The 246,835-nt window shown below is 42.4% G+C and overlaps 3 protein-coding genes and 1 long non-coding RNA gene across 20 annotated transcripts; 1 reads left to right on the top strand and 3 right to left on the bottom strand.

Annotated features, from left to right (window-relative positions):
- Positions 1-5,112: 5,112 nt before the first annotated feature.
- MICAL2 (microtubule associated monooxygenase, calponin and LIM domain containing 2) lies at positions 5,113-224,176 on the bottom strand. Of its 8 annotated transcripts, none has more exons than XM_064715723.1 (35): positions 224,122-224,176; positions 96,468-96,819; positions 79,513-79,720; positions 78,762-78,878; positions 77,713-77,814; positions 75,729-75,884; positions 74,427-74,527; positions 72,015-72,272; positions 70,984-71,099; positions 69,815-69,941; positions 69,536-69,626; positions 69,296-69,443; positions 67,079-67,278; positions 66,098-66,210; positions 62,996-63,067; positions 62,270-62,419; positions 61,054-61,158; positions 59,623-59,841; positions 59,319-59,420; positions 58,591-58,719; positions 53,379-53,477; positions 51,347-51,533; positions 50,194-50,282; positions 49,772-49,871; positions 32,720-32,912; positions 28,566-28,741; positions 26,781-26,855; positions 23,732-23,829; positions 20,792-22,094; positions 16,577-16,671; positions 14,648-14,740; positions 13,161-13,254; positions 9,587-9,686; positions 9,068-9,141; positions 5,113-8,332 (listed from the first exon to the last, which is right to left on the bottom strand). In XM_064715723.1, the coding sequence occupies exons 2-35, from the start codon at positions 96,729-96,731 to the stop codon at positions 8,148-8,150; spliced, it is 5,739 nt and encodes a 1,912-aa protein (XP_064571793.1). In that variant the 5' UTR covers positions 96,732-96,819; positions 224,122-224,176; the 3' UTR covers positions 5,113-8,147. The 8 variants fall into 8 exon arrangements, with proteins under 8 accessions (XP_064571793.1, XP_064571790.1, XP_064571785.1 ...); XM_064715720.1 differs by lacking the exons at positions 53,379-53,477; positions 224,122-224,176 and adding exons at positions 120,159-120,376; positions 121,219-121,256; XM_064715715.1 differs by lacking the exon at positions 53,379-53,477.
- Positions 125,709-141,716, bottom strand: LOC135449122 (uncharacterized). 3 transcript variants are annotated; one of them, XR_010440649.1, is made up of 4 exons: positions 141,645-141,716; positions 139,695-139,781; positions 137,841-137,966; positions 125,709-126,160 (listed from the first exon to the last, which is right to left on the bottom strand). It is a non-coding gene; the product is annotated as an uncharacterized LOC135449122 (long non-coding RNA). The 3 variants fall into 3 exon arrangements; XR_010440650.1 differs by lacking the exon at positions 125,709-126,160 and adding an exon at positions 127,941-128,207; XR_010440648.1 differs by lacking the exon at positions 125,709-126,160 and adding an exon at positions 134,676-134,898.
- On the top strand, positions 156,399-178,284 carry DKK3 (dickkopf WNT signaling pathway inhibitor 3). Its single transcript, XM_064715714.1, has 7 exons — positions 156,399-156,673; positions 158,192-158,329; positions 158,839-158,922; positions 171,934-172,026; positions 173,737-173,881; positions 176,445-176,601; positions 177,730-178,284. The coding sequence occupies exons 1-7, from the start codon at positions 156,515-156,517 to the stop codon at positions 177,971-177,973; spliced, it is 1,020 nt and encodes a 339-aa protein (XP_064571784.1). The 5' UTR covers positions 156,399-156,514; the 3' UTR covers positions 177,974-178,284.
- On the bottom strand, positions 180,330-231,584 carry USP47 (ubiquitin specific peptidase 47). 8 transcript variants are annotated; one of them, XM_064715728.1, is made up of 29 exons: positions 216,453-216,658; positions 216,222-216,338; positions 214,312-214,515; positions 212,004-212,120; positions 210,740-210,878; positions 209,488-209,584; positions 208,849-208,994; positions 207,974-208,053; positions 207,020-207,169; positions 200,929-201,024; positions 200,686-200,838; positions 199,159-199,326; positions 197,318-197,449; positions 196,543-196,619; positions 196,176-196,231; positions 195,551-195,663; positions 194,606-194,710; positions 193,370-193,577; positions 192,843-192,958; positions 191,809-191,928; positions 189,807-190,590; positions 188,027-188,202; positions 187,784-187,864; positions 186,657-186,772; positions 185,835-185,953; positions 184,241-184,371; positions 182,908-182,955; positions 182,686-182,816; positions 180,330-181,729 (listed from the first exon to the last, which is right to left on the bottom strand). In XM_064715728.1, the coding sequence occupies exons 2-29, from the start codon at positions 216,333-216,335 to the stop codon at positions 181,555-181,557; spliced, it is 4,152 nt and encodes a 1,383-aa protein (XP_064571798.1). In that variant the 5' UTR covers positions 216,336-216,338; positions 216,453-216,658; the 3' UTR covers positions 180,330-181,554. The 8 variants fall into 8 exon arrangements, with proteins under 8 accessions (XP_064571798.1, XP_064571799.1, XP_064571802.1 ...); XM_064715729.1 differs by lacking the exons at positions 216,222-216,338; positions 216,453-216,658 and adding an exon at positions 231,346-231,584; XM_064715732.1 differs by lacking the exons at positions 216,222-216,338; positions 216,453-216,658 and adding an exon at positions 230,583-230,603.
- Between the last annotated feature and the right edge of the window lie 15,251 nt (positions 231,585-246,835).

Below are 246,835 nucleotides of genomic sequence, written 5' to 3'. Positions count from 1 at the left end.
AACCTTGCCTTGAACACTTCCATGGATGGAGTGTCCAGAGCTGCTCTGGAGAGCTTGTTCCAGAGCCTCACCACCCTCCCAATTGTGGGGGCCTGAATATATGTTGTATTGTAAGATCTGTATGGGTCCGAGTTGCTCCAAACGAGCTACAGCTGCAAAGTCCTTAGTTGGGCAGCAGCTGTAGCTCGTGAAGGTAACTGAGATAAATAGGGGTGGGTCGAGAGCCCAGGATGAGCCCCTGAGAAGACAGGAAGGACTGTGCTGCAGAGAATGGAGAAGAGCCCCAGCAGAGAGGCAAGAACAACACTGCAGTGAAGATTACAACACCCAATAAAGAGTTTCTTCCTAATATCTTGTCTAAACCTACACTTCTTCAAGCCTAAGGCTATTTCCCCTTCTCCTGTCGCTACCTGCCCTCGCAGGAAGTCCCCCTGAGGTGTCCTGTAACCCCCCTTTAGGTTCTGGCAGGCTGCTAGCTCTCCCTGAAGCATTCTCCAGGCTGAACAACCCCAACTTTCTCAACCTGTATTCATGGGAGAGGTGCTCCAGCCCTCTGAGCACCTTGGTGGCCTCCTCGGGACGTGCTCCATCAAGTTCATCTCTCTTGTGTTGGAGGCCCCACATCTGGGCACACAAAAGAACTTATGAAGCAATAAAGTCTCACTAAATAGTTTCCTGCAAGTTAAAGTTCAAGCTTACTGCAGACATTTCAGTCTGGATAACATTTTGCAAAGCTCTTCTGCCTGCTCGTCCTCTGTGTCTGTGGTGAGAAGCAGCGGGCATCGTCATATCCACTGCTACAAAACAAAACAACTGTTGTAGGCAGACCAGTATAAAAAGGCTGTGGAAGGAAAGGTGACTTAACATGATAGATTGCCTATACCAACCCTGCTTTGATTTGCAGATGAGCAGCTTAAGGAAGGTTTAAAACAGATAATTTGCTGTGACTGGTTCAGGAGGCATCCAGGAGTGGAACAGCATTAATGTCATCTGGATGCACTACTTTCACTTACCACTTAATCACTTGATTAACAATTCAGGCAAAAAGCCACACACACTTCATGCAAATATCTAGCTATCCATTAGGCATAATAAGTGAAATGAAATTACCATGAGGATATTTCTAAATCAGCTAATAATTGTTGTGTTTTTACAAGCTGGTAACGTTGGTTAGCTGATGAGGGGTAGACATCAATGTCTATTTGTTGCATGCAGTTCGTGTGTGCCCTGGAAAAAAACTCTCCATCCATCCTGCTATCAGTTATAAACAGGAATGAGCCAAAGGCTGAGCACAATCCTTTCCTTACATTTGCTCTCTGGTTCTAGCACCAGTTACTGTCTCAGGCCTTTTGTCTTTGGATTTCAGCCTGAATTTCACACACTATTCTCTTTTTGCAGACCATGAGAGCTGCTTATACAGTGTATGTATCATTTTAAATAATATATTAAAAGCTTCAAAAGGAGAAATACACACATCATGCACTTTTAAAAATATGCCTGTAAATCTGTGCTATTTACAAACAGAACAGTGACGCAGCTGAATCTCCATTTGGAGCCAAATGACTATGCATGGATGCCAATATAGGATTTTGTGGGCACAGCAGAAGAGAGAACATTTTTGTAAGCACAAGTGCACTTGCCTTTGTACCCCTGTGTTTGTGGTAAATACAGAAGGAACAAGCCAGATGCCTCACAAAGAGCAGTGGGTACTGAGCTGTGGTCAGAAATCAACAAACATTTGTCAATTCCCTCACAAAACTCTTAAAAAGACACAGAATCGTTCCTATTCCTCAACACTAAGTATATGTAAATTAATGATAAATACAGTGTTACCTATTTGACAGCCTTGTGAACTATGGGAGTTTGACATCACAAGGTGAAAAAAATGAAATGAAACAAAGTGTTTAAGATGAAATTTATCACATCCGGAAACTCACATTCTGTGTGCTTTAAGTAATGATGCTAAACCAACAGCCAGATCCTAAGTTGAAAGTTTTGATTTTGGGATTTCTTTCAGGATCTTTGTGCGGTTTTTTGTGTGTAACATTACTGCAGTGTTTTTCCACTTGTGATGGACAGTTACAACATTTTCCCCCTGTATCTCAAATTTAGAATTATATATGGTACCTGACCATGCACAGCTGGTTTTTATTTCTTTTCATATGAGATTAAGATTGGGCATACTCATATGCTGGAATTTAAAGCACAGCTATGATTTCTACTCTAACTTCTTTGATAAAAGAATATTCTGTTTAAACAATATAACAAAATAACATCGTTTTATAAAAGTAAGAGAGTATTTCCAAACAGATTCTAAAAACATACAATGAGCAAAACAGATAGATTAAGATGTGATGAGGAGAAATGTACATGAAAGATAAAAGATAACATGTTGTATACAGGCACAGAAATTAATAATATGAAAGCTTCAGAGGAAAGAAAGTGGGTTTAAAACTTTTTGGCAAAATGGAAACTTTTGGTAAAACTTTTTGGTAAAGTGGTATTCACTACTTTTGGTAACATGTTGTTACATCAATTAGTCATTTATAAAAACTGGGCCAAGTTTACCTGCCTTTACAACTGTCCTTCTTGAGATAGTTTCAGGAAAAAAAAAATCAGTATTATGACTTTTTTTTTCTTAAGAAGTTTCAGTTGTAGCCTTTGTTTGGGCCTGTAGTTATGTTCAGGTGCGTTACACAAATGTTCTAGCAAGCACAATACTGGCATGCAGTGACACCATGATATTCCCTGAAAAATCCCTTCACCAGGATTTTTCTCCTGAGAAGCTGAAAGCCTCAGAAAAGAAATGTAAACAATAATTATCTGATTGCTTGGAATGTGGTCTGCAGGTTGCTCACCAACAGGTGCATCTTTGATTGGTGCCATGTGAATTGTTTTTAATTAATGAACAATCCCAGTCCAGCTGTGTCAGACTCTCTGGTCAGTCACAGGTTTTTATTATTCATTCTTGTCCAGCCTTCTGATGTCTCCTTTCTCTTTCTTTAGTACAGTTTTAGTATATAATTTCTTTTAATATAATATCATATCATAATAATAAATCAGCATTCTGAAAACAAGGAGTCAAATTCTCATCTCTCACCTCATCCTGTGGGTTTCTTCTGTTGCTCATGAGAAGCAACAGAAGAAATCACAATTTTTCTCATAAATATCAGGCAAAGAGATCTGTGTGAAGTCCAGCAAATACCTTGCCCATTTGAAGGAACAGCATTTGCATGCTGCCATGGCAAACCCATTGTGCTAAACAATGCCAAAATGTGTGGTCAATGAAAGCCCAGCAGGGACAGCTTAAAAACAAAAATCTTAACAGCAGCAAAGTCACAAAAGCTACACAGAGTCTCCAATCTGCTATGCCACATCCTGTTACTTGCTCAAGCAAGGAAGAAAACAGTGTAGCTCTCTGGAAAATAACTACTAAACTAATGCAAAAATCTTAGTTGAAATCAGAATGCATTAGTTTACAAAACAGAAGTTTCAAGGCACAAGACCTCTAAATTTGTTTCCTATGGTCAAACACACTGAAAATCAGTGAGGTGTCCCTTTACCTTGGAGGCAAATGGATTGGTCTTGGTTCAAACAGTGATTTACAAAATTGTTTTCCCCAAGCTTTTTACAGAATCACAGAATTGTTTAAGTTTGAACAGACCTGTAAGATCAAGTGCAGCCATTAACCCAGTGCTGCCAAATCCACACTAAACCACATCCCTAAACACCAACTGAGTTTCTTTAGGCCTGTGATGAGGGGAATAAGGAGGGTGTATGCATGCACTGTGATTAGAAGAGCCCCAGTAAATTCCTGTGGTGGCATTTCTATTCTGCTCCTGGGACAGAAAAGTCCACAAGATGGAAGGGAAAGGACATGACAGTGAAAGGAAAATCTCAGTTCAAAGATGCCAGAAATGACACTGACCTCTGAAGGGAAGCAGCTGTCTGTCAGAACCCAGGAAATTCCTCTGGCTGTCCTGGATGGCTCAAGACCCTGCCCAGGGGGCTCAGAGACCTTGGCACAGAGCCCAAGACTCCTGTGCCTTTGATTTAGCCCTTGGAGCAAATCACCACCTTTATATGAAGAATTACAAGTCAAAATAATAGTTTGTCACAGGGTGAAAAAATAGATTTTTGGGTTTTTTAGAATGGGGGCTTGGGGTCCCAAGATTCCCTAGGGAGGAATTTGGGTGTACCCTGTCCTTCTTCTTTCTTCTTCTTGGCCTCCATCTTCTGGGTGATGTTGGCACTTTTAGATGGGTTTAGGGTAGAAGCTCACTGTCTAACATAGGTGATTGGTATTGGGAAGTTATGGTAAACATTGTATATGTAGTTTTTAGTATAAAAAGATAACACTGCCGAGGGTGCGTGCCTCTGTCCTGCTGGACAGACCTCAGCTGGCCAGAGAAAGAATTTCATAGATAAGAAACAATAAACAACCTTGAGAATGAGAACTGAAGAGCTCTGACTCCCTTGAGCGCCGGGCTGGGAAAAGAGACTTTCTAACCCACCTCGGGGTCAGTGTGAGCAGCAGAGATTCTGAGAGCTGTCCGTCTGTCCTGTGAGGAGGAGAGACCCATCCATCAGTCCAGAGTCACTGAGCAGGGCACAATCATGCTGGCTTATCCTCTTCTCTCCTCTGGGCACCACATGGTCTGGGTCAGTGAGACTCTCCCACTGCTGGAAAGCAACAAAACAAGGTGACCTGATAGAGGGAAAGTTAGTGCCATTTGAAAATTGACAATTAATTGGCAATTATGATTTTGATCACCATTTTGTCAACACTTTTCCTTTGAGTCTTGAAGGAGCTGCTATGATTTGTGTGTCAAGCCCAAGGAAAGCAGCGGGTGAATTCCTGTGTAAGCATGTGTGGAAGTTGTTGGTCTCCTGGGGTTTGTAATCTCTTCTGTTAGAGATGCTCCCTAACCTCAGTGTCATTATTTCTGAGCCACAAAAGGAATCTGTGCATGGCAAGATGCTGTGATTTACTTACCAGTACATGAGTTCAGAAGATGATTTAATTTCTTTAGCTAAAGATCTGTCCTCATCACACATTATTGTGCTGCAGGTGTCCGTAGAAAGAAATTTCTATGGAAATTATCTGGGGACTTCAAGAGTGAGCCAGAATTTTATTCTTTCAAATAGATAATTTCTCACAACCAGCCCATTTAGACACACTCAGTACATTCCAGCACATCACATTATACCCCAAAATGACAGTGCTATACCCCAAAATGACAGTGCCATCAACTTAAAAATGAACAAATCTATTATAAATTAGGGAGCCAAGTTACAGAAAAGATTGAGCAGCAAGAAAACTGATAACCAAACCAGTGTTTAAATACATTTCTAGTAGAAGCCAGCCATAACAAATGGACCTGGCAACAGTGCACATAGCTTCTCCTTTTTTTAACCCCCTTCTCTACTCTCACAATACACAAAGACCTGCTTTAAACGACTTAGGAGTTTATGATTTTCTAAATCACTTGCACAGTTTATTTTTGGGTCTGATCTTGTGAGGTACTCAATATCAGGCAGGGCAGCAGTAGCCTGACAGGTTTTTCCACCCAAGAGCAGACAGTTTTGGGTGGAACACGTGTAACCACCACAGGGCATGTAGAAAAGTGCTTCTTTAGCAAAGAATGTTTTTGATGTCCATAAAGTTCTGATGGCCCTCAGCTCCTGCAGACTCTGAGTGCAAATCTTTGAAGCTCAAGGGAAAGCACCCTTTGGAGTTTGGTTTTATAGCTGAACAGGTATCTATCTATCTGCTGTAAACTGAAATCTCAGGGCATGTTTGCAGCAGCAAGACTAATGTGAATGGGACTACTTAATTGTAAAAGTGAGGTGAGAAAACCAATCTTTGATATAACTGGAGATTTCTGCAGAATTCTCCTCCTTTGCAAAGCTCTAAGAATTTTGCTTTCTAACTTTTGAAAAATACCTTGAAATCATTATGATTTTCACAGAAAACTGTGACATTTCCTAGACTGTCTTTTTCTACAGGACTGCATGAGGGAGGATTGGGGACAGTGATAAAACCCAGAAATTTTCTCCCCCAAACTGGAAATACCAGCAGATCTCAACAGAGAAAATGAAAATATTTGTTGCTGCTCTGCCTCTCCTACTTTGTGTCAGTCTTAAGTAATAGAGTTAGTTTAAAGAATCAATCACTGCAATCCATCTCAGTAAAAATGTCATCTGAAGATCAGGTATGCTTAGCCTATGAATGAGAGGGGGAAAAAGTCTGGTGGTAAATTTTGGAAAACATTTAAGTATTTCTTCCATATATTTTCACTGTGGTGGAAGACAAATTGTATGTTAAAGCCCTGAATGTTACATTTTAAGGGTATCCCTTCAAGTTACAGTCACTGAGAACACTGTTTAAAATCTTAATTCATATTTTAATGCTAATTATGTACCAAACCTATAAAGCTGTCTACTCTACAAGGCACAGTTTTGCTGTACACAGCTGTTAGAAATACACATTTTTCAATCAAAATCAGAGACAACATCCAAACTGTAAGATGCAACCAGACACTCTTACCCTCTCCAAACAGTCTAATAAATAGATATAAATAAATATTGCAGAGCAATAGCATAAAGCTTGCACCAACAGAGGTATATTATTTATCTGTGACCAATAGCAAAAACTTGCTTTTACCTTTAGAAAGGATATTTCAAATTTCTTGCAATAAAGAAGGAAAAACAAAAACAAAACCAAACCAACCCTAAAGACAACTCTGAAATTATTGTGACAGGATCCAGTGTGTTTGTTACTTTACCAGTACCCACCAAGAGGTTTTTCAGTTTAAAGCTTTTTTAATGGGAATGCTTCTATCTTTGGCTGTACCACAGGAAGATGCTGCAAATTAGCACCATTCACAAAATAATGAGAACATCAAATCTTCTCAAAGCATGAGGTAAAATGATATTCAAAAAACAGTCTTTCAGTTTCCTCTTGTTTTTTCCAGTTTGAAAATCTACTGTATCACACATACAGCTGGGAATATTACCAATCTTAAATTGGCAGAATTATCTCAGATTTAAGAAGTTACTTAAATTAGGAGAATATCTGCATGCCTTTTTACCAATATCTACAAATGCATGTACAAAAAAGATAGGAGATGGTCCCTTTAAGCAAAAAATATATATTCTCAAGCAGCAGGATAAATGTAATTGAAATACACTCACAATATTTTCTATCAAATGTTGATACTAAAAACTCAACATTTTTTGTAGTCCTTTTATGGGATGGTTGTCAGGGAAGGCTTTAACTACTATAACATTTATTACACCCAACAATACAATTTGTGATGTGTTTTGTGAAGAAATTTTAAAGTATGCCCTACTAAAGTCTGCCCTGTAGTCCAATTGGGACTGAATTACTATTTTTAAATTATCCTTTTTTCTGATTTTAAAGACCTTAGTCTCTGATATACAGAAACTTTTTTGTGCATGTAACAGCTGTAAGGATAGTCACCCCTTTGATAATCCCTTAGCCTTTTACAAAACGCAGGCATTTAATAATGCTTTAATTTCTTGTTCAAAAATACACAGTGCAATAAAACTTATAAATACCTGAAAAATTAATTTCTGGCATTGCATTTACAGTAGTTTCAGCAAGTGCTCATATGTAGTTATTAGTCAAATGACTCTTCCTCCACCAGAAATAAAGACTAACCCTATTTTTATGAGATGCTTGTTTTCTGACTTTTCTCTAGTTGACCACGGCTTGGCTGTGCCAAAATATTAACAAAGCCACACAGAGATTCAGACTAACAGATGGAGAGTAAGGCTGTCTCAGAAATACTAAATGATGTCATCATGTTCCTCAGAAACTCTACTCTCAGCATTAAAATAAAATTCCAAGAGCATAATGGAGCTCTGATTTCCCTTTCACTGGCCCTGGTGCCTGTCAGACAGACACATTCAGTCCAAACCTGGATCCCAGTGGTCCTTTGAGCTCACAGTGAAATGACTGTCTCTGGTCTAAGCAAAAGACCTGCCTTGAAGCTTTTGATAACAAAATGACGTGCTTCCCAAATAAGTTGATTTAAAATTTGAATTCCTTCATTTTCCAGAAGAGCGGATCTCCGTGACAGGAAATACTGCTGAAAGGATGTTTGTTTGCACGTGGCTGTTTAAATCCTGCTCAGCTGATAACCTGTAGATAAAATAAGGCTTTCAAAGTGCTGGTCTTCTGCTCTTTCTTTCACTCTCTGCTCTTCTAAGGCACATACGAGTCTGTCCCTTTCTTCAACCACTTTCATCATCTCAGTAAAAATTTCATCCTCCTCGTTCAGATCCATCTCATCTTTAAGGCTGTCTAAAAGGCCACAAAAAAAGAAGTTTAGAACCAGATCACTGTTTGCATTTTAACTGTTGGTGCACAGCTTGAATTAACATTATCATCAATGACAAATGTAGTCAATAGCAGTTAGTATTGTTAAAGTTACAGCTCAGGAGAATTTTCTCCTGGATTTGGGCCACTTGAAGTTGATCATTAGGGTTCCTAGAGTCTATAGTAGATCTGGTACAAAATTTAGACTGGAAGTGATAGGAAAAGCACTACTTAATTATAGAAGCAATTAAGCTGTAGTTTAAATTTAGCTCACAAGGTAAAAATCCCTACATGAAATGTAGTACCTGTAAGGAAATGGAAAGCATTTTTCAGAAAATGTACTGAAACCTGCCATCACTTGCAATCCACATGCCTAGAGCAAATCAGGATATTTTGGGGTACTCAGTGCTATGGAAGCACTCTTCTCCCTGCATTTTTTTTTTTTCAAAATAAATTGCTTCTTTTCAAATCCCAAATGAAAGGACAAGCCCAAGCTGTAATCCCAAGTACTTCACAGCAGTCCCAAAACACTGTGGTGCCCAGCAATGCTGCATAAGAGCAGAAAATCTCTTCTCTTAGGTGACAGAAGAAGTCACTTTCCATTGGTGTCCACCATCAGCTGGCCTGGAGAGCTGCCTGAAGGAGCACAGGAGCCTCAGCCACCCTTTTTTGGAGCAAGCAGGGTTGGCACAGTCTGTCCCACTGTCCCCTCTGACTTACCATCAATGGCCATTTTCTCTCTCAGCTTTTGCTCCAGCCTGCTTTGGTGGTCCTCCAATTCTAGCTCTTGGGCTCTGGGTGCAGCAAAAAGTATGTTAAAGAAGCAGCTTTTTTTCAATGAAGACATATATGTTAACATGATTTCAATTCTGGGATTCTGTGTTGTGTTTATCTGGTATTTTCTCCTCATGGGCTGCCAAAGCTGAAAGGTTTGCCTGTGCCAACATCTCCAGAACAGCTCCAGGAGTACCACTGCCACCTTTTACATTAGGTATGGGGTTAAACTCCCCCAGGCACAGCAATGCTTAAGGCTTTGAATCGTCTGTGCTTTGCTGGTGGCACCCACATTGTAATTCTGCATAGGGCTGAACCCACACATGAAGGGCCTCCAGAGCTACTCTGGATTTTATTCCTCAGCTGTCTCAAATGCAGCACACAGCAAGGTGATCAGGTGTATTGTGAGTTGTGAGTACATTTTTCCCTCTCCCCTCCCATCTTTAATACTTTGTTCTTACTTACATAATCAGGAGCTCAGACTCATAACGCATTAATTTATTCTTCTCCATGACCAGCTCAAACCATTCATGTAGCATCTGATTTTCATCCTTTGTGCCTGAATCTGTGGGAAATAGGAGACTTCAGTGTGCTTTCTTTCCAATGCTTTTGCCAACTAAGTTCTCCTGTGTAAGCCTACATGACTCCAAAAATGGAGCTGGTTTTGGTGTGACTTACCCCAGTAATGGCTGAGTACAACAGGTAGGACATTTTTATCTCTTTTTGGTTGACAGTTGTGGCTTATTGCAGCTAAAGATGCATGGGATTTTAAAAAACTTGTGTCCTAAAGTTTTTCCTTTCAAATTATCACATATTGGGCACTATTTCTGTCTCTTAGCTCAGTGTCTCCTTTGACACTGGGCTTCAGAGCTGAACTGTGTCTTGGTGGATATTCCATTAACACCATCAGCCTTCAGGATGTGCACAGTGGCAGCTTAATCCCTGCTTCTTTAAATACATAAAGAAATATGTATTTCTTTTCCTTGCTGTCCTTTTTAACATCCTCATGGCTTCACATTTTCCATTCATTTTTTCACAAAAGAAAGCCACCCCATCTCCCTTTGATGCAGTTACAGCAACACTGGTGGCACTGCCAGCACACCTCCCACATCTGTTCTGCCTGTTCCTGCCTGCTGCCACACTTCAGAAACTCTGTCTCTCTAATAAAAGATTGTAGCTTGATTGAGGTAAGCAAAGATAATGCAGTTTGCAAAAAAACATTCATTTTCATAAAATCCACAAAAAGATGCAATAAAAGTAGCCCTTGTTTTGCCTCCTCCTCCATCCCACAGAATCCCCTTAAGTGTTCCCAGCGGCATTTTTCCCCTGAGCTTTTCAAATGTTTGTTACCAGCAATTTAAATACTTATTTAAGTCTGATGGAGCTCTTGATGCCTTCCAAGAGCAGAACAAACCAAAGAAGCATTTTGGATGATGCAGTTTGACAGATTTTTTTTAATAAGTTAGAGGGAACACAGTTTGCGAGTTTGTTTTGTGAGCCATGTTGGTTTTTCCCTACAGCATTGCTAAAGCAAACCTGTCCTGGTTTACCCAAGTCTCCTGACTGAGATCCATTTGAAAGTCAGCCATTCTTCTTATTACATCAGAGGCATTTCTATTTTCATCAATTTTGAGGGAATTGTACATAGGCTGTGGAGGAGTATTTACTGAACGCTCCTCTCAAAACCTGAACCTTCTCAGGTTGATGCTTCACTGTCCCTTCTTACAGTCATCACACAGTAAAGGGATCTTGGCCAGTTTGCACCTTTTTAGGTACAGTTAAACCTCATATTCCTTATTTCTACAGGCTTGCAACTGATTTCTTTTGACTCTGTTGAAAATTCTGAGACACCTCAGATATGTTTTTTGTGAAATCAAAAACTAGCTCCAACATGTGCAGATATTTATTCACCTTCCAAATCATGGAGACATTTCCTAACGTTCTCTCAACACTGGTTTTCTTCTTTACTATCATTGTTCATGACTTGATTAGTCAACTGAGCCCTTATGCTAATTTCAGTGGAAAACGTGTTTTGAGATTTTTATTTCTGTATTTTCTTGTAGGCAGAAGCTCTCCATAAGCCTTCACAAATGTCAGTGGAAAACAAAGCAATGGTACATCAGTGAGTTATTATTTGGTATTTTGAAGCAGAATAAAGGAAATAACGAACATGAAAAATTATTCATAGGACTGATATTATTTCTTCTCATTTTTGGGGGGTGGGGTTTTTTTTGGGTTTGTGGTTTTTTCCCTAATGCATGAATTATTGTCACTACAATTACAAGATCATCAAAACCTCATTTTGCTCATCAGTCTTCATGGCAGTTGTTTCGCACCCACGCATGTTCTCTTCTAATTCAGTTGAGGAGCTAATGAATAACTCCCCCTAACAAAGAGGCCATTCATCCCAGGCTTGCAGAATTATTAGAGGAGAGTTGCGTAAATGTCACTGCAAACTGCTGTTTGCAGGCCTGCCTCTAAATTTGGTTATTCACAACCTTTGCAGCTCAATATTATTGCTGAACTGTGATCGTTTTCTAATTACCTTAATAATACCTATTAAATCACTTGAATTGCATAAGCACAGACCTGCTTAAATACAACTTAACCTAATAAACACTGGTCATTCATTAAAAAGTAATGCTCATTATTTTTAGGAAGCTTGAACAGAATATTAAACTCAGCAGTTCCTGCATCATTACACACAAGTTATTGTGAGCAACAAAGCACTCACATTTTGTCTGGGGAGCTCATGGCTTCTGCACCAGAAGAGTTATTGAGAGACAGTAACATCCTACCTTTCAGTATCTGCCCTATTTGTAACTGGCCACCTACACACAAACAATCAACAGGGAGAAAAAAAACCAGTACTTTCACCTTAATGAGGGCAATCCAATTACCAGGGATGGTAAGAGAATGAGAAGCATCGATCTCTTGGCAGGCAGCCTTCTTTAGGAAATGTGATTGTCAAAACAGCAACAACAAGAAGTGGCTCTAGGCCATTTATCCTGGCATTCTGTGTCTATCCCAAGAGCTAGAAGCTTCTCGTCCCTCTATATTTTTGAGGCTTACAAAAAACAACCACCTTCATAAAAATCAGAAGAAAAAAGCTAACTCTGTAATTCTCACAGCCTTTCTAGCAGACTTTCTCACAGGCAGTGAGTGGGGTGCTGTTTGATAAAGGGTTATGATTTCATTTAAGAAAAAATAGATTATAAATTTTTAAATAAAATTTAGAATAGGCTGACACAGTCAATTCTAGGAAATTAGTTAATAAATATGAAAGGTTGGGTGAATGCTCTCTTGCTGAACTTAGTGTTCAGAACAGGGGTGAGAGCTGCTGTGAAATGTGGCATTCAAAAGACCAGCATGGAGGGGTTGGACTGGATTGCCTGGTTAAGACAACAACAAGATCAAGTGCCAAAACATATCTGGGTTTTGCATGTTGTGCAAGTGCCTGTCAGGAGAACACAAGGCTGCCATCCCCTGCCATCCTCTGGGGGAAGAGCTGTGCTGGTGGGGTCTGTGTGTGTGCCTGCAGGCTGCTGTTGCTATAGCATGGCCACTGGCTCTAATCATATTAATGGCATTTCACACTCCAGGAAAGTCATTAAAGACTCTGTTACTAGGCACGGGCTGCTGCTGGCTTGGTAACTGAGATACAGCTCCTGGAAACCTCACTGGTTCCCTCCACAAGATGAAATTTAGCTCAGGATGGGACTTAAATTAAAAAAAAAAAGTGTGGGGGAGGTGGTGTTGGGGGAAATGTAAATTCACATTTAATAGCATTGTCATTAATTCCAAATCTATGATAACCAACAGAAAATTTAAAGCATTCAATGTAAAGGTGCTTGAGCTAACAGAGAGTTTGAGAAAAAGGTTTATCAATCATTTTGGTCGTGCCAGTTATTGTTCCTTTTGGGATTTTGCACCAAACTATTTCCATGACAACCATTAAAACCCTGTGTTTTGAAACAGGTTAAAAATCCCACCACAGGTTAAAAATCCCACCACTAAACAAGCAAACTTCTTTGTGTACCTGCTTCTCCTCTCAGTTCTCTCTCCAGTTCGACTCCAAAAATCTCCAAAGTTCTTTGTCTTTCCTCCAGCTCTTCTAGCTGGCGCTGGATTGCCTGCAATTACAAAAATGTAATGATAGAAAAGCTACAGACACAGCTTCAAAATTCAGAGCCAAAAGATGGCCTCAGTTCTCAGAGAAACAGCTTGGAAAGGTCTCAGAGCAGTCATGGCTCCTGCCAACTCATTGAGTGTCCCAGGCACCTAAGCAATTCAAATATGTCACCAGGTGTCTGTCACAACTTTATGTAAGTATCACAGGCACCAAAAGAACCTCAGCTTTTTCTGAGTTTTAGCTCTCCCATTGTAAAAAAAGAGATCACAACATTTCTGTGTCTCACAAGGTGCAAAAAGTCAACACTTTCATATTCAGAGACATATATTGTGAGATACTACATTAGTAAAGCTCATATAAATAGAGAAGGTTTACAGCTGGAAAGCTCTGCTTGCTATTCTATTGTCCATGGGAATTTTGTTTGGTTTGCTTTCATATTTCACCAGCTTTTGACCCAGAAAGAAAAGGATCTAATAGCTGTGACAATTCAGTGGCACTTCAGGAAGGATTTCTACATCCATTGTCCATTCCCTTTGAAATAAGACTTTTAGAGGTGTGGTGGGGATAAAAAGCATGAAACACCTTAAAAGGTTGAAATGTCAAAGAGAGATGCTCAGCAGTTCCCATTTCAGGCTGTGTTAGGGCATTCCAAGCCAAGCCCTCAGCAACAGCCTAACAAATACAAAAGATCATTCAAAAAGTTTGGACTTCATTGTCTCCACAAAGCATTGAAACAAGAGTAGTCACATATGCATCTAATGTCACCTGGAGATCATTTACAATTCTCAGATAAAAAACTGAAACACAGCTTCTCTTCCCATGCATTGAGCAGGATACATCTGAGATCAAATTGTGCAGAAGTGCATGTACAAATCTTAAACTGTAATTGGAAATAATCACACATCAGTAGAGTGCAGAGCTTTCCTAGCATTCTCTGAATAGCAGGGCCTGTGTAAAATGAAGTGGCTCTCTGTCATTAAGGGGAAAAATGATTCACTTTCGTTGTTGTAGCAGGGAGAGAACAAAAGCCATAACTGCATTTTTGTATCTTCCTGTCATGCACAGAGGTAATGGCTGAGTTTCTTACATTCTACAGGGCTGATATTACTTCCCCTTTCTATCTCTCTCCCTCTTCAGTCCCCTTCTCTTATTTCCAGCCACTATTCCCTCTTGTTCTTCATGCACATATACAAAATCATGACGCCAATTATGAAGATCTCCAGGGACTGACATGAGTTTGGCACAGGCCCCTTCCTGCTGCTGCTGCTGCATTTCAGCACAGAGGGCAGAGAGCCATGCTGAGGAGTGAGGGGAGCTGCAGAGCCCCTTTGGGTCCCCCCGTCCTCACCAGGCACTCCTGGGGACAAAGGGACATCTGTGAGCTGCATTCTCACCTGTGCTTTGTGAAGCCTCTTCAGCTCCTCTTGTTTAATCAACTGCTTTGTCTCCTTCTCCAGCTTCCTTCTCTTTCTGAGAGCCTTTTTTGCCTATAAGAGACACAGAGGGAAAGAGAAAGGCAATCAAAGCACGAGTCTGCCATTGCAGCTTTCCTCCAAGCCCCCCCAGAACCAGGGAGCCATCGAGGGTGGGACTGACCCTGGGGACAGTCTGAGCCCATCCCCTGCCCAGAGCAGGCTCAGCTGCTGCAGGCAGAAGGGAAACAGCCATGTAGGAGCATTCACAGGCATTTGCTATGCTGCCTTTAAAGCTTTACAAGCTCCCAAGGCAGCCCTCAGCGGGTGTCAATAGAACATTTCCAAATCACAAAGCTGGCTGTATACAACATCCCACTATAAACAGGCATATAGAGGCTGGGGAAAGCACCAGTTTAAGGAAATGCAACCCATTTCCATTGCTGGAGCTATCAAGTGGTGAATTCACATCATGGGACACTACTTGAAGCCCTGTGAAACCTTCCCTAAGGCCATTGCTGTGCTGCATTACAGAGACTTTTGCTTTTCCCCAGGGCACTTGTTGCTGCTGTTGGGAGATCAGGACAGCACAGGGAATCACCTGCCAGGGAATCACCTGCCATTTCTCCATCTTGCCTTTGACCCAAGCTGTCCTGAAGTGCTTCAAGGCTGTGGTGTTCCCATTTTTGAGGAGGCAGGAGCACCACAGATGGGACAAAATTAAAAACTTACCCAGCCAGGAAGTCACTAAAATTATTCCCACCAAGTTTTGCCAGGTACAAATGGTGGCACAAAATAGCAGCCAGAAGTGGCATGAAAAGGGATGGTAGGAGGAGCTGAGAGAAGCACACCGAGTGGGGAATGTGCATCCAAACTGAACTGCTGGTAATGCCCACGTGCAACAGCTGCTCCTTCTTCCCCTTTCTGGCAGCTTTCCTGGAGCTCTGCCTTCTCCCTGCCCTGCTCCTGCCCTGCCTGAACTGCTGGGGTCACTCCTATCCAGCTTGCTCCCATGTCTCCCTTCTTTTCTCTATTTTATTTAAACCTGCTTTAATTCCCCATGACATTATTGTACTGCAGATTGCCTTTCCTGTAACAGGCAAGATGAATGAAGAATTCCTGCCATCCCAGCACACCCTGACACAGAGCCACTGGGGACAAGTGCTGCCACACATTGCTCTGCTCTGGCTCCACTTTTTCCATTCAAAGTCCCACTTGGCACTGATATTTTTCAGTCTTTTTCAGTACTTTGCTTTCCTTCCTCTTGCCCCCACCCCCAAATTAAAAGGTCCCCTCATACTATAAATTACATTTACTGATATCCTGCACAGGAAAGGGATATAACACCTTTCTGGTGAGCCATTCAGACAACAAAAGCTGTGTTTCCTCACCTCAGGGCTGGGTTGGAGGGTTCAGGGGGCTGTAGCCCCCAGCCCCTGCTGTCAGCCCTTTTGGGGTACAGGGCCTGGGGGGGATTTATCCTAATCAGCACAAGTGGGTGAGCCACAAACTGAGTGTTTTCCAGGCAACCTGCCTGCAGCTCTTCTCCAATGAATCTGCATTTCCCCAAAGGAAATCTGCATCTGTTTGGTTTGTTTTTTTCAATAGCTTGCTTGTTGGGCTACTTATTTAAGGCCACTTAAGGATCAGCTTCAAAGCAGCTTCAGTGAAACATTTCTGTTTGTCAGATGAAGACCTCCTCTGTCAGTGCTGGTATAACCAGGGGAAATTGAAGGTCCAAAGAGGCAAAGGAATTGTTGATGTTCATCAGTCTTAATGTAATGACATGTAACCTCCAATGTTCCAATCCCCACTTTGAGGAACCTCTGTGTGGCTTAGATCAAAATCATATGATGAATTTTAAATGCAGCCCAACTAGGGAAATACCTTTCTGTTTCCAACTCAAATTACCTTGTGTGTTAATGAAGGCTTGGATTCAAACTCCTCATCAGAGGATGAAGTAGAATAGTCAGCAGCTTGTTTTCTGACAGGTATGTGTTTATATCCTAAAACACAATAATAAAACGATCAGTGAAGCAAAAAATACTGTTCTTTAACTTAAACAGACACTTTGCACCTGCCCTGAGTTCCAATCAGCAGCACCTAGAGCAATTTGGACATTCAGCTGACAACACTAATTAAATTTTTTATCCCTGTCAAAAACTGTCTGGCCATATATTTTATTTTTTTCTAGGTACTCCAAACAAATAAATTAATTCCTTGAGCACCCTGCATGTAGCACGCTGTTCTGAATGCACTCAACATTCATTAAAATGTATATCTGAAGTTAGCCATATTACCCAAATGATTGTATAAGGCTCACTATACGGTGTAATTGAATGCACAAAGTCTGAGCCAGCTCTTAAACAAATTACCCTTATGTGGCTTGTAGCATCTGGCACCCATTTTTACTACATGACATCTGCTCAGTGTAAAATAGTTGGCGTCAGAATGTCTGGTCATATAAAAAAATCACAAATGTAATCAGAAGCAAATGGACTAAGAGAACAGGGCTTTATCACACAGCCTCATGCAACATAAATATTTCATTAATTATGTCTAAACAAATGTCACTTATTTTTCTGCTTTAGGAATATTATCACATCATTGGGCTGTTGATTAAAATGCCATAAGAAGTCAGGAAAATCTGTACATCACAACAATGCACTCCATAAGGAAAACTCAAAGTCTGCCTTTGGAAGAAACATGCTTTCAGAATTATAAATTAAATTACATTTAATTGCAGCAATTTTATCTTGCCTGTTTTTCCAGCATCTTGTTTCAACTGGGTGTAAATATTTGAATTTCTTCTTAATTTGTCTAATGCGTAGCTTCATTCTCTTTAATTCAGAAAATAAAACCTCTTTTGGAACATCTGTCTCTATGCTTCAACCTGCTGCAGGGTTAATGATTAACAGCTGGCCATCTTGGAAATGTACATAATTCAAAGCAAACACTGTTAGTTTTTCTTTGTGTCTACAAGGCAACAGTTGGCTTTCTAGGTGTGTTCAGATTGAAATCTCCTCCCCTTCTCCCAGTGTAGATATTTCTTCTTTGCCTTGCTCTGGGTCCCAGGGCTGAATTAGGACTTTTGCCTCCAGCCCTAATTTAAACTCAGGATCCATGAAACGTGTTCATCCCATTGTCCTCCCCTTTGGGTGATATCAATAATTTAGGAAGCATTACAAGGTCTGGAGGAGAAGCATCCTGCTCCATACAATAAGACAAACAAACAACAAAAATCCCCAAACCAAAACCCAAAAAAACCCCTCCAACCAAACAGGGTGAGACAGGCAGAACTTAGCCAACAGCTGTGAGAATTTGGACAAAACAAACATAACAATCTTCAAACTTAGGGACTTTACTGAGTCATTAAGATCTGACATTTAGAACTGCAGTGCTAAAGTTAGATGATAACAATTTGCCTCCAAATATGACAAGCCTAAAGCTTGAGCTGCTGCAGAACTGATCTCAAACATGTAGGTTCTTTTCCAAATATTAATTCAAGTCCTCTAGACTTGGGCTTTCACTTCCCAGGCATCTCATTCCTTCAGACTGGGAGTTATTTATTGCATATTTCTTATTTCCTGAGTACTCTAGCATCTCCCTCATTTCCAAATTAGCATATGTTGAACAAGCCCTCAGATGGAAGTGCAATGCTTTTGAGAACCTCTCCCTTAACATGAGCAAGGTACTCATGTTCCCAGGAAGCCTGAGGTCCCCTGGAAAACAAGGGAGCTGTGATGTGAAGAGCTCCTGAGGTGATGCCCTGTGTTAGATGTGGGAGCATTTCTGATTGTCCTGCAGATTCGCAGGGAAATCCAGCCCTGGAAAACAAGGGAGCTGTGATGTGAAGAGCTCCTGAGGTGATGCCCTGAGTTAGATGTGGGAGCATTTCTGATTGTCCTGGAGATTCCCAGGGAACTCCAGCCCTGGTGTCCATCTGCCTGCCACAGCTCACTGCCCTTTGCTCCCTGGGCTGTTTTTGTGCCATGCAGCCTGAACACACAGAATGTCTTGGAGCAGGAACTGTTCTGACAACATGATGCTGTATCCATCTCTTGGCTTCCTCCACAACTGCCCAAGACTGCATATTTTTGTAAAGTCATGGGATTAATCCTGACCACTGTAAGAACTTCGGTGTTTTACAAGAGAGAGAGATAAAGTTACACACATCTCCTGGGGCACTGGTGTGCAAAATGAGATGGAAACTGGTAGGAAATGGAAGGAATGGCCAGTAGGAATCCAGAAGAATGAGCAGCAGAAAGAGAGGACTTGGTTTCACATCTCTGCTTCTCCACAGATTTCTCATGTGGTCTTATGCATGTCATGAATTTCCTGGTGCTTCAGCTCCCCTTCTAAAATACAAAACCAGTGCAAAAGCAGTGTCCTCACTGAGCAGACACTGCAAACACACAGAGCTTCTGGGGCACAACAATGCAGTCATGGGAACCTGAAACATTTGCAAGCAATCCCTTGCCAGCCTGAGGGCGCACAAAACCAGCAAAGAGAGCTCACAGCACGTTAAATTTCCTCATCAGCTGAACTGGCTATCCTGCCTAAAGTATCAGTAATTAACATGGCACTTTGGCATTATTTTGAATTTCAAAAGGTCAAGTAGGCTTAGGAGAGAACCAGTTAGCCATCTGATTGAACAATTTTATTGATCAGTTTTTTGGGGGCAGTTTTACTGCACGTTGGAACACAAAGGAAGCATCAGAGGACAAAAGCCTTAAAGATATTTATGCAGTAAATAAAAAATCTGAAATAGGTGCTGGGAGTACTTTTATCCCTTAAAGAAATTTTCTGAAATTTGTAGTAAATTTCAAGAGAGGAAAATAATAACAAGAAGTGTGTGCTAAAGCTTGTCATCCATCACTTCATGGCTAAAGTTTGCCAAGCCTGGGCCTCTGACAAGGGCCTGTATGAGACAGAAATGCCATTTCTGAGAGTCAAACAGGACTCAGCTCTTTACTAGTTTTACTATATACAGATTTACTCAAATATGAATGTTTTAAAAACTTCAGAGAGCTACAATGTTGAAACATTGAAGATAACATTACTGGGCAAATGACTAGATTAGAGCTTCATTTGCTTTTTTTTCTAAACAGACCTTGCATTGCCTATATTCAATAATTGTAATAATTTAACAATTTCTCTTCTGGCTTGGACAGCAGAGGAATCCAACACGTTACATCAGCATGGTATTTCAAAATATTTTCAGCATAAATCAAGTATAGCATTATTCAAACCTGCAAGAACTTTTCCCATTTCAGTATGAGCCAACATACCAATTACTGCAAAAATATTTCACACCTGAATCTGTGCTGCACTTAATTCTTTCTGAGCCTCTGCTCACATCACTCAGACTGCTCTTGGTCTGGCATCAATATTTCTTGGACTTGTCTGCAGTTTTAATACTAACCTTGCTCTAACAAGCAAACAAGAAAATTGATACCTTTTAATCACTGCCCACATAGACTCACAAATAGGTCAGAGGAGGTCAATAAGGTGCTCTCTCGTCTCAGATTGAACAACAGGGGGATATTAATGACACTGCAAAGCTCCCAAAAGTATGTCCACAGTGGTCACTGACAGCAGGGCTGAGGAGACACGTGCTGAGGAAGCACAAACACAGAGCAAAGCTTCTTGCTGCTGCAACCCTATTGCTTCAGCCTCTGGTTCCTCATGCAGGGAAAACAAATGTACTCTGCACTGCCAAAACTGGAGCTTTTGGTGCTTGTCCTTCTGCTTGCCTGCTCCAGTCCCCCTTCCACAGCCCAGTGTCACTGCAGGAGCCGCTGTGCCCAGTGTGCCACTCTGCCTTGCCACCCCTGACCCAAACATGTCCCAGCAGCAGGGAGCAGCAAACCAAACTCTGGTCCAGCAAGCTGCTTCTGCCTCCAAGTCCACTCCACTCCTTTAAATCTGTAGCAACACCTAAACTTTAGCCACAAAATTGTAGGAAATACCTAGAAATGAAACATAGCACACCTCAGGTGTGTGCCTGCATGGGCATGCACAGGTCTTTCAAAGGTTAAGTGCTATTATGCAATAATAATAACAATGATGATGATGATAACAGTAATAATAATAGTAATAAAGTAATTCCTCTGGTGTCCTCACCTGTGAAAGGATAGCACAACCTCTCTGGAGAATGGTCCTTAAGGACAGGCAGAGATGACACCAAGGAATTCCGTTCCCTCTCATGAGCTTTGCTTCTCAGTCTGTTGAAGAGTGACCCTTTCTGTGCACAGTCACCCAGACTGTCCTTGGGCTCTGCAGATGAAAGGGGAGTGGACTTTTCCTTACAGACACATATTTCATCCATGGGAGTCCCCAGAGGACTGTCCTCAAAGGTGAACTTTTCTAGGAGTCCTGGGACCTCCTCCATCCTAGTGCAAGCTGGTTTCTGAGGTATATGGGCTGTCCTGGAGGGCCTGTGGGGTGTGAAGGATACCTCCTCCCTGGAGTCCCTTAGAGATATCCCTTCTGAACCCACAGAAGAATGAGACTGATTTGAGTAAGGGCTCCCATCTCCTACATATTTTCCTGCCCACTCCCTTGTTTTAGGATGCTGTGACTGAGTGTTATTGTTGTTCCTGTTCCTTTGGCTCAGGGAATACCCAGGAGCGCTGGGGAAGCTGAAGAAGGCTTGTTCTGAGGAGGCTTTGACTTTGCTGTCCAAGTCCTGCTTTAATCCTTCTGGAGCTGAGGTCAGAGGCTCCCAAATGGACCTTCTGATGGCATTGGCTATGAGCCTCAGTGGGGACTTTGGCTGGGTGGCTGCATGCTCCCTGGACACCACATCTGGAGCCCTCAGAGCACCCTTGGTGTGCACTGATGAAGCTGGTGGAGAACCATCTGCAAATAGGGGCAGCTGTCCAGGGCAGCCAGGGCGTTTGAACACTTCTTTTGTCCAGGCAGGATCCCTTTTGTCCAGAGCCATGGGGGCTCTGTCCTTTGCCCAGCCTGCACTGCTCCCTCCTGGCTCTGGCCTGTCTGAGCCACACAGGGGCTGCTGCTGCTGCTGCTGCCTCTGTTTTGCCTCCTTAAATTCTCGCTCAAACTCCTCTTCTGGGTGCCTGCTGGCTTTGCCATCTTTCTCTTTCAAGTCCAGAGATGACAGTGTGTTTGTCTCCCTGTTAAGGTGCTCTGGTTCAAAGGTGTATTTCCATGTTTTTTCCTTCCAGTCCCAGGCTGAGCTGTCACTGTCTGTGTCTTCAGGCTCAGGAAAATCAGCAGCCAGTGTCTGATTCCCAGCAGGGCTCTGTGGAGAGCCCGTGGTGCTGCTCTGAAAGGGACAGTGGGGAACACAGCAATGGGTGTCTTCAGGCATCTCCCTGGCTTTTTCTTTTCTTTGAAACACCGGGCTGCAGGGTTTGAAATGTCCTCTTGGAATTTCTGGTGATTTCTTGTAAGAAGCCAACTGTGAAGTGCATTAAAAAAAATTATTTTAGGGATATAAAAACATTGATCTGTGTAGCCTCTATTTTAAAAAATATTTTATTCCATTTTAATCTCAGCATAATAGTAAAGAACATAATGTTTAATTTATACACAAATACATGTGTAGATGATAATGTGAGAAAAGCTTCTCTCCCTAAAGGGCTAATATTTCTCTAGGAGTAGCAATCTAATAATAGTGGAAATTTTAATAGTCTAAAAATAATGCTATTCATCTTTAAGAATTACCTTTAATATTTTCTTTAGAAAGAAACAATCCTATCTCCAGGAAAGCAGACAAGAGCAGATCTGCTCTATTCCCCTGTGCACTCCAGTTGCATCACCTTAGAGTTTTGAGCAAGCAAAAGAGACCATTATCCATCCTCTCCAAATTTCTAACAAACACTACCTGTTTATGTAGTGCAGGTAGGAATGGAAGAAGTGACCCAGGAAAGATTATAAAATGTAAAATGGTAATTTTATACAATTAAATTAGTTCCCTCTCGTGGTAATTTTTCCTTTGGTAAAGGCTTAAATTCATTACTCCAGCCACCAAAATCTTCTGCTAAAGATAGTAACAGGGATAAATACCCACTTTATGTAGCCAGCAGAACAAAACTAGAGTTCTTCCTTCCTTCTTAAAAGGGAGGCATTTTATCATCAGTGCTATGTGATAATGGATGCTGTGAAGATTGAATTCCTGCTTCCACTTCTGTGCCAGATACCCAAATTCACATGGGTGAAGCCATTAATCTGTCTGACTTTTCACTTCCCAGAAGCAGCAGAAGCAAGGCAATAATGATTGCACTTTGTTTCACGCTTCTGTTTGATGACTGAAGTTGTTACTGGCCAGGATTTTGGAATTAAAAAAAAAAAACAAAACGTAAGAAACAATAAATAAATAAACACCCTGTTAATCATTGCTTTCCAGAGTAAGGAAAAGGGCTGGGAGCAGTGCTGGTAGGAGCTGAATGGGGTCAGGCAGTGCTGTGCAGCTCTGCTCCCCTGGGACCTTCCCTTCCTGGCCCCATTGTCCTGCACCGGATCTCAGCCACCACCATGGACGTGGAAGAGTTCATTTCTTTCCTAGCACAGAGGTCAAGTAATTTCAGTCCTGTTTAACCCAAGGGTGAGGACAAGTGTCCAGGGCATGGAGGATGTGGGCTGGTCCCTGCTCCACCTGGCTCCAGGGACTCTTTGCTCAGGATGGGCAGCCAGGACTCCTGCTCTGCTGCACTCACGGCAGGCCCACCCTTCCTCATTCTTAAAAAAACTAAAAACAAAAGGCCTTCAGAAAACACCATGGAAATCTGAGATCCTGAAGGACACAGAAGATGCTCGTGAGCAGTGGGAGATGTGAGGTCCTTTTCCAGCCTAAACTATTCTGTGACTTTATGACTGATGCGACAGATTAGTGGCTAACTCCTTGTGTGACTGAGGCCTGAGTCTCGCAGACACCTGATTTGGGAATGATCACATCAAATCCAAGTCTCTTCCCTCTGTACAGCACAAGTCTGGTTCCACCCTCAGTGGTCACTGTGAGGACCAAAGCTCTTTAAAGGAGCAGGGACAGCTTGCTGAGAGTCCCAGCCATCCTGCTGTGCACAATTCCCTTTGTACCTGTGTCTGGCAGTGCTCCTCTGCAGCACCACCCTGGCAGCTCCCTGAGCTCTCCTTCCCGTGTGGCCCAGGTTTCTTGCTTGACAGCAGAGGAAAGCCTGCAAAAGACACAACTTTTACCTTCCCATTGGTATTGGCTTTGTCTAAAATGAAGCATGCAATTGAAAAAGAAGAGCAGAAGATTAAACAGCCTCCTGGGTAGAGTTAAACCTGAAGAACTGACCTGCAGCATTGAAGTTTATGGCCTCACTCACATATGTGTGTGCCTGCTGTGCCAAACACATGTTGATATTTTCAGTTCAGGACCTGAACTGCTTCCACTTCTGGGCTGGATGTAGTGAAGCAGCTTTGGAGCTCCAGGAAACTTCTGGAAAGCCAGTCCTCTTTAGAGGGCCTTCAGGCTTCAGAAGCAGTCAAAGCAACCTGTGATTTTTGAACTTTGGGTAATTCCAAGAAATGAAGGAAATGGATGACTCCTGAGAGGGCTTTTGTCCATCAGAATGGGGACAAAATAGGAAATACATCCACCTGCAGGCAGCAGGGACAGAAAAAAGTCTCCCAAGTCAGGACAACAGGCAACACGATCTGCTGGGATCAGGCAGGGTAATTAATTACTAAAGGAGGCAACACCCACCTGAAGGGAGGCAGGAGAACTTTCCCTACTTGTGCCTATGGGAATTTTACATAACAAATAATCTTTGGACAAACAAAAGTATCCCTGATCCAAGATATTATTGTGTCCAGCTATAACATGACAAGTACATTCACAGCTCAGTCATTAACTCCCAAAGCCAAGCATTAGTCTATGGGGAGAATTCCTGCCCACCCCAGCTCTCATGGGCACACCTGAGAACATTGCTCCACACAAAGCCACAGCCCCCACCTGTCACAGGGAAAACAGCTTCGTTCCCACCAAGATGCTGAACCTGTATTTTCAGCTTTGCTTTCAAAACAGGATTTAAAATTTAAAAAAAAAAAGTTCCCTAGGGCACTATCATGATCTTGTTGGCCCCAAATCCCAAGATAAATTAGGAGCACGGCGTTCCCTGTGGCCGTGCATGGGGATTAAAGGTTTTGAAAGGTAATATCCTGCTCTGAGCCTTTCAGCCAATATAGCCATGACACTGATTTCCTCTCCTTGGCTGCCTACCCTGTGCTGTTTATGAAACATATGTGTTTGGGGAAATATGCCTGAAAAGGAGACTGAGGTTTTTTTCATGTGACTGATGATCACATGAATTCCTTTAATCAAATTGGATTAAATATAGAAACTATGACTTACAGTCTTCCTCCAGAGAGTAAAAAAAGCTTTTATTCTTCTCCCAGTGTATGCTGACTGTGCTTTACACCTCATTTTAACAGCGTACTTGAGCTGCAGGCAGACTCATGCTGCACATTGCTTCCCTCTCAAAGGCTTTTAGCTCCCTCTACAGCCCTTGAGGCACACGGAAGATTTTAACAGAATGATGGAAAAATTAATTGGCAAACCTGTAAGTAATGCCCTTGCTGAGAACAAGCTGAAAATCAGTCAGAATTAAGAGTGACACCCCCTCCAGTCTTCTCTGCTTTCCTCTCTAACAATCTTTCTTACCCCACACACAAACCTGGATCAAGAATCATCATTGATTGATCTTCTGAAAACTGAGATCAATTCAGGCGAGACTTCAAACCCAAGCCTGTGGTGGAGCCACACTCTGCTGTCTGTGCCAATTCCCATGTGCTTTACAGCGCTCCAGAGGCAGAGCCAAGGCTGGCAGGGATGCCAGGAGACCTTGGGGACACCCTGTCCCACCTGCTCGTGCCAGGCATGGGGCAGCCTCCCTGAGTGGGACACCCCAGGAGCCTCTCAGAGCACGGCACAGCCTCCTGGCACAGGCAATCCCAGGGCATGCAGCCCTGTCTGTCTGTCTGTCTGGCACAGCTGCTCTGCAGGGACAGACCTTCATAGAGCTTGTGGGAGCCTCCTCTCAGGGGCATGGAATGGCTCTGTGTGTGCCCTGCTGAGATTTACTGAGTTATCCTGAGGCACCCAGGCCTCCGGGGCACTGTGGGTGGGCAGTGACAGTGCTCATGTGCGCCTGATTGAAGGCAAGGCTGATGCCAAGCAGAGGAAATGCATCTTATCTCATCATTTGAGATATAAAAATTCATCCCACAGCACAGGGACTTGACAATAATCTCAAAGCTTTGTTGTGCATTCAAAGCAAGCTGAAATCTTTTCAGCCTTCTGTAAGTATCCTTTCTGTATCTTTAGTATAGCATTCTTTAATATAATGTAGTATCATAAAATAATAAATTAGCCTTCTGAGAATATGGAGTCAGATTCATCATTCCTGCCTCCTTCTGGGGGGAACCCAAATACAACAGAGCCCAGCCCAGGAGGAAGGTTACCTCTGGGAGGGGTGACCACACTGTGTATCAGAAATTAATAGAGCACAATCTCTATCAAAATCACTGCATTCCTGTGTGACTCCCACAGGGAAAGGCAGGTCAGCCCAAACCAAGGAAAACTGCTAGAGGACAAGAACCACTAACATTTATTTTCACCATCTCACCTCTTGGGGTTGGCTTTGTCCCTTTCACCAACGCAGAAATATCACCTGGGTTTATTTCCCAGCAGAAAAGAGGTGACAGCACCAGTGGGAGTGTGCCAACAGGCACCTCCAGGAGCTCTTCCAGTGAGTGACACCAGGTCAGCCCCAGAGCCACACCTGGTCAAACGCAATCAGTGCAGGCAGGCTAGAGACAAAACCTGCACCTCTGGGACAGGACTGTGTGCTCCCACCTGGAGAATGAAGTGGACACCACCTGCTGATGGGTGCAGTCACACAGAAAGGGAGTTTGATCTTTTGAGGGTAAGAAAATGGAAAGAAACTTTTGGTGCGTTTTAGATCTCTGTTTTCTCAACTAGTGACTCAAAATACAAAACTAGTAGTGACTAGCGACTCAAAACCACAGAAATTCTAAAGGAGAGGAGGGAATACAGACAGCTAAAGGACAGGAAAACAGCATGAATAGAAGATACAATCACTTCTCAGGTTCTACTCACTCGTTTGGATTTTTCTCCTCCAATTCTGATACTTATTTAACGCCGTGGACTGGAAACTGTTGGCTCTCTGGAGCGCTGGGCAGAAGCAGAGGGGACACATTAGGGTCAGCTAATGCAGCACAAGCCGGAGAGCAAACGTGGAGCTGGGGAGAACAGGAGGGTGGAGGAGCAGAACCCCAAATTCCCGGGGCAGGGGCTCCGTTCTCCGAGCAGCTGCAGCCGGGAGAGGGCAGCGCGCATCCACAGGGATGCAGGAGCAGCTCCGAGCCCTGCCTGACCCCGAACCCAACAGGGATGGGGCAGGAAAACAGCCCAGCAAACAGGGATGGGGCAGGAAAACATCTCAGCAAACAGGGATGGGAGCAGGAAAACAGCCCAGCAAACAGGGATGGGGCAGGAAAAACACCTCAACAAATATGGATGAGAGCAGGAAAAACACCTTAGCAAACAGGGATGGGGCAGGAAAAACACCCCAGGATGGAGCAGGAAAAACACCCCAGAAACAGGGATGGGGCAGAAAAAACACCTCAGCAAATGGATGGGGGCAGGAAAAACATCCCAGCAAACAGGGATGGGGCAAGAAAAACATCTCAGGAAATGGATGGAGCAGAAAAACACCTCAACAAACAGGGATGGGGCAGGAAAAAGACCCAGCAAACAGGGATGGGGCAGGAAAATAGTCCAGCAAATGGATGGGGGCAGGAAAAACACCTCAACAAACCGGGATGGGGAAGGAAAAACATCCAGAAACAGGGATGGGGCAGAAGAAACACCTCAGCAAATGGATGGGGCAGGAAAAACATCCCAGCAAACAGGGATGGGGCAGAAAACATCTCAGCAAACAGGGATGGGAGCAGGAAAAACCCCCAGCAAACAGGGATGGGAGCAGGAAAACAGCCCAGAAAACAGGGATGGGGCAGGAAAAACACCTCAACAAATATGGATGAGAGCAGGAAAAACACCTTAGCAAACAGGGATGGGGCAGGAAAAACACCTCAACAAACAGGGATGGGGCAGGAAAAAGACCCAGCAAACAGGGATGGGGCCAGTGGGAAACTGGGGATGAAGAGGGACAAAATCCTTTGGTGGTTACATGGAGCCACACGCTGCTGGGCACCTTTTGGGTCTGCTGCTGTCCTTTTGCCTCAAACAAGGGCTCCTTATTCAAGAGGGGATTGAAATTGCTGTGTAAAATCCCCTCTTTTCTGCTAGGATTAAAAATGCATGTATGGACGTGGGAGTGGTGGGAGATGGGAAGAAACAAACACTGGCAGCCTTTTATTTTCTGCAGAACCATGTCTTTGGCTGTTTTGAGCACATCTTTTAGTTGTGACCAGCTCCAGAGAAGAGTTTCTTTCCATTTGAAGGCAGATTGCTCCCGAACCTCTCCCCACCTCCCTGCTAGCTATGTCCTTTCCTGCCTGTGCTTTCACTGCATACAAAACCATGCAGCAGCTACCTGTAGAAACCCAGATTGTTGCAAGCAGAGCTCTCCAGTGATTCCCAGCCTCACCCTAGCCCAGGCAATGCTGCAGATTGCCTAACACCACCCTAACATTTTACTGGTGGGAAAACATCCATCCCACCCCTGCAAACCAAGCACGAGGCACAGCTCCTCCAGGCTACCCTGCACTGTGGGAATGGTGCACCAAAAAGGCAGAAACCCCCCAAAAGACAACCTGGCCACACTGCAGGGAACGGCCTCCACTTTGAAAAGTCTCCCCCAGTCCTGTCTGCACCCCCAGAGAGGCTGCTGGAGAACCCCCACGCCAGGGTACTGCTTACCATCAGCCACTTTGGATGTTTTGGAGCTTTCCTGGGGCACCGTGGGGCTCCTGATGAGCGATGCCCACCTCGGGATGGGGCTGGAGCAGGCGGGGGGCGAGGCTGGCACCGAGGGATGGGCTTCACCCACCTCCGAGCTCGAGGAGCCCCCGGGCACATCCAGCTCCAGCTCAGAGCTACAGGGAAAAGGAGAGAAAAACGCGTGGTTTGTGATTGGCTTTTGGCAAATATTGAAATGAGTATTAAATGGGTTGTGTTAGAAAGTGATGCTGCATTAATTCTCTTAAGTATGTGGTAAATATAGTTTTAGGTTATAATGTGAAAATAGAAACTGTGCTATGTAAGATACTTTTTTTTAAAGGGAGGATTCGCAGTGAGATAGCAGCCACAGGACACCTGAATCTTTCAGAGAAAGATAAAAAGAATTTATCGCCCCATTATCAGAAGAAATTAACAACTTCCCACCTCACTCTGACGCTGTCAGGATTCAGAGGAAGAAGCTGACACTGCCCAGACAGAATCCTGTGTTTGAATGGAATTTATGCATCATGTATAAGGTGTATGAATATGCAACAGGCTGTTGCTTTTAAGGGTTAATCCTTTGTTAACGTGGGGCCTTTTTTGGGCTTGTGCTGCCCAGAAAGAGGCACCCAGACTGTCCATAACTCTTTGTCTCTATTGTCTCATATTGTCCTAATCCAAATTGTCCAAATTTTTATCACTCTAATTGTATTACTATTTTTATAACCATTTTATTACTATTAAACGTTTAAAACTTTAAAAACAAGTGATTGGCGATTTTCACAAGGGCAAGATGGAAGTGGGGCATTTCAGGGGGTGCAACCAGCACCAGCATGAGCCCTGACAGCAGTGTGGGTGTTTCAGAGGAAGAGCTGCCTGGCAGCCAAAGCTGATGGCCTCATTTTCCTCCTTTCATCACCACGATGCCAGGACTGTGATTTGCTGTGGGTGGTACCCAGCTGAGCATCCCCATTGCCATCAGAGCCTGGATTTGCACCCACAGCCACAAGGTTCAGCACCTGGGATCAATGCCCTCAGTGAAACCCCTCAGTGCTCAGGCAGCAAGGCCAGGCACTTCTGCCTGCAAGCATGAACTGAGGGAAACTGCATTTGCAGCGCTGGGATTGTCCTGGAAACAATGCACCCTGCCCTGCTCACATTTTTCCTGCAGATTTGTGAAAATATGAGGAGAAAGGAGCCTGGAGGAGAGGCGTGAGGACAGCCACAGGCCCAGCAAGCAAGGCTGAGTCAAGAAGCTGGAGAAAATTGTGAGCATGAGTCTAGAGAGAGAGGATTGAGTGAAGCTACTTAAGCAGCCTTCAAATGTGCAAAAGGTGTGTGTAGGAAAGAAGGAAACAAACTCTGCTCATTCCTGGGAACCACTGAGTCAGCCCATGGAACAGTGAGCAGCACAGGGAGGCACCTGAGCTGATCAGAGGCAGATTATGGCATCCCTTTGAGTAAATGTAATTAAAAATGCACCACACAAACACACCGTGCACATCCTGACCTTGCCTCAGGGCACAACAACCTTTTGAGGTGATTATTAGCCCTTTTTCTAGTAACCAGGCCATTTCTTTCATCTCTGAAATCCAGGCTGTAGGGAACAGACACCATCAGCCCTTCTGATGTGACCACATTGCCATTGCAGCCACACGAGTGCACTGCAGCAGGATCCCTCCCAGCCTCTTTTGCATGCCAACAATATTGCCAACCTAATCTATTCCCACCTAAATCTATTCCTGTGATGATTAATAGCTGTGCCTCAAGAGAAGAGGAGCTCACACCGTGAGCAGTCCTGCTGGCATGGCAGGAGAACGCTGCTCTGTGTTTATACAGAAGAAAGCAGGGTTTTGTTGTCACAGCCCAGCAGGAAGAAGAGGAAGAGGAGAGGCTGCAGGCCTGTATAGAGGCACACATTTGGGTTGCACCCACCAGTGCTGGCCCCCAGCTGCACCCAGATCCAGCCAGCAGTGCAGGGAGGCCAGGGCAGGCAGGACAGCAGGGAAGTGAGCACCTCTCCATGTGCACTGCTCTCTGAACAGCAGGCTGAACCACAGTGTCCTTGAATGTCATGCTAAAACACACTTTTTAAGCTGACTTTCAAGCAAAGTCAACCATACAGATAGATACAGACATATATATGTAGAAGTATAAATATATGAAGGCTTTGACCCTGTGTGAGACCCGGTGTGGATGGAGAGACACCACACTGAGATTGGGCAGAACGCCACACCAAAGGAAAGGAAAAAGCCCTGCCATGAACATTGATTGATATCTTTCTGTTTTAAAGAGCAAAACATGTATTTTCCTTGGCCAGCAAGGAGGTAAGTGCTTTAGTATGAGGTTTCTCCTCTTGTCTCTGCTGGAAAGGGGGGTCATTATTCACATTATTCAAAGCCTGAACTGCACAGCTGTCACTGCTCATTTTCCCAGTCCCACCGAGTTCCCTGCAGCCAGCCCAGCAGTGCCATGTGTCACTTGCTGTTTCTCTTGTCCCCCCCTTTCAGGCAGGGACTGTCCTGCTGGAGCAGAGGGGGCAGTGGGACATTCACCCTGTGCCACTGGCACCCTCTGCGCTGTCATCCCTGTGCAGGTCCTGCTGTCCAGCCCCAGGGGAAGGAGCTGATCCCTCAGATCAGGGCATTAGCTGGCTCCCATCACTGCCTGGACACCAGGAGCTGCAGGGTGCTAGCAGGGGATGCAGCACCTGCTCTGCAGGGGAGCTGTCAAACAGGCAGGAAACCCTTCCCTGTGTTCTCCATTTCCTCATGGACAGGCTCATCCTTCCCTGTAAGAGCACCCAGCACTGACAGGGCACAAACCCCATTTACAGCCACCTCAGGGAACAGCAGAAGGTTGCATTTCTCAGAGCCAGGCTGCTCCCCAAAAGCTGAACACAGCACCACAAGTGGGTGTTTGGAGGGTGTCAGGAATCTGAATGAGCTTCCCAGCAGAGCAGCAGTGTTTGCAACAGTTGGTCTCTTGGGTTTGCCTTTTCTCCTTTTTGTTTTTCACTTCCCCTCTTACTGTTTAGTTCTCAGTAAGGAAAAGTGCTTTACTCAGGGGAAACCAATCTAATCTTCAGATGGAATGAACTGCCACAGAACCCTGCCCAAAAGCAAATATATTCTCAAGAGTATGTAGAAATTGGGCTTCCTCTGACAGCTCCCCCCAAGGTTCATCAGATTTCAGATTTCTTAGGGATGGGCAGGCTCTCAAAACCCAGGAGAGGCCCAAGGTGGGAGGTGGCCACGTCACAGGATGCACCTTTTGCCATAACACACCCATTGCCCAAATCCCAAATCCCTGTGTAACAAAAACTGTCCATTCCAAGAGCTGAACCCAAGCTGATCACAGCAATGTTTTACCCTCTGATCCAGGCCCCTGTGTGGGATGGGAATGTTTGAACATTTCCTGCAAAGTGATTCATGTGCCTTGTGGGGATTTATGGCTGCGGTTAAGAACAACAGTTATTCTGAGCATTTGTGGGGTTTTTTTTGTTTGGTTCTTTTCTCCCACCCTCCTTTGTTGTACATACATCCAGTACTATATTATGCTATGATTTTCGTTAGCATTCCACAGAACCTGAAAGGCAAATTATCTCATGTAGCTGTAGTTGGCTTTTGAGGTCCAGTTCATAGCCTCAGACTGGTGACCAGATTTGAAACCAGAGCCAGGGTGTGGAGTGCAGGATGCCCCAGGTGGGAGTGGCACCCACAGGATGCATGATAACAACCCTTGCAGATTCAATCCTGTGTATCAAACGTCCTGCCAAGCAGCTGCCCGTGATCCAGCATGACCCTGACAGGCCCTGGGGTGTGTTGCTTTCCTGCATGATTCTTCCTCTGGGATTATGGCGCGGAAGAACAACAGTACGGGCTTTGTAGGTTTAGTTTTGTTTAGGTTACCTTTTCCCACAACTGCTTGTGCTCAGCTTATAGTTGCTTTTAGGTTCCTAAAAGCAAACTGTTCTTGTAGGTTTAGTTGTGTTTTAGGTACCTGCTAGCATCACTGGTGACCATGATTTGAACAGCCAGGAGGTTGTGCTCAGCCATCTCCTCCTTGGGGATGACCCAAGGAGAAAAAGGAAAAGCAAACTGCTCTTGTAGGTTTAGTTGTGTTTTAGGTACCTGCTAGCATCGCTGGTGACCATGACTCGAACAGCCAGGAGGTTGTGCTCAGCCATCTCCTCCTCGGGGATGACCCTCACGATGGCCCACTCGGGGGAAGGGGGGCACAACCAGGGCTCCAGCTCCTGCTCTTCAGGGATGCTCCTCGCCTTCTTGGGGGAGCTGGGCTCATCAGCCATGGGCAGGCAGCAGCCTGGAAGGCACAAAGGGGACAGCAGGCTGTTAGGGGAGGAGGGAGTCCATGGGGCACCTTGCCCCTGCACTTGAGTGGTCCTTGGCTGGTGGTTTCTGCCTGGGGTCCCCAAAGGCACAGGCAAAGTTCTGGCATGGCAGAAACACCCCTCCAGCCCAGGACAGCCCTGTCAGGGCTCCTCAGCTTGGATCCAGAGAGAAGAAACCTTCAGGGGCAGCCTCAGCTTCTGCAGCTGCGGGTCCGTCTTGTTGGGACCCCCGTGGCAGGGAGGGATGATGGATCTGACTCCATGTCCTCAGAAGGCTAATTTATTATTTTATGATACTATATTATATTAAAGAACACTATACTAAACTATACTACAGAATAGAGAAAGGATACTTACAGAAGGCTAAAAAGATAATAATGAAAACTTGTGACACTTTCCAGAGCCCCGACACAGCTTGGCCCTGATTGGCCAAAGAGTGAAAACAACTCACAGCAAAATCCAATGAAACAATCACCTGTGGGTAAACAATCTCCAAACACATTCCACATGTGAGCACAACACAGGAGAAGCAAATGAGGTAATAATTGTTTTCCTTTTTCTCTAAGGCTTCTCAGCTTCCCAGGAGAAAAATCCTGGATGAAGGGATTTTTCAGAGAATGTGAATGTGACAGGTCCTGTGACATCAGCCTGGTGGCAGCAGTGCCACACGTGCCAGCCACACAAGTAGGGATTTATGGGCTTTTTTCCAGCCTCTTATGGACCTGTGTGCATGGCAGGAGGCAGATGAACCAACCTTGCTTGGATGGCTGAACCTTCAGCCTCACCCTGCAAGTTTAGGTCAGTTTAGGACAGCGGGAATGAAGAAAATAAACACAGCCCCCCCTCAGGTTATTTTTGATTGTGTACAGCAAATACAGAGCCTGGTTTGTGAAAAGCAGCAGCATCCCAGCAGCTGAACAGTGCTGTCCCTAAACTTCACATTCAGGCAGGGGAAATAAAGAATAAAGCCATGTTTCCCTCGCTCACCCCAAGTGGTTAAGACAGTAGATCATTTCTCTTTGTGAAATCCTTCACTTCTGAGCAACCTTATCTACCCACAATCTCCAACCCAAGCAGATACAAACATATCAGCTACAAAGTTCCCTGGGGCTGGCTGCAGAAGGGACAAATGACAAGCTCCAGGAGAGTGGCTGTGCCCATGTGTGGTGCTTTACCTGCATCCAATTCAACACTGGTGCTTCTAATTTACATCTGTAAGACTGGGGGAAAAATATCAAACTCGGGACATGGTTTATTTTCCAATCTCCTGGAGCAAACCGTCTAGTTAACATCAATTAAACTCCTATTTAACTTGCAGTGCCTCCATTTATTGCAGGAGTGCACTCACTCCATCCTTCTCTTTGCAGGAGTTTTTAGCTTGAACACGCTCAGGCCCTACATCCAGCTCAATAGCACCACAGCAGCCACGTGTTTCTTGACTGCAGAGGTTTCATTTCCTCTGGGAGATGGGAGGAAATTCATACCTCTCTGATTTTTATGTCTGACTTCTAGTTCGGCCCAACCAGGCCACCCACCCAAGGATGCTGTGGGTTCCAGCAGCTAAGGAAAATTCAGTGTTCTGAGCCAATTTGTAAACCCCAAATCCTCCAACTCAACTTTCTCCTTAAAAGATGGTGCATTTTACATGAAAATCAGAGCAAGCAAATGCAAATAATATTTTACCAGCTCTTTCTATATGTTCTGCACCCATGCTGGCAATAAACACTGCCCAAGGTCACTTCAAGGGGCTGCCAAAGAAAGTCAGTTTTGCCATTGGCTCGCAAACTCAGTGCGTTCCTTCCCACCCCACTCACTATGCTTTCCCTGCCACACTACCAGGGAAAGAGGAGAAAACATGTTTATGACTAACAGACACACAGCTGGAGACCATCAAAACCCACAGGCAGACAGACAGACAGACAGACAACCTACAGTGATTGCTAGCACGGTTCCTGAATGTGAACACATTTCCAGTCAACATGTCCCTCTGCAATGCCTTGCTGTACATCCAGTTTCCAACCATAAGGGACACGTAACAGGGCTGGTGAAGGACCTCAGGGTGCCACCATCAGGACACCAGATGACAGTGATGGATGGCACCATTACCTCTCTGAAGAGGCAAATTTCTGTGCTTGCTTTTTTCTATTGCATTCTTCTTTTTTTTTGTAAATTTCTTTCTGGCATTACAACCTCTCCATTCCTTGAACTCTGCACCCAGGAGCTGTTAAAGCCTCCCAGAAGGCTGTTAAAACAGCGGAGTCCTTTCTGAGCAAATTAAGTTTACATCCACAGTGATGCCAAGCAGGTTCAAGACCAGCACCCCTGCCCATGGCAGATCTCTGTAGATCCCTTCCCACTCAAACCACTCAAGGATTTGAAAGCAAACCCACTCCTTACTAACATATTTTATCAGTATTTGTAGTGAGACAAATAAATTGAATAAATTACGTTGCACTCAGCTCCATCAAAGCAGAGACTGGACCACCTTGGTGTTCCTGTGTGTGGGACACCCACATGGGCACGTGAACTCCAACACTGGCTTACACATTCTGCAGGGACTTCTTTACAGCTCTTATTTTGCACAGCTAGAGAAGAAGGGCTATATAATTTCTGCTGAATCAGCCCAGAGGCTGAGTACTCACACAAAGGTGAGGCACATATTTATGCTGCTGGACAGATGTCAGGCTAAATTAGAAGCAGGTCATTCAGAAATTTCCAGCCTGACAGCTCTCCCTGAATCCTGAACAGCCAGCCATCCTTGGTCCTCAGTGAGATGTCAGCACAGCAAGGCTGAGCAGGAGGACCCTGATTTTCTGGAATTCTGACTTCAGGGTGGAAAGCAAGCTGTAAACCTCAGTGCCCATCATAGTGCAGATTGACACTGCCAGGACCTCAGATTGACAGTGAAGGACTTCAGGCTGCTGCTGCTTGAGTCCTTTGCTAACTCTGTGCCTGGCTCTCCAGCAAGGGACACTCCACACCCTCCCTGGCAACCTGCACAGCCACTGCACAGCACAGAAGCTCTTCCTCATGCTCAGGTGGAATCTCCCGTGTACCAATTTCTGTCCATTGCCTCTTGTCCTGGTGCTCAGCGCCACTGAGCAGAGCCTGGCTCTGCCCTCTTTGCATCCTCCCTTCAGATACTGATGGACTTTGATTAAGTCCCCCTCAGTCATCTGTTCTCAAGGCTCAAATCTCTCAGCCTGTCCTCATGAGAGAGATGCTCCAGCAGCCTAATCATTTCCTCCCCAGGACAGGAGGTTTTTGACTAGAAGCCAAGAGGCTGAGTCAGAGGAACTGAGTTTATCTAAATTAAAGCTGCAGAGGCATGGTGTGTGCAGGATGGAGCAGGCACAGCCCTGTTCCTGCTGTGCAGAGGGTGCCATGCCATGACCTCTGTGGGGCCTCACCAGAGGAAGCCCCACTCCTCAGGAAACAGGCCCTCAAAATAGCATTTGTGTGAGGAATTACTTCATTTCCACCGTGCTCACTCCACACTCCCTGTGCCTCAGCATCCTACAGGCTTCCAGCAGGGAATTTGCCTGCTCCACAGCACACTTTGGCCTGCAGGCCCTGCTAATCCTTGGCCTAAACACCCAATTGACCCAGGGAAGGGGGCTTGTCATAGATGCTACGTATAAATTCATGCTGAGGCTATAGTAATCTCACCTGATGAAAATCCTGGCATGCCAAAGGAGGATCCCGGGGAAATTCCCTCTGATGAGATTACAGCGATGTGCACCAAGATCCTAGCCTGAATATTCATCTCCAGAAATGTTGATTCCAGAGGATTATTCATCTGACCAAACCCCAGCAATATGCATTGGATATGCATCATCAATAAGATAAATCTGTGTCTCCTAGAATGTATAGTGCAGGAGATTTTCCTCTAACAAGGTGAATTATTTACCAGTTTGGGAAACTCTCAGCAGGAGCGACCGCAAGGAAGGAAAAACTACATGAATATGCCAAGAGGATAAGATCAACATAAGAAAGCAAGAAACCCTTCCCAGCAACCCTCAGAGCTTGGAAATGTATAAAAAAGAGTTAGTGAGAGCTGTCTCTGGGTGATGCACAGAGGAGAGGAGCCAGAGTGGCCCCCCATCTCACCCAACGCTGTCAGCCTGGTTCAGCACTGATCTGAGCTTTGCTTGTGGCCTTTTTACCTTTGTATTTTAATTATGGAATAAATTCTCCTTATTAACCCAACTGCCTAATTCCTTTATAACAGGCTGGAGGAGCAGGACAAGGCACTGTGGGAAGGTGTGAGCACTGTGTCACCCACATATGATGATCCTTCTCATCCATAACCCTGCCCCAGTCTTTGGCTGACTTGCATTTAGAGCAAAGAACATGGCTTTAGAGTTTGTGGGGTTTTTCTCTGTGTTTGCTTGTTTGGTGGTTGGGGTTTTAAATTTTTTTTTTTATGCAAGCAGTGAAGCTTAGCTGCCTTCAGCTGCTTAAGAGCAGCAACACAACCAGTGATTTGAACAGAACAATCACATATTCATCTGGCCTTCCCACTCAAACACGATGAAAAATGTGGATAAAAACAATTTCTCCTTTGTCTGCATTTCAAAACTCACCTCGCCCTCCTCACATGGGCAGAGAAACGACTGTTTTCCTTACAGGGCAAGGATTTAGCTAAGCCCTGTGGTAACTGAGAAGTATTCTCAAGGCTTCAGCTTGCAGGGTTTGTACCTGGGTTGGCTCTCACCCAGAGGTCAGGGCTGGTCAAAACTGACTCCTATCCATGGGCTTGGCCAAAGAGCCCCTGCAGACCCCAAGGACAGATACAGATACAAACCCCTTCCCTTTAAAACATAATTTTTCTCTCCATTAAGCGTCATGCCAAGTGTTTTAATTCAATGTTATGCCAGCTCAGACAGAAATGTCTGCACCAGGCCTTGAATTAGTTAGAGATGCAGCAGTGAGGGACAAGGACATTATAAAAGACCTTTCCCCCCATCTCTCTGGAGATGCCTTCCCTGGCTGAGCCCTTCAGGAAGCTCATGGGCTCAAGGCCTTGTCTTGCTAACCAAAAGCAGGCAAACTCAGCACAGCTCTTCTGCTTGCGCAAAGTTCAGTGCAACCCTGAATTCGCAAGCCTCTCTCAATGACAGGATTGTAAAATTCACATTGCTTACAGAGTGATTATCCACCATAACCTAAAAAGCATTTCTACCTTTTCTCTTTTTTAAAATAACTTTTTGTAATGGCAGCCTCAGTCTGGATGGATTTTAGCATCTAACAGGGCCTTCATGAAGCAGCACTGTCCTGCAAAGGCTCGGTGCCTGTCACAGACATCCTTTTCACTAAAAATCCTTTCTTTAGGATTTTCCCTTCTGGGAAGCTGAAGCCCCAGAAAAAGAATGTAAACAATGGTTATCTGCTGCAGTGGAATGCAACAGGTGCACCTGTGATTGGCCCATGTTGGATGTGTATAATTAATGGCCAATCAAGGATCGAGCTCCCTCTGGGACAGAGTGAGAGAGAGCTCCTTTGTTATTCATTCCTTTTCTATTCTTAGCTTAGCTAGCCTTCTGAGAACTTTTCCTTCTCTTTCTTTTTAGTATACTCATAATGTAGTATATATATCATAAAATAATAACTCAAGCTTTCTGAACATAGAATCAACATTCTCGTCTCTCTCTTCACCTGCAAATCCTTGTGACCACAGTCACAAGTGCCCAAGGCAGGAACATGGCAGTGAAACCTGATGTCCCCACAGTTGCTGCTTTTTCTAATGGAAATTCTTCCAAAACCGTGCCTTGGATCAACCCATTTGGAGAGCCAAAGTGATCCCAAGGTCCAGAAACAAGAATGGAGAAATCTCCTGGGATGTGGGGTCAGGACCTCTGGCATCTCAAGAGGTTTTGCTGATACTTTGGGTTGCCTTTATTCTCTGGGTACGAGGGCAAAGCTGACAGTGCAGCTCAGCAGTGGAGAGACCTGCATTGTCTGTATTGTGCTGCCTGTTACAGACACGAGCCACATGGATATTCTTACAGCCTGAAAGCTTGCAGTGACACCCTGCTCGGAGGTGAGATTACAATGGGCTTTGCTGAGCTGGTGAAAACACCCCGGGAGTCCCTGGCACGGGTCCCCTTCAGAAACGTGCCCAGCAGCAGTGTGCCACTGCAGCTGTGCCAAAGAAGCTGCCCTTGCCAAAGGGGCTTAGCTCTACCCACCCAGGACACCCTCTCTGATTCCCAAGGCAAGGCATTGATCACTGCAGCATCCCAGTGTCCCCAGCCCTAGGGCCAGGCAGGAGATGCTGGGTGTGCTGCCAGTCCTGCCCCACAAGGCAGCCTGACCCTGCCCCTGTTGGGGAAGATGAAACAGGAAAGCCTTGTAAATATGATTGTCTGGCAAAAGATTTTGAGAATATGGAAAGTATAAGTGAGACTGAAATGAAAGCAAGCTTTGAGATACCTTAGCTACTGAACAACTGGAAAACAATGGTGTGGCCAGCTGAAGGTAATCCCCTTTTGGTGAAACAACACCCACCCTCTGCCTGCAGACAGGCCCAAGGGTCAGAGCAGACCCTACAGCTCGGCAGAAGGGGCCCAAAGAGGAGTTTTCAGGGTTTAAAATGTAGCACAGTATGGTGATGTCATGATTCTTACAGGCTGTATGTAAATGCTATAGAATTTGTATATTGTACTAGATTGGTTAGTGAGAATTAGAATATTCAGCACAGAAATTATTTATGGTATTGTAAAGGGGACCTCGCTCTCTTAACCCTTTTACTGTCTTATCCTCTCATCCTCTCTACCCCTCTCTTCTCTGGGCCCTGCTCTGAGCTGTGTTTGGCAGCTCCCAAAGGGCCCCTGCACCCAGGCCCTTGGCAATAAACCCCAAATCCCAGCAGGGCCCTGCACCCAGGACCTTTGCAATGAACCCCAAATCCCAGCAGGCCCCTGCACCCCAGGCCCTTTGCAATAAACCCCAAATCCCAGCAGGGGCCTGCACCCAGGCCCTTGGCCATAAACCCCAATTCCACAACCTGGCTTCAGAGATCACTGCTCTCCGTCTGTCCTAACCATCCTACCCCCCAAAGCTCCTACACAGCCCGGCTGCTGCTGCTGCTCCTGACTCATGTGCCAAGGCAGATGACACTGCTGTGACCTGGCACGGAGGTGACACGGCCCTGGGAACCTGCCAGCTTCAGGCAGAGCCAAGCTCCTGCTGGGGCAGCTGGACTGGGTCAGCCGCCTCCTCCCCTGCCCACAGTGGCACAAAGCCTGGGCTCTGCCAAAAACCATTCCCCTCCCTGCCAGCAGCCAAGCAGCTCGGACACCAGCTGGCCCAGGGCAGCTGCCTTTGATCAGCTCCTCCAGGAGTGGCTGCTCCCCACGTGCCTCTCTCCAGCACGGACAAAAATGGTCAAAGATGCTGCAGTGAAAATCCCAACCAAGGCAGCTGCAGCCAACTCTCCATCAATTGGATGCTGCTGGGCCACAAACAGCAGGAAGTGTTCCCATTTCTCCTCCCTCCTCCTCTTTAGCTGGTTTTAAGTTATGTGAGGGGAATTAATTTTTAAGAAAATCCTGTGGGATTTCTTGGCCAAAGTGAGTCAGACCAAACGGGAGCCCCACATAAGAGGAAAGGGGGAGTGAACCTCACCAAGACAACGAAAGTATGAAAGCTCACACAAACCCAGAGAACATCCCTGAAGGCAGATGAAAAGCATGAACAGAGGCAGGAAACAACAAATTTTAAAATTATATCTACCTTTCTTCTTTGGCCTACAACACACTCAAGGTACTGGTGGTCAGGAGCAAAGTATTTATGGGGAGGGTGGTACAGAAAACAACAGCAAGAACTGATCTGCCCAGGCTGGGGTCCCACACACCAAACACAAGGTCTGGGGGCTGACCAGGTGGAGATGCCCCAGCAGGACCCTCAGAGGGAACAAGAAATTATCCCTCCCTGCTGCTGGCAGTGAAAGGGGACCCTGCCACAGCTGCCCTGCCACCCCTGCTCCTCAACTATGGAAAAGCAGACAAGAAACAATTCCTTGTGAGCCTTGTTTGGAGGATAGGGAGGAAGAAGGAAACCTCCTGAATTACTGGTCCCAGCCTGCAGTGGGGATGTGATGTTCTGTGGCACACCTGAGGGCTGTGAAGCAGGAACAGTACAACAGTACTTACCCAAAGAGCCCCAGCCACTCAGCACTGGCACGGGGCTTTCTGGTCCTCAGCTGAAAGGCACCACCAAACACAGAGCAGGGTGTGGGTGCCTGGCACCCAGGGCTGGCAGAGGGCTCACCCTCCCTGCCCCATTCCAGGCTCCAGCCTCACTGGCACCCTGCATCCCCGCTGCCAACCCCGAGGCTCCTGGCCTGCCACTGCACTGTGTCACCTCATCACTCATCCACAGGGCAAGGGCACCCTGCCTGGCCTTGTATGGAGCTGCTGACTCAGGCACTGAGAGCACTGGGCAGCTCTGAGGTGGAGTTACTCACAAACGTGGGCAGCTCTGATGGTGAAAGCGAACACCAGCTGGCATCACACAGCGGCATTAGGAAACTCAGTCAGCAGACCACAAATTGATCTGTAGCACACCCAGCCCGCTTTACTGCCTGACTCCTCACTGCGCAATAAACCAAAAAAGCAATCTGAGTTCAGCTTACAAAACAGCAGTGCTTCAGGAGAGCTGTGGGGACAGCAGGGAGGTGTGCCAACAGCAGAGCTGTGCAAGCACCGCTGAAATGAACCCGGTGAGCTCAGGGGCAAGATCCCGAGCAGAAAGCACTGTCCAGGAAAGCACAGCCCACGTGGGACTGGCAGAGGGAATAGGAAAACACCTCCAGCTTGGTTAGACCTTGGTGTTGGTGAAATACAGGGCTCAGCAGCCCACACAAGTGAAACCCAAGCTCAGAGCTGTCAGAGCTTCAGTTGCATCCTGCAGTCTGAGCTCAAAACACACAAGGCTGCATGGGAGCACTGCCTGTGTCACAGCTGGAAACTCAGAAGGAAGACATCCCACTGAGGTATATCCCACAGATCTGCCTTAGGAGGCTATCAGGCTTCCAGCAGCATTCCCAAACTGATGTCCTGTCCCAACTTCGACCTTTCATCTCACCTGAGATACCACCAGGTAGCTTTTTGCCCTTGGAAAAGGATTCGTACAAAAGGCATGGTGGCTGACATTTCAGATTTCAGTTCTTACCACATCTCCTCTTCTTCCTCCTCGCACTTCCAACAGAAGCAATTTCCACTTTGTTGTGGCCAGCACATGGCAAAGAGTGAAGGGCACTGCTGCTCCCATTATCCATGGCGTGGCACTGAGCACCGGATCAGCTGCCTGCCTTCCAACCACGGCTGCCTACAGAGGCTTTCCTGCCACCTCTTCCCACCCCTGGCACAGGGATGAGCCCCCTCCTACTGTCCCCATGCCAGGACACCATCTCCTCACTCTCCTGTGAGCCCATGCCAGCACCTACACAAGTTCCTCAGCAGCAAAACACTTTCTCCATCAAGTCTCCATCACCTACTTCGTAAACAAACGCTTCTGAATTCTGGCACAAAATAAAATCATGGAATTTGGAGCTCTCAGAGCCAGCCAGAGACTCCCATGATTTTTTAATGCATCTGAGGGCACAGTGCACATATATGTGCTAAGACAAACTGAGCAAAAATTAACAAAGGAGAAAAAAAACAACTTAGAGGAAACCTATTAGATATACTGAATATGTGTCTTTAGGAAAAATTGATTCTCAAACAAAACCTGCTATGATAGCACACTACTTCTATCATTTTAGAGTAAATATATATTTAATTAGAGCAATCTGTGTTAGTCTGGTATATTAAGGCATGGATTAGTTATGAATTTGGAGTGCAGCAACACCACTTTCAGTTTCCAGTGTCCTTCAAAATAGTATTTTTGGACACAGATTCAAAGCACTAAAAACCTTAAAACAAAGACATGAATGAATAGAATACCTGCAGAACAAATGCTGAAAGGGCAAATTCAATACTATAGCAACACAGAAATTTCATCATTTCACATTTCAAAAAAACAGTTCAGAAATTCCATCCATTTCAAACAAGTTTGGAGCCCACCACCTGATGAGATTAAAGCCTCACTTCTTTTATGTGAACACAGCTCATGAAGTAAAGGAAAGAGACTTGGGGAAATATTTACATGACTAATATGTATACCTGCATCAAGCATTGATACATAACATCTTCTTATCTTCAGTGACATGATCTTTCAGGCAAAAAAAAAAATCAAGTCATCTGCAACCATGTCATGTCTTTGAAAACATAAATATTAATGCAGAACTCAGTGCATTTCAAAACTCAATGTTTTGATTGGAATGTGAGGAATGAGTGAGCCAGAAGTGAATTAAAGCCAATTACAGTAACTAATTGCCATAATGCTGTGGAAAAATGCAGATCATAGTCTTTGCTTGAGGTTGGAAGACACACAGAAGCAACTTTCACTGGCATTTTACAGCTGTAGTAATTTAGAAGAAACTCAGAGAAGCAGAAATTACTCTTCTTGGTAATGAAAGGCTGGCGTTTGAATTTGAGCAATTTTGAGAAGTTTCGTCTGTATTCTTCTATTCAAATCAAGAATGTTTAAAACCTGCAAGATCTTTTTAATTTTAAAGGCTTAGCACAATTATAATAAAGGTGGGTTACCTTTAGTGGATGCTGACATGTTTGATTTTCATTAACAGACACCTAGGCAGTTCATGCTGCTTGGCTTTGAGGATGAAAGGTTAGCCTGGCTTTTCAAAAAAAGGAAAGGCTCTGCAGAGAACTCCAGGGCACAGCAGGAGGAAGATCCAGGTCTCCTGCTCACACAGCAAGAGAAGGAGTCCCAAACCAGCTTGTTACACTCACACAGCCCTTAACCCACCAGGCTCTCCCTTCAGCAGCACCACCAGCAGCAAAACAGGCAATGTGTGGTTTTATTGTGTAATAATTTGGACCAACAGCGAGGGAACCAAGACAAACATCCTCCTCTCACGCTGATCACTTGGTCTGTTTTATCTCTTATCCATACACTGTGTCCTGCCTTGCCCACGAGTGCATGGGCTGTCTCCTGCAGGGTAATGCCCCTGCTGGCAGGATTGCCTGTGATGAGACCGCCTGGGCCTCCTGCACCTCTGGGAGAATAAACCCAGGCTCTAATGTCACCCCAGTTCCAAGTTATTGCACCGATATTTTAGCAGCAATGAGCCAAACTTTATGAGAACAGCATGAACAGCTGATGCCTCTCAAGGCTTCAGTGCCACACAAATCATCACCTTCTGCAGGCAAAAATGCTCTTCTGATGTTTCCCTGTCACTGCCTCGGCCTAAAACTGCAAACTTGCCAAGAGCAAATTCAGTTTTACCCCAATTGCTTTGTCTGATACAATCAAGTGCCAAGGATTGTCCTCAGTGCCATTTGTTGCCCCATGTTTTCATAATGGATATCATCTTCCCCTCAGACAGCAAACTTTTAACTGAGCCTGGTGGCTTTTCCTTTGGCAGGGGAGATGGAAGAGTTCATTGAGAATAACATTTGCTCTTCTTTGGCAATGATGTTGTCTTTAGCAACAATTTAAAAAAAAATCATTTCTGTCATTCAAACAACCCCAGTGAGGTTCAGTTTTAATTCATTAAAAAAAATAAAACCACACAATCTTTCCATTAAACTCTTGGGACTATTCTTTCTGGGATTTGTTTGTTTCTTTTTTTTCTTGAAATGCAAAGGAAGAGATTATAGCTTAAGAATTGCAGAGTAAGCAAAAGAAAGAAAATGAAGGGGAGGAAGACTTAGGAAAGTTCTTTTGGAGAACCTGTTGTTTAAAAAGAATTCCACCACCGGCTTAAAATACAAAAATTAAAATAAAATTTTAAAAGAGTAATTAAATAAAGCAAGGCAACAGGTCACCACCAGCTTCAGCTTCCAGGGTCCAGCAGGTAGAGGGAAGAGCACTCCAGAGCGAGCAGCAAACATAAAGATTTATCCTGGGTTATTGCCTGCTTTTCCTGAACACAACAAAAAACCCAAACACATTACCTTATTACCCTTATGACATATGTTAATATGTAAAATAGCAGTGTAAGGAAAGGTAGCAGAGGCCAAAGAAGGAGGACAGCGCTGTTTGTGTGTGCCCCACGCCCACCAACACCAGCTCCTCATCCCCAGAAGGGTGAACCCCAGCACCAGTCACCCTGGCCAACTCCTCAGGGACCTTGATGTGCATCACAAGGGACACACATGCAATGACACCACCACAGGGAAACTCTGGGGCCTCTGCTCGGCCCACAAGCAGGGTAACACCACAGCATCCACCACAAGAGGAAGGTGCAAACCCAGCGTGAAGTCGCTACTAAGTCTCTGAACCCAGGAAATCTTTATAAAAGGAAGAGATGAAACAAGGAGACTTATAAAGAACTACATTTATTTTTGTTTACAGCAGATATCATAAATAAAGCTAAAACAATTTTCACCATGTGCAAAATACAGAATTTCCATGTGAAAATTTAAATACAGAGTTAAAAACTATTTAATAAAAATATTCAGTTAAGATTATAAAGTAAAATGAAGACAGAAGATTTAGGAGGAGAAGGACAGAATCCTCACTGAGCAGGAAGAGCAAGGAAGACTCTGCAACAGAGAGTAAAAAACACAGCAATAGGAAGGGTTTGAAATGGCAGACCTTTATGTCATGACCTTCATATTAAAGCATGCTGAGCTTTGTAACAACACACTGCAGCCCTGAAATACACTGGGAGTCACATCCCAGCCATTTGTGCAGGAAATGACGTTTGAAACACTGAGAGATTCTGTGTGGGCACAGCATGGCCCTTTCAGAGCCATCAGGTCATTTTAGGATACCCACACAAATAAATACAAGTGGCTGAGTCGTGCAAATGTACAGACCAGCAAGATAAGAGCTCTGGCCCTGCTGCCTTCCACATTCCTGGCTGAGGTGTGTGAAATGGAGTAGATGGCGAGGATGTTTGCCCCCTCCTAAAACTGCTCCTAAGATCAATTCCCAAAGGCCCTTCCTTCCCTTTGAGAGGGGTCCTTGGCAGGGACAGCTGGGTTACGACATCAGCCAGACCCTCAGTGTACTTGCTGGTCACCCTGAGCCCTTGGGTCTTGCTGGGATTCATTTCCCCTTCTAGACTGTCACCTAGCGATTATACAAACTGAACCTTATGTAAAAAATTCATACAAAACAATGGTGGGAGTTGGTCATGGAGAGGGGAGCAGCAAGAGAAACCCAATCATCAGAGTGCCAGGCAAGGCCCAGGCAATAAAACCACCCAAGCAAAGCACTCTGGCATGTTGGTAGTTCAGCATGAAAACTACATGCACTTTTAACTTATTACCTTTATGACATACGTTAATATGTAAAATAACAGTCAATTTTAGGCCTGTCTACAATGTCACTTGGGGTGGAAGACTAGAACTTGCATAGTTTAGGCTACTTTGCCTACAGAACCTTTTACACCACACTTTTCCAGTAGGAAAGCAGGGAAGTGCTCAGACACTGCTTGCTCATTGGGTGTGTGAGCTCAGTGCAAATAGGTGCTCATGTTAACCCGGAGAATCAGCTGGGCAATCACACCCTGACCTTATTACAGATCTTTCCTTCAGTTCTTTGAAAGAAATAAGGCTTTAACAAGTTCTTTCAAGAAACCCTCTACTGCCTAACTTACCTTAAAGGCACAGGGAAGCGCACATGCACAGACACAGAGAGAAAAACATTACTTTTTCTAGAACTGTGAACTCAGCAACAGGTTAAATAATCATGCCAAAGCTCTATTAATATACCAGACACACAGATTGCTTCAACAGTTAAAAAAAAAAAAAAAAAAAAGAACACACAATGAAATGCTTTCAAACAACAGGGTTAGTCATGTAATTTTGGAACTGGAAAAAAAATCACCTGAGAGCAGAAAGGCTTCAGCCAGTGAGCGGGTGCAGCACCGGAATGTTGAATTGGACTAAAAGCAATGAGGGAGATTGGCAGAGAAGACAGCAGGGAAGAAAACACAGAACTTCACTTGGTTATGTAGGAAAGCATCAGGAAGATTACATCGGTACAAAGAATAACTGGCCAAAATGGAACTGCCTTTTTTTCATTTAATTATCAATGAGGACAAGCAGGTATGAGTATTACTAGCAGAACAGTAAGATGAAGAAGTCAAAAAATTGAGCAATTGGAGTAATACCAATAAAATAACCCTCCCAACAGAATAATCTGCAAAATCCAGTGGAATATGCATGGCAATTAAGATTCCTCAGGAAAACATTTTCATTACACAAGTTCCTGAACTCTGTTGTGGAAATGTAGGGATTTATGCCCCATTATACAAATCTATATAAAATCAATACCATATTTTAGTTTTTTTTAATCTTGTTTTTACACTTTCTACTAGTAAGATTCATTTGGTTTAAGTTCATTGGCCAGAAATTTCCAAGTTTCTTGGAAATCTTCTACATCTTCTACAAAAACTTTTGTACATCACCATTTTCCCTACGTTTGCCATTATGCTCTCTCTGCCATGGTAAACAGCAGGAGAAAACTTTAGGAAGAAGTGTTCCTAAAGACTCTCCTATTGACAAACTGAAACCAAAATTGATGGCAGCCCAAATTTGGAAACTCGACTGCCCAGCAGTTTGCTGTGTTGCAGGAGTAACTACACTGCCTCCTTTTTAGGGTGAAACAGTTTCTATTATTAGAAAATAATTAAAGATAGTACAGTGTTTCCAGGTCAGGTTTTTTAAATACTGTAAGAAAGGTACAGATACATTACATATATACAGATGGCCACCATGTAACTGTAATTATTGCTGCGTCCACTCAATGTCATAGCAAAGTTTGGCTGAATACATGTTTGAGCATTAAAGGCAATTTTTGTCAAAGGAATGCCACCTTTTATCTAATAATTTTCTTCAAGCACTTTTTCAAGTTCTGTGCATAAAAATAACATTTTTTACCCCAAATTACATAACCACTCTAAAAATGTGAAAAGCTCATCCTCATAGTTTAAAGAAAGTCAAACTATCTAGAAGGAAGATCCAGTTTGTCATTTATTTTAAACAGCAGACACATTTCCTTTTCATACCTAAGAGGCAAAACAATTCAAATCATCTTTTCCCACATTATAGCAAATCAAATCAAAACAAAACAACAAACCCCAAGGCCTGCCAGCCCATAGGCAGCACTGTCATTTGGGACCACTGGCAGATGATCCTCAGTTTTGGTACTCACTGAATGCAACAGTATTTCCTATTGTTTATGCCACATTCTTCTGGCTACAAATAAATGCTACAGATGCTTTTCATTTTAGGCTACACATATTAGATTTACCTATTTCCTGGTAAACTTCTGAATATAAAGAAGTACTTGAAAGGCAGGGAGCATGCTTACCTCGCTGGCTAACTAGGCTGAAAGTAATGAGCATTGGGATGTCACTGTGTCCTTGCTGCTTAACAGATTAAGGCAGACCTTCTGATTAAGGTTGAGGGACATCTGAAAGAAATTTACTTATCTGCTGCTCCAGATAATAGAATTTCACCTTTCTGCCACTAGGTGCACACGTTGAAATGAATTACCCAAGTAAGAAGTTATCACCTAAGAATACATTTTTTGGCTTTTGATGTTTGTTCTAAACCTTTTTTTAAAAAAAGGTTTTTAAAAATTTTTAAAAAATTCCAAAAGAGACTGGGAGCAGTGCCTGCACAGAGGCACAACAGGAGTGACTTCACTTACAGAGGAGTGCTCCATAAATTGATATGCCTCATATCAGCCACCAAATGAGGAAGCCTTGACTTGAGGAATGTTCAGTCTACTTCTTTCTACCAGCTTCTTTGACTTAAAATTTCAATCAAGTCTTCACTCAACTATCATTTGCTCTTCAAATTTATTGAAAAACTTCAAATAAATTAGTAGAACAGATAGTAGCCACTATCAACAAAAGGTATCCATCACATATAAAGCAATGTAAAAGGCATTTGACTTGGAGCAATGTGAATTATGTACACTATTTTTTTGAAACATATTAACGCAAGTAAAAATCTCATAGCCTAGAGCAAAGATGAAAGCAAGAAGAAAAAAAAGCTACGTGCTTTACTCAGGTTTCAAATCCCAGCCATTTGTCAGAAATATTCCTGAAAGAACACACATTTTTTCATGGTCTAACTGAAAAAAGAAAAAAATAAGCTGGGGAGAATAGGAGGAAAAATGGTTTCAAAATGTACCATCTTCTCCAACAGTCTGATCACAGAAAATAACAGGGAGGAAAATAATCTAGAAAATATCCTTCATATGACTCCATGTTCTGGAAATGTGTTTGGACACTGTCCTTCATGCTCTAACATACAGTACATTTTGTGTTGAAAATTTCAATTGTACCTCGCTTCTATCAGAAGAAATCCACCATTCAATGAAGTCACGCGTCACATTGCACGAAGAGCAAAACCAAAGCCCTCCAAACCAAAAATTCCCCTCGAGAAAATAGCCAGGCTGTTAATTTTGAAAATTTGAAAGGCACAACTGAGCAAGACACGCGGAAAGATTCAAACCCTACAGAATCTTTTCACCCATTCAAGCATGTTTTCAAGTGATAGCTCTGCTTCCCGGTACATGTGAGTGAGTACCTCTAGGAGAGCGCAGAGGAGTGGCACCCCAAGGCTCAGGAGTTCGTACAGGTAGGTATAGTTATATGCATTGTCCCTGAAATGGAGGTGGGTAGCGTGCAGGACACCATGCATCCAGTTAGACAGGCGGCTGGGAATGTCAAGCAGATCCCTGGTCACCCGCAGGGGCCAGCTTAGCGTGCCCCCTAAGAAGGAAGTCAGGATACCTGGGGACCTGTCCTCTGGACTGCTAGCAGTGGACAAACTGCTTTCTGTGGTGATCTCTGTGGGTTTGGCTTCCGCTTTCTTCCACGCGTCTATCGCCTCCTTAGGAAAAGCGTTGAAAAATAAAAAGTGTTAAATATGTTTCTAAAGTATCTAAGTCCAGTTTCTGCTACTGTCTTCAAGTCTTTACATACATGTTCATTTCCAGTTGCTCCAAAGTTCAACTTTACTTTGCATAGAAAAGCTAAATTCCATTGAGAACCAGATTATTATTAGATATGCCAAGCTCACAGAAGGAGGAGGTTTGTATTTTAGCACTGATTTTCCTGCACATGAGGTAGAAAACATGCACACACACACGTATTTCACCCTGCCCCAGATAAAGGTGCCTCAGCATTGCATTGACAATAAAATCTCTCCATACCTTTCCATGGATCTGTATTGTTGCCCTTCTCTTTCTGTGTTTCGTACTCATTTTGCAGTGCGTAAAATGAGGTTTACAGTAAAATTTACCTACAAGAGGGAGAAATCATCAGTTACAGGATATGTTATCTATACATATATGGAGTGAAAATCACTGTTGCATCTATTAAAAAAATGAAACCAGGATAATGAACAGTTGGGCTGCAAAAGGAAAGGGAAACCCGTCACTGATTCTGACTAACAGCTCTGAATAGGTTTCTTTTACAGATTTGCACATTAGTTCAGTAACACAAGGTCATTTATCTACCTCTCAGGTATAACATTAATAAACAGCAAAAAAAACAACATCCCATAAATACAAACCAACACAAGACATCAAGCAGAAAAAAAAAGTCAATAATCTGCTCAAAAGACATCTTTTCAGAATCTCCACACTGAAAAAGAAAAAGAACCACTTTGACCTTGCATCTTTGGTATTTCTGCAGAGGGAGATCAGGTTAATACTCTGATCTACTCAAGTACTTTGGAAGGGACAAGGGAATTTCAAGTCAGTTTGATAACTCCATTCCAAACTTTAAAAGAAAAAAAAAAAAAAGAAAAAAGAAGGAAACCCCCAGGATTTAGGTGGGATGAAGCACCCAAGATCTGAACCTCTTGTTCTACAGCAGCCTGGAGCCTGGAATAAATCACACTGTGCTTGGTCAGTCCTACTGCTTTCAACTCCTGACCATAACACTGTAACAGAAATAACCTACATTCCCTGCATCCATGTAAATCTGCCACTGTTATGGCTTGTCCTTATAGATCATGTTATTTAATGGCCAGCTTTAAACGGAGATAAGAATAACTTTATATTATTGGAGAAACCTCACCCCTTTTTTCCCCCCTTACTGTGATTTGACAAATTGCATTGTGGTTACTCAACTTATTTTCCACTGAGGATTTCTTCATTTACAGCTCAGATCTGTCATAACTCAACACTTCTGAAAAACTAGGACTGCACGTACAAGGACTCAAAGATCAGCAGGGACACAAACAGCACACTTGGCAGACCTCCTCCTGACCGTGCTACCGGGACAGACTTTTCTCCTTAGTTCCAGCAAGAGCACCAACCTCAGACATTTCAAAATATTCCTAAATAGCTCCTCCATTACCTTCTTCAACATCAAAGGCATAAATTCCTAAGCGGAGTGTTGTAGAACAGATTTCACACTTGAAGCACTCCCTGTGAAAGAAGTGGCCCTCTGCACTCAGCCTCTCCATGACATAGACCCGTTTCTTGCAGAAATAGCAGATGTCACTGCCCCCGATGGACTTGGGGAATTCTTTTCGCAGAGAACCCTGTTCAGAGATAAAAACAGAACATAAAGCTGTGGCTCCACACCCAGATATAAATCCTTATGAAGGGGGCAGCTGCTTTAGCTTCTTGAAGGATTGTACAGCACCCTCCAAGCAAAATTACAGTACGCATCAGTCAGCTTTTTAATTACTCATTATTGAAATTCTGTAGGTTTATGCAAAAATTAATAAACCAGACATCACAAGGACTTTAAAGGGGTGACTGTGATGCTGGACTTGCATCCAGTGTCCCTCTGGGAGTCCACCAACATTTTGATTACTCAGGTCCAAGAGCAGCATCATCCCTGGGTGCTCCCTCATCACCCTGCACCGTCCTGGCTCCAGGGCTCGTGTCTCTCTCAGAAGGTGAAGACACCTCACCAGCCTCAAACAGCAGACTTGCATCTGCAGCCAAGCAAAAGAACACCCTGAACTCAGTTCAGACACAATCTGGAGGAAAATGCAGGCTTGTGCTTTAAGTTCCAGGAGGAAAAGCAGTCTTCAAACACTCCATCCTTCCCATGGCCACAGTCATGCCTCCCCTCTCAGCCGTGCTCCTCCTGAGACCACAGCCCAACCTGGGGCTTGGTTAGCTTTAAAAATCACTTGGTTTCCTACCATACACATTCAGAACACTTTTAATGCATTCAAAATACAATCCATATTAACCACATGAAACTATTTTGAAAGTTTGCTGCAATTAGGCTGGTAATGAACATTCTTTAATTGCCACAAATTTCATCCCCTCTTACATACACATGCAAAAGGTACAGAAAAGTGAACTAGAAATTGATTAGATGCCACTGGACTTCCCTTTTCTTATTAGAGGCAGGTATGAGGGTGTTACTTTGCATTACTGTATTATAGTTGGTACAGGTGAGCGTGCTGTGCCTGCCACATCCATCACCACCTCCCTCCCCTTCCAATATCCCTGCTGCCACAGGAGAGCTACCACACGTGGCATGGAGGAGGAAAGGTCCAAGGCACATTCAGACAGTAGCACACAGTCCACACAACTCATCTTCCATCTGTGAGCAAAAGGCAGCCTTGGAACAATTTTTTAATGTTACGTAGAACTCACAAATGTCATTGTCACATAGTCTTGTGCTTAAAAGTTGAGAATTCTATTCCAGATCTGCCATTAGTAATCCATTTTGCTCTGATGGATCATTTTAGAGCATGAATCTTTCCAAACAAACAACCATGCAAGTGGAAAACCACACAGATGTGCTTTTAAAACCATGGTGTTAATAGATCAGATAGTTACAGTGAAGCTGAAACAACTGAGTTTAGTGCTGGCTGGTAAGTAAAGTGTCATCAGCACAACACAACACCTTACTTGGCTTCCCAGTACCTGACAGCCCTGAGTGGTGGAGGCAGCAGATGGAAAATGAGGAATGGGGCAAGAACCTGCAGCTCTGTCCAGAGACCGCTTCTGAATTCAAATTCAACACAGAAGAGTGTCAGAGTTGAGAAACAGCCCTCTTCAAAAGGAGGCACAGTGATTCAGCACTCAAGTGTTAAAAATAACTGCATAAGCATGTACTGCACAAAACTTTCTTTAGAAGCCACCCTGAGTAATAATTGTCTTCTGTTACTAATTCTGCAGTAATTACATTTAATAAAAGCCTCCTGAAGTTTTAATTCAGTAACAGAAACAGAAATAGAAGACGTGGAGAGCAACATTTCCATCAGCACATTGTGCTGACGTGCACTTGATTCTTTCATTAAGTGTTAGACCTTTCATAAGGCTTCAAGTGCTCCACATCTGGGGTCTTAAGTCAGGATGGCATTCTGGGAACATCACTCTTAAGTCAAGTTACTGTTTCTTTGTGGGTTTAGTCTTACCAGTTCAAGCTGTGGCTTGGGTCTGTGATCATTCACATACAGATTTACAAGAACTTCAGCCACAGCTCCAATTGCACGTGAGACCTTTCCTACAGTCATCTAACCAGGAAAGGGAGGAAGATGAAGAACAGAAGGAAGAGCTTTAGTTACCCTTGAAAGAGAATTTAAAGACAAAAAAGGACAAGAATGATTTGGGCACATGCAAACATCAATACAGGAAGGCAGGAGGAAGAGCAGAGGGGAAGCCCAGCAGAGCACAAGCATGTCCATGCGTGACCAGCGTGGGGCCACAGAAGGCTTCTGTGCAGCCCACAGACTTTTCCCTGAGGATGATCCTGATGGGAACAAATGCTTCTCCTCAAGGCTTCCTGCTGTGTCCATGAAAGGCTGAGCTGGGAGCCACTGCATGGCTATCTGAGCTGGACGTTCTGACATTAAAAAAACCCCTATTGTTCACTTCAACTTCTCTGGGACTTGGTTCTAACATTTCAGAACAGGGGGTGGGATTGAACTCCATATTAACACTCCCCAAACTGTGACATTCTGGGGAACATTCTATGAAAATGTATGAGCCAAGTCCCACACAGAAATGTTTTGTTGGTGCTCACAGAGCAACCATTTGCCCTCTCCCGAGTGACTCATGGCAATGCCAGGGAGAACTGGAGAAACCACGCTCATGAGAGGGAAACTTCTTTAATCTGCTTCATCACACTGCAGCAGCCATGAAAATGAAACACTCCTTTTGCCTCTCACAGAGCCCAGATCTCAAGGAAGTCACCCTCTTCTCAGTGAAATAATTTGTCTACTGCCACCACACCAAGTCCTGCTAATTGAAGGTTTTAAAATACCAGAGAGTTACCATGAAGAAAGGAAAAAATATAAATGCAACGGTATTTGGAATACTTTAAAACAATTTTAAAGCACTTTTGATCAAGTTTAAGAACACTTGTAATGCACTGTGGGTGTGTTTTCAAAAATTATTATGGATTAAAAAATTCAAGGGAGTATGTCCAACCCTTTACAGCTCGCCTTATCTTTTGAGAGTTATCTCATAATTAACTTGATATCCAGGCAGGTACAAAATATACACATTAAGACTACAAAGGCCATTGAAGGAAGAAATTTCTTTCCTGTTTGGTTTCAGTTAGTATAAAAAGACTTTAAAACATTATTCAGTATCTGGACAAACTTGTGGGTAATAACTGCAAAGTGAACTGCTAATTACATACCATAACACTGTCCCAAGTGGCACATCAATTTATAAACCCCTACAAGAAGTGCTACTTGCTACCACAGGAAAACTATGTTCCTTTGATTTCTTTTAAGAACATGGAACAAAAAAAAAAATTCCTTCCCAAATTCTGCACCTCTGAATATCCAGAGCCATTTCCAGGCCATGTTGCACATGTACAAGTAATGTACATGTAAATGTACAAGTTCTTGTCCACAAGATCCAAGGTAAAAGAAAGTGTTCAAAGTCAGTTGAAGCAGAAAGTTTTCCTTGAACTAGATAAATACTGGAGCAATCAGTTAAATAACAAGGTTGTACTTAAAGTGCAAGTAGTTGAATTTCAGGAAAAGTATCCTTGAGCCTGAACTACACCCTGAAATTCTTCAGGTTGGCTGATTTCTGTTCTCCATCCATTGGAACAACCTATGTCAACATTAAAGCAGTCAATACAAAAAAAATGCATGTTTATACACACTTTAAAAATGCTATTAAAAGGAAATGTTCCTATAACAAATGCGAATTCACATTCCAAGTAAAAGCAAGTGAGATCTCACTTTAATTTAGCAACAATGCCCTTAAAACCATGCTTTAACTTTTGGTCAGCCCTGACTTGGTCGGGGCACGAGATGTTTGCTGTACATCCCTTCCAACAGAACTACTCTGTTCTGCTCCAGTGCCCCTCAGTCACCAAACAGAAGCATCAGGGCAGGATGAGGATCCACCAGGGCAGCCCCAAGAGCACCTGCCACCCTCAGAGACACCAGAGAATGTCCCCAGTGCCCCTGCGGCTGCTGCTCTACTGAAGGCACACACAGCTTTGTAATGTTTGTAATGTTCCATGCCCTGTCTGCATGGAACAGGCTCCTGCTCACAGCTCAGGCAGCTTTAAAGCCCTGGCTGAACAGCAATCCTAAGGAGTTACCTCACATGGTGAATTTCAGGCAACAAGCAGAAAACACTTAAAAATCCCAAGAGTTTGTGATTTCCTCAGACCGTTGAGCTGTCAGTGGCACACTGCTTTTCAGCAGGTTGACCAGGGTGGTTATTGCCATGGGAAGAGAAAGCTGCCTTCTGTATTTCCCTGTGTTATTATTCAGAACTGCACAGCCAGCCAAGTAAGCCTCAGTAGCATTCTCATAAAACAAAGGAGCTATGCTCTCTGCCTCCAACAGCATACAATGCTTTCCCTTTGTTCTTTCATATCCTTAATGATTTTCCTGGTCTTATTTTGCTTTGAGGGTGATTTATTTACTTTGTGTACAAGCTGCTACGTGTATTTTCCCTCTGAGATAAACAACATTTGAGTAATAAGTTACTGTGTGTAGGAAACACCCCAGCCCTGCTTGCTGCTGGCAATTAGAGTCACGTCACTGAAGGGAAGTTGTTGGTCCAAGCTCTGCAGGGAGCAAATTGATTGCAAAAACTTCCCAGTTCTTACGACACACGGTGTGGACTCACTCATGCAAAGCTCAGATGAACAGAGTTTTCTGAAGGTCAATCCAACCTTGAGCAGAAAACAGGAATAACCAAAGTCCAGCCTGTAATGTAATGCTAACTCATTATTCTAGCCACGTGAATTTTGACAGCTGATTGAAGCTAGAAGGTACTTTTGATTATTATTGACATATTGCACACAGAAGGTAATTCTTACTAAGTTGTAATCACTGCATGTCTTGAAAGAAACAATACAGTCCCACAGTCTTCTTTTCAAGTGCTCCTTGCAAGACTTAGACTTAATAACAAGTTTCTGTAATTAGAGAGTATGATTTCATAGCCACCCTTTTCAATAACTGTGTCCCCATAACTAACACTGTTCCAAGCAAAACTGAACAGGTGCAATGGTTTGTCATGTCTGGTAACAATCTCAGAACTCACCTGAAATTTAAATGACAGCACTAGCTATTTAAAACCATGGGAGGGTGCTGATATTTATAGGTCATACATCATGAAGCCTTACAGAACTCTAAACACTTCTATTACCTTCTGTCTGTCTGCCGGGGAAAAAAACAGAAACACTGACAGCAACACACAGCAGATCTTCCTGTTGGTTTATCAATCCCAAAACACTTTCTGATACTGAAGTCTACACTCAGCTAATGACACTTCTCAAAACAGAGAGCAGAAATTCACATTTTGAGACCCATCATCCCCCTCCTCAAGATAATGGAGAAATAGGCAGTTCCTGGCATATTCACAGCAGAGGTCCAAACATATTGTTGAACAGCACTTGAAAATGCACACTGTGCATCTGAAATACTGTTGAATTTTTATTTATACAGCACTGCATATTTAGCCAGTGTTTTATAGAGCAGGATAAAATTTTCACATTCTGAAAAGTGTGCAATCTGTAAGGATAAAACACAGGGACAACTATTTGACCGTGAAAGGGCAGGGACAGATTCTATTACCACCTGTGCCCCTGAAAGGAGGAGCAAAGATCACCTGGTCATTACTAGACCTGCTGTTTAAAAATTCTCCAAAATGCCACACAAAATGCAGCACATTTACACCCATGAAATGCATAGTGTACAAGAGGCTGGCAGCCTGTACAACACATGGAGCTGGGTATGCAGGCATCAAAATGCTCATGCATGTAGATCCGCCAAAGTGTAAATGTAGTCCTACTTAACCAGCCAAATATTTACCCAGTGAGATGAACGTGTATTTACTGTGCTGGTGACAGAACTCGATTTTCTTGCTTCAGCTGAGCTGCATTCTACCAGTATCTCTAGGGAGAGCACTTTCCAGCTGAAGTAAGCCCAGCCTGAGTGAAACCAAGTTAACAACAAGCTATTGCCACACCATTTAAATACAAAGGCAAACTAATCGAGGCAGGCAGTGCACTTTAAACAAAATCCAGTTTTTAAAATATCCAGAAAAAAAGATTGGTCGGGACAAAGGTTCTCCAAGAAGTGATGTTAAAATCCTAATGAAATTATTTCTCACAGAGTTCCCATATGATTAAAAGCCTAGTTCTCATATTCTAAAGGGTTTTTCAGATAGCTGGGGTTTGGGTTTTGGGGTTTTTTTTACTCTCTTTGCAGAGTCACAATAGTCCTCCAAATCAAATGAACATCAGCTCCCAATCTTTTGGAAACCATGACTTAGCTTAAAACCCATCACATGCTACACCTCTTAGCTCATAAAAAGTAAGAGGTAAATCCAGGCCAAGGAATTACTTTGAAGCTGAATGAAGGGAATTAGGGGATTACTGCAGCAAGGCACCTGCTGAGCTTGCAGTGTCCTTGAAGGGCCATGTCCCCTGGATTTCCCTGGGGACTGGGAGCCAGGCAGTCACTGCAACGCAGCCCATGAGCATCAGCCTCTGTAGGAAGAACTGACTATCTCTGACCCAAGTGTCACCTCCTTCTTTCCAAGCATGGATATTTCCAGAAGTTCTGCTGCTACAAAGAAGTGTATTCTACCTATTCACGTGCAGAAGCAAGTTTAAAGTACTAATAATTAAACAAACAATAATTAAATGTCTGTATTGGTAAATGCTCGTACAATTCTAAGACATGTCCAGTCTAAGATGGGGTTAAAATAACCATCATTGTGCAGGTTTTCCCCTGCAGAGCAGATGGATATTCTTATGAAAAGAAACATAAATGCCACCCAAGAAAACTAACCAACCCTACAGCACACAGTTTGCTTTATAATGTGCAGCTTTCCTCAGCATGCCTGTGGTATCATCCTACAGCAGATCATTTAAAATAAGCAGCAACACAAAATTTTCAGAATTGAAGTAAAAAAATGTTAACCATTTGCTTTGTTCTTCAGCTTTTACCTAAGCCATATCTGATGACAACATTTCTCTTACAAACATGCAGAACTAACAACAGCAAAAAAAGGAAAGCTTGATTTAAATATGAATTACAACCCATACAACAGGTTTGCTGGCAGCTCCTTCCATCCAAGCCATTTCTCAAGCAGCTTGAGTACAAGTTTGGGTTTTACATGAAAAATCTCTTAATAGAGTACCTGTTGAGAAGAAACAGCAGAGGAAGCTGAACCAACAGATGATGAAGCAGCAACAGCTGAATGATGAGGTGGAGGGCAAGAGGGAGTTGGGGGCTGAGAATGGGGTAAGCCTTTAGTAGGTAGCTTATTCTGTGTAGAGCAGAAACAGGAGAGTTATCCAAGAGACAGTGACATCAACACAGGTTAAGTTCACAGTCATGCATCAAAAAAACCAGAAACATAACAATGACAGATCTACTCTTCTTGCTACCTCTGCACAGTAAGGGCCCATGGAAATCATCATGGCATCTTCATGGTAAATGGTATTATTGTACTATTTCTTTAACAGAAATATTCACAGTGGGCACTAAGGTAAGATAGTACTGGGAGAGAGCATAATGAAATCCAGCAAAAACCAGAGTGCACCAAGTACCACTGCTCAGCAACTGATCAGAAACTGTGAGCCAGCAGTGTGTGCTTAAGCACAAGACATAGCTTATTTGAACACATTTCTCTCCTGCTAAAGCACTCTGATTAGCTTTAGGATTCAGATTGTTTCACCTCAATTGAACTATACAGTAATACTTAAACAACACTTTTTACTGGTTTCAGTGGAACCCACACTACTTTTCAGATCCACACAGAATGAAAGGAAGTTAAAACCAAAACTACTTCAATTTCTTTCCCTTCATGAATTCTTATACATCTTCCAAATCAGCAGTTCTTCAGGTGCAAAACTTAAAATTCACCTTTGGAAACTCCATGTATCCAAACATTGAGGCGAGATGTGCTGCTTTCTCTTTAATGTTCTTTTTATGGAATTCCCTATTTGCTATGGTCTGAGCTCTTTTCTGCAGTGACAGCCAGGGAAGGACAGCCAAGAAAAGAAAGAGAGAGATTTCAGTTAAAACCACATCCATCAACAAAACACAGAAGTTTGTAGAAAGACTTCTTATTGTCTTAATACAACCAACAGTCAACAGAGAACGAGCCAGCAAAACCACAGTACACAGATTATCACAGAGACAGAAAGGAAAAGAAGTTGCTTGTCACCTGTTTCATTTTTTCCTCCAGGTGCTGAAGACGCTCAAGCACTCCAGAAAGTACAAATGCAGCAGAACAGGCAGAGGCGAGATTTTCAGAGGTTTCTGACAGACTGGGCTGGGGATCTGTTTTGTGCACAGTCTTTGCTCTCCTGGCCATATGATCAGAACCATTTAAAGACTGTTTGGGTTCCCTGACCTCGTGTTCACTCCTAGCTACCACCTGAAACTGGGAAACACTTGAAGTGAACAAAACTCTGCTTTCTGCACTACCATGCAGGATATGCAGCTTTTAAGGATGCTTCCGAAAGAACGGCACAGTCATGCACATAACTAGAAATAAAATATTCTCACATCACTCTTTGCACACTGTCTACTGCACTTGTGGTGCTTGTGCACATGCACTGAAATAAATCAGTCCTGCACAACTTGTGCAGGCTTTGACATCCTTCTGTACATTTGTGAGTTTTTGTGAGTAACCTCTGAGAGCAGCAGTGCAGAAGAACATCTTCCTCTAGGGTTTATAGCAAAGGTTTTGGGTTGGGGTTTTTTAGCAGCACATCTGCCTAAAACTAAGCTTGCAATTATATTTATGAGGATTTCAACAGTCATTCTTGTCATAGTTCTAGATCTAGTCTGACCTAAATCAGCATATAATGTATTTCAGATTTAAGGCATTTTTTGAGGAGTTCAGAATGCATCTCTGAATTTGAGTTTTCATATAAAATATGTTCTGATCTTCTGATTTCCATATGCAACACGGATCTCATTTCACTGCAGACTGCTCTTGAAGTGCCATTACAGGATGTTTACTTCAATTTAAAACTCTGATGAAAAGTGAGTATCAATACTGTTTGAGATGAGATTGCTTTCAGTCAAAGTACTAAGAGAAAAATTTAGACTACATTTTTCCCCATATATGTGATGCTGCAAAAGAGCTTTCAGCAGAAATTCTTATCACAAGTTCTACTTATAGAAATAAAATACCTGGGCACCAATATCAACTTTTCCATGCTCAAGCCTTTATCTTAGATATTTTTGCCAGGTTTCTCTCTTAGCCTTATCATTACAATAACCCAAAGCATTGGGTATATGCACAAATTTTCAGGTACTGCTGTAGTTTTCTCATATGTTAAAAGCAGCTGTGTAATTACATTCGTACAATACAGAGTCTAGATACGGTAACACAGAAATCAACACTTATGTTTTCAGGGTATTTCCACACTTTCAGAGAGTTTTCTCATCTGGCAAAGCAGGTGTAAAATAGCCTTTAATTTCTACTGGCGTTTTTACAATTCTCAGCTAAACGCATCTGTGAACTCTGCAGTTTCCATCCAAATATTGCTTTGTATCTTATGTAGCTCTGCAATAGCAGTGAGTTCCCAGCAGTGAGAGAAATGCTGTGCTTGCCAGGTGTTTGTTACCCATAGGAGCTTCCTACCTGCCTTTTTGGTTGAGGTGGAAGAAGGCTTGGATCCATAGGTTTAGCAAAGCGAGGATTAACAGGAGGGTCAGAGGAGAGCAGGGCTGGTCTATCTGTTAGCTCCTTGTAAAGCATTTTTAAAATTGCAAAGACAGAATGAAGGAGAAGAAAAAAAAAAAAAGGAAGACAGTAAATAGGATTCAAAGAATTTCTGAGGCAGAAAGAAAGAAAAGCTTATTTTAAAGATGCATTACTATGAAGCTTAACAACACGTTTTGCATATTTTTGCCACCTACCCGTTTTATTAGCAACTTCTACCATCAAAGATATACTTCGAGATGAACACATTCAGTACTTTTTAACAGAGTTTATGATCAAAATAACTCCCTTCAGCATGGCCAAGGAAATCTCTGGCCACTTACCACACACTGAAAGCTCAGGGCATTGACAAGTAGCCAGGCAGTGTGCAAACAACTTTGGTTCAAGGATAGACAAAGTCACTGGACATCTATAAAGCCTACACTACTGGAGGACCTCAATATTTAAATAAACAAACGGATACAAGGATGAAGAATTAACAAAGTCACCATCTTTGTCAAAACATCCACACTTTGCTCATCCTTCCTTCAGGTCTTTCAGATGACAGATCTAAACTCTGCTAATTCCAACTATTTCTGACTGAAATGTGATTTTGAGCTTCTCCCCTCTACCTTGGCAGCATGGGATTGTTTTTAAAATACCTCTAGTCACACTAACAACAAACCATGAAAACGCTGTACAATGCACAAATGTATTCCACTCTGCCTAGTTTTGGAATGGAAATGGCAGCCAGACATATCTTGCAAGAGATTAGGTTTCCTTTTAACACTTCCTACGTTTTCCATAAAGACAGACTCCACAGGATATGCAGTGTCCTTTATTTGAAAAACACAGGCCCCAACAGGCCTTCTGCAATACTGTATGCAGCCACCTTAGACTTCCAAATAACACAAATTCCACAGGCTGGCTTCCATGAGATTCCTAGACACTACAACACAGCAATATGTTATTGTTAGATGCATTAGTCAATCTATATGACTTGTATTGAGAGAAATACTTTTAATTTGCATAAAGTATTAAAAAAGACAACCCACTCCAAACACCTAAGAGACTCCTGTCTTCCTGGGAAATTACCTTCACAAGGAGGGACTACAGCTCAATTTCAGAGATGCTTTCATGTTCATCTCTGACCTACCTGTCTCCTCAGAACTGTATTTGAAGCATTCTCTTCAAACTTTGCCAGCAGCTGAGTAGCCATAGATTTGACTTTGTTCTGGTTCACTCCTTCTCTGCATTCACTCTGTTCTTTCCCACTGTTTGTCCCCTGGCTTGGAAAGCCTGAAGTCTGCAAGGAAACAACAAACTGTGTTTTTCTTATGTTTCCTACAACACTCATGAAGGGAGAGGAGGAAAGAGATAACATCCTTTTCAGCAAAGGGTGAAAGGAAATACAGTCTGCAGTATACTAAAATGACATGTTTAGCATGCAAAAGTCACCCCAAAAATATTTTCTTGGGTGCCAGAGTACAGTAAAAGGGAACATTAATCAGTGCTGCTAATCATAAAGCAGAGTCACAAAGGTGACTAATCGGAGAAGGGCTAGAAACCAAGCTGCAATGTAAACTCTTCAAATAAAAAATTGTCTAAATGGACAATTAGGAAAAGGAAAAACAAACCAAAACCTTAAATGTTCCTGTGTCAGAACAAAAAACTAGTGCAATTTAGTTAATGCTCTACTCTCTCTCAAATGATTAAAATTAATTTAGCTCTTCTTTAATGCACACCACAGTAAATTCAACATTTCAAGGGAGAGGATTTTTCTGTGCCATGCTCCAAAGGCCAAACCTTGCCCCCCCATCTCCCACTGCTTTCCCAGCTCTGGTGCCCGTGTGGACACGGGTGGGCACCACTGAACACCAACCTGCTCAAAGACACCAAAGAGGCCTTTCCGACGCCTCTTGTTCGTCTCATTCTCTTCTGTTTTCCCTTCAGCCTGAAAGGGCAAAGCCAAAACAAGTACCATGCGTTACTGCAGCAATTCCCAAGTTTACCCCAGCAGCTCCTCCCAGGAAAAGCTCCATCCCCAGGCAGGTGAGGGGTGGGCTGTGCTCAGCCAGGCACACACGGTGAGCAGTGCCAGCACCAGGGGTCTCAGTGCCCCCCTGTCAGACCCCCCAGCTCATAGCACTGCTCCCCATGCAGGCGTCAGGGCAGTAAAGCCATCACACAGCCCCTGGCTGGGAGCTCTCACTGCACTCCAGGGCATGAGAGCACATGCTTGTACACTGTGCTCAACAGGCCCCACAACTTGGTGTTTGTCTTTCCCTCTTTCAGTGCTGAGGAGTTTAGAATTCATAAAGTATTAACACATCCTTGAAGAAAAAGGTTTTACAGCATGAGTTATTCTCTGAATTTTCAGCTAGACTGCACTGTTTTCCAGAGAAGTAACAAAATCCAGAAATCCCTCAGTCTTTCACTGTAACCCCCAAATCTCTCTTGAACCATCTGTCTGCATGCAGATCATGAATTCATAGCACGGTCATACTTTCATTTTTGGCTGCATTAAAGGTCTGTCTCCCTCATAAGGTTCACCTCCCTGAGTATGGCTGAACATTACAACACTTAAGCAAACAAATTGCTTATTTTATGCTTGAGCCATGAACATATTTCACTATTTTACTCAACCAGAGATTACACAAATCAGTAATACTTCATACTCAGTCTGCACAAACTTGAAAAGCAGTCAATGCTGGCAAATTTTTATCACTTCTTATAACATTCAGTCGTGATGATTTGATACGGTGATAATTTATGAACAATAAACTATATTCCACTTATTGGCATTTGCCCACGTTGTAACTTAGTGTCTGCTCAGCCAACTTAAAAAACAAATAAAAGGAGTAAAAGGAATTCCTTAAAAAGAAATAAAGAAAGATCAAAGAATTGAGGCTTCCTTTTTACATATAGACTGTTTGTAATAAATCATTATGCAATGAAGACGAGTAATCCCAAACAACCTGTGGGCAAACACCAAAGGATTTAGATGACAATATTTCAATTACTTTGCTTTACTACGTTGTCTTTCAAGCAGCAGCTCAGTAAAACCCAGCTTTGCACTACCTACAGTCATCAGTCCACCCAGAAAGGGTGAACACAGAGCAGCACAATGTATTCTGCATAATAGCCTGGGCCACATAAAAGCAGATTTTGCTTGAGTGAGTGGAGCAAAGCAAGATGCTGCCTTTCAGAGATGGGGCAGAAAGGACTCTCATTAACACGCTGACAAAGAAGCAATTTAATTGCCGAGCAGGACTCCAAAAGGGCAGCGCCCTGCATTGTGTAAACACCTCCATTCATTTATTAGTCTGGAGCACAGGAAATCTCAGTTCCTCTCCAGCCGGGCTGACACTCCGAGGAGAATGGAAAACATGATCCAGCCCAGCACAGGCTGCCAGAACAGCCACAGCCAGCCCAGCTCCAGCCCCGCTTCCTGGTCTCCCACAGCCCAGATAAGGATCCCTCCTCCAGCCCAATCCAAGGACAAGCTGCATGCCATGGAAGTTCAGAGAGCAACACTCTCTGCTCTGTTAAAGCCTGGACAGAACATTTGATATACATACACCTTGATAATGCTCAGCACCACTTTCTGCAGGGGAAAGAACCCTAAAACTGAAGCCACAGCCAGACCCTGAACTCCAGCAATTGCTTTCCAAGGAGTTTAATTTCCCAACTAGTTTCAGCTGGTTATGGCACTCCCAAGTCTGTCCTAATCCAAGAACCCTAACCCACCTTGCTTGGTTTCACAGCCCATCCGTGACAGAGCTGCAAAACCTCGCACACACTGCCTTGTTTCCCAAGCTGATTTGGGAAGCAACACTTCCACTTCTCATTTCCAAGGGGCTCCCCTGGTGTGAAACCAGAGGGGCCCTTCAAGCAAATCACCTCGTGCTTTCATGTACTGCCAAGAACTGCAGCTCCTGCTATGACAGAAGGCTTATTTCATGACAAGAGGTTAATCAGAGGCTCTATGGCTCAGGAATGGAAAGCTCTCCCCACTGCTAAAAGTCTGTTTACTTCTGCAAACAACTCATTGAAAAACAACACTGTGGTCATGATAAAGGTTTTCCTTCTAAAGAAGTCACCCACAAGAAAAAGCAAAGTTTATTCTGCCTGTTTGGTTTCTCACAGCTTGGCTATCTGGGAACCATGTCACTTAGTTTTGTATATATGTGGGTGGCAGGAAAAAAATATTTCCTAACAAGGATATTTTAAGTTACTGGACAATTGTCTGTCCATAGGTTTTTAAAAAGAGTTTGCAGGATGGAAAATATTCAAGACAAAAGTCAGTGTAGGAAGTATCTGGAAATTCTGGAGTAATTCTTCAGGTGAAAAAAATAGAAATCACATTTCTACAAGAGAGAGCAACAAATTTAAAAAGCAGTATATTAAAATACTGAGAAATGCAGTAGATGTGTACATGTGTTAACTCAGGCCTCTGCAAAGCTTCAAGGCTCTGTAGTCCTTAATCACAGCATGTATGGGCATGGATTATTTTATAATACAGGGATATAACAGGGCCTGTCAGTAAGTTTTCATTAATAAGTAACCAAGAGAGAAAAGTACACGGGCATGACTAAGAGATTGTTATCCCAAAGTTGCAGATCAACCTGCCCACTGTTTGTCACCACTGCAGTTTTCCTCTGCAGGAGCTGGAAAGCTTCTCTTCAGAACCCTGACAGCATCCACAAACTCTGCAAATCACTGCTTTTTTCAACAAGCAGCACTCCCTCCCAATCAATAAACAGTCTAGCATAGCACTGATTATTTGAACTGGTATATAATTAAATGGCTGTATATTTAACTCCAGGAATACAGAGCTACAGGACTCTTTTTCTTACAGGTAGAAATAGCTCAGAAAATTATAGCAGTGTATATATAAACCCCTTATTTCTGAGCCTGAAAGCTTATTTTCATCTTTTCAGAAAAAAAATATTCATAGGGCAAGTCTTGCTTCACAACTCACCTTTGGTACTCGTTTTCTTGGTAAAGTTAAATTGATATAATTATTAAAGATGAAATTTGATGATTTTAGTGAACCAGGATCATTATTTTCTCCATTTTGCTTCTCAGCAGCATCTGTTGAAAAAAACAACTGCTTAGGATATTTACTTAGATTTGTTTTTAAATTATTCTAAGCCAAAGCTTTCCAGTTGAGTGCTGGTAGCAATTATATACAAGAAACACAGACAAATAAAAGTAAATACATACAATGTAGGGTGGCTTTTTAAAAAAAGGAGGAGAGAAACACAAGCATCAATGTGCTACCAGGGAATCACACCAACAACTTGATAGATGCCCTCCATGATGTCAAGCAGCAGTTATCCAGCTGCTCCTACTCCTGAAATCACCAAGGACCCACAAAACCTTGGTCTTCAATCAAATTCTCCCCCATTTCCTGTGTTAAGCCCCAGGTAACTCTTGCAGGCCAGAAGGGCTCTGCTGGTGATTTGTGGGAGCAAACAAACTCCACAGCTTTTGTGGACGTTGTAAAGCCGGTATGTTTATTACAGTGCTGGATGTGGGGATCATTCCCCTAACATGACATGCGTGCCTCTGGGAACCCCAGATCCTTTTTTATCTCCCTCTCAAACGCATATGCATGCAATGTCACAATAAGTTCATTTTACTGATTTCATGTGACATTTGCCACTAATTCTTCTTTATCAGAAAGAACTCCTGGCTCATTTTGACCCTGCTCTGTCTGTCTGCCCCCTCCTTATCTCTGTCCTTCAGCTGAAGCTGTTTCTCTGAGCATAGGTTTTTGCGAGAACAGGCAGTCAGACTAAACAGCCATGTTTGCAAACTACAGATTCAAAGATGCACATTTCGCCTAAATCAAAACAGTTTGATTTCAGCAAAATAGGATTTCTATTGTGGAAAATTCCAGCTGTGCCTCAGTGGGAAAAGCCTGCTGGCTGGAGAGCAGTGCCCATCGGGCGCTCACCGACTGCGCGCAGCGGCGTGCCGCGGAACAGCTCGTAGAACTTGGACAGGTAGAGCACCATGCTGAGCTTGTCGGGCTCCCCGGCCGAGCCCAGCTCCTGGCCCGTGGTCACCGGCGGGATGCCGAACTCCCGCTCGGCCACGTCGAAGGCCAGCTGGTTGTTCCTCACCGCGTCCTCTTCGTTCAGCGCCTCGAAGTCACTGCGGGGACAGACAGACAGACACACAGTGGCATCGCTCGGTCCTGCTCCCCTCGGGGACGCGCCGCGCTCCCGCGGCACAGCAGCACCAGCATCTCACCGGGTCAAAGCTACAAGAGCCTCCCACAAATCCCCTATTGCAAATACTGACTCTGCCAGAAATGGAATTTAAAAGCTTTTTGACTGAACTGGACCTTGATGTGGTCCCACAAAAAAAAAAAAAAAATCTTTATTTATTGGAGAGATGCAATTCTTCCTCAGAAGTGCTAACAAACCTTTTCCTTCTCCAAATACAGCTGAACTACTACAGACTTCATCCATTAGCAAGAGATTACTTAAGTTCAAATAGTTTTATAAATCATCAAAGCCAGCAGGAAGAAATTTAGGACAGCATTCTATGGAAGTAGTGTATTATGTGTGTGCACACACATGCACAGACAATACCTTTCCTTTTTTAATGTGTTACGCACACGGTTTAGCAGGGACCTCCTGCCCAGGTCATAACTGAATTTAGCAGTGCACTAAATAAGCGCATCACACATCTGGAACTCTGTTATCCACTCTCTAATCCATTTTCTATGAGACCTATTCTAAGACTCTGATCTTTTGAACAGCTTCCAAAACTCATGACTAAAATAAACATGTAAATAAATTACAAAGCTCCAGGCAGGGTAGTTTCTTTCTCCTCACAGTGGAATGTGAGTTTTTGAATTCCCAAAGAATTTCTCCTTTTCTCTCACCCACCCACTGCCCATTTCTGGAGCTGGGAGCTGTCACTGGCAGCCACCTCTCCTGCCTGCCTGGCTTTCATCCAGCCAAGTCCTTCTGCAGGCTCACTGAATGCAAGAAGCCAACAAGATCCAAACACAACATTAATTGAACAGCAGGAGGTCTGTTAGCTCAAGATAAATTTATCGACCTTGTAGAGAGCACTGTAGAGAACATGTTTTCCACAGTCAGCAAAGATTACTCTGCTTTCTGTATCCTCTCTCCCAAAAACATCCACAATTCTAATTCTTTTAAACCAACCCAAGGCCAAAAAAAAATTCCTGTTCTTAAAATCTCAGCTCTTCCTCTGGCAAAACTGTACAAACAAGCACTCTAGGTACCACTCCTATTCTTTTCCAATTTATCACACCTCATTAAAAAGTTCAGTTATTCCTTTCATTTATCCACAATAAAGGGAGGTTAACAGTAATTCATGTGTGACTCCTAAGGCTCTGCAGGAAGACAAGAGAATGCATCCACTGCATTTTGGAGACTGGTGAGAAGAGAGAGTCACCCCACTGACTGCACCCAGCGGTGCCAGCAATTGCTATTTCCTGACACCTGTTACACACTGACCTTCTTGTATGTAACTATGGGACATTACAAAATACTCAGATGCATGGAGTTGGGGCATGCAGCACTAGGACCCCAGAAACTGCCAGAAGGGGAATGCTGGCTTACACTCAAGCCCTAGGGCAGTGAATTTTCAAGGCCCAGCCCTTGCTTTGCCCATATGAAAGGACTCTGTGCTCTCCTGGACAGAGTTGTGCAAAATCTCCATCTCCACAGACCAACATTTCCCTCTTTGACTGTCACAGCAACCAGTACAACACATGGAGGATGGCTCATTCAGGTTCACCCAGCATTTCTGCAGCAGAGGATTGTGCTTCACGGCTCTAGTTTCAAACAGACACCAAAACCTGTCTCCAGGGATCTGGGAACACAGCTCTACCCATTCCCCCAAAACTGCAAATTTTGTTTTAAACAGACACATGACTCCCACAAACACGATAAATCATAGGGTTCAAAACCCTCCTAGCTCTTTGAAAGCACATCTGTTTCATTCTAAACAGCATGCAAGGACATCTAGAAGAAACACAGCAAACCCAACGCCTCCCTTCCCCCTCCACACCTGGCCATGGCGTGCAGTTCCTTGCAGAAAGCAGCCACACAAGGGGACTGCAGAGTGCCAGGTCTTATCCTGCCCTTTGCAAATGCCTCAGCCAAGGAGTTCCCCTGCTGTCACTTACATGAGGTCAGGCCTGAAGCGATGGATGATGGCACACAGGGCAAGGCCACTTTTCCAGGAGCTGGTCAGGTCAGTGACATTGACGTTTCGGTATCCCTCCGTCTGCTTCTGGCACCACGTCAGAAGCTTGTTAGGTCGAATATCTGACTCTGCAGAAAGGGGAAAGCAAATCTTTCAGTCAGCTTCTCATGCTCAGAAGGGCACAAATGTTAAGCCACAGCAAACAAGAGATGCCACTTACCCTGTCTTGTGAGGTTCACTGATCTTCTAATGGAGCTCACTCTCTCAAGAGGACACTGCTGTAGCTCATTGGTAACATATAATTGTCTCACCTACAAGGAAAAGCAATCACCAGCATAACATCAGACAAAAAACCAGTTCTGTTTCCAGGTTCACTTTATCAGCAGCTGGTTCTAAATTAAGAAGTCTCCTGAAGATTTTGTTTACACACCCCTTGCAGCCCTATTTACTCTTGATAAAAAAAGAACTGATTTCACAAACAAGTCTTTTAAGTACTGACCTGGTGAGGTCGAACACAGCTCGAGTTCAAGTTTGGGTATCTTGTTCCCGGGTCAATGGTGTACTGGTCAAAGTTCTTATTAATGTTTTCAGGGGTCGTCTGAGGCAAGAGTCGATAAATGCTCTCTCTTGGAGAGGAAAAAGATGCAAGATTTATGTATTAAAATAAATATTTATTTATAAGAGATCGGGGGTTTTTTTGCAGCTGCCTCAACTTCATTTTGGTTCTGCCAGGACAAATGTTAGGGACCAAATGCATAATGTATCCATCCCATTCCTTATCCCCACTCAGCAGAAGAATGCCGGACAGAAAAAGGACAAGATGGACACTTAGAGCTTATGCCCACATTTTCCTGAGGCAGGAAGTGAGCAAGAAAAAGGAGGAAAAAAAAAGGAGGTTACATCATCTAGTCATCTGGTTTTGCTTTAACATCTACTCAAGAAGTAACTTTTTTACCACATAATAGCACTAAATCCTGTCATCCTGCAATTCCTATAACCACCACAGCTTTTTTTACTATGCTGTTCGATTTTCCATTTGGGATTAGGCCGTGTTTGAGTCATCCCACAGGCTTCTACCTTAAAAATTCCCCAAGTGCAGTAGTTAGTAAAGCTCCTGCTTGCATTCCCACAACCATGACTCTTCCCATTACGTATGTACCCCAAAACAGCCTGGGCAGCTGTAGGAGAGCAGGGTGGCTGCCAGCAGGACCTAAGTCAGCAAATTCAACCATCAGACCATGATGACGCCAAGACTGCTGCTGTACTTAGCAACAGATTTTCTTGCTCCAGTCAAAAAAAGTTTCTGGTGCAGCATTATAATAATTCTCCACATATTTATCAGCCTAAAGAGAGCACCACTATGCCAAAATGCAGAGTTAAAATCACAGAGACCAACTCTGAAAGCTGTTACTGTTGAAGAATTTATTTAGACTCCTTTCAGGATTTTTTTTTTTTATTTTGATGATAAACAGGTGTTGAGATGGCTGGAGGTTCAGGGTTTTTTTGACACAAGGTCTCTTTGCTCTATTTCCTTACGGATCACACTTTAGTGCCATAAATCAGTGATTTAAACCCTAACACCATTTCTCCTGATAGCACTCTGAAACCCCCAGCCTTGCAGTGGCTCTTTAAAAGGCTGGGAATGGCGGGGGGCAGAGCAGCACTCACCGTTCAGCCAGGATCTCCAGCGGGGGCTTCCCCTGCGCCCAGCCCCGCACCATCCACGCCGTGTCAAAGGCAGCCAGGAAGCCTCTTGCACAGCCAGTGCCCATCGGCCAGAAGGGCTGCAAGGAGCAGCGACACTTTAGTTCTCTGCACTTACCACAACACTAAATTTCAATGTCAATTTGGAGTCCAGGGTTTCGTACTGTCTTGGAAAAATAGGCCAGAAGGGCTGCAAGGAGCAGCGACACTTTAGTTCTCTGCACTTCCTAACTTCTTACCACAACACTAACTTTCAATGTCAATTTGGAGTCCAGGGTTTCGTACTGTCTTGGAAAAATAGCCCAGAAAGAGTCAAAATGCAACACAGGCAACACTTGCAGGTTTTAAGTGTGCCTCTCCTTTAAGTCTTAGGCAGGGGAAGAAGATGACTTTTTTCACTTTTTCCTTTGTTTTAACTTCTATATATAAAAACAAATTTCTTAGCCCTAAAAGGTATAGGTTGAGGATAAAAAGAAGACTCAAGAATTATTAAAGGAAAAAAAAAGATGCCCTTTTCACCTCCTAAATTTGCTTTGGACTGCTCTTTTCAAATGCCTCAGGCTGTCAGCATGAATTAAAAAAAAAGGTTGCAGCATACACTTTTCACTTCAGAAAGAAAAAAAGAGGAACATACTAAGACAAAGAGACTGCAATAATAATTTGGATCAAGTTTTTGTCTATGATGGAATTCAGTAAAATTATGCCATGCACCCAAGCTGAGGACACGGAGCTCACAGTTTTCAGACAGAAACACAACTTGCATAAAGCAAAATGGGATCTCAGCCACAGGCTGCCAGCCAAGCATTAGCTATGACAAACTATGGCATAATAAAGGAGAAAAGAAAAAAGGGGGAAAATCTTTTCCAAAGAAGGCACCACTGTTTCAAGACATGTAAAAGAGGACATTTTATACAGGAGGCTAGATTGAATGGTTGGATTAAGGAAGTAAAGTAAAAAACCTGAAAATACTACTTGGAAGGCATTCCAAGATATACCTCAAGCAAACTATCTCCAACAAGAGCCACCAGGAGCTGATGTCTGTGCCTCTCTCTCACCAGCGCAGCATTTTCAGATGCATACATGGAGGTAAAATCAAACATTGCTACATCTGGCTGGCCATAATGATTAATTGCAAAATCCAAGGAAGGCAGCTGGTAGTTGGTTGCAAAGTCAGCAGCTTCTCTGGCGTAGGACAGCAAATTGCTCTGGTTCACATTTTCCCCACAGAGCAGCAGCTCGGTGTCAACAGAGTCCTGCAAGGAGAGAAGGATGTGGGATGAGAGACTCCAATGTCCTCTCTCAACTGGAACACTGCAGTCTCACAGCAGGACTGGGAGCCACACATCTCACAGCAACAGAAACAAGTGACACTTGCCATCTCCAAAAAGCCAATGCACAAGCACAGGTACTGCCCCAAACAGAAAATTTCCTTGCCCACACTGAATGAGCAGCTTTGTCTGCAATAGCAAACTACAGCTCCTCCCGGTTCCTTGGTGATGTGATCTTTTCAGAACATTACTTCCCTCACATCAGAAGATGTCATCCACATCACTGCAATGCTTTTCTGCACCCCCCATCTGAAACCACAGGAGAGCAGAAGCACTGATGCTGTGACATGGAGGCTCAGCCTCAAGGTTTGACTCGACATCTCAGTAACAACTCCACACTCAGTCCACAACCTGGACTGTAGCAGCTTTTCTGTTCATTTTTGGGCCAGGTTTTTCCTTGGGGAGAGTGGTAAAGGACCCTGCCTTTATAGGTCATCCTACTTAAAGGCAGTGATTATTAATGAGGCAGGTTCTATTTCCAGCCTAATCATGGATGAGACCCCTAATCACAGATGATACCACAGAACTGCTATTAGCCCAGTTGCACCAGACACACTGGGGTGGTTGATTTGTTTTCCATTCAGAGCTGAGTAGGTCATGAAAACAGCTCTGATGAGCCACAGCTGCTGCTCCTCTGCTCCTAAGTCCCCACAGATCCCCTGGGACTGCCCTCACCTACAAACACGAGCCCCACAATCTCAGGGCCTACACATATCAGCAGTGATGAATCATCTCGAAAGCATCATCTTAAACTGACACCTATTTATGGAAACAGACACACAATCACTGAAAGTAAAGAGGATTTCAGAAAATTGCTTGAAATGAAAAATACACAATTGATATTAGTCCCTCCATTTCCAAGTTGTTATAACTTCAAGTGGGGTTCAAGTAATCTAGTGAGCCTGGAAGAAACTGAACTCAATGTCATAGGTCATCTTTTACAGTACCACAAGTATGTGACAAATGCCATGGAGCTTTTGTTTATTTACTTTATTTTATTTATTTTATTTTGTGTTACTTGGTGCATTTACTGTACAGTTGAAGTTACTTGCACTTAGTAGAAAAGAAAAAGAAAAAAAAGAATAAAGAGGGAAAAAAATTGCCTATGTTTGAACAAAGCTTGAGGCCAATGAACTCCAGGAGGTAGAAGATGGTGGGTTTGATTTACCAAAGCCCATTAACAGTTTAAGTTAGCATGCACAAAAACTTGATATAATATTCCCTGAACACCATCCCTTGCAAACTCTAGTGGCATTGCATTTAGACCAAGGGGTTTGACCCTTCCTCTCTCCTGCCCTGGTTGGTCATGGACAGCAGCTCTGCCCTGGGAGCCCAGGCCTCCCAAAGGGCAGGGAATCATGGCCCTGAGCTGAGTGGTCCTATCAGAAAGCCAAAAGCCCTCTTAACAGCTCCCCACAAGTACTTCCTTCAGGAAATTACACTTGGCTGTTTTGGCACTGCTTTGCTTTCCAAGAAAAATTGAACTCTATTGGGTTTCCAGAAAGGGAAATTTAAGTGGTGCCATAACACTTCCTAAAAACAAAAGAAAATAAACGCTATATTTTACAGAAGAAGGAAAAAAAAGAAAGAAAAAAATACCTCGAAATCACACATACCCCTGAAAGGTCAGGCCATCATGTTTATAGCCTTCTTCTATTATGTTTCACCCACTTTAAAGAATTTGCAATTTATCCTAGGGTAGGTTTTTACACTTCCTTACTTGCCTGATAAAATTGAACATAGCTGTGCTAAGTTCACCCTTAAATAACTGAGGTTTTTATTTTCTGCTGTGACGATCCCACTACGAATTTCCAAGGTGAGTCAAGATCCCATTTGGGCCAGTTTCAAAACTGATTAATTTAGGAAGTATTGTTTTCAGTTCTCTATTGAAACTTTGAGCTGACTGAAGGGAAAAAGCAAATCCTAAAAATGCCAGAGTAAGATCCAAGTGGCCTGAGCTTGAATGAAGTGATTAAGTCTATAAACACCCTGTCTAACATCCAGCAACATTTATGCAGATGTTCACACTTACTCTGTGCCAAGTAAATAAAACAGGGTTTAAGCAGCATTTTTACATACGTTAATAATCACTCCTTTGTCCAGAAGACTCTGCTTTTTTGCTGTCATCACAAAATAATGCGTGCTGTCTTTATAGTAAACAATATTCTCCAGGTCAATCCCTGAAAAGAGAGACAGACACATTTGTCACTGAAGGCAGAGCTCTGCCCGTGTCATTCACCAACAGCACAGGACTGATCCCAGCAGGTGCCTTTCCTTCTTGGGCTGCATCCCCTCTCCCAGCTGGGATGAAGGATTAGAGGGCAGGATGCTGTCAAACAAAACAAGGGAGGACAGTGGTCTCACCCTGTCACTGTAGGACAAAAAATAACACAATGCAGACATGCAGCTTTTCCAAGGCCAAAAGAGAATTTTTAATTTCTGACTCCAACATTTATAGATTTCCAAAAGTGACAGTGGATTGGAGGGTGACAGTGCCACCTCTCCAATGACACTGGACAAACCAACAGTCCATCAAATTTCTCCTCTTCCATAAAAGAATGCAAAACAGTAAGTTATTGACATAAAGTGTGTGAGAAAGTTTGTTACAAGAATCAGGAGGCTCAGAAAAACTTAAAAAATCAGGGTGACATCACCCAACAGCAGTTTTTCTCAGCACAGTTTAAAGTTATTCAGCATTCTTTCAGGGAACATCTAGTTAACTACAGCATTAACAGTTCCTGAGGTAGAACTGGGTGCCAAGAGAGCAAAGTGTTTTTCAGGTTGCTAGGGCTCTGGCATTGGGTCTAACTAGGGGGTTTGGTTTCAATTACAATAGTAATTTTTTTTTTTTAAACAGTGAATGCAACTATTCTGAAACCCCTTTCCATTAAGATGTGTTTCACAGTTTATATTTTTAGTATTTACGGCAGATTCTAGGTCTTCTCAGTTTATCAGCTCCACACATCAAAAAGCAAGAATGAACTCCTCCCACAAGAGCAGAGATTTTATCAAAGGGTTTAAGCTGTTCAGCATGTGAACGGATAGAAACAAAACAAATCATGTCTTAAGGGAAAATCTCTGGGCCCTGAAAATGCTCTTCCAAATTTGTTCAACATAGCAGACATTTTTGCAGTTGAGAAAAATTTAAACACTAAAACAAGCCATGATGTGGCAACACCCAAGCTAAAAAAATATCCCACTGTACCATAAATGGACACCTCCGTCTGCAAGCTTCTGACATCAACAATATTTTATCACTTGGAAATATTTTATACAGATTATTCAAAACTGATGTTACCAGTAATAAGAGGGTGGCCTGGCACATAGAGTTCCCCTGCTGCCTCTTGTATTTGGTAGTGGAAAAAATGAGGATGCACTCACCCGTTTCCTCTTTCAGGTCCTGGAAGAACTTCTGATTGAAGATGAAAGCAACCCCACTGATTTCTTCTACCTTGGCTTCTGCAGTTGTATTTCTGTTTATAAAATTGGCAGTGATTGCTATAGCCAGCTTTCCACGAAATTCCTTCCTCCTGAAGCCTGCGGAGCAAAGACAGGAATTAAAACCACTGCAAGCTTCAGACTGGACTTTCAGGGAGGTCAGCTCAAGGCAGCTCAATGTCCTTCCTACACTTCAAACAACATGCCATCAGGAGATTCCACCTCCAAAATTCCTTTGAATGGAAAGAGTCTTTTCTCCCCATTTTCAGCTGCAAAGCTAGAGCTGCACTGCATTCAAGGTAAAGTCCCATTGAAAAATGGTTGGATGGGGAACTAAGGGAAGAACTTCAGGAAAAACTATGACTAAAGAAAAACGTGGAAATTTTCTTTTTACATGTCTGGGAATACAACAGGTCAATTTCAGTGGAGGGAGACATTTTTAACATGCTAAATGGCAAGTTTGGTATTTCTAATATAGGCAGTAAACAGCTCTTGAAAAAATATGCAAGAGATCAGCAGTCAAAAAGCAGCAGAGAATGATGTGAAAAATAGAAACCTCTGTAGCAGTGCTTAGGTGCACACACCACCAGCTAATGAGATTTTCCACAGGTATTTGGAATTGAAAAATATTTAGTGGGTTTAACTGTTTATTACCAAGGTGAGACCAACTGAGAAGCTCCTTGCTCCATCCCTGCTTTCACTTTTCACTGAAAAAAGCCCCCTGAGCCACAATCCTGCAATCACACATTGAAGTTTTTCTGTCTGTATGTTCTCCTCATCTGTTACTAAATTATGAAGTAAAACTGAGGATCCTTCGTGTATTTTTGGCTCACTGCAGATGACATCATATGAATATGTTATTTTATAGCAAGAAATAAATTGGTTATGGATTTTGGTCTCTGTGCTTCTTGATATGCTCTTGTTACTTCATTGAGATAGATTTGATAAGACAACACCAGCTTCTGTACATATCTTCAGTGCACCAATCACTCCCCTAGATCCTGGTATGATGATAAACATTAACCTCTTGACAGAGTCTGCAGGTGAGGTAAGAATAATTAGGTTTTGATGGTACCTGACTATTTAAACAGTGTTTTATGGGGGACAGCCAGATAACAGTGTAGGGAAATTTCCAGTATAGCATTATAAGGAATTAACTGTAAGCACATTGTAGTTGGCAGATAAAAGAATAAACAGACAAACCCTGAAGCCAATAAAAAAACGGAAAAAGTGTACTCAGAGAATGGAAACCGGCTTGGATATAATTAGAGTTAAAAGGGAAATGCATAATTAAGTAAAAGGTTTGTTCCTGTGATGCAGGAACAGCTTAGCCAGTGTCTCTCTAAGAAACACAGCTCAGGTGCTCTGAATTCTCAGCAGTGATTCAAGTTCAGGAAACATTTACACCCTCTACTCCCACAAACCTTAGAGGTATTTATTACCTTTTACCATTGTTTCTAAAGGAGCTGCTTCTGAAGTTCAGTCTCATTTACAAAGAAGCAAAGCCTCTGTTGCCTTCATTAAATACCTGGCAGTCACCTTTTAGTCACGAGTTCAAGCACACAGGGGAAATTCACAGCACAACAGCAAAGGCTGTGCCATTCCTGACCTATATCTTGTCAGCTTCCTTCAAGTTAAATCATCATATAATTACTTAACCTTGAAGCAAGCCCAATGACACCACAATGCATTCTGTAGGCAGTGCAAATACACAGAGCTCAGAAGCAGTAATGACATTAAATGTCTTTTACTCTGAGCTACAACTTAGTAACAAAACCAAAAGGTACCACATAAAATAAAAGCTTTCACACAGACTTTCATGGACTGAAAGGTAACCTGCTGCTTTGTCTCTTTCTTTGCTCTGACTTTCAGATCTTTCAAGGTATCCTAAAGACAGTAATAAGGCTAAAAACACACATTCACCCACCTTCCAACGTGTTCCTGCGGCCGTCTGCACCAATGATAACATCAAATTCATACTCTGACAAAGGGTGATCCATGGGGAGAAACTCAGCTCTCCAACCCATCTCTGAAAATACAAATAATATTTATTAATTCTTCAGTATTACAACAGAGCAGTGATTTCACAGTCTGAGGAAAGGGCACTGAGATACAGGGGTGCATTTCTCATGCTCTGGATCACCTAATGCAGCAGCTTCCTCTCAGAGCCACCACAAGAAGATGCTCAAGCATTTGATTCTCACAGAAACAACCCCCCAGCCACCTTATCAGGGCAGTACATACACGTGGTTACTGCAAGAAAGAACTGGCTACTAAAAGAGGAAAAATAGCATTCCATCATCAGGGCTTTTAATTGTCTTCTAAATAGAAATTAAATGGAAGCATACTCACAAAGCTAAATTTATTCTTTTTACAAAGCTGATTATGTGAAAGTGTTTGTACTGTCCGTGTTTTAAAATTATATATGCTTTATTTAAACTAATATGCTTGTTCTGCTGTCACTATGTGACCCTTTGAAGAGATACCAGAGAGTTTAAATTAAAATTTTAAAATGGATACTACATCAAAAAAACTAATATTTAAAAATAATAGAGAATTAGAATCTTTTTCTATTGTTTAAAAATCTTGCATAAGAATGCTGATAAGACTCTATGTGCCAGTGGGAGTTATATCAAACGTGAATGCAAAAACAAGGCCCTGGGCACTTCATCCATCCTCAATATTTATATTATCAAGAAGATCCTGAGAAGCCACACCAGACTCCCTACAAAGCCTCAAACACATGCCAGAAGGCATAGTGCAAAACCTGAGCTTCTCAGCCTGGGCTGTGTTTTAAGATTTATCAGTGCTCTGTCACACTGATACTTATCACACTGCACAGAACAAGGCTGGCTGAGTAAGGAGGGCAAAAAACTCTTTATTTCTGTCAAGTGTTTGACTGCCTTATGCAACTTCACGTAACACCTGGCACAAAAAGAAGTTGCTGTGAGCAGAATGTATTATGATAAATAATACTTTGGTTTTCTTGATCTTCAGGAGGCTCCAGGACTTTCACGAATTCCAGGTTCACGTGAATTTCCACTCCAAGGATAAGTGCAACTTTGAAGAGGATGAGCTGAAGCTGTCGAATACCTGTGGAGAGCAAGTGACAAAGATGTATTTGATAAGTAAGCAACCCCAGCTGCCACCAGCCTGCTAGAGAGCTGAAATTCACTGTTAACACAAGTGTGTAGCATTTCTATTTCCCATACTGTAATGAATGCAAACATAGCAACTACCACAGGATGTTGTTCTCTTCCGCCTCCCTTTCCTCTTGCAGCACAATCTTGTGGGCAAAACTCATTTCAGCTGAGTTTCTTAGAATGCTTTTGTAGAGGTTTGCCTCTTGATGATATTTAAAAGATCTGCTAACCAGCACATTTTAGAATACAAAATTTTACAGCATATTTCCCTGTAAAATAGTCCATTCTGTTATTTGTGTCTACCTTCAACATACTGGAATAAATATCAATATTCTTCATACCTCATAATCACAAGCTGTTGTTTAACCATACCAGACTAACAAGTAAATCTGTTCCATAAGACTGTGACTTGTTCTATTTCCACCTTGCTTAAACAAGACCATTTTTTTTCCTCTCTGTGTGCACACTTGCACTGGCACATGGTTAAGGCTGATGAACTTTCTGCCAAAAAAGTTCTGTCTCCACCAATCTTCTGATCCAGGCAAGCTCTTATCTGAACAGCGCCCACGCCCTCAGATACTTACTGATGTGATCAATAGATCCTGCGCAGAACTTGCCATAAAATTTCTTTGCTCCCAGTCCCCGAAGGTCGTGGATGGTGAAGGGCCAGAGGTGCAGCACGTTGTTCCTGGAGAAAGTGTCCCGCTTCTCCACCACGACAACCTTGGCTCCCAGGAAGGCAAGCTCTATGGCAGTCCGCAGGCCACAGGGGCCACCTCCGATAATTAAACACTGGCAGAGAAAAGGAGGGGTGGGACACAGGGTTTTGGATTACTTCCACACAGTTTCCATCTTACTCTGTTGGTATGACTTGAAATACAACTGGACTTGCACTGCTGTGAGCACAAACAAGTAATTCACTTAAATCAACGGAATTTTTCTTGCATGTGGTGCTCAGCCTATGTAAAAAGAGGATAAACTGTGCTTAATGCAGACACAAAAGCATCAGATGAAGAGAAGTAAGAGAAAAAACAACAAAAAGCCGAACATTTTTGAGCATCTGCTTGCACATTTCTAACCCTCATTTAACGTTTCTCAAGTGCTTGCAGCTGTTTCTCAACAGCACTACAGTTGTGTAAAAGGGAGGGGAAAGGAAATAAGTGGTCTTAGTGCAGGCTTTTTTTTATTTTAAAGAGGAAATGGGTGTACATTTATAGATTTGTTGAACAAACCTACGATAAGCCAGTAGCCTTACACTATTAGCTACTCTCTTTCAAGTGAGGGTGGATGTAACAGCCTGGTTCACCCAGGATGGAAGGAGGACATGCCAAGGGAACTCAGCAGACTTGCACTCCTCTGCCAGGGCCAGGGAACTCATCCTGTCCTATTCCATTTGACCCAGTGCTAAACATCCTCACTTTCAGGAAAATCACACTTCAGAAGCTTAAATCTATGTTGAAAGAATCTCTTCCAAAACAATTACAGAGGATTCCTGCCCAAATTTTAGTTGACAGCTGTAATTTTTCACAGACCAACAAGGAAAGGATATCCAGAAAGCAAACTAATTAAACCCCAAGCATATCTAGTGCTTACATTCCCTTGGCTGATTACTAAAACCTGATTAGAAGCAGTCTCATAGCTGGACAATGCTGTTGGTCCCTATCTCCTACGAACCCCTTCCACTCCTCCAAATGCCCCCAGATTTCCCAAAATCCCTGCTGTGGGTTCCAGCTGTGCCCTGGCTGGAGCAGGGACAGCGAAGGTGGCTCTGGGAGGATGGGAGAGCCACAGCACAGCCAAGCTGGGCCGTGCTGCCCATCCCAGACCTTTGTGTCAGAGGCCAGACACGCTGCCGGGTGTCCCACACACAGAGCCAGGCGCTGACTGCAGTTTCAAAGCTGCTCTATCTGCAGCCTCGCTGGATTCCAGTCTGGTTCCCATTACATTGCAATTGCAGAAAGTAGAGTCATTTGTTTATTTTGGTTTGGTCATCATTTGTTTTCAGATCCAACAACTTGAGCAAAAAGTATCTGGTGCTGACTTCTGTCCAACCCAAATCATAGAAGTGCAAAAATGTCTTTTTTCAATTTAATAAATAATTCTAATAAATTCCCATTGAAAGAAAAACTCCTGTGAGGTGCTTTGGCTTTGCTTTAGGCAAGTGTTTTGTTAACCAGAGATATTAAAGTTAGGCTGTTGCCTTAGCCACTTGGCTTTGTTCCTTGTAAAACAACATATTTAATTCACAATTTCTGAAGAACACTCCTTGCTGCATGATTAATATTAAAAAAAAATAAAAATCAACAGATGTAACAATATAAAGGAAGAATAACAGAGGGCACACGAAGCCTAGCTGTAGAGGATCTTTTTGCACATGCTCCCTATGATTAGCATGGGAACTCTGAGGTCTGACAAGTGAGTGACTCAATTGAGCCTTCACAGCTTCCAGTCATGTTGAGCAGGCAGTCAGAAACATTTTACAAAGCAAGCCCATACATGGTCTGATAAGGTGAGGCTGGTTTTTTTTCGCTTACAAACTGTATTATACATAAATAAATGCAACTTTAAAGAAAATAAAAAAATAAAAAGAAACAGCAGTCTTAGGAGATTTAGTCATAGCAGACTCTGCCAAGTAACAAAACCCGCACAGAAAACCCTTCGTTCCTCCTGGTGCTTTGCAACACACTATGTCAGCATTTTAAGGAGGATTCTGCCCTCTTCCCTCCTCCTATCACATTGACAAAGTATCTTCATAATTGCATAGAGACACCATGAAAAACGGCTGTATGTTTGCCACCACCCGTGGTTACCTCCAGAAACACATTTATCTACATCTCAGAGCTATTTGTTCTAAGATTTATTGAGGACGCTTCCTGCTGGTGTAGAATTTACTCTTGGCACTTCTTCATCTAATTTTGAAACTTCTGGGGTCAAAACCAGTACAAAATCCTTGCAAAAGGAATACTTACTACATTTGTGTTCCTAACTTTATTAAGCAAGGGAAGGGCCCATGCCACTCCCCTGTGGTCTGCCTGCCAACAGACTCCCAGAAGAAACCTTCCTGCAGCAGGAACTTTGAATGGCATCCTATTTTCCCCTCCTGTTATCCCAGCCTCCTGGCTCATCAGGGCCTGCTTTTGGAACTAATTTCTTGCAATTTAACACAAATCATGACAGCTGGCATCACACAGGGAGTCTCAAACAATCAATCCTGAATGAACAAATGCCAAGGGCTTCTTGACATCCCCATCACCATTCACACATCAACTGCCTTTTAACAGTGCCAGATCATCTCCCACAAAGCTAAAGGACAACTTGACTTTTCAAGGCATCTCCCACAAATTATCCCAAGTAACAGCTGCTGAAAAGAACAGACAAAGAGCTTTTGCATATTTCTTGCTCAAGCTGGAAACGAAGGGAGAAAGTCTTGTTTAGTTTTATGAAAGAATAAGATCATGACCAGACTTCTATAACCTGCCTGAAGAATCAGTACCATGTTGGGTGTTACATCTTGTTTTACCACTGAGATAATACTACTGAGAGAAGACTTTTTTTGGTGAAAATCTCCTAGTGCAAATGGCTGATCTTCTGCCTGCAGATGTGCATGAATATTTTCTGTCAAAAGAGAAGCCTCATTGAATTTCACGTATTTCCCAAGAACAGCACCTATGTTAAGGCAAAATTACAAAAAGAATATGGGTTACAAAATTCCCATTGAATGAAACTAATGTAAGTTTCCAGGCCAGTAATAATTGCCTAGTGACTAACTTGGGACTATTTCAGTTTAAATTCATACTTAATAAGTAAAGCATGGACAATTTTGCACTTCACAATAAAACACTAATAAGCCTATGCATATTTTATAAAAGTTGTTTATTCAAGTTGCTGAGTAAATAGTCTGTTTCTATGATACTGTTAAAAAGTATCACAGAAACATGTACTCTTCCCTAAAAGATGATTGTTTCTGTATAAATCTTGTCCCACACTACAACCAAGCGCAGTACACAATGCATTATCTATTTTCAGACAGAAATAGAACAGAACTTCACTGATTTCTTCCTTGTGCAATTTAAATGTATCAGAAATTTTCACTTATATTTACTAATATAAACACACACAGCATTTGGTAAGTCTCCTAAGCTTGATTCCACTCAAGGGTCAGGCTGACTGTAAGAGATGCTACTTTCTCTCTCTATGTTTAGGAATAGCAGTGCCTTGAAAATCTCCAGGAAATATTCCCAGTGCTGAGCTAAGAGGCAGCACAAGTCACCTCTCCAATAGCAGAATGGCTTCTGTGCCAGGCACAGGATTTTGATTTGATCTCCTGTAGATAATGTACTCAAAATAGGAGGGAAAGGAGAGGGATGCAACAGAGGCCTCTTGCAATCCCTCCTTTCCCCTGCTATTAAATCAGCAGCAGCCTGTGAATCCAGGCACCTGCATCCCCTTGTGGAAAAACCATATGCAGTTAAACAGCTGAACACCACCACTATGTTTAACAAAAAATACCCAAACAAACCAAAAAAACTCCAAACCAACAAACAAAAAATCCCCACAACACCAACAAAAAATGCAAAAAAACCCCTACCTCAAAATAACACTCCACAACAACCTAGTCACAAAAATCTCATCCACTACAACTGAAAGGCTGAATCTATTCATTGACCTTGAAAAATTAAAAAAACATTAGCTCTCAGCATTTAGATGCTCAAGGAATCTAGCAGGTGGTAGAAGCATGGGTGTGGGAGATACAACAAACAGCATCTCTTGGCATAGCTAAGAGCAGACAAATCCTGTTGTGGCCCAGTGCATTATCCCATTGCTGTTATCCCACTCTAAACCCCTCACTCCTCTCCTGCCCAAGGTACCCAAATATTAAATTCATCTTGGAAAATAAGGGGGTGTTAAATGATGATCCACTCCCTGTATGTCCTTGGGATGAAGACAGAAGCTTCAATAATTCCAGGAATCCAAGATTTCCTAATTTCTGCCTTTCAGCTGTTTTGGAGGTGATAAAAAGGGGATTATTTTTAGCCTCCAGCTCAACAACAGCTGGACAGACAGGCACACCCTTCGTTGTCTTATGGCATGCCAAGCCAAAAGCATCACTGCTACTCTTCAGTGCAAATGGTGAAAAAACAGCAAAACCCATCTGCCCAGGTTACTGAACTGCCTTTAGCCAAACCACCAAATGGAAGTTGAACTAGAGGCATGGATCATGCTCCCAGAAAGGAACAGAAAGGGGTGGCTTTCCCACAAGCCTCAAAGCCCCCTGATCATGGATCGTGCTCCCAGAAAGGAACAGAAAGGGGTGGCTTTACCACAAGCCTCAAAGCCCCCTGGTCATGGATCATGCTCCCAGAAAGGAGCACAAAGGGGTGGCTTTCCCATAAGCCTCAAAGCTCCCTGGTCATGGATCGTGCTCCCAGAAAGGGGTGGCTTTCCCATAAGCCTCAAAGCTCCCTGATCATGGATCATGCTCCCAGAAAGGGGTGGCTTTACCACAAGCCTCAAAGCCCCCTGGTCATGGATCGTGCTCCCAGAAAGGGGTGGTTCTCCCACAAGCCTCAAAGCCCCCTGATCCTCACAACCACAGGTGCCCTCAGCAGCTGTGGGCATCCCCACCCAGTGACAGGAGGCTCTGTGTAGGACACAGAAGGACAGTGCTTTGCTTTTCCACAGCAAACATGCATTTCCATAGTCAGCAGGTCAGGGTCCATGAGAGAAGACAACTTTCACACCAGCCCAGGCCTTTGTGCAACACCCAGAGTGACAGGGGTGCACCAAGGACTAATTTGGCTGATTCCAGAAGGTCACATCCTGCATGGATTTGGACAAGTGCTTATTGGTGATGGGGCTTAATGTGCTGCAACACAAGACAGGCACGTAACAACACATTTTCTGTGCCCGTTCCCCTGGAAAGGCTCCAGACAAAAGCAGCTGCACAAGCAGCTAAGGCAGAGGCCACCAGGAGCTTTCTCCGCCACGATGCTTTCCAGGCCATCCCCTTTACTAGATATGAAAATGCTTCTGGCAAAAATAGGTCTGCTCAGTGGGACATTCCTGACTTACTGACTTACAGTTCATCTCCCATTTGCAGCCCCAGATTTTAGCACATAAATCCACTGACAGCCACCAGATAGAACACTACAGCCCAACGCACCCTGAACCCACTGAATAATCAATTTAAAGTTTGAAACATCATCATGGAAGACACTGGAAAATAAAAATCTATATGCCACTTCAGACAACATTAAAAATGTCACAGGCTGAAGCTTTATTGTTAATAAAAATCAATTCTTCCATCTTCTCCCCCAAGAAAGGGGGAGAGAAGCCTAAGAGTGATTAAACTTGACTACAAAGATTACGTAATCTTGAAAAGGGTTTTTTTCTCTGTTGTACTGTTTTATGAGCTCCTCGTAGAATTAGCAAGGTTAAAAAAAATGTCATTTGACAAAAATAATATTCACTTAGATGTATTTTAATGAGAAATCCTAACTCTCCAAAGGGTTACGTGGACAATTCTTAAGGACACTACAGATAGGTCTAAAAATCTACCTTAAAATACTATTAAGATAATACTTAGCTGGATCTTGCTGAACACGCATTTTTGGAGAGTGAAATACCACTGCTGGGGAAGTTCAGAGGTACCTGGGAACAGCAAGGCTCACACACCCCTAATTGCAACAAAACCTTGTGTCAATGCACGAATTCAATGCCTCACTACGATTCCACTTCTGCTTCAAATCCCTCCAGTATTTTACCCTTTGTACTCCCAGCTGAGCACCTCAGAAATGTGCAGTTTTGTCCTCTCCCAGATCAGTGATTGGCAGAAATGGAGCCACAGCTTTATTTTTTTCCCCTCTAGGACTGCACCATGGATCTGAGGCCACCCAAGCCAGGGTGACTTTGGCCACAGCTCTTTCCCAGCAGCTGCTGCACTCGCAGCTGGACGCAGCACAATCCAGGGATCAGAGGATCTATCTTTACTGCCCTCCTGTTTTATTGAGTCAAAATGCCAGAAGTGAAACATTAGCACATTTATTGCATTCATCTGGCTCATCTTTACCGGGATTTTTTTCTCTTTTTTGGAAGATAAGCTTCTGCACGGAAAAAAGTACGTGCCTTCATTTTTCCTGGATGTATTTGGACACACTTGTCCATCCATCCTCTCTGTCACATGGATATATGTACTAATATTAGACCTGTGTATTAAAAAAAAAGCTTTTTCCATAGTTTGAAATTAAAACAATGGTATGAACGACGTCTGTAACTCATATTCTGCTATTTAATGCCACACATTAAAGAGGGGCAGTGTGCACTCAGGGTGTTAGAAAGTCAAGAGTGCCTTCCATGATGCATCAGAGCTGTCAGGACTTTGGAGCTTTTCTGAAAAACTCAGGTGGCATTTGTTGTATTTAAATCTGGTGACTTGATCTCAGATCTTTTAGAAGAATATGTAAAAATACTTGAAAAAATTGCAACTGACAGTCATAATACAGCAAGTATGCCTGGAAACTTCCCGTTGCCCTGCACCAGTTACAGTTATCCAAAAAACCTAGACATTACTAACAAAAAAATGTTACGCTCATTTCAGTAAACATATCCACTAGAAACCTGGCAAGTGCTTTAATCCAAAAATCTCCTCAAAAAAAGCACAAAATAAGCCCTCCAACATCCTTTGGAATTAAGTGTGTTTGCTGTTCTCTTACCTGCCTTTCATTGTAATCAAAACACAGGGAAGAAAAAAAGAACAAGCCCACACCCAAAATCCAGAAGAGATTGCTTTCTTTTCTTTTTTTGGCCAGCTGCTTAAACAATCAAAACGAAAACAAGATAAACCTTGCAGAAAGAATGTTGCCTGACTATCCCATGGCTGGCAGCATGTAAGTACCTGGCCTGTCACACTGAGATAGTGCTCTGGGGCTACACTAAAAACTTAGCAAATACAAACCCACAAAACAAAGAATTCATCCAGAAACAAAAACTGATGGAGAGAGATGAAGGCAACAAGAGCCTCACCTCTGAGCATAGCAGAGACCAAGCCATGAGTCTGGGGAGCTTTGTGAGCAGTGACAGAGAGAAAATGGTTAATCCCCTCCCTGGTTTGCAGGGGCAGGGGCTGTGCTGGGCAGCCAGCAGAGGAGGAAAGGATTTCTCATGCTCTGTGGCATCTAAAGCATGCAGGCAGGTTGGTCAACAAGCACGGCTTGATTTCAGCAAGAGCTTGGTAACATGCTTTAAAAATACAGCCCTGCTGCTCCAGTCTGGCCCATCCACAGAGAAACCTGGAACTTTTAACCAAACATCACAACAACCTAATGATAAACGAGCTCAGCTTCCACCTGGATATTGGCTTTTTCAACTAAATGGGGCGTTAACTTACTTTGAGGGTATCTCACAGAATATTTTAAAATACATTCTAAAATTCACTTTTCTATTAGGTGAATTGTTAACCAACACCCATTTTAAGAACATGGTTTTTAGAAGCCAGTCCTGAGTACATGAACTCATATAGATATAGACATCAAATCTGAGTCAGAATTCAGATTTTAAAATTTTAATTATTTTTAAAGATCTTAATTTAATCCCATCATTCCTAACTCTCCTAAGCAGAATGACTGTACAGCAGTGTACCTCAGCTATAGATGAGCTCAAAGTGCAATACAGTACCAGAAACCAACAGTTCTGGGCTCTTGGAGTCCTTTTTTTTTTCCAGCTCATCACGCAATCTTCAAAGTCACTGCATTTCTATTGCTGACACTCACAGATATTTAACGAGCAAATCTAAATACAGGTAGGTCCAAAAAGAGTGATAATCTGATGTTTTTTCTAGTTTACCTGGTCACTTGCACAAACCAGTTCACCATAGGTAGACAGTGCCTTTACTTTTGACACTTTTTCTTACAATCTGAGAACACTAGGAATTACTAACCAGCTCTTCCTAGTAAAACAGCATCCAAAAGTGTCAGCAAGCAAGATACAGCTGAATTGTTCAAACAACCAGAATTAAAAATATTTACCTTTAGCACATTTTTAAGAAGGCTTCTGATAGCGGGGAAAGTTAACAGCACTCACAGAACCCACAAACCAAGCTGCTGGCAGCATATCACACAGAGAAAGTTAAATTTCAGTGCTTCTAGCTCTTACTTCCAAAACCTTTTTTGGCTGAAAACAAGGGTAGTACATAATCCTCATTACTAAGCAAAAGAGTCTCAAAAAATAAATATAAAATGGTGAAAAAAATATAAAAAGAAGCATGCTTCAAAAAAAGGGGCAGAGAGCTGGAAACAAACTTTGGCAGCAAACTGCACATCACGAGGCGCAATACTCTCTTCTACACCAACATCCGACACAACAGAAAGGAGATAAACATACAGCAGTGTTTATTTACACGTATTAATGAGTCTGTTTTCACATTCCAGGCTGGGTGAAATGCAGATGGAGGCACCAGCCGTGCTTGTTCTGCCACTATCAGGGCTCTGTCTGGGCTGCCAGGCACTGAACTTCCTAGGCCAGGTGCCTCCAGGCAGGCAGGGCATGCAGAACCATGGCAGCAGCCCCACCAGGAACGGCTTCCTGTCCCATCCCGTTGTTTCCTGCCTTGCTAAAGCACAAGTAAGAGAGAAAGAGAGGAGAAGAAACCTGAGAGAAATGTCTTTGCTTTCCACTGGGTGCTTGCTGATCTGTATAACTTGTCATTACTGCTCTGGGTGTGTAGTCCTTGGCAGGAAGCTCACTGCCATCTCCTGCAATGCCTCCTAATCTGAGTTGCAATTTACCCCGGAGCAGTTGTTTTATCTGAATTGTAAATCCTGCAAGGATGGCAGGCAGGGTGCAGGCAGGACAGGACCAGGAGGAAGGAGCACTTGCTGTTGCACAGGTCCCTTCAGAGCTGCTCTCACAAACCTTTCCAAGGGGCAGGAGGAGGAAGCAGCACAAGGCTAACTCCCAGCACTGCAGAAGCACATGGCTTCTGCTCAGACAGGATCTCAGTCAGATGAACAAATCCAGAAAGTGCTGCAAGACAAGGCAGGCAGTGTCTCTTGGCTGGTTTATCCATTGGAAACAGCGTGCCCTTGGAAAAACAAGAGCTGCTCTTCAGGAGCAGCAAACGTCCAGGGCAAAATGCAAACTTTGAAAAGCTAAATCAGAACTTGATCTACCAGCATCAGCAAGATGACAAGAGGCAGAAGGAGAAATGCCACAGCAGTTCTGTGTGGCTTGGCACTCCAAACAATCCCATGGTGCTCCCCTTGGGCCTTCCCAAGATTAGGTGAAGGTATTGAAGCCTCTTCTGCTGGTCCCGTTCTGCAGAGCCCTGACCATTCCTCCTGCTCTGCACTTGCTCCACTTTACCTGCCAGAACATTCTAGCTGGGGTTTCATCTGCACTAAGGAGGTGGCTGGATGTGTGGGTCCTCAGAAGCATCAGATAATTTTCTACAGCATATTCCCAATTTTCTGAGAGTATTACACTCCTCTAAGGGAAAGTTCATAATCTCCAAGTAGCTTCTAGCAATTTTACCCTGTTGATCCCAGGTTAAGACACAAATATCCCAGAGACCTGAGATGCAAACAGTTTGCAGAAACCTGGTTGCTTGTAGAAACACATTATGTAAGTGCAGACTTGCTAGGGAATGTGGAGATTTCAAGAACCATCTGACAAAAATAACCCCTCTTTAAACAGTGTAGCAGAGAAAATCAAGCAAATTAAACCAAGGACGTTAAAAGGGAATTTCTACTTTTTCTTTTCAACAGATACCAGCTAAACTTCTTTTTTCACCATGAATGCCATCAATATCACGGCTTTTTAGAGAGAAAACACAAACAGAAATTGTCTTGTTTGCTTATGAAAATAATCTTCTACTAAAATATTTTACATTTTCTCTTCTTGTACAGCATCTTAGAACTGTGACATTTTGCATACTATGAAAAGAATATTCAAAGCTATCTGCACTGAGCAGCCTAAGCAGCAGATAATGCAGAATTTTGTTTGTCAGCAGAAAGAGAGCAACCACATCCCCAAACCTGGGTTCACAGGGCAGACATGGGAACCTCAGGAAGGACCTCAGCTGCAGGAGACAGGAAATTGCCTTATTGTCTGAAATCTGGGGTTTAGCAGCCAAGAGTTTAATCACTTCTTGGTAGCAAAAGTTATGTATTTCCTCACTTATCAGTACACAAACATTACCAGAGCTAGGCTGGAAGCGTCGCTAACAACAAACCCCTGATGACCACCTTTGGCACCAACCCCACAACAACCACATGTGTCTCTTGGAAGGCAGGAGAAAGACCTGGCCCAGCAAAGCATGCTGCCCTGGAGCTCCATTTACCCCCCACACCACTCCCTGGTGGATGGACACAGCCCAGGTGCTTCAAAGAACCAAGCCCCAAAGCCCCGCAGAGCCAGGGCCATGGGAACACACCCTGCCGTAACCTTTTGTTTCATTCAGACCTCATTAAGCCACTTGTGGCGACAATAGTGCTGCTTTGTGTGAAAGTAACTGCGTGTCCCTCCCTGTGGGAATCTTCATAAAATATCTAGGAAATCAGGTCAGGGTGGGACAGCTTCCTTCTCTCCATTACTTGCAAAGTCATTAAATGAGGGACAGAGAAACAGCACAGTTCTGTTAAAATACAGATGTAAAGCTACTGTTACCTTCCAAGCCAAAAAACATTTAAATTCCACATGCCTAAAATGTCTTATCTAGCCTGATTGCTCTGCTTTGGCCAGGCTTCACTGCTTTTCATAACTGATAAAGCTGAAAAAACTGTGTTTGTGGAAGTGTCTCCAGGATAATGAAAATAAAGTGATTTCATTACCAAATCACATGCCAAACATTTGCTTTTGCTGATGTAATTTGGCCCAATCTCAGCTTAAAACACATCACAAAGAGTCAAATACTTTGTTTTGCTTTCAAAAAAAATGTCTGTTGTGTGTCCTGTCATCACCCCAGCTTCTCCCTATCCCCTCTCGAAAAATCCTTGGAGAAATGAATGTGAATAGTGTTCAACAACTGTGGTCTCACTGCATGTTCATAGGTGATTTACTGCTTCTCCACTCATCTCAAGCAATCCTCCCCTGCCACTCATCCTCATTAGTCCCATGTTTTCTAGAGCTTTGAAATAGAAGTTGCTTATTAAAATCCCTAAAAATAAATCTACAATCAAAATCTGGTGCAAGGCTTTAGAATCCCTGTCCTAAAAGGAAAAAGCAAGGAAGCACCAATATCAAGATCAACAGCTTGTCTTTCAAGTATAGGAAACACACCCAGGTGCCACTTAAAATGTCAGTAGAATGTGGCCTTCAATATTCCCAAAAACCTCGACAGCTTCTGGATTCTACTATCCAAGCATTATTTGTTTGTTTCTTTAAAGAAAATACACACACACACACATAGCAGCTGAATGCCTCTTTGTAAAAAGCCACAACCTTTCATTCACTCAGCTTCCTAACTTGGCAGTCATCTTCTGGCTGACTAGTTCAAGTTCTGTGGACTTCACAGGAATGCTTTTTTATTAAAATAAGCAAGCCAGCAACACTATCTAATATATCTGCAACAAGTTTGGTGTGTTCATTATAAACCCTGATTATCAGGTTTGGAAATCTCCCTATTCCAAGAATTATTTTGAAGAAAACAGTAAATCTGGCAAAAGGGATGGGTATTTACTCTTTATAAGATGAAAGAGGCTACAATTTTCATTATAATATGGATATTTTTTCCGTTGGAGCATAACTGGCTTTGCCTTCTTTCATCTTACAATTCAATTACTCAATTAAAAACCAAATGTTTGTCTTGAGGGATGCAATCAGTCAGGTCAGTTGAACACTCAAACTCACTGGCTTCTGTACCAGCAGGTACAGCACTGGAGAAACTGAAAATCCCTATTGCCTCTGAAGGATCAACAAATGCCAGCACTTGGGGAGGAAATTTGGCCACTTTACTGCAGGTTCATACACGCTGCATGATTTGCTTAATTAGGAGACAAGTATTTGTTAAGCAGGACAGAGGAAGACGTGTGGAACCCAACCTGCTTGATTTACCATGAGGGGCAAGGAGGCAGAATGGGATGTTTGTAAACAACTGAGGACTGGCAGGAAGGCACTTTGTGCCCAACAAGGCTGCAGAATGGGATGTTTGTAAGCAACTGAGGACTGGCAGGAAGGCACTTTGTGCCCAACAAGAAGCAGAGACCTGGCACCCTGCGCTCATCCTGCCCATCACCCTACGGCTACGGAACAGGGCAGCACCCACACCAGGAGCTCCTTTCCCTTTCTCAGCACCAGCAAAGAAGGTTTGGTAACTCCCAAGTTATTCATTTGGTAGTCTTTAGAAATGGAGACAATGTGAAAAGGAGTGGAAGGGGTTTGCAGATAAAGACCATCCCCCATTTTATTGCTGATAGGTACACCAGTGTGGTTAGAACAGGGTGACGTGGCTCGGGTTCAGTCAGAAAACCTCCAACCCCAGCTGGGACCCAGGGCTCCTCCTCTGCTGACTCACACCCTGGCCCAGCTCCCCTGAAACCACAGGCTCTCTGCACTGCTGTGCTGGATAAAGCACCACCATGGAGCCCTCTCTGCAGCAGGGACACAGATGCCACCGGGTCCTGGTCGGACTGACAGCACATGACAGTACCAAAAAGAGCCACTTCATCCTTATGTAAGTCCTGCCAGAAAACACGGTATCAAAACCCCCCAGTTTCTGGAAGGAAACCTCATCTATTGTAAAACAAGATTTGAAAGGCTGAGTTCAGGAATGAGTAAAAGAGAGGCATCTGAGGACCACGTTGAGTGGTGAACACAGTGGTGCTGAGTTAACCAGCTGGACTCAATCTTAGAGGCCTTTTCCAACCTAAATGATACTATTATAAACTTCAAGACCACTGAATTTGTTTTTTAGGGTTTATATGATTCCATATACACATATACCTACAAATGCACATATGTATGGTTTTAAATGCACAGCTTTCAAAACTTCTTAGCTTAATTTTATTTCCTTGCTTTATGCTAATATTGTTCAGCCTCAAAACAGCAGCTCAGACTGTACAAGTCTCCCGCCCAGGAACTATGCCCAAGGTAGGGTCCAAAATACAGGCAATGCTCAGAAGAACAAAGCTGCACCCAGGCATTTGTCCCTCCTCAACTGGAGCTTTGTCCCAAAACTCAAATACCCAGAGAGAAATGCCAGAGTCTACCAAGGCAGCTGATAATTACACAGTAGCACTTCAAGCATAGTTTTCTTAGTTCTCAAGTGTAAGCATGTATTTTGCAAAAACAGCATGCACCTTTGAAGGGGAAGGCAACACCACATTTGCGTGCTTCAGAGAACTAACACCCCCTTCTCAGAGTGAGCCTGGGATGTTCCCATGTGCAGAAATTTCTGCTCCCCTGAAGCATGGGAGAGCCTGAATTTCGGGTGCACAGCGGGAGCCAGGTGCTACCCCCTGATACATATTCATAACTATCTCAAACATCAGCGGGAGCCTCATTTATGCACATATTCCTGTCATTTACACAAGTAAACTGAAAGTAAATGTAAATTAAGTGCAAGTAATGAATCTGCTCCATACAGAGAGGCAACGTTCTCTTGTCTTAAAAAGGCTAATGAATACACTAACACTAGCTGGATATATTCTTGTTCATTATTGCATGATGTTTTGCATGTTCAAAATTTAGACTGATATTCAAACTGCTAACGTAGGAAACAACATGCATTAAACCTTTAATGTTCTTTGATTGTCCAGCTCCATCCCCCAAAGAAACAAATAATCCCTTCAGAGTCCAGCCATGCACCTCTGCATTAATTACTAGAAGATGAAAACCAGAGAGAAATTTTGTCAGCATTAAAAAATTGTGCTTTTTCTGCACATATTTGCAAAAAACCACAATGTGATATCTACAGTTTTGCCTGGTTAGTACAAACTTTTGTTTCTCTCTAATGCTGGTGAACTAGGCAGGTGCCAGCTCCAGAAACAAATTTTGAACAGGACTCATTCCCATCTTAGAAGTTCAAGATTGAAGGAAGTTTATGTTTTGTGAAGATTTAACACTCACACAGGCAGACTCCTACAGTTTCAGAAACATTTCTGCCCCAGTTCTGTTCATGTCTTTCTTCAGCAGTCTGGCTTTATTTTGGGGCAGGTTGTTTTGCTTATTTTCCTACAAAGACTTCAGGGAAAATAATGCTCCAAATAAAACAACTCTGAAATAGCAGTGGGTTTAAACTTCTTGAAAATTGCTCAACCAGTTTTATTCATCCAGTTTAAAACTGTATCATTGTAGAAACTTTGAAAGCCATATTTGGCAATGTTCTCCAAGAGCACTTAAAACACAGGATTATTGTTATTTAGCTGGAGTGGAACGTTCTGTATGCATAAAACTTGTGCATATTGCAATGAGTAACTCAAGTGTGGCTGAAGAGTTTACAAGCACAAAGTCAACAAGTACAGCATTCAGCTCTTAAATACCATGCAAAAACAAAAAGAAAGAAAAAAACCAAAACCCAGCAGTTTTGGGATGAGGCAGTAGATTTTCATTTTGTTTAAAAAACAAAAAAACCACCCCAAAAAATCCAAAAGCAAACAAAAAACGCAACAAGCCTCCTCTGAGTCATTTAGAACCCAACTGCATCTCCTCTATCTCCTCCAAAGATTGGGAAGATTGCAAAGCCATATCTAAGAACCATGAGCTGCAGGCTCATCTACAGCATTCAAGGCCACAACCTCATTTAAAGCCTTGAAGTCATGTATTTTTTTTTAAGTGATGCCTACTAGCAACCTTGGCTCTGCAACAACAAAAACCCACTTAGCTCATTGCTCAAGTTGTGATGCTGCTTGTTAATCAGGGTTTTTACTTGGGGCAGATGTGCCTCGAGCAGGTGAGCGCTGGGCACGGCTGCCAGCTGCGAGCTCCTGTTCCACCGCTGCAAACAGCACAGAATCAGGCACAAAGCTAAAATCACCAGCTGCACTGCAGGTAAGGGTGCTGTGCGTGCTGCAGCCTGACCTCTCTGCACTGCCTGGGCTGCCAGCATTTCTCAGAACCCTTTATCTGTGAGTGGGGCTGTCAGAGCCCACCATTGCAATGGCTGGGGTGCACACTCCTCTCCCAGCACAGCAGCCTCCCCTCCTGCAGGGCCAGGCACAGAGAGGCTGTGATTCACACCCCAGGAATGTCTGGTAGATATCCCCACTGTGGCTGCTCTCTCCCTGCCAGCAATGTGAAGATTCATGTTTCTCTCGTTAAATCAGCGATGACACGCTGAAGTGCAGGGCTGGGCACGGGCCAGGCTCGTGGTGAACATCTCCAAGTATTTCACGGAATATCTGTACCCACGCTCTTGACATGCAGACATTCTACAGCCATTTGCAAGTTGGTCATCTATGTGCATCATAGAAATGTCCATTAATTTCTGCAAATACTTACACCATGCCACTAAAAATAAATCTTTCATCTCAAGGGGCAGTAATACCATACTTTCAACACTGTGGAAGGTGTTGGTTAGCTTCCTCCTTGGCAACACTGTAAAGCATTACACGGACTATATATTTTATGCACCAACCCATTTCCACAAAATCTTCTCACAAAATAAATATTAATCACTTTGCTTAGGAAGCTTACAGAACAAACCCTTGGCTTTGCAATGTCACCATTTGAGAGAAGACTTAGTTTTTACATTTCACATGGGTCTTAAAACTGCTTTTTTGTGTTGCAAACACTTCCCCCAAACTTACCACCACAGAAATTTGGACCTGGGGCTGTATGTGTATGGTGAGGTACGTGTGGAATATTTCCTAAAATTTGTTAATCATCAGACACTTTCTCACTCCTTCCCTTTCCTGTCTGTTTTCATCACAAAGATGTTCCACGACATACGTTGAAGGACTTTTCCAAAGAACAAAAAGGGAGGAAGGAAGCACAGGTCAAAAAGGGAAATGAAGGGAAAAAGGAGAGGAGAAAACCAGAGCCTGCCAGGAACACAGTCTAAATAGCTGCAATGACACTCCTTTACTATATAAAACTATATTAAGGACCCTTATGACCTTAAAAAACATTAAAAATCATTGAGAGCTTATGAAAAGTAAATAAAATCAGAGGACTCTCTATGTACTGAAGGTAACTTGGTGTTCTTCTCACGCTTTTGAGAAGTTTCAGTCAATGATGCAAACCAGAAGAAAGAGACTTTCAACACCACTTGTCTACTGAGAACTTGAAAGAACACTTCAGTAATAGTTTTAAATAAAAAAAATCCTTCACATTTTGGTGTCTAGTTATACTCCAGTATAACAAAGCCCAAGACAGACTGTAAAACAGGATGCTTTAAGGCTCGCTCTCATGTATTGTGAGTTTCCACCAAACTTTCAGAAAAAAAACACTTTAAAATTTGTCCAAAACAGTCAATAACCAGTTTCAGCATATTAAAGGAAAGGTTACTCAACAGACACACTGTATGTGATGGAAGAAACCTTGCTTCTGCAGAAAAACAAGTTTAAAAATTTCTAAGCTATGAAATCCAAAACTGAATTCTACTTACCTTAGTGTTCATACAAGACTTCCCACGTTTATACTCTTTGTGACTTGCTCTCTTATCAAGCTTGTTCCACAAAGCTTTGGCCTTCCACGTGGTCACTCTCGATTTTAGTTTGGTGTAAAAGTTTCTGTTGTCCAAAGGATCTAAGTCAAGTTGGCGAGTGAGAATATTGAAGGCCTGAATGGTGCCTTTGCATGTTGATGCCTGTACAAAGTTTTCAAATATCTGGCCAGCTTGATTGTATTTTTCATCATCATTTTCCTCCATGTTCTGAGAGCAGAGAATGATTAAGCTGGAGCTCTTGTGCTGGGGTACAGGTGATCAACAATAGCAAGGACTTCCACGCATGTTATTCCTAGAAAAGATAAATGCAGGTCATATTGAAGCAGGTTCTGCGTGGCAAAATTAAATCCACCAACTGCACATAAAACACGAACATAAAACCCCAGCATACAGTGACTAGACTGTTGGGAAGGATCAAAGTTTGACAAGAAAGTCTCACAGATATGTGTGCTTAGCAGAAAGATTTTAAAATGTGGAGTCTGATGAAGGAATAGAAATGGAAGTAAGTTTTAATAAAGAAGAAAAGAACTGCTGAGCCAGTCTTACTGGATAACCAAGGAGGCAAAGGTTGTGTATGTGTGCTACAAACAAACATAACACATTCGTGCTGTCATGACTTATACTCACAAAGACTGTTATAAAAACCCTGCTAACTCAAGCCTTCTGCTACAAGAACCAGCTTCACTGAGAGCTTGAGGATTTCATTTTATTTTTTTCTTCAGTCCTAGATAACTGATATACAAACCCCAGAAGTCCAGATTTTTTCCCCAAGCAGAATTTATGTAAGAGCAAGTGATATTTTGGTCTTAAGAAGTCATGGAAACCTGCAGCCAAAAGTCAACATGGTTTGATGCCTTTTTTTTTTTTTTTGCTGTTTCACAAGTTAGGGCCAAGGGTGCAGCTTACCCAGAGCAATTTAGAGTTGGCACAATCGTTTGCCACAAGCAAATGTACAAAACAGGCTAAGCAGAAACATCATCACAAGTTACACCAGAACAAAAGGAACCAGAAAACAAGCAATCACAGAGAGCCCCCGTTTTCCTAACACTCTTGCCAAAATGAGAAAGGGTTTGGTGCTGTAGCACATAGAAAGGAATTTTATCTCCACATCTCCACATGTTCCATGCTGAAGTTATGTGTTTGGAGTCTTACCTTGTCATGTGCTGATGATATAAAGTAATGATGTTTGTCCTGCTAAGCCCCACTGGCTTTTCCTAGTAACATGATCACTGTCAAACTGTGCCTGATATTCCAGATAAATGCCCTTACATTCTGGAAGAGCAATGCTATTCTAAATTAACACAAGTTTCAAAGAACTAAAATACTTTCATTGCGGCACTCCCTTATCCTTCTTTAACCTTGTTCTTCATCTCTAATGGGGAGCATTTTAGAGTCAGCCAAGGTCCACAGAAAGTATCCAAGTGGCTTTCACATTTTCCAAGAATATTGTTACAGGTTATGTATAAACTTGTCCTCAGAAGAAGGTTTACCTGGACTCAAGTTCAGAAATGTAAGTCATGTATTCTTTTTCTTGCTATTAAAGAATTATCTGCCAGTCCAAGAAACCAAAAACTAAATCAATGCTTGCCTAACTTCCCACATAATTAGTTATTTTACTTGGAACGTCATCTGTTGGCTGATAGTTTCAGAATAAATTGTTAGAAAGGCCTTTGAAGTCATGCTTCTCAGTCTAACACTGTTCACAAACTACTCATTCTCTGCTTGCATTTCCTCCAAAGAAGAAAAAAGAAAACATAACCAGTGTATTTAAGTAAAGAAGAGCCCCACCATGTCTGTCTTACCATCTTCTAATACAGAAAAATATTATGCAACTTATTAAAGAGATCCCACAGGGAGATATAAGGAAGCATTTGGAATACTCACATTCCCTGTCTGTGCTCAAAATAAATAACCTTTGTATGCACATCATCAGTCTGTTGTGGGTTTGTGGGTAAAATGAATTGGCAATGTTGAGAGTTGCACATTTTCTAAGACCAAATGTCATGATTAAATGTTTGGTGCTAAGAACAAATCAGGAAATTTTTGTTTTCCCCTCTGAATACTTCATTTATAGTACGTTTCATGCCCTCTTCTACAGAGCTTTGTGAGGTAAAAACACAAACGTTTTACATGCCCCACCTTTCAGAAGATCTAATTTTTCAAGCAGCTGAGTACCATGAACTCCCATTGCCTCAGAAGGAGCCCAGGACACGGAGCACTTTCCCAGGTTGGAGCCCTGGATGATGAATGAGCAATGCCAGCAGGAGGGAGCCTGCCTTTGCCAGCCCCGGGCAGGTGTGAGGGAGGCCCGGCATTCCCCTCACCCTGCTGCCCTTGGGAATGCAGAGCACACAAAGGGTTTAGGTTGGTCCAAAAAGGACCAACAGATCCAAAAGTTCCACAGGAAAGGCAAGGAACAACCATGAAACACAGCACAAGGTGCTACCATGAGGCTTGAACAGCTTGGTGCGCATGCACCTCACGATTTGAGGCCCACTAAAAAAAAAAAAAAAATACTTAAAATCAAGGCTGAACACTTACTTTACCCAACATTTACACTTGCCTGAGATATTTCACGAACAGAGAAGTATTCATTTTCCTTTTCTCTCAAAATAATGCCGAGTGGCTTCTCAGGGAGCGGGGCAGTGTCAGCGACACATCCCGCTGAGGGCACGTTGCTGAGGGCGGGAGCGGCAGCCACACACGCTCTCCCCTTCTGTGGCTTTCACATTCTCTGAAAAACCCCCTCACCCAGGATTTTCTCCTGGGAAGCTGAGAAGCCTCAGAGAAAAAGGACAACAATTTTTATCTCATTTGCTTCTCCTGTGTTTTGCTCACATGTGGAATGTGTTTGGAGATTGTTTCATTGGATTCTGCTGTGAGTTGTTTTGGCTCTTTGGCCAATCAGGGCCAGGCTGTGTCGGGACTCTGGAAAGAGTCACAAGTTTTCATTACTATCTTTTTAGCCTTCTGTAAGTATTCTTTCTGTATTCTTTAGTATAGTTAAGTATAATATTTTTTAATATAATATAGTATCCTAAAATAATAAATTAGCATTCTGAGAATATGGAGTCAGATTCATCATTACTTCCTGCCACAGGGCACCCTGCAAATACAGTACTCTGCCACCAGAAACTCAAGTTCTGCTCCTGCTTCCTCTGCACTGCTTTATTAGCTCACCCCAAGACACTTGCATTCATAAAACACAAATATCTTTGAAAGGTAACTCTTGGCATAACTGGTAAGCATGTGTGATCACCAGCTCTTAACTCAGTGCCTTTTCCAGCTCCCAGGGACTGGAGTTTATGGCCTCAGCTGCTGCCGTCCAGCAGAGAAGTGGGGGAAGAGCAGAGCTAAGAGAGAAGAGCAGTATCTGAACCAAGCAAAGAAGAACAGCAAGCATGAGGCAGTGCTGGTAACAGCAGGGACAAGGCAGGACCCACTGCAGACAGAGGGAAGGGACAAAAACATTTTTAGCATGGAGTGGAAGTAGGTGCTGTACACACACAGCCCAGGCCTAGCCTTCCTCTGCCTTTCCACTGGGGAGCACAGGCAGGACTATTTCCAGCCACAAAACCTCCCTTCTCCAACATCACTGGGACTACTTTTTCTGGGCACAAAATCTTCTCGACAGGAACTTCCAACACACTCCCCTCTTGCCCATACTGACAAACTGAGGAGTGGCACTGGCATCTCAGTAGACATTTGCTCACTAGTGAAGCATTTCCCCTTGCTGTGTCAGAGGTCACATTCTCCAAAAAGGTAACATTTTGTGGTCAAAAAAGCAGGATGAGACAGGAGACTCTGGTTATGAGGTTTCTGGATTGCTGGAAACACCACTTAATTTCTCCTTTTTTTTTTTGGCAGGAACACTGTGTTGACAGATGACAGAGCTGAAGATGGTGCTCTAAGTATATGCAGCTGATGGAAAATTATGCATTTCTTTCTGAGGAGTCACTGATATTTCACTGCAGTACTGCAAATAACTCACTAGAAGCAATGTAATAAGGATAAGGAGTTCACCAGGGTCATTCTTGCCTATAATTATAAGTTTCCTGTTCTGTAACTGTCTCAAAGACTTAAGAGGCAATGCATTAACTGCTTACCTGTAGCAGAAAAATTAACAGTGTTTGGCAAAGCACTTGAGTTCTTAGAGTATTGTAATTTATCCTTTTACTTCCTTCATCATATAGATCATTCTCTAGGGATGGAATATAGAGCCAAAAATCTCATCAAGGTGAGTATTGATGCTGAAACTGCAAACCATGCTTTTTAAAGTGACTTTTAAACTTCCTCTAGTAGCACAATCCAAAAATAAAATGCATTTTATTTTAAACTTGATTGAAGTGGTGCAGAGCCCAATAAAAATTTGGGTTAGTGAAAGGAAAAGAATGAGAGAGCAGGAAACAGGCTGCACAAACAGTTCTTTCAAGTCAGAACTGAAGCATCTGTGGGTTAGACACAAGAATTGCCATTTTAGGTCCCCTGCATGATGTATTAAGCACACACAAGAACTTGGCCTTGCACACAGCTTCCCATGGCATTGCAGGAGTCTCTGGAGGACACAAAGTACACTGGGAAGAAGAAGGGCTCCATTTCCATGGCTCCTCCACTGTCAGAAGTTATCCCTGGCTCCTTTCTGCCTCCAGCCAGGGCCAACAGGAATGTCAGATAAGGAAAGCTGAGAAGTGCTGCTCATGCCTGGTGGCTGCCCAGGAAGAAAGTGAAGATCTTGTTACAACCAAAAGGAAAGCAGTGCAAAAGAGGCAGAGAGAAAGCAGAAGTTAAAGCAATGGCACGCGCACAGATGTATCCATAGGAAAACTAATGGCTCCAGTCTTGGCTGATATTTCCTGTCAGCAAAACAAGCTCTGCTACTGCAGACAGTCTTGAGAATACTGAAAAAAGCAGCTCCACTGTCAGGGCAATTCCACTAAGTGTCTCTAGTCAGATGGATGTATGGAGCTGGCTCGCATCTGCACATGGAGTCTCTCAGCAGCAGCTGAGCAAGCAGTAAAGCTGACATATATGAGTCATTATAGGAAAATAACATAACTTTTTGACAGCAGCACCATACAAATTGCTTGTCAGCAAGGTCTCGAGGTACTACCAACAAAAATTAAACCCCTCTTTTGGCTTATGTGTCCCACTGGAATGAGAACAACCCTAATTTAATTCAAAATTGAAGCACTTAAGTTCCTCCTCAGTCCCTTAATGCGCTGCTTCTAATACTTGAGAACATGTTCCTTGGGGAGATCAGAAAAGGATTCAATTCCCAGCACTCAATATCACTAATCCTGATTCCACTTTCAATACAACCCTAATTCTGCCATCTTCACCAAGAATAAATTCTTTTCTTGAGACTCCAGTTTGGCACACAGGATACAGTACATGTACTGTTGGCTTAAGGTTAGAAACAACAACAGAAACAAAAGACTGCAGCAATCACAGCAGTCATCTACTCCAGCCCTTCCTCATCATCAGTTTAAAGCAGAATATTTCTGCTGCCTCTTTCCCTGACTGAACTAAGAGATCAACACCATCATAAAATGTGAAGTTTACAAGTGAAACTGGCTGTGTTACAAAACTTTCTGAGTCTTTCAGTTTAGTTTCTATTGTGATGCACTTTGTTGTTGTAGAGACCATTTTAAATGTAAACATTTCTGTCTGAAGGAAACACAGCTTTTTGGTCGTTTGGTTTCTTTGCGTGCTGTCCTAAAAATGACATAAAACGAAAAAAGAATTCGATGTAATTCTGGTAACAAGTGAAGCTCTCATTTGCTTTGCTTATAAAACTAGTTAAAAGCATGTTGGCCTGAAATACTAGTTTTGTGCTGGCCACAAACAGACAACCCACCCCTTAAGATGCACAGTCCTACCACAAACATCAGTGAAGGGAAGCTGCCTCTGAACAAAGCCTCACAAACCGTCTCTCTAAACAGCCAGATTACTCTTCTGTATTTTTATAAAAAAGCCAACTTCCACGGAACCCCTGCAAAATAACTTTTTTGAGCCAAGTCTGGAATTCCAAACAGCTCCTGCTGAGACACTGTGTGCCTGTGAACTTACAAGGTTACCATGCACGCTATCAGCTTGTTTTGCAGTGGTTATATGAGACATTTCAAACACAGCCTTCCAGCAAGTGCTGCTGTGCCCGTTTAACCTGCTGCAGCTGCAGCACCCACGATAAAATACAGCTGGAAACGTGCACCAAGCACTAAGGCTTGGCACTGGGTGTTTTAGATTCGTTCACAGGAAGCATAAAATAAAATGACCTATCTGCAGGGTTTTATCTGCCACAACACAGACTGAGTCACATTCCACACATTTTAAAGCTGGAAGCTTTAAAAAAAAAAATCGGGTTTGTTTCTTGATGTTACCAATCTGAGCTTTGCTGTGGGACTGCACTAAGGACAAATAAAGTGAGCTCAGCAGCCTGCATGTGTCCCCGCTCATGGAAACACACGGTGCTGGCAGGGGTGAAGAGTAGGAGGCTGTCCCAGGGCCACATGTGCACCCCAGGGATGGGGGCTCAGACCTCTGCTGGGCCCAAGGACACAGCACTTGCCAGCTTTCAGATAAACCCCACACAGAACTGGCAGCCACAGGGCTCACACTGTTCTGCTGCCTGCACAAGGAGTCCTGTCCTGTAAACATCACTAAAACCCTCAGATACTCATTTTGCAAAGCAAAGGCACAGATTTTTCAAATGAACGACAATACATAATTTTGTATTGTGTATATATTCAAACTACTCATCTACTTATCAGTAACAGCATAATTTCTGAAGAATGAATTCTAAAATAAAGAAATTTTCTTTTTATTTTTTATTTTAAAGCAATGTTGTTGTAGCTACACCAGTGGAAATTATAACTCTAAACCTTCAAGTCCAATGGTTTTAAGGAGAAATGTCTCTAGCTCAATTCTTATTCTGTGCAGGTTACAGTAAGTACTTTAAAATTATTTTTTACAGGCCTGCTAAAAGCTCTGCTGCAAAGTCCCAAGTTTCCATACAGTCTACATCTTCAAAGGTAACTGTAGATGATTCTACCACAGTCATTTGGGGTTAATGCTATGCATAAACAAGATATTAAAACCTGACTCTTGTTTAGACTGGTTATGAGGAAGAACATTTTTCAGCTCTGTTGTAGTAGATGAGAAACACAATATAAACAACAGTAGAAAGTTTATGCTGATGTTTTCCTAGGTTAGGATCACAAGAACAAAGAAAGACAGTATACCAGAAGGGTAACAGCAGCCTACCTCTTAAGAAAAAGAAAGCATACTCTTAAGAAAAAGCACCTGTTATTTAAGCTAGAAAGATGTTTTAGATGTAGTCTCAGTGAAAACAATTTAAGCTCTTTGAAACTCCTGCCTTTCTTTTTCTACAGTGACACTTATAATTTCAAGCTCACAAGCTAGTACAGCATAGATAGTAATCACAGAATAGGCAGTGCTGGCTGTCCTTTGATCAGCACAAGATTTTCCACTTTCAATAGTATGTTTGGAACACTGAGCCAGACTAACTTGGAGAGCAAGTAATATCCTATTTTCCATTCCCAAAATCACAGCAGCAGGGAGATGGCAGGGCCAGACACACTGAGCAGGGATAGATGACACAAGAGGATGATGGAGAGGGAACTCTGGCACCACTCCTGCCCAGCTGCCAGTGGGAACTTCAACATCCCACTTCTCTCACAGCCCGGTGTCCTGCTCTCTGTTCCTCACCCTCAGATCACAGGCAAAACTTTGATGGCACAACTGTGACCATGAGGAAGACAAATAAAAGCATATCCTGTAGCTGACAGAGCCCTGTCAGCAGAATCCCTGCTATATATAAAGTTATACCAACAAAACTGAGCCACATTCAGCAGCAGTTCCTCTACTACAGCATTCCCTTTATGCACAGGGACATAATTACGGAGGTAAACACACCATAAAAGAAAACAAACACATGAAGCAGTAAAAAGCAGACTCTCTTAGTCAGCAATCACAGAAATGATGCTGCTTTATGGCACTTGGAGAACAGAATAATGCCGAAGGATGGGGCAGCAAGACAGGCTGACAGAGCAAGGTGACAGTGCCAGAGGCCAGGAGAAGCCACCTCATTGCTGGGGGACCCAGCAGGGAGCAAGGGACCAAGAGTGCCACCAGCCTGGAATCCTTGATGCCCACACACAGCCCATCTGTCCCCTCACTGATCTCCCCCAACCCAGAACGCAAAACAGAGCAGCAATGCAGCTTCTCTGAGAGCTGCCCAAAAATATCAGCTGGAGACACCAGAAAGTGCCCTCAGAGAACGCTGGATGCCAAAGCAAGGCTGTCTTTTGTTTCTCCTCAGGATTTCTGTGAAAAAGGAAATTAATATTTGTCCAGGGTTTTTTGAAGCAAAAACATGAAATTATGGCTCTGCTGAAGCAAACACTCCAGGTTATGTCTTGGGGGAGAAAAAGAACAGCATCAGCATTAGTTTTCATAGATTTGTGCCAAAAGCTCTCAGGAGTGTATTTCAGATCATCTTTCCAAGCATGGCTGTGTAGATCTCAGCTCTCCAGTATGTGTCCCTCTGGTTCCTGGGGCTGTGGCAATTACCCAAGAGGAATAAACAGCTGGCACTGGGACTGCAAGACCCTGAGGGCTCCAGGCCACAGTAATTCATTTGGCAGGGCTGCCCTCATCTGTAGACATCAGACTTCCAGATCAGTAGCACGGATTAACCCATTGAAAACACAGACGGGATTGCTTTGCCAATGATCAAAGAAATGAAAAATTCTGAGCAGTATTTCATATGCATACACACACATTTTTAGGAATCAACACATTCCATTTTCAATTACTGCAATTTTATCTTTTTTCAACACAAGGTATCACACAGTTCTTGCTGTGTTTTACTGGGGCATTAATGTCATCAGTCACACCAAAATCCATGGAAACCACAAAGTTAAAGAAGCAAAGATGCCCCAAACCAGTTTTGAGTTGTAAATGAGGTTCCTTGGGTGTAGCAATGCCAGTTCCAAAAAACAAACACCAAAAACCAGCCATTGAATGGCACTGAAGAACTGAGAAGCTGCATCCAGACAAGTCAGCCAGAGGGTGATGGGAAAACAGAAGATTAGGTTAAACACAAAACTCTGCTCCAAGGAGTATTTACATAAAAAGACAAAAACAGAAAGCAAGCTACTGTGTTAGTTTTGTATCTGTTCTATGTTTTTTGTCCTTGTAAACTGGACCCAGAGTTACCAGAAGAGATTGGAAAAGACATAGTTTCTGAAAGTAGAAACAGTATTTTTGGAAGAAAATGTGCAGGACAATTTCTACCCTCCCTCTGCCCAGACTTCCCAAAAAATGAAGAACAACAAAGTATAAAAAAAACCCAAATGAAGATGCCAAGAGAGTTACAAAAACATAATCCATTTCTGCTGTAGAAAAATCCTCCTGGTCAAGCTACGGAATATGTCTTGAAATGTTAGTTTTGGGACATCCACCAGAAAAAGAAAACAAAAAGAGACCCATGGGAGTAATATGCTAGGAAGTAGCTCCATCAAGAAATTTAAAAAATAACAACTCTGAGGGCAGAACATCATTAACCAGCAACAGGAGGGATGGCAAATGCATCACTGTTTTTACAAGGCAAGCTGAGATACAGTCCTGATTACGTTATGATTCATCTTCTCCAGCACAGCAAAGTTTACTGGAAACTGTGAAATACCAAAAAAAAAACCACTTCTTAATCATAACTGTTCATCACACTGCCCAAAGTTTTTCTCTATGTAAGTCCTATCAGTATTGAAGGTCAGAGGTTGCACCTTCTCTATTGAAGTTTTTATGCAACAATGGCCATTTGCTTCCAGTCACCTCCCAAACTGAATGACGTGTGCTGTAATATGTAGACGTTATCATCCTGCTCTTCATTAGTCATCCATTCATTTGGAAAACTCACTTTATCATGCACCTGTATTTCACTGCATGTAAATGGGCAGACATTGTAGAATGCAAGCACTTGTAAAGTGCTAAGGCAAAGGACAATGTGGATTTTTTTTTTTCTAAAAGGCTCCTTTTCTCACTGTCATCTAGTCCTAACATTCCTTTTACTGCGCAGAAGAGCCAAAATCTCTCAGTGAAAGCATCTGTGGCTAGCATCAACACACATACCTGAAAGGCAACGTGAACAGGGCATTTAAAGAGCTGAGCCTGTGTAAGTGCAGAAACATCACAAGCATGCCACACAGACCCAGGAAGTTTTGAGGCAGCACAGCCACTTCATTCCCATTTATTGCCATGAGGTTATGTGGAGCAGCCACAGCTGATTGGGGATCCTGAAATGCTGCCATGTGTGACTGCACGGTGCTCACTTGAGCGTGGTGTTTTCAGGGCAGAGCAGATAAGAGGCATCACATTTCCCCCTACAGCTACAGGAAGGCAGAGCTGAAGCTGCTTCGGCGCCCCAACTCTCAAAGAGCCTGTAATTTTCAGAAAGGGAAGGGATTAATTGGTTCTGGGTTCACAGAGTGCCCAGTACCCAAGGTGCTGATTAGAACTGGCTTTGTTAGAGAAAACAACAATTTAGGAAGGCAAGTGGTTTGCAGAAAACGTTTTGGGTCAAGCTGGTTTTGCTTTAGCTGATCCCCTGGGCATCACATTCCTCCCTCACTGTGCCTGCTCTGCCAAGGGCCAGGACTGGGGAATGGGGATGTTCAGCACACGGGAAGTTTTTATCCAACTGCTGATCAGGAAACCCAGAACTCATTCATCCAATGTACCTACACAAAGCAGACCAACTGAAGACACCGAAGATGTGTTTCACTATTACAGTCCCTTAATAAATAGCTCCAAGAACTTTAGTATTCCCCAATTGATAGACCAAGAAGGAGAACAGACCTTCAAAAAAAGGACGGAGAGAATAATGTGTGAATCTAAACTATCTAGACATAAGAAATACTGTTTAGTTCTCCACTTTACAAATATGATTTTTTAAAAACGTTTTGTTACTGAGCCCAAGACCTTATGTTGCCTTGAACTTCATTCTGTTTCTATATTAGTACAAATTTCTCCCTCTCTTCTGCATGCAGGTGAACAGTATTGCTTTTATTTCACTGAAATGTGTAACCAGATCTTTATCTATGCTCCAGTTATCAAGGTTTAGTTTACTAGGAATAAGGAGTTGGCTAATGCCCTAATGCTGTATTCCCAGTGTGATTAAAGACCAACACAACCAGTGCCCCAAAAGCCATATGCACAGAACAGACTTTGTTGCAGTGTCTTTCAAAAGAAGGACATCCTTGGAGCTCACAAACACATGAAAACAGCACAAAAACTCAGCTTTTCTACCCAGATAGGGATCTTTTTAATATATTTTATCCTCCCCCAACAATTGCTTGGAACTGCTACTTGGAGTACCAAAGAGAACAAGTCAGTGATATACTGCATAAAAAAAAGTTTGGGACAGTTGGCACACCAGGTCCAAAAGGATACAATTTACACACTATGAGCTCACCCACACCAAGGGAAAAAAAATTGAGTCAACAGAAAAACTAAATCTCAGGTGAACATTAAAGGATATTAATATCAGCTCTGGAAACAACATTTTCAAGAAACAGTGCTTTATTTTGTGTGCAAGTTATACCATAGATAGATACTACTTCAAAGAAAACGCTCACACCAGTAACAAGAGTAAAAAAAAACATAACAATTAAAAAAAAGCTCATATGCCAGGTATTTTCATAATGCATTTCTAAATCAGAAAACCTTATGAAAGGAAGTCTGGAACTGATGGCACCAGTCACTGAGTCAGCCCATTTCCTTAAGGTACAACATGAGAGGTTTTACCCCTGCCCTCATTCCTGCCAGCACAGAGCACCGTGAAGCCCATGAAGTTCAAATCCTCCAGCACAGGCTGAGAACATCCCTGTCCCTTGGTGCTGCTCCTGGTGTGGCTGGGCAGGGCTCTCAGCCCTCCTGCTCCTACCAAAGCCAGACTGAGCATCAGAAATCAGCCAGACTGATTTCTCCACTGATGTTATCAACTTCAGGCAATTCCTTCCAAACTGGACCCATCACACAGACCAGTCTGTGCCTGTGGGGAATGGGCTCCTCTCCTGGCAGATTAACCTGCTGCCTCAAACTGCCTGTTTAAAACCACACACACACAGGTCCAGGCAATATTACAGTGATTTGGCTTGGGAGCACCTATTCCAGCGCTCCTGCTGCCACTAATGACGTGGAGCCTTCCACAGGAGAAACTTTTTCTGCATTTCATTTGATGGTTTATCTGTCCTCCGTGATCAGAATTCTGCCTCCCTCCACCACACACAGCAAGGGCTCTTCCACCTCTGCCCTTTGCCGACCACCAGTCCTGCCAGAGAGCACAACCAGTGCCCTGCCTGGGGGAGCAGCACAAGGTAACACACAGAAAAACCCCAAAAGCCTTGGCAGCCAAGGGTTTGCTTACCACATACCCCAATCCATAAGCCAACAACATCCAGAATAGTTCATTCTTAGCTTTCTGTGATTGACAGGACAAGCTCTTAGTGCTAGAATCCTGTTTTCTTCACTGGGCAAAAGATGCCATAGGTTTGCATAAAAGAAGACTAAAAAAATTGCAAAGAGGTACAAATTTGTTAAAAATAGGTTAAAAACTGTTGTAAAACAGTTGATAGATCGTTAAGCATGTACTGTTAGTGTGGTTATTATATTGTAAAAGGGTTAAAAGGATAGTTACAAGAAACAGGGTACTCAATATACCATATTACACCTAAGTAAAGCACACCACCCCCAGTGAAACGAGCCAGCCTGGACAGAACGGTAATGGGCCAATGCAGCACCTCAAACCTTCATGCAAATGAAGGATCCAAACAGAAACCAATCCAAAGGGACAAAAAACAGGATAAAAAGGGGCTTCTGACCCACTGAATGTGTGCTGCTCCAATTGGCACATCGGGAAGTTACAAATGTTGAGTTGGCTGCTTATGCTGCTAGAGTCTAAGGGAGATTGCTAGAAAAAAGTGCAGAAGGCAGCACTTTGTCGGATTCCTAATATCCAGCATATCATCTAATTACGAATCAACTTTTGCCGAGCCCATTTCCCCAAGGCATCTTGGCAGGCAGGGTATGGCAGCACACGAACAGTTCACCTCGGTATTTTCAGGTCAGCACAGCACCAGGCAGAGAGCACCCTTGCTTTCCAAAAACAGGAGCTGACAGCTTTGCACAGGCCCCTTCCAGCCCAAATTCTTGCTGCTGGGGCAGCTGCACTTAGGTGCTGGCTCCTTTACCTTTGCTGGCAGGGCCACCCTGTCTGGTCTGGCAGCTCTTAGGGCAGAGCTCTGATCATCTCCAGCAGGTTAAAAGGTCAGCTGAGTAAATCTGCTTAAGGCACAGCCCGGCAGGCAGGGGCAAGGATCACAACAAGGACGTCCAGCACAGCCACTGCTGATGTGGCTTCACCACTCCCGGTCTGCAAGTGCTGGACTGGGAGAGGAAACACCCTGGGCACCTCTGCTCACCTCTGCGGAGTTGAAATCTAGACAAATCTAAAATAAAACCTGAATCTGGAAGAGGCACTGCATGTACCTGCTACAGCTGCTCAGAAAGGCAGATGTCTGAATTTTGTAGCAGATTAAACAACATGACTGTGGTGTATTGTTAAATATCAAACCCACCTGCCTTTTCATGCAGAAGCAACATGAAAGGCTCCATCTCAAGGGCAGTCCCTGCACACTAACCCTGACTGGTGCAGCAGTTTGGCTGCCAAACTGCCTTCATGTACCTGCAGCAGGACACAGGGGTGTCAGGAAAGAGAACTGCTCTGGATCAAAGAGAAAGGGCTCACCCATTTCCTCATTATAAATTCTTGACTGGCAATTTGGTCTCTTTTTGTTCAGAGACTTGAAATTTTGCCTTTAAAACACCTGCTGGAAGAACATCCACCCCAATAATGACTCGGTTGACATTTCTTACACATGTGCCCATAAGAGCATAACAAATGTGAGGAACAGTGATGAGGGGGAAGAGCGCGCCCAGCTCTGACACACTGTGACTGCACAGGCACAGACACTTCTGGGGTTAAATACAATAAATACAACGTCCTTGCACTCCCAGACAGACGGATTTTAGCAACAGCTACCTACACAAATCCCCTTTCTTGCCTACACCCTATTTTTCTGAACCCTGCAAGGCTGCACTCACTGGTGCACCTCACAGCTCAAAGCTGACAATTTTACTGCTGGAAGTTTAGTCAACAGTGATAAGAACATAATCTAGAATACAGGCTTAGGGGAGAAAAGAAACAGGGAAAGGCAAAGAAACTCAAAGAGCAATTAAAGTAGAATTTGGGTGGAAGAACCTTTAGCCTAAGTCTCAGTGCCACTCTGACACTTTGTGACAGAAGTTCACAACAGCCTTGTAAGTGACACTGACCAAAACCTTCAAGTCACAGCACCTCTAGTGAAATTTCCAAACATGCAATACCAGCAAAAACCTCAGCTGTCTCCACCTCTCCTGGGCACCGGCAAGGTCATCATTACAGTGTCAGCGCTGTAAAACAAGCCAGTCATCTACAATTGCAGCAGGGAGGGGATGGCTCTGCTGAGAGCAGGGCAGGGACTGCCCCTGCCAGGGCGTGCCAAGCGAAACTTGCCATCAGCACAGCGCATGACTAAGCACACACCGCCTATGCCAATCCCCGGCTGGAAGAAAGGGAATTGCTCCTTACCTCCCCCTCCCACGGACCCGCGAATACGGCAAAGCCACAGCACTGCAAATGAAGCTTGAGAAACCTTATGAATAATAATAGTAAAAAAAAAAAAGCCAACATATCACAAGACGCAAAACAAAAACAACTCTTCACACAGGACAGTGGCTACAAATACTCTTTTTAAGATTAAACTTTATCAAGTAAGAAATATCAAATGTGGATTCCGTTGACAAAAAATAGAAAGGAAATGCATATACACTTAACAGAGATTCTCCATGTGAATACAGATCTGTTTGGTAATTAAATAATTAATGTAAATTTTACTTTTTTTGCCTTCATTCTAATTGTGTTGCCAATACTAGTTTCTAGCCATGAGGTCCAAAATAATCTATTCGTTTTCATTTTAAATTCCCCAGACCTGGCAGAAAATAGACAAGCACTCATTGCTCTGCATATTCTTCCTGAAGAAATCAGGATCACCATTATACTCATACTAGAATCATCAGCCAAAAGGAAGAAAACACTGTTTGACTTCAGCTTCTCCTCCAAAATTTAAAAAAAAACCGCACTTATTTCAGCTCTGTGACTGGCAAAATATCCCAGCTAAATATTTTACAACACACAAAACCCAAAAGAAATGTAGAAAATTTGGACTGAAAACATGAGGTGCCTCTTAGTATAACAAAAGCGCATTTTTTTTTTCTTTAGAGGAAAGAGTTATTAAAACTAACATAGTGATGGCTTCCATGAACTCACCAGAGGCTGATTACAACCTTACACTGCCTCATGAAACCCAGCAGGGAAGTTGGGCAAAGTCATGAACTAAGTTGGCTTTGTAGAAGTCCCAATAACTCTCTCTTGCTCACACTTCCAATAAATTTTGCATGAGGGTTGGCCTACCAGCTGGATAACAACCGATTAGGGAGAGAGGCAAGGAAAACCCTGCCATCCTTTGCTACTTCAGTAGGGCAAATCAAACTGAAAACCAGTGGTTCACATTCTTTGTTCACTAGAACTATTAAGGCAAAAAAACCCTCTGATATATCTGCATTAATATTTACCTCGAAATTAAATCTTGTGTGCAAATGTCAATCTGCTATACTATGTATGTTATTCTTGCATTTATCTTGGAAATTATTGAACTAAGAGAGACACTCAGATAATTTCACAGCTGGTTTTCAGAAGCCAGTGGCTGTAGTTCTATGGGCTTGAGATTTCAAATGAGCCAAATTGCATCACAGACATGTATCCTATCAAATTCTGGGTCAGAATCCACAAAACTTTACAACAAAAGGCAGAAGTTTCACACTGACACTGCTCTCCAGAACCACCTGACCATCCTGAAGGATGCATACAGGTGCTGCCTTAGAAAAAGCTGAGCCAAGAACTCTGTCAAATGCAGCATTAAGTTATTCATGTGCTTTACTGCGTGTCAGGCAGAACCCTGGACTAACCTCTGCAAGGGAAGAGTATTGTGAACAATACACAAAAATATCTCACCTTGCTCTGAAACAGCCATATAGTTCTTTTTGGTCTCTATTAATGCCTGAGAAACAAAATAATTGGGAAGACATGCTTTGATTCCATAACTGAGTTTCAAGATGCTTCTACACACAAGTTACTATTACCATCAATCATTAAGTCAGGTAGGAGCTGAACAAGTAGCTATAGACAGGTGTGGTGGTCCATACCTAAATGCATAAATAGGGCATTAAGGTGTCAAGCTTCTGCAGTTGTCATGAAATAGCATCAGAAATTCTGCCGGAACCCTCTAAGTGCATGCACTCTGCAATCCTGGAGCCCTCTGTGTGAACATATTCAGCCAACAACCACAACTCCTTCCTCAGTCAAAAAGAAAACACAGAGAGAGAAAATAACATTGCCCTCTGCATTTTTGCATAGGGAAGTGCGAGATAAAACCTTGTGGCCCTCCTTCTTCCACATAAATACACAGAGGTTAATGCTTCACTGTGACTTTTCATTCCCAGGTGGGAAGGAAGCCAGGAGGAAAGCCTTCTCTCAGAGTCCTTCAGAGCTCCTTCCAGGCTCTCCCGGACTGGCCAAGCCCACCCCCTTTTATCTCAGTTATCTTCATTAGCCACAGCTGCAGCCCAGCAAGAACAACCAGGGCTTATCAGGGCAAGGCCTATATACAGGTATTCAAATATAATAGATATTTTACTAGGACTCCTACTATACTGTGGTAGCGTTGGAAACAAAAAAGTTTTAATAAAAGGCAGAATAACAAAACTCTTTACGAAGAAAAACCGAGCCAAGTGCAAAGAGCTCTTGCTTTTAGTAAAACACCTCACCAAAGCAATTCGTTGCTTTCTTCTTTTCCTAGTAAATTGCTCAAGTAAGACTTTTTAGCTTCTGTCCAATTGGCTATCCTTAAGTTTAACGTGAAGTCCCCCAAATCCTATGAAGTGTCTTTTCTAAAGGAAAAAACTTGTGAGCATTTTTCTTTTTTGAAAAGACAAAAGCCAGTTTTGTCACTCCATCACCAAAGAGCCATTGCTGTATAACCCATCACCGCTGTGCTGCAGCTCAGACAATCCCAGGTAGCCAGGACAAGGCCCAGCACACCAGGGAATATTTGCACAATTCTCTCTGCCACACAGGGTTATTTATACACCGTGGCAGGGCAGCATCACACAGGGCTGTGGGCCAGCAGTGCAGGCAACAGATTAATCCAGTCCCTGCTCCTCGACACTTTCACAAGGAAACAGGTCACAAACAGAGTGATACCTATTTGGTGCACTGAAAAATCTGTGCTGTTCACTTCCAGAAAATAAAATTATCCACCCTGCCCCTCTTCCCTCTCATACACAGCCCCCCAACATAAAGATGGTTTCTTTTGTCTGAACAGGTTCACTGTCATGTATTCAGCTCTCTACACAAGCTTTGCTCTTCCTTTGGGACATCTAATGTTGACTTGGTGCAAAGGCAGAGTTTCTGAGAGTACAGCAAGAGGTATTTGATAACATCCACAAACTCAATTTTTGAATGCACTAATAGTTCATATTTATGGAGCTTGTGTCCAAGCCTTAACCATGTGCATGTTTCTGACATTCAGTCAAGCACATGAATGTTCTGAACACAAATACTGTACACAGGAGTGTCAGCTGTTACTTTTCAAAATCCATAGATAGAAATGGGAGGAACCTACACTCCGCATTCACACTCTGGAATCTTAAAAGTGGCTCCAAACTTCAATATTCTTTTGTCCCTACAGCCATATAATTACTGAAAATTTCTGAACTGACAGAAACAGTTGTCTGCATTGGTGGCAACCATAGGAATTTGTAGCACTCAGAGAAAGGGGAAAATCAAATACCAAGCAGAAGGCCAGGAGATCAGATCTGAATGAGAACTCATTCACATGAATTATCCAAGCCCAGATATCACATTCCATCAGAAGTTCTTTGAGTTCACCTGGGATGGAAATGAGACCTGGAGAAGTCAGCTCTTGTGTCAGCATGCTCACTCCTTCACTGCCTCTGCAAGGAGCAGAGCAATGGCAATTCAGGTGCACAGCAGATCCTGTGTCTGACCCACAGCTGGGGTGAATGATGACATGGGGGCGATTAGCACTGACTGCATACTTACCACCAAGTCAAGCCCAACACAAGCCCATTTTTTCTTCTAATCGGCTCAGTTTACCATTTTAAGTTATTCCCCAGATCAGCACAAGGTGCCACAAAGACAATCAATAAAAACCAGCCTGATAACAAGCATGTACAAGGGGTGAACCTGTAAGAAAGGAGGTCAAACCATGAATGAGCAGAAGCCAAAAAGTACCCGGTACCTTGTAAAGCTCTTTAACCAGAGGGTTCCTGAGCTAGAAAGGGTGTCAGCAGAGAACACTGCATTCCGTTCTGAATTCCTCCCTTTGCTTTTAGCAGCTGCCTTCAGAGCCTGCACTTGTTTCTGTAAATCCCCCTGTGCTGCTCCCCATGTGCATGAGTTTAGAGGGCAAGGGTACTGCACATCCCTGACCCACTAACAGATGGGGCTCACCTCAGCCAATAACACAGATTATGGGCTTTGCAATACACTCTTATCCGATTACACGCAAAAAAAGAATTCCACTATCTGCCAAACACGAGTCTTCTCAAAGAGAGGGGAAAATTTGTCTTCTGCTCCACCTTCTGCTTTGCTGTTAACAAAATTGTTCTTTTTTTTCCCCCCCCTGGACTCCATCATACATGATTTGCACATCACAGGCTAGGAAAAAAAAAAATCTTGGAAGACTTAAAATCTTCCACTTAGGTATGGGAGTCACCTATTCAGGTATGAAAATGGCAAAATATGTTATCAGAATCCGGTATTTTAATGTCCTTAGTCTTCTAAAAGTAACACTATATAATAAAAATATCATGGTTCCAGTGTCTCACCACCCCCACAGCAAAGAATTTCCTCCTGATAGCTTATCCTTCCCTCTTTCAGTTTAAAGCCATCACCCCTCATCCCATCACTACCTGCCCCTGTAAAAGGTCCCTCTCCAGCTCTCCTGTAGCCCCTTTTGGTACTGGAAGGGTGGTCTAAGGTCTGATGAATTACCACAGGACTATTTAAAGCTGATTACAAAGCATCCCTGCTTATTCCCAACAAAAATTTCGCATGGCTTTGGAAATTCTATTTTGATGCTTGGCGATGGCAGCAACAGAGAATTAATTATGAACTGTAGCACCCCTCTGGGCATTACTGAAGTCTAAACAGGCAATAAGCTGCAAGCTTAAAAGGTCTGAGAAGGATTTATGGTGGACTAACAGATCCAAAGAAACTGCTTTTGAGGAAGCTAAAACTCCACGACAACACAATGCCAGGCCCAGTGATTTTAAAAACTGAATTGGTAATGCCCCCTCGGCTGAATGCAGCAATTGGAGAGGCCAGAGCCAAGAACAAAAGTTTAAATCTAGTCCACATAATTCCATCACACAATTCCATAAACCACCTGCCTCACCAGGTTTTGCCATCCCAACCCTAGGGGGCCAAAAGCAAGAAAAAACAAACTCAAGTTTTCTCTGAATTACATCAGTGTTACTGGGACATAGAAATAAGAACAATCAGAATTTAACTGAATATAAGCTACCACAGTGATGTCTTTCTAATTTGTGTTGTGATACCACCTACCTTTCCTAACACAGAATGGGGTTGCTCTTGTTCCTTTCCCCACACAGTAAACTGCCCACAAAAATGTGGAGGAGATAAATAAAACCTCTGAAAACCTAACCCCCACTGAACACAGGGTTATCAACCCAGAGCAGAAAGAAGGCTTGACACCACACACAGCTCAAATTTAGGGACAAGTCCGAATTTTTTTCCTTTCATGGAACTAGGAGTCTAAAGATAATTTTGGGGAAGTTTTTACTTGCTTGTAAACGTAACTAGGCATACATGAAAGAGTTAGTCATCTTCTCCAGGTCAAAAATAAACACAGCAATTTCCACAATGTGTCACAATACAATATTAACTGCCTATCTGCACAGTCACTGAATCAGTGGACGCTTAATAGCCTTAATTTAGAATATGTATATTTTCCAGAATCAGACTACTGAACCCTGAACTACTAACACCACTTCTGAAAGGCTCAGTTTGCTGTAGAAACACCTCTAAAGCTGGTGCCAGGGATGAGAAACAAGCAGTGTGCCCTCCCTGACACAGAGAGGAGGCTGCGCTTTCCAAGTTCATGGGCTCCTCACACAGAAAGAGCTTGAACAGGGAAAGTGCAGCCAAGAATTTGCTCACACACAAAACTCCCTCCCCAAATTCCTATTATACAGGTACACATCTATTCTAGAGAGGCAGGCAAGCCAGGCTGCCAGCACAGGCACAGAAAGCAGCCCCTCAGCCTTTCTGTAGCTCCCTGACTCTGGATCCAACATGCAAGCAAGCTGAGAAAACAGAAGGACCACGGGGAGGCAGATCTCAGTTTCAGACACCTGAAATTGTCTTCATTTTAAGGGAATCAAAACACACCGTGCCCTTCAGATGCAAAGCCTCTTCCACGAGGAAAAGAGAGCTTTTCTGCTGACACCAGGGGAAGCAGAGGGAGGCAAAGAAACAGACACAGGTTACCAAGCAGTCACAACAAATGAACCAGCCACGCGGGAGAGTTCCAATGGGAAACATATAGCATTTCAAAGCTTTTCCTTTTTCCCCCCTTTTCAAGGTACTAGTTATAAAATACTCAAGCAGTGAGACAGCTGGAGCAGATACATGTGCTAAAAGAGGTGAAAGACTTCAAGCATACTTATGAAGAAAGTGGAGAGCAATCACCTCTGTTTTCTGGTTTCTTACACTTAAAGAACATCTCCAGCCAAAACATAGGCTCCTCATCTCCACAAAAAATGGGATATTGACAGGAGACTAGAAAACCCTGCTTCAGCACATCTTAATAAAAACAAAACCTTTTCAGACCATCCGTCTAGGTTCTAGGCGAAACTGAAGGAAACCTGATCTCCCCACAAACAGCACCACCCTGATATCAGGGCAATTAATTAAAAACAAGCAAAAAAAAATTCACAGTGAAACATAGACGACTTCCCATTTTTACATGCTTTCCTTTCTACTAATTTGTTAAAAAGTCACCTGATTTTACAGACAGGGCAGGCAAAGTCACATCACTTGTGGCAAACCACACGGCAAGAAGAAGTGGAATGAAGAATGCTTCAGTTCCCCTGCAGAACTTCATTCCCCCACCACACACACACTCTGAGATGCAGCTGCAATATTTTTTCCGAGTACCATGAAAAGAACAGCACCAGCAAACATCAAACAGTGCTTTAAAAGGTATCAGCGCTGGTTGATCAAGGTTCATCAAGGCTGCCAGGTATCAACGCTGCAGGTCCATTCAGCACGGGGAAGGACAATTCTGCAGCCTCAATGGTGAAAAGGAGAAGTGAACCAAAGGGACGAGCCAAATGCCGTGTCACAAAGCAGCCTCCCAGAACACAGACCCGATAAGGCAGCAGCGATAAGGAGGAGATGGGGCAAGATTCAAATCAAGGGAGTAAAGTGGCTAATTACTCCGCTGAGCCGCAAGTAAAACGGTTAAAAAGATACAGTTCTTTGCTTGAAAATACAAGCCTTAGAGTATAAAATGTAAATTTGTATGTTTCCTCTATTTCTAAAGAAGCAAAACATGACAAAAACGGAGACCACGGTAAGATTCAGGCGGAGCAAGATTTAAGATCAGGGACATGCTGAGAGTTGAGTCAACAGTTTTAATTCTTAAAACCTTTACTGACCTCATAAAACACAGAGAAAAAACTGTGTAGAGTTAGGAGCGAAAGTCTGTTGCTGCTTCAGTGCAATTTCTCATCCTCCAGAAAGGACAAACCCCGCTGTTTTTAGAGAAACACCGGACACCTCAAACTAAGCATAAGTGGGCACACAGAGTGCCCGTGTCAATGATAACAGACATGAATTCCAGTTCGGGTGTCAGCCAATCTGTTTTCCACCCATGTAATATAATTAGCACCCAAAATAAAGTGGCGAAATAAAGAGGGAAGCAAGATGCCCTCTTTTCTGCCAGATCAAGGCAGTTCGTGAGCATCAATTAGATGTTAATGTCCCTGGGAGGCAAGCGTGACAAGTCTTATTAAGCCATTTTAAAGATTAGAACACTGAGTCACAGAGAGATTAAGAACTTCCTCAAAACCAAAAGCAGAGTCAGAGACGGGGGCAGCTACACCCCAGCTGGGACTGGCAGCAGAGGACAGCACCTTACTGAAAGGTTTAGGGTCTCTGCTGGGAAAGAAAGGCAGAAAGAAAGGCAGGGGGGGGAAAAAAAGTTCACGCTGCCATGCCCACACGCCTACGTTTTGACCTGCAAGGGACCATCCTTAGGTACAAGAATGCAGTTCCATTTCCACGCTCAGACCTCATTTTGGCTGAAGGCACCAACAAGGTTGCCAATTGTAAACAGCTTTTAAAGACGACAGAGACCTCCAGATCTGTTTCAATAAACTTGAGAAAGAACTTAAATCTTTTCGATACTGGCTCAACCTTACGTGCATAGGGGCAAATAAACGTACAATCACCACTCCACGGGGCAGCTATCTGAATTCAAGCCACATGCTGAATTTAGACATGAAAAACGGAGTGAACACGACAAGACAATCACAAACAAACACTTCGAAGCGCAAAGAGAAACTCAGCAGATGCCGTTCTCAATTACCCCAAAAGGTGAGCAGAGAAGGATGTTACGCTGATTAACACACTCATTAGGACGCGTCCAAACTAATACCCCGCTCCAGCGTTGTAACATGTTGGGAAGGCGCTCGGCTGCCTTAATCGCTACTCACAGAGCGAAAAGATTATTTTGACTTTTCCTGCGTGGCCGTCCGAGCCAGCGCGGTGCCACCGTCCGGGAGCGCCGCACCCAGACCCGCCGGTGGGGGCACGGCACAGCCCGGCTCATCCCGGCACGGTACGGCACAGCCCGGCCGGCCCCGAGCGCCGCCGCCCGCGGAGCAGAGCCCGGTTCGGGGCGCTTCCTCCGTCCCTCCCGGCCGCCCTCGGAGGGACCCCCGTGCCCGGCGCCAGCCCGCGAGTCCCGCTCCGTGCCCCGCTGCCCTCCCCGCCCGGCCCCGCCGCACCTGCTGCGCCTGTCCCGCGGACCCAGCGGCTGCAGCGGCGCCGCCGCTCCTCATGCTGCCGGCGCTGCCTCGGCACGGCTCGCCGGGCTCGGGGCGGGGCCCGCGGCCCGCCCGCCCCAGCCCTGGCCCTGCCCGGCTCTGGCCCCAGCCCTGGCCCGGCCCTGGCCCCGGGCGAGTCGGGCGGAGCGCGCTGAGCCCCGCGCAAGGTGCGCGTGCCCCGCCGCCCCGAGCGGGGCTGTTTCTGAGGGCAGTTTCCACTGGGCTGTTTCTGGGGGCAGTTTCCCGCAGCCGTCCCGGTGGTTTTGGGCCCCGAGCGGGACGAAGCGGCCCCACCTGCGATGGGGGAAGCGCTGCGAGGGACAGCGTGGGAGCCCGGGGCGCGTCCTCTCGGCTGCTAAAGTTCTGGTTTGGAGAAGGGTAAAGGTTGTCACGTATTCGGCAGGTTCAAGAAGGTTTCAGTCTGCAGGCAAACAGAAAAGCACTGGGGAGAAAGTTCAAGATCAGCTAGCAGCGCTGGCCCTGTAACTCCCAATTCCCATCGACAGTAACATCTTGCTGACGGCAGATGTGAAGTTGTATAAAAGAGGAACAAAGGAAAACAATCAGGAATTACTTGAAGTGCAGAAAGGGAAAATGAGCTAAAGCCCATACCTGCCAACCTAAAGGCTTGGCAAAAGCCCCAGCAGGCCCGCTTTATAGGTAACCTCAGCCAGCCATAAATACTTTGACACATGCCACGCAGTCGCTGCGCCTCAGAGGCGCTGCAGGAGGCTGTGGCAGAGCAAGGCAGCAGGACCCTTGGCCTGCCGTGACTTGAGCTCTGACCTTTTTCCCACCTGAGCCAAATTTGAAGCGGCTTTTTGGGTAACAAGTGTGAATGTGGTCCTTTTCATCCACGTACAGCTGAATGTAACAAACTCTCTAGTGGCCCAAGCGGTTTAGCCAGCTCTCTAAAATAACTTGTCGATGTTAAGGCGAGAATGTAGTTGTAGAAAATCTCTCATTTGGGTTGAAATTTGTCTTCTAGTTTTTTTGCATTGTGCTTGGCTGAACCCAAGTTTTACTCAATGATTAACTTTGAATTGCAATATGTTTGTCTGCTGATTTAACTTCAGGAGATTAACTGTACTTTCTCCTCCAAGTGATAAAAGCAAGAATATAGAAATAATGGTGCATACTATTTCCCTGTTATCTAAAAGTCTATCGTCTTTAGCAGCCTTGGGGAAGGCAAGAACAAGGAATGAGAAAATCCTCTTGGCAAACTTCCAGGAAAAAAAACTGCTCTGTAGTTAGCAAAGGGGCATGTGTGTATAAAAGAAATAATATTTCTATGATTTTTACAAAGTCTTTATAGTTTCCACTGTGTTGTTATCATAGTTCTAGAGTCCCATACCTTCTGGGTGGTTTTCTCACATGCAGCCCTTCACAGCAGTGTTGCTCCTGCATCTTCATCAGGGCTCCTCCAAGGCTCTCCCTGACCAGCCAACCCACCCCCTTTTATCCCAGTTATCTTCATTAGCCACAGCTGCTGCCCAATTAAGGACATCACAGCTGCAGCCCATCTAGAACAACTAGGATTGGGGCAGGGCCACTTCTACAATACACAGATTTTACTGAGACTCATAGGCCACTTATATAATACATAGATTTTACTATGGCTCAAAGACCACCTATACAATACATACTAAGATTCAATGGCCACCTATACTTCCCCCTTTTCTTTTAACAAATATACAATTACAATACTAGAAGATTTCTAGAGTCCCATACCTTCTCTCGGTGTTTTCTTATGGCTGTCACAGCTCCTTGACTCAAAGTACCACAGCTCTTCACCAGTTGTTGTATTCATATTTCTAGCGTCCCATACTGTCACAATCATATTTCCAAAGTCCTGTACATTCTCAGTGATGTTTCTTGGGGACAGTTCTTCACAGCACAGACTTCTTCTTCTGCTCATTGCTGCTTCTTAGTCAGAGTTCCTTCCAGGCTCTCCCTGACTGGCCAAGCCCACCCCCTTTTATCCCAGTTATCTTCATTAGCCACAGCTGCAGCCCATCAAGAACAACTGGGACTTACCAGGGCAAGGCCTATATACAGGTATTCAAGTACAATACAGATATTTTACTAGGACTCCTACTATATTTCCCCCTTTTTTTTTTTCTTACAGCAACAGGTTTTACATGTTCTACTTACAATTATACAATACATATATTTTCCCAGCTCTCGACTGTACAATTCAATACAACTAGGACTCCTGCTATACCACTGAGGGTCAGAGAACTCAGAAATATAAAGTCTGAAAGACTTTAGCCCCTACTGGGAAATATTCCAAAACCTCTTTCTTGAGGATAGCTGTTCCTTTTTGGTTAGGAAAGATGCTTGCACATGTGGGAGCACTCGTCTCCCACATGTCTTCACCTTCACAACTGTCATCGTCCCTCCATGCCTCAGAAAGAATTAATAAGTCCATAGAAAGATAACCCTTTCCTGCCAAGTTCTTCCAAAGCTTTTCTGCATCATCAGGGGCTGCATGAAGACCAGCAGGAACCTTGCTGTTTATTAACTATAATTAGTGTATTTACTCATTGTCCTTAACTGTTTGATCTTTGAAAGTGGCTGAAAGATGACTGTATCATTCACACTGAACTGTTATCACAACCATCTTTAAAAATTATGTTTCATTAGATGTTACTTAACCAGAATTAAGAAATTCTTTATTCACAGTCACACCTACCTCTCTCCAAAGGAAAACATAACTGAGATACTCAAACTGAGATAATCACTCTGGGCTAAGATGAACCCACATCAGTTAAAAGATTAGACTAAAAAGCATTAATCAGGAGCCACCAGTCTGGCATTACATGGGGCTCTGAGATATCCCAGCCCACCCTCCCTCCTTGGAGGTGAGGGACACACAAGCACAAAGGGAGAGAGCAGCCTCACCTTCCCAGGACCAAGTTCCTGACCCTTTTTTTAACATTGTGGCTGCTTTGTAATTGTTTTGTTCAATCCTAGCCTGTTCTGCATTGAAAGGAGAGGAAAAAGGAGTAAGAATGGTCCTTACAAAAACAATCCAGCCTTATTAGCTGGTATAAAGCTGTGCCTGCTAACTCTGCTGTAGGATATTGATCCCACTCTGTGGCTGGTGATGTGCAGCACCCCCTTTCCTGAAATGTGCAAGCCTGTCTATTCAAATTCTTGTAAATGGATTCTTATCTACATATCCAGCACAACATCCAGTTTGAATATCCTTTTTGTGGTATTCAAACAACTTGTCTGATCCTTTCTGATGAACTGTGGGTGTCTTCAAAGTTAACTGATTTTTTTCATACAAGAGAGATGGTCTGGCTGTGGCCTGGAGACCACGCTGAGCTCCCTCCTCAGTCATTTCTTTTCTTTATGACTTGGAGAATTCATCATGTATCAGTTTGTGATCTGTAGGGTGCAGGTAATAGCACTCTATTCTTTCCTTCCCTTATGGGGATTATGAGGATAAAACCCTCCTATGAGGCTGAAACTTTGGCATTCTGCTGCATCATGTGAAAGGCCACTACGGGTATTTTCCTGCTCTTGTTTTGAAGGTGCTCATCGTACTCATCTCTGGTGAGAATCAGTAGTTAAATACAAATTTTCATGTTCTCTTCCTTCATTAATGCTTGGTTTGTATCAACATAGAAAGCCATTAGGGTGGTTCTTTTAAAGGAATTTTGCTTTATAGAGTGAGGAAAAGAAAACAGATCTAAGGAAAGGAAGCTGGATTCTTTACGTGGGAGCATGTAATTTTCCTGGGGCCTGGAATAGCTGGATTTTCTTACCACATGTGCAGGAAATAGCCCTTCCTACCCAGTCCTGGGTGTATCAGATAATACCCTTGGCATATAAAGGAACTATTCCAGTGTGAGACACCTTCCAAACAACATTTGTGTTCAAGTTTCCAAGCACATTAACAGATTTATACAGGTCTATTGAGGCAGAGTTCAAAACACTTTGATTCATTAGAAAAAAGCAGACAGAAATACCTGTGAAGCACACACAGCTAATTTTCTAGCCTTTTTCCCACGGGAGGCTCCAAGTTCATTTGTTAGGAGAGTTTGGGGATGGGTCCTTCATCATCCTGCCTTCCTCCTGTGATGTTTGTTTGATGCATGTTACTGACACAAATCTAGGAAATTTCACTCTTTGGGCCTTTTCTGGCTGTATCTCCCTGAGGCTAAAAAGGGTGTGAAATTTTTAATAATGCACCAAATCTGGGCACAGGATGATCTTTTGCTTCTGGTATCATTCAGCATTAATTGATTCATTTCCTAAGACACTTTGCTAAATGCAATTTCATAGAGAGACAGACCAGCTAGCCAGCACCAGCCTCTTCAAAATCTTCAGCTCGTGAATCAAAAAAAATTCCTTCTTTGAAGGCAGAAGAAATTACTCTTAGAATCTGTAGGATAACTTTAATTTTAGTAAGGCATGAAATTATGGTCCCATATTTATTCCTATAATGGAGTCATGTCTCAGTGTCATTTTACTTCATTAAGGGATAATGTCAGCTCTGGTGATGCTGTAATTACAAATCCTGGAAACTTTTTTTGAGTTCTGAAAAGCAACAGTCACAACCCTAAGAAGTTTTAAACCTCTTATGGGGCACATATAATCTTGTAAAGTGTATTTGAATTTTGAGAAGACTTGACAGATAATCAAATAAGGTGGACATTATGAGGGGTGGAATAAACCATTATGAAAAAGAGTTGCATCTTTTGCTTTCCTCCTTGTAGCCAGTCTTTTAGTCAACTCTTAAAAGATTTAGTCTTCCATAAGGATATGTTTTTATAATTACCCTTAGGAATACCATTAAAAGCCTTCATTTTATCAATGTTAAGTCATCAGAGTTTATTCCACAGACATTTAATATTTTCATTTCTGACACTTGGGTTTGTGTGCTCAAAAGAATAAAAAAACAAGCTTTTGATTCTGCTTTGGTTTGCAGAAGTCAGTACTTAGAAATACATGAGAGATATCAAAGCCATGGAGTTGCTTCTGTTGAAATAAATGCCAACATCTCACTGACTTCAGAGAGAAAAGGATCAAGTAATTAGGTGTTGTTTTGCATGGATTCCAGCAGGCTTTGGATCAGGCCTGGTTTCCCCAGCCCGTGCTTGCAGCGTTGCTGCTTTGGATTGTGCTGACAAACGACTCTCTGTAAAACCAACCCACCGAGCTCAGCAAAGCTGATAAGATTTCCTTCCTGCGCTGCCGTGCTAGCACCTTCCCTGAAAATGTGCTCCCACTTTGGCCATACCTGATTGCAGACTGAGGCTTTGCAGAGAAAAAATGAAACTTCGATGTGATAAAGTGATAAAGGAATTTAAGTTAATGCACGCTCTTCCAAGCCAAGTGATTCCAGGCTATGTGCAGCTGGGAAATAGATTCTGCCTTGCTGGGGTGCTAAAACACCTGCATGAGCCAGTAACTACCAGCTGCTTGAGGGATTGTCACATTGCAAAACAGGCAGAGAGGGTTCGCATTGTATCTGGAGAAAAACAGAGCTCTGTGAGAGACATGTTGGGGAAATTTTGTGAGAAAAGAAAAATAAAAACAACCAAACCCAAACAATAGAAACAACTCACACACCTGCATGGAAACAGTTCCTAGAATGTGACTGTCAGTGAGTAAGGGGAACATTCTGTGAACATATTCTTAATATAAATTAACTTTTCTGTATGTGTTGTCAGCAAGAATCTAGATTATTTCTTGTCTGTGGGAAACCTTCTGTCAGAGACAAAGATCACTTTCCACATGCTTTGATCTTAGCATATTAAATCTTAGCAGAGACTTTATTTAATTAAATGTTATTTATGTTTTGTGGGTGTTACTGAACAAAGACTTCCCTGAGTGTCATTAATGGAAGAGTGACAGAGGGTTTGAAGCAGGGAGGACCATCAGTCTGAATGCAGAGATATTGTAGGAAAATCACCATTTCTCATTCAGCTGAACACTCAAACATACTTGATTAACTCAAGGTGAAACCACAACACTTCTCAGTGCCATCCTTCCAGTCTCTCAGAGTCTTCATTTGGAAGTTAACCACTGAAATTGCTGCTTTAATTGCTCTGATTTCACACCCATGAGCAAAGCTCTGTTACAAGGTCGGTGCTGAGGGATTTTCTTTGGCAATGCCAGTTTACTTTGGGACATTCTGGTGACTGATCACTTACTGTGCTGCATTACACCGTGTTAGAGGAGAGGTGACCTCACTTCTCATGCTCCGCCAGGAAGGAGTGGCCAGGAAGAAGATATGTTCTTTTTTTAAAATCATCCAACACAAATGTTTCTGACCTGCTCTATGGAGATAATAGAAAACAACCAGCAACTGCTGGGCATGAGTTTTGTCTGTTATACATTATTGTCTGTCTTGACAGCATAAAATTAATAAACTACATGTATTCAAACCCCCTTTGTTTAAAAAATAAGGTTGCTAAGATACAAGAGTTATGCACATTTAATGCCATTTATGGTCAGAGGATCCTGTCAATAGGAGGGGAATAACTGAGACCTACAGGTTCTACTAAAGTTTTGCTCATTATAGTTGAACATACTTCAGCAAGAAGTGCTGATAATGATAAAAATTTGGTTTACCTATAGGTTTGTGTTTCAGTACGATTTAAATATGTTACAAATAATTGTATATGTGAACTTTGTCCAAAACTGGTCAGTTGTCATGGCCCAGGAGGTTAAGTGGGTATGCCCAGGGAAATGTGCATATTGGTATTTTTCACTACTGTTCTTATTAAGAGAGAAAATTCATCCAGCCTCCTACATTTCACTGGAGTCAACGCTATGCTCATTTAAACCAGAAACCAACTTGTCCTCTGAACTTGCTCACGGCCAAAAAAGAGAAAAAAAGAAAGAAAATATAACAACAAGTGGCAGCACAGCAATACAACTGCTAAACCTGAAGGTATTCCTGGCACTGCCAGGCTGCCCATAGTACACACACAGAAGAGACTTTTCCCCAAACTTGGTGTTATAAAATTGAGAGCTAGAGGTCTCTAATCACTACCTTAAACTTAGGAAAATTATCCTCAAAAGATTGCATTTCTTGCTGGGTAAAAATACAGCCATGTTCTCAACCTGCTACTCAAGAATATGCTCTTCAAAGTTTAATTGCTTTTTAACTACTCACTGCAACTCCAGTCTTTTTTCTTTTTTAATTTTCTATCCAGCTACAGCAGCACTGAGGATTTCTCTTTCTTATCTGATCACAGGTTAAAAAAAAAAAAAAAAGAAAAAAAAAGAACAGCTTATTCCTGCTTCCACCCTTTCATCCTTGGTTTCTTGAATGGGGCCTGAAGCAATTTACCTGTTTAACCTTGTGGGAGAATTAAGTTATTCAAGCTTAGTCAACTTCAGTTTCCCAGTTAAACTGGCCCCCTGCCAGCATTGTCAGTTTTCCATCACCCTGTGGGGAAGGTTTACATAACATCCCCGCTCCCAGGGAATCTCAGTGCTGCCTTGGTGATGTGCACGGACACCAGCACTGCCAGAACCCCTCTGCCACATTCTGAGGGGCTCAGGAAGGGACTGGCACATTCACATCCTCTGAAAAACCCCTTGGCCCAGGACTTTTCTCCTCGGGAAGCTGAGAAGCCTCAGAGAAAAGGAAAACAATTTTTATCTCATTTGCTTCTCCTGTGTTTTGCTTATGTGGAATGTGTTTGGAGATTGTTTACCCACAGGTGATTGTTTCATTGGATTCATGTGAGTTGTTTTCACTCTTTGGCCAATCAGGGCCAAGCTGTGTCAGGGCTCTGGAAATATTCAGGAGTTTTCATTATTATCTTTTTAGCCTTCTGTAAGTATCCTTTCTGTATTCTCTAGTTTAGTAGTTTAGTATAGCATTCTTTGATATAATATAGTATATAATAAAGTAAATAATAATAATAATAATAATAAATTAGCCTTCTGAGAACATGGAGTCAGATTCATCACTCCTTCCTGCCATGGGGCTGCCAGCAAATACCATGGGGACAATGCCCTTCAGCAGTGCTAACAAGAGGAAAAGCCAGTGCCCCAGCCCCCCTGGCACAGCCAAACAGGGGTTTTAGTGAGTGTTTGACAGCGTTGGGACCGTGTGTGGGATGAGGCCATGGCCGTTCTCCCTGCTGTGGTTCTGGCGATGCCGAGGATGCTGCTGCCTCCCCAGGGATGCAGGACCTCATCTCCTGCCAGCACTTGGCCATTAGCTCAGTGCTTGGCAGAGCTTGTGCCAGCCCACAAGTTGTCACCAGCTGCCAGGGTGCCAGCAGGGCCTGTTGAACAGCCTCCTTTCCCTTCCCTGGCTGCCTCAGCGCACACGATGGCAGCACCAGCAATATTGTTCCTGACAACCTGCAAAATATTTGTGTGAACTTCACCATTTAGTGTTTAAACATGTCATGGTGGCAACTTCAAACAAACAAGCAGAGCTTATGGGGAGACCTTTTGAGGCTTGCACCATCTGCCAGTAGCTTTCCTGTGTCCGTGCCAGCATTAAAAAAAAGGAGTATTCTCTAATTTAAAAAAAAAAAAATAGGTCTCGTGCATCTGCAAATTTGTCAGCAGGGCAGGTGGCATCCCTTCCTGCTCCTCAACAGCCAGAGTCTGAAATAACACTGAAGAGGAAGAGCCTGAACACACTGAGAGCAAAACCACCTAGAAGTGCCTGGAAGGGCAGCAGCAGCACTCGGGGAGGGAACAAAGCCTGGGCACAAGTGCATTCCCTCAGCCACTGAAATGAACACTGACAACGCCTCATTCCCAGGGCAAATCCTCTTCAGCAGAAACCCTGGCCATCAGCTGGCTCCGGGATTGTTCCTCTTTGCTCACAGAGCTGACATTTCTTTAAGTGCCTTTTTTTCTGGCAATATTTGCAATTCCCACAGGGGAGTGGGCCGGGCCTGTGGAACAGCACAGCTCAAAAAACTCCTTTCTGCGTGTGAGTGCTCCTTCCAGCTCCCTGTATTGCATCCTTGCAATTCCTTAATGAGCAGCAATCCTGCTGCTCTTTCAAGATACCATCTGCCATCACCCATTCACCAACACACTGGTTAGCAATGGGTAAGATAAAGATTAAAAGGCATTTTCAGAATTAAAAAATAAAAAAGTCAGTTTGAAACATCTCCACTGGATTCCAATGGTTTATTTACTTCCTGGTGATCAAGAGATTCCAATGGTTTATTTACTTCCTGATGATCAAGAGATCACTGGCCTTTTACTTTCACTCCCAGAGACAAATATTTGTTATCAGATGGTAAACAAAAGTTTAGTGGTACGTGGATAATTCATATTGAACTTCCATACAATATGAATGCTATCCAAGACTGTTTCAGAGAATGGTTTCTTGTGAAACTTCACAGATGAAGCTTCCTTATTAAAAACAAAAAAAAAAAGTTCTGCATTTTGAGATTTTGAGCAGGCTCCCATTTTAATGAATTGAGTTAAAGGGCTGATTTCCTTCATGCCACTTCTCTTGGCATTTACTACAGGCAGTGAGAGAGCAGGACATTTTTCCTAGTGCACAGTGTTAGGATTTTTGCTGGGTGCTCACAGAGAGAAGATTTATATTTTTGTATTTTTTATTTCACAACATATCCAGACTTTGGAAACTTGCCAGGTCTCGCCTTCAGTTTGGCTTAAAACATTATTCTACAAAGCACCAATAAGCATCTGAAACTAAGCTAATGTCTGCATGTCATTACTTCTAAATGTGTAGGTGCTTGTGGTTTAGCATTTCTGCAGTACTTTTTGTTCCAGATTTTCATCTTGCCTGCCCCTGACAGTGTGTGCAGCCCCAGTTTCACCCTAACAGCTCTGCCCAAAGGGTCAGCTGAGAACAAGGCCTTGGAGCATCTCCCAGGGCCTGGCTGGGCTCTGTTACCAGCACTGCTGAGCACAAAAATGCAAAGTTTAATGAAGTCAGTGGAAAGGCTCCTACTGGCTTTGGGTTAGCTTTGCATCCAGCTGTAAATTATGGGACTTGGATTTTATTTCCATTACTTGTCCGCAGTGTACTTTGCCTATGTTAACAACATAGCTCCTTTTTAAACAATGACAGAACTGATCTTTCCAGTCAAGTGATCCGTTTGTCAGTAAATTACACTGCAATATGACCGGATAGGCATCCTAAAATTGCTGCTGGATGGGAAAGAGTGAAAAACCTTTTTCTGGTTTTGTGGGCAGTCACTGGCTTCAGGGGAGTCACCCAGTGTCCTGTCATTCTTTGTATTCAGCATTCTGAAATGGAGGAATAGTTGCTATCCCACCTTTCCAGAGGAACAATGTTATCTTCTTTCTAGAAGATAAATCAGAGCTCTAAGGAAATGATAGGAAAATGGTCTCCTGTGACTCCCTGCCTGGCCAATGGCAGAAGTTAAATTAACACAGGAATATCTAGCTCATGTCCCATTTCTGCTCTCTCTGTTCCTGTGACATTTCCAGACTGTGTCACAGAAGAAAGCCCATAGGAAGTGCACAGGAAATCAGGATTTTGTCACTTTAACAAGTTTAAAGAAATACATGTTCTTGGAATTAAAAGCAGAGGCCCTGAAAACAAAAGAACTATGCTATGAAGGAAGTTTATTTTAAAGTTATAAAGTGATTACTCTCCCTACACATTCATCTAAGTAAAATAAAGATGTAATAAATAGTGTTAAGTAATTAAAGTGATCTAAATTAAAAAAAAAATCAAGAAAACTTTCATGAAGAGTACTGGTGGTATGTCTGTGCAGTCATGTAGCAAGAGACCTTGCTCTCTGAGAAACAATTTTCCCTCAGAACATGTTCTATTTATAACCCCCCTAAGCCTTTTGCAGTATGTTTCCTGTTCAGACACCAGAAAATGACTCAGCCAATCAGTCCAGGCACTTCCCAAACATGGGATTCAAAACTAGGGAGAAAATCATGAACATGCTCAAAACTTGACTGATGAGTCAAAATACTCTTTAAACTGATTCTTTTCGGATTTTTTTTTTTAAGGTACATATTAGAAATGGTTCACCTTGTCATTTGGGAGCACTTAGGCGCTTGTTCTCCAAGAATGATAATATTTCGTTCATTCATTCACTGTGAAATGCTTTATATCTCTGTAATTACTCTACCACTGTATTATATTTCAAAAGTAATGGCCAAAAACTGTGCCATGGACAAATCTCCCACTGCTCTTCTTTGGGCTGTGGTGGGCATTATTGTGAAGTACTTTATACTTTTAGCTTGCATAAGAAACTCTATTGGAGTTACAACTGGTTAAAATTGTGATTTTTCAGCTTATTTACTAATTCACTGCTAATTTTTAAGCTCTAGAATATGAGAGATGTTGCTACATTTTCCATGTACAAAAGTGAACACTATTTAAATAATCCATAAACCTCCTCCAGCACATTAATCTGCAAAAAACTTGGAGATGGAACTGGAACACAGAGCAGAAGCATTCTCAATTCTCCTTTCAAGTGCAGGAGCATTATCAAAAACAGGATGGAGTTCCATCCTAAAACAAGAACGGATGCACAGCTGCAATCTGCATGATTCATCATGGCTACAACCACAGAAATTCTTCCACACTCCACAGCTGAAAAAGAGAAGTGTTTCCTTTTGTCCAGATGTAAAAGCACCACATTTCTGCCATTTCAGCCATTTAGCTTAAAGAGAGCATCACCTGCAAGTCTTGTCCTAATCTAAAAAACCCCAGAATATTCCTGACCCTTTGGAACCTGAGTCATGTCTCAGAGTTTATGAGACCGTGGCCTATTAAGCAGAAGAACATACATGATCCACAGCTAGAAAATTATCTTCATTTGATACCTACTTCAATTTATTTAGGTTTGCTTTTTTCAGAGAGACTAAACAGCCTTTCTCTAATGCCACTGTGGTTCTTTTTTTTTTTTTTCAGGCAGATCCTTAAAACAGGTTGGAAGTGGCAGAGGAATGTGGTAAATAGCTACAAATGAGAGAGAGGGTTTGAAATGAAACTTTTTCCACATTGAGGTTTTGAAATTAAACCTTTTCCACAATGGGGTTTTGAAATTAAACTTTTTCCACATTAACTAAGCTAAATTCACATTGAGAGTGTTCACAGGCCATTTGTGGGCATATGGCTGGCATGGCTTGGGTGCCCCATCCCAGATTTGGTGCCAGAAGCCGTGGGATAAATAAGGATGGGGTGTCGGTGTCAGGCTGACAATGTCACTGTGATAAACGGCCCAGGGCACATTCCAGCCCTATCACTGCTGCTCTTTCATCTGCAGGGGCTGCTCTCACTGCCTGCACCAAAGCAGGGCTCCAGAGCACGTGGAAAGCATGCAGGGATAACTGCCATGGAAACATCAGGGGAAAATCAAAATACCCGCACGTTTTCAGCTCCAAGTGCAGTTTCTGGTGTGCTACCACCTGTGTCTGCTCCAAGCTTTGTCCCAAGCACCAACAGTGCTCACTGGGGGTTCAGGATGGAACACTGACACGTGTGAGCAATGAACTTGCTCTTACAAAGTGTGTGTCTCACTGCCTTCAGAATGCTGTGGCTTCTCCCATCTCTTCTTGGCATTTCAGCTTCCAGTTTTCTGCCTCAGATACCCAGCGATATTTTTATGGCAATAATGAAACTGCTCGTTAACTCCAGACATGCTTTGCTAAGTCTTTTCTCTTAATCAGGAAAAATTATGTTTCTTAGGTAATATATACTCATTGTCCCCCTTTTTTCCAAGCCCAAGTTCTTGTCCTGTATGGGACAAGGTCACCCTGACTTCTTTTGAAAAATAACATTTTTATAGCTTGACACGGTGGACATATTTACTGGGAGTGTTCAGAGAGATGGGTCAGCAACACCATCACAAGACCCAGGGCAAGCACACGTGACCCTCGCCCTATGGCTGCAAGAAGTTTTGATTTAAAATTTTGTTTCAAAATAGATTTGGACAGCTGCCCAAGTCTGAATGCCTGTGCTGCATTCTGCAACAGAGAAGGAAGAGGCAAAGAAGGTGGAAAGAGGGAGGAAATTGGATTAAAAGAAAGCTCCCCAAGTAAACATAGGTGAAATAATTAAAGAGGGACCTTGGAAAACTCCATCTACTTTAAATTTCTTAGAAAATAATGATTTGGAAATACAAGCCAAAGTCAGTCAAAGTATAATTAAACAGTTCAACAGTGTACCTTTTACTTAACAAAAAGTCATTATACAACTGCATTTTTCAGATTAGATGGAGCAAAATAAGTTGTGTGCAGAACAAAAAGTAACATTGGGCGTCAGTGTTACTTTCCAAGGCCCCTGTTTCTCTGGTGTTCTTAAAAAGTCCTTCACCTCTTCTGTGCAGGGTAACTTGTCTAGTTTCTCCTCTGCCCTTTCCCCATGCCCTGACATGACGAGTTTGGATGGGGATGCCAAACCTGCCTGAGTTCAGCTTGGTCACATCCCCTCCCCAGGGAATTCTGTGCACCTTTCCTGGGAGATGACAGAAGCAAACTTCATTGGGACCAGGCAAAGTAAGAACTGCTGTTGGTCAATTATTTCCTGCCAGACAGAACAATTAAACCCCTCACCAAGGAGCAAGGTATCAGCTGGCCTTCAGTTAAGAAGTGCTTAAGAAGCAAGGATCTGCCAGTTATGCCAGAAATAGTTCCAAAAGGAGCACAAACACCACAAACACACATGACAAAAAGGTGAGGCTGCAGAGAGGAGAGGCTGAATGATTCCTGAGCTCAGCCTTTGGCTGGGGGCTGCTGCTGCCCCACATGCAGCGCCTTATCCAACAGTGATGCAATTGCCATGCAAAGTAAATGGAGCATCTCAAGCCATGCCATTTGTTGAAACTGGACATTAAAATACTCAGAGTAATGGGTTATTTTAAAACAATTCACTACCTTGCCAGTCCTGATAAAGTTCTCTGTGAATTGCTTTATGTATGTGTGTGAGACAGCAAATAGCAGGGATGGAGCCATGTGTTCTACCAGTTCAATACAGGTTGAATATACCCCTGATAGCAGAGATTACTGATAATCAGAAGGAAAATAGGACTCAGAGGAAGATACATAAATAAATGAGTACCTGAGGAACTTTATCTTAATTTGATTTCCTATCTAACAGCAGTTGTTAATTTTTAACTATGTTCTATGTTCTTTCTGTATATAGCATTATAGTACCCCTTTTAGAAGTATTTTTGCCTTAATTAAAAAGGCTGAAATATTAAAGAAGCTTCTGAAATTGCAGAAGAAGAAATTGCAGCAAGAGCTATCTTGCCTCAGAACAAAAAAACTCCTGCTGCTGTAGGTCATTTGTAGCTTGAACTTGTCTAGTTCCTACTTCCAAATTTAGGGTGTTTCTTCTGCTTGGTTATGGAGCTGACAGTCTCCTTGCCTTTACTATCATTTAACCAGGTATTCAACACTGCATTTCTCTCCCTCTCTTTTTTTTTTTAAATCAGAATTTTCTAAGGACAATTTAATAATATATTCAATAATCATAGGTGTGCTTATAAGCCACGCTTACAAATACATGTTACGTGTCCATTGTCAAGCTCTATCACCCATACAACTTTGTCAACTGATGCTGTTTATGGCACCATCAATAATTTATTTTCTTTTTGCAAACTGTCTTGAATTTGGTCTGACTTTGCCTTTGGCAGTCTTAAAGCAACTATTCTGAAGTTCCTTTTCCCAGTTAAAATACTGGTATATCATCTGGTTTTAGTCCATTTTATCCATTTTTACAATTGGGTAAAAATGCTACTTGGTCAAAGAATTCTTTAATCATCCCAGCTATACCCCTGAATTATTGGATTACAATCAAATCTGAAAATATGGTTTTTTGTATAAAATTAATTACAAGAGGGGCATGTCATCACACAGTGCAAAGAATCAATAATGAAGTGACTGGAAAATTAAGAAATACTGTAAATTTCTGCTCTCACTGTGCTGACTGTAGTAAAACCTTCTAACAGCAGTGTCTGAGCAGGAAGTCTGGCAGGGCTCACAGTAATCCAGCCTGAGGTAAATAAAGGTGTGGGCAAGTTTCAAAACACCTCAGGTGCTGACAGGGTCAAAGCCTAGGACTCTCCTACAAGTGGTGAAAAGAAAATGTTCAAATGCTTGAAATACTGTTCCTCAATGGGAAAATTAAAAAATAGCACAACAGCCCGAGTCCAAAAGGGTACAGTAGCTGAAAAGTAATTCCATATAAAGAAAAAAAATAAAATCAGTAAATTCAGTAAGTGGATATATTTAGAAGGCCTCAGTGCCAGCTGGGTTTCTGGCAATGAATTGTTGCCAACCCTATTCCTTCTAAAGATATGTCATATCAAAGAGGCAGCTTTTGGTCACCAGGAACAAACACAAGGGTGACCAAGGCTTTGCAGAAGCAGATAGGGAAAGGCTGCACTGGATCATACACAGTAGCTATGCAGGGATCAAAACCTGATATTGTGGATTTCTGTGGCAGAGTTACATCTATCAGAAGAAATTATTTCATTCACAGGGTTGACACTCTTGGTTCTCACACACAAAGGCCACATTTACACTGGCCCTAAGCCCATTCACCCTTGAACAAAAATGAGTGCAACACTAATCAGGGCAAAATCAGCACACAGAACATGACAAATAATGTTTGACTTTGAAAAGTCACAGTGGTGTTTTATGTTTTTTGAAGAATTTAAATCTTCCAGTAACTTGCTGTTCATATTCTGCAACCTTTTCTGAGTTAAGCTCTGCTCTTGTCCCATTGATATTTTGTTTGTATAATTTACACAGAATGATTGAGTGGATTAGGGGGTCACTGGTTATCCACGTGGGAGAAGATTCTTCATCTAGTTAAGACTTATTCTTGTTCCAAACACTGCTGGATAGGCCAGAACTGGTAATGCATATTGAACAAAGCCCAGCTTGGGAGGAAAGCTGTGGGACAAGCAAACTGCGTTCATTTTGTGCAAATTCACAGAACCACTGGGTTGGGAGAGACCTTCAAGATCATTGAGCCCAACCCAGCCCCAGCCCCTCAGCTGAACCCTGGCCCCCAGTGCCACATCCAGGCTTTGTTAAACACCCCAGGGATGGGGACTGCACCACCTCCCCAGGCAGAACATTCCAGAGCTTCATCACCTTCCTGTAAAAACCCTTTTTCCTGATATCCAATCTATATTTCCCTTGGCACAACTTGAGACTGTTTGATTACTCAGAACACAGAACAGAAGCTCAACACAGTCTGGGGCCTGATTCTTTCCAAGTCAACAACTCAATGTTCAGGTTTATGTGTTTATAATTCAGAAGAAGTAATTTTAGCTGTTTTAAGGAATCAGTATCACCAGGCCAAGACAGCTGTGGTGACACACGTGACACGACAGAATGATGTCTCTGCACAGCAACAGAGCTGTGTCAGCTGGAGATCCTAAATTTAAACCCAGCAGCATCAGGTTTCAGATATGCACCAAAACCACCTACATGTCAATATTTATTTGGTCTTTTGGATCTGTAGATACATTTGAAAGGAAGAAAAATGCTCAAGGACAGCAGATGCACCGAGTTCTAATCCCAGTTCCTGTCTGAGTAAACTTGGCTTCTCCTCTCATCTTCTACAGGATGTAAAAGTATTTAGAAATGTTTCTTCTCTGTGAGGAAGGCTTTACTCATGTGATTAGTGGGTTAAGAGGTAAAGATTAATGATTGTAAAGTGCTTTGAAATCCAAGATGAAAGGTAAAGGTATTATGCAAGAATGATTATTTTACACCAGTTAATATCATTTGTTCCTTATGATGTAACATAATGAGGAAGGAAGAATTCCTAAACTAGACACCGAGGTCTGGCAAGGGAACTGGGATTCTGGCTGCCAGTTTTCATGCCCATATGCTACACAGCTACATCACAGACCCTGACCACAAAAGAGAAGTGATAAAAGGGGTTTTTATTTCCTTAGTGCTCTTAGCAGAACTAATGTGTGTTTGTGATGGGTGTGAAAGTGCTTGGGTACACATGCACACCATATAACACATCATAACAGGGCTATCATCACATCAGACAAGACATCATTTCTGTAGGTCTGAAACAAGTGGCAAATCAGATGGGGAAAAAGAAATAGCTTTTTTTTCTGCACATAAAGTCTCTCAGTCTAGCTCATTGCTTTCCTTTTCTGGGCCTCTGTCAGTACAGGACACAAAATAACACTATGTGGACATGCAGCTCTTCTAAGGCGAAAAGAGAATTTTTAATTTGTGACTATTATTTATAGATTTTTAAAAGTGACAGTGGATTGGAGGGTGACAGTGCCACCTCTCCAATGACACTGGACAAACCAACAGTCCCATCAAATTTCTCTTTTTCTAGAAAAGAATACAAAACAATAAGTTATTTACATAAAGTGTGTGAGAAAGTTTGTTACAAAAATGTAAAGATCAGAAGGCTTAGAAAAACTTTAAAAAAATCAGGGCAACAGGCCTCCAGCCTCTCTGGTGCAATAGCAGATTTACAACACAAAAAAAAAAAAAAAAGATTCACCACAAGAAAAAGAGATTTGGGAGGTTTTTTTGCCTAGTTTTCAATCACCTGGTTCTTGGACCTTCAGGGCCCCCCTCTCTCACTGTTGGCTGTATCTCCTGCCATCAGGTGAAAGAAAAAAGAGCCAAATCTCTCCCTGTGTCACTTCCCCAGCTCTGCTTGCCAAACAAAGGGGAGTTTCTCCTGACAAAGGGAAGCAGGGAGGTGAAGAGAAAGGATGCAGGTGGATGGAGGTGATGCTGTCACTGCAGCAGGTGACCCACTTGTGTCACACAGGCACTGGCAAACCCCTGACACCTCTCCAAGACACAGCCTGGATAAGCAAATCCATCTGTGCGTGTGTGTGCAGCCACAGAGAGGAAATATTTACACTGCTGAGCATTTGGACGATGGAAGCATAAACAAAGAGAAGGCTGCTGGAGCCACTGGAACCCATCAGAGGGGTGCCAGCCCCAGCAGGGTGAGCTGCTCCACAAAACGTGCCCTGGATGTGTCAGACACTGGGCAAACCTTACCTTCAACAAGCACTGAAGGCAGCATTTTAATCCCCTTAGCATGGCTCTGGTACACGGATCACCAAAATCTAGGGCAGGCCTCTGAAGTAGCTGGATCAGGCTCTAATACTCCCTTAGATCATAATCCTGCAAAGATTTAACATTTGCAAATAATTTTATCATGTGAGTGGTTAAATGGGATGTTGGATGATCTGGGTCAGAACTGGAAAATTCAACAAATTCCAACTTTGGTTATATCTATCAAGCATGAGGAAAAATTCAGGGTGGCTGCTGAGAGAACCTGACTATTAGGAATATGCAGCATTTCAAGCCTTAGATATCAGCTTGAATTCACCCACAAATATTCACTCCTATCAGCCTCAAAGGATTTTAATCAGCATGCAAAGCTAAGTAAATCTGCAAGAGATAGGGACTGGGCTATAGCAGTCTTTCTCCTGACACAAATATTCTGCACTTTGCCCTGACCCCATGCCTATTTTAGTGTTTTACCACTTTTGTTGCTAAGCTTCCTTTTTTCCAGCCTTCATCCTCCACACTGGACACCTCAGCATGCAAATGGCTTTTACCTGCAACAGTCATCAAGATAACACTAGAAATAGGAGAGCTGAAAGAGAGAAGCTGCTCTCTAATTTAAAAGCTGAGCAATGAGTGCTTGCAGCCCTCAGCTGAGCTACCTTGCCACCTGAAAAATTCTGCCTGTGGATTTGGCCTCTTCTGTGCAAAGCACTGGAAGTTTAATTGAAGGGAAAATAGTTGCATTTCTTGAACAAGTTTTGTGTGGTTATTGTGGGAGGGAGGAGGAAACTGAGCAGAAGAAAGAAAATATATTCTAAAAAATTGGGCAGATTACAGATGTGTCAGGTGAGAAGTATTTGTTTAGTCACTGCTAGGTTTGATATTGGATAATTGAAGAATGTATCAGATTTTCCATGGATATTTCTGCCTGGGGATCTGCTACAGCCCTGCTGTGTTTAGGCACTGTGTTTGTCATTAGAAAGCCTCTGCCCTGTTGCTTACACATCTTCTCTCACAGGGAGAATAAACACTCACAGAAAAATTAAAAGTGTTCTGGAAACAAAATAGGAAGAAAATAACTTTTAAAATTATTTTTTTACTTTTTTTTTGCTGCAATAAAAATGAGACCAGGAAAAAAACCCAACAATAATTAATGCTGGTTTTGTAGATCAGTGCGCAGTTAAGATTCAGATACCAAAGGAAGAAAAATTGGGTAAGACCAGAGTATGGACAGTAAGTTCATCAATTGCTGCTGGTCAGAAAATGATGTGTGATTGTTCAAGTACTGAACAGTGCAGTATCAAGGAACAAGCTCTAGCATCTCATTAAGAATCTAACTTAGTTCAGACTCTGTTGTTTATTTATAAAATCAATCCATCTATTTTACAAATCACAAGGCAGAAGTGCTTGCCCTGGTGAGGGAACATCTGGGGCAGATGTTTCTGCAGAGGACATCACTTCCTGCTGTCCTCCTTAGCCCATTTCCAGTCCTTGTGCAATGAGCCAACTCTGCTTTTACAGGCTGCAGAGACACAGTAAAACTCAGCTGATGAAATCAAAACTGTTTTACGGCAGCATGTCCCTGCTCCCACAGCAGGTTCACAAATAAATGTGTCCTCTGTGCTTGCTGCTGTACTGATTCCAGTCCTGATAAACAAATAAAATTCCCCCTCTCTCATTACAGGGGGTTTGGTGCAAAATTCAAGGTTTTCAACAAACCTTCACATCAAAGTAGCTTATTAAAAGCTTCAATCCTAAGGTCTTGAAAAGCTGCACGAGCCAGAAATACAGGAGCAGAGGCTAAAATCAAAAAAGTCATAATATAATAAAAGAACTGACCTTGCTAAATTACACCTTAGAGTCTTCAAGTTCCCATAGGTACTTAAATCCTTGCAGACTGATGGTCTATAGTAGTTCTTTCCCAGTCTGTCAAAAAAGTTGCCAAAATTTAGTTTAGACAAGTGAAAAATCAAGGCACTAATTGAAGCATCTTTCTACACCTTCTGTCAGCAGAGAAGGATATGTTACCATTATTTACTGCACAGAATTCTGTGTTAATTAGGTTAGAACTGAAAACTTGAGTGCAAAGTTGTTTGCGTAAAAGAAAGGTGATAGGGTATAAAAATAGGCTGCTGTTTTCAAGCCACGCAGCGGTTTGGAAGAAAAAATTAAAACCCTTTTCCAAGTAAAACCTTGAAGTGTTGAGGGTTTTTTTACAATTCTATGTCTAATAAAAAAAATTATTTTGAAAAAGCTATACAAACCCTATTTTTTTCCAGTCATTCTTTAAAATACTGTGTTCATTGTAGGTGTTTCCTAGTAACTAAAGGCCACACTCATTAAGTAGCTCTGATATTCCTGGTTTAGAAAAACTCATAAGCAGGAGATCATCTGACCAGCCCATACATACATTTAATTTTTATAATAATTGGCTAAATTATTAGTCACATTTCTAGATATGTTGAAAACTACCATGTGCCTAAGACAGCACAGTCAGTATGTCTAAATAGTCATTAAATTCCTAATCCAGAATGTTTCAGTAATCCTATCTTGTTGCTTGCCTGCTAACAAACAACAAGAAAATATGTGCATTAAATATCATTGATCCCAAGCATTTGATAATCATGGCCCTAGTCTGAGGCTTTCTGATAATAAATGTGCCTGTAATTTGCTTTTCACATAAAACTGAGCAGGTTATTAAGTGCTTTTCAGCAACCACAGCTTAATAAGTAAGGTATTTTCATATTTATTTTTAAGTTAAAAAATCCAGAAGCTGGAGCTCAACAAAAAACCAAACCACTAAAAATCACGACACTCCCATGACATTGAAAATCCATTGTTGAGCCATGGAAAAATGAACTGATGCAGGGGGTTTAAAAAAGCTGCTTATTTATTTTCATCCTGGCATGGCAAATAGACCTATCCAACAATTTTAGCAGGCATGATAAAAGGCTCTTTTATCAAAAGGAATTAAGGCAAGGCAGGCAGGGTATAAAACAGAGTCCTGAGACATCAAAAGGAAAAAAAGAAACTCTTTGTTGGCCTGCAGGAAAAGGAAAAGCTCATTTAACTAAGCAGGTAGGGAGCTTGAGAAGTTCCGTGGTACAATTTATCTTGTGTGGAAGCCCAGGGCACACAGGGAATATTTCTCTGTCTGCTCTGGGGTGCCCTGACCCCCAGGGCAGCACTGACTCTGACCCTCATCCATGGAGAAAGCTTCCCAGACTTCAGGATAGACTGGAACCCACAAAAGTGTGAAATAGATTGTAGAGAGCAGTGTGGGTGCATCACTTGGTGAGAAATTGAGGGTTTGGGGTTTTTAGTACATTGTGGATGGCAGCAGGATGGAGGGCACAGGGTGTCAGCCCGGGTTTCTTCTTCATGCTGCTTCTTCCTTCTTCTCCATGGGTTTGGGTGGCATTTTGTAATTGGGCAGAAACGTCCCCATTGCAGCTCTTTGAGATCAGTTATTGGGTTAAAAGGAAAATAATCCATGTGTCAGTTCTTAATTGGAGAGTTTAGTCTTAAAAGCCCTTGTACCAAGAGATTGTTGGCCATTTTGTGCCTTCTAATGAAAAGCTGCTGAACTCACAGTAGTGAGGCTGTTTTACTGATAAGAAATAATAAACACCTGAGTCTGAATATGAATGACTGTCTCAAGAATGACTGTCTTCAGACCCAGAGAAACCCACAACTGGAACCCCCACACTCTTGGTTCCATGGAATGCTGTCTGGCTGGGCACGAACACAAGGACAGACAGTTGTATTCATATTTCCTAAGTCCCGTACCTTCTCAGTGATATTCCTCAGGGGCAGCTCTTCACAGCACAAACACCTTCTGCTCATTGCTGCTTCTTAGCCAGGGCTCCTTCCAGGATCTCCCTGACTGGCCAAGCCCACCCCCTTTTATCCCAGTTCTCTTCACTGGCTACAGCTGCAGCCCAGTTAAGGACATCACAGCTGCAGCCCATCAAGAACAACCGGGGCTTATCAGGGCAAGGCCTATATACAGGTATTCAAATACAATACAGATATTCAAATACAATACAGATATTCAAATACAATACAGGTATTTTACTAGGACTCCTACCACAACAGGCAGCCACCCTCTGTTCCCTGCTGCAGCCACACAGCCCAGGCTGAGCAGCCAAAGCAGAGCCAGAGCTGAGCCAGGCACTGCTCTTGTACCTCCCTGTCCATGTGGATCTGAGAGCCAGCAGTGTTCCTGCTGCCTTCCCTCCTTGCTGCATGCCAGGCCATTGCTGTAGGGCCCATGCAAGGCTCTGTGCAGAGGAGAACAAGGGTTCTGTGAGGATTTCAGTGACCTGCCCAGTTCCCTGCAGAGCTGCTGTGGAGGGGAGCTGGGAGTGCTCATCCAGCTGTGCTCCAGCCCCGTCCTCACACCTTCACCACAGCTGGATTTCACAAGAGCCCCCGGGGCAGAGTGCAGCCACTGGGTTTCAGAACACTTGCAGAATGTTTGGGCCTAATTCTTTGGGGAGGATTTAATTTTCTTAATGAGTCTGAGTAAAATCATTAGCTTTCAGTGTGGCACAGGGAATACTTTGGGAGATTTTATGAGGTATGTTTCAGCACAGCACAACAAGACAAAGTCACACCAGTTGGACATGTGATCTCAGAACACAGCAAGCTGTTTTTCTAATATCTCTACTGCACAGTATGTTTTAAAATACTGATTGATTTTACTGCACCAGAAATCATACACATTTTTTTTCTTTACAATGTAATTGATATTCCTTTTTGTGTCATGATTTTACCATAAAGACCCGTACTGAAGTGTCTTCATCCCGGGAATCAAGTAAGGAATTATTATGGAAAGTGGACAAGTGGGAATCTTACACCTTTGGAGCCAGGTCCTTCTCAGTGTTCCCTCAGCACATGCCATTTTCTGTTCAGATCGGCTGTTTGTCTCTGCCCAGACACGCATAGGATGGGTCTGGGACAGCCCACGCTTCAAAGGATGAGTCTGGACTCTTCAGATTTTCAGTCTTTGGATTTTTTATTATTTCTTATCTATAGAATTTTCTTTCAGCCCAACAGAGGTCTGACCAGCAAGGCAGCCAAGGGCACTCTGGCCTCCCACTGGGCTGTCATCTATTTTTATACTAAAAACTACGTACATCATATTTACCTTTATTTCCCAATACCTTTCACCCATATTAGCAAGTGCACCTTCACCATGGAGCAATCCCAAAGTGCCAACATCACCACAGAGAATGGATGACAAGAAGAAGAAAGAAGAAGGACAAGACACGCCCTGATCCCTCCATCTTGTCTCCATAACCAAAACCCTAAAATCTATATTTCATTCTGTAAATACATCATTCTTACACCATTCATTCCCAAGTGACTCTCATGTCCTCAAACAGGTGGCACATCCCTCGAAGGGTCAAAGTCAAGTCACCAGGTACTTTTGGCAGCATTCCAGGATCTCCGAGCCCCCCAAGGGTTGTCTCGGTAACTCTGGACATCGGGAGTGATGTGCTGAGTTCCCACAATTTTCTTGCTCTGTGTCAGTGGCCCAAGATACAGAAGCTGCTCTCTGGAAAATGACTGCATGAACTGCATGGGCCACGAGTCCAGCACCTCTGGGCTCCAGGTAAGGCAGCATGGCTGGCTTGTGTCACTCTCCACATCACTGACTCGCCCCTGTGACACTTTCCCTGGTGACACTCCTGCCTGGCCTCGCTCAGCAGAGCGCGGCTTGTGCAAGCAGCAGACGCTGCAATCTCCCAGCGGGAAGCAGGAGGCCCATGGCAGCAGTGGCACCCTGCAGAACAGGGCAAAGCACTCCCTGAACCAGCCCTGAGTATGACCTGCTGTAAGAACCAGCCCTCCTGCAGTTTATTCCTCATTGCCTCGTGCCTGGCAGCAAAGAACACGACCCCTGCCAATCAGCCCCGACTTAGGTGGCAGGGAGCCACAGGAAAGGTGGCACTTCAGGCTAGCACTCCCTTCCCCCTGCTTTAACCCTTATCATCAGATAGCAAAAAGAATGAAAACAAACTGTGGCTGCAGCCAATGGTGCATTACATTTTCTGTTCTCACCAGCACATTTTGCAGGTCACTGTTTGGCCAGTGAAACGTAACACGGTGTTCCTTCACCGCTTCCCCCTTGCGCCTCTTTTTAAATTTGAAAACAGGTATCTTCTTCCAAGCTAAATACTTTTAACTACTGGACTTCACAGAAAAAGAAGGTCACAAGCTGACTCATCAGCAGGCTGGACTCTTGAGGAGCCTGGACAGGACATCAGAGCATGTAAGTTATAAATGCCAGGTACAGAGATACTCAGCACCCAGGGAAACAGGTGTGTGTGTTCTTAAGGTTTCCTGTGATTTATGAAGTAATAAACATATTATGCCAGGCCAAAATGTCCTGGGCCTGATTTTCCACTGCTTATGATCATGTACATGTATTTGCATCTTCTACAGCCCATGCACGGAGTAAGCTTTCAAATAAATCAGAGTAGAAGGGGTCATGTCCCTTGGTGTGAGGCATAAACACGCAACTGTTGACTTTTAGAAGCTGACCTGCTAAGTTCACTGTGAGTGAGAGGGACAGTTGCTAAGAAGAGTCTAAGACTTTATCCAAACAATTTGTATTCCAAGCATTCAAAATACAGAAAAAATCTCCTTTGCAGTTACTATTTGGCACCACCAGCTGGATGTTCCAAGGAACTAAAATCGAGAATTATTTTTTGTACTGCTTAAAACTGGAAATACCAGCAGTGTGATCCTGTGGTTTATAGTTCTATACTTTATTTTGCCTTGCTGGTAATGTATAAATAGCTGGTCCCTTCTGCACAAGGAGGGGACCCTGCAAGAAACAGAGGAAAAGATTCTGTTCAGACCCTGCAAGAACAGAGGAAAGCTGTTAGAAATCAACATATCAGCTCACAGGATTGTTTACAAAGGCCAAATAATTTACATTTTTTTACTCTTACAAGTACTTGGCATGTTTCATTTCTTCAGTGTAATATATAAGGTGAGTAAAGAAGGAGCAAAACACATCATTCCATTTCTTTCTGTACACAGGATGTACCAGAAGTGTGTGAGCTGAGGGATGCACAACCTCAGTCTTCAGTGAAGAACAGTACATCACATGTTCATCATCATCATGTGTTCATCAGTTGTCCAGCAGTGTTCTGCTGCCCTTCTCCCTCTGCCAGGGTTGATAAATGCCATGAAAGGAAATTGAAGTGACCTCCTGCAGATTCAGAACAGGTGTGGTGGTGGCAGGAGATTGCATCTCTCCTCCCGGTGCTGGAGCCAAAACTCCTGCACACAAATGTCTGATTTGTCTGGAACTGGGCCCTCCTCTCTGCTTTGGAAGGTGAGGTGGTTCTGCTGCAAGCACAGCGAGAGAGGGGTGAGCAGCTGCATGAGAGGACAAGTTTTATGTCCAGGGAGCTCAGTGTCACTGTCCCTCCTCACAGTGACTCTTGGTGTCACCCTGAAGTTTTCAGGATGATTTCCCCTGTCAAATTTGCAGGGCACCCCCGACAAAGGAAGGAAATGATGAGGAGGACTCCATTGATATCAGAAGGCTAATTTATTACTTTATTATGCTATATTATTCTATACTATATTACATTATATTACATCTAAACTGAATCTGCCAAGCACTGACTCTGCTCACAGTGCCCAGAATCTCGTGGCTGTCACCCACAGTCCCCACACACACACACACACCTGGCCCTGACAGGCCAAGGGAACAGAACACCCTCACTGTGGGTGAACAGTCTCCACATTGCATTCTGCTGTGGCACAACACAGGCACAGCAAAGATTCACAGAATCACAGAATAATCACAGAATAATGAGGTTCTTCTCCAGGCTAAACAACCCCAGCTCCCTCAAACATTCTTCACAGGGTTTGTGTTCCCAGCCCCTCACCAGCCTTGTTGCCCTCCTCTGGACGTGCTCAAGCATCTCAAATGAGATAAGAATTGTGTTTTTTTCTTTCTCTGAGGTTCAGAGAATGTGAAACCCAGAAATCCTTGGGAAGAACTGTGCCTTGCTTTTCCCTGTGAGGAGAAATGTGGCGACATTCCCCTCCTCAGGCTGAGCTGCAGGCACACACCCCACTCTGCAGCCCTGAGGAAACAGGTCAAGTGGCACTGTGACAAGGACTGGGGATGGAAAAGGATTAGAGAGGCTGAGTCAGTCATCATAAGCAATGATTAACTTCGGGGTTCTCTGCTTTTGGCATCCAGATCATGTAGAATCATGGGATTAGTGCAGTGCCAGCCAGCCTCGTGTCTGGGCCCTTCCCTTCATAGCAGGCACGAGGAGGAGACCGACCCAGCCAGCAGAGGAAGAGGTGAAAGCTGAAAATGCACAACAGCTATTCACAGTAACTTCTGCCTCACTGCAAGCACTGCTGTAGCTGTAAACAAATAAACTATAAAATTTGGCACAAGAAGGGCCCAGGACTGGAATAGCAGGAATGCTGCAGATCAAGATTGATGTGCACTGGCAGAGCTACCCAGAGAAACATGCATGGCACCGGTCCCCATGGTGCCTGCCTTGAGCTAATACTAATCCCCTGCTTTCACAGCCACAGAGCTCAAACCTGCAGGTTAAAACAACACCTTGGGCACTGGAAAACGTTTTGAGGGAGATTTTGGTGAGAAGGAAAAACATGAGTAAGCAATATGTACTCATAAGCGTGTTTGTAGGGGAAGGACCTTACCCGTTCTTAGGAACATGTGTGTGTGTATAAAACTAGGTATGTTCTGTGTGTTGATAACAGGATCAGCATTAAAAGATGTGACAAGAAAGATAAAGACTGTTTACAGTTCCAGCCACATGAGGTGCTATATGGTTCATTCCAGAAAACCTTCTCAATTTCTGCCTGGGGTGTGTGCTGGATTTAGGGCAGAAATGCCTAGCCTGGATGGGATGGTGGAGGACCTGAAGCCTTGCTGACAAATATCAGCAGCAGGCATCTGATTAGTTAGATGCCATTATTCAACCATTCTAAAATAACTATGACACCATTGCAGCCACTAATCCTTTCTGAGAATGACAAGTAAGAAAGCATTAATTGGGTAACCATTGCTGACTGTACTTTCTGTGGGACTGAATGTACTGCCATTTTTGTCGTGCTCTTTTCCTTCCTGAAATATTCCTCTCTAAGCCCTAACACTATTAATGTCAAAACTCCTACTAATTTTAGTGGGTCTAAGAAAAAACCTTTTTTTCCCCCCCATTAGCTAAGAACAACTCTCTCAAAAGATAGGGGAGGGAGTAGATGCAGAATTTTGTAGCTATGTTTCATTTTAGGATAATACTGCATTTTCATCTTTTCACATGAATTTGTCTTGAACACAGTAACAAGTAAGTACAAACATAGCAGCTCTCAAACCCTAATAAACTCCTTCCTCTTATGTAAAATATATTCTGAGAACAGCATTAATTGTGGGCAGAGTATGTCAAGCCTGAAAACTTTTCAGTGTTTTTTATTTATTTTAAAACGGATTCAGAACATTTCTGGACAAACCATCAGAGATATTTTTGTGGGTTTTAGGGATAATGAACTCTGCAGTGAAAAAAAGCAGAGCAGTCTGTGATGAAAACTCCACACTAACCATTGTCCGTGGTTTTGGAATGCCCATGTAAAATTGGAAATAGTTTTGCAGACAGTAGGAGGTTCCTAACTTCATTTCCCTTGAGGAAAATAACAGATACAGCGGAACTGCTGTAGAAGCAGTGTCCTGGTGTGCTTTCAGCCCGGGAACCCCACTAGATGGGGACATTTCCACAGGACACTCCTGGCTCTGGGCAGGGCTCAGAGTGCTTGCACCAGCACCAGCTCATTCACCTCTCTGATTCTCTCCTTTTCGGACTGGATCAGCTCACGCACCTCTCTAATTCTCTTTTTTTGGGACTGGATCAGCTCATTCACCTCTCAGACTCTCCCCTTTGGGACTGGACCAGCTCATTCACCTTTCTGATTCTCCCCTTTTGGACTGGACCAGCCCTAATTCATTATAAGTACTAATTCAGGGCAGTAACTAATTCAGCTTGGGGCAGGCTTTCTGGTTAAAGAGCAGCCAATACAAATAATTTTTTTCTTTTTACATGAGACCAGATGAGCGTGTGCCTGTGCACACACACACACGAGCACACACACACACATATGGGCACACACACACTTGCACATGTAGGTGCATTCCAGAGCCTAAATGGAGTGAAAATCCCCCTGCTCCTTAGTTGGAGTAAGTTCTACACCCTTTGAAAGTTAAGCATCTCAGACACGTGAGACTTTGGGCACAGATTCGTTTTTCAATGGCCTTCTGATTTTTGTTAAGACAAGGTTTAAACTCAGTTTTACATTTCAGAAGTATTTGCAGGATACTTCTAAAAGGTGTGCTTGAAAATCAGAAACTTGCATTTTGTGTATGTGTAAATCCTTTTCTGCAGCCCAGTGTTTTCCAGTCTGTGACAATCGGTGCAATGGGAACAAGGTCTGCATGGAGTTGTCACTTATTCTGATAATAAGAAACTACAGAAATGTTGAGATTTATGAGGTCCTTTTTCCTTCACAGGTGCTAGCATCAGAACATGGGAATGTACCTTATTTTCACTCTATGTTGCACAGATTTGGGGATCTGCTAGAGATCACTTTCTCTTTGCAAGATTCATAGAACCATTTAGGCTGGAAAAGACCTCTAAGATGGCCCATCTATTAACCCAGCACTGGCAAATCCCACTAAACCATGTCCTTAAATGCCACATCTACACATCCTCTAAATCCCTTCAGGGATGACAATTCCACCACTTCCCTGGGTGGTCTGAATTGTTTTCTGATATCCCATCTAAACCTCCCTGGTGCAGCTTGAGGCCATGTCCTCTCCTCCTGTCACCAGCTGGGAGGAGAGGCTGGTCCCCACCTGGCCACAGCCTCCTTTCAGGCAGCTCTAGAGAGTGACAAACTCACCCCTCAGCCCCTTTTCCTCCAGACTGAGCACACATAGTCGTGATTTTTAAATATTTCTGTCCTCTTTTACCAGTATTTAATCTGTGCTCTCTCTGCCTCTCTGTGTTCCTAATGTGTCATACCCAACATAACTGAAGAACAAATTGTTTGGTGTTTCTTGAAATCACTTCCAATTAAAATGCTCTTTCTGTGAGCCTCAGGGAAACCAGGTTGTACTCCACAGGTCCTGCATGAACTTCACACACTCCACAGCACAAAACAGATTCCAGAGACCTAGGAAGTCATCACAAATACCACCGAGCTGAATCACTGCAGAAATGTTATCTTTGTTAACTATTTATTCCCTAAATGTCCTCTTTGTTAACCATTTATCATTCCCTCACACCCACAAACTGGATAAGAGCACAGGAACCCACACCTCACTATCAACAGGGACACACTGCTCGGGTTTTTTGGCCTCACCTCTTTTCCATCACACTGATAACTGTGGGGTTTTGCCAGCTGCAAGCAGCTCTTGGCTGGCATTTGAGAAATAACTCAGCTGGTGGCTGGGAAAAGTATGTAGGGATGATCCATCAGAACAAATTAACTCCTTGCTCTCTGCTGTATTTTGGTGACACAACTAGCTTTTCTTTTAGTGTCAGGTGCAATTAGGATTCTCTGAAGTGCTTTCTTTGTCCCCCTCTTATTTTGTTCATTCAGAGGTGTCTCAAATGGCAAATTGGAGGCATGCTTTAAGGTAGAGTATGTATAAAACCCCCCAACTTACAATCCCATCTGCTTGCTTGTACACAGCACAAGTAAGAAAACTGGCACTGCATCCACAGCCTGCAGTTTTTCTGAAATAAGCCATCAGCCAGTAATCCATGCAAGTTTAATTCTGGACAACTTTCCAGCATTGGTGACAAAACCCAGTGGAACTGCCGGAAATCATTGTCCAAGACAACCTAAATAAAATTTTTATTTTAAAGCAAGGTGCCCTTTGTAACATCATGTTTTCAGTGAAGTGTTTGCCCAGTCTCTTTTTGTTTTTATCAGCAAATTGCTCCTTCTTCAAACTGTAACACCCCATTACCTTAAAATAATTAACTTAAAATAGCAGGTGCTGGGGGGAGCATCTTGTGTCTCAGTTTGACTACACACCATTGAAAGAAAATAATCAGAAGCTCTGTTTTAAAGGCTTTTCTTGATAATTATAATTAATGTAATTAATTTTATTGATAATTACATGTTCTTTAGAAAAAAAAAAAACAAAAACTAAATTAACTTAATGCATGTGCAATGCTGGGATCCCTTTTCCAATACATAAAGTGAAAGAGCTGGAAAGAGAGTGGTGCACAGCAGCTGAGAGCTTGCCCAAAGCAGCACATGAATTATAGACAAGAGTAAAGACAAACATTTATAATGAGTCATCTTTAACACTGGCATTTACAAAAAAAAAAACATTGCAACTAGAAAATGCTTTTGTTACAGCTTTGTTGTGTTCCACGCTGCAAGTATGACCTTCGCTTATCTTTTTATGAAAATGCTACCACTATCATGCTTTGTGCTGCTCAACAGCAAGTCTCATTCTCACAGCTCCTTATCACACCAGCACATCTTTATCCTTCCACATCATTCCCACCATGGGAGAGAGGGAAATAGTTTAAATCAAACTTCTGAGAGCCTACAACAGTTTTGAATGTCACTTAGAAGCCATTCTCACCAGCTGTAGAGACACCAGTGATCTCAGAGCAGAGCCGGTTCGGAGCAGGCTTAGGCCCAGCAGTGAGCTCAGTGTGTGCCATGGATCAGCTTCAGCCCAACCCTCATTTCAATTGTCCCAGGAGAAACCAGAGAGAGACTGTGACTGAAATGGGGAAAAAAAAATAATCTGAATGGATTCAATATTCCAGTGCTGCCAAAGTAGATAACTTAGGGTGAAACCCTTTTTCTTTCATGACTGACCCAGTCCATGCAGCAAATACACACAAATCCACCCACTTCTGTGAATTTTGTACCACATATGCATCCCAGAAGGATGAAGGTTACAGCAGGATCAGAAACTGGGCTTTGCTTTTGCAGGACTTGACAGGTCGACATTTCCAGCACTGAGGGACTGAGCAGAGCCTGAGGGAGCTGAGCTGCACCCCGGGGAGGGACTTTCTCAGTCTGTCATCTCTCTTGGAGCAGCAAGGGGTTTTAGTGTTTGATATTGTTTAGGTTTTATTGTTTAATAAACAGGGTTTTTCTCTAAGGAGGTATTTTCTCCCAAACCAGTTGGGGGAAAGGCCAATTGAATCTGCTTTTCTTAAAAAAAACCCTTTAAAAAAAAAAAAACCCTCTCCCAAATTTGCCCTAAAGCAAAACAAATCCAGGCTGAGTGCTTGTCAGTCAGGCTGTGCAGCAGCAGGTGATCCTGCTCAGCTGCAGGCACAGAGTTCTGATAACATTTATGGCCAATCCTTCCTGCCCCACCCGAGCTGCCTCCGTGTCCCTCCAGCTGCAGGGCTGCACCATCTGCTGCTGCCAAAGCCTCTCCTGCTGCTGCTTGTTTGCACTTTCTGACCATCATTTCTAGCAGCATTTTAGGGTCAATGACAAGCTCCATGTTCCAGGAGCTTTGGCCAGATGGCTTTCGTGGTATCGCTTGTTTATTTTCACAGTTCTTGCAGCAATCCTTGTTGTCGTTGCTACCCACATGCCGCTCCTCTAGCACATTTTATCCAGCACATTTTATCTCTCCTTTGTGAAGTCAGTGTCACCTAGGGTTTTTTTTTTGCATGGGGTTGGCAGGCCCTGTTCCTTTACTGTGACCACAAAAATTCACTCCACAGTAGCACTTTGGCCTACTTGCATCCAAGCATTTCAAAAGGACTTGTTTTAATTTTCACAGTTTTGTCTTTGCCTCTGCCCCTGATTCTTCCTGATTCTTAAACACAGGGCTCCATTAAAAGTGGAATCCTCCCTTGTATTGAACTATGCAGAAGTATTTGATTTTTTTTAAAATCCGGATGCTAATGAAAACCTTTCCCTGTAAATGACTCTGTTTCAATTCTGTTATCTCAGTAGATTTAGGGGTTTTTTTACATAAAAAATAAAACTTTCATGTCAAAAACTGCAAAGGCTACCAGTCCATTACTTTCAATTTTTAAAAATCCTGAATTGAAAAGAAAATTGCTTTTTTGTACATAATTAACTTGTGTTAAACTTGAAAAAGCGTAACAGTTCCAATAGGTTGCAGATAATGTGAACTTACAGAGGGATGTGCTTCAGGGTTTTTTTTTGCAGATGATATTCCCTATAGATTATGAACTTTGCCCTCCATATTTCAATAGGAACTCATGTAAGCATCTTGCCAGGAAAATACTGGGAAAAAAAAAAAGCTGGAAAAAGGAAGCCAGAGAAGTGCTAAAGTAAAAAAATGTGCTAATGCAAGAAAAATGGATTGTGTAATGATTCACAAACTCAAGCAGTCAAGATGGAGAGGGCACCTAGATTTCCTTAATGAAATGCATTTCTTTGTTCTGAAGCACTGCCTGGCTTTATCTTGTGTACTTTGACAAAGACCATGTGCAGGTTAAATATCAGCGTGGCAGTGACTTTGCACTGGCTCTCGCAGCTCTGGAGATTCACAGTCAGCTCAGAGCACTGGCCCTGCCTTGAGCAGAGGGATTAGACCATCTTTGATTTATGGATTTTAAAAGTCAGATCTTTGCAAAGGAAGGATTCATGTGTTTTTGTAGCCTCAGGGAAGCAGCCAGCTGTGAATGGCTAACCTTTATTGTGGGATTTCTGTTCTCTTTCATGTAAGACACAAACTTATTCACCATAACAACCATTAAAAACTGTGTGCCATGAAACAGTAAAAATAGAAAAAAGGCAGCAATACTCATTCTTGAAGGAATATTAATTTAAGCCAGCTTCAATTCCATAATGGAAAGATGTACAAAATACCGTAATTCATAATGGCAGGCAATTTTAAACTGGAATTGTTGGAGCTGTTCCTCTTACGTGGGTATAAATAATGGCAAATCTGCTGAAACCTGTGAAAGTACAATGCCTAATTTTGGCTCGGATTCTGTTCTGGGTTCTGTGAAATTAACAATGTGATGTTAGATACACACAGGTGAAATAAGTTCAAAACATTTAAAATAGCAAATGGGAAATCAGAGTATATGAATGCTTTTCTACAAGGTTTTATCACTTTGTTTGCATTTTTCTTTATTTTGAAATGACAATGATATTGAACTAAGTTTTGACTATGTAATAAATAAGAAAATTTGAATAATAAAACTCACCGTGTATTAATTAGAAAGACCTATTTTTTTAGGTTGTAATGAATTAAAACTTATGTTTTTGATGACTTAATATATAATTTTGTTTTCCTCTTAACTTCATAAATGTTTATGGTATTGCTAAACATCAGGAGGTCCAGCTTCTGTATTCCACTCCCAGTTTTCTTAACCACAAAGTCTTAAAAGCATGAAATACTACCACAGTCCTCACGAGGGTGTTTGTGGCTGTGGATTGTCAGTTGACACTCTCCCCCCTCTCCAGGAAAAACGTGTGCACACTTGTGTAAAGAGAATTAACTTTTTCATTCATCAGATAATACTGTGCTTCCTGGGAAGTTGAAAACAAAATGGCATGCAGGAGTTTTAAGGCATGAACTGACTGTATAGAATCAGAGAACCATTGGTAAGGGAAAATATCCTTAAGGTCACTTAGAGACTGTCACTGTCGTATTTTCTGGAAAATCCCTTCACCTGGATTTCTTCCCCTGGGAAGCTGAGAAGCCTCGGAGAAAAATGAAAACAATAATTATCTGATTCACTTCTCCTGTGTTTTGCTGCTTTGGAATGGGGTTTGGGCATTGTTTACTAAGCAGTTATTGTTTCATTGGTTTCATGTGAATTGTTTTCACCTAATGACCAGTCATAGTCCAGCTGTGTTGAGGCTCTGGGAAGTCACAAGTTTTTCATTAGTGTCTTGTTAAACCTTCTGTTAGTATCCTTTCTCTATTCTTTAATATAGTTTTAGTATAGCATTCATAATATGATATGATGATATGATATGATATGATATGATATCTAATATGATGTAATGTAATGTAATATAATATATAATATAATATAATATAATATAATAAATATAATATAATATGATATGATATGATATAATGTAATGTAATATAATATAATATAATAGCCTTCTGAGAACATGGAGTCAGATTCATCTTTCCTCCCCACAAAGGGGGACCCCAGAAAATATAGAAAATATCACAAGAGACCTTAATAACTGTTAATTTTCCACTGCCACCCCCAGCACTAAATCACATCCCTGAGTGCCACATCTGCATATCTGAATGCACATGGACAATACATTTGAGAAGCAAAAATATTCCCATCCATTGCCATGGACTTATGCATTACAAGTAAAAACAAATAAATACTTTCTTAAAACTTTCAGAGCCTTTATGCCCCACAGCATTATTTTTAAATGGAGGCAAAGTCTTGGAGAGGCATTTCAAGTGTCTAGGCCAGGTACCAGAGTGCAGCTGCTTGCCTGCATACAGGATCTGCTCTTGTGGCAGCAGAGGAGAGCCCTTACCAGGCTGTGCAGTCTGTGCAAGTCAGGGCAAATTCAATGTGCTGTATTTCTGTGCGCTGGATGGAAAGCAGATCCAGGTTAGAGGTTTCAGCTGGTCTCCTGTTGTCACAGCTCTGATAAGGTCAGGAAGGTGACTCACTGCTCCATCTGGTCATGAGGAGCTGACACAATGCAGGGCACACTAAGGAAAAAGCACTGGGCATTAGTTAGGCCCTCACCAGTTAAAACCTGGAGTACCTTAAAAAGAAAATACAGCCCACAAAGCAATAAAAATGAGGTCAAAGTCTGTTCCTGTTTCAGATGGATAGCTGCTACCTCGCTAAATAATGAGCCATTAAAAGTGAACAATATTTGTATTAGTGTAATTCTGTTTTTCCTGAGTGAAGTACAGCTGCCACATGAGGGCTGTGCTTGAGGAAACTGCCAAGGGCATGCTGTGTGCTGGTAGGTCAGTGTTTAATGACCCCCTGACATATAATAATCCAACTACTAGGAAATTTTACAATAATCCAGTAACTTAAAGTTTTTGTCCCAACATTCACAATTTTCAATACTGCAAAACCTCATATGAGTGGAAAAGCATTCTTACAACATCTTGCTATTCCTTTTTTCTGCTGCTGACCAATTGATAGATTGTCCACACTACAATTGTTGGAAAGGGAAGAGAACTATTAAGTAAATTGGTAAATGGATATGCAAAACCCCAGATGTTTGAAACATGGACAACAGAATATAATATACTGTATCTAAATGAATAAACAATGTGTGGGAAAAAAATAAATCAAAGATGTACGACTCCCTACCCTGCTGCTCTCAGGAACGTGGCCTTTTGTCTGCAAGCTCATCCAAGCAGAAGGTGATTTCTATTCTCCAGAATCACTGGATCAGATGATGCCTTTGACAAGAGTGCATTCCCTGTGACAGGGGCTGGTTTTGCCTCCAATCCATCTCAAGGGGCTTGTATTGACACTGACTTAAGGCTTACAAATTCCTTTCATGTAATAGCTCTGAAATGTGCTTTTTCTAACTATGTGTGTATATATTCTAAGATTATTCTGGCTCATTATGTTCTTTCTAAATTAATAAATTATACCTTGGCAAAAAGATCATATGTGTTCTTGTGTGATGTATGTTTTTTGTGCTATATATGAGATGCCTTTTAGCTGTGTTAGTTTGCCTCAGAAAAAGCTTAGCTCTCTGGGCTGCACCTTATCTATAAACATTTGTTATAGTCCAAAACATTCTCTAGCATCCATTACTTCCCTAACATCCTTTTGGACAAGACTTTGTTCCAGTCCAACATAAGAACCTACTATTCATAGCTTGCTTTTATACAGAAGCAGTATTTTCAACAAACATGATATTTTTCCCATTGTAAACAGTTGGTATAGAGAGTCTGATTACAAGGGTTCCTTTATATTAAATGCAGATGAGCTTGGTTTGTTGTTTTTGTTTGTTTTTTTTTTTAAATTGTAGAGTTTGTCTCTGTTGCTTTAATCATACAAGATAAAAACAGTAGAACAAATGACCAGAAGAGGAGATCAATACTACAAACTCCTTCTGATCCTCAGTTATTCTGTTTAGAGTGCAAGTCCTTCTGGAACTTATGGGAATTTGGTTTGAGGCCCAAATTCACAAAGATATTACAAAGAAGTATCTAGCTTTCAAAGTTGGCGACTGGGGTGGATTCTATTACGATTCTACTACTGCCAGCCAGATGCAGGTCACCCCTCTGAGCCGAGAGCATCTCGGAAAGCAAAGCACACGGCGGAGGTGCCACGCAGCTCCCACCGTCCTCTTCCTATCAAATCTGTCCGATTTGATCTTTCCCATTTGAGAAGGTCTCGGCTCTGAGCGGGAAACTCGCGCCGCTCCTTCCCCTCGGCATCTCCGCCGTCTCTCAGCATCCTCCCCGCTCGCAGGGCGGGCGCTGCGGCTCCGCCCGCCCGGGCCGGGCCCGCCCGCCGGCGCTGAGCGCGGAGCGACCGCGGGGACAGCGGAGGGACAGCGGAGGGACAGCGGGGACAGCAGGGGGACAGCGGAGAGCCAGCGGAGGGACAGCAGGGCCGGCAGGGCCAGCAGGGGAGCCGAGGGCCGGTGCGATGCGGCGCTGGGCGCTGCTGGCCGCGCTGCTGGCCGCGCTGTGCGGGCCCGCGGCGGGCGGCGGGCGGCGGCGGGCGGCCAGCCTGGGCGAGATGCTGCGGGAGGTGGAGGCGCTGATGGAGGACACGCAGCACAAGCTGCGCAACGCCGTGCAGGAGGTGAGGGCGGCAGGGGCTCCCTGCTGCCAACGCTCCCCGGCCGGGCAGCATCCCCGGGGCGGCCCTGAGGGAGCGGCTGCGGGCGGCGCGGGTTCCCCGGCCCGGTGCGCGCCGGCCCTCGGGGCTCGCCCGGTGCCATCCCGAGATGGCATGGCATGGGATAATGGGATGGCATGGGATGCAATGGGATGGGCCGGGCCGGGCCGGCGGGCAGAGGTGCGGGCCATGGTCCGGCTGGTGACAAAGGGACAGAGCGGGGCGAAGGGAGGAGCGGAGGGAAAAGCCACGGGATGGTCTCTGTGCCGCGGGAGCTAAGGAGCACCAGGGCATCCCGAGCCGGCATTCGGGGCTGTAAGTGTCCTGGGAATGTGTGGAGGAGCAGCTTGCCTGTGGTGCGATTGCATGTCTTGATCTGAAATTGCTGGCCCGGAATTGCCCAGGATCTGTTTCAGAGCCAGAAATTGAGACCAGACCCCAAAGCAGTGTCTCATATGGTTGTCAAAACACGTTGTCCCTGCACTCCCCTTTCTTGTGGGCTTTTCATTCCCCTACCTCTTAAGAATCTTCCTTTCAAGTTCTCTTTTCCTCTCGTTCAAAAATACTTAGTCTGCAAAAACCTGTAACTGACAACCTGCTGCAGAAACAGACCTTGGTTTACTATAATTAAATTAATTTCGAGTCTTTTGCTGTCCTCTGGATGGTTTCTGAAATCTACCGCTGTTATCCACTTCATTTAGACTGCAAATGCATTGAGACAAACCATTCTTTACAACGCTGTGAAGATGTTAAGGGTGTAATCAGAATTTCTGTCTGGTTTTCTGTAGTCAGTTCTGGATTGCTGCCTGGGTGCAGCGCGAAGTGTGAATTGTTTGAGCAGAGTCTTAGGAGATAAATGGCACTTAGATTTGCAGCTGTTGTTTAAAATAAACAGACACACCAAAAGGAGGGATTTTGTCTTGAGGAAAATCCTGTTGTTCATCCTGGTTGAACTTTTGGCCTCCTAGCTCTGTTACGGTGGTTGCAAATAAAAGGACAGATTTATTCTTGTGTGTTTGCAAGACTCACGCCCTTCTTCATCCCACAGAAACAGCAGGAACTGAAACAGAGAATTAAATTCTGGATGTGTGCACCTTCATCTGCAGGGTTGACTTGAAGGGGCTTTTGTTTCTCTCTCCTCTTGTGAGGAGATTTTCTCTTCTTTGTCAGAATGGAAAATCTGCCTGGTGTTTTCTGCGAAGAGCAGAAAGCTGGGGCTCTCCACTGACACCAGCCTGTGCAAATACCAAATTGCCAGTGGCCTGCACACTTTTTTCCCTCCCAGGGACTGGCTTTGCTTCACCTGCCCAGAGCTGAAGGGTTTAGCCCTGTTTTTGTGGCCCATGAAAAGAGCAGCTGCAGGCAGTGTCTGGAGCAGGTAGTGTCAGTCACTGGGGCCTGCGCAGCAAGCATGGCTCGGCCTCTTTTGTGACATTTTTGCTAGTTTTCAGTTGTTTTGTTATGTTGTTCTTAATTTGGCAGATGGAAGCCGAAGAGGAAGGGGCAAAGAAGCTGTCAGAAGTCAGCTTTGAGGATTTACCTCCCAACTACCATAACGAGTCCAACACGGAAACCAGAGTGGGCAACAGAACTGTTCAGACCCATCAAGAAATTGATAAGGTATGAGAAAACTTGTATATGGTGAGCTCCCCATTCTTAAACACGTTTTCTTCAAACCTCCCCTGCCCCAGCCCAGTTTTACATGGTTATTCACAAAATAATTTGGAGTGTAAATTTTCCTGATGATAGTTACTTTGGGGTTTGATTGTATCTTCTGTGCTTGACTAGTCACAGTGTTAAAGACACCTGTCACGAAAGGTTAGTGTGAAATAACAATTTATTTTGAAAAAGGGCCTGCTAAAAATAGGGCACATCTACAGCTATTACATGGGGAATGAAAACCCAACCATCTCCTGCTCAGTTGGCTCCTCTACAGTGTCATTTTAAATAGACAGGGAGGTAGCTCTGTCATCTGCTTTTCCCCTCTGATTATGGTTTATTAAGAGTGACAGCAAAGTGGGGAAAAAAGAGGGGGTGGGAGTGGGTTAATGATTGCAGGATGTAGGGCTGAGAGTAACAAAGGACTAATAAGAACTGTAGTTTGATATTTTGTTCTTTTCCGGCATCAGGTTACAGATAACAAAACTGGATCAACAGTTTTTTCTGAGACAGTTATCACATCCATAAGAGATGGAGAAAACAAAAGGAATCATGTAAGTGAGCACGTTTCTTTCTTTTTGAAAATCAAACAAAAACTTTGGGTTCCTTGTTCAGAAGACTGTGACAGAGTTCACCTAACAAAATTTTGGAATGTTTTGAAACACAAAACTGTTGGGGTAAGCAAAAACGTCTGTGTTTTTTAATTAGCTTAACTTAAGAATATTATGACTTGGAAACAGAGTTCCAGTGTTGTGGTTAATAGACACGTTTGACTATTTGTCTGTCAAATGTAAATGTTAAATAGCAAAGGTGGTTACACAGCCCTTTCCAGTGAGTGTGGATAAATCCTTAGTATAACAGTGATCTTGTTTTCCATTAAAAAATGCTTCATAGATTTAAACAGTTGAAAATAAATAACCCCAAATCATTCATTTATGAGGAATCTTTGGAACAACAGATGGCTCTATTTGCTTTTTATGCCTAACAAGTGATGGACAACTGGTTCTGAAATGCCACTTTGAGGAGAAGGGAGAGAGATGGGACAATAAATCCCCCTCCCCTAAAAATATGGTTGTTTAAGGACTCTCAAAGGAGTTTAAAGATCAAAAGATCAATAATATTCTTTACACGAGTCTTGCAAGCACAGATACATTTGTTAAACATCAGTAGTCCCATGAGAAATTCAGCACATACCACTGCTTAAAAAAATTGGGTTTTCTTTGGTTATAGTCTTACCAAAGTGGAATATTTTTTGTGCTCTTACTAAGACTGGGCTTGCCAGGTTTCCTCTGAGAGCTGGCTTCATCTGACTAATAGTTTGTGATTTGATTTACTTCAACATACCCTGGCTTTTTTTAGAACTTACCTCCAGTTCTTTCACAGAAGCAGCTCTGTAACTATTTTATAAATATAATTATGGAAATCATTTTATAAATGTAATTATGGAAAAATTATGTCAGTAGTTCCAATTTTTAATGGATACAGAACCTGAAATTAGTGCCTCTTTTCTAAAGTTTTCCCTCTTTCAGGTTCATGTTTTTATACTGCTATTTAAGCTTGAAAACGGCAAGCAGCAAAATATAGCACACACAAGCAACTTTACTTTTTTTCTTTTTACTATTAACTTTACTTTTTTTCTTTTTACTGTTTTGCAAAGCTTGTAGCTTAAGTGAAAACTCAAGGTATAAAATAAATTTTAACTATTCTAAACTGCAGCTGATTCCATACAAAGTGTTAACATCCTACACGGTGCTTTATAATAAGTAATGAAGGCAATACAATTTTTTTTTCCAAGCAAATGTGATCATCATCTTCAAACCCAGTGTACAAAGGCAAACATTTTAACCTTCTTAGTACTGCAACACAACACTAGTGATTTTCATCGTGTATTTGGCTTGCCTGTGGTGGCTAATCATTCTCACAGCTGCAAAAATTACTTCTAAATGAACTTTCTCCAGGTTTCATGCACAGTTCCTTATAAGCTTCATATATCAAGGTACAGCTGCATTTTCCATCTGGGAAGTTTGCCTCACTGCCCAAGCCAGTGCTGCACGCAGAGCTCTCCCAGTGCTCTCAGAGCTCCAGCTCAAGGATGTGAGGGCTGAATGCACAGAAATTATTTTTGTCTGATTTCGTGGTGGCAGCCTGGGTGCAGAGCTGGTAATGCTCATTTCCCCCCTCACACTCATTCTGAGCTTCCAGCATGCCCAGGGTACAAACACCTTATTTAGAGGTTGCCAACTTGGAGGAGCAGCAGCCTCCAGATGTGCTTGGTCCTTGGTTAAGGAGAGAGTGAAATTAATGTGGCTAAGAGGTGCCTAAAAGGAGCAAATCTGAAAATGCCTGCAGACTTTAGACATGAAGGGGGAATACGAATCACTTTTGCTATTGCAAGGACAAAGAAATATTGTAGGGGTAATGCAATTAAGAACAGGAAGATTTGGGTTACAGCAAGGAAAGGAGTGGTGCTGTGGAGAGATCTGTGAAGCAGAAGAAAGATTTTGTCCAAATGAAGAGGCACTGTTGCTTAGGTCTGCAAACTTAACGTGAAAGTCTTGGGAAATGAGTTGCAGAAAACTTTGCACTGGACCCTTAGGTCACTTTTATGTAGGCAGATTTTCATACCTGAAGTTCTGTGAGACACTGTGGCACGTCCTGGTCACTCTCCAGGCCACAGGTGGTGGAAGAGTCATTCCACTGGTTCCACAGGCTCAGTTTGTAGCCCTTATTTATACAAGTCAGCGGTTTCCACAGCTCCTGCTCTTTACAGATTTGGTTGGTAGAAGGAAGAATTTTCCAAGCACTGTCACAAACCACATGCTCTGAAATTTAAGCTCAGTGTCATTCATTGGGAGCATTGGGTAGCTTGCAAATTAATAAAGTATTTTCAGTCAGAAATTCAAGCACAGAGCACAGCAAAAAATAACAGAATTCCTCATCATCCTATGAAAATCAAAATCTTTTCTAGCTCGTTGGCTAGGCGTATATCAGGTGTGATATCTTAGCCTAACCAAGGAAGAGCAAGGTTGAAAAATAAAAGGAAGCAAAACTGGTACTGGTAAGGTTCACTACAGAAATATTAGTTGCATTTCTTCTCACTTCCATTCAGAGCAGTAATTTACTCTCTCTTCCATTATAAGCTCTCTCTTATAATTCAAAGCTAGTGTACCTGAGCTTTTTTCTTCTCTCTAGTGCTATGATAAATAATAAAAAAAAGCCTCTTTTTAGCTAGGTTGTTTTTGTGGGTTTCTTTGCAGTTTTTGGGGTTTTTTTTCAAATTTTAGTAGTAGTATATCTGTTAGCTTTCAATTCTCTTTTTTGAAAGAGATTGTTAATGATGCTGGTGTCTGGGGAGAGTGAAGCAGGGAGCTGGAAGAACAGAATGCATTTCTCATTTCACTGCCAAAGCAACCACTTGGTTCCTCTTTGGGCACCTTGTCTATGATTTTGCCAACCACGTACTGGAGCTGCTCTCTCTGAGGCTCATACTGCTGCAGGGACAGGAGTTTCTACCAGTGCTCTGTAGCAAGGAAGCTTTGGAAATTGAGAAGGAAGAATCAATGGAGTAGAAATTGCAATTTTTCCATTAGCAGCACTGCAGGAGAGGAGTCAATGGCAGAAGTTTGAAAATGCAACATTTTAGCGTTGACTTCTGCTCCCCAATATCTCAGGGGGGACACTTGCTTTGGGCAGTCCTATATTTGGGTCCAATTTTTTTGTTGCTTTTTTCACAGAACTTTTAGTCCCTGGTGACTTGCACTCAACAACCTTAAACTATCAATACACACTGTAAGTGCATTCCTGGGTTGAAAGCCAGGTCTCTGCCCAGCCAAAAACCACGTAATATCTAAATCTGGTAGGTTTTGTATATTTAATAATGTCATTCCCTGGTACTCTGAGTCTGCTGTGCCCCATTAATCACTGGGCAGTGCAGGTCTGTTCTGCACAGCAGCCACCCTTTAGGGGATCCTTGGAGGAGGAGCAGATAAGGCAAATTGTGCTTGTTTTGGAGAGCCATGGCTCCTCAGACAGGCATGGTTAGACATCCTCAGCCAATTCTTAATGTTTTACTGAACCCTCTCTTTTGGTTCCCTTTTCAGTTTTGGTCTCAGCAGTGTAGAACATGAAGCTTTGGGGCAAGTGGGAATAGTTATAATTTTAGTTTAATGTACTAAAGTTATCTAAACTGCTTGGTTAGTAATGAAAAAAATAGTAAAAGAGTGACTAGGATTTCTCTCATATTTCCTGTTAGTCTAGTTTAGTTTGTTTGTTTTCTGTTGAGTTAGGGAAACACAACTATGTAGTACTAATAGATACTCCAAAAGTCTTCATTAGCAATTCCAGTCTATGCCTGTATTTCGAATTGGTAAGAAATTTGCCAGATCCTCATGTGCTGTAATGTGGTATTTCTATTCCAGCTAAACCCCAAAGAAAAAGAATATTTTTATTAAGTTGTTTGAAGTGACACCTCAGCATTTTTCTCTCCCTGGGCTGTTACTCTTTGAGTAGCTAAATACTGAGTTTGGGGATCCAGGGTTGTGCAATTGGATTTCATAGCCCAAGTCATAGGGAGATATTAAAGCAAATCACCATGAAAGATTTTGTTTTCTGCCTCTCCTAGATCAACCTGTTTATTCTAAGAGAAATGTTTGGGTTCTCTTCTCTTTCTGGTAACATCCATCCAGAAGAGTGAATCTTTTATGCGTGCTGGTGGCAATTTTGTGATCTGGTGACATCTGTTAGGAGATCATAGTATGGATTTTCTCCATTGAGGGTTCATCAGCAGTGTTTCTTTCCTCTTGCCATACACATGTAGCAAATTACCCATGAGAGGAAAAGCTTTAAGGCAAGTGAGAAATTTTTTTCCACTGGTTTTGATTACGTAACTTAATCCATTGGCTCCAGCAGCCGCTTATTTGAGATTTTAGCTGAAACCATGTTATCTAATTAAGTTGCAAGCCTTAGCTGGAAGGGTAACAACAGCAGCTAAGGCTTTAGGAAATACAGGCTACAGCACTGGATGTATTGCAAAGGTTTTTTTTTTTTAATCTTTTATTTGCATCTGTTATAATCTTGGACTGGTTGAGATAGATGCAGAGGCTGCAGATAAATGGGTTAAAGCTGCTTACATCTGTCTTGTCATTGGTAAGGTGGCAGAATTTGCTGTGGCTGGGAGGTTGGAACAATAACACATTGTTCCATATATGACGAGCCTAATGTCATCTTTGCCTGGACTTGAGGAGGGCTAGATCCTACAAAATCTGTGGAATGATACTGGTTTTACACCAGTGAGTAGGAGGAGAGAGAATGAAGGTGATCAACCTTCATTGAGTCAGGAAGAGGTGTGAGATGGTACCAGTCCAGTTTGAAGGTGTTTTGCACTATGGTTTATTAAGCTAAACCATGGAAATTGAAGTTGTGTCTGTTTAGAGGAGAGGAAGGAAGGAGAGGAATGAGAAGTCTGTAGAATGGTCTTGCTATCATATTTCTAGAGCCCCATACCTTCTGGGTGGCTTTTTCAAGAGCAGCTCTTCACAGCAGTGCTGCTCCTGCCTCTTCATCAGGGCTCCTCCAAGGCTCTCCCTGACCAGCCAGCCCACCCCCTTTTATCCCAGTTATCTTCATTAGCCACAGCTGCTGCCCAATTAAGGCCATCACAACTGCAGCCCATCTAGAACAACTAGTAGGATCAGGGCAAGGCCACTTCTGCAATACATAGATTTTACCAGGACTCCTACTATAGAATGGTGGTTTGAAATGCAGTGCAATGCCTCGAGAAATGCATTTCTGTGTCAGCTGAGTGAGTCTCAGCTTTGTTCTTCCTCCCATGTGACTCACAAGGAGCATTTTGGCTTCTTTTGTGGAGCGAGTGTGTGGCTGGCCTTCGAGAGGCTGAGTCACTGATGGCACTGAGGGACCCCACTCTGGTGATGGCATCGCTGTGGTTCCTCCCCTCTGCAGCCCCCCTGCCCTGTCCTGATCCTCACCTTCAGAACAAATCCCCTTCTCCCTTCCAGTCACACATACTGTAATGCAGCATGGTTGTGCTAAAGGTACACAGGGTGGGGTGGGAGTTCTGGGTTTGTTTACTTGTTATTCTGTGTGGAAATGACTCAGAGCCTGCTCCTGAATTTCTATCATATGAGGAATCCCTCAAAATTCTTCCCTTGGAAAGCCCAGGGGAGGAGCAGTATCTTAGGACATGGTGGTGTCAGGCAAAGGGGAGCCTTAGTGGTTTTCCTGGGCCCCAGATATCTGACATCTGCCAGCAAGGGAAGGTTTTGGTCCCCTGGTGTTTGTCTTGGACTTCATACATGCTGGAAATCTGCAGTACATTTGTATTCTCATGTTCCTTTTGGAAGGACAAAAAGAGTGTGCTGAAGACCCTTTTTCATTTCTTTGAATATTCATGAACAGTCATCCTCTCATGTTGTCAATATCCTCTAGGCACATGATTTCAGATGGAAAATTAAATTAAGGGAATAATAAAATAAAAGAGGCTCTTTTGTAATCCCAGCAAATGCCCCAAAGAGGAGGTCTTGACAAAGCTTCAAAGAGTCCCCACCTATGACCCAAATACCTATTTCAGCCTTAGGCAGACATGGATCTCATGTTCCCAAAATCCTTGCATGCTGGAGATAATTTATTTCAATGCTGTTGCTGTAATTCAGACCTCTTCTACTTCCATCTGCAGCTCACGGAAAATAAACTATTCCATTTCTTCTACAGTAAAAGCAGTCTCCTACACTGTCAGCTCTGCCATGGGCAAAATCCACTGAATGTGGATCCTCACCCATGTACTGCTGTTCAGTATTATTATCTTTGGCTGGCACCTCTAACAGAATCTCTTGAAGTCTGTTGAAACTATAGACTACCAAAAAAAGCACATTATAAAGGAACAAAGCCCATAAGATTCAGGGTTTGAAATCAGTTTAGTGAGGGATGGGGCACAGGTCAACATCTTACTCTCGGGGTGCTACTCTTAATTTGGTGGTGAAGATTAGCCAGCAGCTATTAAGTACAGAAATCCTGTTTCCAAAGGCTTTTATTTTCCTCCAGCTGTTTCACATCCTCGCTGTGTACAGCTACTCTGCCTTGTTTTGCTTTTACAGATTTGCAGAACTGCCATAGCTGAGTAGTGAATCACAGGAACTTCTTTTTAGCTGCCAGCTGCAGAGACAAGAGCAGCCTGCAGTCAGACCCAGCTCCTGGGGAGCATCCCTGCCTCCAGGCTGTGTCTGTGCTCACAAACAGTGGCGCTTCACAGGTTTGTGGCACAGCCCTGCAGTGGCTCCCCAGCTGCTGCTGGAGCTCAGGACGTTTGGAGTGAAACCCAGGGTTTGTCAGAGCACGAGTGCTTAGACACTGCTGGTTATCAAAGATGAAAGAGTTGCTGCTCTCCCATCAACAGATCCACAGGTGGATGCATTTCTCAGTTGGCACTATTAATTGCAGACTTGTTAGGAAAGCTTTATTTATAAATGTGCATCAGTATTTGGACCTCACATATACATAAATATGTATACACACACACATAGACACAGTCCTTTTCTCCTTTCCTAGTTAGCTAGCCCTTAGTTTCCAGACTAAGTTAATTACCTGACAGATATATAATTTATTAAATTAAAATAGTTCTCATGTGCCCTCCTTGATACCACTGCAAACCAGATTGAAGTGAGTGCTTGGCACTGTGTTTCCTGCACAAGAGCCTTTGCAGAAGCTGTAGTCCTGCCAAGATCAGGTTCTTTTTACTGAGGAAAAAGAAGGATGAGGGAAGAAAATGAAGTGGCTGCTTCTGCAGTGACCTGCTATTAAATTATTACAAGGCATACAGAGAGGTTTTGACCAAGAGTGAACAGAGCATGGTCTGAGAGAGCACCTAGGCACCATTTTTCTCACTATTCTGAGGCATTTGCCAGGATTTTTTGTTTTGTTTTGTTTATTTAGGGTTTTTTGGGTGTAGTTTCTTCTTTCATTGGAGTAAATTCCTTGAAGCCGTGGATAAGATGATATTTTATTTATTTCCTCTTTTGCCATTGAGCATTAACTGCAGCAGGGTCTGAGCAGTGCCAGGATCACTGTTTGTGTGGGGGAATAAGCAGGTGGTGCAGGAAGGGATGCAGTTCTTGCCCTGGTGGTGAGCAGTTTATTGGGGATCACAGCCTGCCTCAATAATTCCCTTTTTGACACCATGTTAAGGCTGACACAGCTGTGTTGCTTTGGGTACCTAAAGCCAAGCTCAGGCCACTTTGAGTTATGTCATGTACACATATTTTGCCTCCATTTATATTGTGCCACGTGGAGAACCAGAAATGAAGTTTTCCCAAATGAAATGCTTCTGGGAAATGGGGGAGAAGGAATGGGATGGGATTAGCTGTGTGGAGAAGTTCAAGGCAGAGCCTGGGGACTTGTTTTGTGTTGTTTATGGGTTCTGAGCTCAGCAGGCACATTCCTGTAGAGCAGCCACCCAAGGAGCTGGCGTTCCCCACAGCCCTGACCCCCAGCACAGCTCTCAGCTCCTGTCTGCTCTTTTTAGGACGTCTCTTTTTAACAGAAGTTCCTGATTTTACCAGTGCTGTGTGCTTGGCAGGACAGCAGTGAGAGACTTGTGCTGCTGGAAAGTATTACAGAGGTTTTGAGGTATTTCAAGGCAAATTAATCCATATCTCATTAAAGACAAATGCATTGCATGCCCTGTCTAGACAACGGAGAGATTAGGAACTGGAATGCTACTGCATTTCAAATTTAGGTAGTAGTTTCCATAGAGCAATATTCCATTCTATGTAATTCTGCCTTTATTTATTTTTTTTTAATACATGTAGGATATAAAACAGGTTTTTATGCTTCTTTTTTTTCCCTACTACTCAGCAGTTTTTACCATCTGCTGCAGTAATGGAGAGCAGCCCTGCGTGAAACAACGTGCAGAAATTGAAACAAAACCTAGGAGGGGATTGGTAAACACAGAAATGTTAACTCTTAGGAGGACTCACTGCTGAGGGATGCCAGTCCCGGCGTGACCATGGCACTGCAGCCACAGCTGGAGCTGTTGCTGTCTGTTTGTGGAGGCTAACACTGAGTTTCACCAGAGTTACAGGTTTTTGAGAAGGGAATTGCTTTGTGGGAGGAGTTTTTAATTAACATGTAAAGGGGCTTTTGTTCAGAGAAGCTTTGGGAGGACAGTTGTCCCGAAATACAGTGAGAGGTGCTCCCGCACATTTCCAAGGTTATTACTAATACTCATTTTCTGATTGTCACACCAGTTGCTCTAGTGGAGTTGTGTTTCTGCTGGCAGAACTTCCTCACCTCTCCAAAATCATTGATTTTTGCCCCCACACTTCATGGCTCGAGCAGCTGAAGTGCACAGAGCTTTAGGAATGAGCACTTTGGAAGGGCTGTTTTGGCCTACCAGCTGTGCAGAAAACAATCCTGCCTCTCCCCTCAGCTCCTGCAGGACTTTATGGGCACAAACTCTACCTGGATCACAATAAGCCAGCAAACTGAGCCATGTAGATTACACAGGGAGGGGAAAAGGGGTTCTCTTGCGTGAATCTCACCATTCCCATGCCAGAGAACCACAGAAATGTTTTCTGTTGTCATGGCTGTGCCTTCCTCTGCTTTTTGGGTTCTAAACAAAAGAGTAAAGAGCCCAGGAGAGAAAGTCTCACTCAGGACAGTCCCAGACAAATATTGGCTGAAGATATGAGTAGTGAAGAGTTTTGTTTAAAGTTACCTTTGAAGAACTTTTTGAGAATGTGGAAGCAGGGTGAGTGTGAGTGGGAAGAGGGAATGGATAAATCAAATGCCAGTTGTGAATTTAAAATCAGTTAGTCCATCTTGAAGGTTAGTCATCATCAGAATATTTTTTAGTCTACAATTAGGGTTTTAATTAAGGATTAAGGGGAAAAAGATGAAAGCAAAATGAGTGTTATTTCAGTACATACTGTATCACCAGCAGAACAGCTTTAAAGGTATTGCCACAGTGAGGCACAGAAACCAGAGAAGCACTGCCAAAGACACTGGGTTTCTGTATGAGAGCTGGTTAACTCTGGCTTGTTGTTCTGCTTTCATGGCTTGAAATGAGGAATTCTTGGCTTGTCCCTGTTTCTGCTCCCTGGTATGGGCAGAGGTGACGTGGCCCGCCCTGGGCTGGGCTGGGCTGGGTGCAGTGCATCAGCCTGTGAAAAATGCCTATTTTGTGATTGGCTTTTGGCAAATATTGAAATGAATATTATATGGGTTATATGTTAGAAAGTGATGCTGTATTAATTCTCTTAAGTAGTGTGTTAAATACAGTTTTAGGCTATAACATAATGTTAAAATAGAAACTGTGCTATGTAGGGTACTTTTTCTAAAGAAAGGACTCACACCTGATAGCAGCCACAGGACACCTGAATCTTTCAGAGAAAGAGAATTTATTGCTCCATTATAAGAACAAATTAACTTCTTCCTGCCTTGCTCAGCCATGAAGATGCCATCAGGATTCAGAGGAAGAAGCTGACACTGCCCAGACAGAATCCTGTGTTTGAATGGAATTTATGCATCATGGATGAGGTGTATGAATATGCAACAGGCTGTTGTTTTTAAGGGTTATTCCTCTGTTAATGTGGGTCCTTTTTCGGGCTTATTTTGCCCAGAAAAGGTACCTGGACTGTCCATAACCCTTCGTTTTTATTGTCTCATATTGTCCTAATCCAAATTGTCCAAATTATTATTACTCTAATTATATGACTATTTTAATAACCATTTTATTACTATTAAACTTTTAAACTTTTAAAAACAAATGATTGGCGTTTTTCACAGAGCCCATTCTGCAGAGCTGCCTGCAGCCCCTTGCAGCCCAGCCCATGCTGTGGGTGCAGGCTGGCACATCACACAGAGAGGAAATTCTCCTCTTCTGTGCCTTTCCCTGTGTGCAGAGGCCTGGGGGAAATGCTCCTGTCCAAGCTTGTCCCCCAGCTCAGGCCTGCTCAGCCACACCTGCCCCGTTCAGCCATCACCAACACCACTCACTGCTGTATTTTCAAATAAAATGGACACTAATCATTCTTTAGGAAAGCAATAATCTTTGACATAATCTACCAAAGACAAGAAACCTGGCATTTCTTTCAGCAGCAGTTGTTTCAGCAGACATAGGAACCTTTTCAATTATTTTCAATTTTTTTGTTGGGTTTTTTTTTTTCCCTGTTGGTTTTGGAACAGATCCTAATGCCCAAATAGCTCCCAGGTGCTGCAGGATATTCACTGCAGAGCACAGTGTTATAATAAGAGTCCACAGGATGCTGAGTGTGTCCTTGCAGGTACATGGCATGGGATTCTCCATCCTGGCCTCTGTTGTTGGTGGGTCCCAGTACACCCACTGACAAACAGGCAGTGCTGCTTTCACTTTCACTCTGTTTCACTCCCAAACAGCCTCTTTTTTTACCACAGCATTAACTGTAACCACTCCAGAAGGGATTTCAGAGAGCTGTGCAGCATTATCAGTGTGCCTGACCCTGTCTGTAAATTATCTGCCCAGCTTGTGTGCTCTGCTGCACATCAGAGGCCGCCTCTCCTTCTCCTCACTTTACCTTCTTGCTCCTGCAATGACAAAATATTCTGAGAGATTATTTGGTTTTGCAGTTCCAGGAAAAAATGGATTGTCCAGAATCTGCTGCAGCCGATGAAGGTGGTCAGATTTGCTCCTTGTCCAGCAGTTATTCTGTCTAAGGGTAGCTGAATCAGAAAAGCTCTGTTGCCTGATTAAACAAGGAAAAAGAAATAATTTTAAAAATACATGTAAGCACAACTGAGTTCTGCACTAACTGTGGGTGTCTGTGGAGTGTGGCACACAATTTCACAGAGCTCATATGAAGGGAAGCCTTTGCCATGCCAGGAAAGAAAACCACAAAGGGATTTTTTTACTGGAAACTCTCATAAAACTGAATGTCTGAACTGGTGGGACACAATTCAGTAAGAGGAAAAAGTTTTTTGGTCTGGGCCTCATTAATTCAGGAGGAAGCAGCGAGTGGAGAATTGCAGCTTTGGTGTTAGGTGGTTTTAGAGCTAGAGTTATTCCATGAGCTTAGAGCAATCATGGCAAGGTTTCTCCTTTGTGGAGAAGGACAGCTGGAAAACCTGACTGCAGCAAGACCTGGCTGTGTGCCTGAAAGGGGATGGAACAGCACTGAAATAGTCTGTTCTGGTGTGGTTTATACAGAGCATTCACAAAAGCTACAAACACAAAGTTGGCCTAGAAGAGCCTAGCTGCTGAAGAGAGGAGGCTGGCTGCTCACCTGGAGCACAAAACATACTGCATAGTATTTGGGTATTTGGATTTTGATCCACCTGGTTATGGAGCAACAGAAAAGAAAAAAAAAAAAGGAAACAAAAAGAAACCCCACACAGTACTGGGATAATGAAGCAGAAAAACATTTCAATAATTTATAGCAGCCTAGGCCTGGTGATACTAATTCCTTAAAACAGCTAAAATGACTTCTTCTGAATTATAAACACATATACTTAAATGTTGAGTTGTGGACTTGAAAAGAATCAGGCCCCAGACTGTGTTTAGCTTCTGTTCTGTGTTCTGAGTAATCAAACAGTCTCAAGCTGCACCAAGGGAAATACAGATTGGATATCAGGACAAAGGGTTTTTACAGGAAGGTGATGAAGCTCTGGAATGTTCTGCCCAGGGAGGTGGTGCAGTCCCCATCCCTGGGGTGTTTAACAAAGCCTGGATGTGGCACTGGGGGCCAGGGTTCAGCTGAGGGGCTGGGTTGGATTGGATGATCTTGAAGGTCTCTTCCAACCCGGTGATTCTGTGAATTTGCACAAAATGAACGCAGTAAAACTGCTGGAAAACATCAGAGGAGGCCAGGATGGGTAACTTAGACAAGGCTGGTTCCTGCAGAGCAGCCTTGCCTCACCCAGGGCAGGAACCCCCAAAGCTGGAGGAGATCTGAAGGAAAGGAGAAGCTTAGTGGGAACTTTCAGTAGAGCTTGCACAGATGATTTGCTCCAGCCAGTGAGATTAGTGTGTGCCAAAGAGCAGTCAAGTGCTTAATTCAGAGAATCCAGGCATTTTTGTGTAATCCCTTTTCCTTTTTTTCCTTTTTCCTTTCCACTGACAATGGTAGAATCCAGTGCTGGGCAGGTCACAAACAGGTGACTCAGAACAGTGCTAGGAGTTATTCTTCTGTTGGCTAACTTGTTTCCAGCCCAAAGGAAAAAAAAACTATTTAGAGAAGAGGGTTAATCACACAGTTGTAAGGAGGTAACCATTAGATGGGAAAACACTCCCTCCCTACCTGTGAACCAGACATGAGGGTGCAAAAAATATCACTCTCACTGTGTTCTCCTCACTGCCACGGGCTCAGGAGGTGAAATTTGAGGCCCAGAAATTTGAAATTTGAGGATTTAGAAGACCCAGGGAGAGGGCACTGCTCTGTTACAGAGCTGTGATTGAACAAAGAACCCCAGCAAGCTTTTTGTCTGGGTTCCCAAATAAGAAATATAATCAGTGAAGAACTTGTGGTGTTTCCAGGAGAATGAATTTTGGTAAATCACTCTCTTATCCTTTCCTCCAGGAGTGTATCATTGATGAAGACTGTGAGCCAGGGAAGTATTGCCAGTTCTCCACCTTGGAATACAAATGCCAGCTCTGCAAGCCCCAGCACACAGTAAGTGCTGAATGAGATGGGGTTTCATGTGATCTTTAGAAACTCAGTAAGTTACTGTTGCTAATGTCAGCCAGTCAGAATTGACAGAAAAGAAGCTGCAAAGCTTTCTGCATGAGGGTAAAATAAATTTTCACGTTAACAGGGAGTAATTAAAAATCAAGATTGCGATGGCACAGCACGCACCCCCCTCCCCACATTTCTTTTCAGTTCTCAGCAGAACGCTTGTAGGCTAAAGAAAGGAAAAACTGGATCGTGTGATGTAAAGTGAGCCCAGGCTGAGGGAGTGGGATCAGCTCCCTGCCCCAGAAGCTGGACAGCTACAGAGCATTTTCCTCTTTAGTGGTGCCAGTGCAGTGCTGCTCCTTGCCCTGTGTTCAGCATCCTCTGGGATCCACTGGAAAAGAAACACAGCTTCTGTGTGGCTGCCCAGACAGGGAAAAGCTGCTGAAATGCTGACCTGCTAGGAATGTTCAAGATTGTTAATCAATCTACCTAAAAAAGGAAACAAAGTGACACACACGGCTCTTACTGGGTTGATTCCCGAGGTTTGTATGGTTGCAACACTTGGGCAATTGTCATACAAAGCAACCTTTAGCTGGAAATTCACAAAGAGATTTTTTTTCTGAGAGTTTTTTCAAAGACTGTTGGTTACCAATGAGGTCTGGTTCTTATTACAACTGAAAACCAGATTTTAGTAAGACTTGTTTTTTGCTTTGCTCTTTGAGAACAATTCTTCTGAAATTTTTGTTTAGTTCCGGACTGCGTTTGACAATGGAAAAAAATCATTAATGTTCTCCACTGATGACATTTAATTTATTAATTTTCTGTTTGATTGCAGAAGAGAGGAGCCCAGGGAGAGCTTAGAGCAGCATTTCAGTGCCTAAAGGGGCTGCAGGAGAGCTGGAGAGGGACATCCTGCAAGTGCATGAGTGACAGGATAAGGCAGAGTGGCTGTAAATCGAAAGAGAGCAGGATGGATGGGATATTGGGAATTGGGAATTGTTCCCTGGCAGGGTGGGCAGGCCCTGGCACAGGTGCCCAGAGCAGCTGGGGCTGCCCCTGCATCCCTGGCAGTGCCCAAGGCCAGGCTGGGCAGGGCTGCTGCTCTGCTGTGCAGGTTCCTGCCTGGCAGCACTTCCATGTGTGCTTCAGCTGAGAAATGAAGCAGCTCTACCTCAACACTGGGAATGTGACGTTTATTTAAAGTGGACATTGTTGTGCTCAGGCCCAGGGCCCAGTTCTGTGCCCAGCTCTGTGTGTGATGCCCTGCTCTGTGTTCTGTGCCCATTTCTGTGTGTGATGCCCCACTCTGGGCGCTGCAGTGCCCACTCTGAGCCCATTTCTGTGTGTGATGCCCTGCTCTGGGTGCTGCAGTGCCAGTTCTGTGCCCATTTCTGTGTGTGATGCCCTGCTCTGAGTGTGGCTGTGCCAGTTCTGTGTGTGATGCCCTGCTCTGGGTGCTGCAGTGCCAGTTCTGTGCCCATTTCTGTGTGTGATGCCCTGCTCTGAGTGCTGCAGTGCCAGTTCTGTGTGTGATGCCCCGCTCTGGGTGCTGCAGTGCCAGTTCTGTGTGTGATGCCCGGCTCTGAGTGTGGCTGTGCCATTTCTGTGTGTGATGCCCTGCTCTGGGCGCTGCAGTGCCATTTCTGTGTGTGATGCCCCACTCTGGGTGCTGCAGTGCCCGCTCTGAGCCCTGCCCTTGCCTTGCAGCCCTGCTCTCGGGATGTGGAGTGCTGTGGGGAGCAGCTCTGCGTGTGGGGCCAGTGCAGGAGATCCATTTCCAGAGGGGAGAACGGCACCATCTGTGAGAGCCAGCACGACTGCAGCCCTGGCACCTGCTGTGCTTTCCACAAAGGTACCCAGGCTTTGTCCTGCCCAGCTCAGCGTGCAGGGCTGTTGGTGTTTGGCTCTTCTGAGCCCAGGGGTATCGAATTTGCATCTGACTCCATTCATATCAGAAGGTTAATTAATTACTTTATTATACTATATTATTCTATACTATATTACATTATATTACATCTAAACTGAATCTGCCAAGCCCTCACTCTGCTCACAGTGCCCAGAATCTCGTGGCTGTCACCCACAGTCCCCACACACACACACACACCTGGCCCTGACAGGCCAAGGGAACAGAACACCCTCACTGTGGGTGAACAGTCTCCACATTGCATTCTGCTGTGGCACAAACACAGACACAGCCAGTGAGATAAGAATTGTTTTTCCTTTCTCTGAGGTTCAGAGAATGTGACTCCCAAGAATATTCTTGCCCTGCTTTTCCCTGTGGGGCTGCTCAGGGGAAGTGGTTAAATCTCTGCAGAATCAGGAGGTTGTTGTCCCTTGGCCTGTGGAATGCCCTGGGTTAACTCCATTGGAAACCTTGACAGAATCAGGAGTGAGAAGCAGCCTGGTGGGATGCATGCTGCTGAAAGCAAAGCCTGCTGCACACTAGAGATGAGACCAGCAGCAGAAGCACAGAAATGTACATTTCTAAGGGGGAGTTCTGTGTCAAATTTACATACAACTACTGTGGAGAGCCTGGTTCAAACATGGCTTAAAGAAAGAGGCCATGAAGGTACTCAGCTAAGGGAAAAATAAAAGGCAGCTGTAAAGCAGCAGTTCCCAGGCTTGATCCTGTAAATAATTAAGGTTCTCAGCCACCTTTTATATAAACAACAAGATTCTCAGACCGTCCTGTCCTTGGCTGCTCTGGGAACGGATGGCCATTCTGGGAACAGATATAAAGGTTTGGAGAACTTTTCATATCATGGTGAGAACACTGATCTTGGTTTCAATAAACAAACTTCAGGTATTGTAAAAAAGGACTAATTTTAAGCCTATCAGGAGCTGGTTAAATATCATGAGGATACAGAACATAAGGATGCCTGGTTGACAATAAATGAGTGATGTAACAAAGGTGCTTTATTACAATCAAATGGATAATAAATACAAAGTGGCTCTCTTCCTCAGCAAGTACATCAGATAGGTAGTCAGATCACAAATTAAGTTCGTCTCCATCACTAATCACCAAAATAGTGATGCAATACAGTGAGGTAGAATCAGGGAAATTTGTGAATCAGAAAAAACATAATAGATTAAGAAAATTTATTATCACTAGATTAAAATCAAGCCCATTAATATCATAAACATATATATCCATAGTAAGAACATATAATTGTAGATCTAAATAGAAATTTATATCATATATATAATATATACATTTTCAGTAGGAAGAAATTAGATGAATATTGATAGAACACTAAAATTAAGAAAATTTTATATCTATATATAAATATATATATCAGTAGGTAAGAACATTGATGAATATTGATAGAATACTAAAATTAAGAAAATTTTATATCTATCTATAAATAAATATATATAGATATATATCAGTAAGTAAGAACATTGATGAATATTGATAGAATACTCTTGTTAGAACATAAAATAGTGCTGTTGATTAATAGCAATGCATTTTTATTCTCTATGGCTCTCTGCTTTAGCAGGGCCTTGAGGTTTCTCAGGTCAGGCCTAACCTCAAGGCCTTTCTCCATCACTGGAGAGTTGCAAATGATTGTCCTAATGAAGCTGTGTATTTTTATATAAAACTGTGGTAAACTGTGGAGTATTTGCTGCTCAGTATATAATGTTTTGAGCCTGGGAACTGATAGGTTATGTGCATTAAAGCACAGGTGTCTGTGCATGCACACACATATATGTGTTTTTGGACCAAACCCGACTGAAAAACTTAGAGTTTGAATTCTTCTCGTATTTCATCCTGCCATATGAGGTGACTGAAGACAGGAGGAAGAAAGGAGCTTTTCTAGGAACATCTGGAAGAGCTGAATTCCAGACTGAGACTGGGAGTTACTGCCATGAGGAAACCCAAAGGACACAGCCTTTTTAAATAATGTCTTACACAGGCTGAAATTCAGAGAGTGCCGAGCCCCAGGTGCCATCAGACAGCTTTGCCCACAGCAGAAGTGATAAAATAAATCAATTGATAAAATGTTGATAAAATAAATTAAATATCTGAGTTGCAGTTCTTGTAAGCTCATTAGTTTCTGAACAATTGCTCTGTATTTGCAGCCTCTGCAAAGAAATAGAAACAAATAACAGGGTTTAAGATAGAGAGGGATGTGTCTATTCAGATTTCATTGCAGAGGATTCCCTGTAACATTCATTTTCCAAGGGATGCTGTGCTGCCTCGAGAGCAGTCTCTGAGTGGGCTGATCTTGCTCTTTAAGGATGAACTTCAAATGTCTTACTCCCACCTAGTGGAAAGAACATGCTCGTGGCTCCCTGTCACGAAAGGGAACTGGAAAAGAGATGGAGCCTCTTTTTATATCTTGCATGCAGAATTAAACACGGGGTCACCCCAGTTTAGCAGACAGCTAAAACGCCTTTCCCTCGGCCTGCAGAGCTCCTGTTCCCTGTGTGCACGCCCTTGCCCGAGGAGGGAGAGCCCTGCCATGATCCTTCCAACAGACTCCTGAACCTCATCACCTGGGACCTGGAGCCTGACGGGGCGCTGGAGCTGTGCCCCTGTGCCGGGGGGCTGAGCTGCCAGCCCCACAGGTGAGCACAGAGCCTGGCAGCTGGGGAGGGGGCTCTTTCTGTGCCCAGCAGCTGCACAACTCTCATTCTGCCTCACTAGAAAAGGTTGTGACAGTTTTTGCTTGGTCCCTCACAGATGTGCCTAATTGAGTTTGGCAGCACATGAATCCAGTGTGAATTAAGTGTGGGAATTAACGAGGCTGGTACTGCTTTTCAATCAGGCAGTGCTAGCAGCTGCTGAAATGCATCATTCCGATTTCATTCTCTGCATGCAGTCCCTGTCCACCAACTCTCTATGTGAGACTGGGTTTCTGTCAGATTTTTGCTTGTTTTAGAATGCAAGATATGTTAAAGGAATTTTAATACAAACTTGTCATGGGTGATGCTTTTAATATTTCTTTTGAAGGAGTTATTTGTATCGTCAGCAATTTCATTGGCAGAAAGTGAGATCATTTCAGTTTTGCTAAAAGCATTTTTACAAAACCTATGTTTTCTATGAAATAAACACTCCAAATTTTCTCCTACACTTCCAGCATCATACTAACTTCCAACAAGGCATCATAGCTGGGATAGAGATGCAGATTAATATTTCTCTCTTCTCTGTCCAACTCTGTGTTTTTTCATGCTTGAAAAGGAATTGGGTAACATTTTGTTTCATAAATGTCATCTAAGGAAGCAAGCAGAGCTGATTCCATCCCATCCCATCAGCACCAGAATTGTTGTTAATGTGCCATTAACCTCAGGGAAGGTCTGTCAGCAAATGTCAGCTCTAGCAAGAACAACGTTTCAGATGAGGATACAGAAACACAGAAATTAATTGGGGTGTGAATATAGCTGAACTGTCCAGAAGTTTCTATGGGAATTTGAAGATTCAAGTGACTTTTTTTTGTTGCCTGTTGGTTTTGAGGGCCGCTGCTCTTGTTTAGCAGGATCAAACATCTTATGCTGTTAGGATCTCTGTATGTGGAAATCACATTTATAACTCACCAGCTGCCAAGCATGTAAGAATCAGGTGCTTGTGAAGTCAGCTGGGGTAGATCCATTGTGCATTTAACGTGTTTTCCTATGGGGAGGGAATGGAGAATTTCACAGACAGCAGAAGAACACAAAACGATGCCCTGTGTGACCAGATGTGCCTTTTCCCAACAGCCACAGCGCCACATCTGTGTGCCAGCTGTCTGCCAATGAAACACAGCACACTGAAAAAGAAGATCCCCTGATCATGGATGAGATGCCCTTTCTCAGCTTGATCCCTCAAGATCTCCTCTCTGATTATGAGGAAAGCAGTGTCATCCAGGAGGTGCAGAGAGAATTAGAAAGCCTGGAGGACCAAGCAGGTTGGAAGGCTGAGCCTGAGGCAGCTCAGGAGCTGGTTTTGGGAGATGAAATCTAAAGCCCAAAGCACCAGTTTAGTTAGTTATTTCTAGGTTTATTTTTTGTTTAGTACCTTGCTTGTATGAACCCTGAACACACACTACTGGATAGAAGTGCAATAAACAAGGTCTTCAAGGAGCATCCTTCTCTGTGCACCAAACCTGCATGTCCCTGTGGAGTTCATGCTGCTGTGGAATTCATTCAGTGCCTGCCTTCAAACCTTCTGCCAAATGGGAACCGTGGGAGTGCTCTTCTGGATTTGTACTTTCCTCTTGTATGTCAGAAATAAACTTCTTTGTACTTGTACTCATTAAAAAATACACGCAAGCATCAATTATTTCAAGTTACTAGAAACTATACAAGTGATCTTTGAGTATGGATGTTCAGAGCTGTTTTATTTCTCTGGGGAAAGAACCATCTACTCTGACACTGTTGCAGTCATAAATTTTAAGGAATTTTTAAAGGAATTTAAATTTTTTTCTTTAGAATTGTATTTTTAATATACTTCAAAGGCACAAATCTGTGCATGCTAGAAGATGTGATTATTTTTATGATCTTAAAAGGTCATTGATTTAAAAAATCAATAGCCAGCTAAGAGTAAAATCTGACCCCCAAACTCCCCAGCTGTCTCACCACTTTGCTACCATGGCTCCTCCACTATTAATGGTTTTCTGCTAGATTTCTCCATCTGTTGTTGCACATGGTAAAACAAGATGTGAGGGTCCAGCCAAGGAACTTTCCATGGTGCTTCTTCCCAGATAATCCCAATTGCTCATGTCTAGTTTGGAACAGCAGACCACCAGTAACCAGAGCAGGTGTAGGACTGTGCTACCAACCTGCACAGCTTTCCCCACTTCTGGTGTAAGAAGGCTTTTCAATAAATTCCTTGGGTACCAAAATTAATAATGAATAGCCATTATCATTATAAACAGGGAGGATAATATTTCATTGTAACTATCTTAGTTGTGATTTAAGGATTCTACAACCCATTCTCACACCAACACACACACACACAGACATCATCTCTGAGAGTTCACTGGGTCTACCCTCCCTTTCTATCCCTAATAAAATTATTATTATTATTACATTGTGCTTTAGACAGCCCCTTCTCCCCAAAGAGAAGGAATTAAATGCCACTTTTATTTTCCTGTTTCAAACCACATCCATGAGAGCAGTAACTCTGTAAATGCTGCCCTCTTAAGGACACTATTCTCCTTTCAGGTTCTGGGTGCTGCCATCCCCAGATTTGATCTCTACATTTTTGCCTCTCCAAATACCTGAGTTTAAGGAAAATTCTTGATCCATTTCTCTCTTCCAAAAGCTCTGAGGATGCTTTACCAGTCTCTGCCTGTGGTAATTGGTAGTTCAGTGAAGTTCCCTACCCAGGGGATGGCATTTCCCTCTCTGCTCCCTTTGCCCCCACTTCCAACCTCACCTGTGTTGGCCAAGAGGCAGCACAGCCCAGTGCACAGAGGAATAATGAGGGAATGCCTCTGCAGTGCCTGCTTCCCCAGCTGCCACATCCCTCAGCGTTTTTAGGGAATGCCTCTGCTTCCCCAGCTGCCACATCCCTCAGCGTTTTTAGGGAATGCCTCTACTTCCCAAGCTGCCACATCCCTCAGCGTTTTTAGGGAATGCCTCAGTGCAGTGCCTGCTTCCCAAGCTGCCACATCCCTCAGCGTTTTTAGGGAATGCCTCTGCTTCCCCAGCTGCCACATCCCTCAGCGTTTTTAGGGAATGCCTCTGCAGTGCCTGCTTCCCCAGCTGCCACATCCCACACGTTTTTAGGGAATGCCTCTGCAGTGCCTGCTTCCCCAGCTGCCACAGCCCTCAGCGTTTTTAGGGAATGCCTCTGCTTCCCCAGCTGCCACATCCCTCAGCGTTTTTAGGGAATGCCTCTGCAGTGCCGCTTCCCCAGCTGCCACATCCCACACGTTTTTAGGGAATGCCTCTGCAATGCCTGCTTCCCCAGCTGCCACATCCCTCAGCGTTTTTAGGGAATGCCTCTGGGCAGTGCCTGCTTCCCCAGCTGCCACATCCCTCAGCATTTTGAGGTTGCTGCAAGGAAGAACTGAAGGTTCTGTTATTGAACATCCCTTTCCCACTGGAGCAGAATTTAGCTGCCAGTCATACTTGGAACTTGGAGGTTCCACTGGTGAGAAATTGAGTTCTGGGAAAGGAAACTCAGAGTTGAAGCAAAGTGTGGTGTGAATGTAAAGAGGAGCAGCAGCCAGGCCATGAACCAGTTCCTGCCACATACACACAAACACACAGCCTTGCAATTCCACCACTGCCTTGGGAAGTCTGTATTTCCATGAAACAATTCCATAATTTTTAAAATAAAACACACAGCATTTAATGATTAAAATAACACAACAGAATGAACAAATGTTTTATTGGCATGTTCATTGTTGTAAACAGCATCTGGCATGAAAAAGTTTACCAAAATCTTTTGATTGTTATAAATTAGGTGGTTTTTCCAAAAACTATGGAGAATTGTTCTCTATTGATCTTTATGGACCAAAGCAAAAACTTGCTGTTCCTAGGCTTTGCAATGAAATCATGTTGACTGCATCAGTCTTTGCACCACAGCCTGAACTACCGAGTTCGTACGTTGAGGTGTTAAGAGGTTGCCCCAATATTTGACTACATATAGCTATGGAATCAACTCTGGGAAAAAATAAACCGACTTTCAGCAGGTGGAGAAGATGCAAACTTGTAATAGTCTTAAAAACAAAATGTACAAAAAGTAGCAGAACAGAACAGAAACTTCATTAACAAGGGGAAGTACAACCCTAAAGTACCCAGCATCGTCAAACATAAAATGAATACAAATTTAAATAGGCAACTATACTTCCAAATGTACACAATGAATGTTGATATGTGTAAAGAATAGCATGGTAAATAGCTGAACTGCAGTTCTGGTAAATGGATAGGGCAGATTTTATTTACACATTGAACGCAATACACTAGAGCTGCTCATCGGTAACCTATTAAAAACCACTTTACCTTACAACAGCACTTCTGCAAACAAACAAGGCCTGCCAGCAGCTTCCTGCAGGCACTCTCTGACCCCCTGTTTTATGGAAGAATATTCTAAAACCTGACACTTGCAGCACTCCCACGCCCGGCCCTTCCCCGCCGCTGTCCTAGAACCAATGAGTTAACATCTACTCCAGACTCTCTGATGAGGTAATGCGTGTATCAGTGAAACAAACAGAGAAAAGGATTCTTTCATGGCCTTTGCACAGCTTTTATTATTAAGCTATGAGTATCCTGTTGGAGGCTAGTTTCACTAGCTACTATGTGCACACTGTCCTCAACAATTTCCACTCGTTTCCCTCCCCGCCCACTTTTGAGTTCTAATCTTTTATTTGCACATCCCTTTTTAGCTTTACAGTACATGTGACTCTAGTGCACAACATGATTCCAAGTCCCACGGTGGCCAGCGGGCGCTGCCTGCGGCCGGCCCCGCCCGGCTGTGCTGGTGTCAGCGCTTTACACCTAATGAATGTCCTGCCGTAATGGCACTACACAGTAGTAGTGAACCTTTTGATTGGAAACAAAAAAAATTCCCCAGGGAAAATGCTATAGCAAGTATCAGTCTTGAGTCAAATCTTTATTTGGTGCTCCATCCAGATAAATTTTTAGTGCTTTTTCTTTACGGGGAGAGTAGGTTACCCGGTGTCCAGTTTTCTGGAGTCTGCTGCTTTCTTTTTTCATCAGTTCATTTCTTTGCTCATCTGTTAATTCCATTAATTCTTCAGTTTTATCCCTAAAATGTAAACATATGTTCAAATTCAGATCAATACAGTAACCACAAGTAGACTTCTGGGGTTTTTTTTCAGCTTGGAGCAACTTAGTAAAAACCACAGCTAAGCATAATATTTCTTAGGGATTGCTTTATTCTGCAGGAACAGGCAATGTGTCCAAACCTGCTTTTCCAGCAGAAACAGTCAGTGTTCTGCCTGACTACAAACCAGGGCAAGAAACAAGCCCATGCTCCTCCATCTCCCTTACATTCCTCCTGTTCTTTTACAGACAACCTCAGCTCTGCTTTGCTTTTGGTCTCAGTGCCAACAGCTGGAAGCTGTGTGTCAGCCAGCCCTCGCCAGATGTTCTCCCAGGTCATTTTCATCAGGACCAGCACATTATTAACCAGCTGGTTTTCCCCAGCTCACATGCAATTATGCAAATTGCCACAGCAATGTGTCCATGAGGCTGCCCCACCAAGTTTAGGAGAATGACAATATTCAAGCTCTCAGTCCTCAGCTCCTGCCCTCAGCTGATCAACATTTCCCACATTAACAGAATTTTTAGCATAACAGGCTTTTAAAAAAGAATCCATACTAATTTCTCAAAGGAATAAACTCAGACAATAAAATCCTTGCTCTCCAAAACCTACAGCAAGACTCTCACTAACTCCACATGGAATATGGTTCTATTTTAAGAAATTAAATCCAGATACACACTCAAGCATAACAACTAGCTTTAATTTCAGTGGTTCAGGAGGGAGGATTGAGTAAAAAGACACAGTTCTTGTTTTCTTAACCTTAATTAATATTCAGGCTTTTAGGAAGCTGAGGAGCACAAATATTTCAGCTGAATGTTTCAAACCTTTTCTTTAAGGTAACAAAGAGTATTTTATGTTCCTGTCCATTACATCACCCCACAAATGTTAACCACAGGAGGTTTTTTGCACTGTTTATTATACTGTAATGAAATACATACCTATAAAATATTACTGCACCATCATCACAAATGTACAGGGGCCAGACATTCAATGTAGATACTTTTGGATTCCAGTCCAGGTCTTGATGAATCTCTAGTATGGAAATGTCACAGGGAAAGGTTCCTCTACCCTGAAAAAAGCAATTACTCAGTGAATACAATAAAACTCATAATCACACATCTGTGCTATTAAAGGGTAAAAAACCATAAAATTTTACTTACCTTTGCAAATTCAATGTTTTCTAAGGGTATTCCACTTATTTCACTTAGCTGTGAAGAGAAATGGTGGATTTAATACTATTCCAAAGCAACATTACAGTGACTACATAAAGTGAACAGCTGCCAAGTCTAGAAGTGGAATTATCTGCAAGTCCTCCAATGCACAAAACTGAAGTGACAAGTACACATTCTTAACATTTCTGACGTTACCAGTGTGTCACAAGTGACGCTTGCTGTGACAGCATTTCATCACACTTCTCTTAATACTGAAGGGGAGACAAAAAAAATTCATAGAAACAATTAATTCATAACATTCAAGTTCCAAGATACAGAGAGACCAAAGTGCCTCAAGTGTAACCCTGTGCCACATGGAAGGTGTTATCCAGTCAATCTGGGAGCAGGCACAGCTGGAATGTATGCATGGCTAAACCCACCTGCACACACCTGCACTTCTACCAGAACTTTAAGAAAGAAAATTGCTCCCTGCACATCAATTCTTAAGGCAAGAAAACAAGGCAGCCAACTCCTTCTTCAGACACAAGTGAGGAGGAATTCTTGACTGCATGCAAGAACCTGTAGTTATGACTTCATTTCTACCTGAGGAATGCAAGAAAGCAGCCCATAGCTTAATCTGTACAACACAAACCCAGCCTGTGAACTACCACCCCTCATTTATGAATTCTCAGGGTCACTGACACCACCATTTTTACTGGCCTCAACATCCAAGGTGGCCTCCTAACAACTGGGTATTGCCATATATAAATAGACGTTTCTCCAAGTGTGGAACCCTGTGATACACTGAATTAACAAAACAGTTTCAGATTTCTGCTGGCATGACACAGGTCTGCTTACCTGTTAGATCATCCTGACCTTGAGTAAAACCAAACAATACCACAGCCACACTTCTTTCCAACCAAAACATAGTTCAGCCTACTTGATACAGCAACAGTTGTCAAATTCAAATAAGAGGAGGCTGAAAGGTTTGGTATTTTGGAATAACAAAACATTAGCTTGAAAAAACACCAAGAGGCAATAGCTCAGCTTTTCTTTCATGTGTGTTTTATAAGGGACAAAGGTGCTATTAAGCTGCTTAAACTTCAAGATGTGACTTCTTTTTTTGCATGTATTCACTCAAATACTTTCAGACCAGATCATTAGGTGAAACTAAGAAATATGTGGTTTGGTAATGGGATGGGATAGGTTATCAGTTCCCAGGGAAAAATAATCACCATGCAACAAGATTTTTGGGGCTGTGACATCCTTGTGCTTCCCACCAGAGAACATCAATAAGGCTCTTGGTCATCACAAGAAACTTGCATCATATTACACATTTTACCTTCTCTTTTAGTTCTTCAACACTGCTGCTTTCTAGTACTACTTCCTGGAAAGAATCTAATTTCATCTCTGACGGCCTCCATCGTCTTGATAAAACAGCAAGTTGTGACATGGATTTCATCTTTTCTACTCCTAGCGAAGAAAGAGAAATTTTTTGTATTAACACTGCAAAATATCCTATTTTAAATTAGAGCATAGCTTAAAGATACTTTAATATGGAAGACTGCCCTAGAGATACATGCACAAATCAAGTAACCCAGTGTGCTGCAAGCAGTTCACTTGTGAAAAAGGGGAAGAGGAAAGGACTATGATTTAGTTGAAATTTTCTGTTACCAGCTCCTATAAATGAATTTTTCATGGGCAGAATCTCTTTGAAGCCATAGGGCAGTTGCCATAAAGCCCAGCTCAGTTATCCATGGCAGATCTATCCCCCTAACCAGAGGCTGACTCCAGATCTGGCATCTGCACAAGCCCTTCCTCAGCTATCTGGTATTCCTTCATGTGCTTCACCTCCTTTACCAAAATAAGCTTTTCCCTTTTCACTTCTAGATTTCCCTCACCAATTCTACACTTGTTACTGAAATAATCTTTTCACCCACCACCTTCAAGAGTTTTAGTATTTGCTGCCTCCAGCCTTTTTATACCTTGTTCCAGGTTTCAGAGCTGTCTCTGGCTGATGGAACAATACTGTTTATATTACAATTAGATAAGCAGAAATGATATCCAAGGGCTGATTGATTTTTTATTTTTAATTAGCCTATAATTTTATCATCTAGCATGCAGAACATGAGGATTAGACATTTATGTCTAACATTACATGCTTGTTTTGGTGGAAACTTGCAGAACACTTGGAAGCCCTGTGATCTGCAAGGTGAGTTAGGTGGGCTCCAGTGTCTGAAGCTGTATCTCCAAGACCTGCTCCCTACAGAAACAGTACAGCAGGAGCTGAACAAAATTTTTTAATAAAAATTTTGAACTGTGAAGTCTGAACTACAGCAGGAGCTGATACATATGTCCTTAGGAATCTGCAGGCTTCCTGAATCTCCAGGTTCATTTCAAATTTTGATACATTCATTGGCATAATTCTATTAAAACTGAAAATACCAGAATTGAACACAGCTCCCAAAATACTTGACTAGGAGCTAAGTGAGACTTCTTAAACCAGGTATGCCTAGGAAGAAAATTCCTGAGTGAATGGAATTCACATTCCTCATCTATACATTAACTGCAGTACCTGTTAATCTAGAGGCCAAAGAGCATGGCCTATTTTTCTTACCCTTAAATTACTTTTGAATTCAGAATCAAAATTTTAAGTGTATATGCAAAGGAATGCTTAAGAAATGGCATAATTTAAATTATATTTAAGCAGAATTTCAGAAACATTCTGCTCTCTAATCTTTGATTCCAAAATTGTTTTGATGAACAGAAGCTTTGGTTCCAAATTCCTTGACAGAAGTGTTTTCAATCCTGTCTGAAAATTACTAAATGACTGAACTGCTGTGCCAACTTAAATTATACAAATGCATTATGTATCTGCATGCACATATTTCAGCTACCTAGTCATCACTAATACTAATTTAAAAATAAATCATTACCATCAAGTATTTCTAAGAAGACCTCCCAGTTGCTGGAAATATTGATATCTTCTTCATAGATATGATAATCCAGAAACACAGTGCCTGGATTCTTCCAGGTTTTCTTTCGTAGGCGAAACCTATAAATACATCACAAAAAACCCCAGTGAGTTTCTATCTGCTCATGAACACTTAGCACTGGCAGAGATCAAAACTGAGTATTTTCTGACAAAACTGAAATACTACAACTCATTGATTCAAGGCTTGGTGAAGTTTAACAGGAACAAGTTCAATGTTCAGAAGAAATCCTGACAGCAGGGTGTCACTGCTGGCTTAGTGCTGAATCATCCACAAACACAAGGGAAACAATTCTGTATTGCACTTGTTCAATGCAGGAAATATGTAGGGATTTAAAGGAAGAAAACCATTTCCTAATTAGGGATTACCCAATTATGGTAAAGGGCAGACAGCCCAGATCAGTGCTGTGCACACACAGTGATGCTGCACAAGCAGTTTGCTGCAGTGATCTGTGCTGGGCTTGCATGTAGAGAGCGGGTGGCTCTTTTAAAAACTGATTTACTTAATATCTCCCTTTCTGAAGGAAACCATCATTAGAGAGATCTCAAGCTGCAGATATATTGCAGGCAATTCTATGTAAATGTTATCCCCTACAGAATTCATTTTGTGTGAGATGAAAGTAAAGAATTGCTGAATTAGTGTTTGTATTCACAAACTGACTCAAAGACCACAGCAATTTATTTCTGCTTCTTTCATTATTTTCTTTCTTCACAAGAGGAAAGAAATCCCCAAACACGTTTTCAAATGATATTTCATCAGGTTTACCTGTCAATTGTCAAGTCTAGGCCACATTGTTCTCGAAGCTGAGGAAGCAGCTCCTCTTTGGACTGTCGGACAGTCATTCCTTTAGCAAAAACTGCATCTAGAAGAAACTTGCATGGCTGTGAACATAAATAAAAAGAGATAAAGGACAGAATTCTTTCAAACAGAAAACTGTACCACTGTTTATGCCTTGTGACCAGTCCCATCCACATGGCAAAAAGTTCAGCAAGCTTCCTGTTAACAAGGCAGGCAATGAATTCACTAATATGGGGTGGAACTAATTAGTGTAGCAGCAGCCCTTTGGCAGGACACTCCCACCCTCTGCCTGCCTGTGCTGTTAATGCTACCATCACATTCACATCCCACACAATGGCAAAGGAGCTTTCAAATTAAATAAGCCACATCATCATAAAAATGCCATTTGCTTGGCTCTCATGATCAGAGACAGCTCCATCCATGGAAGTTGCTTTTAAATTTATCTTATTCCCTGCTTGAGCAGTTCAGCTTAGTCTCTTATCCATTATTAATACATCTTCTGCAATTTTGTCCAAAAAATAAAATTGAAGTGCATACAAAGTCAACTTGTAAAGACTGCAATCTATCCAGTCCACAATCTATATAACCACTTCTGTATTTTTCAGGTCCCAGAAGATGTAACAAGCTTATGAGCTGCCTTACTGCAAGAGAGGCACTTTTGTTTCAGCCTTGCCTTATGCAGAGGGACCATTATCCAGATAACCCTCCTGACCAGCACTATCTGCAGCACATGAATGGGATGAATTAGATCAGTTCAGCATCACTGGAAACCACAGCCACAAGCAAACAGTTTCTCCTTTGGAGAGAAGGCTACATGACTGTCACACATTTAAGGGAAACAAAGGAACAATTCACTTGTCCTCCATTTACACTACAGAAACAGAGACACTTGAGAGACAGTGTAAATCACATTCCAACTGCTTACTTGGAACAGAAACAATCTCTTAACTTCCTCTCTAAATCCTTTCTATATCCCTTGTGGAGAAATATGAAGAAAAGGAGTTTCATTTTTTCCCAAGATTTCGAAGCAAAACCTCGGCCAAGGCACACACCAATATTTTCATGAATCAGCATTGAAACATCCAATGCCTTACCTCAGGCTCATTTACCAAGAGTTGATAGACTTTGACTCTGTATTCACCCTTCTTAAGGGCTCTTCCAAGTCTAATAGTTATCTAGAATGCAAAAGGAGTATTTGTTAGAACTGGTATCAAAATCAGAATTGTGTTTTGTAACGGGCTACCAAGACCAAAAAGAATTCTTTCACCTGTTACAAATTAACTTTATCTATATTGTACCAATATACTTTCAATGATTCAAAATAACTTCTGAACAACCTTATTGTCATCAGAAAATGATGAAAGGGTCTCATTCAGCCGAACACTCTCAAACTCTTGATTGCTGGCATAGACTCTAAAGACTTTGAAGTGAGAAGATGGAACTCCAACAAAAGGCTCCAAGTGTTGCTTGAAGGCAGACAGTGTAATTCTTTTATCAACATGCACCATCAGCCCTAAGCAAAAATAAAGATAAAAATGGTATCAAACACCTTGCTACAACAAAAAAAACACTCACATACAATTTCCATATATTCAGAGTTAGCACTTGCAGCAAGAGTACTGAAAAGCCTGAATTATGGTTACTGGCTACATTTACACTTTATCTAATGATGTTATCATAACCTTTAAAAACTTTTCTATATTTGAAGTGGTTATGGGCACATATTTCTGGGGGACACAGCAGTTGAGAAAACAAGCAGAATTCCATGGAGCAACTGCTAAATCCTCCTCCAGCTTTCTCTGCCTCATAGGACAGGGAGCTGCTTTGGTGCTGGGACTGGCTGGGCACAGCCACCCAACCCCTTCTATATTCCTTCCTGGCTTTCAGCATTAAAAAGGTCAATTCTGTGTTCTGGAAGGCCACAGGCTATCACAAGACAAGCTCAAATCCAGATTAAGGGACTTTTTCATGGAATAATGTTGTAATTAAGGAAAAACTAGTAACATTAAATTCTGGAATGTAAAGGGAATAGTTTACCTTTAGAAATTGTTTTTCTTAATACATGAAATTTGTACTACACTACAAACTATATCACGATTATGTAACTTCACGACACTCTAGAATAAGTTATCCAGAATACTGAAGTGAACAAATAAATTATTTGAATTATATTAAAAATAAAAGAAAGTTTTCCCCTCAGGATAATTGTTATGTGTACTATGATAACATCAAAATCACCACAAACAAGTAGTTCCTGAATCCAACTACACCAACCAAAACAAAACAGGGAAAAATAAAAGCAGTTCAGAATTAGGCCTGAAGAAAGACCATTCCAAGCTAAAGGAGTCATTTTATCAAAGCTTCAGTAGGTGCAAATCAATTTCTCTGTGAGAAACTCTTCCTTATCTATTATTATTACAATCAGATTTCTGGATTGACATGAAAGCCTTTGCCTTTGAAAATATTTATCTTACATCCTATTATTTTTCTATTATTATTCTGTTAGTTATAAAGCACATGCAGGTACAGAGAGTTGTTGAAATTATTTATTTTTTATGACAATTATATACCACTTAGGCTCTTATACTGCACTGGTTTGGATACTTTCATGTCAGCCATATGAACCACTGTACCCACTGTATTTCAGTTAGTGAATTAAATCATCAATATCAAGTATATTTGAATTATCTTTACAGTCAAATGACTAAGGCTTTTCAGGTTTGTTAGCCTGAATGGTAACAGAAATATGCTGTTTTAACCACATTAAATAAGTGCATTCTGAAGCAGGTGAATCAGCAGCAGCAGATGCAACTATGATCCTTTCACTAGAAGGCAGCTCAGCTTGCTCTCCAGGGAGCACCATCCATACACTTGAGCAGAGGTTCATTTTCTTAGAAACAAAAGAGCAAGACACTTTTCAAATATGTAATCACTTATAATAAGATCAAAATAGATTTTTGCTGAACATCACAACATCCTGTCAGCACTTCCATTAGCTTTAATTTGACATTATAATCAAGTTTTTCAATGCTGCCATTAGACTTATTTAACACAGCACATAAATTAAGTAGTAAAACCCACAGAATTCTTTTAAGACACTTAAAAAAGAATACATACATTTTTGCCCTTCTCCTGAACCCTCCTCTGCAGTGTAGGGCTCTGATTTAAAGTACATATACTGTGCTTCTCCTCTGCTCTTGCCACTTTCATCATATTCACTGTCTGTTCCAGAATCCTCTTCTGCTGTGTCCCAGGTTTCCTTCTTGCCCTGATTGGCCTTTGAGCGCCGGCTGCTGGTGATGCTGTGGGAATCCAGCCCGTTGGCCAGGGGCAGGGGGGCATTGTCCACGTTGCACAGAGTGTCACTGCTGTGGCTGGAGCTGAGGATGTCACTGTCCACCGAACTCGTGCTCCTGTCGTTGTTGACATCCGAGTCCGACCGCTCCTCGGACTGCAGATTCTCTGCATCAGAAACCTGAATTTGGTTGTCAAGTTCTCTGTTTTCTGCTGATGCTGAAGAGTCTATTTCATTTAAAGGTGACTCAATGTTTTCAAAATCACTGGCTTCTGTGCTTTTGCTGCTGTCTCCATTATCTCCCTCCTGCTGCTGCTGTTGCTGCAGGGACAAGCTTTTAAGTTTTTCAGTGCTTTCTTCCAAAATCGCCTCTACGGATTTCATATTACCTACAGGTCCTTTTACTCTTTCACAAGGTTCCTCCAAGTTGCCTGCAGCCCCAGCAGACTTCTGATAGAGGGCCCGTCGGAGCTGAGAGCCAGGAGCCTGCTCTGGCAGTGACACGTACAGCCTGATGGTGTTTGCGTGGCGATCCAGAAGCTTCCACAGCTGCGAGTCCGTGTACGTCACGTGGCGGTCCGAGGTCTCGGAGCTTTCAATGAACACCTGAACAGGAAACAAGTGTTGGACCATGTAGTGTTCTTTGAAATAAATGCAACAACAGCAAACACGGGGTTGAGCACACATTAGAAATAATGCCATCAAGAAACATCACCTTTTATCAAAATGTTAAAATACACGCTTAGAAAAAGACAGACCAAGGAGTCTGCAGTATAAGAATGATTTCACTTTTCCTTGTTTTCATAACCATGTTTAAGACTGCAGTGAACTGTAAGCAGACTGACAAGCTGCAGGAAACACATCCAGAAGTGGATTCATGGATCACTCCACGTGCACAGCACTGTTATGGCAGCAATGAGACCCACCACTGCAGCACACTGTGTCTTTACTTTCTAGTACAGTGTCATAAGAAGTTTTAAATGTATACATGTTCAACAATAGTGCAAATTAAATGGCTCTCTTCCCTTTGTCAAAGGGCTCCATGTTGTAGCAACATTGATTGAGAAAGGCCTCTAAGAATAGCAACTCAGTGCCACTGTTCTGCTCAGCTGTGAGCCATCCAAGTCTTCCTTAATCTTCCTTCATCAAGATGATTTAATATTGAGCTTCAACATCAGACAGAGGATGTGCAAAATGTGCTAAAAGATGGGCTATTTCTACAGCAGTAAAAAAGGGCAATGTGTGCATTTAAAATGTTAAAGTTATTTGAGTGCTAAGTTACTCTTCTTCTGAGTGCATCATACAATTATTATTGGAAATATTTATTAAAAGTCTTTTTTGAAAAAATAATGTAAATTGTCCAGGGGGAATCTTCACATTGAAAACTACTGAATTTAAGATAGAAACCCAATGAAAACTTGCTTTTGGTTTTGATATTTGTTTCTTAAGAAGTTTAATAATACTAAGAGCAGGTAGAGTTGTTCAGGTGTTTTTAGCAAACACATCCACAGCAGGTTTCATAGTTTGCTCCCTAAGAATGCTTGACTTTTAACAGTGTTCTTCACAAGGCTGTTAAGCTCAGCATCATCTGAACCAGAGCAACAGCCACATGTCTGATCCTCAGTCCACTCTCTCCTATGCACATTTTGTTTCATAAACTGCCTGGAGTATTCACCAGCACCACTGTAGCAGGCACAGAAACCCACACACTACAGAGCAAAATCCAGGACACTTATCCATTATCAATTCTTGTCCATGCCTTTTATAACACAACAGGGAACCACAAACACGAGGAATGAACAATTCAAAAAGCAGAGGAGGTACCTTGTTGCTTCTAAAGAAGCCTTCAGCTTTCAGAGTTTTGCTGGAGACGTTCAGCAGCCGCAGGTCGTTGTAGCAGCGCTCCAGCACCACCCGCATGGTTTCAGCGGGCAGGTGTGTGGCCTAAAGCAGGACAGGGAGAGAACATGGGCATCACACATGCCTTCAAAATTGAAAAAGCTGCTGCATTTCTGGGATTATTCACTGGGAAAGGAGCAGGTTTGTTCATCAACTTGGAAATGGCAAAAGAAAACATGGGGGGAAGATCTCCCAAACCTGTTCAGTCCCAGTGCCTTTCCTCCACCCTTTAATATATAGCAAGTGTCAGTATTTCCAAAAGGTCAGAAGCATAAAATGACCTGGCTTTGCAGAAAACTGGAAAATCATTTATGACAATGGTCTTATCTTTAACGTATGAACCAACTGAAAATTAAAAACATTCTTGAACAACAGATTTTGCACAGTATTCACTTAATTCTTAGACTGAACTCAAATTCCTGGAATCATATTTTATAACAAATACTATGAACTTACACCAACTACTGAATTATTTTACACAGAAATGTGCAAATTCAATCTCTGTCTTCCAATGCAATGGAAGCAGTAATGTCCCTGGGTTTCAAACCATGTAAAAATCAATTTGCATCTTGGTAACACGGGGCTACTGGGAAGAAAAGGATTGTAATATGGACATGGACAGCTTTGGATGTTGGGTGTCAAATGCTAAAGCTGGGGGGAAGTTACACTTAGGTTCAGTTGTGTGCTAACAGCTCATTAGTTGTGTCACCAGCTGGACTCTCAGTGAGGATGCTGAAGGTACTAACTCTGCATGGAAGCAAGAAGCAGCCTGCTGCTCTCAGCAGGAGTGAGCACATGCACAAACTCAGCTGTAGCTTCTAACTGAACCCTGCTGGACAGGACTCACAGCATGATCTGCAAGAGGTGCAGGCTCTCATTTGAAGTATGGAAATTATGACACTTGACAGTGACAACAAATGAAAACTCTGTAACACAAGTCCATAAGGACTGTAAAGTACCTTTGAAATGAGCTGTTTAAACTCTGACACCGTTTGATTCAAATAAGCTCGCACACTTATTGGAGGAGCAACAGATTCAGTCTTCAGGTCGACTACATGAACCTTTACCATGACCTCTGCAGGAAGGAGAAAAAAAGAAAAAGTCACATATATACACAGAGAAAATTCAACAGACAAAGAAAACACATGAATGTTTGTCTGATGTAATAATTAAGGGGCTGCATTAAATACAAACAGTGAAAACTCAAAAAGCAGTCCAATTTCAGAATTACATTTTTGATCAAATTTAATACCAAAAAAGAAAAATCCTTCCAGTTTGACAAATTTTAGTATATCTCAGACCTGCTTCAACTAGAAGCAAAGTCAGCAGCACAGGACATTATGTAGTTCTGAATATTGACTGTAAAATCTAGGTTTTTTTTCTTGCAACACCTCACACTGAAGCTGTTTTACAGCTCTGTGTTTGTGCCATCACACAATATAGATAAGGATAGACTAAAAGCATATATTGCAATTATATCTCTTACCACCAGGTTTATAGCACTGGAAAACTTGGTCAGGCCTTCTTGTTTCCAACAGTAAGTCAAACATGTAGGTTGACTTGACCCCTCCAAGTAACAAACCCATTGGGGTATCCTCTTCTCCTTCGTACGAGCGCTCCAAGTAATCGTGGAACTCATCATATTTGACAAGGCGACAGCAGCTCAAGGGAACAGCCTCTTCTAAATCCATCAGCTGCAATGTGCACACACAGAACCCCCCTAACATCAGTAACAGCTTAGCTCTGAGTTTAATTCTTACCCTGCAAGCTAGAAATACCTCACTGTGCGTACACCCAGGAACCCCTTGAATTCACAACAGCCACTGTGGTTTTAGAAAACACATCACAGATATTTTGCAATATAGATACATGTTATATATGCATTTATACATGCAATATATATACATGTTTCCAAATTCAAGTAGAAGCCTGCATGAAAATGCAGAAAAGAAGGAATTTTGAAAAGTATGTACAGAGGCACATGAAGACATTTCCCAGAAGTATTTTCAGAGGAACACATTGCCTATCATGTCTACCAGATGGCATCTTAGAGGCTGGAGGGAGTCACATCCACTAACTGTGCATCTCAAGAAGATGTCAGCACATCCCAAATATGCAAGTGCCTTGCTGGTGCTCTCCTAGCCAAAAACATACACAGCAAGAAGCAAAGAGTACAAGTAGGTGAGCAAAAATTGATGTCTTCAGCCCCCACCTGTTTGAGGAAGGCAGAGATCAAACAGGCCTTGGTGTTCATTCCTGTTACTGAATTAGCTACCCAGGAAGATTCTCAAGAACTCTGTTATTATGTATCTAATACAAGGTTTTTTACTGCAATGCCAATAAAAGTGTTCAGAATTCTTTCAATTTGCTGAGGCCATAGTGAGTTAACAGCAACTCTCACTGTCTGAGTTTAAAATAAGGGTATGCCAGATCATACTGCGTTCTACAAGGGCAGGCTGCATCACTCCCATCAGCAATCAGCTGATGGCTGCTGGTAGAAAACTTTGTCAACAATGGCAAACTAGAACACCTTCAAAAACAACAGAACCAAAAACCCCAGTACACAGAACTTCCCAAGAAGCAGCCTCCAAAACCAACCCCCCAAAAAATCCCCACAGCCAAGCCCTCTCAAACACTCCCACAGTATTACAAATCAAAAATCTGAAGACACAAAGCAGAAATCACCACAAACAATTTAACTATTCTGTTACACATGGCATACCTTGTAAGCTATTTCCACAGCTTCCTTCAGTGTTCTGTCCTTATGAACTTCCAATTTGTTCTCCATCATTATTTGCTTGGTAGGATGCATGCAGAATAATTTAATCTATGCAATACAAAAGGAAGAAAAATTATCATGAAGACATTTTCAAATGTCTTTCCATTGAAGTTGAAAACACCATATCCATGCAATCTAATATGAAATACACCTTTAGCTCTGCTTCAGCTGTGGGATAGTTTCCTTATATGTCAAAGGCACATGAGGGATTTGTGTGCATCTGAATCTTTCTCCCAGCTAGGGTACAGCTTCTGTAACCAGAACATCTTGTGGGCACAGGCAGTGAGCAAATGCTCCAAAGCCAAATGCACACATGAACAATGAATGTGAAATTCCTTTTTCCCATAGAGAGTTACACATTTTGCAATGAGAGACCTTCCTCAGAAAATCACTTAATTCATAGATAGAGCAGCTGACTGCCATGCTTGTAAGGCACTGAGATCCAATTTTCTTTGCCATTAAATCTAGGGTTTGAAAAAGTTCTGCTCTTTTTGCCAAGTAACTATTTAGAATTAGTTTAAGAAATAACATTGCACAAAGTGAAGGGTCACAATATGAAAAGATTTAACAGTACAAAACACAATGTGCAGCATTACACGTTCTTTGTAAGTAATTTTGCTTAAAATAAGTGCTAAGTTGTTTTGGTTTTAATACAAATTCAAATCCACATGTGATACATTAATTCAACAAAAATGTCTGGTGAATGCCTCTAACAGATGCCTGCACTATGTACAGCTTTCCAACAGGTGTGCAATTCGTTTAAAAGAATTGTTAGTGCAAACATTTATCACAAAGGAGCCCTTGCACTGTAGTAAAAAAATCCCTGTTTACTGTAGAAACATTTTCCACTAGCAATGTGTTGTTACTCGGTCCAGCAGAAATTCTAACCTTGCACGTGTTGCGTTCAATTTCACGTTGCCTCTTTTCTTGTTCTTCTAATTCTCTCTCTTTCTGTACCAATTGTTTAATGTGCTCTGGATATTCATGTGCCTCAAGAAACTCTGCCAGTAAAAACAAAGCAATAGTTTTTAAAAAATACAGTTTTTCCACCTTTAGGCATTACAGGTATATTTGAGTTATCTTTCTTGCCTTTTCACCCCACTCTTTTTCCACAGAAATTTCCCACTACACCATGCCCTGTTCTCTTTTAAATTATTTAAATTAAACTGAAGTCAGTCTTCGATTCCCCTTGCTTATGTTATCAGCAACACAAGAAGGCAACAGTAGCAAAAAATTCCAGTACCAGTAAAGCTTTTCTGAAGTAAATATACTGAAGCTGATGACTGCACTTAATCCATTTTTACAATAAGTGCAAATACTCTTCCAGAAAGTGAATTAGTTGATAATAAAAGTCTCAAGGTACCATCTATATTATGATAAAATAAATACTGCACTTCGTGCAGGTTAGTGTACTTTATGACATTGTTTCATAACAACAAACAAAACCACAAAATGCAACATTTAAGTTAAAAAAAAAAAGAACACCTTTTGCAAATACAGCTGTTGAACTTACTTGCATTTCTTGTTGGATCTTTCAGTCTGTATATCAGCATGTAAGCATTTGTTGAGCTGGGGGAAGAGAAGAGACAGTGAATTTATCACCCAGGAGACAATATTGGCTTCAGAAGCTGCTCTGGTTTCTTTATCTTTCAGTAAGGAGCTATATCATATCTAAGTTATACACTAACCAAGAATGATTTTCAAAAAGAAATATCACATTATTTTAATGATCTGAAACAGCAGTCAGGGTACTTCTTACAACTACCTGAAGCATCTGCTAATACTTTTAATGTAACATGTTAGGCATTTGCACCTTGGCCATTCATAGCATTACACTAAAACACTACCAGAAAGAAAAGTAACATTACAGTAATACTAACCTAGCAAAAGCACTGGAATAATATCCTCTGCTTCCAGAAGATCCTCCATATGTTTTCTTAATATCTTCCTGAGTTATCTAACAGAAAATCAATGTAATGATTATTTGAGAAACTTGCAGCAATCGAGATGCATTTATTCTCACAAGGAAACACGGCATTACACAACACACTATATTAATAATTTCTTTTTGCTTATTTGCTGACTTCCAAAAACAATTTCAAAGCGATTTGGCTCTCCATTTTACAATGAATGCAAACATACTTTTTTAGTTTTTAAAGTGGGAACTTCTTAGAGAAAGAGACCAAGTTTCCTGATTGCAGTAGTACCTATGGATGATAGCTGCAACACCTCCATCAGCTGGACAGGTTTAACAGCACAGTCTGGACTGCAACAGATCTACAAACACTTCTCTAAGCAAGAAATGCTCTTCACATGGACAGAAGACAAAATCTGAAATACAGCCTGGTCTGTACATGAATGACAGCTTCTTTAGGAACCATCCCACCACCACTGCCAAGGAGAAACACTCCTTTCCCCACCACACAGAAATACATAGATACATAAATAAAGACTCTCCAAACCACTAGAAATCAGTTTAGCTGATGAGTGAAACATATGCATATGGCAGGACATTAGGAGATGATGAAATCAAGGAAATATTTGAAATATGTATAATGAAACTGGGTTTTATGGGCAGCTAAGAGGAAAACCACAAAACAGAAACTTATTGGTCCATTTATGAGTAGAAAACATAACAAAGATTACTATTTTTACCTTGCTAACATGCTGATCATTAAAGCTGTACCACTGATCATCACTAAAAGATTTTATACAGGCATAATAATGGCCACCAGCAGCACTTCCAGAATGAACCATGACAGAAAAGAGCTCATACAGCAAAGAACTCTGTGGAGAGAAGAAAAAGGTGTGAAATGTACCCACTGAAGAAAAGCAAAGCAAATGGTAATTTAAAAAAAATTCAAAATATGGACACAAACCCAGGTATGTAAACAGTTGGATGCAAAGAGTGGATTTGTGTAATAGAGATTAATTAATGCAATAGGCACTGAACAAAACCAGGCTCTGCTATGCTAAACTTTACTCAGCAGTTTGTAGCTACAAAGCTTAGGTCTATTTTCGATCACCCCTCTCCACACTTGATGCTTTACATCCTTTTTTTTTCCATAGATAAATGGATAGAAATAGGGGGCACTGAGCACATGCCTTCACTGCTGCATATAAATTAAAAAATAAAGCTGAACGACACTGATTCACAAGTGTTACAAGGATATTTTTAGACTATGTAGAAGAAACACTGTATGCTCTCAGCATATCCCACATCCATTATTAAGATATCCAAACCAAAAAGCTTGGCTTGACAGCTTGTTTGCCTTGAGAACAAGCAGTAAGAAACAACTGGCCAATACTTGGACATCCCACTTGCATTACAGACACATAAAATATTCTGGTCTTGTTCCAGTCAAGTGACTAGAATTAATTTTTTCATCATTTCCAACTAAGACTGACAGTATTTGGAACATATACCAAAAACACCCTCTCAAATGGTTCAAGGTAAACACAAACAGGGCCAGATGTGAAGATTACCATGCAAGTCAGCCTTTAAAACTGTTACTTTACAAAAGCACCAGATGAAGCCAAAAAGCTTTCTACCAAGACTGAATGAAAGCTAGTGGCCTAACTTCAAATGAATTCACTGAACAACAATACATGAAGTACATATTGTAGACATTACCATAAAAGTCAACATTTTCCATGAAAACTCAACCAAGTTCATCAGCAATCTCTACCAACCCTGATTTCCCACAGCAGGATGGCTGCTATTCTGGACTGACTTGCTATTTAATTCCTTTATATTAAGATGACTGAAGGAATATTTAACATTTAGACCCTTGGCTTCATCTATAAAATGAATCAAAACTTCCCAATTGTCTTCTACTACTTTGCAGCTAACTCTGGTAGACCTTTGACAGCTGGCCACAAGTAAAACCACTGCTCACAAGGCAAAACAGATCTTCAATTAAAGGCTCTGCTGGCAAAATAAGTTATTGGAAATTCTCAGTCTGACAAGCTGGGAAGACTCTTATGTATCTCAGGTGACCTCCAAATCAGCTGAATTTTTTCCTTTGTTGTAATGTCAATTTTTGAAAATACAAATAAACTCACACACTTCCAACCTCTCACCTCACCTTCAATGTCAGAATGAATTATATATTTATCATTTACATTTGTGGTGGGTGGACCCCAGCCAAGAACAAAGCATCCCTCCAGCCAGTCAGTCACTACTCCCCTCAAGTGGGATGGTGGAGAAAAATCAGAAGAGCAAAAGTGGGAACTATTTGGAGACAATGACAGTTTAATAGATAAAGGAAACATAGAAAAATTTAATAGTGCAGTGATGCAAAGGCATTCCTCAGCACACCCCCAGTCTCTGAACAACAGCAACCTTGGAAAGGCCCCAGTTTTCCTGCAGAGCACGCTGGTGCCCAGAGGGAATCTGGCATGGAATATCCTGGTGGTGAATGCAGGTCAGCCCTTCCAGCTGGGTCCCCCTTGCAGCCTCCTGCCCACCCTTCTACCAGCCAGGGCTCCCATACCTTCTCACTGCCAGCTTTGGAGATCCTCTCTGCTGCACTATTGCTTTCCAGGCAGATTCCTTCATCAACTCCATCATCATTAGAAAAATCATTGCTCATCTGATCACTGTGGCAACTGCCTTCATTTTCAGCTCCACTATCAGTGCAACTCTCAGTCTGAGGAGACTTCTTAAAAATAAGACATTTTACAACATTCAAAGTTACATGGAACAGGAAATAACAGTGCTTGTGAAATGAAAAAATCCACTCTATGAAGCAATCAAATTCCTCAAAAACTATAGAGACCTCTGTAATTCAGCACCAAGAACACACTTGTTTCTGTTGGTGTCTTCAGTCCACCTCTTCAGTGTTCCTGGGGTTTGTGTGCAGCTGAACAGTAATTAGGAGCTCTCAGACTTGGCCAAGTTCTATTTGTTACTAGACTATTCCACTCACCAGTATCCCAGTTCAGTACCTGGAAGTCTGATACCAAAAAACAAATCTGTTGTGATGTGGCCCTGCTAATCAGAACTGACTGAAAATATTTTCAGTCACAACCAAAGACTCTTTTTTCCATTTCAACTCACTGGACTGAGCCAAGGTATTACAGTAAGACTGATTAGTGTTCTGCCAGCTTAACAGCATGGTGCCACCAACACTGTGAATGCAGCTCACTCAGAATACTCATCTCTTACCTGATCCTCTTGCCTCTGGATAATTGTTTTGATTTTCTGACAGTCCTTAATTTTATCTGAGTTCTGTCTTCCTAGATCAATCTTCATTGTTATTTATCCCACTCTGAGAGGTATCAAATTGTCTACATGGGATCCTTCCTAAGACAAGGGTTTGTAGAGAGCCAGAAAAGCCTCTCCATATGCACATCCAGGCAGTATTTCTCTTACATCAGGGCAAGCCAACAAATGTTTTCAGGAATGAAATTAGAGAAATTACTTTGGTCTTCCATGCAAAATGCACAGTAAATACTTCTAGGTGAATGTAAGAGCACAACGTGAATTTTGGTAAAACCCGAAAAGTAAAAAGCCAGAAGACTGATGGGAAAAAATAAAAATTTTAAAATCTTATTTCTACAGTATACACTAACTACATTCAGAAGGAAGAAATTAACTATTAATGATTTCTGGACTAACTTCAATATTCAAAGTTTTGAAACTTTACATCACCTCTTATGACCAACACAATTCAGACACAAGTTTCAGATAAATCTTCCCTTCTGGAATTGGAGTATATATAGAAGCCCTGAAACTCATGTCTTTAAATTTGTCTATTGAAGATGTAAGAAATCTGAAAGAGCTTCCTCATGGAAACAGGAACCCCAACTACAGAGAACATGTTTGTTTGCAATATTAAAAAAAAAAAATCCATATGGGCAGACTTAAAATCTTCAAATTACAGCACTAGCATGGCTAAAGAACATTATATGTAGATGAATAATATTGTTAAAATGGGTTTATAAGACTAGAATTTTGATTTTCTGAATGAGAAACTTGAAGGAAGTTAAATGCTTTTCTCTGCAAACAAATACCTTACCTCATCTTCAACATCAATAAAGACACTCATGTCCAACTCCTCTGGAAAAGTCATGCGATCATTGAGTTTAATCCTGTGCATTGTGGTATAATCAAAGTCAAATCTCTTCAGCTGCAACGTCAGCAGGTACGGAAAGTGCAAGAACCGCAGGCCCTGAGCGACACAAGGACAAGATTATGTCCCTGTTAGCAGGATTGGTATTTATTAAAAGTAATTTTTGCAAATCATTTGACTAATCTTTACCTTTCTTGCATCACATTTCTTCTTACACCGCTCACAAAAGTACTGATTTGGGCCATCAAGGATCTCAGGCTGAATGAAAGCATGCAGTGCTTCTTCCTAAGAATAAAAACATGTTACCCCATTTTTAAACAGTGTTTACTATGCAGGTATAAATTTGCAATGAGACTGCAAACACATACAAATAATTAATTTAAATCTATCACCAAAATTTGATTGACAAACTTTGGTACAGACACAATATCTAGGTAAACATAACCAGAAATCAATATTTCTACCCAGCAAAATCACAATTACTGTTAATTGTATCTCATTCAGTATTTGATGAATCCCAACTGTCTTTGGTTCAATAGCTACATTTACTCCTGTTACCTTGCACATCACATTTAGTCATGTCTGTAAAGTCATCTGCTGTGAAAACGAGCTTATTTTTAAACCCTGCCTTGTCCTTGTTCTCCCAGAATTTTGAGATGATTCTTCTGCATTTCTAAAGGAGTTTTTCTCAAAAGAGCCAATCTGGTATTTAGAGGGGGAAGAGGAAGCAGCAGAAAAAAATGTGACTCAGTTTCTCAATGCCCTGCATAAGGACAGCCTTAGTCCTGGTTCTACCAAGAGTCAGGACACTACATTTGAAGATGCTATTTTTAAGTGAAAGCTGGGGAGAGGACAGAGGGAAGAGTATTTGAGTTTTGCTCCCAAAGGAGTGAGAATCAGATAAGGTCATCTCCTATAAAGACAGAAGTAGTTTCCTAGCTAAACCTTATGAGGCAGCTAAGCAATAACTGGAATTTTGTCTTCTGACAGCTGCCTAGTTTGGGGCAGTTCAAAAAACCCCACAAGTTCTGTCACTAATGCTCACACCCAGGACTTCAATCATTTCTATTTTGCTCCTCACTACAGCAATCAATATTCAAAATACAACCAAATTGACACAATTTGCAGCAATGACACTGCACATTAAGGTGTAAATACTCGAGAACCAACTTGTTCAAACAGAATTCACCAGGAGTACTGAGATGGGCTCACTGAAGAATTTCACCCAGAGATGTTCAAGGTTAAAACCTATAATCCAGTCAGCTTGCAAGCCAATAGGCTCTGGGTTTCTGAACTCCAAGTGGAAGGCAGAAGTTCTCTGTTCAGCCATGGAGGTGAAAGCAAATACAATTTTTTTTGCCATCATTTTTTAAAATCATCATCTGTTAATGAAGGTCTGTGGCTGTTCCTGTGAAGTTCTGAGTGAGGGGCTTAATTGGGCAGAGTAAACTCAGCAGTCATAACATGGCTGGCAAAGAACCTATGACTGGTATCTAAATCGTGTTGTTTGGCAAATCCCACTTTGGGAACAAATCAAGGATATGCCAAGTTCTTCACAAAAGCCCTCAGTTCTTCTCTCCTCCCTTCTTTCCAAGAATGAAGGCAATCAGCAAGAACAACAAAGCAAGTATTTTCCAAAAGCTCTGTTGCTATTCTAGGAGAAAGGACTTTTAAAAAATGGACTCTATTCCAGGTGACAACTATTCACAAACGAAGGACCTACCAAACTCCATAAAACAACTGTACAGTGAAGGCAGTCAGCTCAGTTTCCCATTTTTTGAGCCAGTCAGAAAGGCTTTTGAAGAGTGTGAAATCACAGCTCTTGGGCAGAGACTCCCCAGACATATGAAAACATTTTAGAGTCTGAATTGAGCTGCTGTCTATGTCTTTACTTCCTAAATGCTACAGAAGCTGAGTTGCTTTTTACTCCAGGGCTACAGACAGCTAGTGTTTAGTAAGATTATGTACTGAAATGTGAGGAATCTCAGTCTAAAATGTAAGAAAAAAGACTAAAGTTAGAACCTGCTTAAAAAGAAAGCAGAAGAAATTAATCGCTGTATTTTGATTATTATTCATAAGTATTTCAGCAAAAGCAAAAAAGTTAATGGCCAACAAGAAAACATCACATGATGACATCATCATCAGTGACAGAACTGTCTTGTGAGCCAAATGCCAATTAAGGCAAGAAAAATATATTTCAAGTGTAAGAAAAAAGCTGCAGCTCACGTATCAACATGAACACAAATGGGAATATATGGAGGATGGGACATAAATTATTGTGTAATGCTTATGTAGACTCATGTGATGTGCAATTTAACAAGGAAACACCCTACAAATTTTTACATAAGGCAAGAAGTGATGATGCTTTATACCCCTGAGAAGGCAATGAAGCATTATTACATCACTCTTGAGTTTCACTGCTTAGCACTCACATAGTGAGCTGTGCTTTGAAAGGCCTGATTGAAGCTCCTGAGACCTCCATTCCTTTTGAGCTGTATATATATATGTAGCCATGTATTTTTCAATCCTTGGATAATCATTGCTGCTCCTCAGGCTGACTCTCTTCCCTCTTACATAATCTTTACACCAAGGGTAGTTCTGCTGATTAGGAGGTTTCTTAATACACTTCCTGCTCAGTGTAGTTCACTGCTCTGTGCTCTGACAGTTTACTCAGCAAAACCAGGGCAAAGCTGCCAAGCTGCACAGCCTTTCACATCCCTGCCCTGCAGTGCCACCAAAGCCACTGTCACCTCAGCAGTTACCTTCAACGTGGCAGCTCTTATCTGCCTTTGGAGTCACTGAGCATTTCCAAAATCCCCTACACACACACTTCAAAATAAAGCTTAAGTGATCAAGCTCCAGATTAGGGTGACAAAAGCTATTTAAACTTCTTTCTAGTTCAAAGAATCAAAAGAACAATACAGGCTGAAAGAAATTTCTGGAGATCATCTGATCCTAATCCCTTGCTCAAATCAGGTCAAACTTTAGACTTATTGCTCAGAGCCTTGTCCAGCCAAGTTCTGAGTGTATTCAGTTTTTAATATTCTGAGATCTCTATCACTTAGCACACTAAAATGCTGTAACAATTCAACCTAATTATTGTCTGGCTTAAGAGAGGCACTGCAGAGAACTTACCCCTCCATAAAAATGTCTTATGATCTAGTTAGTAGTTTGACAAGTGCCCTACTGCAACCTATCATAAATGTGTAAATTTGTAAAACCTGTGAATAGGAGGAGTAGGACCTTTATGAAGCCTCACACAAGTGGCATTTAGGTGAAACTGCTGTTGGAAAAAGCTAGAAACTAACTGCCATCTCAGGTTTTCAGAGGTCATCAGTTTTCCTGTGCTCAAAGAGTATGTTCAATGAAAAATACAAGACCTCGTTGTTACTGATCTAGCCTTAAAAACAAAGAAGGAATTCTCACATCATCCATATTCTGCCTTCAACAGTTTGGCAAGGACACCACAAAGTAAGTTCACAGAAAGTTCAAAGTAATTTCTGCCCTAAGAAGGACTACTTGTACACATACTTACATTCTCAAAAGAGAAGCTATGGTACAAAATATCTTGAAAACTAACAATACTTAACAAAACACAACTGCATTGGCTACACATCCACATATCCAGAATACTTAGATCATTACTAGTTTTCTGGTATTGCAAATCAACTCTCACTGTTTTAGTATCATAATTTCAGCATCACTGCTAGTTCCCAGTTGCGTCTTTCTCTCCACTGTTCATCCTGCAAAATATTTTTTTTTACTGCAAAACATTTCAGCTTATGCCTAGTGCTGTTAAATTCAAAAAGACACTCGTACCTATGAAAATCAGAAGGTGAATTGTTGCTCCTGTTTACCTCCCTGAAATAAGCCAAATGTTTTTATGTCTGGATTTCTACTGACCTCAAGAAAAGCCTGATTCAGGGGTTTTTGACACCATACCCTTGAACAATGCAGATTAGATTACATAAGTGCTTTTTCAGAAACCATCTTGAGGCACACACTGACAACATCTCAATGCCCCAGAGCTGCCCTAGTGAGTTTGCAGCTATGCTACATGGAGTTGGGGGATAGAGTGGAAAATCAAAACAATTCTAAATGCAAACCTTAAGACCACACTGAAGAATTTCAGAATTAGTTCACAGTAGGAAATAAAAAAGCATGACATTATCCTTTCCCAGTTCTTCAATGTCCCCATGCATTGAGAAGTAATATACATAGAAATTAATGCAACATTTCAAGTATCTGCATTTCTTTGGTAATACACAATGTCAAACAGTGGGATGATGCTCTTTAAATGGCATTCTACAGATTAACCTAATTCAAGGCTCATCCATCCATTCTCTCTTATTGGAAAGTAATGGAAAATCACTTACCTCTAACTAGAGTTCTTTGAAGGTAGTATCCTCCTTAGATCCCCTATCTTGGGTTGTGTCGCCTGCTGCAAGTTCCCTCAGGAGCTGACTAGCAAGGTCTAAAAAGTTTTCCATTCCCTTCCATAAGCCCTATTAGCGCATGTGTCAAGTTTTTGATCTCTCAGACCCTTTTACCTACACCTACTGAATCACATCATCTATGGATCAATGGAGGATACTACCTTCAGAGAATTCCATTTAGAAACAGGCGATTTTTCCCTTCTCCAAAAGCAAGTATCCTCCATATCTCCCCACTGCTGAAGACTACAGAACTAAAAATGACATCTGCTATTGTTCATACATATGCAGGGAGGAGAATCAACTGAATGTAATCAGAATAGGAATTGAAAAAGCTCAAAAATTGAAGCATCAATACAAGCTGCAACCATGTAGATTGTGTAACAAAAATCTTTAAACTACATTTCTCAATGTAGTAAACCCAGTAAATGCTGACTGAAAGGAAAAATATCATGTACTATTAAAACTAATCTGAACTTTAAGTCCTTATTCATTCAAGTTTTGTTTTACAAACAGACAAAGTCTTTTTTTAGCATTGCATTACAGACTTGTCCATTGAAGGAAAAAACCTTTCCATTTAAGACATATAAAAAATGCATTGTTAAATGCAGAATTAAACTATATAAACTGAATAGTTTTCATTCTTTTTAATAGATCATAAAAATCTAGTTATTGAATAAAAATGACAAAATTTAGTTCAGGGAATACTGCTAGAAATTAGGGTTAAAAGATGAAAAGGGAAGCCATCTGTATAAAATATCAATCTGCATTAAGACAGCTTCCATTAGCTGGACAGTTCCAGAAAATTTTGATCTTAAGAAGAATTCAAAGGACATTACTAACTTGAATTCTTTTCACAAGATCAATGTCCCTCACCTTTACTACTTCTCAACACTGATATTTAAAGTTTCAAAGTATGAAGTACATTGAAGCTATACTATAGTTTAAAATAATTCTAACAATTCTTAACAGAATTACCGTTAAGAATTATGGACTATTAGTGCTTTAAAAATATTGCCAGCACACTAAATACAGAAGGCAAAATACTTGAAGTTTAATAAACAAGCCAATTACACAAGTGTTTGTTTAAAACAACCTTTACTGAAAGATTTGTTTGATTCATTCTTATTCCTTCTCACAACTCGATCCATAGTGTACTGTGGAATTTCACAGCTTGTAATATTTTTTTTTCAGGGTGGAAAAACTCAAACAAAAGAACTTCCACAGACTTACTAAGCAATAGTTATGCTTGCCAGCATCAGTAAAGCTGGAGCAAAAGAGACTACAAACATTGATGTAGAACAAGATTTTTGAATCATCATCAAATTGCTTATTAAAAGTATTTGGTATCTAAACCTTTAAAAAGCACAGCAACAACATGGCAATTAAAGTAAAAATTTTATGTCAATGTTCTGTTCTTTCACTAACACTTTCAATAAAGCTATAAAATTTAGCAGATGTGCCAGTAAAAAAAACCAACCCAAATAAAACTTTGTGATCTCATAAAAATCTCTCAAGTAAATGCTGAAGATTTTATCAGGAAGAAAATAACTGATTACTGCAGCCCTAAGGCAATAAAGTTGCATTTCCCCTCCCCTTATACATGCACCAGTAGGACTCATCGAAGGGCAAAAGAAAAATAAAAAAAAACCAAAACAAAAAATAAACCAAAAAGGCAAAAAAAAAGAAAAATCTTCTAGAACTTGCTAGCTGGTTCACTGCACAAAGACGAACACCCCAAGATGGAGTATCTAGGATGATACTTACCAGGGAACCAATTCTACCACTGGGGCATTATGTACTCTATGTGTGTATGGATGCACTATTAGGACCATAATAGTACACACCACGCTAGCAAACGCCTGGCTGGAGCCATAGGGCCGGATGACCAGAGGGATATCCAGGTACGTGTCGATTCTCCAGCCTTCATAGCCACACTCCAGGCACCTCACATAGTCCTTCAGTTTGCCTTGGTACAGTTGATTTATAAGATCAGCCTGAAACAAACAGATGCAGCAACAGGGATTTAAAAAAAAAAAAAAAAATGACCAATAGCCTATTTCTTTGGTTTTACAAGGAAATACCTTCTTGTCAATTCAATCTTAATTGCATGGCTACACATTTAAAACACTATTCACCAGCAGGACATCCATCTCCTGAATTCTTACTTTGCCCTGCCCAAAATATGTATCAAACAAGCTTCTCAAATGATGTTACATAAGTTTCAGTGTCCTTAATAGTCATGCCTTAAGTGAGTACAAAAGCACCAAACTGAATTTTAAAACGAGCCTGATCTTGCAGACATTGTTAACACTGACCCTGCAGTCCTTCCCTGTGTTTCCAGAGACAACTTCCAATTCCTCCTATTGACCAAAACTGGCCTACAAGAAGGTGGCCATTTATCAGAATGTATCCTGTGCCAGGATTATATTCCTAACTTTCTCCTGCATTAAGAAGGGAGAGCTTGAGCTTCTGGAGGCCACAAAAAAGCCTAATAAATACTGACAGCAAGGAAGTTACAGTCACTTTCTGTGCTTCAAATAAAGACTGAGTATAATATTCCAGATTATATATATATTCCAAATATTCTACTTTTAATTGGGGGAGGAAAACAGATGCAACACACTCTTGAAAGTCAAACATCACAGTAGCTTATTGCAAGAAACCAGAAAACTGAGAACTACCAGATTTTCAATAAGCTGGTATTTAAAATTTAGTAAATGATTTTTACAATCATTAGAAAACCCAACAAATGCCCACAATACTGTACCACTGAATGAAGACAGTTTTTCCAAGCTTACCTGCTCCGTTTGCTTCCATTTCTGCTCCAAAGCATCAAACATGACTCTACAAAGCTCCTGCACATCATGCTGCTGCCATGCTGTTAAAAATTGAAGTTATTATTAGTTAAACCAGGAGATGTTGTAAGTCCCAATATTGACTGTAGCCTAAGAATGCTTCCTAAAAAACTACTCATTAGTTCAAGTGTGTACCTACACTGCTACCTATTGACTACTGGGCCAGTGCTCAATTCCACAGGCAGCTGCCTCTCAATGGAAGCCAGAAAAATCAGCAACCAGCTTGCTCACTGTGTTTATACATAAACAAGAACTGTGTATGCAAGCAAGACCATGTGAAAAACACAGAACTGCTGATGTACTCTGGTGTAAAACAAACTGCTTCTGATTTCTGCACTGATTCTCCAAAACCCAACTTCCCACTTCTCATCATGTGCTGATGGAAACATCAACAGGTGATGGAGCAAAATTACTCCACACAAGAGTAAAAGACACACACAGTGCTTGATTTGAAGTAGACAATAATATGGGTAGCTCCATAAATGCAATATGGGCATCTGACATTCGTGATTCAAAACAAAAGCAAGTTTCCCACAAAGAATTACTTTTTTAGAAACCATTTACATGTGTAATGACAGTTTAATTACAAAAAAATAACGCTTTTTATGTTAACAGCCTAAAACTCACAGATGCCATTTCTTTAACAATCAAACACACTGCACAACAAAGTATCCATGTAGGCTATTTTGTTTCCACTGAAAAAGTCGATTCTATTAATTACTCTTAATTATTCTGGTATTTTCCCCCAGGAACAGCAGTTCAGCCCCTAGCAGGCAGCAGCTGAAGCAAACCCCAGCAGATTACCAGCTGCACATTACCTTCACTGCTGTCCCATCCAAAACTCCGGGTAACATCTGTTGTTTCAATTGCCCTTTTTTTGCTGGTCTGCAGTAAAACAAACAGTCTTTGTAGCTGGTAGGGGATACTCCTCTCAGGATCCTCTTCAGATTCCTCAAATTCCCACCTATTTGGAACGCAAGAGATTTGAAAAATAAAACTGCTTTGAAAACATTACCCAAAAAAAAGCATGAAATCAACATTTACTACATTTCAGGTCTGCCATATCACAGGTTAACTGCAGCTCTCTTTTTTGGGAGAGGTCAAATGCAGGTGCTTTCCATTTCTGCAGTAAGTGGCAATGATACTCTTCAAATGTATAAACACAAAACCAAAAATTTTGAAGACATTCACTGTACAAACATGAACTGCACTTAGCATCAAATTTAACCTTCAGTTTGATGTTTTCAAGATTCTTTAAAAAGCGTCCATGCCACAACCAGTAACTTATATTTTACTTAAAAGCTGAAGCTTTTAAGCAGATATAATTTATAAATCTATTCAGCTTGACCTTCATTTTGATTTCCAAGCAAGGAAATTTTGACAAGTGAAATTCCAAAGGGTCTCCTACCAATATGAACCAGTACAAATTGAAGAAGTTGTTGATTCTATATACTCACTTATACAATGCATTTCTAAATTCAGGAGTCATGAAAAGTGTTTGCAGAAGGCTGTTCAAGTAGCAAGTCATTGCTTGATTTACCAGCCCCACATAACCTAAAAATATGAGAATAATGAGATGGAAATAATGCAAAAAGATGGCACATCAATTCAAGAGTTAAAACACTTGACAAGAAAACAATTCTGTGATAGTGATAGTGTTAAGAACTGCATTCATCTCTTGTTATTTATTGTTATTTACACTATAAATGAAGGGAATGCTATAACTTCTGAAAGCAACAGAGAATAATAGTTCTCCTGAATGACATGAAGATGTTTTTGATCACATTAAAAAACAATATTTAATGCTGAATACTACACTAATGGGGATGTACATAATTATAAATAATACTAGATTTAAATATTTTACAAAATAAACTAGAATTTTCTAAGAATCAATTGTGTATCAGCTTGCTTATTGCTTTATGTCTGCTAAAAGTACCCTAATAATAGTATTATTATAATATGTATCTGCACAGGTTTTATTATTGTTTTCAAATCAGAAAAAAAAAAAACATCCCGTGCCCACACAGCACTACTATTCTAAACCCTTCCCCCTTAAATAACTAATTAAAAAAAACTAACTGAACTACTAAACCAGTCATTTTCACTAGCTGAAAATGAAATTGTTTACTTATACTAATCTAAGCTGTAATATTAAGATTTTCTCCAAAATATGCAATATTAGCAACAGCTGATAAGCAAGGAGCATATACTGAAGCATCATATAATAAAGGAATTTAAAATGCTTGTTTACACTCCCAAAATCCTCGAAAAAAAATAATCTCAGTATCATACTAGTAATGAAAAGGCAGCTACTTCACACACAGGCATTTTCTGTGAAGAGACTGAATCAGAACATTTGTATTTTATTTATTACTCTATATAAATCATCTCTTCAGTTTTATTAAATGAACAAAAAGGCAGATAAACTTTGTTATTTGCCAAAAAGGCAATTTCTTAAATAGGTAAGAAGTGTGCAATAGAGTGTCAGTTTAGTGGCTGCTCAGCACCTTGAGTGTAATTTGCTGTCCATTTCTAAAGGGATGGGAGAATATCATAAAAAACATGAATAAAAAATGTAGCAGTGATGTGGGTATTTTTAAAATAAATTGCAATTTATTAAAAAAAAAAATCTTGAAGTGCTGCTATTTGAAAATGTGCTACAATAATTACAAACTAGCATTGCCTTTACAAGGGAGAACACAATACCTGTCTCTGATTTGCTCAGGACTGAAGAATAAGAATAGCTTTGACTGACATAGTCATGGGTACATCCAATGGAGCCTTCTCTGGGAAGGGGGCCTATAAATCTCTCCTGTGCACCATCCTCTGTTGAACCTGACTCCTCCTGAAACACAAACACACCCATGGCGTGCACAAGTTCAACAAAACATTTTTACTGAAGTACCTATGAGAGCTGCTTTTCTCTCCTGGCTAACAAACCAATTTTGCTGAGGCACATCACACAATTTTTTCGACACTGCAGATACACAGTGTAACTTTAGTTCTGCCTTCCAAATGGACAAGCCCTTGACACATTGTTCTTTAGCACTGGCAGAAAGACAGGTCCTTTGGAACACTGCACAACCAAATATGCTATTACAATGTACACAACAAGCAAGCTGGCAATTCAGCATCTCCTGTGCCTCAAGTTTTCAGCACTGCAATACAAAATAGATTTTTTCCAGACATACAAATTTCACTCCTTTACTCTTCCAGAACCATTTTTAAATTCTGATCTTGAGCACAATTATTTACACATGGGGTTTTTTTCCCCCTTTTTCAGGTAATTAAACTCCACAACAAAGGCTAAGTAAGCCAGCATTATGCTGATACAAGAGCTAAGCAATAAATCTGAATATATCACTAGTCTATCCAACCCTTGATTTGAGGATACTGTAGCATTGTGCATCATGTATTTGAGAAACAGAAAATTTCCAAGTCTTTGTTATGGCAAACAGTGGCTTCTAGCAACTCTGCTGACTCTTCTTCTATAATTTTTTTTTTATTAATTTTTCCATAAAGATAAATGTGGAAGCAGCTCACTGCTGTCAATGCAGGGTTGCCATTTCTGAGAATTCTGCCAGAAAGGCCAAACATTGCTTTCAAATACCCAGAGGAAAGGGATTGGATATATGATTAAATATGTATTGTTAAGACTTATCTCTGAATGTATCAAAGATTAATTAATTATATAACTTTAGATTTAGAAAATTGCTTGCAGCAAACATCACATAAATATTGACAAGCATGAACAGAATGACAGCAAATCATTATTAATGGAATTGATCCCACTCAGGAGAAATGTGAACATAGATGTAAATATAGTCAAAGTTGTTGAGAAGGTTCCCAAAGAAGCTTAGGATGAAATATTCAGCCCAGTTTTATTTGGTGTTCTAATCTCAGACAAGCACTACAGAGAACACACACCTCTCCCACAACACTGGGTTATGCAGCTGAGTGAAGATTTTACCTGCATTACATGAGGCTGCTCACCATCCTTGTCTGTCAAATGCAGGAAGTTCTTCTTCCCTGGCTCAAAACCAGCATCAAGAATGGTTTTGTCACTGTTCTGATCTATTGGAGTCTGCTAAAAAAGAGTAAAACAACAGAAACAACATTTTTTAGAAACAGATCTATATACAATTAACAGATTCCATCCAAGTACATTGCTTGATGTGGTTGCTGACACAGCAAGACCACGTGAAAATAAATAATTATCCAGTAAACAAAACACATCATCAGTACTGAAATAACTTGCAAACAGTTTAAGAAACGTTACAGTCTGATGCAGTTAGTTAATCTTAACAGCTGGTTAATCTATTCAGGAGCCAGCCTGTAAGTTTCTTGTAAACATCACATTATCCAGTGAAATCTACAGCATGCCGACACATTTTTCTTTAAAAGAGGAAGAAAATTACTTTCAGCAGGCATAAACCTGACCTGAAACAGACTAATGTCTATTTCTTAACATAGAAAGTTTTCTAGATGCATCTATAGAAATAATATTAACTAAAATCAACACTGATTTACAATAAAGCATAGGAGTGATATAAATAATTTTTTTAATGTAATGTATTCAAATAGGTCTAAGAAACATCAGGACTCACTACACAACATGCAGCTGCTGAGAAGAAAGCATTTCTCAAACAAGACTAGAGGAAATTGAGACTATTTATCATGGTATCATTATTAAAAATACATACTGATAACAAAAACGAATATTGCAACTGAATGATCATATTAGTTTTTGTTTAATGATTAAACAGATATATCATTAAAGAGCACACTTTGAGACTAAAATTCAACCAAATCACCACAGCAGGAAAACGTTACAGGAATTGAGTAGCACCAGAGAAGGAGGTTTGCTGTGCTGTAACCAAACACTACAGGAATTCACCAGCACAGAGAAGGAGGTTTGCTGTGCTGTAACCAAACACTACAGGAATTCACCAGCACAGAGAAGGAGGTTTGCTGTGCTGTAACCAAACATCACAGGAATTCACCAGCACAGAGAAGGAGGTTTGCTGTGCTGTAACCAAACATGAATTCACCAGCACAGAGAAGGAGGTTTGCTGTGCTGTAACCAAACATGAATTCACCAGCACCAAAGGAGGTTTGCTGTGCTGTAACCAAACACTACAGGAATTCACCAGCACAGAGAAGGAGGTTTGCTGTGCTGTAACCAAACATGAATTCACCAGCACAGAGAAGGAGGTTTGCTGTGCTGTAACCAAACATGAATTCACCAGCACAGAGAAGGAGGTTTGCTGTGCTGTAACCAAACACTACAGGAATTCACCAGCACAGAGAAGGAGGTTTGCTGTGCTGTAACCAAACATCACAGGAATTCACCAGCACCAAAGGAGGTTTGCTGTGCTGTAACCAAACATTACAGGAATTCACCAGCACCAAAGGAGGTTTGCTGTGCTGTAACCAAACATCACAGGAATTCACCAGCACCAAAGGAGGTTTGCTGTGCTGTAACCAAACACTACAGGAATTCACCAGCACTAGAGGAGGTTGGCTGAGCTGTAACCAAACATTACAGGAATTCACCAGCACCAGAGGAGGTTTGCTGTGCTGTAACCAAACGTCACAGGAATTCACCAGCACCAGAGGAGGTTTGCTGTGCTGTAACCAAACACTACAGGAATTCACCAGCACCACAAAAGGAGGTTTGCTGTGCTGTAACCAAACATGAATTCACCAGCACCACAAAAGGAGGTTTGCTGTGCTGTAACCAAACATGAATTCACCAGCACAGAGAAGGAGGTTTGCTGTGCTGTAACCAAACATTACAGGAATTCACCAGCACAGAGAAGGAGGTTTGCTGTGCTGTAACCAAACATTACAGGAATTCACCAGCACCCAGAAGGTTTGCTGTGCTGTAACCAAACATTACAGGAATTCACCAGCACCCAGAAGGTTTGCTGTGCTGTAACCAAACATGAATTCACCAGCACAGAGAAGGAGGTTTGCTGTGCTGTAACCAAACATGAATTCACCAGCACAGAGAAGGAGGTTTGCTGTGCTGTAACCAAACATTACAGGAATTCACCAGCACCAAAGGAGGTTTGCTGTGCTGTAACCAAACATTACAGGAATTCACCAGCACAGAGAAGGAGGTTTGCTGTGCTGTAACCAAACATGAATTCACCAGCACCAAAGGAGGTTTGCTGTGCTGTAACCAAACACTACAGGAATTCACCAGCACCAGAGGAGGTTTTCTGCACTGAGCAGCTCTCAGAGCCCAGAGGGGCAGCAGGCTCAGTCCCTACCGTGGCAGTGGCAGTGTCCCCGTTGCCCCACACCAGGTGGAAGGAGCCGTTCTCGTAGCCCACTTTGGCAGCCACGTCGGCGAAGAGGCGCCGCAGCGGGGTGGAGGCGGGCAGGTTCAGCGTGAGGCGCTCGTTCACCGTCCTCGAGTTGGTGGTGTCCTGGATTATGCACAGCACCCTGGGCTCCTCAGCAGCACATTCTGCCTGCAATCACAGCACACAGCAAGTCAGGAGCAACAGCAGCAACGTTGAGGAGCTTAACTGAAAAATCAAAACGAGACTTCACCAATAAAATGTAGTGTACTTTTAAAAACTAAGGTTCCTAAAACTGGACTTTGTTCAAAACTGGAAGGTTCTTCATTTTCTCATGCTCACTTCAGAAAATAATCTATAAAGACAAGCTTCATTTTTATAGAACAAGAAGGAATTTGTTCTGGTGTGGGGCCAGAGAAACCGCTCAGGTTCCACACAGAACTCCAGCTAGCAAGCGCACAGGAGACTCCTTCAAAATCAGGAACAGACTTCCAAGTCATCACTTCATCCTGCCGAGGCAGAATATACCTTTTGTGACTTTCAAGAACGCAACCCAGAAAATTTGCAAGCTTCCAAGCAACCTTGGAAGCTGCCCACTAAACAAAGTTTCATAATCGAGCCACCAACTTCCTATTAACTCCACAACTGTCTGAGCCGCAGGAGATATTCTTCTGAACAAAGTAAGAAAATCAACACTGACAAATGGCTACTGAACAAAGTAAAGGGAGTTTAAATAGAAACTTCAATGTATCTGAAATCAGAACAATAATGATCTTGAATGAAAGTGGTAATGGAATAATAACAAAAGTTTCTGAACCCAGTAAGTCAAGAAAAACAGCATTTTGCCAATACTGAAAACCGAGCAGGTCAAAAATCTAAGCACAATCAATTAATTATCTTAATTATCCAAAACTGTAGAACAAGAATAACTGATATTTAAATACACATCTCATAGGAAAGGATCAGGTAAGTAAAAGGAATTAGTCCTTCAGGTACTCAGCCTTTTCAAGCTGTCACACACAGAAGCATTAGTAATGCATTGTCAAAGTGCCCAAATCTCAGCACGTGGATAAAGGCCACAGCACCCAAAAAGGCAAAAAACCACGTGTGGTGCTATCACCATTCTCAGTGGACAAGAACAACAAATGGCAATAATTGCATTCATGCCCAAACTCTCAGCCAAACATCACAGGCAGCTTCTAGAGAATAGAGAACTGCAAAGCAGATTTGAACATCTTCAGAATCCCCTGTGTTTCTACACACCCAGCCCCTCAACACAGATGAGCACCACCAAAGTGGTGCAGCCCCTTTTGAGAGCTCCTACATCACCAAACCCATGGAAAAGGAACATGGACATTCCAGCTGATGCCTTCATTCCAGGGGATTGCAAGATCTGCTGGCAGTGTTCACACAGGGATAGAATAAAATGTTAGCTGACTGCAGCATCTATTCCTATCAGCATCACAAAAAAGTTGTTAGAGGGAGGCAAATAAAACCACCCTAGATCCAGTCTGAATGACATTAGTTTGCTTTTGATTGGGATTTTTTTAAAGACTTGAGTCTCATTTCTTTAGGTTTATTAAATTAAATATCCAGTGTGGAAGCCTTCATTAACTGCACGCTCAAAAAGATTCAAAGTGTTATTTGCAGCAAATCTGTAACACTTCATATATTTCATCTTTATGGGAGAATTTTACATTTATGAACTACTTTCCAAGAAGACACAGAAAACTATTCCTGAAACATTAACCACACATTAAGAAGAAAACAGAGTTTGGAAGTCAAAGTAATTTTGACATAGTATATTCTCACTTTCATCTACTGCACCCACAGGGACACATAGTGCTGTACTTGAATAGACTAAAATTAAATTTCACCAGTGATTTCTTCTCCTGGGCTCCTCCCTTGAAATTTCCCAGCACAGCATCTTTTTTATTTTGTTGGTGGTTTTTTGTTTTTTTCTTTTTTGCTGAAAAATCAAGTTCTCTCATTCACTGTGGGATTAGAAAGAGAAGGTAAAGCTTGTTCAGTGGTCTTTTTTTGGTTTTTTTTTGAGAAGGTGAGCAGCAGCTAAGACCCAATAAACTTGAAGACCAGCCCATACTTACATGCAGGTGCCTCAGCAATGGTGAAGGCTGGCTGTGGGTGGGAGCCCACCCTCCCATACAGAACTCTGCAGGGGGGTTAAGAGCTATTTACTACTGTTCACACAGGCTCATCTCAGAAACCAGAGGTAATTTGGATTTAATTATCCCACGCTGATTTTGTATTGATGCTGTAACTCGATGTAACTGTGTATAATCATGCCATGAGCAGTTCTCCACTGCAGACTCAATTCCTTGTGCTCCTGCCTTTACATAACCATTCCCTCCTCCCTGGGAAGGGAACTCCTCCCACTCTGCCTGATGGTCAATCAGTTGTGACTTGCAGTAGAGTTGCCACAGAAAATAATTAGGCACACAGTATCTGAGGGAGGGAAATAACATTAAGGGAACAAATTATAGACGATTACAGAAGATTTGCTGGTTGGGTTGCTGGATGTAGCACGTCACACAAATCCTCTTTCTTCTTCACAGATGTAATTCTGACAGACTGAACTGCTCTAACTCAGGGTCAGTATAGCCAAGGGTATTAAGCTGTCATTCATTCACACTGTCACCACTTCAAGTTGTTAGGAGTAAACAGATAAAGCAAAAAAAACCTCAGCCCAACTCTACTCACCAAGAGCATTCACACACACCACTGAACTAGGAGACAATGCAACACCTTATGTGGGGCTACTTCACTACAGAAATAGTGTGAAAAGCAAGACTGGTGAGTGATAGATGCCTCAGCTATTCTGACAGGCTGTTATCAAACCAAATCCACCACAGGAACACAGAAATTAACTGAAGCCATTACATAATCTGATATATTTTGAGAGCAAAACAATGACTTTTTTAAACACAGATAGAGACAGCCAAAGCCTCACACACCAGTGTAAAAGCACAACAACACATACTCAGTTTGAAGCTACCACTTAGACTGAATTGCATATGTACATCATCTTTGTATTCAAGAACATGCACAGAGTTTAGTGTCAATAGCTCATGCTCAAGTTAAAATAAACAGAAGCTACAGCATCATGCTGCTGCTATATTTCTTGGTTATCATTTCATAAAGCTGATTTCATCTGTCTACCTGTGCAAACTTCTTCTTCATTTCAGCAAAGATACTCTGTCTGCAACTCCAAAACACATCCTACAGTATATAAAAACAAAATTAACAAGTCATAATAAAAGTCAATTTACACCTTTCAGTTATTTTATACTATTAAAAAAATCATTACTGAGTTTGGAAATACAAATCACAGAGTAACTCAAGAAGGAATAGCCTATTTTAATATTTAAATTATCATAGGAGCAATGTTACAATGTCAGTTAAGTTGTAATACACAGTCTACATCTCCTAAAGAAAGAAGTGAATGGATAAGAAAATGTAAATAACAATTCAAGATACAAATTCATATTAACACTTTCCTTGATTATCTTTAAAATATGCCACAGACAGAGGTAAATATCTTACCTCAAATGATTCAAGGGTAGGATTAGCATATAACCCTGTAGTTCAGTTTATGTATTTATTTATAAAGTATGAAGCTGTCCAGTTTCATATGAAACTATTCTTTCCTGCCTAAATTATTTCCTGTAGGGAAGGTTTATTATTATGAGCCCATTTTTAAGTATGCAGCTGAAGGTAGTAAAGAGATGAAGTTATTGATTTTATTTCTACCACTCTTAAAGAGATCTTGCCTTGGTATCTCTGATGGATCATCAAAAATTCAACAACAAACATCGACTGCACACAATTGTTTTCTGACTAAACATCAAATGAACCAGTTTCTGAATCTCAAGCAGTGCACTTTGTATTTCTCCAGAAAGGAAAAACAGGAAGTGAGAATGAAGATGCTCATAACATCACTGATTTTCTCCAAATTCCTTCAACTGTGCCCTCGGTAAAGATTACCAAAACAAAAAGCCCTGACAAATCTTTACTGACATGCCCTGTTTGCCCCACCAAATGACCTACAAAATTAGCCCAAATTAGACTACTGCATTTAATTTCCCAGCAGGATGACACACAAAGCATCATTTTTTTCTTCACATACTGAAGATCCAGTTTGGAAGTCTTAATATGACAAGACTGTGTCTAGCAGTTTCCTTTACACACCAGTCTGTAATTTCAGATTTGAGAGATTTCAGATTTAAATGACACAATTTAAATGTTTTGCTGCCTACTGGTTTTACCTGCTCTTAATCAAAAGCCATATACATTTTGTTAAAATGACACAAAGGTTAATGGAGCCCCAGAACCACCAATCTGAAACTGCTGATTTGTAATTTTATCATTGTTATCAAATGCATTGCCCTGTGTCAAGGACTTAATTAAGACAAAAAATTTTCCTCCTAATCAGGGACTCCAAAGACCCCTGACTTCAGCCTGAATTTGTTCTCTCCAGAGAGAGGCAATCCAAGTCTGGTACACACGGGGCACAGGTAATTTTGCAGTGTGCTATTTGACTTTGTGCACACAGCAGAGGGTGCAAGGGGAGGACAGGCTCCAGCTATCACAGAACTATCTACAGGTTGCTTATTTTATAAAAACATTCCTGTGCTGGGTTATCAGCTCTTGTTTTTTCAGTTAAGGTCTGCTGGAAGATTTTCAAGAGCTACTTCACTAAACAAATTCCATGTAACAGATCAAACAAATCAGATTTATAAATTATACTGTTTATATGATGTTCAGAAATTTTAGAAGTAACTGAGAGCTTCTTAGACAAGACAAATCACAAGTCACAGAACCACAAAACCATTTAGGTTGGAAAAGACTTCCAAGATCACTGAGTCCAACCTTTAACTGAATATTACCATGTCACCAAGTGCCACATCCTGTTGTTTCATCACCACCTCCAGGGATGGGGACTCCACCACCTCCCTTCCAATGCTGGACAATCCTTTCTGTGGAGCAATTCCTGCTGATGTCCAACCTGACCCTGCCCTGATCAGCTTGAGGCCGTGTCCTCTCATCCTGTCACAGCTGGGAGGAGAGGCCGATCCCCACCTTGCTCCATCCTCTTGGTCAGGCAGTTCTAGAGAGTGATAAGGTCACCTCTGAGCCTCCTTTGCTCCAGGCTGAACATCCCCAGCTCCCTCAACTGCTTCTCACAGGGCTTTTACCCTCCAGACCCTCCCAGCTCCACTGCAGCCCCTCAGTGTCCTTCCAGAACTGAGGGGCCCAGAGCTGGACACGGCACTCGAGGCCTGGCCTCAGCAGTGCCCAGCACAGGGGACAGCCACTGCCCTGGCCTGCTGGGGACAATATTTCTGTGCCACTGGCCTGCTGGGGACACTCCTGCTGATACAGGCCAGGGTGGCACTGCCCACCTGGGCACTTCCAGCTGCTGGCAATCAGCACCCCCAGCTCCTTTTCCAGCCAAGCTCCCCAAAGCCTGCAGCAAAGCATGGGGTTGTGACCCAAGTGCAGGACACAGCTCAAATCACAAGGATGTGTCCATCTCTCAAATTCTCTACTTTTTCAATTAAAGTGTTCACTCACACTCCAAATAAACTTTATAATAACCACTAGTGCAATTCTGCATTTTACAAAAAAGCTCCTCTCAGCATGGAAACATATTTAAGGTACAATTAAGAGATCAAAGGTCTTCTATAGAACTTTTTACCCTCATAAAAGTTATTCTGGAATGCACCAAGCCAATTTCTTATTACACCTCACAAAATCAACAGGCAATTAACTACACAGTTCAAGGCTTTTAAATGAACATACACACTATTCACAGGCAAATGCAGGAACACCTTACTGCCTTTTCCTCATAAGAGCAACTGCTCAGCTAGCAAGCACATCTATCCAGTGAGAAGTTCTCAAAGCTCCACGCTGCAACTTTGCCAAAGTGTGACACAGTACACCAGTGGCTTAGGAAAACAAGCTGCAGACCCTCAACTGCATAAGGACCTAAAGGGCAAATTAACTGCAAACTCTTAATTAAAGCTATAATTCACAAAATCCCACTATTATTTTAGCACATCAGTCTTCTCAGGCTAATATTTTGGTCAACAAATATTTGAAATTGTAATTTCAAGTGTTAATTGTAATTTAAAAAAAAAATTGAAACACTGACACTTTGATCCCAAGTCACTCCATCTTGCTGAGGCTGGGAATCCTGTGGGATGGAGAGCATCCTCAGCAAGCCTGCTGATGACAATAAGCTGGGTGGTGCTGTCAACATGTTGGATGGAAAAATGCCATCCTGAGAGACACTGACAGCTTGAGAGTGGGGGCTGTGTGCTTTGAATTTCAACAAAGCAAAGTGCAAGGTCCTACACCTGAGTTGGGACTGTGCCAAACACACCTAGAGGCTGTGCAGAGAAGGGACTGAGAGCAGCCCTGAGGAGAAGGACTTGGGGGTGATGGCTGATGAAAAACTTGCCATGAGCCAGCAGTGTGAGCCAGCAGCCCAGAAAGCCAAAAGTACACTGGGCTGCATCAAATGGAGAGTGAGCAGCAGGTCAGGGGAGGGGATCCTCCTCCTCCACTCTGTCCTCCTGAGCCCCCACCCCAAGTGCTGGGGACACTTCTGGTGCCCACAGCATAAGGAGGACATGGAGCTGTTGAAGCAAGGCCAGAGCAGGACATGAAGTTGCTAAGAGGACTCAGGGGCCTCCCCTACAAAGACAGGCTGACAGAGCTGGGCTGTGGAAGAGAAGAGGAAGAGAGGAGGAAGAGAGGAGGAAAGGGAAAAGGAGGAAGAGAGAGGAGAGAAGAGAGAGAGAGGAAGAGAGGGGGAAGAGAGAGGAAGAGAGAGGAAGAGAAGAGGAAGAGAGGAGGAAGAGAGGAGGAAGAGAGGAGGAAGAGAGGAGGAAGAGAGGAGGAAGAGAGGAGGAAGAGAGGAGGAAGAGAGGAGGAAGAGAGGAGGAAGAGAGGAGGAAGAGAGGAGGAAGAGAGGAGGAAGAGAGGAGGAAGAGAGGAGGAAGAGAGGAGGAAGAGAGGAGGAAGAGGAGGAAGAGAGAGGAGAGGAGGAAGAGAAGAGGAAGAGAAGAGGAAGAGAAGAGGAAGAGAAGAGGAAGAGAAGAGGAAGAGAGAGTTGCACAAAGACCTCATAACAGCAGCATCTGAAGGGCATACATGGAAACCAGAGAGCAACTGCTCATCAGGAACTGTAGTGGTGAGACAAGGAGTATGGGGTTCACATTGAAAGGGCAAATTTAGACTGGATATATGGAAAAATCATTTACACGGGGGTGGTGAGGCACTGGCACAGTTTACCCAGGGAAGCTGTGGAATGCCCCATCCCTGGAAGCACTCACAGCCAGTCTGGATGGTGTTGTTATCATATTTCTAGAGTCCCAGACCTTCTGGGTGGTTTTCTCACACACAGCTCTTCACAGCAGTGTTGCTTCTGCTTCTTCATCAGGGCTCCTCCAAGGCTCTCCCTGACCAGCCAACCCACCCCCTTTTATCCCAGTTATCTTCATTAGCCACAGCTGCTGCCCAATTAAGGACATCACAGCTGCAGCCCATTTAGAACAACTAGGATCGGGGCAAGGCCACTCATACAATACACATATTTTACTAGGACTCCTACTATAGGATGGGGCCCTGAGTGACCAGCTCTACTGGAAGGTGTTCCTGCCCATGGCAAGAGAGTGGAGCTGGATGATATTAAAGGTCCTTCCCAGCCCACACCATTCTATGGCCCTGTACACTGCTCCATTTCTAGAAAGGTGATGATGATAAACCTGCACGTATAAGATTTCTGACTATTAGGCCAGACTTAAAAAAGACAATTTACAATAGGAACATGCAATCAACACCAGTCTGACCTGGGTGGCCATTCTAGAGGGCCATGCTACACAAGAATTCATACCCCATGTACCTTTCTGAAATATATTTCATCTTTCTTCCATGAAAGATCTTCACCTGCAAGTTGCAGAGCATAAAGCATGTTGTTGCTGTATTTCTGTATATACAAAGGCAGCATTGTTATTAGTGCCATCTGCAAGACAGACATTTGCTTAGACCATATAGGTTCTGTATTTGCTGAAAATAAAGGAACAATGAAAATAGAGTGTTACTAGATCTGTCACAACAATATTCAAATGTACAACTGCAGTGGTTTTAACACTGCATTTAGATGTGGCTTGCTATTTTTCAGCCTTGAATCACCGAGTTAATTAAAATTCTATAGCAGCATTTCACTATTTTAACTCCAGCTTCATTTTTATTAAATTACTTTGTTGTATTCATATTGTTGTTATCATATTTCTAGAGCCCCATACCTTCTGGGTGGTTTTCTCACACAGCTCTTCACAGCAGTGCTGTTGCTGCTTCTCAGTCAGGGCTCCATCCAGGCTCTCCCTGACTGGCCAAGCCCACCCCCTTTTATCCCAGTTATCTTCATTAGCCACAGCTGCTGCCCATCAAGAACAACCTGGGCTTATCAGGGCAAGGCCTATATACAGATATTCAAATACAATACAGGTATTTTACTAGCACTCCTACTATATTACTTTAGAGACTGAAAGCAAAACCTAAAGCTAAGGTAAAACTTCATACAGATTCTACCCAATATTTCCAAATTCCAGGTCAAGAGTTGAACTAACAGATGTGTGAAGTTTTACTGCCAAGTAAATTTAGTGGCCTACTGAGACTTAGAAGGATCACCACTAGAGAAGACTCTCAATGTCCACACCCCATATATAATTCTCACAAATCACTGCAGTACAAAGAAAGACAAAGAGATCAGTAGGAAGCAGCAGACATCAAGCTCACGTTCACAGAATTACTTGGATGATTAAGCCCAAGACAGCAATTCTCAAACCCAATGTAGCTTCAGCAACTCCAGACTCCCACATGAAGTGCACGTGAGTGACTACTGCTGGGCAAACTCTGGGGTGCACATTGCAGGTGCTGTAAATGACTGGATGCACATTTCCAGCAATTACAAGGATAAGTGAAATCTGGAACTTTCAATGACACACAAGTAGTCTGCATGTGTACCTTTACTTCTGAAGTATAATCACAGCTGAAACAAGCTTCTGTTCAGCTGAACCATTGTCAGTGTCTGAATGTTCCTTTCTCTCTCAGCAATGACCAAATACTATCAAATCAGCTCCCTGAAAACCCACAACCATAATTTAGGAATTTTCCCACCTATTTCAAGAGGTCCAATCCATTAAATGCCACACTGGATACATGCTGGTAGCACTGCTTCCTGCAGAAAATGCAAAGATCAAAGATCTTTCCAACAGACAGCAAATAAGGGGAGAAGAGTCAGTGAGAACTGGGGTACCATTCCCTCTCCTTCTACCCTGTGCTTCTGAACCACAGACTCCAGAGGGTGCCTACAACCCCTTCCACCCCAGCAGAGCCACTCATGCTCCATGGTTGTTTCCAAGCCCAAGGAAGCTCTTTCAGAGGCCAACTTCCCTGGTACAGCCAGGGCAGGGGAACACAGGGTGATGAAGGTTCTCATCATGAAGGAGGCATTGAGCAGGTGCCCTCAGACTCACACTGGGCTTTATCTCTGAGGAAAGCAGCACCTTCTTTTTGAAATACAGGTTCTAAACGAATCCTGTCAGAGCACTGAGGTGTTTGTTACTCAACACAGGTGCTTTGCCACAGCCCAGTGTTTAATGAGAGAACAGGGAACTTAGAATCCTGTTACAGTGCCTGAACCTGTTGTTATCATATTGTTGCTATCATATTTCTAGAGTCCCACACTTTCTGGGTGGTTTTCTCACCAGCAGCTCTTCACAGCAGTGCTGTTCCTGCTTCTCAGTCAGGGCTCCTCCAAGGCTCTCCCTGACCAGCCAGCCCACCCCCTTTTATCCCAGTTATCTTCATTAGCCACAGCTGCTGCCCAATTAAGGACATCACAGCTGCAGCCCATTTAGAACAACTGGGACCTACCAGGGCAAGCCCTATATACAGATATTCAGTACTATATTTCCCCCTTTTCTTTTACTTACAGATATTCAAGTACTACATGAACCAAAACACTTAAAAAGATGTATTTAATAGCACACTTGTGGCAAACTGAACACACTTCTTAAAACACAGATCCCAGGATGTCTTAAATAGAGCAATTTTGAGCTGTTAACTTGATGTATTGTATGTTGGAATGTTTCCTGAAGCAAAAAAAAAATAAATCTGAACAACCTTTAGGTACAATCATTTAATCTTGAATCTGACTGATTTTGAAGGATCAGGTTTGTGAGTACCTCAACAACATACTTTGTTCTTATCTCTGAATTTTTCATTATACCTGGGGAGATTTCAGGCAAAATCCAGACTATAGAAAAAAATATAGTGTAAGGGGACACATGTCTTGGGAGAGCTGAACTAAAGACCTAAAGATCCACTTTTCAGTTTTACAGAATGTATTTTTCATATTTAAAGCAAGACTTTAAATATGTCTTACTAAGGACATCCTGAAGAACAGGACTTCTTACACTTATCTCCTTATGGTCTTTTAAATATAGCAAATGAAGGTGATTCAAGATAAATTACTTCCCCTAAAAAAAGTCAAACAAAGCAGCTGTCAATAAAAAACGTGTGCAAATATTTCCTGGTCATAACTGCAGATCACACAAGAACAAACAAAGTTTTCTTCAGGGGTAACAAAGAATAGTTTATATATCTATAGTTATCTCTTAACCACTAGACATTGTATTTCAATCTCTTACTCTTAAAAGTTTTAATTTCAGCTGATCCTATTTTCTTTCCTCTGATCCAAGTTGAACTTGCAAAGGGTTTTGTAACCACACTAAAACAATTGTGAGAATTAAATGTCAATAAAGGTCTCTACATTCACAATCTATCTGCCAGACTCTCTACATTTATTACAGTGTAACCTTTACACTCAGATCTGACACAGCCTCATTTTTATAGAACTTCCTTGGCTTGTAACTTCTCTCCACCTTCCTAATCAGCATGCTCCTTGGTTTTCCTTAAAAAACAAAAGCCAAACAAGCTAAAAATGGGGATATGAGAATGCCCAAGACACTTACTACACTTTTATATATTGCTCAATACTTCCAATATTTGTTTCTTACTAAGAGTTGCAGAAGTAGTGGATGAACTTGCCCTTCATTTCTTCTAAAAAAGTATGAATTTTATGGAAACATTTCCTTTGCTGCTCCTATTCTGAAGAACTTTCTGCTGGATTGAATTACAAATGCAATATTAGCATAAGTACTCAGAAGAGCTTTCTCTTCATGGAGAATTTTGAAATGAAAGTTTATACTTCCCTACAAAATCACCAACAGACACGTATGCTAAAAAATTAAAATCCAGTTCAGACATTAAAACATGACTGCAGGCAAAGTTTTTAATTCTTGAACAGCTCTCTCAATCAGTGAGCATGGCTGCCTTCCATTCCTTCAGCTCCTGTAGAACACTGCCAGATTTCTTCAGAAAATGCTGTTTACGTGTTCAGACATTATTTTACTGGGAAAACTTTCATGCTATATCAAACATATTTCTCATGAAGCTGCAAAAGCAGAGCATTCACCAATGCACACTTGCTGGTGTTACTGAGGCAGCTTTCATCCCATGTGCTTATTGAGAAGCTACACCTGAACTGCAGCACCATACCCAGCTCTAAGCTATTCACAGAAATGCCAATCTAAAAATAATCTGTTGCCATTTTTCAGAAGCACCTAAAGCACCCTTGTGATCACAATCTCAACAATTATATTGAATCAAATGATCTGTACCAATTTCACCCCTCAGTATTTTTAGAACACGCACAACATCCTTTTTAGAAATTATTTCATCTGCCAATGCTGTGCAAGAGCATTTGCTCAGTGCAAGCTGACTACTTGCCAAGCATTGCAAAAACCAAAGAAAATAAAAATCCCAGCATGTCACAGTGCCTAAAACTGTGGTCAAGTTCATTGTTATTTTATCAGAGCTCCACAAAACAAAATTCTGTGACTTAAATTATCAGTTCTTTAGTAACTAGTGGCATTGTTTTGTGAATATTTCAGTCAAGACAAGAAAATAACAAGATGATAAATGGCAGCCCAGCCAAAGGTATGCCACATTAAATCTTAAAGGGTGAAGTGTAAAAGAGCAGCTTTAAATGTTCAAAAAGGAATTTAAAAAAACTTTTTCAAACTGGATAAAAAAGCTGAGTATGTACATGTAACTCAATCACTCCATTTTCTACAAACGTAGCTTTCACCTTTATTCCCTTAGATAAAACTCAACATATTTTCAAACAAAAAATGAAGCTGTGAATATTTATGAGCATTTATGAATATATATGAACATTTGTACATTATATAGTGCATTGCAGTACCAGTTGTAATGTACTGGTGGGGGAAGGTTTAGAACAAAACACTTCCCCCACTCCCATTTAATTCTGACAAGACTGAAACATGTGATTCAAAGGTAGCCCAAATTCAAGGTATTAGTTTATTTCAGTAAATCACCACAAGTTTTAATCTTATATTGATATCACTACATTCTGTTAGAAAAAGAGGCAGCACAAGAATCATTTTAATCACTATGTGATTGGACAACTAACATTTTAAAACTATAATGCAAGGCTGCCTTGATTATATCCACAGGCTTTAATAAGAACAGAAAATTGTACCAAAAAAATATTTTCACTACTGACGCACAAAACAGTAATGACATAAAATGGCATTTATTGTTTGTGATGATGTTCAAAATGTATCACTGCAGGGAATAAAAGAAGGATTCAGTTATTTAGTTGTCAGATTATTCTCCAGGGCAGTAACTTCCACCAGCAGCACTTCCAGCCTGAGGCTGCAGTGCCCATCAGGCACTGGTACCTCTCAGGCAAAACCATTTCATCAGATCATTGAGAGGTGCTGATACTTCCCTGTCCTGATCAGATGAAACACCCAGCTGAGAGCAAGGCAAAGGGAACGCTCACTGGGAAGCCCCATGGCTGGAAAAAAAGCAGCTCTGGAATTCTACTCCAAGCTTTATTCACCAAACTCAATATCTACATGAGCATCATTCAGAAAGTGTCTGTTTGCAAGGAACAAATTATTTGGTGAACTTCCCTGTGGATTTTCTGTTTGTTTCCTAAATTTGATTTCCAAAATTGCTTCTCAGTCAATGAATTAGTTTCTCTAGTTGTCACAACCATTCCTTTATGTTTTGAGATGGAAAGCAGGATAAATTATGCAAGCTGTAACCACTTGTAGAATCTTTTGATACATGGAAAGAAAAAACAAGGATGTCATCAGCACTGACAAGAACAGCATCCCTTTGCTAAAGAGAATTGCAAAATATCTTAATCAGATTCCTGCTCTTCTAATGAGGAAGTCAGAATGATACCCATCAAGAGACACATTTGATTTGTTCAGTGCTGATGATTAAAATGGACTCATTAGTGCAGGGATGAAAAGACTCCCATTAGTGAGCTGAGAGAACTCACACCACCTTGGTCAATTTAATGGCAGCAAGTATATATTTAATATATATTTATTTATTTATTCATTCTGACAGGTGTACTTTAGATAGTTCATGCTAGAACATGCTGAAAAAGCATCTGCACAGCATTTATTTAATCAGTAGCACAAACACTTCAAAAACCTCATAGCAGAACACACTTCTCATATTATGAGCAATACTCACTAAGTTCTCATACATCTTGATTTTCAAGATAAATCTCTGTAAAGTTCACTTACATTACCAGTAAACACACATAGGCATCTTTCTCACCAACTGTGTTGGCAAGAGTATTTTATTATTTTCTATTTGAGGTAGATTTTCCCAAAATAAGTTTCAAGTCAACTTTTCCTGTAAGAAACACTGAGAGCCATAGAAATGTTCTCCCATCTGATAGCAGCATTTTCTTATTTTCATATTTATCTAACTCATACTATTCACCCTCCCTTCCCAGGGTTCCTGGGTAAAAATCCACACCTATTAATACAGCAAATTTTATAGAAGATGCTCAAATTTTGCTACCAGGGTGCAGCAATGAACACTTTTTACTCAGTGACTTCTTTTTATTGGATATAAAAGGAAACTGAATTGAATCTTTTCATCTTTTAGATGAAGAAAGCGAAGTAACTGAGGATGAGGAAAAGGAAGGAAGGGAAAGGCACAGGGAGCAGTTTACACTGAGCCCCAGAAGCAGAGAACAGGGATTCTCACAGGGAATGATGGTCCCACCATTGCAGGCACAGCTGGGAAAGCACTGGGCAGCTGCAGGGATGCAAGAGTGAACTCACCAAGTACCTGCATAGCCCAGCCAAAATCCTGCATGCAAAAAGAAATCCCAACACTGATCTATTAGAAACTGCTTTCATACATCTCCTCCAAAGGAAAAAGAACTTTGTTTCCAAGTTATGAGCAAGAGAAAATGACAAGGCCCTGATTACTTGGACTTCAGAGATGCAGCCGAAGCTATGCAAGGTCCAAAAGAAAACCTTTCATAAGAGATAATAAAAGATGAACCTTTGTATCCATGAAAGCATAGTACTACTCACAAAACCTAATGAAAACATCCCAGCAATTCTACTTTGCAAACAGCAGCCTGAGCTCCTCTTAATATACAAAAATATGGATAAAAACACAAATTGAAGACTCATAATCAACTTAATACTCATCCTTCCCCTCCACCACACGCAGACTGGCAGAGTCAGAGACACCTCCCACCACTTATCTACCACGGCATCACTAACTTGTAGACAAGAACCAAAATCCTCTTCCCATCCACTGCTTTGGGTGATTAGTCATTCCCTAAACCAGCCTAAAGCAAACTCATTACATTTCTTCTCGTTCCTGCACACTGGAATGCCAAGGCAGCTCTGGCTGTGTGCTCATCTTCAGCACAGGCTGGTGCAGAGCCCAGCTGAAATCTCTGAAGCTGCACAAGGGACACCAGCCAGCCCACCAGGAAGGGACAAAACATCAACTGTGCTCCTCTATCCATCCCTGGAGGGCACAGCTGAAACTCCCAACGATCTGCTCAGCCTCCAACTGCTCCCAGGGGCATTGCAGGAATATTTAGGAGCAGGCTGTTGGGAACTCAGAGACTTGGGGAATTCTGTTTACTCATAGCTCAGCATGCTCGGCAATGGGACTAGTAATGAATCTCAGAAGGACTTAATGGGAATGCTGCAGTGTAGCATGCTAAAATTCCCTATCACTAAAAAAAAAGAGGTTATACTGAAAAACACTGGAAAAGTTGAAGATAAACTTCTGTTACAACACATATATAGATATAACCAGATGGATTTAACACAAGTAGTTCATCTCTTTTCTTTCTCAATTTGATTTCACTAATATTCTGTTCAGTTTCATTTAGAGACACAACAAAGAACTTGACAAAACTTGCTGAGAAAAAACAACTCCTCCCGTTAGCACTATCAATGTACAAAGTTTATAGATTTCACACTGTTTGTTTAAGATACCCATAGCTATAATCACATAGATTCGTCTTCCTTTCCCCACACTTCCCCCCCTACAGATAAAAGTACATTCAAAAGGCTCCTCCAATGAGTCAGTTAAAAATACACAGCTGAATCATAAGCATATTCTGAATACAACTCTAAAGCCAAGGGGGATACTATTAATACATATAACTAAAGACACAGCCTTGGCTAGCTGCTTTTATTAATATCTTGTCTATTCCACTTCTCTACAGCTGCTGCCACAATGTTTCTCCTGCCACTATCCCTTATCTGTTTCTTTGGTTTTAAAATTAAATCTTTAAGTATATCAGCTACTCTGTCTTCTGGCCTAGTTTTATATTTGTGAAGATTTTTGTTAGAAGTTAATATTCAAGTACATTAGCTACTACATTCCATCTCTTTTTAAGTTTCTGGAGATTTCACTTTCCTGTAAAAGACAAAATAAAGTCTTTTATACCTTAGTATTTAAAGTAAGGACACGAGGTAAAGTTACCTTTTTCCTACATATGCCCTGTGTTTACATGCACGAAAAATTGTTTCTAATATTCAGTGTTGTTATTTGCTTCCCAGTTCTACTCGAGAATACCATTTAAGGATCAGCACCTCATTTTGCTCAGCCCCACCAAAACGGAGCCCTTGCCTGACAAAGCTTCCAGTAAGAACACACGACGGAACAGGTAAATGTAACAAACACTGACGTTCGACGAAAACTCCGGCAAGGCTTTGAGTAATTGATCAGAACTGCAAAACTGTCAGAAAAGTTGGCAAAACGTGTACCTGCTCAGGAAACAAAGTTTCTGCTGATACTACTCTACCAGCAGCTGCTTCCAAACATTTTATGCCATCACTTGAACTCCTTCCTCTGCACGGTATCGCTCCAACTTGACACGTGTCATTCGCCTATCGCTGCAGGACAGAGGCTTCGCCTTCCTCTTTTTCTCGGGCTCTTATCTCCAGCCTATGGCCAAAAACAAGCCTATCCCCTTCTCCTACAGCAGCGGAGAGACGAGGGGCCCAGAGCAGAGCAAACAAGCCGCTGCTCGACCCGTTCCCCCCGGCAAACACCGCGGGCACTGCCGCCCGTCCTGCCCTGCTCCCGGCCCCTCGGCCGAGACCCGCCGGTTCCCGGGGCCGGCTCCCAGCCCTGCCCCTCAGCCGCAGCCCCGCGGGCCGGCAGGAGCGGCCCCGCTGCCTCCAGCCCCGTGACACCGGAGCGGCCCGGCCGGGCCCCGCCGCGCAGGCCGGGCTCCCCGCATGCCGCGGCACGGACAGGTGCAGCTCTGGGGCCGCCCGGGGCCCTGCGCAGCCCGGGCTCAGCTCCAGCCTCCTCCTCCTGCCCTGGCCAGCCCCTTCACCCGCGCTCCACCGTCATCCCCGGGCCCGCACAAAGACAGGCCCGCGCCCGCCAGGCCGCGCACCGAGGGAGCGGAGCCGAGCCAGGCCAGGCCGGGCCGCGCCGGGCCTCCTCCACTCCCTCCTCGGGCGGCGCCGGTGTCCCGGGCCTCCTGCCCGCCGCCGCCGCCTCCATCTCCCGCCTCACCTCCTTGGGGACGAGCTGGTTCTCCTCGCTGGGCACCATGGCCGGCGGCGCGGCGCGGAGCCCGCAGCAGGCTGAACCGAGCGCCGTCGTCAGCAGCAGCGGGAGGCGGGGGGACGCCCGCGGCTCATCCTCCCCCTTCTTCTCCTCCTCCTGCTCCTCTTCTTCTTCTTCCTCTTCCACCTCCTCCTCCTCTTCCTCCGCTTCCACCTCCTCCGCTCCCGCGGGCAGCGCCGCGGCCCCGCCCCGCCGCCAATCCATGGCAAAATGGCCGCCGGCGCGGGTCTCGCGAGAGCCGCCCCACCCCGGGCTCGCTGCGTTCCGCCGCGCTCATCGCCCTCGGCCCGGCCGCGGCGGGTCCCGCTCCCGGCCCTGCTGCCGCTGCCCGGCCCGGCCGAGCCGCGCGGTGTTCACCGAGCGCGAGGGGCGGTGTCGGAGCCGCAACGCGGAGCCTCCGTGGGCGGCCGGGCCAGAGCTGCCCCGCGCACGGGTTATCCGTGGCGCCGGGATAACCCCGTCACGTTATCCTGCTCTGGGGAGCGCCATGGGGCCTGCGGGGGAGCAGGGAGGCAATAAATGGAGTGGGCGCCGTCTGCGGACTTATTTAGGGAAAGACTGCACGTGCCGCGGGGCTGTTCGCTCATGGGGTGGCCTGGATGATCTCAGAGCTGTTTTCTAAGCTAATTGAGGCCGCGCAAATGCAGCAGCGGGAGGCGAGCGGGGAGGGAGCGCGTCGGGGCCACTGCCCCAGCGGCCGCTCGGGGCTCGTCGGCACATGGCCGAGGGCGCGCTTGGAGCCGGGACGGTCGGGCGAGCTCAGGGAGCGGGGCTCGGGGCCGGCCGGGCGTGCTCAGGGAGCGGGGCTCGGGGCCGACCCGGGTGCTCAGGGAGCGGGACTCGGGGCCGACCCGGGTGCTCAGGGAGCGGGGCTCGGAGCTGAGCCGGCCGGGGGCGCTCAGGGAGCGGGATTCGGAGCCGGCCGGAGGCGCTCAGGGAGCGGGTCTGGGCCGGCCGGAGCGCTCGGAGCGGGGCTCGGGCCGGCCGGGGCTGCTCAGGGAGCGGGGCTCGGGGCCAGTCTCGGAGCTCGTCGGCACCCGGCCATGGGCGCGCTCGGAGCCGGTCCCGGAGCTCGTCGGCACCCGGCTATGGGCGCGCTCGGAGCGCCAGGCCCCGCCACACGAGCTCCGTGCCCTCGCAGCTCCCCGGCCGCCCCTGGCGGACACCGGAGGCTCTCTCCGTGCGATTCCCTCGCCCCGTTACGGTGCTGGTGCCAGCTGGAGGGGACGCGTAAGCACAGCCCGCTCCCGCTGGCATGCGGGCCCGTAGTGGTGCCCAGAAGCTGTTCCTTGAAGTCATGCGATGGAGTTCAGCATGTGCTCGCTGTAAATCCAATGTTGATAGCTCGTTTTCAAACGGAGTGCAAGGCTGTTTCTGTGGCATTGCTTAATTGTTTTGTCCACAACAAGCTGAACTATATCTGTTTTTTTGTGCCACCTAAAACACACTAAAATCCAAAATACTAGAATAACTAAAACGCACACTTAGAGGGAATGTAGTTGATGTCTACTTCACTGCAAAATAGTTTGTAAGTGAAAAGCTTTCTCCTTGGCTAATGAGCGATGCTATTTGGTAGCTGTACATTTCTGCACAACTGTTTTTCTTATTATTTTAGTGTCCTCTTGTGGAAAAATGGAGTACTGAGGATAGGTTTTGGTTTGTGTCCATGAAGTTTTGGAGTTTGGGGTGATTTTTGAAACCCGTTGTACTGGAGATTGATTTGATAACTCCCTTTTCGTGTTCAAAGTGTGTAACTTGTCAGGTTCCTCTGCTTTCTCAGAGATAAGTGGCAGCTTTTAGAATTAGGATATGTTGTTAGTGTTTCTATTCATATAGTATATTAATACTTTAAAAAAAGGCTTCAAAATGGTAATTTCTGTAAATATCATCAGTGGTTTTATTTTCATCTTTTAAGTGTGCTGTGGAAATGCTATATTTCTGGCTTTGTTGTGGTTTATTTGTTTTTTCTTAAATTTTTGCTCCTTGAGTAAAACACAGACAATCCTCTCATTGAAAAACTTAAAGCAGTTTTTAAGTATATTTCTGTTTTGCATTATGTAACTTCATGGGTTCAAGTTGTTTATCTTGTAAAGGTCAGAGGGTTCTTTGGCACAGGAGCTCTTGCCCTGTGGGTTTGAAACATGTTGGACCTGAAAGCCCCTCATCTTAGACCTTTGAGCTCTATTATGATAAAATCAAGTACTGAGACAGGAACCTGCGAGTCCCTTGCTGTTAATGTTACTTCATGTTACCACGGGATTTTGTAGAGCTGCCCCTCTACAAGAGGAAGAAAAATATCTAAAATAGTAGGGGTTTTGATGGGAAAGGCAGTGTGAAATGAACGAACTCCTGTAATTGTGAAAAGAGGTGTTTTACTCGTGCATATCAGCTGTGTTGTGCACTCACACCCCACAAAACCTCTCAGACTTGGAGGATTCTTCCTCTGGGTTGTAAGGAATCCAGAATTCAGGGACAAGAAGCTTTCAGAGATGTTACTTTGGCAAGTTCTTTTGACTCTCTAAAATGGGATGATCTTACATGTTTGTTTTTGCTGCTGTTTGTGCATAACAAAAGAAAAAGCTGCACAACTCAATGACTTTTTGAAACATATTGTTCTATTACAATAAAGAGGTAGCTACCATAAATACGTGCCTGCTAGAGTTGTTTTTTAATAAATACTTTGTTAGATCCTCCTGTCAACCTTTAAAACTGTGCAAACGTCCAGTGTAGCATGTGTGCATAAAACATCTTTAATGGAGTAATAATCTCTAGTTAATAATTAAATCTGCAGCAGCTTTTGTAATTTGTGGATGCTACAACATTTAATCTCTTTATGTGAGACTTCTTAAAGAGGAATATTCAGTATTTGAGTTTCATGAAGAGAATCCTGGCCTTGCATAAAGGCTCATTTAATACAGCACAGGTTTAACTTGTTATTAATGTTGAAGGAGAAAAACTGATGCCTCAGACTGCAGTTGATTCTGGATTTGCAGGTACAGGTAAATTTGTTGGGCTGTTGATTGTCAAACTTGCTCAGAGTCACATTAATGAGAGTCACAAAAGCTGCACTGTGTCTGTTTTCAGTCAGTCCAATGCTTGTCACACAAATGTATGCACTGGAATAATGGAAATACAGTTATGCAATGTCAATGTGCTGAAGGAAACAGCAAACCTCTATTTTAAAGGATGCTGAAGTTGTAAATCAGTCTGTAGGAATGGGATACCTCCTTAAAGATTGTGCACTTATCATTCCTCCTTGTCTGTAAGGAGTCACTGAACCTTGTCCCAAGATTTGACAAATAATTAATAAAGTTGTGAAGAAAGTTCTGAGAATGAAATGGATGCTGCCATCTAGCTCTTTCCTGTGTGCAGTTAGATGCTGTAAACTGATGTCTCTCCCAAAGGAATGTTAGCCTACCTCTTTGACATGGAAAGAGGATTGTGTCGATTAATGCCATGGATTTGGGATGTCCTCTCTGAAACTCCTGGTTTTGGTTTTTCAGATAGGCTGTCAGTGGGACATCCATGGCCTGGTTTAGAGGTAGAGCCAACTTGCTTGGTTTTTTCTGTATTGTCCTGTTAAAAACACCCAACCAAGCAAAATCACAAAAAATCTCCTTCCCACCAACCAAATAAAAAAACCCGAAAAATCCCCAAATTCTCAAAACCCCTAAAGCTGAAGTTTGCAGTCCTTGGCAAGGTGCTGCCATTTCCCCCAAATGTCCCAGCCCTGGCAGAGCTCGTCTGCACTGTCAGCACTCTCAGAAAATACAGCTCAAGGCCTCTTCCCTTTTCAATCTTTGGCAATTCCACATCTGCTGATAGAAGAGATGTGTGAAAGTTCAGGATATCACAGTCCAGCAGGTCATTGCACTGCTGATTTACTTTGCAGTTTGAGCCTCAAGTCGCTTTTCCCCAATTGCACAGCAAAATTTGGAGTATTTCTCTGAAAATCTGCCTGTACCATCCAGTCCTTTCAATAAGGAAAGTTAAAAACATAATCAGTAAATTCAGCCCTTGTATGGATGGAGGGGAGAACTAATAGGAAGAATAAATAGAATTAGTAGAAGTAAAAAGGAGAAAATTATGGAGCTCAGCATCTTTAAATGCCCTTTTAACTAGATAATAAGCTCTTTGATTTTAGCTCCTTAAGTATGAAACAGATCAATAAAAGGCTAAAGAGCAAATTAAGGTCTTTGAAAAAAGAACACTAATTATTTTAAATTTATCTGTATCTATTAAAATGCTTCTATATTTCAGTATTGTAGACTGTTTCTAGAATGTGCTAAGTATTTGAATCAAGACACTAAAGATAAAAATTTTTAAAATTATTTTCTATTATATGTATTTTAAAACCCCCATATAGACTTTTGTGTTTGAAGATTAATATTTTGAAGCAGAATTTTAGAAAGTAAAGAATTAATTTGAAAGAGCTGAGAATGGTGGGGAAAATTAAAACATTAAATGGGAGATATACTATGGAAAAAGTATTATTTTGCTTTAGAGGGACCAATGTTGCAGGTCTTGTGATAGGTAGATAAGCAGCCCTCTGAAGTGAAACATCATGAGATTAAGGAAAAAAATTGTTTATGTTCAGTGCTAAACATTGTGTTCTGCAGTTCCTAAGCAGTGTTTTCTGCCATAATCTTCATGAACAGGCAAGTGCTTTTCTCTCCTCTAGCGTGGTATTTCATGCCAAGATCTTTTTGATCAAAACCAGTAGGGGATTATTTTAATTAATTATAAATCAGCAGCCTAGATTCATTAACATTTTTGTTAAAGATTATCTTATTACTCTACTTTCAAGACACCAAGTGTTCAGATACTGGCTTAGGAAGTTAGTTGTCTTTTCCATGATAGCACTAATCTTATGTAGGAGTTCCCACAAGAGTTTGGAACTCAAATGACAGTTGTAAATAGAAGTAGAAATACTGCAGAGAGTTTTGCAGGACCGTGTATTCCTTTTTTAACACTGAATTCTTTTACCAGCTTGGCTTAAAATTTTCAGCATTGTGGTTTTGCCTTTTTTCCTCTGAAGGACACTCACAGAAAACTTCAGAACCTGGGAAATAGAATTGCCTGAGCCTTCCCTGCTGCTTGAAGTTAACAGGAAAATATGGAGGCATCAGGAAAATGTAATTTTTTTCCCACAATTCTTCTGAAATCTGAATTGCAAAAGTGAACTGTCTGTCTGCAGATACAGATATTGCCCATGGGAAAGCAAGAAGGAAGGAGAGCTGCCTTGAATTCATACCATGACAATAAACTAGTCATCAACATGGTTCAGCTACTTTGGAGGTTCAAAAAGAGCTCGCTGTGTATTTAAAAGCACTGAGTTAACACTTGCTGCATGTGAGGAATTGCTGTTGCAGAGTCAGCCTGGGACACAAAGGCAGCAGTGAACAAGAGGCTGTCATGTGCAAAAGGAACAGAGCAGCCTGGATGCAGCGTGCCCTCGGTACTCAGGAGCTCTCAGTATGGACACTCAAGGTATTTCCAGCTGCCCTTGGCTCCTGGGGAATTTCATAGCTGGGGTTTGCACCAGGGGCTCCCAGTGACCCTTCAGTGACGTGTAATATTCCCAGTGAGTGCTAATTATGCTGCTTGCAGCTCTTTGGGCAAGCAGGAAGTGGTTTCCCATCCTCAGCATGCCCCAGCACATAGAGAACATTCCATCCTCCCAGAGTTGGGTTCCTAGGTGGCCTTGCCCTGCATCAAAGTTGTTTTCTTCGCCTTTTCTTTGTAAGGTGTCATGATAATCGGTGTAAAGACACCTCACAGCTGCCTGGGCTCCACCCCATCCCCTCACTGAGAAGAGGGAAGAAAAGGCACCTCTAGAATGTCTCAAATCCCATGGCATGGAGTGCCAGGGCAGTAGGTGCAGCAGGGTTTGCTGTGATGTGCCCAGCAGTGCAGACCTGCCAGCCTCTTGACTGGGCAGGGCTGGAGGGCAGGTGGGGACTGTCACCATCTCCCCGTTTCTGCTGGATTGGTGCTTCCTCTCAGTGCTGACACACTCTCTGCTTTGCTCTGTGCTCTCGGATAACTTCATTCCACTGGTGGTGGGAGGAGCTTTGTGCTTTGAGGAGTGCTGGGCTGGACCTGGTTATTTCCTAGCTGGTTTAGGATCTCTGATGGGACGGGAGGTGCTTTTCATCTGCCCTCATTCCTCATGCCAGGGCTTGGAGCAGGCTGTGCTGAGACCTTGCTAAAGCAGCTTTTGGGCAGTCTCTGCATAGCTGGTGGGAGGCTTGGTCTAAAACCAGCTGCTGGCTCTGTGGCTCTCCAAGCTCAACCTTGTCCTTGTTTTGCAACGTGCTGTGTGTGTCCTGAACATCTGCAGCCTTCTGGGGCTTTAAGGGCCACTCTGCTGTGGGGCTGGCTGAGCTCTTTCTTGCATTAATTAACGTAGCTTTACCTTTGGCAGCAGCAAAGGGAGCTGCCAGAGGTCTTGCATAGCATTTCAAATGTCAGCTGCCAGCACTGGAGCTCTGGCAGGGGGAATGTTGTCACAGGACAAGTGCAGGGAATGCCAGTGTGGACACAGCATGAGTCAGCCAGGGCAGGGACTTGTGTACAGAGTATCCTGACGTTGGTGAAATGCCCTTTGAAATGTCTCTCTCACTTTGGTCACAGACAGGGAAATGCTCCTGGGTGTTGTGGTTTGTACTCAGCCCTGACTGTCAGTAGCTGTCAGAGTGTGGGGTGTGCACTGATCCCGTGGTGCTGGGAGTCTCTCTTCTGGCTGGAAGAGTAGAGCAAAGCATGGGTGGTAAGAGTGTTGAGAGAATGTAGTTTCTGAAAGCAGTCATTTTTGTCACATGTATCTGAATTTTAATTCTTTTTAATGGATTCTTTTTCTGTCAGATTTGTAATTTGTTTGTAATTTATCTGTTGATTGAACTGAATTAACATGGGATAAATAAAAGTTGTAACTACTGTTCTTGCTTGTCATCATTGCGTTTGTGAATAGATGTGTCTGGAGAGCAGTTGTTTCTTCAACATTTGGATTAGAAGGCTTGGCTGCAGAATTGGAATCTTGTGTTGGCTGTTAGTATGGGAAATAGATTTCTTTCAATATTGTTACTCATTTGCAGTGAATTGTGCTGGCTATTTCAAGTTAGATGCATACCCATTTACCTCTCACCTGTGGTTTAAACCAGACTTCTTAATTGGGCCTGTTGGATGTAAGCACATCTTGCAGAGGTATCCACATAAGTTCCAGGTAATCTGGACTGAATCCAAATCCTCTCCTGAGATTTAAGTCCTCAGCAGAGCATTCTTTTCTGTGCAGTTGTTAAAGGAAGAGGGCTCCTTGGGGTTTTGGGGTGGCTGGTTACTAATGTGCAACCATTAGCTGCATGGGGTGTGCATCCATGGCATGCAGGGGTGCATGAATCAGCAGGGTCTCAGTGCCAGGCTCAGAGATGTAATCACAGGCTGGCCACTGCAGTATTTGCCACAGTGCTTTACATATGGAATTAATCTGTGTCCTTCCTTGTGCTGGAAATGTGTGCCTTTGCATAGAAGCTGCCTTTGTGTTCCTTATGGGAATAAAAGATTTCTGTTAAGCAGCCCAGAGCAATTTTAAATTCTTACATGTACTAGAGCTGTGCTTTTGATACCACCAGCAATGCAAATACTTAGAGGGAACCAGATTCCAGTCTTGCTGATGGGAATGCTCTTTACTAGGTTTAGAGTAATCTTACATCAACTTTTTGATGTTCTAGGTTTGTTTCTGCCTACAAGAAAACTTGCACACACAATAAAGCTCCCATCCTGCTCTGCACCCCAGACCTGGGCTGTATGGCAGGTTTGTCCTTTTGAAGTCTGGCAGGGTTCCCAAATGGGGAAAATGCAAGCCTCAGACTGTCAGAGGCTTTTTATCCCTGCTGCCCAAGAAGTTATAAACAAAGATAATCAAAGCAGATGTATTTGTCTTTTAGGGTTTTTATCTCTTCTGACCTCTGAATTCTAAGAAATATGAAAGCATGATGATAACATATTTTTCTAACTGCAGATTTTCTGCTAATACCCTGATCATTCCTCAGTCTATTCTTCCTTATTTTATGGCTACTCCCTTAGCCTCTTCCTTCAGAGACAGGCTGAAAGTGTAGTTTGTCTTTTGTTAATCTGCTTTTTGTATCTCCATGCTATTCACTTTGGTGTTTTTGAATTTACCCAGGATGGCACTACTGCAGTACACATTTCAGGCATGAAGAGGTAAATGAAGCTTGAACTGACTGCCTCATGATAACACCCATATTCCTGGCAGCCTGGGGATGGATGGTGGTTCCTGTCACATCCAAGGACTTTTTTCCTCTTTGATTGCCACATTTCTGTACAGCCAAAGTAGATTTAACAGTGTCTTTAGGGGAGTCCTTTTGTACAGTCCTTGGCTGTAACAGCACTTTGAAAACTGAAAGGGCAGCTTTTTGTGACAGGTAATGAAACCAAAAATTCCTATGTTGAAATGAACAAAAATAATGTTCATACAAAGGTGTTTTGAAGATGCTTTTGTGATTTAATTTTTGGAAATAAATTTATGGCATAAGAAATGATTCTCAAAGCCTCACTGCTAATCTGATTCTGGTCCTTTGGCTGCTTAAACCATGGCACTACCTCAGGATGAAATATTTAACTGTTTTTTTTCTTTTTATTTGAGAAAGGGGGAAAACTGAAAGCATTAAGAATTAAAGTGGACGTGCAATTTTTAAAAATCTTTAATCAAAGTGATTATTTATTGAGATTTCAGAGTAGTTACTAGTGCTGCTCTGGCTATTTTAATTCCATCCTATGACTGAGAATGGTGCCGCTCAGTTCACTTGGATTGCTTAATGCCATTTTTCTGGGCACTGTTGTGTTGTAAAACAGTAGTTGGGTAAGGTGGTGTTTCAACCAGAGTTAGTTTGGTACTAATATGCAGTGTGGAGAAATCTGGTTAAAACTGCAATAGCTGGGGGACATTCACAGGCAGAACTAGAGAGAGAGATATGAAATACAAACCCAAGGCACGCACTTCTACCTCATCTGTCTAAAGCCTTGAGGCTTGAGGGTGAGAAGTTTGATTTTGAATACAAGGTTATGTTTAGTCCTGTTGTTCCCTTGACTGTTTGCTGCAGTACATCACAGCAGTCTGTAATTTATTGTTTAGGTACATGAGATGTTCAGTGTTGCTGCAGCTTTGAATCTTGGAAATAGCTGAGGTTTATGATTTGGAATATCCACTTAGATTTCATTAGCAATTTTGATTTTTCTTGCATTTCTAAAAGGGAAGTCCCTTTGCCTGTTTGCATTATTTATTTCTACTTAGCAAACATCTAAGTCCACAGTGTCACAGCTGGAATAGTTGAGCTTAGAGTTTTGTATCAAGTACACAAATCCTGAGATAATTAGTGATGAGTGCTGCTACCCAGAGAATGAAATTTCTGGTTTTCAAAACTGAGAGTAACTCAGACAGTATCTTCTGCTGTAAACTGGGTGTATCTGTACATTAGAAGAAGTTAGATATTAGAATCCTTTTGTGAAATGTGAACTGCAGCTTGATGTTTTTTCTTCTTTGAATTTATAACGTGCCTTGATGTCCTTAAAGGAACCAGCAACCCAAGGTTTTCTGGAGAGCACAGTTAGACCTTCCTCTATCACTGTGCTAAGAGGTTTGATGTGAACAGATTCACATTTCTTAGGGTCTGCAGGGAGACCATTTTAAATTTAATAGCGTGCTCTAACAGCATATTTAGCTATGTTTCCTTGTGCTCAGTGAGCACGAAAAGAAATGGAAATTTCAAATGTGGGAAGTGTGGGAACAGCATCACATAGATGCATGTGAACATTAGTCTTTACCATGCATGATGCCACTTATGACACCTCAAATTTTGCAAATTACTGTATATACTAGATTTTTTTTTCACAATCATTTCAAGACTTCTCTCTTTTCCTAAGCTCTCCCAGTTAAACCTGTGTTACATGGCTTTGCAAGGGTCTTCAGGGTGAGACAGATGAGAATCTTGGCTTCATGATCAGAAGGCTGGATTTATTAATTTATGATATATAATACATTATGACTATACTAATAGGAATAGAGAGAGAAGTTCAGAAGCTGCTAAACTAAGAAGAGAATCGGAATGAATATCAACAAGGGAGCTCTCTGTGAATCTGTCCCAGAGAGCTTGGTCCCTTGATTGGCTCTTAATTGTAAACATGGAACATGGGCCAATCACAGATTCACCTGTTACATTCCACAGCAGCAGATAACCATTGCTTGCATTCTTCTTCTGGGGCCTCAGCTTGCCAGAAGGGGAAAAATCCCAAAGAAAGGATTTTTATGAAAAAATGTCGGTGACAAACCTGGAAGAAGGAACTAAACTTGCTTAAGTTATGTAAATTTGAAGGTTAACGTGATGATAAAGAACCTCCCAGAAACGGACGTGGCAAGGTGAAAGGCAAATCCAAAAGGTTTAAAGGTTTGGAAAATAACGAGAGACAAAGTGAGAAAAAGAGAAAGTGAAATGAAATCTGTGTCCCGGGGAAAATGCATGGATAGCCATGATGGTGATCATAGAAGGAATCAGCAGCTTCAAAAGAACAAGCAGGACACTGTCCAGCTGCTTTTTTGTATTGTTTTTCTACCCAAAGACATTCTGGGAAGAACCAAAACAATTACCCAGGTGCTTTTATAGGACAGAAAAGCAAAAGCAACAAAGCTACTTCCTGATACTGCATTAGACAGCGACAATTGAGAAAGCTTGGTTAAAAAAATCTATTATAAAAATGCTAAAACTTTAATATCAAGTGAAATAAATCAATCTCTGTGTCCTTTCTATTTCACAATAGTCTTGTTGCTGAAAAGCTGAGCCTGATATAAGGCACACAGAGGCAGCCCAGCTCTGTGGCTCTGCTGGGAGCTGCTTTGGGGCTGGAATTGGAGCGAGCTTTAAGGAGAGCAGGAAACTGCATAAGGACTCTCTGTTGGCTGTTTACTGGGAGCCAGTGGCACTGGGATAAACATCTGTGCACAGCACAGTGTCCCTTTTGTCACCCAGCCTGACAGCACTGGCAATGGGAGCTTGGAGCTCAGGGCCTGCATTCAGGGAAGCCCATGGGGTAAGGGAGCTTGTCACTGAGAGGAATAGCAGATTTGTCCTTCCAAACAACCTGGTAGGTAAAACTAGACTGGGAGATAAAAGAAACAATGGGAAGGATTCCACTGGTTGATGAATGGAAAAAGAATGGAAATTTGCTTTTACAAATGAGCTTTAGGTTTGCTGAGAAATGAAATGAGGCATTGAAAGATGAAAGAAACAATGGGGAAGACAAACTCCTAAATTCTGTAAGAATTAAAAATTAAAAGGAGGGTTATCCGTTAGAGGGAAATCTCTGGTATCAGGTGTTTTGGGAAGTCTGTGCCTCTCAAGTACCTCAGAAATGGGGAATGAGAGAAGGGAAATATGGGAAATTGGGATAAAAAGGAGGCTTCATCCTCCAAAAATCTGAGGGATCCCAGGGAAATGCCCCACGGCCTCTCCCTTTATTCGAATAAAGCAAAAGGACTCCTCTGCCTCCTTTTTGGACATAAACCTCTGGCGTTTGTGGATTAATTTTCCTAACATCACAGACTCTTGGGAACTGGGTAAATGTGGCGCTTTGGAGCAGAGACCAGAGCTTTTTAAACCCAGAAGCTGCTTCTGCCAGTATTTTTATTTATTCAGTAAGCTAACTTTAATAGACACTCCTAGAAGTTGAAAGCCTTGCCCACTGCCCTTACCTCTCCGTTCCCCAATGATGTAGAGGTATTTTACAAATTTTCCTAAAGTTCTTTGAGCAGAGAAATGTGTGGTGAAGAGAGTCAGGTTTCTCAGCCTGACAGTGAGATGGGGAAGAGGAATTTCCCAGCAAGGGAGTGAGCAATGCAAGCAGAGAGCATCCACAGAAATACCTGCAGGCTGACTCAGCCAGCTGGCCTCCCTTTGCCTTGCACAATTAGAAGGGATGATAATGAGTGCTTTCCCCACTAGGAGATGCTGGTAACATTTCCACGTATTTTCTAAGCATGTGTAAATATTTGGACCAATTAAACGTCTTCCTGCAGGTGTAGTGTTGTCACAGGAAAGGGAAAATCGTGATTTCACCAAGTAATAAATATTTAATGTTATGATCAGATGCTGCTACATTAATCTTGTTTCTTTACTCAGATGCTGGGTTTTCCAGAACACCAGACATGAATCCAGTGCCAGAAAACAGGGTGAAAAAAACCCAAACCCACCAGGAATTTAATAAGACTAAAACATCTTTGTGTTCCACTGCTAAGCAAACCACAAGGAATGTATTTACATGGATCCACTGGCAGTTGCTAGGGCTGATTTATTTCAGTATAGCAGAACATAGTGAGTGGATTGTAAAGAAGTGTGCCCTTACATTGAAATTATTACACCTCTAGCAGAGATAAAGAATGTTTGATTTATCTTATTGAGGTCCGTGTTCTCCCCAAGCCTTCTGCACAATAACATCCAGAGACCTCTGTGCTCCATTGTACAACATCAGCCAGTTAGGGTGTCTTAGAAGAATATACTCTTTTTCTAATTTCTGAGCTGGGAATAGTTTAATTAGGTTCTAGCTGAATAACTCAAGCTCAACAACCGTGTTTCAATGTTAATGTTAGGTTCTGGTAACTGGAAAGAAAGGTGAGCATTACAGAAAACCTTTGTGCTGTTCTTTTCTGAAGGAATTGTCCTTGGTACTGTGACAAGTGTTCATCCTGGGCATCTGTGAACTCCTGCAATAACTCACTGTAGGTCATGTTTAGGCTGTTTTAGGAATGTGTTTATTTTCAAGGAACACCTAGCAAATCTCTGTGCAGTTGGTTGTGTTGGGAGACAAGAAAAAGAGAGGCAGAAGGTTGAACTGAGTGTTGGATTTGGAGCTATCAAATTGAAAGGAGTTCATAGAATGTCAAAGAAATGCTGTGTGTTCTGGCTATTTACAAAAAATACTAGTCCAAAAATAGCATAAGTATTGGGAAAATATTTTACTTGTCTTGTTAATCTTTCATGGCAAATTAGTTTCTTATTCATCAAAAGAATTCCTACTCGGTTTTGATTTAAATAATGCAGTTATTTAAATAAAGTTCTTTAGTGCTTCTTGTATATTTTCTAGAAAGCCCTGTATTAATGTAAAATTCAGTATTGCATTTCTGTGCAGGGAACACGATCCTTCTCCTTCATCTAGCAATCTGCATCACTCATACATTCTTTTTTAAACCTTCAGATGTAACCTCATTAAATATTTAAGGCATAGCTCCAACAGAACAGTGGTAGGCTGCCCTTCTCTTAATCTTGCCCTGTCTTTTCATCTAAGAACTTGTTATTCAGGTGTTCTATAAAACACAAGAGGACCTCAGCACCACTGCTTTGGGTTTTGGACTTTCTGCTGGATGGGTTACCCTTTTTGAAGGCTTCCTGCTGTTATAGAGAAGTTCTGCAAGTGAAATCCTGCATTTCCCAAAATTCCACGTAATTTGGGACTCCTTTTTCCTTTGCTTCTGTGGTGAAAGGTTCCATTAATTTTTAGCTCCTCTGTAATTATTTCACTGCGTGTGTTGTTGTGTGTTTATTTGCTGTGCAGAAATAATTACTGCAGCCAGGAATGATAACCAAAGAAGAAATTAATAAAAAGAAAGTCATTTAACCAGTACAAGCTTAAGTATGATGAACAGTTCAGGTGAAGGTAATTTATTCTAGAAATTAATGGGTTTGAGCAGCCTTGTGATTAAAATAAAATTGTCTTTCTTTGGTAACTTTTCTTTGTGTTTTGTTTTCTTTAATGTCTGCTGCTTTTCTTAAATCTCATTTTGGACAATAATATTTTAAGTAGCGATATTGGTTGTGTGTAGCATTGACAATTGTGGACATTATAAAGGAAAATATCTCTCTTAAAGCCTCAGTTGAGGTAAGTAGTCGTTCTTTAATTGATGTTTGCAATATATTAGACCTGCAAGGTGAAGCACTTAGTATTTTGGTTTAATTTTTTGAGGGAGGGCCAACTGTACCCTGAATAGGTCTGAATCCTTAGCTGTTGATTCAGGAATTTTTTCCAGAAACTGTCCTGAAAATGTTTAGAATTCTGTATGCCTTACCATACTCGTATAAACAGCTAAAAACAGTTTCATCACATATAACTCATCAGATAATAAATGCATAGAAAGTTTTCACCACAGTATTCTCAGGATGTACTTTGTGAATCAGAGGGAACAAGATGTCTCCTATTTAGTCATGTTTGGCTGAGGAGGGAGCTATATCTTAACTCACATGGATATTTTAAGTTGCTGAATTGCATTACTGAAAAATGCTTAGAAACATTCTCATTCTAAACATTCTCATACTAAATTTTTTTTTTTTTTTTTTTTTTTTTTTTTTTTTTTTGGTAAGAACTCCTCAAGTTTGAGAAAGTGATCTTTCATTTTGCTGACAGAACTTTTCTGTAAAGAAGTCCATTTAGAAGAAGGGACCCAGGGGGTTAAAATCTGAATATTCATGGTGGTTGCAGGTACAGATAATGATCATCTCCCTGCAGCTATGTTGGGGACTTGGCTCAGCTCAGCTGGAGATACTTCTGTACATCTTCCCCATGAACTTGTAGCCACAACTGACACTCCTTCAAAAGAAGAAAGGAAAAAAAGGCTTTAAAAAGAAGACGGAAGTAGAATTTTGCAACTTTGGAAGTACCTTAGTCTTTTCACCTCCTTTGCACTTCAAATAGAGGTGTGAATATTCACTGCTTGCCAAGAAAAGGCTTTTCTTACATGAGGATTCTTGTAGGAAGCTCAGATCAGCTCAGGGGAGCTCAGAGATCCAGACCTCTTGGTTCTTGTCCTGGTTCCCAAACTGCTGGCATGCTTTGGAGCAGAATTTGGGTTGTCCAGGTGGCCAGAGCTGTTCCTGGGCCCTGCAGGAGGCTCTGGCTGTGGCTGCCTGGGTGGCCAGGGCTGCAGAGGGGCTGTGGGGGCACGGTGACCCCCAGGCTCCGTCACTGCATCCCCACAGTGTCCTCAGGTTCTGAGTCCCCACAGTGACCCCAGGCTCTGTCACTGCATCCCCACAGTGTCCCCAGGCTCTGTCACTGAGTCCCCACAGTGTCCCCAGGCTCTGTCACTGAGTGCCCACAGTGACCCCCAGGCTCTGTCCCTGAGTCCCCACAGTGTCCCCAGGCTCTGAGTCCCCACAGTGACCCCAGGTTCTGTCTCTGAGTGCCCACAGTGACCCCAGTCTCTGTCACTGAGAGCCCACAGTGACCCCAATCTCTGTCACTCAGTCCCCACAGTGTCCCCAGGCCCTGTCACTGAGTGCCCACAGTGACCCCAGGCTCTGTCACCGAGTGCCCACAGTGTCCCCCAGGCTCTGAGTCCCCACAGTGACCCTAGGCTCTGTCAGAGTCCCCACAG

Source organism: Zonotrichia leucophrys, chromosome 5, assembly GCF_028769735.1.
Source record: "Zonotrichia leucophrys gambelii isolate GWCS_2022_RI chromosome 5, RI_Zleu_2.0, whole genome shotgun sequence".
Lineage (NCBI taxonomy): Eukaryota > Metazoa > Chordata > Aves > Passeriformes > Passerellidae > Zonotrichia > Zonotrichia leucophrys.
The sequence above is the reverse complement of the archived record's forward strand: the minus strand, read 5'-3'. Positions and strand labels throughout refer to the sequence as shown.

Bases quoted from the DNA above. Each gene is read 5' to 3' on its own strand.
- MICAL2 (XM_064715723.1), bottom strand. From the start codon at position 96,731: ATGGAGGAAAATGATGATGAAAAATACAATCAAGCTGGCCAGATATTT. The intron at 69,627-69,814 runs GTCAGTACTTAA...TTTTCCTTGTAG, and splicing joins GCTGTGTTCGACCTCACCAG to GTGAGACAATTATATGTTAC. The intron at 9,687-13,160 runs GTACACAAAGAA...TATTTCCCACAG, and splicing joins AGAACTGAGAGGAGAAGCAG to ATTCAGGCACAAAGGATGAA.
- DKK3 (XM_064715714.1), top strand. From the start codon at position 156,515: ATGCGGCGCTGGGCGCTGCTGGCCGCGCTGCTGGCCGCGCTGTGCGGG. The intron at 158,330-158,838 runs GTATGAGAAAAC...TTCCGGCATCAG, and splicing joins CCCATCAAGAAATTGATAAG to GTTACAGATAACAAAACTGG. The intron at 173,882-176,444 runs GTACCCAGGCTT...CTCGGCCTGCAG, and splicing joins CTGCTGTGCTTTCCACAAAG to AGCTCCTGTTCCCTGTGTGC.
- USP47 (XM_064715728.1), bottom strand. From the start codon at position 216,335: ATGAGAGAACTTGATTTTTCAGCAAAAAAGAAAAAAACAAAAAACCAC. The intron at 214,516-216,221 runs GTGAAATTTAAT...CTGTGATTGCAG, and splicing joins CCCAGGAGAAGAAATCACTG to GCAGAATGTGCTGCTGAGGA. The intron at 199,327-200,685 runs GTAAGGTATTTG...CTTATTTTTAAG, and splicing joins TTATTGATGTTGAAGATGAG to AAGTCTCCTCAGACTGAGAG.